The following is a 288,358-nucleotide window of genomic DNA, read 5'->3' as shown; positions in this document are numbered from 1 at the left end:
ATGAGGTGTATGTGTGTGTGTGTGTATGTGTGCATATGCTCACTAACACCTGTCTCCTGAGACTTCTCAAAACCATCTATCCTTTCTGTGATGCCAAATGTAAGGCCAAGCCCACAGAGTTTACTCAGAGGTCTGAAATTCAGTTCCAGGCTCTTCTAGATAATCTTAGAAAAGCCATTTAAATTATCTGAGCTTCAGTTTCCTCATCTTTGAATTGAAGATAAGATCCGACCTCATGGGGCCACGTAATGTGTATGAAATAGCTTTGTAAACTCTGAAGCACTGAACACAGGTGACTTGCAATGACTCCATCCAGGATTTGAAGTGTTTATTTAGAGTAGGCCACGAGATCTTTCCCCAGGCCAGCCTTGTAAATGCCTCTGGCTCTTGGAGAACTGGGGGAGTCCTGCTATGCCCCCTCCAGCATCTCCTCCCACACATTATGTCCTGCACACTGCTAGGTAGAACCCGCCCTGCCCTGCTGATCAAGTTGCAGGGAATGTTGGCTGCTGCTGGGAAACGAAGAGAAGGCAATGAAGAAGAAAGGGCAGCCAGCCAGGAAAAATAGGAAGTTGGTGCATTTGGACGATGATGGGGATTTTTTTCTTTTTTGGCTGGGAGATAAGAGTGTTTTTGTTAGTTTAAGGGGAGTGGGGGCTCGTGGCAGTTATCTGGCTAGAACTTGTTTATAGATGGCTCCAGACTTTGAGACCTGGCAGTGCTGGCACTAAGCAAAACTGAAGTGTTTTCAACACAGTGGAAAATCCCCGAAGTCTCCTGATTCTCACTAGAGTGCTCAAGTTGGCAGAACAAACTCTCAGACCAGATTGGACTCAACTGGAGAGGTCACAGGGAGGCTGCAAAGGTGCTGCCACTTCTCTTTGGCTTCTGCTAAAATAAAACCAAGAGGAGCCCTGGGAGTGTCAGCCTGGAGGTCTGTTCCTCTCTCTGGTCTGGAATGAACTAGCTGCATAAGTTAATGAGCAGAATAGGAAAGAATTTCGTACGGCCCCAAGGCCTGGAGAGGGAATCCCAACCTATGCCTCTTTCTCACTCCACACGTAACCCTTGAACCTGAAATAAAAGTTGGGAAGAAAAAATTAAATAGTGTTTTAGGAAACACTTGGACATGCATTGCCTCATTTGATTCTCACTAGAATCCAGTGAAATAGGCAGAGATAGTATTAGCCCATTTTTCGGTTGATAAACAATTTCAGAGAGGTGCATGATTTGCTAAGATTGCATAGATACCAAGTAACTAAGCCAGGACTAGAACTCAGTAGGTCTTTTCTGTCTTAATCAGTGTTCTTTGTGTCATGTGTACTACAGTGTGCAGAACAGTGGAGAAGTGAAATCAAGATGGCAGCAATAGAAATAAAAAGAAATGATGGTCAGGAAACTCAGAAGAATAAATGGGTGAGATCAGGACCAGAGCTGTGTGGCAGGTTATAAGAAAAACATGTTTTTGGCCGGGCGCGGTGGCTCAAGCCTGTAATCCCAGCACTTTGGGAGGCCGAGACGGGCGGATCACAAGGTCAGGAGATCGAGACCATCCTGGCTAACACGGTGAAACCCCGTCTCTACTAAAAATACAAAAAATTAGCCGGGCGTGGTGGCGGCGCCTGTAGTCCCAGCTACTTGGAGGCTGAGGCGGGAGAATGGTGTGAACCCGGGAGGCGGAGCTTGCAGTGAGCCGAGATCGCACCACTGCACTCCAGCCTGGGAGACACAGCGAGACTCCGTCTCAAAAAAAAAAAAAAAAAGAAAAACATGTTTTTGCTTCATGTAAGCAAAACAAACTGAAAAGTTAAGAACTGGAGAAGATTCTAATGGAGATGTAGAATTACAATTGTGGAAGCATGTGTTAAAAGAGAGCCAACACAGTGACCAAAACAGCATGGTACTGGTACGAAAACAGATATATAGACCAATGGAACCGAACAGAGATCTCAGAAATAACACCACACATCTCCAACCATCTGATCTTCAACAAACCTGACAAAAACAAGCAATGGGGAAAGGATTCCCTATTTAATAAATGGTGCTGGGAAAACTGGCTAACCATATGCAGAAAACAGAAACTGGACCACTTTCTTATACCTTATACAAAAATTAACTCAAGATGGATTAAAGACTTAAATGTAAAACTCAAAACCATAAAAACCCTAGAAGAAAACGTAGGCAGTACCATTCAGCACATAGGCACGGGCAAAGGCTTCATAACTAAAATACCAAAAGCAATTGCAACTAAAGCCAAAACTGACAAATGGGATCTAATTAAACTAAATAGCTTCTGCACAAGCACAAAAGAGACTATCATCAGAGTGAATAGGCAACCTACAGAATGGGAGAAAATTTTTGCAATCTACCAATCTGAAAAAGGTCTAATATCCAGAATCTACAAGGAACTTAAACAAATTTTCAAGAAAAAAGCAAACAACCCCATCAAAAAGTGGGTGAAGAATACGAGCAGACACTTCTTAAAAGAAGACATTTATAGAGCCAACAAATATTTGAAAAAATGCTCATCATCACTGGTCACTAGAGAAACGCAAATCAAAACCACAGTGAGGTGCCATCTCACACCAGTTAGAATGGCGATGATTAAAAAGTCAGGAAACAACAGATGCTGGAGAGGGTGTGGAGAAATAGGAATGCTTTTACACTGTTGGTGGGAATGTAAATTACTTCAACTGTTGTGGAAGACAGTGTGGCAATTCCTCAAGGATCTAGAACCAGAAATACCATTTCACCCAGCAATCCCATTACTGGGTATATACCCAAAGGATTATAAAAATCATTCTACTATGAAAACACATGCACATTTATGTTTATTGCAGCACTATTTACAATAGCAAAGACTTGGAACCAACACAAATGCCCATCAATGATAGACTGGAGAAAGAAAATGTGGCATATATACACCATGGAATACTATGCAGTCATAAAAAGGGTGAGTTCCTATCCTTTGCAGGGACATGGATGAAGCTGAAAGCCATCATTCTCAGCAAACTAACACAGCAACAGAAAACCAAACACGGCATGTTCTCACTCATAAGTGAGAGCTGATCGATGAGAGCACATGGACACAGGGAGGGGAACATCACACACCAGGGCCTGTTGGGGGGTGGGGAGCAAGGAGAGGGAGAGCATTAGGACAAACACCCAGTGCATACAGGGCTTAAGACCTAGATGATGGGTTGATAGGTGCAGCAAACCACCATGGTACATGCATACCTAGGCAACAAACCTGCACGTTCTGCACCTGTGTCCCAGAACTTAAAGTAACATTACATAAAATGAATAAATAAATAAATAAAATTAAAACCATGTGAGAGAGAAAAAAACAAAAGAGAGACAGCCAGTCAGATTTTTAATGCTCATCTATGTACTTATATCCAGCACTGGGCATACAGAAATACTGATTATGCAAATATGCTACAAGATCAGGTAGGATAAATCAGACAAGTAATCTTTGGGGCCCAAGACTAGTTTTTCTGAGGTTGCATAGTTGTTGTACAGTAAGGACAGACTGTGAAGAGCAGAGAAGCAAAACCAGCAAAGCCATAAGTAACAATATGTATTTCATTGTGTGGGATTTTTTCCTAAGCTCTGCAAAGTGAGTATTTCTCTATCTGTGGTTGCTACTGCCTCCTGGCTAAGGAGAAATCATGGTGCTGCAAATTACCAGGGCAAATCAATCATAGCAGGAGACTAAAACAACTTTACCCTTTTGTAAGCCCCTGTCTCTTAATGCTCATTTAAGGTTATGGCGGAGCACAGCTGTGGCATCACGACTGGCTGGGAAGGGAGGAAAAGGTTGCGTGGACAGGGAAAAGTACAGGAAAGGGTATCACTGGGGGTCAGTAATAGGGTCATGGGCTGGAGGAACGCCTAGAACTCTAAGCACAGCTGTGATTCATTTGGGCACATCATAGGGATTCTTGGGAGAGAGGAAGAGGCCATTAATGAAGGGCTGGCAGTTGAAAATATGGCATCTAAAGGGACTTGGAAAATTCAGGATTGATTCCAGCTGTGGTTAGTATCCAAGGGGTATCAAGTCTGTGGACCACTAATACAGAGTCTGGCAAACTACAGCCCACAGACCAAATCTTACCTGCTTCCTGTTTTCATATGGCCTGAAAGCTAAGGATAATTTTTACATTTTTAAATGGTTGAAAAAAACCCAAAATAATAATAATATTTCACGACATGAAATCTACATTTCGGTGACCACAGATAAAGTTTCATAGGAACACAGCCACACTTACTCCTTTCCACACTGTCTAAGGCTGATTTTGTACTATAGCGTCAGACCTGAGCAGCTGTGATGGAGACATTTGGCCCTCAGAGCCTAAACTGTTTACTATCTGACCCTTTACAGAAAAAGTTTGCTGATCCCTGGGATAAAGTCTGGGAATTGACCCCTGACTTTTCACCATCATGGGTCAACCATACGACTGATCATAAACTTTAGATTTTCTGTGTGTTATTATGCAGATCAAGTGTAGCTTTTGCAACTTCCCATCTTTTCAGTCTTAGGGAGCATACAACCAACTAGCCACCACCAAAGTTCCTGCAGGGTCGACCCTCCTGATTTCCACTCCCTCCCTGCTGCCCAGTCTGGTGACCATGCAGAGCTTGCCTCTGCTGCTCTGAGATCCCATCATCCCCACCGAGCCCACTGAAACCAGGAGGTCCATGTAAACAGAGCACCTCCTACTCTCATCCCCCCAGGTGTGGATGACAGTGACCATAGGTCCTTTAATGGATCTATGAGGAGCCAGACCCTCTTCACCAATGAATGGCTTTGCTGATGACAGTGTCCTCTGGGACCTCCTGGGGGCATAATGAGGGGGTGGCTGATCAGATCCCCCATAGTAAATCCATTCTTACTTTACTTTTCCCCTAAGCCTTTGGGTTCTTTCTTCTGTATTTTATAAAGGAAGTGTTGGCAACTCAACTTGATTTAATAAAGGCCACAAGTGAGTCCAGGCTTCAGTCAACCAGCAAGGAAAGCTGTGGGGGCCACTCCCAACTGTTCAAACTAAAACTTTAAATCTGGACTGTGTGGTACATTCACCCATATTGGGGTGTTCTGTCAATATGAATCAGATCAGTTGGTTGATAGTGTTTTTCAGATCATCTATATTCTTGCTGATTTTCTGTATACTTTTTCTATCCATTACTGAATGTTCAACTAGAATTACAGATTTGTGTATTCATATCCACAGATCTTTCAGTGTTTGCCTCATTTAAAGTACTTTTGTTATATGCATAGTATGTCTTTTTGGATAGTTGACCCCTTTATAATCTTATAATATTATCTTGATAATATTCCATGTTCTGAAGTCTACTTGATCTGAAATTAACATAGCAACTCCAGCTTTCTCTTGGTTAGTGTTTATGTGGTATATTGCTGTCCATCCTTTTATTAACCTATATCCTTATATTTAAAGCAGATTTCTTGCAACTGGAATATAGTTAGCTCTTGCTTTTTAAATCTACTCTGACAATCTCGTATCAGAAATTAACATGTATGTTTAAATTATTCACATCTCAAGTGATTATTGATATGATTGGGTTAAAAATTACTATCTTGCTAGTTATTTTCAATTTGTTTCATTTGCTTATTCCCCCCCCCCATTTTTTTTTTTTTTTTTGCCTTCTCTGGGTTTAATTGAACATTTAAAAATTCCATTTTTATCTCCTCTATTGACTTATTTACATCTCTTTTAAAAACTTCTTTGGTGGTTCACCTAAGTTTTATAATACACATTTTAAAATAATCTAAGTCTACCTTCAAATAATACCATACCAGTTCCAATGCAGTGAGGATCTTATAAATATTCCCAGTTCCCACCTCCTATCCTTTGTGCCACCATCATCATACATTTCACTTTTACATATTCTCCTTTCTCTTAACACAAACTACATTGTTATTGTTAGTGCTTTAAATGGTCAAATTTTTAGAGCAATTGAAGATAAGGAAAATATTTTATTTTACCTTCATTTACTACATTTTTGATGTTCTTAATTTCTTTGTGTAGTTCCAAGATTTTTGTTGTTGTTGTTGTTGTTTTTGAGATGGAGTCTCGCTATGTCACCCAGGCTGGAGTGCAGTGGCATGATCTCGGCTCACTGCAACCTCTGGCTTCCAGGTTTAAGCGATTCTCTTGCCTCAGTCTCCCGAGTAGCTGGGATTACAGGTGTGCACCACCACACCCGGCTAATTTTTGTATTTTCAGTAGAGACAGGGTTTTGCCATGGTGTCAGGCTAATCTTGAACTCCTGACCTCAGGTGATCTGCCTGTCTCGGCCTCCCAAAGTGCTGGGATTACAGGGGTGAGTCACTGTGCCTGGTTGAGCACTCAAGTTTTTAACTGTATCACATTCTTTCTCCTTGAAGAATTTCCTTTGATATTTTTTGTAGTGTAGGTCTGCTAAAAATGAATTCTCTCAGTTATTGTTTATCTGCGAAAGTTTATTTTTCATTCATGCTGAAGGATAGTTTCACTGGATAAAGAATTTTAGGTTAACGGATTTTTTTTCTTCAGCGTTTTAAAGATATCATCTCATTGTCTTTGTTTGCATGGTCTGATAACATGCCTGCTCTGTTGTTTTCTTTGTTTCTCTATCCTGTATCTTTTTCTCAGGGTGTGTTAGATTTTTTCTCTTTTTCTTTGATTTTCAGCAGTTTGGATATGATATTCTTAGGTGTGAGGTGTGTGTTTCTTAAAAAAATCTTGCTTGATGTTTTTTGAGCTTTTTGGATCTGTGTTTTGCTGTCTGTTACTAAATTTGGAAAATTCTTAGCTATTATTATTTCAAATATTTGTTTTGCCACATTCACTATTTTTTCTTCTAGAGTTTTTATGTGCATGTCCGACCACTTTATGTTGCCCATAACTCTTGGGTACTCTATTCTTTTTGTTCACTCTTTTTTTTCTCTTTGTATTTCAGTTTGCATAATTTTTTGACATGTTTTCAAATGGATAGGGTTTTTTCTTGGTTAAGTCTGATAATGAACCCATCAAAAGTATTCTTCAATTTAATCCCTGTGTTTGTGATTTCTAACATTTTCATGTGATTCCTTCTTATAGCTTCTGTCTCTCCTGAAATTACCTATCTGATCTTGAATGCTATCTACCTTTTAAATTAGCATCTTTAACATATTAATCATAGTTAATTTAAAATTTTTTGTGTCATATTGGAGCCTGGTTCTGATGATTGCTTTGTCTCTTCAGATTCTTGTTTCTTGCCTTTTTGTATGCTTGTATATTTTTGTTGAAATCCAGACATGTTGAATAGAACATTAGGCACTGACGTAAATAACTTTTATGCTTGGAGATCAGTGTACTTTTCCTTCTGCTTAGCCATTAGTGTAGAGCCTTGTGTTACTCTAGTAAGGAATTGGGTTGGATTTAAAAACTGTTGTTGCCTCAGTTACCTCTGTGCATCAGCAGCTTCAAATTCCTCTAGTGATACCTTATTTTAGTCTCTTTGCTTGTCTTTGAGTCTTTCTTCTACACCATTCCCTAGTTAAGTGTGTGCTGCTGCAGCTCTCCCAGCTGTATTCTTCTGTTATTTTTACTTGATGCTTGTTGGTATGGTGGTAAGGGGCCAGGGAAGAAGGTATTCTCCGATGATCTGATTAAGCCTAGTCTATGAAGCTGAGACTAAATCTGTGAACCGCAGGTACTGTGAATAGGAAACCTGTGGGTTTCCAAACTGTGACTTTCACAGGTGTTCCGCCTCTCCTCCAGACATCAAGCTGGGCCTGTCTGATATTCCTGTTTTATCTTTACTCTCATGCTTGCCTCCCCCAGCTGAGGTTGGTTTCCACCAGTGCCCTCAGATACCCATTTTGATGACCTTCCCCATATAGACTGAGACTTTTCTTCTTTTGCAAAAGTAGGGAAGACAGTCCAGGTGGAGCTTCTACAGTGGCTGCTGTTGCCCTCCAACCCTAAGAGATGGACTTTCTCAGGCTTCTCCCTGTCTCCTCTGTGAGAGCCTAGAGGAGTTCCTGGAAGAGAGACCTACAAAAAGTTGGAATGCCACCTCCCATCTTTGTCCCGAAGGGCTTCACACTCATACTGGCCCACAATTTGTTAAAAATTTCTAGTTAAATATTCTCTGTTTTGTACAACAGTTGACATCATATATTCCAGGTAACAGATGTTTAGGTCTTGTTTCTCCCTACAGGTAATTGTCTCTCTAGTTTTTAGGTTAATTATTTGCCTTGCAATTTTAATTCTCTGCTGGGTCAAGAAAAGTCATTAGTTTGCAGCGTGTCCATCTTTTTCCTAGTTAGTAAAAGGGAGAACACCCTTTTATTTATTTATTTTTTTTAGCTCTCTGTATCTCTAAGGTGAAACTGAAGATCTCAGTGTTATAAGAATTGAAACCATCTATTCCCCGCCCCGCTACATAGTGTGGACTCTGACGACTGAAACTACTTATCCTCCACACAACCTATTGTCTGCATGAACATGGCTTTATATTTTATTGTCTTTATTAGCATAACTTTATTATTCCAAAATACTCTTGCCCAGACAAATAACTTGATTTTTAATTACGGTAACTTCCTGAAAGTTCCATCAACTCCAATAGAAAGCATCAAAAGACAGTTGATGCCCTAAGATTCTGAATCCCTCACCTCAAAATCCTCACCTTGTGGTTTCCACTAGTATGTCATGATCCTAAAGTGTATATCAGGATCCTTCCCCAATTTTAATCAAGTCTTTCCCCAACCCTACTTTGAAAGACCTACTGGAATCCAACCTTCCTATTCTTAATAAAATCCTACATTACTTTTCCCTCCAAGATGCTATGAAAGTTCTGTTGAAGTGATATTCTCCCTTACATATGAAAGCAAAAAACTTGGCTTTGTATTATCAGTTGATGATATTTGGGGAGCATATTTGAAAAAACTTTAAGTTGCATTTCTCTTATCATTTTGCTTTTATCTCTTGCCTATTTTTCTGTAGGGTTATTGATCATTTTTAGAAACTCTTTGTGTATTAAGGGTATCAACTCTTTAGCTATGATAAAAGTTACTAATATTTTTTCCAGTTGTCATGTATCTACCTTGTCGTTTGTTGGAGTTTTTTACCATTAATTTTTTTTAATGTGGTCAGCTTTATCAATCTTCCTTACCTTGTCTGGGTGTTGAGTCATAGAAAGATTTTCTGCATTCACAGCTTACAGAGGAATTCACTCATATTTTCTTTAAGTATTTGTGTCGTTTTATTTATTTTTGCATTAATATCTTGTCCATGTTGAAAGTATCTTGATAAATTGTGACAGTAATAAATAGGATTTTATCTTTTTTCCATGTAGTTATCTGGTTATCTCCAATACTGGAATATTATAAAGTCCAACTCTTTCTCACTGATTTGATATGCCCCTATACCAATTCAAAAATAATATTTAATAGAAAATAATAAGCTGATTCTAAAGTTCACATGGAAGACCAAGTGTGTAGGCTAGATCCCCCTCCAAAATATTTTGCCAAAAATAACAATAAAAGGTCACTTACCCTACCAAATATCAAAATATAATGAAAAACTGCAGCAATTAGAACAGCATGATACTGACATTGGACCAGAATTAAAGATCAAAGAACCATTAAAAAAAAAAAAAAAGAAAGAAAACAGAACCCTGTGTAGTTAAAAATGAAGTTTATGGCGATATGGTTTGGCTGCGTCCCCACTTAAATCTCATCTTGAATTCTCATGTGTTGTGGGAGGGACCTGATGAAAGGTAGTTGAATCATGGGGGCAGGTATCTCCCATGCTGTTCTCGTGATAGCGAGTGAGTCTCACGAGATCTCATGGTATTATAAGGGGGAGCTTCCTTGCACAAGCTCTCTGTTTGCCTGCTGCCATCCACATAAGACATGACTTGCTCCTCCTTGCCTTCTGCCATGATTGTGAGGCCTCCCCAGCCACATGGAACTGTAAGTCCAATAAACCTTTCTTTTGTTAATTGCCCAGTCTCAGATATGTCTTTATCAGCAGCGTGAAAATGAACTAATCCATATGGTAAAAGCGGTTTTAAATCTTTGGGGGAGAGAATGGATACTACTTACTAAATTTTATCAAGACAACTAGCTGTCTTTTTATAAAGAGAGTTTATTTCTGGTTTGTTTGTGTACATATGGAATGTTACAGTCAGAGGAAATTTTGGGCCTTCCCTTTTGATCCATGGATTTACTAGCTTAATACCTCATATATTGAGACTCCTTTTGGAGTGTCGCCAGAAAAAATTAGAGGGATCTTAGGCTTAAAAGCATAAACAAATTTATTATGATGGTATGTGATGATGTGAGAGTAAACACATAAGTATGATTGATTGACAGGGATGAAGTAGAGAAGTGAGCTGAGCACTTCTGGTAATATCAGTTACACCCAGATAAGCTCTTGTGAAAGGAAGTGCTTAACTTAGCAATAACCTGCTCTTCAGCTGTGCCAAGTACTTAGCAGAGTGCTGGGAACTCCAGGATGCAAATACTGTCCTATAACTGGAAGCAGCAGCAGTTTACCTTTAGGGGGCCCTCTGTCTGTCTGGCTGAGAATATACCAGATGGGTCTAATTGTGCACTGCCTTCTGGCTTCCCCATCCCTACTCCCAGCTCTCTAGGGCCAAGGGGTAGCAGAAGGCAGCAATTAAGTAAACTTGGGTGTTTTTTTTTTTTTAACTCTTGATATAAATTTATGTTCTTTATCATTAGGTCTAACCGAATGTAAACAGAAAGAAGATACGTTGTAGTGAAACTGCATAAACAGAAAGATACAGAGAAAACCTTAAAAGAAGTGACTGGGAGGAGAGGAGGAAAAGAGATGGTAGCTAGAAGAAGATTTAGGAAAGAGGGAGGGTTTTTTGGTTTTGTTTGTTTTGTTTCTGAAAGTAAAGGTAATTTGAGGCAACTTATGCTGAGGAGGAGGAAACTACTTTTTTAAAAAAGTTTAATACAGAGGAGAAAATTCTGTCCACAGCATCATGATGACCACAGCTTCAGTTATCATTTAAGCTACTAGTCCTAGACCTCTCCTTCAAGATCTATGTTTTTAACTATCTATGGGACTTTAGCCTTATCTGTAATGTCTGAATTTCTTAAAAGGAGAATCCATTAGTGTATTTAATGAGTCATTGGAAATTTTTTTTTTTTTTTTTTTTTTTTTGAGATGGAGTCTCGCTCTGTCGCCCAGGCTGGAGTGCAGTGGCCGGATCTCAGCTCACTGAAAGCTCCGCCTCCCGAGTTTACGCCATTCTCCTGCCTCAGCCTCCCGAGTAGCTGGGACTACAGGCGCCCGCCACCTCGCCCGGCTAGTTTTTTGTATTTTTTAGTAGAGACAGGGTTTCACCGGGTTAGCCAGGATGGTCTCGATCTCCTGACCTCGTGATCCGCCCGTCTCGGCCTCCCAAAGTGCAAGGATTACAGGCTTGAGCCACCGCGCCCGGCCGGAAATTAATTTAAACCCAATATAGGAAAGAAGAAAGTTACAAATGATGAGATCAGAGTCTAGATGACATAAGGAATAGTCTGGAATAGAGAGGAGTGAGTAGGGAAATGAGAGTAAAGATACAAGAAAATGCATGCACAAAATGCAGCGAAGTGTAGCGTCCTTCTCTGTGAAGCAGTATGCACATTCTCCCACTCTCTGGGCACCCATGTGAATGACCTTGGCTACCGTTGAGGGTTGGAAGTGCTTCTCAGGTGTTAGTGAAAGGAAGTGTGGCCAGGTCTCATGCTCCACCTATTGGTAAATTAAATTTGTTTAGCCATTTCTGGCTGTGTGTAGCCGTTTCTAGGAAGCTATCATGCTACAATCTGTGAATGAGAGCACCTCTTCTAATCTGAACCTAGAAAAGTTTTTGCAGGGTAGCTTGCCATTATGACCTGGCAGGGGTGTATTGGATGAGTCTACTTGGCTTAAAAGACTAGGAACTGAGTGGAAAAATGAGAGAGGAGCTCATCTGCTGAGTGTAAGGGAAGTCAGGGATTGTGGAGCTGAGAGGGGGCTGAGGATGATATATGATAGGAAAAGTTGCTGACCAACTATCTAAAAGAATATCTGTTAGCATCAAGGCCTCAAATGATGTTCTCAGCATCTTAATTTCCTGTTTTATTTTACATAAAATATCTTAACTTCAGGAACTCTGTAGTACTACTGAAAAATGATTACGTTTCTGAATTTTCCCAAGAAAATGTGTATTTCAAACAACTTGCTTACAGTATCAGCGATTCAGGAACAGTCAATATTTGTACTGCCCTTTGTTACTTAACGTTGCAAATCATTGTCTATCAGAGTGAAATACGAGCAATTTTCCTGTCGCCTGAATATTCTTCTTTTTTCTACTGCAGACATTATCTTAGGTTTTTTGTTTTGTTTTGTTTTGTTTAGAAGGAAGCCAAAGTAGACTATCTGACCCAACATGATGATGAAGAACGTAGTTCCGGGAGAAAGGTGCTCAGGATGTGAGTCTCGATTTCACTGTTAATAGCCGTCTGAACTGACAAGCCATTCAACTTCTCTGGATTCATTTTCCTCATCCTGTATGATGTGAATAATAATAGTGTGGGTCTCTTAGCAGTATTGTGAGGAGGAAATGAAACAACCCATGCAAAGTACTTTGCATAGTGCCAGGATTTAGTAAATACTGAATATATCCTGGCCATATATATATGTGTATGTCATAAACATTAAAAATATTCTGGGTAATCTGTGAATTAATAAAAGACAAATCAGGATTTTAGACCTTGAAGGGGACAGCTGAGATCATTTATACTAGGATGGCTACTATCTGGCTTATTTTCCATCATTCTTTCCCACCCTATTCATTACAGGCCTCACTAACTGATCCCAGCATTCTTTCCCACTGATGTCAAAAGGATTTTAAAATCCTCAATACAGTATTTTATTTGGTCACTACTAACTGATTGGAGTGGATCCTTGAGATGAAACTCATCTGCCACCTCTAGCTGTTCTCAACAGATAAGGAAGTGACTTTCCTAATGTGACACGGTTGATTATTGTTAGAGCCTGGACAAAAATCCAGTCTCTTGTTACATAGAGGATTATACTCATCTTTGTGCAGAATTTACAGCTTTACATAATATAAACTCTTAAAAGAAATAAAAATGTCCTTAAAATACAAATATCCTTTTTATGAAGAAAAGGGATATTTGGAAGAAAACTTTGTGGGCTAAAGAAAATGGAACATGAGAAATTATTCTTGTCCATATTTTAACTCTTCAATCTTGCTTATTGGTCACGATTTGGCTAATGAAAGAAATTAAGTTGACTGCAGAAACCACACATTTTGCACTATTCCAAGATACTTCATCCATTTACTTATTCAACAGATATATATTTGATGTCAGTTTTGTACCAGGCACTATACTAAGTGCTGGGAATGTACGGATGATCAAAATATGACCTCAACCCTTAGTAACATCAAGAGACAATAAGGAGACAGACATGAACAAAACTGGAAGCATCAGCAACGTGCACTTCAATACAGGCATGTAGAGGGGACCATGGGAACAAATTTGGTCTATTCTACCCAGAGCGATAAAAAGCAGTGAAGGCTGCTTGAGTTTGAAAACTTTAATGAAAATTAACCTCATAACCAAGAGATTCTAGGAAATGTTAGTAACCATTACTGACAAGTCAGGAATTGTATTTTTGAATGAGAAAATATTTACGGATTTGAATTTACTTCACTAAAAATTGGTCTTAGTAGGCCATATGGTTTTATTAATGGCAGGCCATAGAAAATGTTGCTACCTGCTCTAAGACTAACAGAATAAAGTAATATTTACCATAATCACATTTTGGGGAGCAGATTATTTTGTATATGTGGCTGAGGGACAAATATACTTCCTGGTCTAACAGGCTCTCCTTGTGTGTCTGTAGGACTGATGTCAGGGAGTTCACAGTCTGACCCTGGGTGGACCTCATATGGCCCAAACCTGCGTGAAACTACCTGCAAAACCAGACTGATGCTTTACCCCATTTGACGTCATGGGCTTAAAGTCAAATTTGCTTACCCTTATTCTTTTATGGTTAAACACACTCTGGTTATTGTTCTCTGCTTAGGGAACAAGATAAAAAGCCTCTATCCTGAAAACTCGGGTTATAAACACACCCACAGTCACTACAGAGCAGCCATCCAGATGCCCTTGGGGAACTGGTAGTCATTGAAACCCAGAGCCAAGTAGCTCACCCAACATGTTAAGGCTAAAGTTGGTAGACTGACTTTTAAAATTGCTTTTCCACTCTCTTTGGCAAGAGTAAGGGGGAAGTGCCTTCATTCGCAGGCCAAGATAATCAACCTTGCCTCAAGTTCCATGTATAATGAAAGGTTCTACCACAATGTAGGTCATGACAAAATGTCACTGGCCTAGATTCTCTGCTGAATCAACACCATTAAGAGATGCTGACCCAGTTTCCACGTGCCCTTCACTTTCTGTTTTTTTTTTTTTTTTTGAGACGGAGTCTCGCTCTGTCACCCAGGCTGGAGTGCAGTGGCCAGATCTCAGCTCACTGCAAGCTCCGCCTCCCGGGTTTACGCCATTCTCCTGTCTCAGCCTCCCGAGTAGCTGGGACTACAGGCGCCCGCCACCTCGCGCGGCTAGTTTTTTTGTATTTTTTAGTAGAGATGGGGTTTCACCGTATTAGCCAGGATAGTCTCGATCTCCTGACCTCGTGATCCGCCCGTCTCGGCCTCCCAAAGTGCTGGGATTACAGGCTTGAGCCACCGCGCCCGGCCCACTTTCTGTTTTTGAATTTGGATTGGTAGGTTACTGCAGAAGCTAAGAGACAAGGGTTCCATTGGGTAAAAGACTTTGTGTGGATTGTCTTGAAGCTCCATTAGGAAACCATTGAAACGAAATTTAGAAGTGAGCCTGGGATGATCTTGGATAGCATTGTACATAGATTGGACTCTTTTTATTTTGAGGAAATTTGGCTAAAACAATTATCATTTTAACCCAATGGTAGCTCTTAGTCCCCAGTGGTGATGGCTAAGACCACTATGGGGTGGGAGCAAGGTTGGAAGGTAAAATGGATTGATAGGAATGGTAAATTGTGGGGTACAGCATGGGGTTGAGGGGTGTGGGCTGACATGCATGGGTACCCTGGGCAGGATAATAGTTTAGAGCCCCTTCAAAGAAATGCAGAACGTTTATTTAGAGGAGCACCTGCCTGGGGGAAGAGCAGTGCAACAGGCATGTTACCACTAAGAGCCTGTCCTCTCTCTGGTCTGGGCAATTCAGCTCTGGATCCAAACATGTACACTCCACTCAGCAAAGTGAAACTCCAAAGGCAGCCAAGGTATTTATTACTTGTTGTTACCAGAATGCATCCCTTGGCGTTTTACACCCCAAGTCAAGCAGCTTGTAATTGTCACAGGTGTTTGAACCAGAGTGACTCCATCTTGAATAGGTGAGATAGGAATCTGCAGGATTGGTTTTGCAAACTACAGGTCACAAAGACCCTGCTCATAAAATGAGACGTGGTGAAAATAAACAGTCAAAACTCACCAAAACCAAGATGGTGACCTCTGGTCGTCCTCACTGCTCGTTATATGCTAATTACAATGTATTAGCATGCTAAAAGACACTCCCATGACATTTTGTACCATGATATTTTGCAAATGCCATGGCAACTTCCTATATGGTCTAAAATGGGAGGAACCCTCAGTTCCGGGAAATCCCTGCCCCTTTCCTGGAAAACTCGTGAATAATCCACCCCTTGTTTGGCATATGATCAAGAAATAACCATAAACATAGTCAACTGGTAGCCCTCAGGGCTGCTCTGCCTATGGAGTAGCCATTCTTTTGTTTCTTTACTTCTCTAATAAACTCACTTTCACTTTATTCTGTGGACTCGCCCCAAATTCTTTTTTGCTTGAGATCCAAGAACCCTCTCTTGGAGTGTGGATCGGGACCCCTTTGTGCTAACATGACTACATACAGCTCTGAGAGGTGTTGCCTTAACAAGGATGTTCTCCACATCACTGCATTTCTAGCGGGGCTTCAGGGATGTGCTGAGGGGAGAGGCTGTGGTGCCGGGAGAGGAAAACCAGCAGCCTGCTCTGAGTATGCCTCAGCCTCAGAACCAGGACTCTAGCTGAGAATGGGTGGGCAGGGCTGAAAGTTGAGGCCTGAGAACAGAAGAGTGGCCAGGAAGTTGTAGTAGCCAACTCTAGCTGTGGGCCTGTGCTTGCCAAACCAGTGGGCCTGTTTTGCTCAGTGCCTGTGAAGCACACAGTTTTTAAATATGATAAAACATAATTTTTAAAGAAATGTGAGCCTCAACATTCAGAGCTTTTCACACTAGTGGCAGACAGACTAAGTTCGGGTTTGACTGCTGACTTCATGCCACTTATGCACTTTATGACCCTCTCCTTCATTCATGTTTCCAGAACATCTACTCTGTGTCAGGCGCAGTTGTAGGCACTGGAGGTACAGCAGTGGAAAGGATAAACCAGCTGTCTGTCTTTCTGGGACACTATGTTCTAGTGGAGGATCAGACAATAATTAAGACAAAACTACATGTTACATTAAGTAGTGCTAAGTCTCCCTCCCTTGGGGAGGAGGGAATGAGGGGCCAGAGAGGGGTGTCCCTTGTACATCTCACCCTTTGGGGTTCAGAGAATGAAGTCTCTCTTCTTCCTGAAAACGTAGGGTGAGGAATATGTGTTCCCTTCAGTGGGCGTGACGCAAGAGGCAGGAAGTATGTGGGTGATTTCAGAGCACGCTGCAGTGTTCCTAATCTATCAGTTTGATATTGTGTATCCTGGAGGGCCCATTTCTCAAGTATGGTTGGGCCCCAGAGACCATGCTAGGAGGAAGGGGCAGCTTTGCCTCCCTCTCTGACTGCATATGTACCCTTTCACTCTCTCTATCAGTTATAGCAAGATAGCAGCGTTCCTTCATTGTCAGAGACAACATTGTGTATGGCGGCAGAGCCATCCTTTTATGGTCAGTGAAATGGCAATGACCCTGACCCTGTGCTCAGCCAGAGGGACTTCATCTCTGGTGACCAGGCTGGTGACAGCTGGAGGATTCCAGGGAGAGGAGAGAGAAGGATGGGGAGGAGCAAACAATCTAGATGATGTTGGTGCACAGTAAAGGGGCATGGGAGGGACTGCTCAAGGGGACAGTGACCCTTTTGGGGGGTGATGCAAACATTCTGAAATTAGAGTTATAGTTGTAAACTTTGTGAATATACTAAAAACCATTGAATGGTACCCTTTAGAAGGGGGAGTTTTGTAGTATGTGAATTATGTCTCAATTAACAAAAACAACTCTAAATTCAGCGGAAAAAAGGAAACGGGGAATTGTTCTTCTGACTTCGGCTTTTAGATTATTTTCATCACACTCCAGCCACCTTAATTATATTATTTTTGTTAACCTTACCTTCCATCAATGGAAAACACCATAAAATCAAAACCGTGTGACCAATTCTGCCCCAGAGTTTCTGGGAATTTCTGGTTCTACTTTTAATTTAGGTCTGTGGTCTAATCCCAGTGCAGTTAAAAATAACAGTGATGCACTAACAGGAAGTCAGGACCCATGCCTGTATGCAATAGCATGAATGTGAGTTACCCTGAGAACAACAGGCTTCTGAATCATGGCATGATGAGTAAGTGAAAAGAAGGCAAGTCGGGTTACGGTATTGCTGAAGCTGAGAGCCGAATTGAGCAGCCCTAACTGCTGTCTTTTGAAAAGGCCTGAGTGTTTCTACAATTAAAAGCAGTAACCTCATATTCTAAACACATGTTGGCAGCGCCGGCTTGATAGGAGAGGGAAGGGAAGCACATTGTGTGGAAAGTGAAACTTTAGTTGAGCAGGATGAAAGGGTTTTCCCACCACTTCCTATGACCGCAGTAATATCTAGAATTCAACGGGAGCTTCACATGGTTTACCTCCGGAATTACTGGGAAATTCAGCATAGGAATCTCCTGGCTACATCACTTATAAGATCTAAGGAGAGTCACATTCCCTTCCTAACCCTCTGTTTTTTCATCTGTATAGTGAGAATATTAATAGTTCATTCCGGGTAAATACATTCTGAGGATTAAATGAGAGGCTGCGTGTGCACACTGCCTGGTTCACAGTAAGATGTCCTAAGATAGTAGTAGCTCTTCTTGGCTATCAGGCAGCTCGGGGAGGTATTATGTCCTGATTTAACAGAAAAATAGTGACCAGAAAAAATGTTTCATAGATTCTTAGGGGAAGAACTGAATTATTCCCTGTTTTATCACCTGGCTAATGGACTGCTTGTCTGAAGGATAATATACAAAAGAGGCGCATAAAACCGAAGCAGAGTATGGAAGCTCCCAGAGCTGCTCTCTAGGGAGCCCTTGTTGTGACCTGTCTCCTGCCTTGTCCTAAAATCACAAACTGGCTTATGACATACCACCCTGCTCACAAACTGTAGTAGTTCCCCTTTCCTTTCACGAGAACCCCAGGGTCGCTGCTATAATGGATGAGGCCCTTCAGAGACTGGCTCTACCACTGATGGCCTCCCCTCCTGCTGCTCCTTCCCTTGGTCAGCTCCTGGCCCTTTGCCCAGATGGCCCTGTCCTCTAACCTGTCATTGCCCACTCGTCCTCAAAAGTCTATTTCAAAAGCTGCTGCCCCAGAAGCTTCTGCACTCAGCCAGGCCTGCTCCATGGGTCCTGTACTTTAACGCATCACTGACTCCTTCTTAAACGCTGAAACCCCTGGGATGGGAGAATTTTGCAGTTAAATAACTTAAAGCCTTATGAGAAACACAGAATTGGAGACTCTGAGGTCACAGATTTACAAAATACCCTTAGTTTTACTTTTAAACTTTCTTTTTGTGAGTATTAAGTCAGTGTAATCCTTTAGAAATGTTTCAGAATCTGCCTCCACTGCAATTTAAATGATAGGCTTGCATATGCATTTATTTTATTGCTGGTTAGATGTATGCCAAGAGATACTCTGCTTGCTTGTCAATTATATGACTTGAAGCTGGTGACTCTTGTCTGCCACTTGCACCTTGTCCCAAAAATCCGCTTAAATGCATGCCTTAACTCTTTGCCTTATCACTAATAGGGGAATGCAGTTATAATGCCAGGGTTTTCTGTTCCTTGTTCTTTCTATCCTCCAGCATGCACTGTAAATACCTTTACTCCTGCCCTGACACACGGGCTACCAGCTACGATTCCTTTTTTTCTGAGCTTCCTTTTTTTTTTTTTTTTTCCTAATTAAAATCATGTGTTGCTTCTGATAAATGTTTCGTTGGATGATTTCATCAGTCTAGGTGTATAGTATAGCCTATTATACACCTAGGCTATATATTAATAGTATAGCCTATTGCGTAGGAGCTATATATATGCACACATAGAGTATATTTATATAGGCCTAGATGGTATAGCCTACTTACTACGCACTGAGGCTGTAGAGTATAGCCTGTTGCTTTTAGGCTACAAACCTGTACAACATGTTACTGTACTGAATATTGCAGGCAATTATAGCACAATAGTATGTATTTATATATCTAAATATATCTAAACATAGAAAAGGTACAGTGAAATTACATATTACAATCTTATGAGACCACTGCTGCATATGCGGTCCATTGTTGACTGAAACATTGTCATTCAGTCCATGACTGTATATTCAAAGAAGTGCCATGTGATGCTCTGCTTGCTGAGAAGGTGTGTGGAAGCAAATATACAAATACCAGAATTTAGCAAAAAGAGAATACATGACTAGGATGCAATTGCATTATCTTAATTGGGGACAAGATGGAGAAATGCTGATTGAATTATGAGGAAGTTGGATGTGAGTATCTATTTCCCTAGGCTAGGCACAGTGGCTCATGCCTGTAATCCCAGCACTTTGAGAGGCTGACGTGGGTGAATCGCGAGGTCAGAAGTTCGAGACCAGCCTGACCAACATGGAGAAACCCCATCTCTACTAAAAATACAAAATTAGCCGGGCATGGTGGAGCATGCCTGTAATCACAGCTACTTGGGAAGCTGAGGCAGGAGAATCACTTGTACCTGGGAGGCGGAGGTTGCAGTGAGCCGAGATTGCGCTATTGCACTCCATCCTGAGCAACAACAGTGAAACTCCGTCTCAAAAAAAAAAAAAAAAAAAAAAAATCTATTTCCCTACCCATGAGGTGTTTGCTCTTTGAGAATAGGGCTATAATTAATCCAGCTCTGTATCTCCAGTGCAGTCGTTACAGATTCTCTAATAAAAGTTTGCCCAAGGCTGGGGGCAGTGGCTCATGCCTGTAATCCCAGCGCTTTGGGAGGCCAAGGAGAACAGATCACCTGAGGTCAGGAGTTCGAGGCCAGCCTGACCAACATGGTGAAACCCCGTCTCTACTAAAAGTACAAAATTAGCTGGGCGTGGTGGCACATGCCTGTAATCCCAGCTACTTGGGAGGCTGAGGCAGGAGAACTGCTTGAACCTGGGAAGTGGAGGTTGCAGTGAGCCGAGATTGCGCCATTGCACTTTAGCCTGGGCAACAAGAGTGAAACTCCATTGCCAAAAAAAAAAAAATTTGCCCAAGGGATGAATGAGCAGGTAAAGATGGAGTCAGGATGGCTGAAGTCCAGGATGAACTTAGACTTAAAGACAATTGTAAGAACTGTAGTAAAGTCGGGCGCAGTGGCTCATGCCTGTAATCCCAGCACTTTGGGAGGACGAGGCAGGTGGATCACCTGAGGTCAGGAGTTCAAGACCAGCCTGACCAATATGGTGAAACCCTGTCTCTACTGAAAATACAAAAATTAACCAGTTGTGGTGGCAGGTGCCTGTCATCCCAGCTACCTGGGAGACTGAGGCAGGAGAATCTCTTAAACCCCGGGAGGCAGAGGTTGTGGTGAGCTGAGATCATGCCATTGCACTCCAGCCTGGGCAATAAGAGCAAAACTCCATCTCAAAAAAATAAAAAAATAAAAATAAAGAACTGTAGTAAGAACTGTTTTTATTTGGTTCAGAGCGGGAGGAATTGCAAAGGGGCAAGTCTATTGTTTGGGGTAGGTGGTGTAATTAATGTTTATGGTGACAAAGAGAATGCACAACTGTTTTTTAACTTCACTCACCTACCAAATTTAATTATTTGCAGAATGAAAAAAAACATGGAGACCAGGAAACTGAAGCTCAAGATAGGGGAAAGGAATGGCAAAACAGCGACACCACCTAATTGTTTTGAACAGCTTCCTATCCTGGTTCAAGCAAACTGCATGTAAATGAGATTGGCATGCCTGTCAGTCATCTGAGGAATTATGGAAAACAGGAAAGAACTAAAAGATTGGAGAGAGGAAAACACTGCCCAGTTGTCAAACAAGGAAAGAAGCTGGAGTCTAGAAACTCTACAACTAATTGTTAAATGAAAGTTTTGTGAACTCTCAGTCTAGTGAGTAGAAATTCACCAGAAACCAAGAACAGTTCACTGGAAATCATGCCCTTTATTTTTCTCTCTTTTTTTTTTCCTGTTGCCTAGGCAGGAGTTCTATGGCAAAATCTCGGCTCACCGCAACCTCTGCCTCCAGGCTCAAGCGATTGTCTGCCGCCTCAGCCTCCTGAGTAGCTGGAATTACAGGCATGGGCCACCACGCCCGGCTACTTTTGTATTTTTAGTAGAGAATGGATTTCTCCATGTTGGTCAGGCTGGTCTTGAACTCCCGACCTCAGGTGATCCGCCCGCCTCAGGCGGATCCCAAAGTGCTGGGATGATAGGCGTGAGCCACCGTGCCCGGCCTATTTCTCTTTTAATAGGACTATTTGCAGGTCAGATCAGAAGCAGAAGTGTGCATTGAGCAAGTGTATCTGGATTGCAAGAAGATATTAGACTATTTCATGATAGTATGGAGACAAGTTGGAGAAATGCTGATTAAATTACGAGAGAGAGAATCTGTAACCTTTTAAAAGACAGAACCTAAAACATTATTGATTAATGAGTGGATGACAGATGGGAAGACGATTTCTAGATGCATACTGTTGCATACTGTAGATTTTAAATCTTGAATGGTCATGTACAATGTTTATATCAATGACTTGGCTGCAGAGATTTATTAAGAAATATATGATAGTGAGTTTGATGTCAGAATTAGGACATCATATGATTTCAGCAAGGTGAATATTGAACTGATTTTAGCAAGGTAGAGTGCCATGGATATATAAAGTTTTGCATTCAGGCTTTAATCATGAACCGTTCAGTAGAGAGAGAGACATGAGGCCCAACAGTAGTCCACAGACAAGCGACGTAGGAGTTTAATTGATAAGTAGCTCTGTGAGAGCCAACAGTATGTTCTGGCTACCAGAAAACTAAATTTAAACCTGAGACCATTGTTGGAAGATTTAGTATCCCATAGCCAGAAAGCAGTTAATGATCGTTTAAAAAGTAGGAGTCTGGATGGTGAAACATTCCACTCTGCGTTTTACACAGCAGACAGCACGTAGGGCACAGCATGAGGTTTGGGTGCCTCAAGGGTCCCAAAGGAACTTTGACGCACTGGAGTGTATCATAGACACCGACACGAGGATGGCCTGGAGCGCCGAAAATACCCTGTGAGGAATTATGGAAGGTCCTGGGAATGTTTAGCCTCAAAATGAGAAAACCTATGGGAAAGTGACAGACATTTTTCAGGAATCTGAGTAAGTCGGTAAGAACTAGAGGTGAGACAGCTGGCTGCCATGACTCATGCCTGTAATCCCAGCACTTTGGGAGACTTTGAGGTGTGTGAATCATTTGAATCTAGGGGTTCAAGACCAGCCTGGGCAACATAGGGAGATCCTGCCTTTATAAAAAAAGACAAAAATTAGCCAAATGTGGTGGCATACACCTGTAGTCTCAGCTGCTAGGGAGGCTGAGGTGGGGCGATCACCTGAGCCTGTAGAGGCTGAGGTTGCTGTGGGCCATGATTGTGCCACTGCACTCCAGCCTTGGTGACAGAATGAGACCCTGTTTCAAAAAATAAAAATAATTTAAAAAATAAGTAGAAGTAAGTGGGAACTGCATAAGAAAAGAAGAACTTTCTGATGGTCAAAGCTATCTGAAAATGAAAAGAGGTATGTAGTAAGCTCCCTGGCACTGGAACTATCAGATGGACACAGCTGGATAACCCCTTACAGAGGATGAGGCAAAGTGATTTCATAGACAGGGTAGGTGTTGTGCTTGGTGTCCTCTAAGGGCCTCCCCAGTGCCAGGTTGTGTAGACACGTGGTTCTGTCCTGCACTGAGAGCAGGTGGAGGGGGCTCCTGCCAGGGGGAGGAGAGCAGACCATGTGGCTTCCTCGCCATCCCCTCGCTGTGGGCTCTCCTTCAGCCTGCATTGGGGTTGCCCTTAGTTTCCACGGATTTCTGGAGGGGCTGATGGCTTTGCTCACTGTGCTCTCTTGTCCCTACAGCTGTCTTCTTTGGCCATCTGTAGGAACACTGGACCTCCCTGGCTCCCCTGGCCTTTGTTACGGCTTGTCTATCTGTTCTTGGACCCATTAATCTCTGAACCTGAGAGAGAACAGTGGGTGTCAGGGCAGTGAGGACTTGCTTGAGATGCCAAGAGTCTCTAGCTGAGCAGTGTTGCTCCTCCCAGGGCAGGGAGCTGGCCGGGCAACCATGACAGGATCAGGTTCCATGGCAGCAGAGAGTCAAAGACCAGAGGCATGGACCAAGCTGAAGTCTGGAGAAGACACTGACTCTGAACTCCAGGGAGATCAGAAAAAATACCAAGTCTGGAGGGGTTTGCTGGTGAGAGGCTGTGGGGCAGGCTGTAGAGCCAAGAACGGGAGTCTAGTAAAGATGGGACCAGAGCAAGAGGAGTGGGAGCCAACAGGATTACAGGAACAGCCTGGGCCACCTTTATGGGCTGAATGGGTAGGACACATGGATGGGGTGGGGCGTTGGACTAAAGGGCCAGTAGGTGGGCAGACTTCTGCAGGGAGACAGTGCTGCTGACCAAGGGACAGCAGGGCTCTGGTTTGTGTTAATGTGTGTGAATGACAGTAATGGAAAGGGATTAAACTTTAATTACTCCTCGACAGTCAAACAAGTGAAATGAGATCATCCCTGGGGAGTAGAGGCAGTGCCTGGTGACACAAGCCTTGAAGTCAGAGTGACTCAGGTTTTAATCCCGGCTCTGACATTCATCAACTACATGTCCTCGGGCATTTAACTCCTGGAGTCTCTGTGTCCTCTCCAGTCTAAAGGGGACAATAATACAAACTCTCATGTGGCAGGGAGGAGTAAGTGGCTCTCAGGTGCCCCATGGGAAACACGTGCCCGGCAACGTAAGTTAGAACGGGCTCTTTTCCCTTCCTTTGCTTTTATGTTTTCCTTTCTTCTTTTTCTCTTATTTTTGCAACTGTGATTGGCTGGCAGAAGCTGGAGCCATGCCTTGTTTCTAAGCAGGGTCGAGGCAAACACTCCTGTAGAAAAACCTGACAAAGGAGATCGAGACCATCCTGGCGGAACACGGTGAAACCCCGTTTCTACTAAAAATACAAAAAATTAGCCGGGTGTGGTGGTGGGCACCTGTAGTCCCAGCTACTCGAGAGGCTGAGGCAGGAGAATGGTGTGAACCTGGGAGGCGGAGGTTGCAGTGAGCCGAGATCGTGCCACTGCACTCCAGCCTGGGCGACCCAGAGTCAGACTCTGTCTCAAAAAAAAAAAAAAAAAAAAAAAAAGAAAAACCTGACAAAGAGGGAGAGACTGGAGTCAGTTGATCCATGGCAGGAAGTCAGTGCCACTAGTGTTGTCCTTCCAGAGCCATCTCCTTCCAGGGTTGAATATCCCCTTGTCCATGAATGGAATGCAGTCTCCAGCAACATGGTGGTTGTAGCTAATAACTGTCTCTCAAGAAAAACCACCTGTAGCTCCAGGGGAGTTCATTTCAATGGGATTTTTCTGTCTTTTCTATTCCCATGCCAATGCGTCTTCAGACTCTCTCTTCTTCATGATACCAACTATGCAGGCCAGCTTCCTTGTCTTTACCCTGTTCCCTTTCTTCTCAGACTATTCCCATATCCCTTGCTCAGTAGACAAGCAGTGATCTGCTCTGTCCTCCTCCATTCACAAACGTCCAGGGTTTATATTTTTAGGAAGGTGCTGCAAAAATATACACCCCCTTTCAAAATAAATAAATACTCCTTTTAAATGATGAAGAAACAAAACTGTAGATCAAAATGTACACTTGGGGGTTGTCACCCAGCCAGCATGAAGGAACACATAATCACAGCACAGGTATGCACTGCGTTAATGATGGAAAGCTTCCTTCTCATCTTACACAAGCTTCCGGTCTTCCATTTGGGGGGCAATGTAGAGCAGAGATTACTCGCACATGAAGACATAAAATTGCCCCCACCCCAAATGATCAGGACTTGAAAAGATGCTTAGAAAAGAAAAGAGAGAAGCTGATTGGATTTCAGGCAGTTTGGGGGTTCCTGGAGCCAAGAGCGTAGCCATGATCTAACTCTGGGGAGCCCCCACAAATCAGTGAGCCTCACCCTCATTGTCTGAGGATGAGTTTGGGCTAGGTCAAGGGTGGACCCGAATTAATAGTTGATGGGTGTATGTACATTGGATGTGCCACTGTTTGACCACCTTCTCTATAAGTCAGAGGTTTGACCTTTGGTGTATCAGCTATGGCTAGACGCATCCACCCCATATCACACTTCTTCCTCTGACTTTACAACGCTGGTGGCATAACTTTCTTACCAACATACCTCCTTAAATTGTTGAAAATGCACTTGTTGGCTGGGCGCGGTTGCTCATGCCTGTAATCCCAGCACTTTGGGATGCCGAAGTGGGAAGATTGCTTGAGCCCAGCAGTTTGAGACCAGTCTAGGCAACATAGGGAGACCCCGTCTCTACAAACAAACAAAACAATTACCCGGGCATTGTGGTGTGTGCCCATAGTCCCAGCTACTCCGGGAGCTGAGGCAGGAGGATCACTTGAGCCAAGGAGGTAGAGGCTACAGTGGGCCATGATCACACCACTGCACTCCAGCATGAGTAACAGAGCAAGACCTTGTCTCAAAAAAAGAAAAAGAAGAAAGAAAATGAACCTCTTTAGAGAAGGAGCCCAAGGGGTGTGACCACTTGCTCTGCTCCCACAGGTATGCCCCATCTCCTTGTGGGCTCAGCCCCACTTTCTCTCCTTCCTTGATTACTCTGAGATACACCTGTTTCCTTTCAACACAGTCCCTGTGATTTGTTGAGCTAGTTTGAAGGGTTTCTGTTCTTTTCTCCCTGAAAAAGACCCTCACATTACACAGGGATAAAATGACAGCATTTGTCTGCAGGAAGGAGGGAGTCTGAGCAAAGAGGAAGGTACAGCATTGCTTCCTGAGCCCTAGACAGAAGGTGAGTGCCTATGGGCAGGAAGGGGAAATTGGCTTCACTGAGGCAACACTAGAAAGGCATCTCAAGTAGGGATTTAAGTAGGCATTAGGATGGGAGGAGGAGTCATTTGATAATTCAAAGTTGGATAATTGTTTTTTTGTTCCATGATCAGAAAATGTGGTTGTACCCTTTCAAAACAGGACTTCACCAACATTGCAAATGCCTTTTATTTTATTTTCATGTTTACTATGTCTTTGCTTGGCAGAAAGAAAGCACAGCCCACTGGTGACATTAATATTAACATGTACAAAGGGAAACATGAATAGTGTTTGGCTCTAGCAAGGAAGAATACACAATAATGATGACAGAAATGTGAGCAAATTATTCTGCCAGTGACTCAGAAATTCTGCTGCCCTAAATGAATCATTTGTAGAGGCCAAACAAGAATTAATATAGGAGACATCATCCCAAACAGAGGAACAAATCTGACATTCTATAATAGCTCTTTTTGTCATTTATCGTCCAAAACAGATGAGCTCTGGAACATGTAATTTTATTGCTGAAATCAATGAATTCTGGCTTCAGGCCAGTGCTTAGAATAGCTGTTGCAATTGTCTGGCAGATGGAGAGATTGCTGTTGCAGGCCTCCTGGGCTCACCCTTCTTCTCTTGGTCCAGATTCAAACCCAGTCCCCCAACCCACCCCTTTCCACCCTGGTCCGTGGCAGGCATCCCTCCCCTCCCCACATTTACTGAGGGGCTTCCCCAGTGCACACCCAGCACCTTTACACTTAAGTGTGATGTACCTTGGTTTCTCTCTTTCTCAAAAACCAAACCAAACCTAACAAAATATTATTTTTCCAAGCTCTTCAGCACAGGCTGAGTCATAAAGGTCACTGGTCACTTTGGGACTTTTCTCTCCCACGTGGGAAAAGGATTGCATACTAGGCTACCAACTGGTATCTGTCATGCCCCATACTGTGGGGCCCAGGAGTCTCCCAGCACTTTGGGGCATTGGTCAGAGCACTGACCTGGGAGGCTGAGGTTTAAGGTTCTTGTGGTTCTGTCACTAATGGGCTATGTGAGCCGGAATAAGAACTCATAATTCTCTAGACCTGGTTTCTCCATCTGTATTGGACTAGAATTCAGCAGGAATCAGGGGCTTTCAAATTGTTCTGCCGAGATGCTTCAGGGGATCTGCAAACTCTTGAGTCAAATTTTATTGAAACAGTAAAGCATATTTAAATTGTGATAAAACACAGTCAGAATAATCAAATACAGAGGATTTTAATTTTAACTGTTAGAATACATGAGCACATTTATTGTGAGTTTATTCTGTGGTCTTGGAAAAAAATTATCTGGATATCTCTTGTACATATATTTAAATATTTTATACATGTGTGTTGATCTGGAAGGTTGCCACTGGTCTTGTCTTAAAATCAGGGCTGTGCATATGCATTAGCTTAGCTTCTGTGGGTCACACCAGATTAAAGGCCATGCCAAGCTCAGATGCATCTGCTTGCCACACACTCTCATTACAGACCAGTTCTCACTTGTGCGATAACCAATAAATGCCAAACATATTGCAATGTGAAAATATCATGTTATAACATTTAAGCAATGTATATCATTTAAGCAATTATTGTGTTTTCTCTGGGTGATTTATTGCGAAATATTTACATGCATACACACATATGTGTTTATATACAAATATATAATGTAATATTCATGTATATATATATCTATATGCATATAATATAATCTCTAAAGTTTAGATGACAGTTTTATCAATATGTCCCATGAGGTTGACAGAGACCTGTTAAAAATCTGGGAACCATTAAGAATTACTTATCTGTGTGGTAAGGTTTTCCTGACACTGAGTAGACGAAACAATAAAACAACATCAACAACATAATATGTTACTAAAGACGAGAAAAAATTTAACTGTCATCTAATGTCAATATTTCTTTTTTATTTCTAACTGACAAATTATAACTATATATATTTCTGGGATATAATGTGATGTTTTGATATATGTTTACAATGTAGAATGGTTAAACCAGGCTAATTCACAATTCTATCATCTCCTATACTTTTTAAATAGTAAAGTTTCATTTTTAAGAGAGTCTTTTATGTATATCTGACTTACACTTTTTGGGGTTATAATTGGCAAACTTCATAAATTTCAACTAAAATGAATTTATATTAATAAAATTTGTATCTGTTTTATAAATACTGAGATCCAGGACAAAATTTAATTTGAAAGAAGAGATGTCTTCTACTAAAAATGTTTGCAGTCCCCTGGGAAGATGCTGTTTCGGCTGGAGCCGCCCTTGTGAAAGGGAGATAGCTATTTGGTGTGATTCGGGGCCACCAGAAGAATCCTTGCTATTGATGTGGCTTAGTTTACCAAGAGGTAAAGCCTTTCTTTCCTCAGTGAGGTTGGACAGTTACCATGCCATGCTTCCGGGAGAAATGTCTAGAGATGTAGAAATTCACACTGAAGTGGGAAAGACTTCTGATATTAGAACCTTCCCAGAGAGTGGGTTTGGCGTCAGTGACAGGCTCTGGGCATTTAAATGGGGTGGAAATGAGGAATTTCAAAGACAATAGAAACAGGAATTTGTTGATTTTCTCAACGGTTTTGACAGTAGAATTTTTGTTCTGACTGTAGGGGAAAATAATATTCCGGCAATTGGGGATGGGGTGGAGGGCTCAATATCTGTAGAGTACCAATTATGAAACCGCCATGCTAGGAGACATTCTCGCATTGTGATCTCTGTCTTCATAACAACTTTGCAAGGTAGTTCCTCTTATTTACAAATTAAGGATAGGGAAATTGAGACATTGAGATATTAAATAATTTACTCAAAGTAGTATGTCTAGTAAAAGGCAAATTGGTATTGAAAGCCTGGTCTTTCCTTCACAGTCACACTTGTGGGGAGGACAGACCCTATAGCCTTTCTTCCTTTTGCTACAAGAAGGGGATGGTGCTTGCCATAGTGCACAAGGTTTGTGTGCTCAGCCAAGAGGCAGAGCTACCAGGTAAAACTGGAGGTCAGTGGATATGAACTAGAAGACTGGACTCCTTAGTATGTAGGTTTGGCCTTTGCAGAGTATGCTACTGCAATCTGAGCTGAGTCATGTCTCTTGTTTTTAGCCTGAAGAAGTGTAGATTAAGTTCCTGGCAAGGAGGAAATGAGGGAAAAGCAGATGAAATCTCTGAACTTATCCACGTGAAACTTTGTATTTATTACTGACTGACAACAGTCACAACAGCTCCTTCTTGCATCCAGCTGATCCCAGTTAATGATTTAACCAGGGTGTGATAATGTTACGTGGCTATCATTTTGTGCATGAGGCTTTTGAAGACATCATTTCTATCCCCCAGCCTGGAGTTCCTGTTATTCACTCAATCTAGAATGTGAAAACTTTCCAGAAAGTTTTCAATTTACTTTGCCCAGATCCATCAGATAAATCACTATCTATGGCTGCTGTAGCCTCATAAAATGTGTTTCTTAAATAATAAGACATAAAAGTCAAAATGACTTCCTTATCCACGGGCTACAAGAATGGATGTTGTGTTAGCAGACATGGAAACAACATTAATCTTCTTGTACATCTCTATCAGAGCTCTTGGTGCATTGTCAATGAGCAGTAATATTTTGAAAGGGATTTTTTTTTTTTTTTCTGAGCAGTAGTTCTCAATAGTAGGCTTAAAATATTTAGTAAAGTATGCTGTAAACAGATGTGCAGTCATCCTGATTTTGTTCTTCCATTTATAGAGCACAGAGTAGATTTAGCATAATTCTAAGGGCTCTAAAATTTTCAGAATGGTAAGTGAGCATTTATTTCAACTTAAAGTCACTGCTGCATTAGCCCCTAACCAGAGAGTCAGCTGGGAAGCTTGGAAGCCAGGAATTGACTTTTCCTCCCTAGCTATGCAAGTTCTGGATGGCATCTTTTTCTTTTTTCTTTCTTTTTTTTTTTTTTGAGACAAAGTTTTGCACTGTCACCTAGGCTGGAGTGTAGTGGTGCAATCTTGGCTCACTGCAACCTCCACCTCCCCAGTTCAAGTGATTCTCCTACCTCAGCCTCCTGAGTAGCTGGGATTACGGGCGCCTGCCCCCATGCCTGGCTGATTTTTTGGTATTTTTAGTAGAGAAGGGGTTTCACTATGTTGGCCGAGTTGGTCTCAAACTCCTAACCTCAGGTGATTCACCTGCCTTGGCCTCCCAAAGTGCTGGGATTATAGGCGTGAGCCACTGCTGGTTGGCATCTTTTTCAAATAGAGGGCTGTTTCATCTACACTGAAAATCTGTCGTTTGGTATAGCCAGTTTCATTAATTATCATAGCTAGATCTTCTGGATAACTTGCTCCAGCTTCTCCATCAGCACTTGCTGCTTCACCTTGCATTTTTATGTTTTGGAGACAGGTTCTTTCCTTGAACGTCACAGACCAATTTCTGCTACCTTCCAACTTTTCTTCTGCAGCTTCCTGACCTCTCTCAGTCTTCATAGAACTGAACAGATTTAGGGCCTTGCTCTGGGTCAGGCCTTGGATTAAGGGAATGTTGTGGCTGGTTTGATCTTCTATCAAGACCACTAAAACTTTCTCCATATCAACAGCAGTAAGGCTGCTTTGCTCTCCTTATCATTTAAGTGTTCACTGGAGCAGCACTTTTAATTTCCTTCAAGAATATTTCCTTCACACTTACAAATTGTCTGTTTGGTGCAAGAGGCTTAGCTTTCATCCTGTCTTGGCTTTGGATATGCTCTTCTCGTTAAGGTTGGCTAATATCAACTGATTTCAATGTGGTGTGTTTCAGGGAATAGGGAGGCCCAAGGAAAGGGAGAGAGGTGAGGAATGGCCAGTTGGTGAAGCAGTCAGAACACATAGCACATAGCACATCGATAGATTAAGTTTACCATCTTATATGGGTGTGTTTCATGGTGCCTCAAAACAATGACAACAGTAACATCAAGGATCATTGATCACAGATTACCTTAACAGACATAACAATGAAAAAGATTAAAATATTATGAGAATTACCCAAATGTGACATACAGACATGAAATGAGCACGGGCTGTTGGAAAAAAATGGTGCTGAAAAATTTGCTTGACAAAGGATTGCCACAAACCTTCAATATGTAAAAACAGAAAACAAAACAAAACAAAAAAACACAGTGTCTGTGAAGTGCAATAAAGTGAAGCACAGTAAGATGAGGTATGCCTGCACTGTATTCACAGGCAGGGTCATTAAAGAGACAACGAAGTTCAAATAAGGTCATTAAGATGGGCCTTAATCCAATTGACTGGTGTCCCAATCAGAAAAGGGGACTGGGACACAGACATGGACAAAAGGAAGACCATGTGAAGACACCCAGCGAGAATACGGCCATCTACACGGCAAGGAGAGAGGTGGCAGCCCTGACGACACTTTGATCTGGAACGTGTAACCTCTGAAACGGTAAGAAAATACATTTCTGTTGTTGAGGTCACCCAGTCTGTGTACCTTTGTTATGGCAGAGTAACGCACACCCCAATGGAACTCTTCTTAGAGCTGTGCTTCAGTCTGAGGTTCTTCCTACTCAGCCTTCCTTTCTTCTACATCTCCTGTCACAGGTGGCCGACCTGCCGCCTGTGATCTGAAGGGTTTCTTCACCTCCTCTGGCTCCCCTGCCACCCGTTCCATCTCCCTCACAGGTGTTTCCCCCGAAAATCTCTTGTATGATAATCTCTTTTGGCATCTACATCTCAGAGGACCCAAAATCTCACAAATATGAAGAAACGATTTTATTTGGAGATGCAATATATTTCTGAGATTATTAAAAAATAAATTCTAATACTAGGTGACAGAGTTCTTGAAAAATAGGCCCAAATTTATTTTGGATTGATGTTCCACTTGCCAATATAGACGGGTGAAGTTGTGTTTCCTGCCCTGCCCCTCTGGGCCCTCTGCAGCTGTCTTGGGGCTGAAGGGGAGAAGAGGAAATGACACCTCTGCTGGTGGAATGATAGCCTGCCAGAGCTGGAAAGGACCTCAGAGATGATCACTCAAGCCCACCCCCTCACCTCACACATGGAGAGACTGAACACCTGAATAGTTAGGTGTCCAAGTGAATCACCCAGGTCACAGAACCAAGTGGCTCTTATTGGCAATCCAGGGATGCACTTCATAGAAGGATATAGAAACAGTTCATTGAAATGATGTGTTTGGATAGCATATGAGTTACTAGTCACGTCTTTCAGTTATCTCTGGTTCCTGTTAATGAAATACTGGCTATCTGGTCACATACGTGAGTTGGAAAGATGCATTTCACCTTTTACCAATGCCTGGGGCTATTTCTAGGCACCACGAACCCCTGATAGCATGAGAGTGGGTTGAAACTTTTTAGCAGCTGCCACAGAGGGTAAAGCCTGGCTCAGTAACTGAAGCCAGAACACATCTTCACAGGATAGCAAGGGCTTCCTTGGGCTGGCAGCAAACTGCTGGGGGCTGCGTCTTCATCCATCTCTCCCCAGCAGATCTCACGTGTACTCCCCAGCAAGTTGGCTGGTCGGGGCTTCATCAGCCTGCAGTGGAGCTGCATGAATGTGGGGCTGGAAATATTGGCAGAGGCTTAGCCTGAGTCCAAGGACCACCACTATTCCTTTTTCTTCTAAATCATTTGTTAGTCAACAGCTGTGCTATTAATCTGGTAGGAGATCTTAATTGTTAGTGAAATGGGGCTTCCTCTGCCCTCTTCACACCTCACAGGATCAGGAGGCTAATGTAGAGCTGAATCATAAGATACGAAAATGTCACAATTCCTGGCTTGAAAGAGGTCTTGGGGGCCCAGACGGTTTCTTCGGGAACGTTAACAATTTTATAGACAGTGACGGGGCAGAACCTATCTCCCAAAGGAGGTAGCCCAATCATTGTAACAAAAGTTATAAAACTTATTAGTTATAAAAACAGGCAGCTGACCTGCAGGCTGTAGTTTGTCACTTCCATTTTTTTGAAGATTTACCTCAAAATATTATTCATCTTGTTACTGAGGTTTTGGTGCCCTCTTAAATTCTGCACCTGAGGCAAGTGCCTCACTTGACCCACCCTAGCCCCAGCTCCGAGATACCTACTGCTTTTCGTCCAGCACTGGTGCCCCTCTTCTCTGGTCCCAGAACACCAAGGACACCAAGTTGCCTTTGAAAACTATCCATCCATCTTTTTTCTTAGTTATATGATTTCTATGGGAGCGGCCCCACCTCCAATTCCCTGATTGGCTTATCCGTTCCAAAATATCCCTTCCCCAACGGGATGGTTGATTCAAGGGGTGGGCAATAAAGCTGGTCCAAGAAGAGTGAACTTGAGACTTAAGCTGGGAATGCTGGGCCACAGACACTTTCTCCTCCCTGGGTTTGTGGTGTGAGGATATATGACCGGGAACTGCTGAGACCACAAGAAGTAAGCTTAAAGCTTCAGGCCACCTCCTGAACACTGCCAAAAAGGTAGAATCCAGGGATGCATGCAGGTTTTGTCAGGCCTACAGCTTATACAATTTTCGTTCTCTCTCTAAAAATAACAACAACAATAAAACACACAGAATTACACATACAAAATTAAGTACAAATGTGAATATTTAGTTAGAAAGAGAAAAGAGGTCATAAACAAATTTGCAAATTAGAAAGAGCTGAAAAATACCACAAACATGATGAAATGTAGGAAAATAGCACATTTTTATTAATTAATTAGCACCTCTTGGGTACTTTCCCCATGTTTTTGGCTGCATATTATTTGATTACATTCTTATATGACAATGATTTTGTAATGTTGTTTTTTAAAGAGAGGATAAAAGATAGTCTTTGGTATGAATAATTGAAAAAAAAATTTTTTTTTAAGAGTTTCACTCTTGTTGCCCAGACTGGAATGCAGTGGCGTGATCTCAGCTCACCACAACCTCGGCCTCCTGGGTTCAAGCGATTCTCCTGCCTCGGCCTCCTGAGTAGCTGGAATTACAGGCATGCGCCGCCACACCCAGCTAATTTTGCATTTTTAGTAGAGATGGGGTTTCTCCATGTTGGTCAGGCTGGTCTCAAACTCCTGACCTCAGGTGATCTGCCCACCTCGGCCTCCGAGTTGGCCGGAGGTGCTGGGATTACAGGCGTGAGCCACTGCGCCCAGCCGGAAACTTTTTGTTATTTATAGTTTAGAAAACTCTCAGTATCATAACTCATTATTGGTAATGCCATGTAACATTTTTAGGATTGCTGTCAAATAAGGAAGTGTAGCCTTCATTATCTTCATGGTAAATCTACTTCTTATCTCATTCTTATTTCATGTAGTTCCCCTATGTAACCTACATATTAGATGATACCTCCATGCCTCTCAAGGTCTATATGAGATTTTGGCTGAAATTCCTGTTCTAGATCATGTAAAAAATAAAATACCCTCCACAAGATTTCTGCAGTTCCTAGGAAGGGTCTTCTGTTCTCATGATAGGTACTTTGGAGCAGCCAGCATCTATTCACTCTATTTCAGGTGACAGTAGTTTCAGTCTTTCCTCTTATCCTCCATTATTAGCCCAGACAGTTGAGTGGGACTGACTCTGAAATTCAGGGTGGGAGCACATGTCCCATACCCAAGACCAGTGATACGTTACATCCCTCCTGGCTACGATGGTTGGTTCTAGAATGGCCATGAGATTCAGTTAGAGTCCAGGATACTCAATTTGTCTTTTGTTGAAATTTTTGTAGAAGAGACACTTGCTCTCTCCTGAGAAGGTGTGAGGTCTCATAAAGTGTAAAAAGTGTTTAAGGGACTATGAGAGCTGGTTTGGAGAGAAGGAGAAAATTGGGTTAAATTTAGCTCTCTTTGTAATGTTTGTGGAAAAGGAATTTATGTCCCATTATTAGGTTGACAGATGTCAAGGTTAGCACCAGAGGAAATAGGGGAGAACCAAGGAAGATGCATGGAAAACAGAATTTGATTCTCTTAGAAAGGGGAAGCCATCCAGTTTCTTGGCCTTTAAGAGTAAATGATAGGCCCAGCCAAGGACAAAACAACCAGGTCGCTCTATAACCAAAAAGACTTAGAAACATGAACCAATGGCCCATCTACTTCAAGTCACATTTAGTGCATAGAATATTTGAGTTACGAAGATTCTTTTTAAAAGGCAAGGTTTTAAAATACTAGGATTTCATTGCCAAAAAGACAAATTTTATATTCAATGGGCGTTTGACTTATGATTTTTATATATTCTACTTCTTAAACCTTTATGAAACTGGGAGTCTCCATCTATGTATAGATATCATGAAAAGACATACTTAACCATTCAGCCTTATGGGCTCTCATGTTACTTTGTACATTCCAATCATAATAACCCGTTTCTCAGTCTCTGTCAGTATATATTTATAGATCTATTTCCCAAATAGACTTCAAACTATTTCAAAAGGTCTTGCTTGTGTTGCATTTCCCCCAACAATGTCTGGCATGTAACAGGCAACTCAAAGTAAGCTAGACAGACTTAGGTTTGCAATCTCAGTTCTTTCACTGGCTGACTGGATACCTTTGGAAAAATTATTTTACTCTTTATGAAAGCTCTTAGCACACGCTTGGTGCAGAGTCTGTGCTCTTCCCTCTGAATAAACGATTCAAAGGAAAAGATTGATATTTCCCAGCAAACTGTTCAGGACACGTATGGCAAGAATTCCTGACTTTTGGATTCTTGGCCCAAGAACCTTATTGTGTCAATCTTTCTTATGTTAAGAGGAGGCCATTTCTGGAACCCATTTTCATCTCCCAAACCCAGTTTTTTCATGTTTGACAGGAAAGCTGTAACACATAACTCCTAGCCCTGGAGGATAAAACTCTACACAGAAGGAACCATGTGGCTGTACTGTATGCACAGCTGATTAAATATTTGAGTAACTCACTTTATAATGTGATTTCACTAAGTGCCTACCTATTGCACCAAACCCACTGGCAATTAGATGGCTCAGAAATAGCCTCAGAATGCAAAGGCACATCCTTCACAGCTTAAAATAGAAAAATCACTAATGCTCTCTCCTGGATGTCGTAACTAGAGGAGTTGGGACATATGCCACTTTTAATGACTCAGTCAGAGACAAGTCTGTGTCAGTGGGACTCCTCAGAGGTTTTCCAAATGTTACCACATGGCAAGAAGTTGTAAAGCGTGATTTAGAACATGTGTTCTGGTGGTAAAACCCTATAAATGTAGCTAAGGTTGGGGTTTACTTTCATCTTAAGCTCCTGGAGAACAATCACTTCTTTTTGAGCTGTCCATGGCTGCCTGACTTCCTCTGACGTCAATGAATTAGGCAGACTTTCTTCTAAACACATTTTATAAAAAGAAGCTAATGAGTTAGAATTTTCCACTCACATGGAGCATATTGGATCATGACCAGAATTTGTTTTAAGTAAAAAGGAGCATAATGGCATAGAAAAAAATATATGTCCATCTTATCCAGTAAGGGTAAGGGATGTTTTTAGTAAGTTTTGTTTTAGTTTCACATATGAAATGTATTGTGATGTAATACTTACTGTGGATTACAGTAAGAAAAAAATAAAAAGCTACTGGGTTTGAGGACTCCTCTGTTTTTAAGATGGTTTTGCTATATGTTTGTCTTTATCAATTGTCACAAATATTTCAGTGAAAATTAAATATGGTCCATGGCTCATTTTGGTAATAATGCTTACTATTTATTGGATACTTATTTCATCCCTGACAGGGTGGAAGATGCTTCACATAGTTTGTTTCAAGATAAATTTTAATATCCCTATTTCAGCTTTGAGGAATCTAAGGTTTAAAACTGTTCATCAGTATGTTCATCATCATACCAAATATGATGCAAAAATCTAACTCTAGACCTAACTATCTTTTCCTTATGCCAAGCATTTTACTAACAAAGTAAAAGCACAGCATTTTAACAAAAGAATAGTTAGGCTACTCTTAAAAACCTGTTGATTTAGGTTTTCAAGAGTTTTGAGTCTTTTGGATGTGGTCGTTTGGAAATTTGTCCTAGACACACAAAGATCTGGATCTTTTGGAAGAAAACTAGGAAAGATAGATGTGAAAGAATAGATGTGCCACTGCCCATGCTGCCCAGAACCAAACTCAAATGATCTAAAGAAGACAAAAATAGCAGACAACCTGCACCAGCTCTGAAACCAGAGAAAGGTGTCCTCTGTTTTGCAGGCTTGGAGGAAATTCTGTCAAATATAGTCACCAAGGGCCAATCCATAGCTCTATTTTCTGAGAAAGTAACACCAAGTCATAGAAAATCTAAGCCTCACTGGCCTACACATTCCGTAATTTAAAAAGTTGGTAAACTGCTGAGTGCAGTGGCTTGCATCTGTAGTCCCAGCTATTTGGGAGCCTGAGGTGGGAGGATTGCTGAAGGTCAGGCATTCAAGGCCAGCCTGGGCAACATAGCAAGACCATGCACATCTCTAAAAAATTAAGAAAGCAAAGGTTTGATAACTTGCCATCTCCAACTGTTGTCTCCTCTCTTCCTCCTCCTCCCAGAATTCCTTCCCTCAATGGTTATCAGCAAATGCAGCAGGAGAGCAGGGTGGGTTTACCCCTCCTGGGCTTGCTGGTCCTCTTCTTCTTCACAGCTCTGTATCAGGGAGAAGGGGTGTAGGGATCAGAGTAGGGGGACAGGGAAGGGAAGATGATCCTACAGGATGTGTTTCCCAGGCTTCCACGTCTGCTGGTTGCTACTGATGGGTCAGTGGGCATCTCCAGCAGCAGCCGTATTTTTTCTGTGACTCCAGCTCCTGTGGCACAGGCCTCCCACAGTTCCAATGTCTCCCGTTTGTCCATGGTCTAGGGGAAATAGTGGTTTTCTGCTGTTGCTAATCTCTGAGTTGCCTCCTCACATCCTATTGGCTCCTTGCTTTCCCAACACCTAAGCAATTTGTCCCCTGCAGTAAGTTCTTTTGGTTTTAAATACTCAGAGTCATTTCTATTTTCCTGGTCAGACCCTGGTTAATACAGTGGGGTGGTGGGACACCTGCCCAGAGCCATTCTCTGAATCCCAGTTAGGTGCAGCCGAACACCTCCCTACGTGTTTACCTGAAGACGGATATCTATAGCGGAGTACAAGGGAAACAACCAATAAAGTGAAAAGCTACTGACAGGCAAGTGTGATATAGAATAAAGGCTCTGGATCTCAAGTGATCTGTGTCTACAGCAGCATCATGACTCCTTTTCAGGTCTGACTCTGCAGTGAACTCACGCTCTGCCTAGAGCACAGGGCTAGCTCGCCTTACTAAAATGGGGAAGGAAGAAAGCCCTCTACCACCATTCACACTTCTCCCATATCCAAAAAGTCCTGCCCAGTGACTGGAGGCCAAATAGTCTTGTCTTCTTGTGACTCTCAGAAGGACAAGGACAAGGACAAGGACCCAGGACAGCCAGGGGTTTCCAGTCAAAGTGTATTTTTCACCTGGCCTTTGGCAATTTGTCTTGATTTTGTAGCAAATGAAACTCATCCTGAAATAAAATTCACAGATAATAGGCTGGGCACGGTGGCTCACACCTGTAATCCCAGCACTTTGGGAGGTCGAGATGGGCAGATCATGAGGTCAAGAGATCGAGACCATCCTGGCCAACATGGTGAAACCCTGTCTCTACTAAAAATACAAAAATTAGTTGGGCGTGGTGGTGCTTGCCTGTAGTCCCAGCTACTCGGGAGGCTGAGGCAGGAGAATCACTTGAACCCAGGAGGTGGAGGTTGCAATGAGCCAAGACTGTGCCACTGCACTCCAGCCTGGTGACAGAGCAAGACTCTGTCTGAAAAAAAAAAAAAATTCTTAGATAATAAAGCCTACACATACATATAACTTTTAAAAAATCCGTGTAATACCACAGCTTTAACATAATGAAGAAATAAGATAAAGGTAACAATGATAAAGTTTAACCCAACATTTAAATGATAAGGTATGATTTCACTAGAAGACATAATGAATTGGTCAGATGGTTGCAGTTGTGCATAATAAATAAATTGGGCTTTAAGCAAAAAAATAAAAAAATAAAAAAGATGAGGGCCGGGCGCGGTGGCTCACACCTGTAATCCCAGCACTTTGGGAGGCTGAGGCAGGTGGATCACGAGGTCAGGAGATCGAGACCATCCTGGCTAACATGGTGAAACCCCGTCTCTACTAAAAATACAAAAAAAGTCCCAGCTACCCAGCTACTCATGGCTGAGGCAGGAGAATGGCATGAACCCGGGAGGCAGAGCTTGCAGTGAGCTGAGATTGTGCCACTGCACTCCAGCCTGGGCGACGGAGCAAGACTCCGTCTGGAAAAAAAAAAAAAAAAAAAAAGATGAGAAAGATGAAACATCAATAGTACCCAGGGAGAGCACCAAAATAGAAACTAGTGTTAGGATGAGTGATAACCAGTTATTTTATGCATCATAAGAGAAAGTGGGAAGTACTTAATTGAAGGAGGGATAACATTCCAAGATAAGCTGCATACTGATACGGTGGAGAGAATGAGAAAGCATGACATATTCTCACGTATAAGTGCAGTGTCCATTATTGCCTTTGTTATGACATGGACTAAGGAGCAACAAAATTTTATGGAAAACACCTTTCTTATGATGAAACACACACACATATATATTTCAATACATTATGCAGAATTAGGGATGGGCTAGAAAAGAACAATCACTCATAAGGGCATGGAGTAGACATCAAACATCATTAGTAGAGTAAGATGGAAAAATGACAGGCACCCCTTAAATAAATGTATGATTTCAATGCTAGATTTCTTATCATTGTTCTAAAAATTAGAAATAAGTGATAGCAAAATTTTAGTTATAAAGAGCTTTTTTTTTTTTTTTTGAGACAGAGCAAGACTGTCCTAGGCTGGAGTGCAATGGCATGATCTCGGCTCACTACAACCTCTGCCTCCCGGGCTCGAGTGATTCTATGCCTCAGCCCCAGAGTAGCTAGGATTACAGGCATGCACTAGTACACCTGACTAATTTTTGTATTTTTAGTAGAGATGGTGTTTCGCCATGTTGGCCAGGCTGGTCTCGAACTCCTAGCCTCATGTGATTCACCTGCCTCGGCCTCCCAAAGTGCTGGGATTACAGGTTTGAGCCACTGAGCCCAGTTAAAAAAGCTTTTATCAATGAAATGCAGTAAGATTCTTACACTTAACGTACATCTGTATGTTAATAATATCTGGATCTAAATCTGCTAAAGAACTTGCTAAAAGGTGTCTCAAATATTTGCTATATTTTTACATGGGACAGCTACAGATACAAACTAACACAGGTGTGTGCAGCCGAAAACACGTGGCATGATTCTTGGCTATGAACAACTCTTCATACATTTGCAAACAAAGAACAAACTTCCCTAGATTGGCATAGTAGTTACATTCTTGGAAAATCAGCATATATATTAAAACAATGCAAAAACTACTTCGTGTGGTACATAAAACAGAGTTCAATTCTAGGCTCATAAATAATTATAAAAAGGTTTTTCCACCATGTGAATACCTGCTGGAACATTCAAAAGTCATGCCAGACTTGAGAAAATCCTTTGCTGTATGGAACTGTCCTGCCCACCGCAGGTTGTTCAGCGTCCGTAGTCTACCCACCAACTGTGTGCAGTGTTCCTACAATCATTGTGCTGACCAAAAACTCCCCCTCAAATCACCAAGAGGCCCTCTGAGATAGGATATCAGCCCACTGAGAACCATTGCTTTAAGCCACAACATTATCTAATCAGCTGTTCCATACAGAGTCCCTCTCCCCTCCATCCTGTCATGCCGGGTACAACCCCAGGGGCTGAGCTGATGGCTGTTGCCCTGGGCCTTGCCGATATGACTTTCCTGGGACGTGACTCTGCTGCTGTGGTTCTGCACGTCCTTAACAGCCCACTTCCTCACCTACCCCCTCCCTCTAGTAGCAAGTAGCACGGAGTTCACGGACAAGAACATGAGCTAGAGATAATCAAATGCGGAGGTTTTTGTCTTGTTTTTATCATGTATCCCATTGAGCTGATGTAACATGTTGACTCCTAAACCTTTCATCACAGGTGTACAAGTTTATTAAAGCAGGAATTTTCCTGCTGCCCTGCCCCGCCCCGCTGCCAGTAATTTAAGGGCTCAATATCTCTTTAAGATTCAGTGCCTGTCCATCAATTCCTTCATCCAGCTGCTACCCAGGCTTCTGCTAGCCCATACGTGGTGACAGTGCCTTCATGTGAATTACTAAAAGGTACCCCATCCTAGACACTTCTGCAGGAAAATACCATAATACACTGATATTGTCATAAGAAATCCACAGATTTTTCCTGCCTATACTGTGAGTATCCTTGCCTTACGCCTCTTCCCCCACTTCACAATCTGCCCAACCACAAAGGCAGCCCTGACCATGTCTGTTCGTATGATATAATTCAGGCCAATGCTATGTCCTGGTCATTGATGACTAATCATTTTGACTCTGAATTAAATTAATAAGCACTCATCGATCACCTATTACATGTAGGGCTCGATGTTCCCCACTGAGAGGAAAATATAAAAGGATTGAGAAGTGACCACTTGAGAAACTCATAATTTAAGTTACCCTGAGTTCTGCTTTTGCATCAACAACTTAAGGTTAGATAATTTGCCTAGCCTTAATGCAGATGGTTGTACAATAGGGATTTAACTGTTCTTCTACCAGTATCACAGTAATTGTATGAGATATGAGGATTTGAAGAAAGATACAGGCAACTTAGACATTTTATTTATTTTATTTATTTATTTTTTTTGAGACGGAGTCTCGCTCTGTCGCCCGGGCTGGAGTGCAGTGGCCGGATCTCAGCTCACCGCAAGCTCCGCCTCCCGGGTTGACGCCATTCTCCTGCCTCAGCCTCCCAAGTAGCTGGGACTACAGGCGCCCACCACCTCGCCCGGCTAGCTTTTTGTATTTTTTTTTTAAGTAGAGACGGGGTTTCACCGTGTTAGCCAGGATGGTCTCGATCTCCTGACCTCGTGATCCGCCTTTCTCAGCCTCCCAAAGTGCTGGGATTACAGGCTTGAGCCACCGCGCCCGGCCAACTTAGACATTTTAAAAATACCAGTTTGCATTATTTCCTTCTACATAACATAACAGCTTTGGAATCTGCATCTTGCTGGAATATTGTAACCTCTTGCATTTAAGAGACTCAATTTTATCTGAAAGCCAGTTAGAAGATACATTACTTTTTAGTGTCTACTGAGCATTTTCTCCAAGTAATTTCCTGGTGAGTTCCTTTTATTTTTCAGCTGATAATGCACATAGGATGTGCCCTTCTCAGGGGAAGACTATGAACTTGTAATAAGAAAAAAATTGATAGCTTTAATTAGTCCTTTAACATACATGCAATAATCATATTTTTCTCTAGGAGCTCTTCAACACTAGTCTCATAATTAAAGTACACTAATAAAGTTGTCCCCATCATAGAAAGATGAGCAAAACATGCAGAAGCCCTTAGGAGGGCTGGTGTGGGATCTTTCGCTGTACTAGTCAAGGTTCCTGGTTGTAAGCAATTGAAAGTGATTCTAGTCATTTAAGCAGCAAAGAAATTTATTGACAAGATGTTGGTTTCTTATGGGATCTCTAAGAAGGCTGGAGGACCAGGCTTGGAAAATGGGGGAAACAACGGGAGTCTACGTAGTCGGAACAAGAGCACATTTAGCAGTCAGCCAGCCCCATGGACGGATGCAGTTAACATTAAGCACGAAGTCTCATACCACTGCCACTGCCCCTACTGCTATGGGGAGCAAGTGCTGCTGTCACCCTGTCCCTGCTTCTCTGAGTTTATATCTGTGGACATTTGATTGGCCAAGCTTAGGTCCTGGGCTCCTGCGCTAGTAACAGGGAAATGAGTTTGGCCTTTTCAGCTTCTGTTATGAGAGTTGGGCTTTGAGTCCTGCTAAATTTCAGACTTAAAGACATTCTGAAACGTAGAAATACGGTTTAGATGCCCGGTGGTTACAGACGGGCAAATATTCGTTTATTTCATGAAATGACTAAGGGAGACAAATAAAACATATATTTTATCTTACTTAACTAATATCTCACTTTTGAAATCTTCATACCCGTTTTTCAAAAAAATGAAAAAAATCCAAATAGCATTTCACTATACCAAATACAAGAGCTGGCAGTTGGAAACAACTATGTTTTTTCCCTTGCTTAAGAAGTCAAGATTACTCGAGACAAAGGGTTTCTTATTGACATTCTATGTCTTTCATCACTTTACTCCCCCGGTCAAGAACTTAAAGTGACCTCTACTGCCACCAACAGTGAATCTCAGCTCCTCCCATCTCTTTGCAATGAGCACGCAGTCCCAACAGGCCACTCTGCCCCCAAATGCATGGAAACTTGCCGGTCTGTCAGTGACTCTCGCCCCATTAAACCAGTCTTCAGATGCTGAAGAGGTGACTTCTTCAGGGAACTCTCCAGTAGCTTTCCTCTGCATGTCCCCAAAAGAAAGCTGGCCACAGAATTGACTTGAAGCTAGTGTAGCCAATATGTAGGCTTCAGCCTCTGGGCTGAGAAAGTTGATCTGGACGTTTGAATTGTATAAATCACAGCTGCTGAATAGGTTATTGCATTTTGGGGTGAGTATGGTACTCATTATATTAGTTCAGAAACAAAATCGTACTTGAGTAGCTAACTTTAGTTAGATTTTCTTTAATATCTGGTATAGCATCATGGCCCTGTTGAACACATTTTGACTTGGCTTTGTTCTTTTATGACAATGGAGGGGGGGAAATACCAGAAATGTGAAAGGACATCTATGCTCTACTCCAATGGCCTATAGGAAATAAATCATCCAGGCAGTTGCATGGTAACCTAAGTCCTTCCTCCCTAATTCCTAAATGGCTGAGCAGTTGTAAGATCAAATTATATACCACTAATTAAAAAGTTAATATGGACATGGGTCACTTTATTACTTCACACAATTCATGTTTCCTCTACTTCTGCCAAAGGCTGTCCCTCTTTTATTAATTACTTCTCAGGTTATTGGAATAGAATATAGCCCACCTGGGTAATTATAATGCTCAAAGAGATCATACATCAGTTTTACCAGTAAGTCCACAGCTGCTATGAAAGAGATTTGATCAGTCCGGTGCAGTGGCTCCCGCCTGTAATCCCAGCACTTTGGGAGGCTGAGGTGGGCAGATCACCTGAGGTCAGGAGTTTGAGACCAGCCTGGCCAACATGGTGAAACCCCATCTCTACTGAAAATACAGAAATTAGCCAGGTGTGGTGGCGAGTGCCTATAATCCCAGCTGCTCAGGAGGCTGAGGCAGGAGAATTGCTTGAACCCAGGGGGCGGAGGTTGCAGTGAGCCTAGATCGTGCCTTTGTGCTCCAGCCTGGGTGACAGAGTGAAACTTCATCTCAAAAATTAAAAAAAAAAAAGCTTTGATAATTGCCAGTCTTTCCAGCAGAGGCCTCAGAAGCTTTTGTCACAATCAGCAAAGATAAAGACCTGTCACAATAACTGATAGTCCTTTCACATCTGTCTTCTTTTTAGTCAAGAGGATGGGAAGGTCTTTGTCAGAATTTTACATTATAAATCGATAGGGCTGTTGTAAGGTCAAACGAAAGTTTATTTTTCAAACGTTTCCTACAACAGAAAATTTATCTTTTCTTCTATTTACCAGACTCAATGTTTTTAAACCCCTTTTACTGTAAAATACAACATGCATAGAGAAAAGGGCAATAGGACAAAAACGTACCGCTCAATGACTAATCTCAAGGCAAACTTACATGTCTACCCACTACCCAGCTCAAGAAATGGAACATGTTTTCACAAAAACTAATGCATGCTTACTTATAGTATGTCTTCATGATCACCAGTGTCCTTCAACTAGTGAATGAATAAACAAGCTGTGGTGTGTCCATACCATGGAACACTGCTCAGCGATAAAACAGAACTGTTAATATTGGAAGAATATTAAAGTGATTATGGGAGGTGAAAGAAGCCTGTCTCAAAAGATCACACACCATAGGATTCCATTTACGTGACGTTCTTGAACAGATAAAAACTCTAGTGGTGGAGAAAAGATCAGTAATTGCCAGAGGTTAAGGGGTGGGAGAGGGTGTGTTGTAAAGGCCAGCAGGAGGGAATTTTCTTGGTCGTCGGAACCCAAAACCCCTGTGTGTGGGTGATGATTATACAACTATATATACACATTAGTCCATTCTCACACTGCTGTAAAGAAATACCTGAGACTGGGTAATGTATAAAGAAAATAGGTTTCATTGGCTCATAGTTCTGCAGGCCATATGGCAAATATAGTGGCTTCTGCTTCTGGGGAGGCCTCAGGAAGCTTCCAATCATGACAGAAGGTGAGACACTTCACATGGCTAGAGCAGGAAGAAGAAACAGAGAGCGGGGAGGTGCTACATACTTTTAGACAACTGGATCTTATGGGAACTCTCTCACTATCACGAGAACAGCACCAAGAGGGATGGTGCTAAACTGTTCATGAGAAACCACCCCTATGACCCAGTCACCTCCCACCAGGCCCCACCTCCAACACTAGGGATTACAATTTGATATGAGATTTCAGTGGGGACACAGATCCAGACCACATCAATACATGTGTTGAAATTCATAGAACTGTAAGGAAAGTAAGGAGAAAAGAAAGAAAAAAAGTCAATTTGACTGTAAGATAATTTTTAAAATTAAATTAAACAAAAAGAAATAGGACATGGCCAGCACCCCAAAGCCTTGCTGTTCCCCTTCCCAGATACTGCGTCTCCTCTGCCTGAAGAGGTCATCATTTATTCATCGACAGTTTAAATGTCTTACTTCACCTGTTTGGCTTATTGGCTTAAATCCAGTCTGATTGCCATCAGGTGTCTGGAATTAAGTTTTAAGTCAAGAGACCACCCAACAAGTCATCAGAGTTCCAGGGCTGGGAAGAATGCTGACTTGTTTGTATTTCCTACTCCAACAGCTTTCATTCAAATTGGTAAAAATAACATAGTAGAACCTCAAGAAATATTTAGGGAATCAACTAATAAATATTTGGCAGACGGTACAAGAAATATTCTCAAGTTACCTGTATTACATGACCACTTTACCCCAAATCGTCAAAAAGATAAATTATTTGCAAATTTGCTATGAAAGCATTATATACCAAGAAATGAGTTTTTGGAAGCATATTCTTTACAAATTTTGTTTCTGACAACTTGCATCCCTGTATCTGTAGTGGAATGTTTTCTCCCTTCTGACATAAAAACAAAATGGCTTAAGGAACTCCATAGGACAAGAAAATATAACATGACCACAACTTAGAATAAAAGCCTAGGAACCTGAAAAAATAAAGTTTTAAAATTAACAATAATCTGATTAACATTTTAAAATAGAATTTGTTTTATATATCTATTGGCAGAATATATATATATGATATATATATAAGGCATATTTATATATGCTTTTTTGTTGCTTTTGGTTTTAAGCTTCCAAGTTGGTTTATATAACAATTTTTTTAAATCACAAAGAATGTTATTTGGTTATTCATAGAGTGATGTACTCATGTGTGGCCAGAGCAGCTTATTTTCATGTACTGAGAGTGAGTGTTGGAGGACCAACATCTGTTGTTTTTGTCTTGGCAGCATACCTGTCCTCTCTCTTCCAGTACAGCATTCCCATCCCCCGAGGAGCTCCCCTCCACTGCCCGGTGAGGTTTTGTTCAACAGCCAACAGAAGTACCCCCTTCCCTTTGCCACTGTGATTGGCCCTGGGAGGGTCCCATGATTAAGCTGGGCCAGTCAAGGCTTCCCTAGAGATTCTGTTGCTTTTCTTTCCTCTGAGGTCACTTAGGCCTAGTTTGATATAAGTTGGTAATGGTTGCAGCATGGCCTCTGCCTAATAGTCCCTCCACTTCACAGAAGATGTCTGATGACAGTAGACTGGAAAGAGAGAGAGAGAGAGAGAGAGAGAGAGAGAGAGAGAAACAGGGACTTGCTATTGCCAAGCACATTTTAAAGATCCAACTTCTTGCCCTGCTTGACAATACCCTTGTGCACCCCTGTTGCAAGTGTGAAGGTGACAGTTGTCCATATCCTATACCCAAATGTAAACAATAAGAGTAATAACAATAACAGCAACTACTTACTGAGCTTATACAATATAATACTAAGCTATGCTAAACCTTTTATTCCCAGTATCATATTTTGTTTTTACAACACTCCAGGATTTTTGTAGGCTCAATTACAATACCCGGTTTATATAGTTGAGGAAAGCGAAGTACAGAGAGGTTAAAAAGATATGTCCAAGGTCACAAAGTTAGCAAGAGGTAAAGCTGAGATTCAAACTGAGGAAGTCTGATCCCAGAGCCTCAGTCAGGTTTCCAAACTTTCATTGAGAGAGAGATGCAAACACAGGAATTCGTGCCTCCTCCATAGTGCCCTCCTTCATTACACAGGCCATGTTGATTTCCCTGTGTGCACAATAGGCACTGTGGGTTAAAAACTTGTGGGTGAAACCTGTCAGTGTCTCCTCTTGTGAGCTTTATGAACGATGCATCAGGCAAAAATGCTTATTTGAAATTTTGCTTCTTATACCCTACATTCATCAGATGTGTGCCAGTGGAAACCAGCAACTAAATGTTTCTTCCCTATAAAGATCAGAAATGCAGATCTAAAAATTTGGTACATTTTCTGGAGAACTTTCCACTCCTGACTCAGCATTTGGGAACCTGATTTTTCCCAGCAACCACTCTGACAGGAGGTGGCTTGGGGAGCAACAGGGAAGGGAGGAGGCTGGAGAAGAAATGTGGGCTCTGAGAAAACAGTCATTACTTTCAAAATATCACTGGCAGTATGAGGCACGTCACGTCCAGCTGACATTTCTATTTTATTGAAGAGATGCAAACAAATGATTGGGTAAGGGCTTTGGCCTTTATTGAATCAGTGTTAATTGCCCTCGGGGCTTTACTTAGTGAAATCACAAAGATCACCAGGCTTAGGCTACTAGAGTCATCTTTGAGATGAACAGCTTCATCGTTTGTCAGCTGGTGACATCCATTTGTTGGTAATCTCCCCTTTACAGGAGGCTGTGCTTGAGCTTGGAGGTCCCATTGCAAATGTTTAAAAGAGGGAAAGAGCCAGGTGTTGCAGGTGGGCAGAACTGGATTCAGAACCTCTGTCTGCTACCCGTAGCAGTGTGACATCCCAGTCCCTTCTCTGGAAAATGGAGTTAAATCATACATACTTGCTGGGTTGTGGTAAGAGTCTGACATATTATATAGAAAGCATCTAATTGTGCCTTGCAAATAGTGGGTGCTCAAAAATAACTTGTATGATGCCAAAAAGTAACAGACAAAACAGCTGGGTTGAATGTTACCAGATTTGCATACAACAATTCCTAACAATGTTACCAGATTTGCATATAGCAATTCCTAACAAAGCAGATTTGGGCCAGGCTACCTCCAATTAAAGATTCAGGTACATACTTAAGAAATAGAGTTTACTCTTTGAGACATACAGAACATGTGAATGGATATTCAACTTGCTTCATTACTGGAACTCTTCCTGTTCATGTTTGTATTTTTACTGGCACCTTCTGAATACAGGGACTTTTAACATAAAATAAAAGCTTAAAATAGGGATAAAATGTATTAAAAATTTTTCTCATCCTGTGGCCATAGCAGACATTACTAATCAAATACAGTTCTTCTTTGTTGATGTTGATTTTGGATGTTTCTTTTCCATCCTCAACACATTGTTCCAGACAGACTTTACTAATTGATCACATTTGGTATTTGAGATAAATCCTATTCAACATCCTGGCCTAAATTTGGATGATTCCAGAAATAGAAGCCTATGGGAGGAGATAATTTAGGTAGGTGGGCCCTCTGTGCCCCTCAGATCATATCATGGGCAGCTACCTATGAGATTTGGCTAAAGTGAACAGAAACATACATCCACCTTGCAACTCTTTGCAATTTTGCTGTTTATAATATTGTTTTATGTGGAGTTATTGTCACAGATTTGAATCAACACTACCTATTTCCTTTGAGAACCCACTGTATATAAAATCCTAAGTTATGAATATCACAGTGCAGACAGCACAGAGGTCATCTTGTGGAGGGATTTGGGTCTTGGGGTCCCAAGAGGATGCTCATCTCTGTCATCCAGAGAAGAGAGTTGAACATACGCATAAGGAAATGACTGCACATTTGAGGCCTTCACTGGACTTACTGCCTGCAGCCAAAACATGAGGCCAGAACGGCTGGTGTGAAAGTGGGCTTGGGATAGAAACTGATGATGATTTATAAGCTAAAATATTTCTCATTATTCAAAATGTAAATGTTTTGGTTGGAAACAAAAATTAGGCCCAGCAGATCATGCCATCCCTCTTATAGCTCCTTGAACATTAGTGTTCTGGATCCCCTTGGAGCTGGAGTCCAGAACCTGAAGGGAGACTTGCAGGTCATCAGACCCATGGATTTGCAAACTGCGCTCCTGGAAGTCTCAGGGATTCCAGGAGGTCCCCAGAAGCAGCTATGGGAATGAGGAAGAGGCTGAGGGGTGGGCCTTGAAACTATATCCAGACCCTTGATACATTTCTCACTGCCTGTTACTGCTACTACCCTGGTGTGAGCAACCTCATTTCTGGCCTGAATCAGACACTAGCCTCCTAACTGGCCTCTTTGCTTCCGTTCTCATAACTATCTAGTCTATTCTCAATACAGCAACAAAAGTGAGCCTGTTAAAACAGAAGTCACATCAGGTCTCTCCCCTGCTCACAACTATGCAGTGTTCTCCATGTCACTGAGCATAAAAGCCAAATTCCTGACAAGACTCTGCAAGGTCTTGCATCATCCAGCCCCCGGTTCCCCTCTACTCATCTCCCATGACTGACCTCCTGGTTCACTGCACTCCCGCCATCCTGACTTCCTTGCTGTTCCTCCAGCGCACAGAGATGTTCACGTGGAAAGCTAATCCTCTGCCTGGGAAACTCGTCTCCCAGACATGTGCTTGGTAGTTCCCTCACCCACTTTTCAGGTCTTTGCTCAAACCTCACTTTCTCCCTGGGGCCTTCCCTGACTCCCTTCTCTATAGCATTTACCTCCACACCAACTGGACACTGTGGACTTCCCTTCCCCTAGCTTACTTTCTTTATTCTGTTACATATATCGCCTTCTAACTATCATAGAATTTGTTTGCTTACCATGTTTATTTATCATCTGCCCCCCCCCACCATGTTTCCCAGGCAGTAAGAATACTAAAAAAATTTCCAAAAAAAATTTATTGTTTTGGTGTATCTGTGAATGAATAAATAGGTTTCTGGGTCTGCCACCTCATCATCAATCAGAGCAACTTCATCTTTAAGATTAGAGTGTGGTGCAGTGACAGACATGTGTAATCCCAGCTACTCAGGAGACCTGAGACAGGAAGGTCGCTTGAGCTCAGAAAGTTCGAGGCTGCAGTGAGCTGTGATCTGGCCTGTGAATAGACAATGCACTGCAGCCTGGACAATATTGCCAGACACCACCTTTAAAAAAATAAAATTACTTTTGATGTAGGGCTTCTGTGTAAGATACCACTTAAAGAAAAGATTCAGCAACAGATTGAAAATCACTAGAAACCACCACTCTGGTCCAATCCTCCCTTTCCACAGATGGGGAGAACCTGGGCCCAGAGGATTCGCACATTTGGTTAAAGCAGAACTGAAAACTAACCTATCTCTCTTGATTTATATGCTCAGCCTTCTTCAGTCTGTTTCACACTCACCCTCCCTACTTAAATGTCTTTCTCTTTTCCTGCCATAAAGGTTTACATCTGCTTTTAAAGAAGCAGTATTTTACAATTAGCCTAAACAAGACCGTCACTGCTAAGAACTAATAACGGGACTTTACCCTGAAAAGTCCCTCTCCCTTTTTAAGCTCTGATTACCACAAGTGACAGGCTTGTAAGAATGTGATAAGCTGGGTTTTCTAGTTCCAGCTCAACCACCCCAGGTGTGATTAGGCTTATTGATGCTGTTATTTACTAGTAATTAGCTTTTATGTGTTTTTTTTCCTTCTGGCAACACCCAGTTCCTAGAAGTTTCGCAAGCATTTCTCACATATGCAAAGGTGAATGAAGGGGTAAACATCACCATCTGTTCTGTATTTTCCTCCCCAGCAGGTATTTTTTTCCCCTTTTCTTTTCCCCTTTATGGTATATTATGGGGAAAACAGTTGGCCAATCATCCAGCCAGAGTCACAGACACACTTTATGGACTTCGTCCTGTTTCCAGATTTAAATAAGAGAGAAAAAGAAACCGGTGTGATTCCAACCTGTGCAGCTGTTCTCTGGAGCAGTAATCCTTTATCTCCACTCTCCTCCTCTCCCATCTAAGTGTGTGCCACCACCCTATGGAAGATTTGATGGACATGTACTTAAGCCTCCTAAGGCCCAGAACTATCCTTTTAGTTGGGAACTAAAGGGTGACAAAGGTTGTCACTTTAAGGTGGATAATGATACAAATGAGCACCAGTTATCTTTAAGAACCACCAGTTTAGGGGCCGGTGCAAAGGATGAATTGCACATTGTTGAAGCAGAGATCATGAATAATGAAGGCAGTCCAATTAAGGTAACACTGGCAACTTTGAAAACATCTGTATAGCCAACAGTTTCCCTTGGGGGCTTTAAAATAACACCACCCATGGTCTTACCGTTGAAATATGTTTCAGGGCCAGTGCATATGAGTGGACAACACTTAGTAGCTGTGGAGGAAGCTGCAGAGTCAGAAAACAAAGAGGAGGAGGATGGGAAACTCTTAAGTATATCTGGAAATTGATCTGCCCTGCAGGTGGTAGCAAGTTTCCACAGAAAAAAGTAAAACGTGCTGCTGACAAAGATGATGATGAAGAAGGTGATAATGATGATGATTTTGCTGAAGAGGAAACTGAAGAAAAATCTTCAGTGAAGAAATCTACAGGAGGTATTTCAACCCAAAATGCAAAACAACAAAACCAGAATGGAAAAGACTCAAAACCATCAACATGAGATTAAAAGGTCAAGAATCCTTCAAAGCACAAGAAAAAACTTTTAAAACACCAAAAGGACTTAGTTCTGTAGAAGACATTAAAGCAAAACTGCAAGCAAGAATAGATGAAGGTGGTTTTCTTTTTTGTTTTTTGAGACGGAGTCTCGCTCTGTCGCCCGGGCTGGAGTGCAGTGGCCGGATCTCAGCTCATTGCAAGCTCCGCCTCCCGGGTTCATGCCATTCTCCTGCCTCAGCCTCCCGAGTAGCTGGGACTACAGGCGCCCGCCACCTCGCCCTGCTAGTATTTTGTTTTTTTTAGTAGAGACGGGGTTTCACCGTGTTAGGATGGTCTCCATCTCCTGACCTCGTGATCCACCCGTCTCGGCCTCCCAAAGTGCTGGGATTACAGGCTTGAGCCACCGTGCCTGGCCGATGAAGGTGGTTTTCTTCCCAAAGTGGAGGCCAGGTTCATCAGTTATGTGAAGAATTGCTTCCGGGCGACTGACCAGGAGGCTATTTGAGATCTCTGGCAGTGGAGGAAGCCTCTTTAAGAATAGTTTAAACAGGTTGTTCACATGTTTTCATCTTATTTCATTTGTGTGACAGTTGATATCTGGCTGTCCTTTTTATAATGCAGGGTGAGAACTTTCCCTACCATGTTTGAGAAATGTCTGGATTCCATCGCCAAGAATGTGTTGTCTGAAACGCCTGTTTAGTATTTAAAGGTAGAACTCTGCCCTTTGCTTGGTTTTAAGTATGTGTGAAATGTTACTACGGGACATAGTAGTAGTGATGGTCAGACATGGAAATGGTGAGAAGACAAAAATAAACATGTGGAATACACCCAGTATTTGAAGAAAAAAGGAAGAAAAGCTTTCACAAAGATGTAGCTAATGTTTATTTCAGTGAGATTGGTGTTTAGGGATGAACAGTTTGACACAGAAGGACCGGTGACAGGGAAGAGCACAAAACCTTTTCTGGTACCAGTGGTCAGGGCATTCATAGTGATGGTTCCCTCTGCCCAGATGCTCTGGCCCCAGGCCTGGCAGGGTGGCCCTGAGCTGCCTAGCATGAGCTCCATGTGCTGAGACAGGCCTTGCCTGACCCCTAGTCTCCATCATCTCACTCTCTTGTATTGTCGTCATGTGACTGCATATGAATTTCCCTTGTTTATCTTGCTTTATTTTTAGACTATTCATCTTTTTTCTTTTTTGAGATGGAGTTCCACTCTTGTCACCCAGGCTAGAGTGCAATGGCATGATCTTGGCTCACTGCAACCTCTGCCTCCTGGATTCAAGCGATTCTACTGCCTCAGCCCCCTGAGTAGCTAGGATTACAGGCACGCACCACCACGCCTAGCAGATTTTTGTATTTTCAGTAGAGACAGGGTTTCACCATGTTGGCCACGCTGGTCTCAAACTCCTGACTTCAGGTGATCTGCCCGCCTTGACCTCCCATAGTGCTGGGATTACAGGCATGAGCCACCGCGCCTGGCCTAGACTGTCTATCTTTAACCCCACCTAGGATGTGGACCCCATGAAACCCAGGACCTCATTTGTCTTGTTCCTTCCTGTAGAGCAGTGCCTGAAAGAAGGCTTGTCATGAGTTGGGTACACATTTTCATTTCACCAATAGTTTATAAGCTTTTTGCTCACCTAGAGCTATTAATCTGTGGGTTACCTCACTGTCCCTTTTGTGCTGTCACAGTCCTTCCAACCCTATGCAAGCAATTCATTCTATTAACTTTGTTTGAAATACCCAAAGTGGTTTCTGTTTTCATGACTTGACCTTGTCAAAGGGTGATGAGACCAGCACTCAATATCTGGGGTGAGTGGGAAGTAAATGTATTGCTTACTATTGAAAGGGAGAGCTATGTTAGTCAGGCACATTCTCTCTGAGCAGAACCTTCTGCTAATATTATATAAGGCTCTGGGGAAGCATGGATTTCAGGGATTGGAGGACATTTAGAGACGTAAATGTGTTGGCAACATCTGCAGAAGCACTCTCTGAGACTGTTGTTGATTGGCACTCAGAGGCATGTTTATTGAAATGAGTCCATCCTGCCTAGCTGACTTGTAGAAGTGAGGGTTGACACTGATTGGTTGGCTTGCAAAAGCAGTCACTGAGACAAGTTGTTGATCAATAGAACAGGTTTAAAATCAGTTTTGGTGACTTCTTGTTACCATGGTTATATAAAAATCAGTCTTTCTGAATTAGTGAACACTTACTTTGTTTTTATGTTCAACCCTGACTGATAGACCTACCTTAGTCCAGCTTTGGACTCTAGGTCTTTTACAAACTTTGCACCTTATTAACTTTGTGACATTTCTTGAATAAGTCACTTAACTTTACTAAACTCCTCATTTATCAGATAGGGCCAATGATGCCTACCTCTCAGATTATTCTGAGATTAAATGTTATAATGATTGTGAACACTGTAAATTATAAAACATTCTGAAAGCATAAAACACATTTGAAATTCTCTTAAAATTCGGCAATATGCCAAAATGATGTGTAAACTCTAAAGTGCTATATAATTATAAATATTTATATTATCTTTTCAGTATTTAGTATTGTTTTAGTACTCATATTATTATCATGCCCTGGTCTTAAGTCTCAGCTGAAGTGTTTTTTTCCTCCAAGAAAATATCCTTAACTGCTCAGGTCTTTATTGATCTTCTTTTTTTCTGGTTTTGATATTTATCATATTTACTGAAAAAATTAGCCCTTATACTTATTTTATCTTGATTATTCATTGTAATTTGTGGTTATTGGTCTTATCTCCCCAACCCAGATTTTAGCTTACTTTAGGCAAGAATTTTGTCTTCATTAACGTCAACAAATATCAGAGCTGCTGAGTTCATGAGACCAAGGTCAGTAAGTAATAGCACATGTACTCCCGCTCCATTGTGAACCTATAGAGACGTAGCTATGTTATTGAAGCGTGTTGTCCCCCTAAGCCCACACATTGCCTTAGGATTATTTCCATCACAGCACTCCAGTCAGCCACTATAAGTTCAGTGGTATTATATCTGAGATAAAACCTACCGGCTATGGTGGATCTATGTTAATCTTCTCATTTTCCAAAAGAGGAAATTAAGACCCAAAGAGGAAGTGATTTACTCATGGAGCACAAAGTCAGAATGATAACTCATGTCTCCTATTCCTTGTCGTCACTCTTTCTTCAACATCATGAAACATGCTGCTTGTCAATCTCCCCAAGGTGCCTGACGCAGTGGCTGAGGTCATACTGAGTGCTCAATAAACACCTGTGGCTAACTTTCTTAGGGCTGAATTTACTCTGGTATTTGGAAAGCAGAGCGTTTCCACAATACTGTTGACATTGTAATTTAATATTGTTGGGTCTGCCTCAGTGGCAGCTTAATTCATGATTGTGAATTATCTGACCTTTTACTTCAAATTTGTAGTATTCAAACACTTTTTCTTCTATGACGATGTCCACAAAGGATATCCCAAATCTGCTAGCATGCATACCCACTCCTCCACCTCACTGCTTGCCAAAGTCTACAAGTTATACAAATGGAATTGTAATCGCACAAAACCTTCTTGGTTAAATATGGTAATGGAAAATACATTAATCACATTCATAATGAAAATTCAGTGTAAAAAGTGTAAGTCTAAAAATATATTTGCATGAAATTAGTTTATTCTCCTCTCAGTAATTTAAGACTGAGTTTGATGCATTTCAGCGAAATTTTCCTCTCAGTTCTCTCTCCTGGGCACTTAACTGGGCACCTAACAAACCAATTTTTAAAGGCAGTATGTTTTTTAAACCCCAATGCCAATAGAATTTTTGCTGTTTGGAGGTGGTTGTTGTAAACTAAATCTCGATGTCTTGAGAAAGGGAGTCTTTGCTCAGTAAAAGTCCAGACCACCAAATTCCTTCAAATAGAGTCAGTAATATGCATTAATCCATAGCAATAATAGCTGTTGCTTACCATTGTAACCAAGCCAGCCTCACTTTCTTTCATTTCCTACGTTATCTCTTGGAAAATAGTGGGTATTGTGCCTTCTACAAACAGGTTCAGGCCTGTGAAATTTAGAATTGTACCCCCTACTCCCACAAGTCCTTTCTTACCACATTTCATTTCGTAAAATAAAATGTGACCAACTAGGAAAGCCAATTTATGAATACTCTAATAATAATGTTCATAGGGGCCATAGAAATGTTTATAGGTTTTGAGGCTGAAATTTCATCTCCTAGAATTTATTCCAAGAAAAATTCAGGCCGGGCACGGTGGCTCAAACCTGTAATCCTAGCACTTTGGGAGGCTGAGGTGGGTGGATCACCTGAGCTCAGGAGTTCAAGACCAACCTGGGCAACATGGTGAAACCCTGCCTCTACCAAAAATACAAAAAATTAGCCAGTCGTGGTGGTGCATGCCTGTAATCCTGGCTACTCAGGAGGCTGAGGCAGGAGAATCACTTGAACCCAGGAGGCAGAGGTTACAATGTGCTGAGATTGTGCCATTGCACTCCAACCTGGGTGACAGAGTGAGACTCCATCTCAAAAAAAAAAAAAAAAAAAGAAAAGAAAAGAAAAGGAAAGAAAAAACTGAAAAAAGGGGAAAAAAAATAAAATTGGGAAAGTGACAAAACGTTCAACAATAGGAAAATAATTAATCATTATATGTCTACCTCAAGGGCTGTGACACCAAAGGCTAATAGCAACATAAACAGCTCTTACATTACAGTCATAAATAAAAAATAGAAAAAATAGTATATAGATGTGTATTATTGTTCGGACCATATAAATACAGATATGAGTGAAGACTGGAAGGTAGTGAACAAAGATAAAAATGATTTACATCAGAGTGGCAGGAGAATGGTGGTGTTTTGGTGGTGATCATTTTTAAAGTGTTCTTTAGTAATGCAAAAAATTAGTAGTATACCAGTAGAGTTAGTATTATGGTATATGAAAGCAGACAGAACACTAGTTTGGGAGTTAGAAAATGCTACCAACTGGTAATGTAAACCTGGAAAGTTATTTTGCTCTCCGATCTCATGTTTTTCATCTATAAAATGAGCAAGTTAGGCCGAGTACAGTGGCTCACGCCTGTAATCCCAGCACTTTGGGAGGCCAAGGCAGGCAGATCACGAGGTCAGGAGACCGAGACCATCACGGCTAACATGGTGAAACCCCATCTCTACTAAAATACAAAAAAAAGTGGCCAGGCATGGTGGTACATGCCTGTAATCCCAGCTACTCGGAAAGCTGAGGCAGGGGAATTGCTTGAACCCGAGAGGTGGAGATTGCATAGAGCCAAGATCACACCACTGCACTCCAGCCTGGGTGACAGAGCAAGACTCCGTCTCGAAAAAAAAAAGAAAAAAAAAGGAGCAAGTTATTTCTAAGTTCTGTAGTTTTAAATTATATCATCTTTCATGGATTTACTTACTTCTTTAAGTTGTTGTTTGAAAGTGTTTGAAGATTTTTAAGGACGGTAAATATTTGTTAAATTTCAGGGTCTTGGTCCCAGTAAAGAAATTCTCCGGTTTCAGTTTTAAGCTTAGCGAAATGGGTTACACAAAAGAAAAAGCAATGCATCTGTCTTGTCTCAAAACCAGTCTTTTTTTTAGCTTAAGAATTTGTAAGAATTTGATTTACCCACTTTTCAGAAAAGCTCATACTTTTAACCTGCTACTGATTACATAATTAACTAGGCAGAAAAATGTCTTTGGAAGATGGAGAAATAGTATTATTCAAGGGCAATCTGATAGTATGCGTGAATAAATGGAAGTTTGACTGCCGTCTTCTAACTGTTGCAAGACACAGTGATAAGTATATTTTCATTTTATGTGCTAACAAGTCAACAAATAAAGATCCCCTGTAGTGGCAGTATGTTCATCAACAAAACCTTCCCTAGAAGTGCTACTCGGAAGCTGTTGGGGGCCTGAGAATCAGTGTTTCCAGAACACATTTTACTTAGCTTGGCTCCAAAACTTAGTTCCTTTTCTAAGGCTGCCCTTCTCCCTTTCCTCTGCAGATGCAAGTCCAACCCACCTTTTGGGTATCCAAGGCCTAGCAGAGGCTTTGTGGTCACATCCACATGGGTCTAAATCATTGCCTTCCCCTCACCAGCTGTGTGGCCATGCTCTTCTCTGAGCATCATGATCTACCTATCTATCAAGCCCTTCCTCACATAGCTGTGGCACAGAGAACTAATACTTAATGTCCTGGTATAGTGCCGGGAATTTGGTGAGTATTAAATAAATGTTGAGGCCGGGCATGGTGGCTCATGCCTGTAATCCCAGCACTTTGGGAGGCTGAGGCGGGCAGACTGCCTGAGGTCAGGAGTTTGAGACCAGCCTGGCCAACATGGTGAAACCCCGTGTCTACTAAAAATACAAAAATTAGCCGGGCGTGGTGGTGGGCGCCTGTAATCCCAGCTACTCGGGAGGCTGAGGCAGGAGAATCGCTTGAACCTGGGATGCCGAGGTTGCAGTGAACCAAGATGGCGCCACTGCACTCTAGCCTGGGTGACAGAGTGAGACTCTGACTGAAAAATAAATAAATAAATAAAAATAAATGTTGAGATGTTTCTCATTTTCTGATTCCCTCTTTTAAGACTCCTTGTCTATAGTACTGTTTGTAACACTTAACTTTGGCACCACATATGTTTCTCAAATGACTCATATGAGTATAACTAGTCTACTAACCCTCTTTGCTATAGGATCCGACTCTAAGATAAGCATCCATTGAACATGCTAGAAGCTTGAAGAGAAATCCAGTAACATCATCTATTATGAAGCAAAAGATAGAGCTAATATTTATTGAGTGGTTCTAAATATTAGCCACTGTGCTGAGGACTTCTAATGTATTATCTCCTTAAATCCTTACAAAAATTTCATGTGGTAGGTAATATTTATTACTCCTCTCTACTAATGAAGAGATGGCATTTAGAAAGGCTAATTCATGTGACCAAGAGACACAGTTAATAAATGACAGCTGAGATCTGTAACCCACATTCCTCTGATTTTGAATTTAAACTTTCCTTAAGAAATGAATTTGTTATTGACAATGACACTTGTAGAGTTGCTACAGAGTGCCCAGGGCCCACAATCCAACTCCAGATTTGTAGATGGAGTGGTGCCTTTGACTAATGACTGTTAGAATCTGGCTCTGCAGCTGTATTCTAGCTCTGATGTCACTACATGGCTCATATTTCTGCTCCACCAGCTGCAGGATAACAAAGAAAGGAAAGGAGGGATTGTCAGCTCCTTGACAAAAGTGAACTCTATTAACCTACCTAGAAGAAAAGCAAGAGAGTGTCTAAGCCCCATCTCTAGTTAGACTTTTCTCAGATGATATAATTGTTATCTCCTTTAATTGACTGTCACAAAATTTGATCCTGCTCTATGATAGATGTCTTTTTCTCTTTTATCTGTATTGGTTCTGTTTTTTTTAGACGGAGTCTCACTCTGTCACCCAGGCTGGAGTGAAGTGGTGTGATCTTGGCTCACTGCTACGTCTGCCTCCTGGGTTCAAGTGATTTTCCTGCCTCAGCTTCCTGAGTAGCTGGGATTACAGATGCACACCACCATGCCTGGCTAATTTTTGTATTTCTAGTAGAGACAGGGTTTCACCATGTTGGCCAGGCTGGTCTCAATCTCCTGACCTCGTGATCTACCCGCCTTGGCCTCCCAAAGTTCTGGGATTACAGGAGTCAGCCACCGTGCCCGGCCTATCTATATTGGTTTTAAATGGCTAAATTAATGACTTTTGGAAAAAAACACAGTAACTCTTACTGAACACTAAAGCTGCTGAATCATCGCTGAATATTTAAAAATCTTGATGTTCCAGGTTTCTTTAATGGACCTGCATATTTTCTGAATATTTTATACCAAGATAATGATGATTATATTACATGAAAATTCGAAAGTACAGTCTCTATTGAATGCATATCGCTTGCACACCACTGTGAAGTCAAAAAATTGTTAAGTAGAACAGTTTTAAGTTGGGGACCATCTGTATGTTTCCTTCAAAAGTTCCTTATATGTGCAAGTGTTGGTGAGGGTGTTGAGCAACCAGAACTCTTACACCTTGTTGGTAAGAAAGTAAAATGATACAACCACTTTGGAAAAGAGTGTGTCAGTTTCTTAGAAAGTTAAATATATGGCTACCATATAATGATCCAGCTGTTCCACTCTAGGTATTTACCCAAGAGAAATGAAATCATACATCCATGCAAAGTCTTGTACATGAATTTTTGTAGCAGTTTTATTCATAAAAGCTTGAAATTGGACATAATCTAAATATCTATTAGCAGGAGAATGGATAGTGATTCTGGAAGCCTAACTTCCCGAATGGGGTCAGCCTCCCTTCTTTAAGCTTTTCTTATAATGAGCTCTACCAGGTAAAGAGCTGGAAAGTTGTCATTCCCATTCTTACAATAAGAAAAAAAAAATGAACAAACTAAAAATTCATAACTGTTCTTAGACCTATCAGAAATTTGATGTAGCAAGGCAAACCACCACCCTGAAATCTGGAGGAACAGGCTGGCATGGAGAGTCGAGCCGAGATCAGCTTACCTGGAGCAGAAGCTACTGAAGCCATAAACTGATGGGAATACTAAATGGTTATTTTGACAAATTCCTGGAGGCTGAGTATGGACTAATGTGAGCATGAGATACTCCGGGGATCCACAGTCTTGGAGTTGGGGGGAGGCTATTGTAGGTGGCACACTTTCATGGGTTATTCCCAGAAGCCCCACCAGGTTCTCATGGTGAAGAGCTAAGAGAAAACTTAGCAGTAATCATTTTGAAATACTCTCAAAGCATTTTTCCATAACAAAAATCTACTCTTCTTGAGAAAAGGACTTTACCAGAGTCTTATGAGCTTAGGAGAGGGGCAATTCCTCAACTTAAGCCCTGCTATCCTTCCCGTCTCACCTGGAGAAAAAAGGTTAAGAAACATTTGTGAAGGTGTCAACCCAGGGACAATGGTCCACTGCTAGACTGAGATTTAATCATAGCGTTATAGACTGCTTTCCCTTCCCGACATTTACACCATATCAACAGCGGTACAGGACATCAGTGGCTAACAGCTGAGAGTTTCAAGGCAGATACTTTATGTTAGAAGGTGTTCTTAGGGATACTCAAGACAACAGAGGAGATAAAAACATGGACATTAAAGGAAACTGGCCACAGATACTTACAGCTATAGCAAAGAGCAACCACAGCATAACTTCTCCAGATAAACATAAAGCCTTACATTTACCTCATTTCCTAGTATCTGATTATTCATGTCCAGCTTTCAATAAGGCACACTAGGAGACAAGAAGAAAACAATCTGAAGAGACAAAGCAAGAGAACCAGACTCAGATATGACACAGGTTTTAGAACTGTCCGACCAGGAATTTAAAATAACTATAATTAATATGTTAAGGGCTAGAATGGGAAAAGCAGACAACATGCAAGAACACGTGGGTAATGTCAACAGAGAGAGGAAAACCTTAAAAATGAATCAACAGGAAATTCTGAAAATTTAAAATGGCTTCATTAATAGGTTGGGCATGGCCAAAGAAAGAACCAATGAACTTGAAGACATGTCCATAGAAATTTCCCAAACTACAATGCAAAGAGAAAAAAAAAAGAGCAGAATATCCAAGACTGTGTGATGATTTCAAAAGATGTAACATACGAGTGATTGGAAGGAAAAGAAAGAGAGAACGAAGCAAATAAAATATTTGAAGTAAAAATGGATGAAAGTTTTTCAAAATGAATGACAGACACCAAAGAACAGATAAATTAAATAAATTACAATGTGTTAAGGGAAGGGAGGGAGGAATTGGGAATACCCTATTATAATATAGCTACCTGCCCATGAAGCAGTACAGTGTGGGGGTATCCAATCTTTTGACTTCTATGGGCCACATTAGAAGAAGAATTGTCTTGGGTCCCACATAAAATATACTAATAATAGCTGATGAACTAAAGAAAATAAGCAAAAAAAAATCTTACAATGTTTTAAGAAAGTTTACAAATTTGTGTTGGGCTGTATTCAAAGCCATCCTGGGCTGCATGCCGTCCATGGACTGCAGATTGGACAAACTTGGTATAGTGTTAGTTGAAAGGGATTTAGATTACTTGCAAATGCATAGTGCAAACACTAGGGCAACCACTAAAGAAGTTTTAAAAAGAACTATGATTGATATGCTAAGAAGGAAGGTAAAGTAAAAACCTATGAAATGTTCAGTTAAAACCAGAGAAATCAGAAAAAGAGAAGGGAAAAAAGAAGCAAATAATGAGTGCAAGGAAAACAGTTACAAACAAATAAAGGGATAAAAGAATTGGGGTTTAGTCATTCAACAGTCCTATCCATTCAGCAATATAAAGAATGAACTATTGATATAGGCAACAACATGGATATATCTCAATAATGCTGAGTGAAAGGAGCCAGATTCCCCCCAAAAGAATACATACTTAATTTTTCCATGTGTATAAAATTCTACACAATTTGAACTAATCTACAGTAATAGAAAACAGAATCAGTAGGGCCACGGAGAATTCTTAGCTAAGAATTTTATTAGGGGCCTATGATGGCTATGACATTAATTTGATGGGATTTTGCTACGTGCATGTACAGAATAGTAAAACTTGGGTTTGAAAACACCATGGGCTGTCGTGCATCTGCTTTTTCTGTGAACTCAAAAGCCTGGAGGCAGAACAGTTTCTTATATGCCATGATTAAACTAAGTCTGTGAATTGTTGAGGTGTGTATAAAAGAAAATTAGATTCAAAGAAATTATCATCTGGGAATATCTGAGCCATACTGAAGCTAGTATTTGAGGTGTAGAATACATTATCTTTGTAAAACCAGTGGACAATGCAGTGTTAAAATTTTTACTCAACTGATGCTATTTAAACTGGCATATTCTGTTTATTGTGTGGGTCTTTTCTTTGAATATGTTCAAAGAAAAGATATTTAAACCACAAAGGCAAGATCACGCCATATCATATATGAAGAAGATGTGAGTACTAAAGCTTGATGAGAAGAAACATGAGAACTCTTAAAAGCAGTTTTCTATAACCAACATGCCGTTGCCACACACTCCCAACTTCATTATTACTGGAAAAAGTTTTCCTCTCTTTATTTAAATCTAAAATATGTTTGGCACCTTGTGCTCTCAGATAGGTGTATTAAGTTACTTTGCAATGTGAATCTTCACTACAATCTAATACTAGCAAAGATCTTCAAGAAAATAGGGACCTGGCATTAGATTGACCTTTAGTTGAAATGGTCTAATGATAGAGGTAGAGCCAATTGACCAAACACTTGAGGGACCCACTAGAGGGCAGTAAAGTGTAAATGAAATTTAAATTTGCCCCAGAAAGGCTGTTACCACAAACATTTGTATTGCAAATAAGATTTCTTGAATGCAGAAACATTAGATTAGATTAGTGATGTACAGTGTTTCTCTTTTCCTGGAATTAGTAGTTGAAGAGTCATTAGGAGCAAAATGAAAATCAAATTGGTTCTAGTCTCAGCTCTTTTTACTGATTGTGTGATTTGGGGCAATCTAAAATTTGCTTCTCTGGTCCACTTCTATGATACAGATTTGCACAAAATGATTATTTTAAAATTTTTATTTATTTATTTATTTTTTGAGACACTTTCGCTTTGTTGTCCTGGCTGGGGTGCAGTTGTGCGATCTTGGCTCACTGCAACCTCCACCTCCTAGGTTCAAGTGATTCTCCTGCCTCAGCCTCCTTAGTAGCTGAGATTACAGGTGCGCACCACCACGCTGGCTAATTTTTTGTATTTTTTAGTAGAGATGGGATTTCACTATGTTGGTCAGGTTGGTCTCAGACTCCTGACCTTGTGATCCGCCCGCCTCGGCCTCCCAAAGTGCTGGGATTACAGGCATGAGCCACCGCGCCCGGCACAAAAATATTAAAGTTCTTTTCAAATCTAAAATTTTATGCTTTTATAATTTATGATTCTATCTCAGCCCCTTTAAAACCTTTTTGATGAGACTCAGATTATTTGATCAACCATAATTTGCCATTAATGGAGATTCTGTCTGGAAATCACCACCACTATTTCATAAAAAATTTAGATCCCTCAAATGCATTGATTTACTTTCATGAAAAAAATCTACTTAATAAAATGACACATATATAATCTAGTGACAATAGTTATTGCAACATCTTCTGGAATAAAAACTTGCGCTATTTAAACTGTCAATGCAATTTTTTATTTTAAAAACAGAAAAATTAAAACACACAATGATATTATACGTAGCCAAGTTGTTTTCATTCTCCATTTATTTTCCTTTTAGAGTGCTACATTTGTGAAATTGTTAGTAGTTACCCTACCCAAATTCCAAAATAATGAAGAAGGTTATACATAAAAAATGAATGTTGGCTTGAGGGCCAAGGAAATATTGACTGATTAGATAGAAGAGCACATGATAGATCTGAACTACTGTATGTCATCATTCATTTGGTTAACCACTGCAAGCTTCTGGATGTGGCTGATTTTGATAGAGTTATAGAATTCACAGTATTCTTCACATTTGTTTAACGGTCATCATTATAAATACACATCACAATAACCCCAATTTGTGACTGAAACAGAAACTCTTTTCTTTTTTTTCTTCAAATTTTGTATAATATTTATCTTTTCTAAATAGCATTTTTAATGAACATGAATGGATAAAACTGTGAACAATTTTAACAAAAGCAGAAACTGGCTGGGCATGGTGGCTCACACCTATAATCTCAGCACTTTGAGAAGACAAGGTGGGATGATAGCTTGAGTCAGGAAGTAGAGGCTGCAGTGAGCTGTGATTGCACCACTGCACTCCAGCCTGGGTGACAGAGTGAGGCCTTGGTTCTAAAAGATAAAATGAAATAAAATAAAGCAGAAACCATTTCTGAATCCAGATAGACAATGGAGTCATATTTAACTCCATCCTGTATATTTCAATGTTTTCAATTTTTAAACCCTCATTTAGGATGCATTTTCCTATTTGCATAAAGAAAAAGAAAAAAAATGCCCTGCTGGCAGTGAATTCAAGGGATGAGGAAAAATCATCCTCTAAAACAGGATTGTTAAATCTGGAATTATTATCAGAAGCCAGATGTAAAACCATGCAATCTGTATACTCTCCACTGTCTATTCCAGCAGATTAGCTCACCTGGTTACAACAAGGCTGGCGCCCATTTCTGTGATTCTGAGGCCAGTTAGCTTCCTCCTCAGAGCCTTAGACACATCAGCTCATCTCAATGCCTGAAGTTATTAGCATGAGATAATAAATTACTCATTTCAAACAATTTGCTTTTTCACCAAAAGCAGGATGAGGAATGCAAGTAGACACGAACTTCAGAGTCAACAGTTTCAGAGAGAAGCTGCACAATTCTCGCAACTTTAATAGCGAGCCCTTTAGACACTGTGGTATTACCTACGTAGGAGTAATGAGTGAAATACTGATTGTCTAGGTTCAAATTCTGACTCTGCTCTTTGTGCCTCAATATCCTCATCTGTAAAATGGGCATAGCAGTGCCTCCTTTTGGGGATTGACATTAACAAATTAACACTTGTAAAACTATTTATTATTATTATTATTTGCAGACAGGGTCTCACTCCGGTTGCCCAGGTAGGAGTGCAGTGTCTATTTCGGCTCACTGCAGCCTTGACCTCCCAGGCTCAGGTGATCCTTGCACCTCAGTCCCAGAGTAGATGGAACTACAGATGCATGCCACCTCGTCCGGCTAAATTTTCTATTTTTTATGGAGACGCAGTCTTGCCATGTTGCCCAGCCTGGTCTCAAACTCCTGGGCTCAAGCAATCTGCCTGCCTCGGCCTCCCAAAGTGCCAGGATTACAGGCGTGAGCCGCCACGCTTAGCCTATTATAACTATTATTTAAGCGTAGAACATTAAAATGGTTTCATTTTCTCCAGTGGTTTTCCAGTAAGATACAGCTAGGAGTATCAGACTGGAGTTTCAACTAATACTTCACTGTTGCTCTTGGACAAGTCACTTCACCTCTATTGCCTTCATTTTCTTATCTGGGGTCTTAAACAAAATGCTTCAAAAGTAAATGCTCCAAGATGGTCTCGATGCATGTTGTGGAATGCGCCAATTTTAAAATGAGGTGATTGGGGCAAATAGATCGCCAAGACACTTTCTAGTTCTAACACTTCATGTGATTCATTATTTCCCAGGAATGTGTGGTACATATGGTATGCAAATAGCTGTCTATATTGGGAAACACTGTAGAACCATTCCATTTGCTGAAAAGAATTCTGGAGACATCTATGGAAAATATCATATCTTTTACTGGGATAGTTAATCTATAATCATCTCTGCCAGTGTTGGACTGAAACAGGCCTGATAAGAAGAACAAATACACGTTTATTTTGTACCACGCGGCTGTCAGTGTCCGGAGTCCCCTGGCAGAGCGCCCCGGGGACGGCTGGGCCCTCAGAGCAGCAGGAGGGCGCCCAGGGACAGCTCACCCTGGCCCAGCAGGCGGCCCCGCTCCCGGCCGCGGCCCTCGTCCCAGGCCTTGACGCGAACAGCCAGGCGGCGCACCTCGTCCTCCGAGAGGCCGTCGAAGCAGAAGTCCTGGTCAAAGGAGGCCTTGCGGCTGCGCCCCACCACAATGCTGCATTGCTGACGCGCGGTGCCCGGCGGCCGCAGGACGAGGCTGAGGAGGCAGCGAACGGCGCGGGGCCCGGGGGCGCCTCCCGCCAGGCCCTCGGCGCGGAGCAGCCGGAGACGGAGGCGCCCGGTTCCCGGACAGTACTCAGCGGCCAGGCGCAGGGCGTCGCCGGCGCGTCCCAGAGCCACGGTGCCCTCGGCCCCTAGGCGCTCGGGAAACGGGACCCGGCACAACGGCGGGCTCGCGGAGGGGGCCCGGGCCGGGAACTGGGAGCCCGCGCGGCGCTCCTCGTCCTCGTTCCCGCTGGAGACGGAGCGGACGCGGGCCAGGCGACGACTCCTCCCGGCCCGCAGCGCGCGGCTCAGCAGCCCGTCGGGGACACGCAAGAGGCGGCAGCCGCGGGGCCGCGGGGCTACCGCGTCTTGGGGCGGACGGGGACCGCCGGGGGCCGCGGGGGTGGCCGGGCCCTGAGCTCGCGGGTAGCGCAGGGTCCCCAGGAGGGCGTCCGGGCCGCCGCCGCCGCCGATGCCGTAGGTGTGGGCCCGGGGTCGGGGCGCGGGCGCGTCCCCAAGCAGGAGCGACTCCTTGCGGCGAGTGTGCGGGCTCTCGAGCAGCACGCAGAAGCCGTAGGCGGTGCGTACACGGGGCAGATGCGGCAGCGACAACGCGGCCTGCGAGCGCGGGTCCCAGTCCGTGCGGCCGGCGCCCTCGTCCGTCTCTGCTTCTTCGACCCAGGAATTCCGGAATGCAGCCAAGGCCAGGCGGGGCACGAGCCGCGGTGGGATGCAGAACTCGGGGATGCGGTCCGGAGTGAGCACGTTTGCGCACGCGGCGGTGGTACGAGACTTGGCTCTGCGCGCCCGACCCGGGAGAAGCCAGTCTCCACTCCGCCGAAGGCACTCAGGACCGAAGCGGAGTCGCTCCAGGCACCACATCTGGCCACACTCTGCTGGAGCTTGTCTGCCTGCAACGCACAAAGGCACAACGATCGTCAGAGCGAGCCCCTCGGGGTGCAGTAATTCCTGTCCCTTTTCTTCTATTAATACTTTCGGGGTGTTTCTTCCTGCCTTTCCCGAAACAGGTCAAACTGCTCTGCATGCTGCTGTTGCAAACTATTTTTCAGTGAGCGAAAAACAATTGTTTTTCTCTTGTCCTATCTCAACTCCGTTGTAATACACACTTTGGAGCTTGTTTTAATCTCTATCCGCCCTCGCTGGCCTAAGGCAGAGATTCACAAAATACTGGATTGTAACTTCAGTCGCTCTGCTCTCTGTGCCAACGATTGCCTTGCAATCGTTTCCTGACTCTGAACTATAGCTGTCTAGTCCTCAGCTAGAATTAATATAATTGTTATTCCTTCCGGGAAACTGTGGCTTGTTCTCCCCTTGCAGAGGCAAAGAGCCTCAGACGAATTCCCCCGGGGAATTAAGAAAGCCGATGGGTCCCTCCTGAAATACCTGAAGTCCTGCGTCAGATGGGTCTCTGCACCTTCCTGCCTGGGACACCGACCAGGAGAGGCGCTTAGCCGTTGGGAAATTCAAAGCGCGCGCGGCAGGGTTCAGCACCAGTGTTCAAGGACAGCCGGCCTGAGCTTTTATACTTGTTGCCGGGAGCGCGTGCCAGTGGGCCGAGCAGAGGGGCGCTGCCTGGTAACCTGACGCCAGGTCCTCCCCTTTCCCTCTGCCACGTGGCTGGATTTGCTGAGCAAGGCCTGGAGACCCAGTTCTTTCTCTCTCCGGCTTCAGGTGGAGGTGTTTTCCTCGGAAACCCGGAACAAGTTTCTGTTTCCTTACATGCAAAATGGTATTAAGTCTCTACTATACCGCACAGTCATTGTGAGGATCGACGGGCGTAATGAATGTGAACACGTAGAAGTACTCTACATTCACCATTAAAATGAAGACAAGACCGGTTTGTCTTATTCTTGCCTAATACCCTTCCCCAAATCCAGCTTCCCAGTTGTCCAGCTTTCTAAGTTCTTTACTTGCTTTCCGGTTGTCAATTCTGATTTTAGATGTTCTTTTCTGATTATAAACCACTCTGGGTTAGGGGGAACATTTCATGTCTTGATCGGGGTGGAGTTACAGAGGTGTATCCATATGTAAAAAGAATCAACTAGTGTACACTTAAGATTAGAGCACTTTATTGTGTGTACGTTATATATCAATTTAAAAAAATCACAACCTACTTCTTAAGCCATGTGTGCTGATTTTTTATTGGGAAAATGTACACTTGCATGCATCTGGGCAGTTGGAATCATCCTTTGGAGATAACCACATCTGGCCTTTCTAGGCCATGCCCACCAGAGAGACCCTTTTCCTTCCTTTTGAAAACTAACCTGTGTTCATTTTGTAAGAGAATTGCTTCTCGTTAGCTCAGGCTGAAAGAGATCTGAGGCATTTTGTTCAGCGTTCAGGCAGATGTTTCTGCCTAAGATACTGCCTTGCAGATTATTCACTTATCTAAATAATGTTTAATGAATTAAATCGAATTCATGCAAAAGTGATTTCAGGATAGGGCATGTGCATTTTGTTTCCAGGACACACAAGCACTGTGCTAGATGATTTACATATAGTCTGTAGAACTGTCACAGAAACCCTGCATATTCAGATCATTCTTCTTTTATAGATGAAAACTGAGTCTCAGAGGTCAAGTACCTTATTCAAGTCACATAATGATGGGAAATGGAGGAAATAATACCTACTACTGGGTATAAATGAGCTGTTTGGGGAATTAATATAATAAAGTAAAATACTTTGCACCATGCCTGTAACATGGTAAGTGCTAAATACATAGAACTGATTATTATTAATAAAGATAGAAGGAAAGTTGTAAAGTATAGTGGTTAAGAAAATTGGACCTGAAATCAGATCTACTGTTAATGCCAGAATGGTGGCTATGTGACCTTGAGCAAGTTACTTAACCTTTCTAAGCCACAGTATCAAATTTAAAATTCATAATAGTGTCAACCTACAGGGTTATCATGAGTATAAAGATAATGAATATGAAGAGTTTAGCATAGGGCCTGACATACACAATGTCAGATATAATATTATTATTACAGAAGACAGCAAATGCTCATTAGTTCATTCATTCAAAGCAATATGTACTGAATGTTTTCTGGATTCCAGCCACCATACTAGGCAAGTAGATACAGGTTGTCCGTAAAAGATCATTATCAGCTATGTAAATCTATACATGATGGAATAAAATGATGAGGATAAACTATTTGAATTCCATCTGGGAGAGGCAGGCGTGAGAAGAGACTACTGAACTTTATTTATTTATTTATTTTTAAGACAGGGTCTCACTCTCTTGGCCAGGCTGGAGTGCAGTGGTACAGTCTTGGCTCACTGCAACCTCTGCTTTCTAGGCTCAAGCAGTCCTCCAACCTCACCCTCCCAAGTAGCTGAGACTACAGGCATGAGCCACCACACCTGACTAACTTTTTTTTTTTTTGGAGAGATGGAGTTTCAACATGTTGACCAGGCTGGTCTTGAACTCCTGGGATCAAAGTGATCTGCCCACCTCAGCCTCCCAAATTGCCAGGATTATGGGTGTGAGCCACCATACCTGGCCTGAACATTACTTATATGTTTCTAGTAGGAGGCAGGATTAATGGTTCTCTGGATTTACTGTGCCCTTGACTAGCTATGCCATTTTTTTTTTCCTTTTGAGACGGGGGCTCACTCTGATGCCCAGGCTGGAGTGCAGTGGCACAATCATGGGCACTTCAACCTCAACTTCCCAGGCTCAGGTGATTGTCCCATGTCACCCTCCTGAGTAGCTGGGACTACAGGCATGCACCACCACCTGGCTAATTTTTGTATTTTTTATAGACATGGGATTTTGCCATGTTGCTCAGGCTGGTGTGAGCCACTAAGCCCAGCCTACTTCTTTGTCTTAAAATCACCGCTACTCTTTGCCAAAATTCTTGGGCCAGGGCTAAATCTATGGGAAAAGTTTTACCAAATTATATACTTGAGGGCCATGTGCATGTGTTCTGACTCAGCTTTTCTCGTGAGACAAGGTGTTGTTAGCCCTGTTGAGAGCCCCTGTTTAAAGTGATTAGGAGCACATATCAGAGTTTACAGTCTGAGAAGTTGGCTGAAAAGTTGTTCAGCAAGTTAATGAACCTGTTTGAGCTCAAGTTATAAAATGAGGGTAGTAATACCGACCACATAAGATTGTTATGGGGGTTAAAAATATATGCATGAAAATGCTTGGCTGGCAGTTAAGCGCTGGCTAACAGCTATTATTATTACTATCATTATTTTATTATGAATGTTTGCTTGGCCAGGGATTAGGTGATCCACACATGGATTCCTTTAGAAACATTTTTCTCCTCAGGCAAGCAAAGCAGATTTACTTTGTTTTTATTAATGATTCACCTTCTTTAGTAACACCTTAATAGCATTTCCTGTACATGATTTCTTGAAAATAGCAGAGATTTGCCATTGTGTGGCTGGTCCCTGTGACCCTGTTAAGCCTTATGTTTTACTTAACTCGGAAGCATAAGCCAACCACCCAGTACTTCGGAGGATGGTGTAACAGGGTGCCCGAAACACACAAATCTACTCAGAGGAAGACAGTCGCTGTTCCAAGCTCCCAGCTGTAGCTATTGGAGCTGGAAAACAATTCTGTAAAGTGAGCATAAATAGATCATATACCATTGAGAACAGAGGTGCTCTAAGAGTAAAAGGAAATTAAACATTTCACAAAATATAGGAGGTTGAGTGTCAAGGAAAGCAAGAAGAGAGATTATAACCAATAAAATACCAGTGTTCTGACTTACGCACCTTGTTCAACACAACTAGAGTATGGAGTACTGGAAAGAATACAGAGCAGGGAGTCAGGACACTTGGGTTTGGCTTTTTGCTCTGATAGTCACTAACCTGTGGGACTTTGGGCAAACCCTTAATTCTTCCTGGCACTCAGTGTCTCCATCTGTCAATTGAGGGGGTTGGATTAACAGGATGATCCTCCCTCTGGCACTAACATTCTACAATCCACTCCCATGCTTTCTTCTAGTTAACCTCCCTAACTTTTCCTGCAGTCCATGGTGTCATGGCTTATACTCCAGCTTTCTCCTCCATTTCCTTTCCCCCAGATTCTTTGTGCTTTTCTCCAAAAACTCTAGGGTTGGGGAATAGGGTATGGGTGGTGGTTAGTGTGAAGTTTTTTGTTTTTTTTTTTTTTTAAACATTTTTCAGTTAATTTTTAAGTGTCCCTAACCTATATTTTTAACAGAAATAATATTTTGCTCATCTGTTTTTGTTTAGTCTCTCATTGAAGTTTAGTTTTGTAATTTCCTTTGTTGTCATTCTCATTGTTCTTAAGCCAGAATGAAGGCAAGAACTAGAATTAATTAGAATGCTCATTTTCTTTAACCTCTGTATCCAAATTGTTTCTGATATAATGCCATACATAAGGGTGCTAATGGTGTTTCTTGACATTGGTTATAGTTTGTTTTAAATTGGGACTGTACATTTCTGACTTGTTAAATAATGGAAGATTTGGGGCATTACTGAATGCACATAATCAATTCCTTAAAACATGCTGAAAATGGAAAATGGTAAAATTTAAAGCTTTTTATACTATATGGTACTAGCATTTTTTTTGTACCAAAAATTTAGAGCCAAATTTTCCACCCTGAGATTTTTTTCTGCCATGAACCTTTCAAAGTAAGATCTCTGAGAATGACTAATAGCCCAGTGTTGATTAAATTGTATAATTACTGGAAGAGAAAAGGGTGGCAGTGCTCAGGGAAGCAAAGGAAATTAATATCTGCTGTGTGATTCTGGGTAAGTTACTTAACATTCCCGAGCTTAATTTTTCTATAAAATGAGGACCATACTACCTGCATTATTTACCTCACAGATCTTTTGTGAGGATTACACGAAAATGCCTACCTTCGGATGATGACATGACGCCTTACGAAGTATAAATAAGTATAAATGAAACATAATAAAATTTAATGATGCATATGAAAGCACATTTACACATTATTTTTTCAAAATTATAAAGTCATACCATAGAACTGTAAGGAATTACTTTATTAGACAAAGCATTAGTGTTCCTCACTTTTCCCAAAAGATTGTGCCTATTATTCCACCTGCTTGACCAAGCTATGTTGCCTGTGCCATCTTTCCTATCATCTTATACTGTTATTCATACATCCTTGGATTGGTTTCTTTAACTTTGTATGGTACATGCCTTACGTCAACCAGAACATATATTGCTTCTTTACATTCCTCTTGGTGCATAGTCAGTGTGAATGTAAAAAGGAAGCGGGATTGTTAGGGTGTATGACGAGAAAGAATCTGGAGAAAGTTTGAAGACAGTGTTCTAAACACTGGGAAGTTATTGGATGTTTTTGAGCAGGTGACCAACTTAAGCTCACCCATGCTTTGGGAAACCAAGTCTGGTGTTCATGAGAATAGATTGGAGGAAGGAATAACTGGCGGCTAGGAAGTGAGTTTCAAGGAGATGGCGTGGTCCGGAAGAAAAACATGGAGAATTTAGGAAGGATGGAGAAAGCAGAATAGACAGGTTGGGCTGTTATTTGGTTGTGGATGGTGAAGAAATCCAAAGTGCTTACTAGTATTTTGTCTGTGTGACCAGCAGGAAAAACAAACGGTTAAAGATTTATCTTCTTAAAGAAGACTGCAGTGTGCAAGAGTGGGAGAGGAAAGTGATCTTGCTGGTTAGAACTGACTGCGTCTTTCTTTGTACCTTAAATTTTATTTAATACACAACACCAATTGTAGCCATTTTGATTTTCTTTCTTCTCCAGTGGACCTTCAACTTAAGATTTTTCTTTGTGATCCTGTGCAAGCCTAGGTTGTTAAAGAAAAATACACGAGTATTTTCTCAGACACTTCCTCGTCGCAAAACACTTAATAAATGCTTGTGACTACAAATAGTCAGCATTTCTTAGGTTTCTTTCTGTTTACTGCATCTCAACAACTTCTGGAAGTATATTTTAGGAAAAAATGTCCAGTTCTCTAAAGAGGTGTCAATGGGTGGTTAAATTTCACAAGGGTTGAAAGACCTTGTGGTATAAAAGCTCTGCTTTTAAGGTCGTGCTATATCAAAGACAGTTCAACGATAGCATGGAAGAAAGTGACACATAAATAACAAGTAACTCATACTTAAAAAGGCACTACTACGTTTTGTTTTTTATTTCTGTAATGAGATAGTTAACTAGTCAGTGGCTAGTGAATTAAAAGCGAATCTTAGAGAAAGAGAAAAGAATGAGTTTCCCACAAAACGCGTATATTCAGTTCTCATTCTATGATATCTGCCATTTGATGTGGTTCTGTTCCCTTCCTCCCACTTTTAAATTATTTGTCGCGCGCCAGTGGTCCCAGCTACTCAGGAGGCTGAGACAGGAGGATCCCTTGAGTTCAGGATGTCAAGTCTGTAGTGAGCTATGATTCCGCCACTGCATTCCACCCTTGGCAACAGAGCGAGACCCTGTCTCGAAAAAACAAAACAAAAAACCTGTGTGTTTTCAAGAAGCAGAGACCAAGCCCCAGGCGGAGTCGAACTCTAGGAGGACAAGAACGCAGTCGGTCCTTTTCCTCCACCTGATCCAGAGGTGCAAGGGTGGTTGCCTAGGTGACGCTCAGCGCACACTCCCGGCCCGGCGGCTCCGGACAGAGCCGGGAGGCGGGAAAGCAGAGCGGCCACATAGATGACCCTGTGCTTGGTAACTCTTGCCCTCCCTTGTTCATCTCGAAGGTCCTTTTTCTCTCGTGCACGGCTGCCGAGACAGGCTCAATCTAACTTCCCCTGCGCGCCTCCTTCGGCACCCAGAGGGCCGGGGCTGCGAAGCCCACAAGGCCTCGGGATCACCACAGGGCCTCCGCAGCTACCGGCCGGGCGACGGCGCGCCTGCGCACAGGCGGGGTCACGCGCGCGGCGCGGGGGTGGGCCGGCGCCGGAGGGGCTGTCATTCGTAGCGCTGGTCGCCGCCCTTAGCTGCGGCCGGGTGGTTCCGGCTCCTCCCTCCCAAGCTGCCTCAGCCCCACCATGGTGCTGGAGTCGGTGGTCGCGGACTTGCTGAACCGCTTCCTGGGGGACTATGTGGAGAACCTGAACAAGTCCCAGCTGAAGCTGGGCATCTGGGGCGGTAAGCGAGAGGGGCGCGGCCGGCGGGCTGCGGGCGCTGAGGGCCCAGCCGAGGGCTGCTCCGTCCGGGATCCTGCCCGGGCCCTGCTCCCTCCGCCGCCCGAGACTCCCCCTTCCCGGTGCGGCAGGTGCTCTACTTGGGAGCCTCTGCCGCCCGCGGATTCTCGGGGTCCCAGTCCCGACCCCGGCTGGGGAGATGCGGTGGGATCCCGCCGGCGCTGCCAAAGTTCCCACCTTTCTAGTCTTCCGAGGCCAAGCCCTGGCCCTGCTGTGCCTGCCCTGCGCCTGCTGTCCCCGCCCTGCCCGTCTCTGTGGTCCTCTCGCTGCACTCAGCGTGGCCCGTTTGGCCCTACAGCATAAAGACAGCCCTTTCTGTTTCGGTAGCGCGTGGAGTGAGCATGGTTGTCTGGTCATATACGCTCGAAGTGGTACTAAGGAAAAAGAAGAAGGAAATTGCATTTCGCAGTTATCTTCACTATCATTTTACAGGGAGCAGGAACCGGGTTCCTTCTCTTTAGGATTACCGGGTTTGGAGAGGAATAGGCAGATCTTTAAGAAAGGCGTGTGCTTAGGGATTCTTACTCACAATGCTTTCAGCTCCTGTGAAAATTATTCCTTCCTTTAATATTTACTTTTCCGTCAATACGAAGAGGATTTTGAATTTTGTTTTGGAGCAATAGAGAGAAATTCAAGCCTCGACCAGCATCGTCATTAATTAGGTGCCTGCTTGGTTGTATGCCCAGGAATTTATGCCAAAGTTTTTATCCTGGAGATTAAGTGTATATAAGTATTCAATAAATAGTGTACTTAAACATGCACTCTTCAACAAGCTTAATCGTTTGCATGAATTATGTGTTAAGCTTTGAGGACTTTGGGACTTTCTCACTCCACAAAAGATGTGGGAAGTTTGTCAGCTTTGGAGGAAGATTCAAAAAACGACTCAAACGTATGGATCTGCTTTTAATTCAAGCAGCAACAAAGAGCTATAGACTTCCCCTGTCCACTAGGGTAACCACTAGCCACTGTAGCTGTTGAGCACGTGATATGAGGTTAGTGCTAATTGAAACGTGCTGTTAGCATGAATTAAAACATCGTTTTGAATAAGTATTACTCCTAAAGAAGTAGGAGAAAAAATATAATACCTCTAATTTTTATGTTGCTTATGTGTTGAAATAATATTTGAATATATTGAGTTAAATTAAATATAATATTAAAATGTATTTCCTGTGTTTTTTAGTTTTACTTTTTTTCTTTTTAAACCTGGCTTCTAAAATTTATAATTACATATATGGAACATATAGTGGGCATTGCTGTTTATAGAACCGTGAGTGATACCCTGAATTGCGGAAGAGCCTGGTTTTTTTTTTTTTTGGTTGTCTTTTTGAGACAGGGTCTTGCTCTGTTGCCAAGGCTGGAGTGCAGTGGCAAGATCATAGCTCACTGCAGCCTGCAACTCCTGGGCTCAAGTGATTCTCCTGCCTCAGCCTCCCGAAGTGCTAGGATTACAAGTGTGACCTGTAGTGCCTGGCCAAGAGCCTGTTTTTAATAGATGGCTGATCATTTGATTGGTTCACTGTGGTTTGCCCAACAATACAATAGTCCCTTGGTATCTATGGGGGATTGGTTTCAGTACCCCTGACCATACCAAAATCGGAGGTTGCTCAAGTCCCTTAAATAAAATGGCCTAGTATTTGTATGTACCCTATGCACATCCTTCTGTATACTTTAGGTCATGTCTGGATTACTTATAATACCCAATACAAGTAAATGCTATGTACATAGTTGTTCTGTTGTTTTTTAATTTGCATTATTTTTATTGCCAAATTGATATTTTTAATTTTTTTCCCAAATATTTTTGATCTGCAGTTGGTCTGTAGTTGGTTCCATCCGTGAATATAGAGGGCCTACTGTACATACTTTGTTTACATCCCCCCACCACACTCAGTGCAATGTAAAAGAAAGGGAAGTAAAGAAAGAGATTTAAGGAATTAAATGACCAGCACCTTCTGCAGAAATGAAGTGTTTCTTCAGAATACTGGCAATATCATTTCCAGTAATTCCTTATAGTTTGTAAACATTTGAAATTCGAAAATGCACTGGAGTAGCAAATCTGAATAGGCCTAGTGAATGGTGTGCTGTGTTGGACAAGCCACTTACCTTATTGGGCCTTAGTTTCTTCATCTTAATTTAAACTTTTATAGAAAAAATATTTTAAATTCTGAAAAGTTTAAATATAATAATATTTTAAATATATTTTAAATAATATTTTAAATAAAAGTTTAAATAATATATTTTCATGTAATTACTCATATTTTAATATATTATGGCATATTTACTTTAGACATTTTCTTTTTCAGAAGATAAAATGTATGGATATGGTCAAAGGTTCCTTTGCCATCAAATGTTATTCTCCTTTATCTTTAAAATTGGAGGTTGGAGTAGGTAACATCTCTAAGGTGATGCCAATATCCTGTTCTTCTAATAATGGTTTTACAATGACATTGAGGAGTATACTGCATGAAGATTTTGAAGTTTTTCACAACTGAAATTAAAAATGTTGTAATTTTATATTATTTCCTCTTTTGTCTTTTTTTTTGGTGAAATCTAGAAAAGGAGACTTTCTTTCATCTCATTTAAAAATTTTTAGAATAAAGTATTCTGCCAGTGGCCAACATTAACTTTAGAATAGGCCTGAGCAAATAAACCCATTTCTTTCGCATGTTGTGTCCAGTGAGCATCCTCAGGGATTCTCCTAGCTTTATCAGCTCACAACTCTGCCTCTATAAAGTTTTGCTGCCTTTTATTTTTGTGGTTGCTTAGAGAAAACTAGAAGTCACGAGCTTTTATCGTTATTGCACAATCTGTTGTTGATAACCCTAATTTCTCAATAAAATTGGAAGGCAAGATATCTGAGTTGATTTTTCCTGTTCTTTCAAAATATTGCTAAAGAAATTTGTCTTAAACTTTTTTGGGTATACAAATGGGAATATTAATTTAATAAAATAGCTGATATGATATCCATGATGTTGACAAGTTTTACAAAAAAATTGAAAATTGTATATAATCTTGTTTGACAACTATTTGCTTTAGCAGATAAGGTTTACAGTTCACAGAGTTTTTTGTTGTTTCTGTTGTTGAATTTTCAAGTCTTGAGAAAGGGAAGAAGAATTCATCTTGTAAATATTTCACATACCTGATCTTACTATTCTTTGGAATCAATTGATAAACTACTTTGATACATCTTAACTGGAATATCTAACTAGCCTAAAGCAGTGATTTTCAATGGGAGGTGACTTTGTACCCAGGGGATATTTGACAGTGTCTGAGACATTTTTGGTTGTCACACTGAGGGAAGAGGTGTGCTATTGGCATGTAGCAGATAGACCCCGGAGTACTAAACATTCTACAATGCAGAGGACAACTTCCTGCAATGAAGAATTGTCCAGCTCAAAATGTTAGTTGAGAAACCCTAATCTAAGGAGAAGACTGAGATTGTCTTCTGCGTTTGTAAGGGACCTCCTGGGTGCAGAAAAAATTGTAGTAAGGAGTTAGAAAGGACATGGAAGAAGTAGATTACTCTTATGAAATCTATAATTCGAGAGAGAAATTGATATCTTAAGTGACTGAAAGGTATCATGTCAATAAAAATGCATAATCATTGCTTGGGTGATCTTTGGAAGTAGTTTTAAGAATTGAAATATTGTGTTTACATGATTTGGAAAAGATCATACTGTGCATATATTCATATATATATATATACAGACATTCATAATGAAATTTACAATTAAAAAAGGTTGAGAGGCTGGGCGCTGTGGCTCGTACCTGTAATCCCAGTACTTTGGGAGGCCGACGCAGGCAGATCACGAGGTCAGGAGATCGAGACCATCCTGGCTAACACGGTGAAACCCCATCTCCACACACACACACAAAAATACAAAAAATTAGCTGGGCATGGTGGCGGGCGCCTGTAGTCCCAGTTACTCAGGAGGCTGAGGCAGGAGAATGGCATGAACCTGGGCGGCAGAGATTGCAGTGAGCAGAGATTGCGCCACTGTACTCCAGCCTGGCGACAGAGCGAGACTCTGTCTCAAAAAGAAAAAAAAAAAAAAAGTTGAGAAGGTTGGGGAAAATTACTGGAATGTCCAGAATCAGGAAGTAATCTTTAGATGTTGCCTTTAAATTTGAGAAGCAAAGCAAATAAACATTGTCTTTCTGTTTCTATTCTTTATGGATTTAATGCCAAGCAATTCTTACGTATTTTAAAAGTAATTTAAGCAGAATTTCCTTTTAAAAATCCTTGCCACTGTGGATAATTGAGACCTTGATTATTTATTAGCTGTGGGATCCTGGGCACAACATTTCAATTCTCAGTCTCCTAATCTGTAAAGTGGATATATAACACTCAATGTATTTGTGAGACAGATTATGTCAAAATCTTTTGTCATTGTTGATGATATTATAATAATGTGATTAACAAACCTAGCTGGGTAATGGAAAACAGTCTTTGTTTTATTTTCATAAGGATGTTTCTTCTAACTTCAGACTTTTAGAGGTATTAATCTTCTTCTTCTTCTTTTTTTTTTTTTTTAACTTTAAGTTCTGGGATACATGTGCAGAACGTGCAGGTTTGTTACATAGGTATACATGTGCCATAGTGGTTTGCTGTACCTATCAACCCATCATCTAGGTTTTAGGCCCTGCATGCATTAGGTATTTGTCATAATACTCTCCCTCCCCTTGCCCCCACCCCCTGACAGGGCCTGGTGTGTGATGTTCCCTTCCTTGTGTCCGTGTGTTCTCATTGTTCAAATCCCACTTAGGAGTGAGAACATGTGGTGTTTGGTTTTCTTAGAGGTATCAATCTTCTATTGAGTGATAATTTTGTGTAGAGCTATCATTACGTGTCTAAACATTTCTTATTTTCCAAACAAATTTCTTTAAAATAAGACCCCTATTTGCCTTTGAATTTATGCTTATACTTTTACAGTATTACCTGCCAGCTAGTTTGTAAGTCAGGCTTTCAAGGTTCAGAAAAGTGCCTGGTGCGTATGTACTGCCTACGTAAGTAGGAAGGTTCATCTAGATTTTTGTTCGCCACAAACTGGTACCAAGAGATAAATTGCATAGCCCTTAGCTATTGAGATGTGTCCAGGATATAATTGTTTTAAGGGTAACATATTTGAAAAGGTATGTTGAAATGCCACATCTTTTGCAATTTGATTTGAGTAGTATTGTTGCAATGTAGAAGCTTTGTCAATTTGATTTTTCAAAATGATTTTCTGTGCAGTCAGCAGGAAAATCCTCCAGAACTCAGAACTCTGTTGTTGTCAATTGCACTGGACAGGTGGAATCAACATAGAGGCTGTGATATGTTAGATACCAGGGTGACTCTGGTGACCAGGAATAGAAGCCAAGTGCAATGCCCTCAGAATCTGTGGCCCTGCACACAGGACTGAACCTGTGCTCTTTACTCTGCTGTCCTTTATCCCACTCCTGACACTTCCCCTTGAGCTGCCAGATATTGTTGGAGCAGCGCGGCATAAGAAAGGAGAATGAGCACTGGACTGGGAATGAGCCAACCTCTTTAATCTTATTCCATCTCTGCTTCCGTCTAGTTGTGTGGCTTTTGGCATGTCTCTGACAAGTGGCCCTTAGTTGCTTATCTGTAAGTGAAAAGGTTAGACAAGGTCATCTCTTCTGTCTTTGAACTTTTGTGATTTGAGCAAGGCAAGAACAACGTGAGATCCTTCATTGGATGAGTGGTACTGCCGCTTCCTCCACATTCATAGTGAGAAAAGGTAGTTAAATAATGTATCTTTATCTTTCATTCTGCTCTTCAACCGATATTGGTGAGTAAGGAGCCACAGTCAATGACAGTGACAAGATAAATGAAGTTCCAGGCTCATGCTGATATACTGTGTATATATATATGTGTATATATAGTATATATTAGACTATATATTATATAATTTAACAATATTAAGTATATCTAACATATACTTAATATATTATATATCGTTTAATATACTATAATATATTGTCATAAGAGGTACCTGTAGGGCAGCTTGAGAATGAAAGAAAAAGCAGCTCTTTTTGCTTTTTTTTTGGCTTTGACACATAAAAGATGGCAGTATCTAGGTATTTCTAAACCTGTAGAGGGATTTTCTTTAGTCTTTTCCTCCCAGCCAACACTTGGTGTAGTGGAGGCCACATTTCTCATTAGCTTGTCCTATTGCATATAAAATAAACAATAATGAAAAGGTTGATAGTGTAATATATATTTAGGCTCAGTTACTACCAGTTAAAGCAGTGCATAAAAATTTAAATTTAAGCACCTTTTCACATATTTAAGTAGCATTACTAATTACAAATTCACTTCTTTTCTAGAACTAGAACTGAGAATTGGTGCTTTGGTAACCATTCTGCTAGGAAGCTCTACCACACTACTCCATATTATAGGATCCCTGAAGTGAATTGAAAGGGAGAAAGTTCAGTGGTGATGTTGCAGCTTTCTACCTTTCTTTGCCAAAACTTCCTGTTTCAGTAGGGAAATGGGAGGAGTGAGAGTCAGAAGTGTTTCCTTTACTTTTCCTGTCTTCCTCTCTGAAGACAAAGTCACTGTGAACTCATTAAAAGGAGTCTAGATTGGTTAATTTGGGTTGACTAGCTAGATTCATGTGAAATGAATAGCTATAATATTTTCTTTGGTATTCTTTGCTAAAACATAAATCATTAAAATAATTTGATTCATGCTTTAAAAAACTGTTCAATCATCTACTTTAGCTCACCTCCTTGGAAAATGAATGTGTCAGAACATTTGGATATGCTTTCAAATAAATAATGTTTATCTTATAGATACATAAACAAAATCTTAAAAATAAGTACATAGCATTCTTTATTTCACTGTTCTTTATATGCAAAGCTAGTTTCATGGAGTATAGCATGGTGTTTTTGTTTGTTGGATGGTTTTTGTGTTTAATCGCAGTTTTGGATTAACCTCTATGTTTTATATTAAGAACGTTGACCTGGGAGTCGGAGACATAGATTCTATTCTTAGTACTGCCACAAAAAAATTGTATAACCTTGGATAAACTACCAGATCTCTTTAGACTTTAATAGCTTCATGTATAAAGTGAGAGGGGCTTAGATTTGAAAATCTTATGGTCCCAAATAGTTCTAAATCATAACTTGAGAACTTCTGTCTTTTGAGGAAAAAAATAGATTTTTAAAAAGTGCTAAAATGACCATTTTGTAATACCATCTCCTGCATCTGTTTTTCCCTGTGGCACTATCTTTTCTTCTGGTTATACTCTGAACATAACCCACTTGACTGTATCCTGCCTTTCAGCCTGTGCCCTTGTTACACTAATTTTAGTTATCCTTTTTGTTTTGGATTTTTTTTACATCTCTTTGAAAATACAGAGACCAAAAGTGGAACCAACAACCACACTGGCCTGTGAATGCTGAGTCTGATTCTTTTATGGCATTTTTGTTTTCCAGGGAGGTAGAATTACCTTCTAAATTAAAATCCTGCGCCCTTTATGCTCTGCTATTTGGGAGAACAGTGTTGTTCTGAACATAGCATTGAGTGTTGTAAGATTTGAGCCTTGGGGCTACCACTTACTATTAGGTTGCCATAGAATTCTTGGGCTAGTCATTTAACCTCTCCAAGCCTCAGCTTCTATTGCTTAATATATACAACCTGTTTCTTGCCTAGGAGGCTGTGAGGATCAAGTAATGCTATATATCTGAAAGTGTTTTCTAAAATATAAAGATTTATGATCTTATTGTAGTTGTTTCCACCCCAGTACAATATGCATTCTGGAGTCAATATTTATTGAGTACCTACTCTGAGGAGAATCAGTAAAAAGTTTATAATCAGACTGCGGATTTATATAAAGTTAAGTGTTAAGTACCATAAGAAAGGTATAGCCTGAATTTCTGCAAAAGTTTAGAGAGATTATTTCTGGTTGGAGGTATTTAACAATAGGACTATATTTCTTACTTATTTTGTAGGCCACTATGTATTTAAAAAGCCATTCTTGGACTTAGGCAGGCTTTTCCATATTGTGCCAGTACCATTTGATTTTTGTTTATAAATATACTAGCTTGGTTGTTTTCTATAATTTAGCAACTATTTCTACTTTTTTATTTTTTGCAATGACTCCAACTCTTTGTGTCATTAGCTAATTTACTTACATTTTCATCTTCTGGTTCACTGAAGAAGAATACTAAATTTTGATACAGGATTTACCCTTTTAGTGTTTTTTTTTTTTTTTTTTTTTTGAGACTGGGTCTTACTCTGGCTCTGTTGCTGAGGCTAGAGTGCAGTGCCATGATCCTGACTCACTGCAACCTCTGCCTTCCTGGTTTGAGCGATTCTGCAGCCTCAGCCTCCCGAGTATCTGGGATTACAGGTGCCTGCCATCATGCTTGGCTAATTTTTTGTATTTTTTAGTAGAGACAGGGTTTCGCCATGTTGGCAAGGCTGGTCTTCAACTCCTGGGCTCAAGTGATCCAATCGCCTTGGTCTCCCAAAGTGTTGGGATTAAGGGCATGAGCCACCGCACCTGGCCCTTTTAGTGTATTTCTTAAAATGTCTTTCAAGGTTGGCTTTGAAACTATGGTGACTTTCTTTTTTTTTTTGAGACGGAGTCTCGCTCTGTCGCCCAGGCTGGAGTGGAGTAGCGCGATCTCCGCTCACTGCAAGCTCCGCCTCCCGGGTTCACGCCATTCTCCTGCCTCAGCCTCCCGAGTAGCTGGGACTACAGGCGCCCCCCACCTCGCCCGGCTAGTTTTTTGTATTTTTTAGTAGAGACGGGGTTTCACCGTGTTAGCCAGGATGGTCTCGATCTTCTGACCTTGTGATCCGCCCGTCTCGGCCTCCCAAAGTGCTGGGATTACAGGCTTGAGCCACCGCGCCCGGCCGAAACTATGGTGACTTTCTAGCAGTGTATGCACATCCAAAATATTTATAGTTTATTAATGAGAATCATATGGGGTCTCTTCTGAAGCACAGCCTACTTACTAAGCATACTGTCTAGCCTCCTCTCGTGGGCCTGTCAGTCCAACATAAGGGAGATCACTTCACAGAATTTCCTTGTCTGTCACCTTAATCTGTTTAGACTTGGCAAGATTAGAGCCGCTTGATTGTGGGATTGGCTTTAGAGCTTTCCTTGCTGGCAGAGTTAAGTTTATTCATCTCCAATTATTAGTCACCATATCCCGGTTTTTTTTTTTTTTTTTTTAAGATTAGACACAAATATTTACCCTTCCTTCAGTTTTTTTGAGAACTTTCTATGACTCCTATGTGTTCTTAGCCCTGGTGATCTGGCTATAGCAGTAAAGTTATTTACATTGTATAGTATTATTATGTTGTCTTAAGGTTGAAAAGGAAAATGAAATCTTTTTCATCGGTGTTCAGTTAAATATAAAATGGTTGATTTTTAGGGGAGATCTGGTTTAATCTTGGTCTTATAAATTCTTTTTCTTTAAACAGGATTTCTGGAATTCATAGGGTATGGAATGACACTGCTGCATATTTATCAGTCAGAATAGCATGCAGTTTAGTGGAGAGTACTTGTTAGTCCAGTGCCTTACCAAGATAAGTGCTCATCTACTGGTGGAACGAAGGAATGCACTTTTACCTCTTTATACTGGTGCCAGTGTTAATCTGAATTATACTGCTTATTCTTTTCCTATTCTTTGTATTAGAACTAGAGCTCCTCCTTCAGTGCAAATAACCTGGAGAATGTATTATGCTTATTTCACTGTTATAGTTACTGTTTGTTAGATAACATTCACATTTTCAAAGAGGAAGTATGCATTTGTCAGACTGGGTGGCAGAAATAGATACTTCTTTTTTTGTTTTTTTGTTTTTTTTTCTGAGATGGAGTCTTGCTGTCACCCAGGCTGGAGTGCAGTGGCACGATCTCAGCTCACTGCAACCTCCGCCTCCTGGATCAAGCGATTTCTCCCGCCTCAGCCTCCCGAGCAGTTGGGATTACAGGCTTACACCACCATGCCCATGCCCGGCGAATTTTTGTGTTTTTTTTTAGTAGAGACGGGGTTTCACCATGTTGGCCAGGCTGGTTGCAAACTCCTGACCTTGTGATCCACCTGCCTTGGCCTCCCAAAGTACTGGGATTACAGGTGTGAGCCACAGTGCACCAGCCAATATTTATTTGTTATTCTTATGTGTCTGGGGGTAAGGCAATACTAGATATAGAAAAAATTTATATAAAAATATTTAAATCATATTGACATGGGAATTTACTTTTGTTTTGTTTCTGCATTTTCCTTCTTATAATTTCCATAATAATTTCACATAAAAATAATATCTAATCATAAAAACTAGAAAATACTGAAAAATATTAATAAAAAATCTATCTTTAATTCTACCACCCAGTAGTAATAATAAGTACAATCTCTTTTTGTCTGGCAGTCTGTCTAAATATACTTGTCTGACTCTGTTAGCCATACTAGTAGTTTTCAACATTTCACATCTTAACTACCACCTGCTATCCTACTACTTGATCAAACAAGTAACGTGTCACTGCAACAGAAACAGCCCATTTTTTATAAGTATATTTATATTTTTACAAACATTGTGTTAGTGCCTTAACAATTGTTATAAAGACTTCATCCCCAACGCAGATGATTTCTGATCACTCCTGGTGACCCTTGGCCCACCAATTGAGAATGACTAGGTAGAACAGTCAGAATTTATGAGCAGAGTTGAAAGTCTGCATATGGCCTTAGATCTTATTAAACTAGTTTGGATGGCTTCAGATAGGCAGTACCATCTGTGCAGATTACCCTGTGGGCTAGAATAGATTTCTCAATTGTAATTTTGTGTCATTCATCATGTGACAGATTTGAATCCAGGAATATTTGTTTTCATGTAATTTTAGTGCATATATAATATGTAAGGACTTTTTCCCCCTGGTTGCTGAACACACTAGTCTTCCATGACTACTTTATTATTCCTACATCTGGGCAGTGATGATATCCTGTCAAATCTGCCTCCAAAATAACTCTTTACTGTGACTCTACCTCTTTGATCCTGAAGTTACTGCCTTATTTTAGGTTTTAATTTCTTTTCAGTGTATTATAGAAGTTTCCTGACTGACTGTATTCTTTCATTTCCCTCCTACTATGTACTATAGTATTTTCTTACCATTTGTGAAGTTTTTTCCTCCTTTTCTTCCTTCATTATAGTTTTTGACAATTTATTTTAGAAAATTTGAGAACTGTACATACACAGAAAATGAACTTTATTACATAGAAATAACCAGTGTGAGCATTATGGCATCTGACAGTTTTTCATTTTTTTTCTGTGTATGTGTGGAATGCACACACACTTGTGCATGTATAGATACTTTTAAAATTAGGTCAATCTGGGCATTCTTTTACTTTTTAAAAACTCAGTATTCTATGAACAAGTTCCCATGTCTTTCTACTTTTTTTTGTTTATTTGTAATATAGATGTATTGTGAGTTACGCCTTCTTGCTGGACATTTAGATCTTTAGGTCCTTCTTTCCTTGCTTTCCTCCCACCCTCCCTCCTTCTGTCCTTCCTTCTTTCCCTCCCAATACTGAAATATCCTTGTAGCTAAATTGCTTGGACAGATCAATAGTTATTCCTTAGGACAGTTGAGTAATGATTCTAAAATATCATAATCTCTGTTTTATATATTTTGTCTCTTTGTTTTGGTGGGTCTGCAATTTTTTATCCTGAAAGCTCTTCATTAGTCTGGCCCTTGCCTACCTTTCTGAACTAATCTTGTATCCTTTTATTATACCCTCCAGTTATACCAAAACATATGTGCTTTCTAAAGTGTGCCTTACTCACACTTACCTATTTGCCCTCTTTTCTTATCCACCCAGTAAATACTACTTAAGCCTTCCAGCCTAAACCTATGTGTGTTCTTGATTTCCCTAGGCAGTTAGGTGGCTCCTCCTTTTCATCTTGTGTGCACTTCTATTGGAATATTTCTAAAATTTTAGAGAATTGTTAGGTTGGTGCAAAAGTAGTTGCAGTTTTGTCATTAAAAGTAATAGCAAAAACCGCAGTTACTTTTGCATAGTCCCCTCTGCTAAGCTGTTTGAGTGCCTTCATAGCAGAGGTATTGTTCTAGTAATCTTTCTCTTTCCAGCACCTAACATATAATGGGTGCTTAATAAATGTTTGTTTAATAATTTTGAGATCTGGGAAAAGCAGATCTCTAAAATGACGTAAACAAATCAAATATACTTTTAATTTTACTCCAAAATACCCGGAAGAAAAAGTTACTTGATTGAAAAATATTAATGGGGAGTATAGCTACTATAGGTTTTAAAAAATAAATGTGTCATAAATGATTAAGAAAACATATAACAGCAATTTATGCCTGCATTTAATGTTGAAACTATAGTTTTATTAGCCTTAACATAATTTAAGTGAAATGAAAACTTTTTCCTTAAATTTTTATGTGAGCATGAATATTTAACTATTGTGTATCAACAAATATAGGAATAGTGTTTAAAATTTGAGTCATGTAATAGTATTTTTATAACTTAGCATATGAATATAATAAAAGTTGGACTGATTAAAGAATATTAGAAGCACATACAGTAATCATTGGGAAGGTAGAATGTTTGGAGACATGAAAGACTAACACCATGTTTCTGAAGAAAATGTTAATTGATGCCATATTAAATAACCCAGGATGATTGATCTGACCTTGTAATCATCTCTTTGTATCTTGAGATTTTGGCTTAATCATTCAAAATGATGGCTACTTTCTTTATCTTAAAGTTCTTCTGTCCAAAAAGCTCTAACTTCTTTCCCATTGTTTGTTTAAATGTTAGCTAGTTTAGTATTTTATAATTTCTTTTACACTGGATTAACCTATAGTATGCTACAATTAATAACTCATGAGCATATATAGCAACTGTTTTGTGCTGGGAGCCTCTTAAGTCAGCTTTGTTTATCATTGTATTCTTAACACTTAGCACAGTTTCTTAGTGCTTGGCACTACATTATGATAGATTTACTAATTGGTATGTTGTAATATTTTTCCTCTGTTTCTTTTTTTTTTAAAGGAAATGTGGCTTTAGATAATCTACAGATAAAAGAAAATGCCCTGGTAAGTTTTTTTTTAACTATGCTAATAACTCACTTAATTTGGTAAGTTCTTAGAAACCTTTGTTTACTAGGCATCTGATACCAGGTACTAGATAAAGTGATGGAATCACTCAAAGGATTACTTGTTTAACTATTTGCTGTTGGAAAGTCTGAGATTAAAGATTTAGAAATTGTTTCCCCTAATAATCAAAATAATATCTCTTGGAAACGGAGTGTTTCTCCTTAATCTAATTTGACTATATAGTTTTGTAGTTGACTTTTTCCCTATAGAAATATTTTCCTTCGGAAGTATCTTTACATATTTTTGAGCTAAATGAGGGCTTGATTTTAAATAACATAGCTAATAAATAATTATATTTTGGAAATATATTGACAGTCTAGCCTTATTATAGTAATATTAAGAGGTAAAATAGGATTTTCTGGACTCCAGCTCCAGAAAGTAATTTGTGTCATTTATTGTTGAGTTGAAAACAAGCAAAACAATGCCCTCCCCCGCCCAATTAGGTTTCTGTTTAGCTTATTCGGCTAAATGTGAGTTTATGAAGTCACTTAATGAGTTTATTGTTTAATTTTTACAGGTTTCTAACCTCTTATTTTAATTTTTTTAATTTTGTGAGTTGGAGTCTCAGTCTGTTGCCCAGGCTGGAGTGCAGTGGCATGATCTCAGCTCACTGCAACTTCCGCCTCCCAGGTTCAAGCAATTCTTCTGCCTCAGTCTCTCTAGTAGCTGGGATTACAGGCGCGTGCCACCACGCCTGGGTAATTTTTGTATTTTTAGTAGAGATAGGGTTTTGCCGTGTTGGCCAGGCTGATCTCCCAACTCCTGACCTCAGGTGATCCACCTGCCTTGGCCTCCCAAAGTGTTGGGATTACAGGTGTGAGGCACTGCACCCAGCCTAACTTCTTAATTTCTTTGATCTTTTAGCATGAGTTTAATCATCTGTACAGTGGAGTTAATTATAAAGCAATATAATATCTCTGTGTCTTTGTGGCTTGAATAAGATGAGAAGCAGAGCCTGGCCCATAGTAGGTACTCAAAATATTTAAATATTTTTCTCTTTTTTATATAGGATGCTACAACTTTTTAAATTTTAAACAAAAATTTAGACCTTCTGATTCTGTTGTTATAGATTGAAATAGAGGTTTTTTTCCTCTATTTATGACAATATAAATAGAATTGTAGTGACAGGATATATATCTGACATACTTAGGAGACAAATTATTTGAACTCTGTTTTAGCCTAATTCAAGTTTTGGTTGTAATTAAATATAATAAACTCTTTTGTAATTTATATTTTTAATTCAAAGTAGCTTCTTTCCCCAGTTAAACCAAATTGATGAGTTTTTAATTTGATATGGGTTCTTTACATTTATTTTGTGTGAAAATTATTTCAGGAGGATTAAAATGAGCATGAGACCACCTTTTTGTAGTTTGCCGTTTGTATCCTGTATAATGTGAAGTCCCTTGAATTTATCTTTCCTGTCCTCCCGGAGGACAGAGCTGCTCTTATTGGCAGCAAAGAATTTTTTTTTTTTTTTTTGGTCTGAAAAAGACTTTTTATCTAAAGCTGTTATAATAGTATTCTGTTCAATTCCTGTTTACATAGAGTTCAGACGTAATCAGATGATCAGGTAAATTGATTATTTCAGTTAATTATTACCTATATTTTGGTGGTCAGATTTTTATAGTGTTAGTATATATTAAGTTACAGCTAACAGAAAGGCTGTACTGACTGGTTTAATTTTTAATAATTCTAAAGACTCAGATGATCATTATGGATATCAGTTATTGTTTAGTATTCTTTGAACAAAAAAGGTTATTTGAACTTTCTAGTTGTTTGGAATATAGGTAGGTGAAAGTTTGTTATTATTTATTGGTACCTGTCTGTAACTTATCTAAATGAAATGCTAATTTGGTAAATAATACATTGGGAATCTAGCTTTTCTAAGATTTTTTAAATTTATTCATTTACTAAATATTTGAGAGAGAACTGTTGTTCAGTATTGTTTTCAACTAATTTATGCAAAAAGACTCTTCTTTTTTCTGTTCTAGTATTTCAGATAAACATTGTCCATGTGTTTAAATTCATTTGATTTGATTTTAATTTCCATTTGATTTGGTTTACTTAAAACAAGTAACCAGTTTACCTGGTTATTTACAAACTTTTTCTATTTTTCCTATTTATCATTTTGTTTCTCTTGTGAATTCTTTCTTTAAAGTCAAAGCTTAAGTTATAAATTTATTTTTGAGGCAGAGTTTCGTCTTGTCACCCAGGCTGGAGTACAATGGCGCGATCCCAGCTCACTGCAACCTCCGCCTCCTGGGTTCAAGCGATTCTCCTGCTTCAGCCTCCTGATTAGCTGGGATTACAGGCACCTGCCACCCCACACCAGGCTAGAGATGGGGTTTTCCCATGTTGGCCAGGCTGGTCTCGAACTCCTGACCTCAGGTGATCCACCCTCCTCAGCTTCCCAAAGTGCTGGGATTACAGGTGTGAGCCACCACACCAGGCCTATAAAACGTTTTTTTGGGCTATAAAACATGTCCTTTATGAATTATTCAAATATGGAAAATTTGGTTTTTTTTTTCTTTAGAGATGTGTATTTAAATGATCACACAAAAGTTATTTTCGGGTTGGCTTAATAATTTAAGATGTCCTTTACATTTTCTCTTTCTTCTGAAGAGTGAATTGGATGTTCCTTTTAAAGTCAAGGCTGGCCAAATTGGTAAGTACTTTAGTCTTCATTTGAATTGTTCTTAGTCCTTTCCGTTTTCTATTTTGCTTGTGTTATTTAACATAAAAAAATTTGACTAAAAGTATGAGAGTTTTTTTTTTTTTGCGTATGTTAATTAGAGCTTGTCGAGTTCTGAGCCTAATGTATATTACATATAAAACGTACATACTTCTATTTTTTTATGACGAGGTAGAAAATAGAAGGGTATTTGAACTGCAATTGCAGTCTTCAGGCTTTGGTTGCACCACACAAAACATACCTTCATTTTCAAATTAGATTTCCAAGTTTTATGTGCTTTTTCTTTAAATGTGAAAGTAGTATAATTTGCAAACTCTAGTAGATAAACTGTAAATGTAGCTTATTTCCTTCATGTTTTGTTCAACCATTTTCACTTGATATATTATGCAGCAATGTGGTATGGAGGATATGTTTTGGTAAGTACAAAGTCTCTCTCTTTGCAGTTAAACTCCTACACTTAAGACCATCTCTAAGTAAATATATATCTTTGTTGAATACATTTTTCAATAGGAAATTTAATCTACCAAGTCTTCCCATCTAGTCCATGCTATCTGGTTTTTATTTTTATTTATTTATTTAATTTATATTTTTTAAAATTTTGGATTTAGGTTGTTGATGTGTATGTTTGTTACATGGATATATTGAGTGACAGTAGGGATTGGCTTTCTAGTGCATCTGTCACTCAGATATTGAACTTTGTATCCAGCAGGTAATCTTTCAACCCTCACCCCCCTCCTTCAATCTCTACCCCTTTTTGGAGTCCCCAGTGTCTATTATTTCCATTAAATTTTTTTGTTTTTAATTTTTGTGGATACATAGTAGGTATATATATTTATGGTGTACATGAGATATTTTGATACAGGCATGCAGTGTGTAATAATCACATCAGGGTAAATGAGGTTTCTGTCACCTCAAAGTATTTATCCTTTCTTTGTGTTACAAATAATCTAATTAATACTCTTTTAGTTATTTTTAAATGTACAATCAATTATTGTTGACTGTAGTCCCCCTATTGTGCCATCAAATACTAGGTCTTATTCATTTCATCTAACTATATTTTTATATTCATTAACCATCCTCCCCTGTTACCCTTCCCAGCCTCTGGTAACCATTGTTCTACTCTCTGTCTCCATGAGTTCAATTGTTTTAATTTTTAGTTCCCACAAATAAGTGAGAACATGTGAAGTTTGTCTGTTTGTGCCTGGCTTATTTCACTTAACATAATGACCTCCAGTTCCATCCATGTTGTTGCAAATGGCAGGATCTCATTCCTTTTTATGGCTGAATAGTACTCCACTGTGTATATGTACCACATTTCTTTAACCATTCATCTATTGATGGACACTTAGGTTGCTTCCAAATCTTGGCTATTGTGAATAGTGCTGCATTAAACATGAGAGTACAGGTATATCTTCAATATACTGATTTCCTTTCTTTTGGATATATACCTCGCAGTGGGATTGGTGGATCATACGGTAGTTCTGTTTTTTTTTTTTTTTGTTTTTTTTTTTGTTGTTTTTTTTTTAGATGGAGTCTCACTCTGTTGCTCAGGCTGGAGTGCAGTGGCACGATCTCGGCTCACTGCAAGCTCCGCCTCCCGGGTTCACACCATTCTCCTGCCTCAGCCTCCTAAGTAGATGGCACTACAAGCACCTGCCACCATGCCCGGCTACTTTTTTGTATTTTTAGTAGAGATGGGGTTTCACTGTGTTTGGATGGTCTCGATCTCCTCACTTTGTGATCTGCCTGGCTCAGCCTCCCAAAGTGCTGGGATTACAGGCGTGAGCCTCTGAGCCTGGCTGGTAGTTCTATTTTTAGTTTTTTGAGGAACCCCCAAATTGTTCTTCATAGTGGCCGTAATAATTTACATTGCCACCAACAGTGTACAAGGTCTTCCTTTTCTCTTCATCCTTGCTAGCATTTGTTATTGTCTATCTTTTGGATAAAAGCCATTTTTACTGAGTTGAGATGGTAACTCATTATAGTTTTGATTTACATTTCTCTGATGATGTGATGTTGAGCACCTTTTCATATACCTGTTTGCCATTTGTATGTCTTCTTTTGAGAAATGTCTATTCAGATCTTTTGCCCATTTTTAAATCAGATTATTAGATTTTTTCCTATAGAGTTGTTTGAGTTCCTTATGTGTTCTGGTTATTAATTCCTTTCTCTTGCTTGCCCTGGCAATGTCTCTGTGGAGCTCAGTATACTGCAAAGGCCACTATGCATCTTTATGTCTATGTGTACCCATTGTTTAGCTCCTACTTACAAGTGAGAACATACAATATTAGATTTTCCACCTTTGAGTTGATTTACTTAAGATAATGGCCTCCAGCTTCATCCATCTTGCTGTAGGGGACATGATTCCATTCTTTTTTTATGGCTGCATACTATTCCATGATATATATGTATCACATTTTCTTTATCCAGTCAACTGTTAATGGACACTTAGGTTGGTTGCGTGACTTTGCTATTGTGGATAGTGCTGTTTAAACATATGAGTGCAGGTGTCTTTTTATATAATGATTTATTTTCTTTTGGGTACTCAGTAGTGGGATTGCTGTTTCTATTTTTAGTTCCTTGAGATATCTCCATACTGTTTTCCATAGAGGTTAAACTAGTCCACATTTTCACCAACAGTACACAACTGGTCCCTTTCCTCTGTATCCATGCCAATATCTGTTATTTTTTGGTTTTTTAATAATAACCTTTCTAGCTGGTGTAAGATAGTATCTCAGTGTGGTTTAAATTTGTATTTCTCTGATAATTTGTTATGTTGAACATTTTTTCATGTGTTTGTTGGCTGCTTGTATTTCTTGAGAAATGTTTGTTTATGTACTTTGCTGTTTTTAATGGGGTTGTTTTCTTCTTGTTCAGTTGTTTGAGTTGCTTGTAGATTCTGGATATTTGTCCTTTGTTGGAGGCATAATTTGCAAATATTTTCTACCCTTCTATAGGTTGTCTGTTTACTCTGTTGATTATTTCTTTTGCTGTGCAGATGATTTTTATTTTTACTTTTTAAAAATTAATTAATTAATTTAGAGACAAAGTCTTGCTCTGTTGCCCAGCCTGGAATGTAGTGGCACAGTCATGGCTTACTGCAGCCTCAACTTCCTGGGCACAAGGGATGCTCTCACCTCTGCCTCCCAAGTTGCTGAAACGACAGGTGTGTCACCATGCTTGGCTCATATTTGTGTTTTTTGTAGAGATAGGGTTTCATCATGTTGCCCATGCCATTCTTGAACTCCTTGGCTCAAGTGATCTACCTGCCTTGGCCTCCTAAAATGCTGGGATTACAGGTGTGAGTCACTACGCTTGGCCTAGAAGCTTCTTAGTTAAGTCCCGTTTGTTTAATTTTGTTTTTCTTGCATTTGCTTTTAGGGTCTTTGTCATAAATTCTTTGCCTAGGCTGATGTCCGGATGAGTTTTTCCTCTAGGAATTTTATAGTTTCAGGTTTTATATTTAGGATTTACTTTAAAAAATATATAAATTACAACCCAAAATGACTTACTCTTATAATTTTACTTATGCTACATCTTTTCTTCCAACTTCATCACCCTGCTATTACACCATATCACTTTTATTCTTTATTCAATATTCTGTATTATAGGAAGGCTTTGTCTTTCACTACTCTAGCATCTCTTAGCAATTATTTGGATAATTCTGTTTGGGTCATTTTATATGACATATATGTTTCCTTTTAATATATAAGAATATTTTTATGTTTTTGTCTCTTGAAACAGGATAAATTTTCTTAGATGAAAAGCAAGTTTAGGCATGTGGCATCTTTTTTGTTTGTTAAATAGCTCTGAATGTGGTGGTGATGTGTAGCAGTGCTCTAGAAGTATTGTGGCCCTATATGCTTAACTGAAATCCTAGAATATAGAAGTTGTAGCCATTCATTTGTTATTTTACTTTTGAAATATTTATGCACGTGTTATGTACAAGACTATGCAAGTGCTGTGAGAGATGCAAGGATGAAGGTGATATCTTTGTCTTCAAGGAAGTTATAGACATCTAAAATTAGAACATAGATGAAAAGTGTATTTCCAGTGTCTTGGATGAATTATAGCTGACTACAGAAATTTTGCATTACTTATTATATTCTTACAACTAGACTTATATTTTGGAGGAGGTTTCTAATGGTTCAGAATTTGTTGTTTTTGCTTTTAAAGTACACAAAGACTTAATGACTTCCTTCAGTGCTACCCAGTGAGTTAATGAGAGACCCTTTACAAATAAGCATGCAAAGTATATTGTCTTTATAACTACCTTTTTTTTGGTTTACAGAGCATTTATATTAGTTGTTAAATTTCTCCTTAGGTTAAAATATTGTATCTAACCTATAGGGTCAGTGTGGCTTAATTAAGCTCAAGTGTGATTTGTTTTTCTAAGAGCTAGACATATTTGTGGGTGCCCTTGAGTTACCCTTTTTCTTAAAAATTTAAAAAATTTAAAAAATTTCCTCATCTATAATAGGAGGGGGTAATATATAAAAAACACAATTCTAGGAAGTTTATGAGGGATGGGGGGATAATGAGTATAAATGTAGAGAAGAAAAGGTTTAGGGAACAGACAGTCCCTTTCTGGTGTGCTAGTTAAAGGGACATTTCCCACTTTTTCAATCTTATGCTCACCAAGAAGGCAATCAAATAAATTTTGTTAGGAGATTTTGAGATAATTACAAATGTAACAGTACCCATTGTAAATATAAAATCATTGGACTTAGAAATGACCCAGAACGTTGTAGACTTCCCTTGACATGCAAGCCATTTAAGAAACTCAGCAGGTTTACAAGCTGAAGAGAATTGAAAATCTAAATGGAGAAATCATTTGATATTTTAACCTTGGGAATAGATACCTGGTAAAACTGGCTTTCCTACATATCCATCTAGGTGACCTCAAATATTCTGTCTTACATTGCATTATTTTATTTTCTCTTTAGTTTGTTATACTGTTTTTCAGTTCTTTGAACTTTGAGCATTTTCATTTAAAAATGATTTTAAATGAAAAACCACCAGTGATTCTGGTGGTGTAAGCAACTTAATTACTCACATACAAGCATGACTTAGTTGAATCAAATTCTTTTCTTCTGAAAATCTTGATTAGTATCTCTGAGAGACCTATAGATTTTAAATATAATTTTAAAAATTATGATGAAGGAAGGTATTTTATTTTGGAACATGTAAAACTTATGTGTAGGAAACGTTTGGATAGAATTGCTATAGCAAGGCAGATTGGGGACATTTTGCTGCCTGGAGACCTGGAAAGAGGGAATACTAGAGATTAGGGAAAGAAACATGGAAAGATTTGATAGGTTTTGCTTGTTTCAAAATTTAGCTGAGAGCATGCCCCTTTGGTCTTCTCTTGTCTGCCCTGAACCGGCTTTTCCCCCATAAAACCCCAAACTTGGGACAGTAATGGATTAGGGCCATAGTTCATCTGTGTCCTGAGTAAAAGTTTTTGTGGGCTCATCTCAGGAGGACCTGACATGAATACCATTGTTTCCAAGAGAGAACTTGGAGTTCTGTCTTCTAAGTGATTTATAAGTAAGATATTTGGAATATAACTGGTCTGAGTTGCCTGTGACTCCTAACACTATTCATAGTACAGTATGCCTTGCCTTTAGAGCTAGCCTCTTCCTGTTGTGACAATTTGATATGCTGTCAAAATTCCCTTTGCACAAAGTTCCTTTGCATCTCTTCTCTGTGTTACTGCTTCAATTCCTGGTAGCTTGTACAGATATTATTTTACTGTTGATCTGTAAAGATTTATTTGTTGATGTGGATAGAAGAGCATGTGCAATATTAAGACTATCAGCTGTTGTCGTGCACCAAATTTGGTTCAGCATCCTTACTAATAATCTCATCACTGCTTAACTCACTAGATAGACTTAAGCAATTAATTTAACTTATCTAGGGCTGACTTTGCTTTTTTTCAGGATTGAAATAATAGCTGACTTATTCATTTTACAGTTTTTGAATATTAAATGGATAATGGTTATCAAAATATTTTATATTGAAAAATAGAGATTACAATGTGAATATTCACTTAATAGTAATATTATGTGGAAAAGACCTTTGTAAACTTTAGTGTTGGAGTTTTTTCATTTTTTCTGAGTGATATACATACTATATGCATGAAGAGTTTTTTATGCTTTTTCTCTTAATGGAAAGTGAGAAATTTATGTCTTCTTGAGCAGTCAAGTAAAAATTTAAGGTTGAAATTATGTTTCTTTAGATAAATTAACTTTGAAGATTCCTTGGAAAAACCTTTATGGAGAAGCAGTTGTTGCGACTCTAGAAGGATTATACCTGCTTGTTGTCCCTGGAGCAAGTACGTTATTTTAGGTTATAACCATTCAGTAACATCACATTGAAGTTAAATTGTTACCTGAGTTAAGTATTTTAATACATGTATTTATTAAGGTAGAAGGTAATTTAAATAAATGAATCATACATAGATGCACATATATGCATACATTTTATATATATATGCACATATGTCTTACCACATTTGTGTATAAAGTATTTTTGTTGTTGAAAATTTAATTCATTTTTGCAATTTATTCTATTTTCTATGAGTACTTGTTTTGCAACTAAGGCTTCCTGTTGAGCTGCATTAGGCAGATTTACTGATAATAAATGAAGTAAAATAAATCTTTTTTTTTTTTTTTTGAGACAGAGTCTCGCTGTGTCGCCCAGGCTGGAGTGCAGTGGCCGTATCTCAGCTCACTGCAAGCTCCGTTCCCCGGGTCCACGCCATTCTCCTGCCTCAGCCTCCCGTGTAGCTGGGACTACAGGCGCCCGCCCCTACGCCCGGCTAATTTTTTTTTTTGTATTTTTAGTAAAGACGGGGTTTCACCGTGTTAACCAGGATGGTCTTGATCTCCTGACCTCGTGATCTGCACGTCTTGGCCTCCCAAAGTGCTGGGGTTACAGGCGTGAGCCACCGCGCCCGGCCTAAATAAATCTTTAAAAATATCCTGATGTGTTAATCTCCAGATTTCAAGATTCAAAAATTTATTTTTTTCCTATTTTGTTGCTTCTGATTTTGAGTGAATGTTCTCTCAAAAATGTGTAAAATTGGTAATTTTTTCCTTAGAAATGATAGTATTTTAATTTTTAATGTTTTAAAGTAGTGATGTTTAATATCTTTACTTTTTTCATGTATAGTAACAATATAATGTTAAGAAAAGTTTGGATGTTTTAGGGAAAAATTGAGAATGTACAATTGCTCAACCATTGTACAAATAAAATTTTATTTTGCTCTTCAGTCTTTAGCTTATGCATACCTGATTTTCAGTAGCTGTTACCACATTATATATACAACATTGACTTGGCCTTTTATTATATACATTTTTGATATGTTTCACAGCTTTCACGGTGACAGTGACAGTTTTGAAAGGCTTTATGGTATTCTGTTGTGGGCTACCTACTATTTTTTGCTTTATAGTTAATACTAAAAATACTAGTCAATACTATAGTCAGTAGTATAAATATGTCTTTGTAGTCAATACTATAAATACGTCATTATAGATCTTTTTTATTCTTTTGTGTTATTTCCTTAGATTGCATAATCAGAAATGACGTTACTAGATAAAAAGAGCTTATGTATTTTATGATTGTTGACGCATATTCTGAATTACTTTCTGAAAGTTTAAAAAATCAATCTATATTGGTCCCAGGTAGTATTGGATATTAAATTATTTTGTAGTTACTCAAAATTTACCATTGACAGAGCAATATTCTGGTGTACTTTCTGTCTTACTTCTGTTTCTACTTATTATCTTTGTTCTCACCCTTCTCCTCTCTCCCTTTTTCCTACCTGCCTTTCTACCTGTAATTTCTTTTCCTCCCTCCTCCTTTTTGTATTTAAGTTTTTTGTAAGTGAATAGGAATAATTTATGTTTAAACATTTCATAAAACTAAAAATGTGAAAGTATTTTTGTATTGCAGCAAGATTACACACTTACACAATCATAATGCGGCTGAACTTTTTCCGTTTATTTATGAATTCCATTTATTTTTGTGTGAATTGACTATATTTTTAGGTATTAAGTATGATGCTGAAAAAGAAGAAAAATCCTTGCAGGATGTTAAACAGAAAGAGCTATCCCGAATTGAAGAAGCCCTTCAAAAAGCAGCAGAAAAAGGTAAAAAGTTTGTTTGAGATAAACTTAGACATACCTGTATTTTAGATATATTTAATATCCTTTAAAGAAGATGCTTTCATAAGCCTTCGTAAGTTGAAGTTCTAAAGAAATACATTTTTTTTAAATCTCAAAATATTGGTTATATTTTCATGACTCACTTTTAGGAAAAAGTAATTGCCTTTTTTTCTGTAAGTGTTTTATCATGTTGCTAATTTGATTTTTCCACCTTTCTTCATTAGTCATTTTTATTGTGCTACTTTAGGAGACTTTCCAAATTTTCTGTATTTGCATGTCTGTTTATTTTGGGCAAATGTTAACAGTTTCTTTGTGTGCATGTTTACCTGTGTTCTTGCTGGATAATGAGGTTAAGCATAATGCTATAGTGAAATTATGTTTAGAGGAAATGCTGCTGTAATTCTAGTCCTAGCTGCCTCCCTTCGCATTGTACAGGATATTAAAAAAACAAAAAAAACAAAGCAAAACTTGATTCTTCAGGTTTTAACATTTTAACATCTTGTCTTACGTTTACATTTTTGTTTTTATCTAAAAATAAATCTGATGACTTTGATTTGGTTTATAGAGCAAGAACAAGGATATGATGAAAAAGAGTAGTCTATAGGGTGATGAATTGAAGGACTTTTCCAGACTTCTAATGTTTATCTCTTTTAAGTCAATTAGCAATTGCTGATTAGGGTATATGAGTTATTAGCATTTTATATAATTTTTGTGTTGTTTGGTGGCATGTGTATATATTTTTATGATGAAGATGGTCTCTCTCGAAAGATAAAGCAAATATTGAGTTAGAAATGATGTTAATTATATTTAGATATAAGATTTCTTTTCCTAGCTTAAGCTGTTATCATTTAATTGAATCAATTAGAAATCTTTTTTAAAAATAGCTTGTTCCTTAAAGTTTTTAATCAAAGTTTTAAATTCTTGCTCCAAGTATTTTTTTCTTAAGCAGAAATATTGATTCTTTTATTAAAAGTTACTAAACTATTTAAATGTACAGAGGTTACCATAATGGAAGAAATTTTCTAAAAGCCTCAACATTTTTTTCCCTTATTTTTCACACATAAGCTTATTTTGTCTTTCTGCTGAAGCTTAAGTATCTATATTTTTAGGAAAACAGTTTTCTTTATTTGTATTACTTTTGCATGGCAAAAAAGCAAGCCGAGAATGGTTTTGTTTCATGACAATTAAGTGTGATTTTTTTCTTTATATTCAGTTTTGGCTAATATATGTAAAAGCAGTCCTATAAAAATGAAGACTAGAGCACTAGAATTTCATTTTTTTCTTGAAACTATTCAGATTAGGATATTAACATATGTATATTCGTCATTAGGTATATATTGATGTGTATTTAGATATTGATATAACATATAATTATGCATTTATCATTTACAATTACATAATGTTACATATATTATTTAGAAACAAATCTTAAATTCCTCCTTTTTGAAAGATGGAGCATAGCTTGTATTTGTCTAAAGAGTATTTTAGTGTTTTCAGTCACCTGTAAGAAAAGGCGTGGTATGTAGTCTCGTTTGTTTTCATGATTGACAGTTTAATTGGTAATGTGATTATTATGCACACATTTTGTACTCAGACTTAGGAAATTTTGACTCCTGGGTCTTCAGTGCTGAGAAAACAGACATTTGGGTCTGACAAAGAGGCTATTATGAATGATTTGATATAAAGAATGTACATCTGTAATATTAATTTTGTATAAATAGAACTGTTAGGCGTATGCTGTATATAGTAATGACATTGTAGCTTCTTGGATGATAAAATTTAAGTTTTTTTCATATAGAATTAAAATTCAAAAAGTAAAACTGTTTTAACACTCAGTTTTAACATGTTATATTTGTCAAAAAAAGTTTTGAGACTAAAAGATGAATTCAGGAATTGGGAAGTATATTTAAATTTTCTTTCTTAACTGTTAAGAAACACATTTAATAATGTTGCAGTATTATTTTCTCATTTCTATGGATATGGGTCACATCTTCAATAATATTATTCACGTGAATGATAGAGGACAACCCTGACCTTTATTTTACCATTATTAATAGTTATTAATTATACTTTATTTTTCTACTTGTTTGTTAATATTAAAAGCACAAAAGCACCATTGCACATGTATAGGGACTCAGAGAGGGAAGGAGAGGAGATGATTCCACTCTAAGCAGCAGATGATAAAAATGAAAACAAAATTATCTTGCTAATCTGCTCATAAAAAGGATTTTGACTTAGCTTGTTTTATTTGGTAAAAATATACCGTTTCCCACTATCATATAGGAATAAAATAAAATTGAAATAAAACTGTGAGTTCATTTCTAGAAAATTTGCTTAAATGTAAAAATAAACTCTGATATTTTTATCCTTTTATTTCATTGGAGTGAGTTTATTTTTCTGGAAGGCTATCATAAAGAGAAAGATTAAATTACCAGTAAGGCCAAAAGATTCGCAAATGCTAGATTCTATACTTAAGGTGTTGGATTTTATCAAAGTAATATGTACACACACTTGAAAATCAATACTTTTGGCAAAGGGACATGATAAAAAATGGCAGTCCCTTGTTTCATCCTTTGCTACTCTCCACACCAACTCCTTTGAGTTAGTAATATTTTTTACCAATGTTAACATTGTGTCATTAACCTAGTTCATTAATATAGGGCATTATCTGGGACTTCCTGTTATGGTAGTCCAGGAGTGTACTTCTCTTACTATCTCCTTGCACCCTGAATTCTCCTTCCCATTTTCTCATGATATGGATATATCGTAATTTTTGGCCAATTACTAGTCACTACTTAGATTACTATGACAATGCGATTATTATTCACTGCGCAGGTCAGATGATATGTGTGTTAGGCAGTTTTTGCATTGCTATAAAGGAATACCTGAGACTGGATAATTTATGAAGAAAAGAGTTTTAATTGGCTCACAGTTCTGTAGGCTGTATAGGAAGCATGGTGCCAGCACTTGCTCCTGGTGAGGGTCTCAGGAAGCTTTTAGTCATGGCAGAAGGTGAAGTGGAAGTAGGCATGGACCCACCCCCATGATGTAGTCACTTCACATGAGGCCCCACCTCCAACACTGGGAGTCACATTTGAACATGAAATTTGAAGGGGACTAATATCCAAATCATATCAATGTACTACGACTGTATTTCCTTTCTTATACAACCTTTTGTTTTTCTTGAATTTGTAAATGCTGCTTTCTTATTTGCTTAGTCTTCTATGTAAATTTATCTTTAATTCTGTTTCACATGCTACATGAAATTTGTCTGCTATATGAGTATTGATAGTGTTTTCCAATCGTGTAAACCCATCTATTGGTACTGTCTACCACCCTGTTGTCTCCTGGAGTTCCCCCTCTGAACTGATCGTTTTTTAGACCAACTGCACAGTTGTCATCTTAGGACTGGTCTTAATTGCTCATTTATATTTAATTTCATGTTTCCCGGGCCCTTTGCCTTTTTTGCTTCCTTAGTATACTCATTTGTTTTCCTAGAGCACATCTAGAAGCTTTTAAGAATTGATGCACTGGATATAATTTCGAAAATTCTTTCAAGGCTGAATGTCTTTGTGTTTTACTTCTACAGACTTGTTTGATTTGTCTGAGGTTAGAATGCTAGGTTAAATATTAGAATTTTGAAGGCAATGTTTTCTAGCTTCCAGGCTCTTTTGAAAAAAGTCTGATGCCAGTCTACAAGCAGAAAAATTAGAGAGTCCTTGGACCTTCCTGTCAAAGACCTTACATTTTAATTGAGCAAATAAGAAATTTGCATAATAATAAGCAAGAGAAAGTGTTGAGTCCCATCAGGGAGACACAGACAGTTTTATGGGAGTTCAGAAAGAACATGTCATATTCAGCCAAAGAGATCAGGGTAGACACTGTGAAGGTGTATATTTCAACTGGATTTAAAGGATGGATCTGCAGAAAGGAGAGAAGGCATAGGTAGAGGAGACAGTGAAGGTGTGAATCATAGAGCATCTGTGGGGTCAGCTAACAGTTTGGGAGTCCGATAGAGAGTAGTTGGATGTAGGGTTGGAAAGCTAAGTTTAGGTCAATTTTAAGAGATTTGCATGCTCTGATGATGTTAGTGGTAATGACAGTGAAAGTAGCTGACGTTTATTGAGCATTTACTATTCACCAGTCACTCTCCAAAATACTTTATATGAATTAAGTGAAAGTTAAATAACTTGTTCTAGGTCACACAGTTAGAAAATAGTAGAGCTAGAATTTGAACCTGTTCTGGCTCTAGATCTTGTATTCTTAACCCTGTACAATGTGAACTTTCATCTGTAGCCAGCCGGGGAGTAAGTATTCCTTTTTTTTTTCTTTAAGAGTCCAAGGAATGACATGATCAGAGCTATGATTTAAGAAAGTTAAACTTGCAGTGTTGTCTAGAATAGACTGGATTTGGAGAACGAAGTGGAAGATGCTATCTAGCCATCATTAATGAGAATGGATATAAAGGATTCAGACAGTATATCTAAAGGGACCAGATCACACTAAAGTAAGATGAGGTCATTTCAGCCGACTCTAAAATTACTGTGAAGTATCACAGTAATATTTTATTCTGAAAATGGGCAAAATGGCATGCAAAAAGAGACCAAAAATAGCGGATTTTTGCACTGTTTGAAAACTTGTCAAAAATTTCAGTGAACCATTAGCTGTAATTGATATTTACCTACCTCACATAATTTGAAATGATTACTATAATTTTAATTGTTAAGAAGTTTGTGTGTTGAAAGAACGAAAATGGTGTCACTGTGAGTATTTCCTTAGAAATAGTTTTGGTGTCACCAAATTTTAATTATCCCGTTACATGATTTCTAATTATTTGAAATTAAATTTAGGTATATTTTACATGTGAAATTAAAGGTGTCTTTAAATTGCTTTGCATTTTGGTTATTGCTGCCATGTGGATGCAGGCACACATTCAGGGGAGTTCATATATGGCTTGGAAAACTTTGTTTACAAGGACATCAAGCCTGGTGGGTATGCATGATTAATTATATTCAACTACATAAACATTTTCTTGTGTATGCTTGTGCTTTTGGTGGAGTCCATTTGATGGCATGCCATCCTTTTAGAAAATATGGAAATGTAATTTGTGTTTTCCCCCTTTACTATTATTTCCTTTTCCTCACCTGTAGTCATTTATTCATTCACTAAATATTTGAGTGTCTTCTTGTGGCAATCACTGTACTGGATGATGCTGGATGTTTGTAGGGTAAACAAACATGATTCACTGTTCTTACGAAGCTTAGAGTATGATCTACAGATAACTTCCAGATTTGGGTTACCCTTTTGACTTTAGTTCTAGAGTTCATTAGTTTCTGAATTAAGCAGTTCCTCTCTGATAGTGGTGGTTTTGGAATGTAAAAAGCAATAAAGTGGATTTTTTCTTTTGAATTCAGAACCTTGACAGGAGATGTTCCTCTGAGCTTTAATTTGTTTCACCTCTGTTGTAGCTCTGGAGGTACCTCTAGACTACTGTCCTGTACAACATATTGAAATTTCAAGCTTCGCAAAAGGCAAATTAAAGGCTTACTGTTTGTATTAGTATTTATAATATGTTTCTTTTATATACTAGGAAATCTACCAAATACATTAAAATAATACTCCTTAGTATTTTACATAATCTGATTTGTTAAACTTTTTGTTTTATATCATACTTCAAGAGCTGTTATATTAACTCAATCAAACTTAAAATTTGTTTTGATTAAATGGCAATTGGGTCTATATCTTGAAATTTATAAACAATAAGCATCATGTTAGAATTATCTCTGTAGCTGGGAACTTTAATATGTTGATTTATGTGACCAATGGAAGAGAAATTTTCATGACAGACTTCACAGCATTAGGTGAAATTACCCTGAAAGCAGTTTCCGTTCTAATAAACCTAGTCCTTTTGTAAGTGTGCTTGTGTTAATTTGTCTTCTAGTTACCTTGTTTAATATAAAAGATAGCATGGAGATACTCATGGCTCACTGTCCAGTTTTGTAGGTTATAATCAAACCAACTTACTCTAGTCTGGGCAGCATTGTTAAAAATAGCAGACTATAACAGCTGTCACTATAAAAGAAAACATCATTGATTCAGTTTTTTTTAAAAAGGCACATTAGTGTAGATAAAAAATGAGGTCCAGAATGTTGGTGCTTCTGAAATGAGCTTAGTTTATTATGTTGATGATATCTTCAGCTGGCTAGGACTTAACGTGTATTTCATGATCATTTCCTCCTTTCAGTTTCTGAGTGTATATTATTTCCTCATTTGATGTTATTTCTTGTTTTTGTTGTATTCTTTTTTTTTTTTTTTTTTTTTTTTTTTTTGAGACGGAGTCTCGCTCTGTCGCCCAGGCTGGAGTGCAGTGGCGCAATCTCGGCTCACTGCAAGCTCCGCCTCCCGGGTTCACGCCATTCTCCTGCCTTAGCCTCCCGAGTAGCTGGGACTACAGGCGCCCGCCCCTGCGCCCGGCTAATTTTTTTTTTTTTCTATTTTTAGTAGAGACGGGGTTTCACCATGGTCTCGATCTCCTGACCTTGTGATCCGCCCACCTCGGCCTCCCAAAGTGCTGGGATTACAGGCGTGAGCCACCACGCCCGGCCATATTCTAAATCATTGGTTCTCAAAAAGTCAAAATGATTTTCTTAATAATACTAAGCATTATTTGATTTTTCCTTTTGTTGACATTTACATTGCTGGTGCAAAAGCAATAGTGGCTAAGAATAGCTGGCTGCCTTAGCATGATTCAAGGCAGTGGCACCAGACTGTAGTAGTAGTCACTGTGTTCTTCACTACCATGCACTCACAGTAAGCAAAATGAAAGAAAAAAATTGCCAGTTTTTACTTAAGAATTCCCTTGATGAAGTAGGAAGTTTTAAATTTTAATGAACTTCAACCTGTGAGCATGTCCCTTTAATATTTTGTGCAACAGCAGAGGAAGTATACCTGCAGCATTTCTGCATACTGAAGTAGGCTGATTGTTTCAAGGAAAAGTACTTGTGGAGATGTTTGAGTTGTGAGCTGAGCTAGTTGCTTTTTTCTGGAAAACTATTTTTACTAAGAAGAATCACAGACTATCATTATTCAGATTTCGTTGTTTGGTAGACACTTCAACAAAACCACTTCAAGGAAAAGCAACTGGCAATATTTGTTGCCAGTGATAAAATTTGAACTCTTGGGTAGAATTTTGGAAAACTTGTGTTTGTCACCTTGAGATTGATAGCTTCCCAGTAGTACTTTAAGACTTTTCTGATGACATTGGTGGTAATATTAACAGATGTGAGTTTTGATATTAAATAATGAAATGACTTGACATTTGGAAGATTTGCATAATTCAATAAAGCAATATTTCCAATGGATGATGAAAAACATACATGTCTAAAGGGTCCATTTAAAGTGCAAGATGGACTAATTGATTTTAGTTTGTATGAAAAATTCATTCATAGGGTTTCAGATTCCACGATGCAACTATCTTTAAGAAACTTCCACTTGTTGAGTTTGATATAATATCTATAATTTCATGAAAAGGCAATGAAAATGCTCCCCCCTTTTCCAATTGTATATCTATAGTGAGATCAGATTTTCATCATGTACTTCAATTAAAACAACGTATCTCAACAGGTTGAAGGCAGAAGCAGATATGCTAATCCAACTGTCTTCTACTAAGTGAGACGTTAAAGAGATTTGTAAGAGTGTAAAACCATGCGACTTTTCTCACTACAACTTTTTGTTTAAAAATATAGCTATTTTTATAACTATATGTTATTATGTAATGGCTTATTATTTTTAAATGAATTCATAATCTTTTCAGTTTTTATTTATAATATGGTAAATGTCAATAGTTATAACTCACATAAATAAGAAGTTCTTTAGAGTCCTCAAGTTATAAATGTTAAACGGGTTGTGAAACCAAAGTCTTTGAGAACTGCTTTAGTTTGTGATTGAGAACCATCGATTTATTTTTTATTGGATTAATTAGAAACTTTCTCTAAAGAGCTATATACCACTAAGAGTAGATTTAAACTGTTTAAAGAGGTTTAAACATGGTGTATCTGCCATTGAGATGAAAGGCAGAACATGGGGCTAGAAACCAGAAAGATAATTGGTCAGGTAAGAAGAGAATTTAAACCGAGGCAGCTGAGTCTGTGTCTTTGAAAGCTGTTCTAGCCAAGTGGAATGGTTTTCAGGGCTAGTTTGGCTTTCTTACTTGTTTCTTTTCAAATGGTATTTCTTTGAGAACTCATTCTTTTTATGTATGTTTGATTTATGAATAGAACAGAGTCAGACGTTCACAGTGGCAAGTATTATTGGTATAGCACTATCCTGATTGTGTTACATTACTTATTAAATGTTTTCTTCTTGAAACTGAGGGTTTTATTTTTGTAGTCCAGGATTTGTTTCTTAATTTTTGTAGTGGCAGAACAATTTGCTTTTAAAAATCAAGGAAGAACAAATTAAAAATTTCAAGCTCAATTGCACGTATATTCTCTCAAATATATATAACATTAATTTAGTTGGATCTGGATTTTTAAAATTCATTTGAACAGATAAGTATTGTATGCTTTGTGCCCAGATATAGAATAATTTCTGACCTAATGAAGTCTCCTGTCTGATGGCAAGACAATTGAGCAAACACTTCAAATATGGTATAATCACTGTTTAATGCAATTCTCTGTAAGGTACAGGCTCTGGGGCTACTTGGAGTAGTTTAAGAAGGCTTTGCACAGGCAGTAGTGCGGACCTGAGATTTAAAAGCTGCCTGGGAGTTCGCCTGGTGAAGAACTTCAGGGAGGGCAACACAAGTTCACAGAATTACATGTGTAGAGGCATTAGGCATGAGAAAATGTGGCTTGTTTGGGAAACTATAAATATTATTTATGTAGTATCCAGTGCAAGGATGCACAGCAGGAAATAGAATAGGACAGGGACGTAGGGGTCACATCATAAAAGGACTTTCTCTATTGTGTAAACACATTTTAATTATGTCTGGGAGGTTGCAGAGAGCCTTTAAATAATTTTGAGCAAGAGATTAACAGGCTGTGATTAGTATTTTAAAAGACATCAATCTGGTAACAGGGTAGACGGACCTTTAGTAGGAGCTGAGTCTGGAGACTAGAAATCAGTAGATAATACAGAGACTGCCTCAAGAGTTCAGCTGCAGGTGATGCCTGATAGAAATTTCAGTATGAAGATTTGTAGGTTGAGTAATACAGGTATTGGTAAATGCCAGAATGCAGTGAGGTAGTGTTGAAAGAGAATGAGGTTTTAAAGGAATTCCTAATCGAATTCAGTGTACAGTCCAATGTACATGTTATGCCCACTTAATGTTCTTTATATCCTTGAGTCATTAAATAATTTTGCTTGTAAAGTGTATCATCCAGAGGAAGTCATCTGTGGGCAACTTACCCTTTCATTTCATTTATGTGTCTATGTTCCTACCATATGTTTATCAAAACCTTCTGAAAGTTTTATATTCTGTCATTGTTACATTTCCAATATTTTGGTAATATTGAAATTAAAGTGTAACTTTGTGAAGTCATTAATATTATAAAAGGCATTGGGAGTGGAGATTTTATCCAATTTTAGTATAATTACACCTGCCAATTTATTGTCTAGATTAAAGAAGGTTATTCTTTACTATAGAAAGTTATTCTAGACTAAAGAAGGTTTGTAAATTTGTCTTTATATTGAAGTAACAGGTCAGTTTAGAATAAGGTAAGGTGAGTTGTGCCAAAATTTGCTGTTAGGAAGAATTCTCTTGTTTTCTTTTCTGTCCTGTAGTCTCCTAACTTGAATTTTATCCTTTTCTCACTAAAATGCTTCCACTGAGAAGGACGTAAACGTAAAAAGCACAAAAAACATTTTAAGAAACCTTTTAAAGGTCTTGATCATTCAAAAGGTAGGTAAAAGTAGTTTTATGCCATGGTGTTGTTTATACACATTGCCACTTTATTTCTGACTTGGAATGTGAAATGAATGTCAGATAACAGTGTAAATTCAAAAACAAGTTTTAAGTTGGACATGCATATGAAAATATAAATAAAGACACTATTGGCTCTAATTTCCATTGAGTAGTGCCTTAGCTGTCCTTTGGTTATTAATTTTGAGGTATATGAGAATTTCAACTCTTGAGCTTGTATTTTTCTATTTTTTAATAGATAAGCCAAAAGAAGCCAAAAAGGATACATTTGTGGAAAAATTGGCAACTCAAGTAATAAAAAATGTACAAGTAAAAATCACAGATATTCACATTAAGTATGAAGATGATGTAAGTAATTTTTATTTACTAAGTTTAAGTTAATAATTAAATATGTATTTTATAATATTCTTGACTTTTCTATATATGGATTATCTGTACCCATTTTTAAATCCGAGATTGATTTTTTTCTTATGAGTACACTACCATATCTTCTTGTGTTAGGCTAGTTTTATTAGGCATTTATGTATGTAAATATACTATAAAATTATCATGTGTTCCTTTCTGAAGCTGATATAAGAGGTTTTTGGATTGTCCTCTGTTATTTTTTTAAATTTTATTTTACGTGTTAAGACTTATTATAACTTTAAGAAACTAATTTTTGCTTTATGCTGATGAGTTGATTCTAAAAGGTGATGAAATAACTAATGGTAATGTTAATTGGCCAAAAAGTGACTTAAAACTCTGGTCACTTGACTGTAGTCTCATTCTCTTTACATTCCACTGAGTTGGATTGAACACCCACAACTGTTCACACACATGTACAACAGTAGTTGCACAGAAGAAACCAAACTTCACTCATAACCGAAAGTGTAACATCAGCTGATTAAGAACTGTTTAACTGGCTAATTTTAATTAAAGTATAACACATATTTTGAACAATATGCATTGCTTTGTTTAAAAGTTTGAAACATGTAAGAACTTAAATTTTTTTCATTTATCTAGGAACCTGGAAATGTTCATTGCTTCTAAAAATGAGTTTAATTCTTTTTGCTTTAAGTTTGAATTGAATTAAAGCAATACTGACATTGCTAGAATTTATTTTTCTTTTCTTCATAAGTTCCCTATGTAACTTGATAGTCATCAAGACACATTTGTAGATTTTCAAAAAATACTACCTCTGTCTTATGTTGACTTTATTTATGGAGTCATTAAAATGAATTGTGTTAACAAATAAATGTCTTAAAAAAACCTCACTCATAAATGCCTTTGTTAATAACAAACTTAAGAAAATAAAGTATACTCAACACATCATGAAAGGGGAAGAATTATCATTAAAATCCTATGTGGAGATAAGTGAACCTGGGTACACTGTTGGTGGGAATATAAATTACTTCAGCCATTTTGGAAAACAGTGTGGAGGTTCCTCAGAAAACTAAAAATCAAATTACTGTATGATCTAGCAATCCCATTTCTAATTTGTAAAATTAAACTTTATCATAGGTATGTATATATAGGAAAAAACCTAGTATATTTAGGGTTTGGTACTATTTGTGGTCGCAGACATCCACTAGGGGGCTTGGAACATACCTCCAGAGGATAAGCGGGAACTGTGGTGTATAGCCAAAGGAGTTGAAGTCAGTATGTCAAAGAGATGTCTGCATTCCCTTGTTCATTTCAGCACTATTCACTATAGAGAAGATTGTCCATCAGTGGATGAATGGATAAATAAAATGTGTATATACACAATGGAAAACTGTTCAGCCTTTAAAAAGAAGGAAATTCTTTCATTTGCACAATTATGTATTAAGAAATGGGTGTAGAGAAAATATAATAATTTATCATAAAGATGCTCACTGGGTAATAGCTGTGGTTTGTAGGTAGTACATTAGCAACTGAGGGTTGTCTTTAATAAAACAAATGGGTTTCTTCAGAAAGAGCTGCAAGTTATTTTGAGCTAGGTATCTCTAAGTATAAAAAGATGAGTGTGGGAATAAAGGAAAATATTTTGCCACAAGTCATCATATGTCTGATGTTAATTAAAATGACTTATAAAGCTATTCGTACTTCTCAACTATACCACATGGATTTTTTTCTGTTTAGAAAATTGTATGTGACTAAACTCTGTAGTCCCAGTTGGATGATTTAGAACATTATCCATTTCCCTTCTCCCTAGTTTCCTTAGTTTCTGCCATGACCAAACAATTCTATAAGACTTTTCTTTAAGATGTCTAAAACAGTGACACTGTGCACATTGTGGTATAGTTTAAGCACCGTGGATTGCAGCTTGCATATTGAAGATCAGAAATAGAACAAAAACTTAATGTTGACAGATTTTGGATATAGAGACTGAAGAAATTAAATATTAAGGATCTAGAGATTTTCCTAGAAGCATTTTGAAGTGTTAAGAAAAAGGCTTAAAGAGACAGTTCATATTTCCAAGAAAGCCTTTTTTTTTTAATGTGTAAATTTAAGGAGTGCAAGTACAGCCTTGTTACATGATATACTGCATAGTGTTGAAGTCTGAACTTTTAGTGTCTCCATCACCCATAATATACATTGTACCCATTAATAAATTTCTTACCATTTACACTACTTCTCACCCACCCTCAAGTCTCCAATGTCTATGATTCCACAAACTGACCATGTGTATTCATTATTTAGCTGCCACTTATAAATGAGAACATGCAGTTTGTGTTTCTGCTTCTGGGTTGTTTCACTTAAGATGATGGCCTCCAGTTCCATCCATGTTGCTGCAGAAAAACCCAAACAAACATGTTCTCCTGTTTTTATGGCTGAATAGTATTCCACTGTGTACCCTAAGTGTTATTAAAATGATTTCATGGCAGTGTTATCTGTAACACCTTTTGAAATTTATCTGTGAAAACATCTTTGATGATATACATAAAAAGATTATTCCTTTTTAACTGTCTAGAGAAAAGTCTTGTTAGTCATAGTTAGTGAGTCGTCTTCTAGTATGAAAAGAGTTCCACTGGGAAAGGATCTTACTGGTAGCATAGAAGTGTTATGTCTACAAAATATGGATAATCCCAGCCATGTTATTACTTGCCTCCCCTGTGTTTTCCACATATCCAATTGGGTTGTAACCTGTAAACACGTTTCCCTCTGCTGCCTATTGTAAAGGACATGGATTTGCCTTCACCATCAGCATATTTTACTGTTATCTTTTCTTCTTTGGTAGGTCACTGATCCAAAGCGGCCTCTTTCATTTGGTGTCACGTTGGGAGAGCTCAGTCTACTGGTAATGTTTGCTTTATTTAAAACTTCTGTGGAACCTGTAAAGTATTATTCTGAAGTCACAGGGTAAATTGTCTAAAATCAACTATTCTACAAAGAGCTATGGTTTTTTAAATGTACTATCATGCTACACAACTTTCTAGAAGTTTAACATTTTTAGTGATGCTATTATTACATTTTAAAATTATTTTTAATTGTCTTTCCATGTAACAAGTATCAAAATATCATTATCAAATACTTTGAAAGAAATAAAAGCTGTATCTTAAACGTGGGGAAAGTAGGGGAAGATGAATTTCTGTAGAGTGAAAGATATACATTTTTGTTATAGGTAGATGGAATTTCTAAATAGCTTATATATGTGCATATATTTATGTATGTGTGTGTATGTGCGCGCACTCATCTCATTGGGCTATATGTAAATTATTTTGATTATTTTATAATGAATTTTTCTTTTAATGGTCTTTAAGGGTAGACAGCCTGTATATAGGCTGGACATTTTTTTTTCTATTACAGGCAACTAAGTAGTAGGAAACATGTTTTGGGGCATGTAAGTGAAGACAAATAGCTGAATTAGGTTTTGCTACGGAGAAGAAGATGTGGTTCATTTAGATACTTTTAAAGTTAAGGACAGTGAACCATAAATCCTACCAGACAAGTTTGCCTTATGTCTACTTATATGGAGAGGGCCTCAATAGGGAAAGAAGAGGAAGAAGAATGGAAGGGTGGTAGACTGGCAGAAAAACAGAAAAAGAAGGACATGGTTATGTGGAAGGCTTAACAATGTTGTGGGCATATAGAGAAGTAGAGATACACATGGAGTTGAAGAACAGAGCAGAAACAATAAAGAAAAAGAGAGCTGAAGAGACAAAGGAAAGGGAGTGAAGGAAGCTAATGTTTAATATACTGTTTATCCTTTGCCTGTTTCCAAAATGACTTTGAAGTAGCTTTCGACCACAGAAGTATACAGTAACACCTTTAAAGAGGATAGAATCTATGTTCTAAAGGATAGAGAGAGAATTGTTCCAGAAAGCTGTAACTAATGATTGTGGTCATAAGGGAGCATAGTAACTTTGAGCTTCTAGCAGACAATGCAAAAAATACAAACTTGTCATATATCTCCTTTTGTCTGATAACAGATATACTGTTGCACAAGAATATGTAGTTTCCTTAGTGTTTGCTGTTGTTTGTCCCTTTGTTTCTTTGCTCAGACTCTTCATTCTGCTTTAGTTGTCTGTATTACTTTCTTCTCTTTGTCTGCCTGGTGATTCTACTCAAGTTTTAATACTTACGTGATACATGACCTTTCTTTCTCGTTCTTTTTCACTTCCTTCTTAGAATTTACCATTCCCTCTTTTATGCTTCCTATTGTATTTTATCAAAGACCTGTAAAATATTATTGTATTGCTTACCATGTTAATCTCCTTCTGTCAAAACCACATTAATTCACTGAAGTAGTACCTACCTTTTAGTGTTTTTGTGATGATTAAATGAGATGGTTTATGTAAAACATTTGGCACATTGTCTGGCTCAATTATTTCCTGTTTCAACTATTACAGTGGCTATTATAACAACAATAGCAATAGCAAACCTATCTCTTTTGTATCCATACCATTTATTTTTCTTTGCAATTACATTCTAACTTTTAAATCTAAAGTTATTGTCCCACCTCTGATCTGGATCTCATTTTACCTATCTGCCCATTGTACTCTCACTCTACTACTCCACTGAAACAGTTCTTAACAAGTTTCTCAAAAACGCCCTTGCTGCTAAATAAGTTTAGTATTTGGCATTGCTGAACATGCTGTCCTTGTAGAAACATGGTCATGCGGTAATTTCCATACCCTCCTGGTTTTCTTCCTATTACACAACAATTATTTGTTTTTTTAGAAAAGAATGTGTACCATCTTCAATAGTGTATAGGCTGGCTGTCTGTTTTCATTCATATCCAATTCTTTCCACAGTTCAAATTCAAATACGTATTAATCCAGTAATTATTTTCTGAATGAATGAACTCAAGTTAGAATCACGTCAATTCTCTTTTCATTGTTTCTTTGATTTTGTCTTATAAATATATGTAAAGAAATAGATAGCTAATATTAGGTAACATTAAATTAGCTTAAAGAAAGATGTCTTTTATTCCTAAATTATTTTGTTACATTTTACAAGTATTAGAGCACCATTATATGACATCCATACCACATTTCACAGGTATTCTCTTTTTTATTTTAGACTGCAAATGAACACTGGACTCCATGCATATTAAATGAAACAGACAAAATTATATACAAGGTATTATATTGGAATAAAAATTTTTGTTAGTTTCCTAGGTACAGTTAATTTATTTTCTTGAAGAAACATTGATGGAGCACAGCATGCTGTTGGAGTGTGATTTAAAAGTCTAGGGTCTAGTTTTGGCCCTGCTACTTAGTGTGTGACCCTCTGTAATCACTTACCAGTTCTGAGATATAGGTTCTTTAGCTATCAAGTAAAGATACAGGATACAGTTAATAGGTCCCAAATGGTACTTTGTGAACATTAGATATTGAGATATTTTTAGATGTTATAGAAAAAATATTCTCTAATCAAGTAAGATTATTGATTAAAGTACTAAGCTATACATAATTAAACAGATACGTTTCATTTTATTTTAAACTATAGAGCTTTAAATATGGTAACAAACACTGAGTCTCCAAGAGGGATATTTAGTATGTAGCTTTCCCACCTTGTTGACCATAGACTCCTCTGCTACCACCTGTTTTCAGGAAACAGCTATTCGTATCTGCTGGAAGGATCATGTCTTTTGTTTTAGCAAAATGTTTACAGGGTTTGTTAAATACTAAATTCTCAATAAATATTTGATAATTGAATGAATGAGTTTCTTGGAAATAGTGTTCTTGAAAGCACAATTTAGCAAATGCTAGACTTAATAAAGTCTGAATAACATGAATATATTTTCCCCTCATTTTATATTATTTTCTTTAAAAATTCAAAATGGCATTTGGGTAATTTTGGAGTGGTGAACAGAATAATCTTTTAAAATTGATTCATAATTTCAATGTGTTGATTGCTTGATCTCTTTTCATTTTTCTCTTGTAGCTTATACGACTTGATAGTCTTAGCGCATACTGGAATGTAAACTGCAGCATGTCTTACCAGAGATCAAGGGAACAGATTTTGGTAATATTAATGTATACTTGGAAGAGCTAACTTCACTCCCGCTCCCTAAATTTGTTTAATGTAAGAGGGCATTCATGAGGACAGGATATCAGCCATTTGTTTAACTTGTATTTCGCTAAATCAGAAATATGAAAAACATCCTTTCAAATCCACTATGTGTCTTCAGAAAAGCAGTTTTGTTTTTGAAGATCTTTGTGAAATCATTCACTGGACAGTGACATCAGAGTCCATGGTATTAAATTAAAACTGTATTTATGCTTTTTTACATTCTCATTTTGATGATATTCTTGTCACATTTTGATATTTCATATTACAATGATTAAGAATATTATAAAGATAATATTTCTCAGATATAAAACATGTATCTTTGACAAATGTTTTAGACATTTGTTATGGTGATTTTCTGAATAGTAGAAGATTAATTCAAAACTTCAGTGTGCTAAATCAATCTTAGCCATGTTTATTTACTTAGAGGATAAAGAAAGAACAATTGAATTTTTAGAACTGGATAAATTTCAGTCTTCCATCTCGTATTTCTCGGAAAGATACTGTAACATATGATTTGCCTTTGACTAGAATGTGTCTGAAATCCCAGTGTATGGATATACATATATGTGCATTTTTTCAGAGTCAGAGGGGACATACTACAAGGTTGTTTGTAGACATACTGAATTCTTAAAATTATCTGCTTCTGTGTCTTTATACTTGTAAATAATGCTCAGTGTGTTTTTCTTATTAACTACTAGTAACAGAGAAACAAAGATACTAATGTAAGAACCAAGTTTTGTGTGTGTGTGCATGTGTGTGACTGAATATATGTGCATTTTCTTTTTCATTCTCATTCAAATTTTTTGTTTAGGATCAGCTGAAAAATGAAATTCTTACAAGTGGAAATATACCCCCAAATTATCAATACAGTAAGTAATAGTAAAAGTTTATTTCATGTCATAGGAAGAAACATAGAAGTAAATATATTATTTTAAAATACTTTTCTGATAATGTTACTTAGTCAAACAAAGTATATTAATTTTATACCTTACTATTATGATACAGCATGTTTGGGTTATAACTAATTATTTAGGAATAGATCGTAATACACACACCACTGGAGAATAGCAGATAGAGAAGGGCAGTATAGCTGTAGTTCATTCCCTACAGCCAACCTTCTTTGAATTCCATGTATTCTTCTTAGCTTGCTGTTGTATTCTTTGTTTTAGGATTTAGGTTTTCTTTCTTTCTTTTTTCAAAAAGTAACCAAATCTCTGAGATTCTGGTATTGAGGTCACCCTTATGTTACTACTGCAGTGTAAACGTAATCCTGCCACTCTAGAGAATTCTTTTTCTGAGCTTTTCTATTTCTTGGCAGCCTCACCTTTATTTTACAACTAGATCTCTAACACAGCTTCCTGCTTATTTGTTGATTTTTTCCATCTGTTTTCTTTATTTTAGTTTCATGCTATTGAAGCTACGGGTTTGTTTTTATTTAGTATACCCCTTTATGGTTGTTCTCAGCTTTCATACTCAGGTTGTTCCATATTACTCTGGTTCATTGTTGTTTTCTTCATGTTCTTTTATAACTAATTGAATTGACGCTGGATAATAGTTGGCACTTATGTTACACAGATCCCTACATTTTATGATGATAAAACTTTCAAGTGCTGCTAGTTTGTGAAAGCATTTAGGTTCATTGATGGTAAAAAAAATAGTTAAGGAAAATCTACAATTTCATTCTTAGGCATTTTCCATTTATAACTAGCCTTTAAAGCCATTGAAAATATTGTACAATCTTATGCAAACATATTTTTATATGGTAATTACCAGTTTTTATAGTTTTTTTTTTTTACCAGTTTTTATAGTTTTGATATTATTCACAGTTAAAATTTATCACCTTGCATTACCCTGTCATCTTCCCTAACACACCTTTTTATGTTACTTCTCAACCCGAAGATTATTTTCTTTAGTTGATTCTAAGGTTATGTACGTAATGATAATTTTGAAAATAATAAAGAGATGAGCAGATTCTTTTTTTGGAATGAATTTTATTCATGATCGTGTTACTAAATTTTGCTAGTGATTAATTAAGACAGAAATTTATCAGATCTTATTTCCTTTTTTGTATTAGTATTTTTAATGAATAATAAAATCATTAAATGTCTTGCAGCAAGGAAGAGAAGTCTAATTTTATGCAGACTGTAAATAACCAAGAGTAGATTGTTGTCTCTTTTATACATTTCTTACCTAGAAGCATAGGACTCCAATTTCCTCCTTGGAGATTTCGCTTTAACCATTGAGGTTATTATTATGCATATAAGTAGAAGCTTAAATTGCTTAAATATTTTTGGTAGTGATTTTATTACACATGTTTTTGATCATTTTTCTTCTAGAATAACAGTGTTCTCATAATTATTTATACTTGTTTATATGTAAAAGCATATAAACATATCTTATGTCTTCCCATGTAATACAAGTTTTCCAGCCAATATCAGCCTCTGCAAAACTCTACATGAATCCTTATGCAGAATCAGAGCTCAAAACACCCAAACTGGATTGGAACATAGAAATACAAAATATTGCCATTGAACTGACCAAACCTCAGGTATGATTCATGTGGATATTTCCAGCTTTGATTAACGTTGAATCTTGACTGCTTTTATTTGTTGTGATTATTACTTCTCTAGTGGTTGGTGATTTTTTGGGGTTCATTATATTGAGATTTGACTGTTTAAAAATTTTCGTTTTAAAGAAAATGAATTTCAAATTTAAGAAGTAGTTTTTAAAAATTTTATTTTGTCTTTTCCTAAATTGTGGAGAATCATATCAAACTGTAGGGAAGGAAATTATTTCCATTTGGCTCACAATTGTTGATGGAAGATTTTTTTTTTTTTTTTTTTTTTTTTGAGATGTAGTCTCACTCTGTCGCTCAGGCTGGAGTGCAGTGGTGCAATTTCAGCTCACTGCAAGCTCCGCCTCACGGGTTCACGCCATTCTCCTGCCTCAGCCTCCCAAGTAGCTGGGACTATAGGCGCCCACCACCACGCCCGGCTAATTTTTTTGTATTTTTTAGTAGAGACCGGTTTCACTGTGTTAGCCAGGATGGTCTCGATCTCCTGACCTTGTGATCTGCCCACCTCGGCCTCCCAAAGTGCTGGGATTACAGGCTTGAGCCACCATGTCTGGCCTGTTGATGGAAGATTTTAATGTGTTTTTCCCTCCTCAGTTTTTAATGGAAGGCACTCTTATTAAATATTGTTCTTTTAATTTTTAGAACAGCAATGTTGGCAGCTTTTTCCACTATTTGTTTCCCAAGTGTGGTTATGTGCCCCGAGAGTTGGGGTGACAGGCGTGGTGAACTGGAAGTGAAAGGAGGACAGGAGATTTAGCTAATTGAGCTTTTTTGTACAATTCTGTTCAATAAAAATGTAATGCAAGTTGTAATTTTATATTTTCTTGTAGCTGTGTTAACAATGTAGAAAGAAAAAGGTGAAATTAACTTTAATAATACATTTTATTTAACTTAATATTTCCAAAATATTAATCATATCAACATGTAATAAATGTAAAAAGTTGTAATGAGACATTTTACATCACTTAAAATACATTTAAGTTCAGACTAGACACATTTCAAGTGATGAACAGCCGCATGGTAGGTAACCTTTAGTTAGAACTGCATTGGGAAAAATTAGAGAGGAGGAAGCTAGACTTGCCCCTGTTTAAAAATCTTCTCTGGTTTCGTGCTGCCTCTGGGTGTATGTTTCCCTCCATTTGAGCTGTTTGTCAGATCTACACAGAGTTGCTGTGTTGATGGTAAGATGGCTGCTTAAATAGCTTTATCTTGCTTTAGTCATGCAAATAATTTTTGCAGTAATTTCAAAATCAGCTCATAGCTAGCTACTGCTGAAACGATGGTCCAGAGGAAAGATATATAGTCTTAGAAACAGGCATATTTTATATCATAATTTACAGATACCATATTTCATTGTTTCTAAGATGTTAATTTAGTTTACATTTTAACATCTGAAAATAGGATGTATATATTGGTGATAACACAATTTAATTAACAGCAGTTTTCTTTTATAGTAGAACCTAAAATTATATTACAACTTAAAATTGATAGTGTCTTAAATTTGATGAACTGTAGTATACTTATAATTGATAGCATCTTAAATTTGATGAAATATAGTATATTATTGGGCTAACAGGCAACATTGTTCAGGGAATTTGGAGTCTCACTAGACTGAAAAATAGAATGAAATTTAGTCTTTATTTATATGTACAATGTAATAAATATAATTTTATTTTTGTTTTAACAGTACTTAAGCATGATTGACCTTTTGGAGTCAGTGGATTATATGGTTAGGAATGCGCCTTATAGGAAATACAAGCCTTATTTACCACTTCATACCAATGGTCGACGATGGTAAGTTAGAATTTGTTTTTTGTTTTGTGAGGAACATATAATCATATATTTAGTTACTGTCAGAGTTAAGCAACTTTCAAAAGCCAAGTAATTCAACCACTTTAAAAAAAGAGGCAAGAGTATTAAAAGACAAATAGTAAATATATTGATTACTTATAAAAACAGCTTTCACTTCTTTTGTATGTCCGTATTACTTTTTTCATATGAACATCCACTTGTATTTCTGCTCCTAGTTTCCCAAATTCCTTTTTTTTTTTTGAGATAGAGTCTTGCTCTGACCCCATGCTGGAGTGCTGTGGCGCGATCTTGGCTCACTGCAACCTCTGCCTCCCCGGTTCAGGCGATTCTCCTGCCTCAGCTTCCCACGTAGCTGGGACTACAGGTGTGTGCCACCACGCCCAGCTAATTTTTGTATTTTTATTTTTTTGAGACAGAGTCTTGCTCTGTCACCCAGGCTGGAGTGCAGTGATGTGATCTCGGCTCATTGCAACCTCCGCCTCCAGGGTTCAAGCAACTCCCTGCCTCAGCCTCCCAAGTAACTGAGATTACAGGCGCCCACCACCACGCCTAGCTAATTTTTGTATTTTTAGTAGAGACGGGGTTTCAGCATCTTGACATCTTGAACTCCTGACCTTGTAGATCCACTCTCCCCGGCCTCCCAAAGTGTTGGGATTACAGGCGTAAGCCACTGCACCCAGCCTAATTTTTGTATTTTTAGTAGAAATGGGGTTTCTCCATGTTGACCAGGATGGTCTCAGTCTCTTGACCTCGTGATCTGCCCGCCTTGGCCTCTCAAAGTGCTGGGATTACAGATGTGAGCCGCTGCACCCGGCTGGTTCCCAAATTCTTAACATTCAAGACATTCAACATTTTTCTAAAAGTTTTATCGCTTATCAGTCACCCACGTAGACTCAGTGTTATAACCATACTGGAATACTATTTCCCACGTGTCATTTTGTGCCTTTTGGATTTTGCTTTGGCAAACTCTCTTCTTTAAATGTTTTCTTATATCTAAGTCTATTTAAGTCAGACAATTTTACTGGGAATTGCTGAGCTCTTATAGGAAGAGAGTTAAGAAGAACAAAAAATTTGACAGCGTAAGTTCTAAAAAGTCAAGACTTTTCCTGTTTTGTCTTAAACCTTTATATTCACATTTATGTTAACAAAATTTGATTTTCAGGTGGAAATATGCAATTGACTCTGTTCTTGAAGTTCATATAAGAAGGTATACACAGATGTGGTCATGGAGTAATATAAAAAAGCACAGGCAGTTACTCAAGAGTTATAAAATTGCCTACAAAAACAAGTTAACACAGTCTAAAGTCTCAGAAGAAATACAGAAAGAAATTCAGGTATATCTTGCATATATATTAGTGAGAACTATTATTTGTCTAATCATCCTTTAATATTCTTCTGCATGTAATTTGAATCAAAAAATAATTTTAGGAAGAACAGAATTCACCTCTTTTTGAGAGAGAATTATATGGGAAAATGCAGAATTTTTTTTTTCCAGTTTTTCTTCTTTAAAAAAACTTTTTTCCCCATGCCAATATCAGATAAAATAAGGTTAATGTAAACGATTTGGGAAACGTGTCTGGTTTTTATTATAATGTTTAGAAAGTCAGTATCAGAGCTGTTTAAATATGTGTTTATTAGATAGCTATATCTTGTTTTATTAGTAAACATCCTGTATTTATATGGTAGTAGCTTTTCAAAATGCTTCAAATATTATTTATAAAAAACTTTTACTTCTTGGGAAAGAAGAGGTCTTATCTACCCCCGTTTAAAAGTTAGAAACACGGCTGGGCGCGGTGGCTCACGCCTGTAATCCCAGCACTTTGGGAGGCTGAGGTGGGCAGATCACCTGAGGTCAGGAATTGGAAACCAGCCTGGCCAACATGGTGAAACCCTGTCTCTACTAAAAATATTTTAAAAATTAGCTGGGCATGGTGGTGGGCGTCTGTAATCCTAGCTACTTGGGGGGCTGAGACAGGAAATTGCTTGAACCGGGAGGTGGAGGTTGCAGTGAGCTGAGATCCCACCGTTGCATTCCAGCCTGGGCAACAAGAGCAAAACTCCATCTCAAGAAAAAAATAAAATAAAAAATAAAAAAATGAAAGGTAGAATCACACTGGATACATAATTTGCTTAATGTCTTCTGATTTCAGTTATAGAACTATTTCTACCAATGATTCATAATTTGAAAAATGAGTTGAATTACTATTTTTATGAGTCGAATTACTATTTTTCTGAAATAGTATGAAATATTAGAAAAAGCGTAGATATTAGAGTCAGATGGATTTGGGTTCAAGTACTGACTTGGATATTTACCAAGTGTCCTTCTGATTATGGACACAAGTTTCTCAAACTGCCAGGTCTAGTGTTCTTGTTCTCATATATAAAATGGTAACAATATCTGTCTTACAGAGTTGTGAGAATTGTATGAGACAGCACATAAAGCACTTAGAACACAGGTCACCCGGTGAACACAGGTCACCCGGTTAACGTACTTTTATGTAAATGTCTCAAATCAGTTTCTATTTTAGCCTACTTATTGTTTTGCAGAATTTTACATTCTTAAATATTATGTGTTTTGTAATGGCACCCTTAGTACAATGGCTATATAATAATAAGAATGGGGGGAGTAAGAAGTAAGAATCGTAAGGATGGTATGTAAAACAGGTCCTCTTCGTAAATACTCTTGTTTTCATGTGCATTTATGTCTATGTGTTAATTATAAAGTTCTCACATAAAAATTATTTTCATACTGCATTTAATGAGGATTTATTTTCTTGGAAAACTTATTTTCTTACTGTAAAAAATTAAAAAACTTAAAAGTCTAGAATACATTCAGATTTATACTAATACTATCATTAGGTCACAGGTACTGATAATGGACTAGATATGCCTAGAAATCATAAACATTTCTTTTATCTAATGATAAAAGAATGATTAAATTTCTTGTTTTATCTAATGATTAAATTTCTTGTTTACAAGTGCCTCTCTGTTTTTTACAGGACTTGGAGAAGACTCTAGATGTTTTTAACATAATTTTAGCAAGGCAACAAGCACAAGTTGAGGTAATCATTTTTATTAGCTGATTTTATGTTTTAAACATGTTAATACCCCCTTTTATACCTAGGATCAAGAAATTGAAGTTTCATGAGTTGAGGTTTTTATTGCTTAATTTAGTCTCAGGAGAACAGAAACTGGAGTACTGAAAAAAAGCCACTAACATGAAGGGGAAAAAAAAACCTTAATTTTTTTTTTTTTTTGAGATGGAGTCTCACTCTGTCTCCCAGGCTGGGATGCCGTGGCATGCTCTTGGCTCACTGCAGCCTCCGCCTCCCGGGTTCAAGTGATTTTCCTACCTCAACCTCCTGAGTCGCTGGGATCATAGGTGCGTGCCACCACGCCCAGCTAATTTTTTTTTGTAGTTTTAGTAGAGACGGGTTGTCACCATGTTGACCAGCCTGGTCTTGAACTCCTAACCTCAGGTGATCCGCTCATCTCAGCCTCTCAAAGTGCTGAGATTACAGGCGTGAGCCACCGCGCCTTGCCACTTACACAATTTTATAATGAAAAATCTGAAAAACTCTAAAAAGAAAGTAAATAAAAGACATCTATAATCCTAACAACTTAGAATACTACTGTTATCATTTTGGCTATCAGTTTTTCTCCCATGCTTATATACCTGCTTATTTGTGCTTTTTTTCTCTCTCTCTCTTTTTTTTTTTTTTTTAACTTTTTCTTTGTTCCTCTTCCTTCCCTTCCTTCTTCCTTCTCTCCCTTTCTTCTTTCTTTTCTCCTTTCTTTCTTCCTTCCTCTTTCCTTCACTTTCTTTTTTTCCTTTCTGAAATTGGAAATGATCTACTGATAATGTTTTATAACTGCTTATTTATTGTTGCCTTGTGTGCAATGTTCCATGTCATTTCTAAGATTCTGTAACATGACTTTTTGGTAATTAAAAAAATAAATTACAAATGCATTATAACTCATTGTAGAAAAGTTAGAAAATATAGATAAAACAAAAAGAATCATCTCAGAAACGAAAAGTAACTACTGTTAATACCTTTCTGTATATCCTTTTAGTCCTTTTTATAGTTATAGATGTCCATATACTTACTCATACTTTTAAATGAGATTAAGCCATATACAGTTGACCCTTGAACAACCTGAAGGTTAGGGATGCCAAGCCCCCGCACGATTAAAAATTTGTGTATAGCTACCTTCACTTTTCTTTTTTTTGAGATGGAGTCTTGCTGTGTTGCCCAGGCTGGAGTGCAGGGGCGCAATCTTGGGTCACTGCAACCTCTACCTCCCAGGTTTCAAGCCATTCTCCTGTCTCAGCCTCCTGAGTAGCTGGGACTAGAGCCATGTGCCACCATGCCTGGCTAATTTTTGTATTTTTGATAGAGATGGGGTTTCACCACATTGGCCAGGCTGGTCTTGAATTCCTGTCCTCAGGTGATCCACCCACCTCGGCCTCCCAAAGTGCTGGTATTACAAGCATGAGCCACCGTTCCCGGCCTGTGTATAACTTTAGATTCTTCAAAAACTTAACTACTGTAAGCCTACTGTTAACCGAAAGCCTTATTGATAACAGTCAATTAACACATATTTTTAAATGTTGTATGTATTATACACTGTATTCTTACAATAAAGTAAGCCAGAGAAACGAAAATGTTGTTAAGAAAATTAGAAGGAAGTGAAAATATATTTACTATTCAGTAAGTAGAAGTCTATCACTATAAAGATCTTCACATTGAGTAAGCTGAGTAGTGGGAGGAGGAAGAAGAGGATTGTCTCAGGGGTAGCAGAAGCAGAAGAAAATCCTAGTATTAGTGTACTCATGCAGTTCAAACCCATGTTGTTCAAGGGTCAACTGTACACTTGTTCATTTATTCTGTTATGCTTGCATTATGGCTAGAGTATAGACTTGGGAGTCAGGTGGTCTGGATTCTGATCTCAGCTTTGCCATCTACTAATTATATGATTTTGGGCTCTTTGACCCCTCTGCGCCTTAGTTTCCTGATTTGTGAGATGATATTAATTAGTAGAACCTACATCTTAGGATTATCATTAGGAGTACCTGATAATTCATTTAAAACACTTAAATAATTATGTGCACATAGTAATGACTAAATACATGATTTTTTTCATTGTCATTATCGTTTGCATTAGCCCGCAGAAATGAACAAAACAGGCAAAAATCTTTTATTTATATTGTAGTAGGGGATAAGGTTAATAAGTACTTCGATAAAAATAAAGTAGGAAAGAATACAAGGAGCACTGAAGCTAGGAAGTGATAATGATTTGCAGTTTTAAACAGTGTTGTCAGGAAGAGCCTCACTAAGAAGGAAACATTTGAGCAAAGACCTGAAGAACATGGGACAGTCAGCCAGAAAGATATCTAAGGGAAAAGTATAACCAGGCAGAAATAATAAAGTGTAACTGCTTAAGGGTTTTGGGGTTGGAACATACCTGGCTCATTGAGGAAGCTAACTGGAGTCCTAAGAGAGGGAAAAGTGGTGGTTAATGAGGTCAGAGAAGAAAGGTAGCAGAGGAAAGGCAGGGCTGCACGTGGGAGTTGAGGAGATTGCCAGATTGTGTAGCAGCATCTTACAAGCCATTATGTGGGTTTTGGTTCTTATTCTGAATTGGGAAACCAATAGTAGGTTTTGAGTACAGGATAATATGATCTGACTTAAGTTTTAAAATTCATCCTGGCTGCTTTGAAAGCAGACTGTGGGAAGGAAGGCAAGAGTGAAAACAGGGAGAGCAGTTAGGAGGCTATTGAAATAATTGAGATGAGCGGTGACAGTAGCTTTGCTGAAAATGGTTGCAAATAAAGGTGATGAGAAAGGGTCAGATTCTAGATATACTTCGAGGGTATAGCCAGTATTTCTTGACTGACTAGATGTGAGTTGTCGGAGACAGAGTAAAAAATGCCTTTAAATATTTTGACCTGGAGCAGTTGGAAGGATGGATTTGCTATCAAATAAGAGGGGGAAGATGGGAGAGAACAAGCTTGAGTGATACGAGAGAAGACCAGGAGTTCAATTTGGGACCTATTATGTTTTAGCTCTTAGACCTCAGAGGGGCAATGGAGTAGGCAATTATGTGGAGTTCAGAAGAGGAATCTGTGCTGGGCATAGAAATGTAGGAAGGGTCAGCACATGGATTTCTTTAAAGCCATGAGATTGGATGAGATCACTTCAGGAATTAGTATAGCTGGAGAAGAGGAGGGTTGCAAAGATCCAAAGCATCCATTGTTACAATCAGAGGGATGGGAAAGAACCAGCAAAGGAAGGGATTGCCAGAGTTGTAGTAGGGAAGCTGTATGAATGTAACACCTTCAAATTCAAGTGGAGAAAGAATTTCAAGGTAGAGAAAGTGATCAACTGTGACAGATGCACCTGATTTTTTAACTAAGATAGGACAGAATTGACCATTAAACTTACTAAATATGGGATATTTTAGCTATGACATTTTTCAAGTAATTTTTTTGGCACCAATTTCTTTTTATTCTCTTCTTTTGCACTCTTAATTTTATATTCTATGCATATATATAGATATAAATATATAAAATATATAGGCAAAGATGAAAATACCCATATATATTAGATATATATATATTCATACATAAGAGGTGTGTGTGTGTGTATATGTGTATATATGTGTGTGTGTGTGTGTGTGTGTATATATATGTATTTAGACCTTTTGGTACTCTGTTCATTTTTCTCCTGCAATCTTTTTTCTCTCTCTAAGGCTAGATAATTTCTATTGATCTATCTTCAAGTTCTGTCTTCCTTTTGTCATCTTCATTTTGCTGTTGAACCCATCTTGGGAATTTTTAATTTCAGATAATATATTTTTCAGGTCTGAAATTACTATTGAGTTTTTTTTTTTTTTTTTTATAGTTTGCATTTCTCTATTGAAGATTCCAATCTTTTTAGTAATTTCCAGTGTGTTTGCCTTTATGTCAGGTAACAGTGGCTCTCTGATAGTTCCAGCTATCAGACATTGAAGTTATCTGATTGTTGGCATCTGATGATTATCTTTCCCTTGAGAATTAGTTACATTTCTGGTTTCGTTTGTTTTTGTATGTCAAGTAATTTTGGATTGTATTTTTGACATTGTGATTATTATATAATCTATGAATCTTGTTATAATGCTCTGGAAAACATTGACATTTTGTGTTAGTGTACAGCCTAGTTAGGTTCTGAATCTAAGTTGTGTTTGCCTTCTGTGGATGGTGGTTCAGATTTCAATTCAGCTCTTTAAACCTTTGGTATGTAAGTTTGAGTTTGTTTTACTCATGAATAATACAGGGGTTAGTTTGAGACTTGCACAGGTGGTTCATGTTAGTTGGGGTGGCTAAAACCTTTGCTACTTTGGTTTGGGTTAGTTTCACATATGTGAAGCTTGTATTAGACTGAGATTTGGACAGGTTCATATACAGAATTAAGAGATAATCCCCTTCTCAAGCTCTTTCCCTGCCAGGGTTTTCTCGTATACATTCTGGCCTTCATGAACTCCATTTACTGGTTCCTTGGCCAGAAGTACGGAGTTTTTCTCAGGGTTTTAGCTGCCGGTACAACTGTGCTCCATGTTCCTCTGCTCTGCTCCATGGTGAGGCCCTTGCTCAGGGCAGAGCCGTGTATAGTAGTTTTCTATGCCTATATAACAAACTTTGTGGCTTGAAACAACACATAGCTATTATCTCTGAGTTTCTCTGGGTCTAGAATCTAGGTATGGGTTAGCTGAGTCCTCTGCTTAAGGTTTTAAAATATTGCTAGATGTTGGTTTGGGACTATGGTATCTGAAACGTGACTGATGGAGAATCTGCTTTCCTTGGCAGAATTTAGCTCTTTGTGGCTGTGGGATGGAAGGCTTCAGTTTTTTGTTGATTTCTGGCTAGAGCTGCCCTCAGCTTATAAATATCATCTTCAGTTCCTTGCCTAATGGGCTTCCCAACATAGAAACCGTAACATGGCAGCTTTCTTCTTCAAAAGAAGGGAGAAACTCCAGCAAGATGGTCGCTAAAGTCTTGTATACATAACATATACATTGTACACAGAATCAAGTATATTTCATTACCTTTGCCATATTTTATTGTTTAGAAACTAGTTGCAAGTCATGCCCATGCTCAAGGGCAAGAACATTAGAAATGGGAGGTTATGGTGGTGGGGTGGGATGGGGTGGGCACACCATGTGAGAAAAACAAACGTCATGGAACTCAGTCTTGTGCAGGTCACTTCTCCAAATTGTGACCCCTTCTACTGTTTGCCTGCTTTGCTTACTTTTCAAAATCCCAGGTAGATCTTTTTTATTTTTTGTTCAGAAGTTTTAGATGGTTTGAAGAGGGCTTATGCCACCATAGAACTAAAACTTCACTGAAATTAGTAATAAAGAAGTCACTTGAGAGCAATTTTTATAGAATAATGTGGGCAGAAACTTGATAGGAATGGGAGACATTGAATAGGAACAGTATGATTCTTTGCTGTAAGCAGAGCAGATAAATGGAGCAGTAAGTGGTGGACAATGTGGAGTCAAGAGAAGGTTTTGTAACTTGCTTTTCTTTCTTTAACAAAATTATAGTGCCCATTTTCAGTGCCAGCAGAACCATTTTTCTGACATCATTTAAGATAGCTGAATAGAGGCTGGGTATGGTGGCTCAAGCCTGTAATCCCAGCACTTTGGGAGGCTGAGATGGGTAGATCACGAGGTCAGGAGTTTGAGACCAGCCTGGCCAACATAGTGAAACCCCGTCTCTACTAAAAATACAAAAATTAGCCAGGTGTGGTGGCACACACCTGTAATCTCAGCTACTCGGGAGGCTGAGGCAGGAGAATCGCTTGAACCCGGGAGGCGGAGGCTGCTGTGAGCGGAGACCACGCCATTGCACTCCAGCCTGGGTGACAGAGTGAGACTCCATCTCAAAACAAAAAAACAAACAAACAAAAAAAACTGAATAGTATTCCACTCTGTGCATATACCAGAATTTGCTTCACTATTTCTCACTGGTTATATTTAATTGTAAGTGACTCTACAATGAATAGCCTTATCTCTACATTTTTTCAAACATCCCTTATTTTCTCACAGGCAAATTCCCCAAGGTACAAGTTGTTAGGTCAGAAAGTATGACTATTTTGAAAGGTATTTGCTGTTGCTGGGGATTGTTCCTATGACAGAGAGGAATGAATCAATTTAATTTTAATCCTCCACGACTTAAGTTGCTTTAGCTTAAATGTGTATTCTTAATATCAGCTACAGTTGCTTAAAAAGTGAAGAAAGGGTACTAATTATGAGATGCAGTAGACAAAGAATGATGGATGTAGAAGAGAATACAATTAGATCCATCTAACATTGATTTTTTTCATTGTAATGGAAAGTATGTAGGGCCAGAGTTTAAAATGCAGGCAGAGGATTGGCTGAAGTTATTTACCATGGGCACTTAGTTGGACAGAGAAGGAAGTGAAGGCAACAAAGGGTAATTGAGGAAAAGGGAAAGGGCTCTGCATCCGTCTTCATATTAGGTCTCATTTATATATTTTTATTTATTTTTGGTCTCCCATATATGTATATATGTTTTGAAATAACTATAGGTTTATAATAAGTTGCAAAGATAGTTCACAGAGGTGCTGTGTACCCTTCACCCGGTTTCTCCCAAAAGTTACATCAATGTAATTATAGAACAATACCAAAACCAAGAATTTGACATCGGTATGATGTGTGTGTATAGTTCTGTGACAGCTTTCATATTTTTAAATGTTAATTCTTACTTATTTTTAAGTGGGGATTGACAAACATAGGAAAACTTTTTTTCACTGTTCTTTGTTACTTCATTTTCTTCAAAGCCTTTCTTATTGTTTGAAATTAGTATTTTTGATTGTGTGCTTTCCTACTAATTCATCTCTTTTTCTCTTTATTATGTCTAAAATTTTCAGTTTATTTTGAAATTCCTTGAAATTTGTAGCGTGCTGATCACATCTTTAAGTTTTCAATGCTAATGCTAATAATGGCTTTATCTTTCTTTGAAAGGTTATTAGATATTTAGAGATTTGGGAGGAAGTTGAATGTTGGGATTTGTTGCCATATTATCTTGATGTCTTTTATCAGGATATTTTAAAAAGGTTAATTTTGGTTAGTTAATTTTTTCCAAAATAAAAAGGCTTCTTTCCCCCAAAGTGTAAAAAAATGTATTATCTATTTTTATAAAGAATAATTTTTATGGTAGCTAAGAAGATGGTAACAATGAAAAAATACAGTTTAGTGCCTGCCGTTTTAAAACTTAAAACTATCAGTTTGGTTAAAAGAGATGTTAACAAAATATCCAAATGCTTTATAGCTTTTTCTGCATTTAGATTTATAAAAACTATTTATAAATTCATCTATTTATTAAGTCTCAGTATCTAAGAGAGGTTTAAATTTGAAGTCTCTGGTTGCATTTTCCCTAAAAGAATTCATAGAAGATTCTTAAAAGCGGAAACACTCAGATGATATACATTTAATTGGGTGTCATTTCCAAAATAGCTCAGTTTCATCTACTTGTGAAACTGTTGAAGCAATTAATTTTCTGTATCATGATCTCTGCTGTTGAAGGAAACTAGTTTGTTGTCATCTCAGTGGTTCTGAATCTTGGCTGCATGTTAGAATCACCAGGGGAATTAAAAAACAAAACAAAAGTGTTCCTATTTCTCCACATCCTCTCCAACACCTGTTGTTTCCTGACTTTTTAATGATCGCCATTCTAACTGGTGTGAGATGGTATCTCATTGTGGTTTTGATTTGCATTTCTCTGATGGCCAGTGATGATGAGCATTTTTTCATGTGTCTGTTGGCTGTATGAATGTCTTCTTTTGAGAAATGTCTGTTCATATCCTTTGCCCACTTTTTGATGGGGTTGTTTGTTTTTTTCTTGTAAATTTGTTTGAGTTCTTTGTAGGTTCTGGATATTAGCCCTTTGTCAGATGAGTAGATTGCAAAAATTTTCTCCCATTCTGTAGGTTGCCTGTTCACTCTGATGGTAGTTTCTTTTGCTGTGCAGAAGCTCTTTAGTTTAATTAGATCCCATTTGTCAATTTTGGCTTTTGCTGCTGTTGCTTTTGGTGTTTTAGACATGAAGTCTTTGCCCATGCCTATGTCCTGAATGGTACTACCTAGGTTTTCCTCTAGGATTTTTATGGTATTAGGTCTAACATTTAAGTCTCTAATCCATCTTGAATTAATTTTCGTATAAGGAGTAAGGAAAGGATCCAGTTTCAGCTTTCTACTTATGGCTAGCCAATTTTCCCAGCACCATTTATTAAATAGGGAATCCTTTCCCCATTTCTTGTTTCTCTCAGGTTTGTCAAAGATCTGATGGCTGTAGATGTGTGGTATTATTTCTGAGGGCTCTGTTCTGTTCCATTGGTCTATATCTCTGTTTTGGTACCAGTACCATGCTGTTTTGGTTACTGTAGCCTTGTAGTACAGTTTGAAGTCAGGTAGCGTGATGCCTCCAGCTTTGTTCTTTTGACTTAGGATTGTCTTGGAGATGCGGGCTCTTTTTTGGTTCCATATGAACTTTAAAGCAGTTTTTTCCAATTCTGTGAAGAAACACATTGGTAGCTTGATGGGGATGGCATTGTTGGTGGGATTGTAAACTAGTTCAACCATTATGGAAAACAGTATGGCGATTCCTCAAGGATCTAGAACTAGATATACCATATGACCCAGCCATCCCATTACTGGGGATATACCCAAAGGATTCTAAATTATGCTGCTATAAAGACACATGCACACGTATGTTTATTGCAGCACTATTCACAATAGCAAAGACTTGGAATCAACCCAAATGTCCATCAGTGACAGATTGGATTAAGAAAATGTGGCACATATACACCATGGAATACTATGCAGCCATCAAAAAGGATGAGTTTGTGTCCTTTGTAGGGACATGGATGCAGCTGGAAACCATCATTCTTAGCAAACTATCACAAGAACAGAAAACCAAACACCGCATGTTCTCACTCATAGGTGGGGACTGAACAATGAGATCACTTGGACTCAGGAAGGGGAACATCACACTCTGGGGCCTATCATGGGGAGGGGGGAGGGGGGAGGGATTGCACTGGGAGTTATACCTGATGTAAATGACGAGTTGATGGGTGCAGCACAGCAACATGGCACAAGTATACATATGTAACAAACCTGCACGTTATGCACATGTACCCTACAACTTAAAGTATAATAATAATAAATAAATTAAAAAAAAAAAGAAAAAAACTAAAAAAAAAAAAAAGAAACTATGATTAAAAATTACATTACCATTTTTACAAAAACAAAACAAAACAAAACAAAAAACAGTGCCTACCTAGAACCCACTCTCTCAAGATTTGATTTAATTGTTGTGTGGTGGGGCTTTGGTTTTGGCATTTTTTCTCATAAAGCTTCTAGATGATTCTTTTGTGCAGCAAGGATTGAATCCCACTGAGCTGTGGTATCCACAATAGCTGATTTGTCATTCATTTTCCTCTTGCAGTTTCAAACAGGGCTTGAAAATGTACACACTCATTCATAGCTTGTGACAAAAGTTTAACATTTTGCCCATCCTTAGTCTTTACATTCACCAATCAAACCTATTCTCTTTACTATAGAATTCAACTCTTTACTTGCATCTTCTCTTTTGTATTATTCCACTTTTTATTACACACAGAGGCTTACAATATGTTATCCATTCACTACCATTTTAAAATACTTTAAGTGGAAAAATTATTGAAATTTACTTATTCAGGGAATGAGAACATAGAATCTAAATTACTTATCCCCTTTATTTTCTTTATCCCTGTTTTCTGTCTTTGGTTATTCGTCTATATTTCTCTGAAAAGTGGGAAAGACAAGGAACGATAGAAAATCTACTCAGGATTTGTTGAAAAAAGAGGGTGAAATGAGATTCAAGGACTATTTTAATTTATATCCCTCCTTCTGCCATTGTCTTAGTTAGCAAGCCAGCAATATATATGAATTCTGAAATATAATTGTTTCAAATTAATATTTTTTTGGGTGTGTTCCCTTTCAAGGAACTTTTCGTTTTATAAACATGGAGTTCTAGTGGCTCCTTAACTTAAAAATTTGGAAGTAACGTTGTTTGGAAATATTTTAGTTGGAACCTTAACTATATAGCTCTTAACATGCAGCCTCGTCAAAATGCTATCAGTTGGTGTGAGAAGTATTAATCAACTAACAGGGGGACTACATTTAACTAAATTATGTTGTGAGCGTCATTTAAGATCTTGACTGGTTCAATCTTACGTAGCGTTAAAGAAAAAATGAACCATTATTTTTTTCCAGGCTATACCTGAAAATGAAGAGGGCAACATTCTTCAAGTAAATTTTTTAATTTTTATTTTTTAGGTGATTCGGTCTGGGCAAAAATTAAGGAAAAAGTCTGCTGACACAGGCGAGAAACGTGGAGGCTGGTTTAGTGGGTTTTGGGGTAAGAAAGAGTCTAAGAAAAAGGACGAAGAATCATTGATTCCTGAAAGTAAGTTCCAAGTCAGATAAGTTATTGTACAGTGTTAAGTGAAAAACAAAAAAACAAAAAACCAATATGTAAATTATATCTTCCTGTTGAATTTTATTTTGAAATACATTTGAAATAAATTAGCTCAGTATAGCAAATAGGTAAGCAGACACATCAAGCTGGAATATTCCTATGTTTATCTAAAATAAAACTTAGACTAAAATAAAACTTTGATTTTTTTGTTTGTGAAATAATATTTATGTCAAATTTAAAATGTTTAAATTTAGAGGTCTCAACATTTAGCATTTTTTGTTACCTTTTGCATAGATATTTAATTACAAGTTTCGCTTATGTTTTAAAATACTTAGGGAATTCTGAAATCCTTATATTAGAACTGAATTTCCTTAATGGTGTCTCTGCCTTTTCTTGACCTTAGCAAGCAAATAGAATATGTTTTGTCAAAGTGGTAGTATATTAGCGGATATTACCTGGCAATTTTGCTTTAGCATTTGTGTCTGTTGATTTTAGGATACTTGTTAGTTTGGTTAGTCTTTTTAGTTATATCTGTAAAATGGAAGCAATTAATTTCTTAAAATGTTTTTTCATAGGTATTGATGACCTTATGACTCCAGAGGAAAAAGATAAACTCTTCACTGCCATTGGTTATAGTGAGAGTACTCACAACCTAACTTTACCTAAGCAGGTAATTATATAAGTGGTTTAAAGGAATTTTGTCTCATTGTACTATATTAGATTGAATTGGGTTAGAGTTACTGATTTTTTTTAAGTAATAAAAATATTTTCAGTTCCTCTCTGCTACTTAATGGTTAAATGCTTTCAGTCAGATTCTCTCTCCAACTTTATTTTATTTTTATTTTTTTGAGATGGAGTCTCGCTCTGTCGCCCAGGCTGGAGCGCAGTGGTGTGATCTTGGCTCTGCCTCCTGGGTTCAGGCGATTCTTCTGCCTCAGCCTCCCGAGTAGCTGGGATTACAGGCACCCACCACCCCACCTGGCTAATCTTTGTATTTTTAGTAGACATGGGATTTTGCCATGTTGACCAGGCTGGTCTCGAATTCCTGACCTCAGATGATCTGCCATCCTCAGCCTCCCAAAGTGCTGAGATTACAGGCGTAAGCCACTGCGCCCAGCCTCCAACTTTAGATTTAAGTAGTTTTAGTGAACTTAAGAATAACCTGACAAAAGTGCTTATTATAGTGCTAAATAGAATCTTAAAAAATTTTTATCCTAAGAAATTTTTTTCAAATTGTGAAGCATAACATATATAAAAGAGAAAGCAAAACCAAAATGTACTGCCTATTTCATTGACTAAAAAGGGAACAGTGTTTAATTATTATGAAGGTCAAGGTTTAGCATATTGCTGTCACCTTAGAAGCCCCTACGTCCTCCATCATTGCTTCTCCAAAGGTAACCATTATCCTGATTTTTATGGTAATCGTATCTTTTATTTCTTTTTGTTTTTTACTACCAACACTGTTATTTTGTTTTCATTGTATGAATATACCATAATTTCTTATCTATTTCCTATAGATATATATGTTTGTGGTTTCTGGTTTTGGCTATTGCAGATAACGCTGCTATGAACATACTCGTACAAGTCTTTGGTGGAGATACGTTTTTTATTTATCTTGAGTTAAATATCTGGGAGTAGAGTTGCTGGGTCATAGGGTAAATATGTATAGCTTTTCTAAAAACTGGCAAACACTTCTCCAAAAGTTGTAATATTTTATATTCCTCCCACTAGTTACAGATGCTACATATTCTTGCCACATTTGATATTGTCAGGCTTTTTAATTTTAGCCATTTAAGCAGATTTGATATGTTCCTCCACTATAGTTTTAATTTGCGTTTTCCTAATGACTAATGATGTTGTTATGGTTAGGCTTTTTTGTCCTCACCCAGATCTCATCTTGAATTGTAATCCCCATAATCCACCCCTCACCGCCATCAAGGGAGAGACCAGGTAGTAATAATTGAGTAATGGGGGTGGTTTCCACCACACTGTTGTGATAGTGAGTTAATTCTCATGAGATCTGATGGTTTTATAAGGGCCTCTTCCCCCTTCACTCAACACTATTCCTTCCTGCCACCTTGTGAAGAAGGTACCTTGCTTCCCCGTGGCCTTCTGCCATGATTTTGTTTCCTGAGGCCTCCCAGCCATGCTGAAAGATAGTCAATTAAACCTCTTTCCTTTATAAATTACCCAGTCTAGGGCAGTTCTTTATAGAAGTGTGAAAACAGACTAATACAGATGTTGACTGTCTTTTCATGTCTTATTGGCCATCTCTGTTCATGTGTGATTTTTGGTCATTTTTAAATTGGGTTGTTTGTCCTTTTATTGTTGTTTGTGGAAGTTATTTTTATATTTGCCTACAAGAGTTTTGTTGTGTTTGTGTATAGATAGATATAGATATGTACATTTTGCTATAGGTGCATGTATAAAATTTTCAATTTGTGGCTTGCCTCTTGATTTTCTTAATGGTAGTTATTTATGAGAAACAATTTTAATTTTCTACTGATGAAGTCTTTTTTCTTATGGTTACTGCTAACATTAGATCTGTTCAAGAAACCTTTGCCTACCTCAGAGTCACAAAGATACTCTCCTATGTATTCTTCCTAGAAACTTATGGGGTTCTGAGTTTTATCTTTAGTTTAGTATTCATCTTAAAATAATTTTTGTATTTGGAGTCGCATGTGGGTTGAGGTTTATTTTTTCCCTATGTTTATCCAGTTGTTTGAGCAGTATTTTAAAAATACTTCATTTTTTTTCTTATTGAATTGAGTTGTCCCTTTGGTTGAAAATAAATTGACTTTATATGTGTGGATATAGTTTTAGACTCTCATTGAACTCGTTGTCTATTTTTACACTTATGGCCCCAATCTTGATACTATGGTTTGGTGTGTCCCCACCCAACTCTCACCTTGAATTGTAATAATCCCCACGTGCCAAGGGCGGGGCCAAGTGGAAAAAATTGAATGATTGGGAGCGTATCTCCCATACTGTTTTTGTGGTATTGAGTAAGTCTTGTGAGATCTGATGGTTTTATACATGCGAGTTCCCCTGCACAGGCTCTCTTGCCTGCTATGTAAGACGTTGTCTTTGCTCTTCCCTTGCCTTCTGCCATGATTGTGAGGCCTCCCCAGCCATGTGTAACTGTGAGTCCATTAAACCTCTTTCTTTGATAAATTATCCAGTCTCAGGTATGTCTTTATTAGCAGCATGAGAATGGACTAATGTACTTATTATTATAGTTTTATAAGTCTTAAAGTAAGACCTCTGACTTGTTTTTCTTTTTTTTTGAGACAGAGTCTCACTCTGTCACCCAGGCTGGAGTGCAGTGGTGCAATCTCAGCTCACTGTAAGCTCCGCCTCCTGGGTTCATGCCATTCTCCTGCCCCAGCCTCCCGTGTAGCTGGGACTATAGGCTCCCGCTACCACGCCTGGCTGATTTTTTGTATTTTTAGTAGAGATGGGGTTTCACTGTGTTAGCCAAGGTGGTCTCGAACTCCTGACCTCGTGATCTGCCCGCCTCAGCCTACCAAAGTGCTGGGATTACAGGTGTGAGCCACCATGCCTGGCCTCTTTTTTTTTTTTTTAAGAGTGTTTTGGCTATTTTAGGCCTTTTCCACTTATATGTACCTTTTAGAATCATCTTATCAGTGTTTTCAAAAGTACATGCTGCTTTTGTTAGAGATTACATTGAATCTGTAAATTATTATGGGGACAGTTGTAATTTTAGCAATATTGAATATTCCAGTCACATAATTCCTTTTTGTGTCTCTGACCATCTGTCAGTAATTTTCCTTCTACTTGAACAATGCCGATTATATTATTTTGTTAAATGCAGTTCTGCTGGTGACAAGTTTTTAAATTTTTTTTTTGTTTCTGAAAAATGTCTATTTTTCCTTATTTCTTGAAGGATACTTCTGTGTATAGAATTCTAGGTTGTTAATGATTTTCTGAGTTTTGAAGATATAATTTCATTGTTGTTAGGCCTGCATTTTTTGTATATTCAGCTGTATTCAGCTGTTAGTCTTACTGTATCACTTTGAAGGTAATTTCCACCCATCTCTCTCATTTTTCTATTTTTAAGAAAATCTCTTTACCTTAGATTTTCAGTAATTTTACTGTGATGTGACTAGATATGTATTCATTTTTGTTTATACTGTTTGGACTTCTTCCTGTTTGGACATCTTGAGGTTTCATCAATATGGGAAAAAAATCCTCACTTCCCAGTTTTATTTCCCATCATTCTTTTATACTTCATCCTTTGGGACTTCTAATGTACATAGTAGGCTCTTTTCATAATATCATGTGTGTCTTATTTTCTCTGAGGTATTTCCAAGTTCTTTATCTGTTTATTCTTTGGCTAGTTTCCTCTAATTCTCTCTTCAGCTCTTTGTATATTACTATTAAACTCATTTATTGAATTCTTAATTGGTTTTTGTCTATTTCAGTTCTTGAATTTCTAGTTGGTTCTTTTTTTAAAGCTTCCAAGTTCTTGCTAACATGCTGTTTTATCTTTTATGTCTTTGACCCTAATAAATCTAGTAGTCTGAGTAAGTCTAAAATTAGACTCTTGATGTCTAGAGCTCCTGTTAATCTATTTTCTATTGTTTCTGCTGGTTTTTGTTCCAATTGGTCATGAATCTAGTTAGCCTGTGTGTGTGTGTGTACGTGTGTGTGTGTGTGAAAGTGCGTGTGTGTGTGTACGTGCACCAATCATTGTTACTGTAGGTATTGAGATGATTTGATGCTGTGCTGCCAGATCATGGGAGTTTGCCTGCTTCCAGTTCACCTTTACTCTTATGATATAACCCTTTAGGGTCCCAGGCAAAATAATGTGTTTTATCAGTGCTTTTACCTTTTGATGGGACCTGGTTTCCAATTTTGACCCTGCTAGCCTAGCTTCACAGCCCCTAGGCTGTCCCCTCTGAAATTTCCGAATACCTCTAGGAGAAGCAGGTCCCCAGATTCCAGGATCATCTCCCTGGTTCTCTGTTTTACCTTCAATCTTGACTCAGTAATTTTGGGGTCAGGATTTATTTTCTCAGTGTCTTACTAACTCTGCACAGCAATCAAGCAGATGTTTTTCCTTCAGCCACAGGATTATTCTGAAATACTTAGTTTGTTTCAGAAAAAGCTGCTGAATTGAATATGCCACAAAATGTTTTGTAATTGTTTCATTGTTATAACCTATAAAACTAAGAGAAGGCTGGGTACGGTGGCTCTTGCCTGTATTCCTAGCACTCTGGGAGGCTGGGGTGGGCAGATCACCTGAGGTCAGGAGTTCGAGACCAGCCTGGCCAACATGGTGAAACCCCGTCTCTACTAAAAACACAAAACTTAGCTTGGCATGGTGATGGGCACCTGCGATCCTAGCTACTTGGGAGGCTGAGTCAGGAGAATCTCTTGAACCCGGGAAGTGGAGGTTGCAGTGAGCTATGATTGAGCCACTGCACTCCAGCCTGGGCAACAGAGCAAGACTGTGTCTCAAAAATAAAATAAAACTTCAGAGAAATGAATTTCTAGATCTTTTGTAAGCATCCTATTTAAGTGGACAATTTTATATTGAATTTTCTAATTTATAGGGAATACATTTGTAAAAGAAGAATTTTTCCTTTATGATGAGCATATGGATGCCAGAACCTACCATGCTCTATTTGTTAGGTTGCTTTATAATTCAACAAATTTAAATAAGAAATTATTAAAGAAAGTAATAGTTATTTAAACTTTAACAATTTTAATTTTATTCTTTCTGTATAGTATGTTGCCCATATAATGACCCTGAAGTTAGTAAGCACCTCTGTTACGATAAGAGAAAACAAGAATATTCCAGAAATACTAAAAATTCAGATAATTGGGCTGGGCACTCAAGTATTTCAGCGACCAGGAGCACAAGCACTTAAGTAAGTTTTTAAAAATTTATTTCAATTTTTATTTTTAGTTATAGTTTTAGGCAAAAAATGTGGTGTGTTATTCAGGATTAAAAATGATTAATGCCAGCTCTTCTTTAATTTCTCTTGCATGTATATGTCAAGATAGTCTTTTTATATTTGCTTTTGTTTTGTTATGATGCTGTATGGGTATTTCATCATTTGTTCTGCCCTCCCTCCTTTCGTTTGTGCATATTTATTGGATAGTATTTAATTTATAGGCTCAATACTGTGAAAGCTATGGACAAGTACAATAAGTTTTTGTTTTCAAGAAATGTATGCTATAGCTAATAAAAGATATGCAAGAAGTTAATAATTCGAGAACTATATGACGTTAGACAGCTCTAGGGTGAGAAGGTATTGTAAAATTAAATGGCTCATAGTTAATAATACACAAGCTTAGTTGTGGAAGAGAATAACTGAGCTAGGAGAAGGTCTAGGTTAGCCGAATGGAAATGACTAGAAGCTGGAATGGAGTAAGAGGGTATTAAGGGTGGCATAGAAGTAGGAGAGGAGTTCATCAATGTCATGTGATCTTTTATTCATACAACAGTGATCAGAACTTTTACAGTATTCTAAAGTTGGCTAAAGTGAGTTTTTCATGTAGATGAAAGGAGTTAATTAAAACAACAAGAGCAGCAAACCAGATTGTGTGTAAGCAATTGAATGCCTGGATAAGAAGGTTGAGCTTCAGCTTTAGATAAGATGCATGGATGGTCCTGGTTCTCAAAGAAGTGTTTAAAGGGAAATTTGTATTTTAGCCCATTAGATTACGAAAGACCTTATATGTGTCTTTCCTTGTTCTTCATTGGATTATAGGGTAGAAGCAAAATTAGAACACTGGTATATAACAGGTTTGAGACAGCAGGATATTGTACCATCACTTGTGGCTTCAATTGGTGACACTACATCATCCTTGCTTAAAATTAAATTTGAAACCAATCCAGAGGATAGTCCTGCTGACCAGACTCTGATTGTTCAGTCTCAGCCTGTGGAGGTCATCTATGATGCTGTAAGTGCAAGGAGAAAGTAACTCTTTGTTTAAACCATCTTATACTTCTGACATATTCAAAAATAAAATGTAAGCATCCTATTTGAGTGGACAATTTTATATTGAATTTTCTAATTTAAAGTGAATAAATTTGTAAAAGAAGAATTTTTCCTTCATGGTGAGCATATGGATGCCAGACATTTTCTTATTTCTCCTCTTTCATATTTAACATTTATTTACTTAATAGGTAAGTTTCCTAATAGGTTTTTCTTGTTTCAAAAGCAGTACATGTTCAGGAGCTAATTTTGATTTTTTCATATGCAATACATTTTTCCCTACTGCAAGGTTTATTTATCTATGCTTATGTTAAATTTAAAATAATCTAGTATACTTTAAAATATTCTTGTTTATTTGCCAACTACTCCCAAATTGTTACATGTTGACTTCCTACTCCAGTTCTTTTTTGTGTATTTTCTCTTTTCTTTCAATGTTTGGAACAAATTCAAAGAGCTTTAGGAGTGATTAAAAGAATTTTAAATATTGTTAACATGGAAAAAAGCATTGGTGTTTAGATGTTATTGGAAATGCTGGCTCAGTTTCTGTATCTATGGCTTTACCTTTTTCAGACTATCTTACCCACCATCTCAAGTTGAGCAATATGGATTGCTCACCATATCTCAAGTGAGCAATATGGATACGGTTCACTACTCATTGCATCACTTGTAGTTTCGCCCCACCTTGTTGAGATCCCTGATGTAATTTTACTTTACGATTGAGAGCTAAATTCACTGTGTGTGTGTGTGTGTGTGTGTGTGTGTGTGTGTGTGTGGGTCGGCGGAGGGGAGGCAGTATATAAAGACTGCAGAACTCATTATATTTTATAATTAAAAAATTTTAATTGTGGTAAAATACACATAACTCAATTTAACATCTTAACTGTTTTTAAGTTTACAGTTCAGTAGTGTTAAGTACATTCACAATGTTAAACAACCAGTCTCCAGAATTGTTTTCATCTTGGAAAATCTCTGATTTTTTAAAAGTTTAAATTTGGCATGTAGGTAAGAGCTAAATGGCTTTCTTCCTCTTAATTTTCTAAACTTCAGAGTGCAAGAGAATCTAATTACAGTATAGAGAAGTAGAGTTTCACCTTCTGACTAATTGGAGGCTAAAACTAAAAGTAATGTCTGCTGCTACATCCATATGACACTATAGAACATACTTTACACCTTAACGATATATGCACATTTGTTGCCTCTCCAGTAAGCTTGCTTAGGCTCTTCCTTTCTCCAGGTTCTCTTTTACTCCAAGGGGAGATGTAGTTGGACAGAATATCTTTGGGGTTCCACAGTTCAAAACTACAGCTGTTTAGAATTGAGGTGAAACTTTAAAGTTTACAACATGGAAAGAACTATGTGTAAGTTGATTATATTAAAAAATTTTTGTTATAGAAAACTGTCAATGCAGTGGTTGAATTCTTTCAATCAAATAAGGGTTTGGATCTTGAGCAAATAACATCAGCAACATTGATGAAGCTGGAAGAAATTAAGGAGAGAACAGCTACAGGTAAAGAATTTGAGTGTCTACATAAGCATCAGCTAAGTTTTAAAAGTTTTGTCTACTTTAATGTAAACATTGTGTTCAAAATATTATGTTGCTTTTTTTCTTTATTTTAAACTCAGACTGTATTACAGTATAGAGTGGACATGGCTTACTGAAAGTCAAATATACCTGTTAGACTAGGTGAGAAAGAGCATAATATGGGGTACAGACGATTCTTCCTGCCATTACAGTCAAGAAGTTGTGCTTCAGAATGAGCTTGAGGTGGAAAACCATCCTCCATCTCAGTTCTTAAGAAACTGTTCATCACACTGTGTGTGAATATAGTTTGAAAGATACTTACTTTTGTATAACATGGCCTCTGAACTTAAGCCAACTATTTTATCCAGTTCCTTAACCAAGGAAATAATAAATTCTTCTATCCCTACATAAAATACTAGCTATGTTGGGTTTACTATACTGTGCTATAATAAATTGTTTCCTATTGGCTATATGCAATTTTCACCTTACATGCTGAATTGAGAATCTGATTTGTGAGAAAAGCTAATACTCCTTTGTAATACTTTTCAAGTAAAATTCTTATTCTAGTTGTTAATAATATGATTACGTATTTCAACTTGACCATTTAATGTCATTATTTCTTACCTTCTTTAGGACTTACACATATTATTGAAACTCGAAAAGTCCTTGATTTAAGGATAAATCTGAAGCCTTCTTATCTAGTAGTTCCACAGACAGGTTTCCACCATGAAAAGTCAGATCTTCTGATTTTAGATTTTGGTACATTTCAGGTAGGTATATATGCATTTTTTTGTCTGCCCATCTTTGACCTGTTTGCTAGCTAACTCTCCAATAGTTTGCTGTTTTTTTCTTCAGAGTTCACTAAACTAAATGTAGACTTATTTTTTTAACCTGTTTTTCAAGCCTAGCTTGGAGTATTTTATATATGTTTTATGACTATTAAAACAAAAAACCTCCAAATTTTCTGTAATGGTAGGTGATTTGACAGTAAGGACTGGATTACCTCTGTCTTTTCCTAATTAGAAAGAAGCATTTCTGTTTTCATAGCAGGGCTTAATTGTACAGTGTTATTTGTTGCGTATATATTTTGACAATAGGAAATTGTACGTATATGAATATATGTTTATTAAACCACTGTCAGTAACTAAGTAGAGCAAGATAACTTTTGGATTTTGGATTTTGAATCTTGTAGAAATCCAAGCCTCCAGTAAAAGGTGACAATTTCAAATATATGAGGGGACTTTGAAAAGTTTGTGGAAAAATGAAATTAAAAGATAAAAATAAAAACCATAAACTTTGTTTCTCAACATAAGATCCATCAAGTTCAAGACACTTTTGTAAGTGATGATACCAGCCGTTTAGTCCATCCCTGAAGGACTGAAGGTCCTGGGAATTTAATCATGTCATTGTAGTCTTTTCTACATTACTAACTGAAGAAAAATAGGTGCTGTTTATAGATTTTTTTTTTTAAGATAAGGAAACCAAAAAAAGTTAGAAGGAGCCAAATTAGGACTGTAAGGTGGGCACCTAATGATTTCTCATAGAAAATCTTGCAAAAACTGCCCTCATTTGATGAGAGGAATGAGCAGAAGGAGCATTGTTGTGGTGAAGAAGGACTCTCTGGTGAAGTTTTCCTGGGTGTTTTTCTGCTAAAACTTTGGTTGACTTTCTCAAAACACTGTCATAATAAGCAGATGCTGTCGTTCTTTGGCACTCCAGAAAGTCAACAAGCAAAATGCCTGGAGCATCCCCAAAAAGTGTTGCCATCACCTTTGCTCTTGACTACTCTACTTTTGCTTTGACTGGACCACTTTCACATCGTGATAACCATTGCTTTAATTGTGATTTGTCCTTAAGATCATACTGGTAAAGCCATGTTGTTTTTTTTGAGACAGAGTCTTGCACTGTCGCCCAGGCTGGAGTGCAGTAGTGCAATCTTGGCTCACTGCAACCTTCGCTTCCTGGATTCAAGTGTTGCTCTTGCCTCAGCCTTGCAAGTAGCTGGGATTACAGGCATACGCTACCACACCTGGCCAATTTGTGTATTTTTAGTAGAGGCGGGGTTTCACCATGTTGGCCGGGCTGGTCTTGAACTCCTGACCTCAAGTGATCCACCCACCTTGGCCTCCCAAAGTGCTGGGGTTGCAGACGTGAGCCCCCATGCCCAAACCATGTTTCATTTCTTATTATAATTCTTTGAAGAAATGTTTCTGGATCTTGATCCCACACTTGTTTTTAAAATTTCCATCAAAAGCTCTACCCTTGTCTGTAGCTGATTTGAGCGCAGTGGTTTTGGCTCCTGTTGATTAAAAAGTTGTCTCAACTTTAATTTTTCAGTCAGAATTGTGTAAGCTGAACCAGTTGAAATGTCTGTGGTGTTGACTGTTGTTTCTGCTGTTAATCATCAGTCCTCTTCAATTAGGGAATGAACAAGATTAAATTTTTCCTCACAAATTGATGTGCATGGTCTGCCACTGTGGGCTTCATCTTCAAAATTGTCTTGACCCTTCTTAAAATTAGTTACCTATTTGTAAACTGCTAATTTCTTTGGGGTACTGTTCCCATACATTTTTCATAAAGCATTACTGATTTCACCATTCTTTCACCCAAGCTTCAGCATACATTTGTTTTTTGCTTCAATTTTAGCAGAATTCATGTTGCTATGATGGGGGGGTCCTTTTCAAGCTGATGTCTTAATCTTCTTAGTGACTCAAGCTAGATCCTGTTCAGTCATGTTATAAAAAGTTAGTTCAAGTTTCTTTTGGTACGAAACAGTTTTGAAATTCATGCATAGTTTTTTCATAATGGGCATTTTCCATCGACTTTTTGAAGATCCCTTGTATACTCTTGAACTGATCCTTGCTTCTACCGGGAAGGGAGAAAAGGCAGTACAATTTGGAGCTGAGTTATAGTGGTCTAATTATTCCTGTGGTATAGTGCAGAGAAGGAACAAAACGCTGCTATTTAATGGTGAAGAGTGTAGGGTGGGGGTCAGGGGAGCTGGACTATAAGAGGCAGTAATTCCTGAGATCCAGGAAGAGGAGGAGTTGTACATCTAGACAAGTTATTTGCGGCAGATAGCTCGAACATGAAAATGTGCTGAACACCTATTTCTCAACTTTAATAGAGGTGTATGCTGAAATATTCTTAATTGTTTACAAATAATTATCTGAAAATTAAAATGTTTATGCATTAAGGGCAATATTTTCATTTTGTTAGGTTTTAACTGACTAAATGCAAGATTGAAACCTAGCTAAAGTATGTTGATGTATGTGCTTTTCTGTTTTGGAAAAAAAAATTGAGATTTGTCTTTCATTTTAGCTCAACAGTAAAGATCAAGGTTTACAGAAGACTACTAATTCATCTCTGGAAGAAATAATGGATAAGGCTTATGACAAGTTTGATGTTGAAATAAAAAATGTACAACTACTTTTTGCAAGAGCAGGTAAACCATTATTCAACTTTTAGGATCTTAGGATTATGTTGGGTAGTTTGTGTAACATACGTGTATGTATGTGTGCCTATATATCAACCCTGACAACCATTTTGCACACATATTCTTTTGGCTGCTTAAATAAACCATGTAGGACACTATTAGTGTAAATTACCGCAACATTTATAAATAGAAATGGAAATTTGGGTAGTCATCTTAGGATACCTAGCTCCATTTCAATCTAAGCCTATTCATAGCCTATATTTTTGTAATGTGACTATAAAGCTGCTTAGAACACAAAATGGAAGTTGCAATTGATTCATGTTTTTCTGTCTTACTGCTTTTGGGATGACTCAGTATTATTTTCCTTGCTGCCTTCATTATTAAATCTTGTACTATATTAGCCTAGTCTTTATTTCAATAGTATTACTAGTATATTTTGCTTTCTACTTTTGTAGATATCTGAAAAATATGTATCTACAAAGTAGTAGATACAGTCTTAATATCTTAAAGATAATTAACTTAATTATTTTCCAAAAGCTTTGGTGTTTTCTACGCTTAAGTAAATATTTTTTTAGACTTATTTAGTTTCTAGAAACAATACATATTTATTAATTATCCTTGATCATAGTATCACTTTGTGGTAGGTCAGTAGAGGAAAGGATAGTTATAGTCTCTATGTGCAGAGTTTATACACTAGTAGGAGTGTTGAGACTTATTAAAATGTAAATATATAATGCTCTACTTACTTTTCATGTGTTAAGAGCCTGTTAATTCCTTGAAGTGGAGTATTTACACAGACCATTAAAACTGCCTTTTCTTTTGTATGTACTTAAAAATAATTGAATTATGGCCGGACGCGGTGGCTCACGCCTGTAATCCCAGCACTTTGGGAGGCCAAGGCAGGCAGATCATGAAGTCAGGAGATTGAGACCATCCTGGCTAACACCGTGAAATCCCGGCGTGGTGGCGGGCGCCTGTAGTCCCAGCTATTCGGGAAGCTGAGGCAGGAGAATGGCATGAACCTGGGAGGCAGAGCTTGCAGTGAGCCCAGATCATGCCACTGCATTCCAGCCTGGGTGACAGAGTGAGACTCTGTCTGAAAAAAAAAAAAAAAATTGAATTATAAGTGATAAAAGATTTTCAGTCACTGCCATCAATAAATATCTGCATAGTTCTCTATTAGTTATTGGAAAATCTGTTTTTGGGACCTTCTTATTTGAAGAAAAGTGATTATTATACTTTTTTGGTCATGAAATTTTGTTTGCTAAAACTCATCTTTGCTTTGGAATTGTGTACTAAGCTGGGTGTAAATATTGTACTTAGGAACCCCGTAAACCTCTTTTTTTCTTTTTTCTTGTTTTTCCTCATCTTTTCACTGTAATTATCAACCTTGGTCATTATTTCTGGAATTAAGGTAATAGATCCTGGGCTTTGTTTTTCCTGTTTACTTTGAAATGCAAGATGTTAATGTGAACATTCTCCAAATGTAATTATTTTATATCACAGTCTTTGATCTTGTCAGTCTGTATTTAAAAAGCATAGATTATTTAACTGATATGCTGAAAGAAGTAAAAATTGGTAATCATTGACTCTGGATTAATTTACAGTGATTTTCCATAGAATGTCTGACAATTTAAAATAATATTCATTAAAAATAATATTTATCCATGTTCCATGGCTGTTTGTAAAAACCATAATATCTTAAATTATTTTTTAAAGAGGAAAACTGGAAAAAGTGTCGATTTCAGCATCCATCAACTATGCATATATTGCAACCCATGGATATTCATGTTGAGTTGGCCAAAGCTATGGTAGAAAAAGACATAAGAATGGCCAGGTAATGTATGAGCTTCTTGTATATTAGAAAATTAATAGGTGAAATATGTCTACATCAGTTGCTAGAATTTAAGGAAGCAAAGATAGATTTCTGTGGGAGACAGAAAAAAATAATGATTATTCCATTTTGCAGCAGAAATGTATTTTTAAGAAAATGTATATTTGAATTATACATCAACTCTTACTTCAGAAATATTTGGACTTTTACAGTCTATAAAAGTTGATGGTTCATGTTTTTGAATGAATCTAATCCAACACTTAATATCAACAAAATAAAATCTTCAAAAACATTAGAGGCTCTTTTGATAATGAAATACCATATAATCCTGAGAAAAAATAGAAAAGTAATTTTGAATTTAAATAGACAGTTCTGAAATGTTTATACTTTCAAAAAACAGATTTATTGAAATATAATTGATGTTCAATAAGCTGCATCTATTTAAAGTTTACAATTTGATAAATATTGCCTTAGCTATATAGCCACGAAACCATCATCACAGTTAAGATAATGAACACATCATCTCCAAAAGTGTCCTTGTTCCCCTTTGTATTCCTTTCTTTCCTTCCCTACTTAAATTCTCTTCCCCCAGTCCCTGGACAACATTCGTCTGCTTTCTGACACTATAGATTTGTTAGAATTTTCTAGAATTTTACATAAATAGAATCTTAGACTTTTAATTTTTTTGTTTGATGACTTTAATTCAGCATAATTAATTTGAGATTCATTCATGTTGTATGTATCAGTAGTTTATTGATACCCTTTATCAGGTGGATGTTAAACCAACTTTTCATTACCGATTAACCTCACTTAGTAATGATGAACATCCCTAATCCAAAGACCAAAAATTTGAAATACTCCAAAATTTGAAACTTTTTGAGAGTCAACGTTATGTCACATATGGAAAATTCTGCACATAAGTTCTTAACACAAGCTTCGTTTCTTGCACAAAATTATTAACATTTTTAAAATAAAATTTCCTCCAGACTGTGTGTGCAAGGTGTGAATGAAACATAAATCAATTTCGTGTTTAGACTTGGGTCCTATCTGCAGGATATCTCATTATGTAATACAAATATTCCAAAATCTGGAAAAATAAAAAATGTGAAACACTTCTTGTCCCATTTCTGATAAGGGATATTCAACCCATATGTATTATTCTTTTAAAATACTTTTGGACTTGTTTTGCCAAAATTTTATTACAAAGTTTTATATTTGTGTTAATGAGGGATATTGGTCTGTGCTTTTCTTGTTTTGGTATCAGGATAATGTTGGCCTCATACATTGAGTTTTCTGGAAGATGTTGTGTAGAAATGGTATTATTTCTTCCTAAAATGTTAGGTAGAATTCACCAGTAAAGTCATCTGGCCCTGGAGTTTTCATTTTGAGAGGTATTTAACTACAAATTCATGTTTTTTCATAGATATAGGGCTAGATTATCTATTCTTTTGAATGACCTGTGTGTTCCTAGTGTTTTGAGTTGTTTGTGTGTTTTAAGGAATTTGTCCATCTTAGTTGTTGAATGTATGGCATAAAACTGTTTGTATTGCTTTCCTTTTACCTATTTAATACACGAAGAATCTGTAGTGATGTTATTTCTCTTAGTCCTGATGTTAGTAATTTGTGCCTTTTCTCTTTTTCTGCTGATCACTTGATCAGAGGTTTATCAATTTTGTTGATCTTCTGAGCTACCCGGCTGTTGGTTTCCATTATCTTCTCTCTTTTGATTCTTTTTTTCCCCCTGATTTCCACTCTGATGTTTATTATTTCTTTCTTTTGTTTACTTAGGATTTCATTTTCTTTCCAGTCCTAGTTTCTTAAGGTAGAAGCTAAGGTCACTGATTTGAGACCTTAGTTCTTTTCCAGTATAGGCATTTAGTGCTTTATATTTCTTTCTCTGTAGTGCTTTACTGTATCCCAGTGTGACATCTAGCAATTAGGCATATGTCAGCTTGAGCTGTTCACAGCTTAGTCAGGAAGCCAAAGATAAACAACCGCCAAGAAGAGCTTTATGACCAGCACATAGCTGCCACAAGGCTATTGAGACAAATAAACCTGAGGCAATTACATTGAATAGGGAAACAGAATAGAAGCCCCTGCTAAAAAGTAAGTAACTGATAAAATCACAATGGTGATTCAGTAGTGAGTAAAACAGATGTCCTCATGGAGCTGACATTTTAATTAGAGGAGACATAAACAAATACAAATGTGATGTCAGGTGCTGCCGAGTGCTATATATAAAAAGAAATAAAGCAAGGCAATGGGATAGAGAGTGATGAGGTAGATACTCTTTGATGTTGATAATAAGAAATCTTTGATACCAGGAAGTAGTGTTTTGGTTTTGAAAGGTAGAGAATTGTGTTTGGAAAGATTTTCATAAAAATTAGTTAAGTTAAAAAGGTTTGGCTACTTAAGAGGGATATGTTGAAATTATCTGGAAACTTAGCTAACATAGAACTTTCGATTTCTTGCCAGTGTTGTCTAAATGAGGCATTAATGTAATTAGATTAAAACATGTCCAAAGTTTAGGCATGTTTTAATCTAATTACATTAATGCAGTTCTTTCCCTCGTTTGTAATATAGAGATGCTGACTTAAAACCACTGAATTGTATCTTAGATTTAAAGTGTCAGGAGGACTTCCTTTGATGCATGTGAGAATTTCTGACCAGAAGATGAAAGATGTGCTATATTTGATGAACAGTATACCTTTGCCACAGAAATCATCAGCCCAGTCTCCAGAGAAACAGGTAAATAGAAACAATAAAATGTATAAACCTATTTTTACCATTGTTTTAAAGCAGTGATGAAAAGTCAGTTTCAGGGCAAGGTTTATAAGTGAAAGGACCAAAAGTACAGAAATGAAAGTAAAATGTCTTTCAAATTTATAAAATGTGTTTTAAATAAAACTAGAGGGGGAAAAAGTAAACAAAAATCTTTAGAATCTTGCAAATAAAACAATTGGTATAAAATGTCCTTATATGTTAGACTTACAAGTTGTAGGTCACTTTAATTGGAATTGATCTTTACACAGTAGAAACGTTGGATTTCTACTTTGAAATGAAATTTGATAAAGCGAGCTCATGGTGATACCATGTGTCAGAGACCTATAAAAAAGATGTACTTTAATATTGTAATAGATACAATGTAAATGATATACAGTACTAATAGACTAACTTACTAGAGGTACACTTAGTTTTGTCCTTGTAAATGTGGGCAGTAGACTTAATAATTTGTAAATTGTAGCCAACTATTAGTTGATTACACAATATATCTTGTTGGAAGATTTGTATATTGTGTTATGTTGTGTGTATGTGTCTTTCCATATCTCTTTATCCTCTATTACTTTTTAGTCTTCCTCTCATTTATCACATTTAATCCTGCTGAGTCATCGTTTTTAAGAAAACTTTTTGTATTCTATGCTAGGTATCCTCAATTCCAGTTATTTCAGGTGGGACAAAAGGTCTACTTGGTACTTCACTGTTGCTAGATGCTGTGGAATCAGGTAAGGAAAGTAAAATACTCTTTCTGTATTAAATTAAGCCTATACATTGTTATACAGAGATAACATTTTTAGAAAATAAGGGCCATCTGAAACTGCTGTAGTAATTTACTGGTTTTAGTTCTAGTTGTGCTATATTAGTGTGACTTTGAGTCCCTTATCTTCTTTAAGCCCAAGTTTCTGTCTTCATTGGATAAATGAAGGGTTTTTTTTTTTTTTTTTTTTTTTTGGTAGTTGACAGTGCTTACTTAAGATTCTAAATAAACTACTCTTTTTTGGCCCCAATCTCTGCATGAGCTTTTCTCTAGCTCTGACCTAATTGATCTGTTTTAATTTTGAACTAGAATGTAAGCTTCATCAGGACAGGACCATGTCTATCCTGGTCATTCTGGTATCCTTAGTAGCTGGCACAGCCTGATACATGGTAGATAATACCCAATAAATATTTTGTTGAATATTGAGTGAATGAACTGTAGTGAAAAACAGAACCATTGAAGAAAAGAACGTAGTGCTATTTGATTTTAAATGTGATTATTACATGTCAGGTTGAGTCACTTGGTGGAAGTTTAAAAAAAGCAGATATTCTGATGCTGAATATGAAGATTATATCTAATAAATGAACAGATTTGAGTGTTTCATGCAGTTTTCAGTGTACAATATCTCAGATCAAATAAATGTCTTTTTCCTTTAGAGTCTGATGATGAGTATTTTGATGCTGAAGATGGGGAACCACAGACTGGTAAAAGTATGAAAGGATCAGAACTTAAAAAAGCTGCAGAGGTCCCAAATGAGGAGCTCATTAATCTTCTGCTCAAGTTTGAAATTAAAGAAGTGTGTGCTTTTTTGTCTATAAATAGATATATTCTGGTTGTCACTATCTTGTAAGGTATCCTCAAGCTAGACCCAAATGTCAAGTATATTAAAAACGTGGTACTCTGTCTTTCCTGCTGCCCAACACACATGCACATACACACTCTCACACATACTCTCTATTTTACACACAAAAAGATTTTAAAAAATGAAATGCTTTTTAAAAAATTGATGTAAGAATGATCTGTGGCATATCTAATTTATTCTGGAAGAGCTTAGACTTTTAATTAGGACTTACTTTTCTGTAGAAAATTTTTATGACATGCCTACTTTAATTTTTTAAACTTTTCACTTTTAGCTAAATAATGCTCATTATCATGTTTATGATTTGGAAAAATGTAAACAACCTAAGTTTCCAACATACGTTTACAGCCTTTAAAAGTCATGTGGTAAAAGGAAACATGGAGAGATGTTCACAGTATATTATTATTTGGGAAAACAAAAAGATTATAATACCAAGGATATTATTATTCCATTTGAAGTTATATTTGTATGTTTTCTTTGATAAATGGCAGACAGTGTTCATCTCTGAGTGGTGAGATTACAGGTTTTTATATATGCCTGCTTGCTTTTCCATATAGTCCAGATTTCTGTAAAAAGTTTGTCTTGCTTTGATAATAAAACAAAAAAGATAGAAAATGGAGGTGTTCCTTATTGACTGTTTGATATGCCCAAGTGAGAGCATGTCCTAAAATATAATGTCAGAAATACTACATTTTAGCTGTGTGTACAAACCTAAGTATTATTGGTATTTGTTTGGAGAAAGGTATGTTCTTTACCATTAGCCTTCTACAGCTTCTTTCTTTCTCCATACTACATCCAAAATATCATTAAATCCCATGACCCTAACTTCAAAATGCATTCATATGATTGCTCTTCCTTTCTGCTGCTACTGTACTGTCCAAGTCACTGTAATCGTCTTGCCTGGATTATTTTGCTATAGCCTCTTTGCTTCCGTCTTTGCTTCCGTCAGGTACTCTGTTCTGTCATTTGCCAGAGTGATCCTTTAAAAGTGAATGTCAGGCCGGGCGTGGTGGCTCACACCTGTAATCCCAGCACTTTGGGAGGCTGAGGTGGGTGGATCATCTGAGGTCAGGAGTTCAAGACCAGCCTGGGCAATATGGTGAAACCCCATCCCTACTAAAAACAAAATTAGCCAGGCATGGTGGTGGGCACTTGTAATCCCAGCTACTTGGGAGACTTGCTTGAACCTGGAGGTAAAGGTTGAAGTGAACTGAGACTGTACCACTGTACTCCAGCCTGGGTGACAGAGCAAGACTTTGTCCCTAAAATAAAATAAAGTAAAATAAAAAAGAAAAGGGAATGTCAGATCATGTTACTACTCTGCTCAATATCCTACACTGACTTCAAATCTCACTAAAAGTAAAGGACTAAGTCCTTACCATGGCCTACAAGGCCTTACATGTGTAAAACCTCATATGACTGACCAGTTCTTTCCTGCCTGGCTCATTCTGCTTCAGCCATATTCCATTTATCCCTTCAATAGGTATTGATCATGTGCCTTTATTACTGGACATTATTTTAGATACTGGAAAATAGCAGTGAGTAAAGTTCTTGCCGCATGGAGCTTACACTAGTCTTATGTTTTTCCTTCTGTATACCAAAGCACATTCTTTGTGCTTGCTATTTCCTTTGCCTGGAACACTCCTTTCCTGCATGGCTTGATTTTTTCTTTTTCTTTTTCTTTTTTTTTTTAACTTACTTCAGGTATTTGTTCAATTGTCATCTTATTGGAAAGATCTGACCAACCAAGACAAGATAGCAACCTTCATTTTCTCCAACTTTCCCTAGAATGTAAACTTCATGGTGATAAAGAATGTCTTAATTTGTTTTCTGTTACCGTAACAGAATACCTCAGCCTCCCAAGAGACTGGGATTACAGGCACGTACCACCACACCCAGCTAATGCTTTGTATTTTTTATGGAGATGTGGTTTCACTATGTTGCCCAGGCTGGTCTTGAACTCTCAGGCTCAGGTCATCCGCTTGCCTTGGCCTCCCCAAGTGCTGGGATTACAGGCGTGAGCCACTGCACTTGGCCTTTTCTTTAAGTACTTTTAAAGTGTTATCTAAGTATGTAATTATAACATCTGCTAATAATATTATTTTTTGCCTTTCTTCAGTATTTATGTTATTCTGTTTATTATTGCGGCCTATCAAGTTAAATAGCTTAAAACAACTGTTTTATTTTGCTTACAGGTTTGTGGGTTAGGAATTTTGGAAGGGTTCAACTGGGTAATTTTGTGTGTAGTCTTTCATTTGGTTGCATTCTGATGTTGACTGGGGCTTCTGTTATCGGAAGCCTCAAACTGGATGTCCATGTGGCTCACTTACGAGGCTTGCAGTTGATACTGGCGGTTGGCTGGGAGCTCAGCTGTAACTGTTGACTGAAACACCTACTTATGGCCTCTCAGCATGGTAAAAGCCATGGTAGTCTGAGTAGTTGAACTTTTTACATGGTGGCTGGCTTCCCCCAGTATGAGTGTTCCCAGGTGGGAGTTTCATGGTCTTTTTTGACACCAGAAGTCCTTATAGTATCAATTCCTTTCTACTCTGTTGATTTAAGCATTCACAAACCTGCCCATATTCAAAGGGTGGAGACAAAGATCTATACCTTTTGATTAGAGTATCAAAAGTACTTCCATCTTTTAAAAATTACAGTGTTTTATTTTTTAGTAGCTAAATATACAGGCTGTCATTTCCAGAGTTAAATAGTAGTATGATAGTGAACATCTTTCTTCCTACTTTAATGGGGATGCTTTGAAAAAAATTACTAAACATGATTTTTGCTTTGAAATACAGGTTTAAGAAAATCATACTAAGGAAGAATCTATACATTCCTATTTTACTAAATTAGAAAAAATAAGTTAAATTCCGTCATGATTTTTAAATAAATGTACTTATATTCTCAAGAATCGAATTTAAGTTGGTAATTTCCAATTATATTAAATAGCTAAGGGGCAGAAGCATATGAGCAAAATTACTGTTCTTTTGGTGATGTGTATGGAGAAAGATTTTGTTTTCATTATTTTAAGTATGATTTAGACTTCTTATCAACTTTTCATTGGCTCTAATTCTTTTAGGTGATTTTGGAATTTACTAAACAGCAGAAAGAAGAAGATACAATTCTAGTATTTAATGTTACTCAGTTAGGAACAGAGGCTACAGTGAGAACATTTGACTTAACTGCGGTATCTTATTTAAAGAAAATCAGCTTGGATTACCATGAAATTGAAGGTAATAGCCATAAAAATAGAAATAATAACCTATAATAAAGGTAGCACTTTGGAGTATCTGAAATACTTTCATTTATATTGTATTTATAATAAATAATGGCTGTACTCTTCTAAGCACTTTACAAGTAATTATATTTATACTTTGGGTTGGAATCCTTGGATACAGAAAACTGACTGTATAAATACCTATGTTTTATAACTTTTTAATAGTTGAAACTAAAACAAATCTCAATTTAGAAGAAAAATATTTTATGTGTTAGTAATTTCTATAGGACCTGTGTTAAGATAAAGTTTACATTATTGTCTTGAGGAAAAAAAATATAAATAATAAATTTTCTAAGCTATTTTTTCCTTAAGTGAAGGTTATGCCCTTGGAAGTCAAGGGAAAATTTTGAGATCTCTCAGAAGCAAGAGTTAAAGAACTGCAAATAACAAAAGATAGATAAAATGGTGGACAAATTACTTCTCCCTCCATAGCTTTTGGAGGCAGTTCCTTGGTACATCTACCGAAGGACATAAAGAACATCTGGTAGTACCTGTTGTTTTTAAGTTAAAAAGGAGTTTAACAGTTCTCTTTTAAGGAAAAAAAACAAAAACAAAGCTTTCCTCTTTTAAGCCACCTCTCACAGTTTAAACAAAAGGAAATTATTTAAATTTCTTTAATAGAAGTAAAATAAATTATTTGTCAGAATTTTAGAAGTCACCTGTGAAATCAGGTGAAAATAAATATGCATGTTTTTAAGTAAGTTGGATGTCAGAGGTAACAATCTGGATTGGTTAATTTCTTCAACAGTGATGGCCTTTGTATTTAATAACTATGACAACATGCAAAGATTTTCTTTTAAAGCTTAATTAACAAATTTTAAAAAAATCTAAAAAAAGTTTCAAATTACAAAAGAGCAATTTATTTGAAACACTTTTTTTTTTCCTTTTTCTTTAGGATCCAAAAAGAAGCCCCTTCACTTGATTAGCTCTTCTGACAAACCTGGATTAGATCTTTTGAAAGTGGAGTATATTAAGGTACGGGCTATAGAATGATTATATATTTATTGTGTACTCCAAACGACATCTCTGGACGGAAAAATGTGACAATAAGTTACTAATGGCTCTGGATGTGTATCACAGTTTCTAATTATAGGGAAATCTGTTTTTTTTTTTTTTCATTTGTACACCTTCTTTTCTTTCACTTAAGTACAGGGCCATTAAACAAAGTCACTAAACTTCTTGTTGCCAGAGGTGGAAGCCTGGGATGAAGTAGGTACCATTTGTCCTCTAGGGCACACCCACATACCTATACTGATTATAGGTCATATATAGGTGACATTTGGCTGAGTATGCTGCATCAAAAGGATAAAGTCATATTAAATTGGGTTCAGAAGAGAAATGCCAGGAATAGGAAGGGCCACAAAAATATTTCATATGAGAAACACTGAAGGAACTGATGGTATTTAGCTGACTTCAAGATTAGTTGATTTGTTTAATTGGTCAGCAGCTATTTATTGAATACCTCTGGATGTGTTTTTGGATGTCTGTACTGTTAGGTGCTTGGGATACAGAAATGAAAAACATTGCCTGTTCTCAAGAAAATTGTACATGAGTAGGGAGATAACACACGTAAATAATAATTAGAATAAAATGTGATTGATTCTCTAATAAAGAAAAGCACAAAGCATTATTGGAACAGAGAGACAGGGAATTGGCAAGGCCAGAAAACTTCTCACAGGAGGTAAATCTTTGAGTTTGAATTTGTTTGTGTTTCCAAAGGATAGAAAGAACTATGCGGACCAGTGGTTAGTTATGATGAGAGATAGATTTTTGACTCAGTGTGAAGACCTTATTAAATAAAAGCTTTCTAAAGATTAGATTTGTAAAGAAACAAGGTTTCTTTTACTGGAGATATAAAAAAAATAGACTTGCTAAAGACTTTATGGAGGGATTTAAGCATTAGGTGATAGATGGGCTACGTGACCTTTACACCTTACAACCTTCAGAGTTTGTCATTCTGATTCCTAGCTGCAGTTTCCCAGAAGTGAATATTCTCCCATGTTTGAAGAGAAGAACACATTTGCGCTATTATAATAAATACATTATTTGGGTGTAACTTTAAAATAATGGCAATAAAATTAAATATACAATGTATGTAAAATACATTTATAACTATAAATGAATTAACCAGAGATCATAAATAAGTGATTTATTTACTTTGATCCTAGTACCTTCTTTAGAACTTTTATTTCTTTTTTCAGGCTGATAAGAATGGACCTAGTTTTCAAACTACTTTTGGAAAAACTGAACAAACAGTTAAGGTAAGAAATTCTGTTAAAGGAATTTATCCTGTTTGAAAATAACCTACTCTCGAAACCTCTAGTATCATTTGAGGAGTATTGACTGGGTAATTTGATGACATAAAGGACCAGTAAGAGTTATAAATAACCTCATCGATACTTAACATGCTCTGTGTTTATGATTCAGCTTAGTAAAGCTGTTGTTTTATTATATCACATCCTAACGTCCTTAAAAGTTTCCGTATTATTTCTGAATTAGGGAATGCTATAGACAAAAGAACTTTGATGTACAAAGAACTAAAAGGTTTCTAAACTAGCCAAACTAGATAGCATTGTTTGATGTACAGGTGAAAAAGTGTATAAAATATAAGGAGAGATGTTGAGCAGTTTTGAATCCATACTACTTACGTAGTAACTTAGAGTAAGAGGAGCAAAATGTACCTATGAGTAACTAAAAAGAAAAGGAGAGAGTTGAGTTTTAGCTCACACTTTTTTGAGAGGTGGGGGCATCTGTTTTAATATTGTGAACCTTTTATTATTTTTATATCCATTTAGTGTTATGAGAAAATGAAAAGAAATTCATTTTTATAAACAGAGCTTTTTATTTTATATTAATGAAAACTACCCATTCTTGAAATCAATTTGTATTGCTATCTTAGCTTTCTAGAGTGTTTGTTTTAAAAAAAAAAGCAGTACTTTTTCCCTACACGTTATATATTGTGTTTCTTTTTAAATGATGAGACCATTATTGTGATTTGAAAAGATCACTTAGTAACCCATTCATAATTGTCCTTTTTATATTTAAATCTCACAGATGCAACCTTTGAAATCATTTCTAGACATAGTAGTAGCACATGGTGGTTCTGGGATTTTGCCTTTTTACTTATAATTTTATATAATCATAATTGTCCATTGAAGATCCAAGATGCCATCTATATGTTGAATATCAGGATAGTCATGAGAAGCGGAGTATAGATTTCATAACCATTATGCTTGGGAAATGGAGTAATTAGGTTGCTGTAATATTCTGATGTACCTCTGAAGTGAGTAAGTGTAATTTGTCTCCATATATTCCCTGTTTAAGGAGATTGTGAATCTTCCTCTCTTTACTCTTCCTTCTAAGTGGTGGGAAGCAATGATATAAGCCCACCTGAGAATCTTTTGGATCTATCGTGGAGACTACAGGTTATAATTGACTGTGGGAAACTAATTTTCTCTTTAAAACATTTTTAGGTGGCCTTTTCATCTTTAAATCTGTTGCTGCAAACACAAGCTCTTGTCTCTTCTATTAATTACCTCACAACCATTATTCCTTCTGATGATCAAAGCATAAATGTTGCCAAGGAGGTACAAATTTCAACTGAAAAACAACAAAAAAATTCAACTCTGCCAAAAGGTATGAACCATACATTTTTGTTTTTTGTTAGCAAGGGTTTTAGAATTCTAAAGCTAAATGAGGAATACTAGAGGTTATCTGACTCAGTCATTTAAATACAATTTTCCCCTTTTCTTCAAATTAAATTATATGCAAGCACCTGATATATAAGGCATATGTAATCAATACTGTTGTTTTTAAAAATGTTTGTTTTTGTTCTTATTTTGGTGGTGGTATAGGAAGCCTTTAGGTAGGTAATAGGGGGAGACGACCTGTATTTATACTGAGCTGTTCCCTCTCAGTGGCTGCTGAAGGGGCTTTATAAGGAGTGAGTCTTTCCATTTTACACATAAGGAAATTAAGGCTCAGAGACACAAAGGTAGGGAAGGGTTCAGGAGTAGCATCTAATTGGCCAAGAGCCCAGATTTTGGATCTGAAAGAACTCAGTTCAGATCCTGATTTTGCTACTTCAACCATGTAACCTTAGGCACATTATTTAACTTTTCTGAGGTTCAGTGTCCTTATTTATTTATTTTAGTTTTTTTTCTTGCTTTTAAATTATAAAACTAATATCTCACTATTAAAAAAGCAAACTTTACAGAATATATAAAGCAAAAAAAGTATTTGAATCGTTAAGAGTTGGAGAATGTTATAATTTTTTTTTAACATAGCAGTGGTTCACTTAATATAGCGATTAAAGCTTAATAGAATGTAGATGATTAAAATCTCACTGTGTGACAGATGCTTTGTTTTATTTTTAGTGATTGTATCCTCCAAAGATAGTGACATTATTGGCTTCAGGCTGTTTGCGCAGTTGAATGCTTTCTGTGTCGTTGTTTGCAACGAAAAGAACAATATCGCTGAAATCAAGATTCAAGGTAAAAGTTCACACGGTATTAAAAATTGGCGAAAAAATAAACTTTTCCTTCTTGTTTTTTCTTTGCAGTGCTAAAGAATGTACAAATAAAGAGCTCTGAGCTGTGAAAGCTGAAAAGACATAATTGGATTTTATGCTTTCTTCTCTTTGGGATATAGATATTGGTCAGAATCTGACCATCCCAATTGAACTCACACATATCCTGGTGTTTGGGACCTTCCTGAGAGTTATCTAGGAAGTAGAAAAGGGATACTGATGTCAATGTAGGGATGGTGTTGATGGGCTAGGAGAAGTCTCAGTCTAGATTTTAGGTGAAGGTCTATGGACATGCTTTGTAGTAACTTTTTAATCTTTTTTTAAAATATATGATTTTTATACATAATATAGTTACGTATTTGTCTTTATTTATCTTTCCTTATGAAAAGCAATCTTATAATGAATGACAATATCTGTGAGGCCATTATGTTCTTTTAGGTAAAAGCTGCTAGAACTCATCTAGCTTTTCCTCTGGCTTACTTTTACTAGCTGGTTGTGACCTGGTAAAGAATATATTGAATATGTTTAATGAAATTTTTTAAGAACCTAAAAACTAGAAAACTAGGGGCTTTTTTCCTTTGTCCTTTCCAAAATGGCAGTGCATCTACTAGTCTGAATTTGATTTGTGTAACTTTTATAGTTTCCATGTAAATGACTGGATGTGAGGTATAAAGGATAATTTACTTAAATTCTGAGATAATCTATTTGTGCTAGATGTGTTTCTTCCCCTGATTGAAAATTCAGATAATTATTGTTTAACACATTTTTTGGTTTTGGTGTTTATATAACCAAAAATCTCTAATATTGCAACTTATTTATCCATTGGGAGTTGAAACATTGCTAAATTTAAAAAAGTCACCCCAAAATAAAATAATGTAATGGAAAGAAAGATCTTATTTATGGTAGATCTGTAGAAATTATGATAATGCACTTTCTTTTTCAGGCCTGGATTCCTCCCTTTCTCTCCAGTCAAGAAAACAGTCACTTTTTGCCCGACTAGAAAATATTATTGTCACAGATGTTGATCCGAAGACAGTTCATAAGAAAGTAGGTGATTGTAAACAGATAGTTAATATTCTTTAATGACTGAATATGAGATTCTATTGTAAAATGTATTTTATTTTAAAAACATTAATGAAATATACTTCAATAGAAAAATGTTTTTATAAAGATTAAAATATAAAAACCCTTTTGTAAATGGGGTTTTATTTTGTCATTACCTTCCCAGATAGAGTATATTCAAGTCTCTGTTTTTCAGGCTGTGTCAATAATGGGAAATGAAGTTTTCCGTTTTAATTTGGATTTGTATCCAAATGCTACTGAGGGAGATTTGTATACTGACATGTCCAAAGTGGATGGTGTGCTGTCTCTGAATGTTGGCTGTATTCAGATCGTCTATCTTCATAAATTCCTTATGTCACTTCTGGTAAAATAGTTACTTATATATTGATTTTTCAATTTTGAAATACTTTTAAAAGTGTGATAATTATGATGACAAATGTTACAAACCTTGGATTTTAGAGTGGGCATTATTTTAATTATAGATGGTATTTATGCATGAATGTAGAGATCAAAACCCCCATTTAACAGTTGAAATCTGAACATTTAATGATTTTTGTCTAGAACAAATTATTTTTGCTACAATATAATGAAGCCAAATTCTTTAGTAAAAAAATTATTGGAAAAAATTTCTTTCTCTGTTCCTTAACCATATAACCTGAACATTAGCTCAGTTCAGGCAGCTCATAGCTATAGATGGATTATCAGTAATTTCTTACTACTACCAGAAAAATAGAGCTCAACGGAAAGTGAAATATTGGGAAAAAAAAGTTACCACATGTATGAAAAGAAGAAGGTGTTATTATTGATGTGCTTGTATTCTCTTTGAATTTCTCTTTTTATGCTTTGTGTCCACAGAACTTCCTGAGTAATTTCCAGACAGCCAAAGAGTCTCTGAGTGCTGCCACTGCCCAGGCTGCAGAAAAGGCTGCCACAAGTGTGAAAGATCTTGCACAGAGGAGTTTTCGTGTTTCCATCAATATTGATTTGAAAGCACCGGTTATAGTCATCCCACAGTCTTCCATTTCCACCAATGCAGTAGTGGTAGATCTTGGGTTAATCAGAGTTCAAAATCAGTTCAGTCTGGTGTCTGATGAAGACTACTTAAATCCTCCAGTAATTGATAGAATGGATGTGCAGCTAACAAAGCTTACACTTTATAGGTATGCTCTTTCAATAATTATGGATTTAAATATTATATTCATGATTTCCATGAAATTTTATGATTTGAAATTCCTACCCAACACAGTTTATTCAAATAAACTGTTCCGTTACACAGAAGAGGTTTTTTGGTTGTTGTCGTTGCGTGTGTGTGTGTGTGTGTATGTGTGCGTATATGTTTTGAGTTGGAGTCTTGTTCTGTCACCCAGGATGGAGTGCAATGACGCAATCTTGCTCACTGCAACCTCTGTCTCCTGGGTTCAAGCAATCCTCCTGCCTCAGCCTCCCGAGTAGCTGGGACTATAGGCGTGCGCTACCATGCCTAGCTAATTTTTTTGTATTTTTAAGAGAAGTGGGGTTACACCATGTTGGCCAGGCTGGTCTTGAACTCCTCACCTCAGGTGATCCACCTGCTTTGGCCCCCCAAAGAGCTAGGATTACAGGCGTGAGCCACCACCCCTGGCCCAGAAGAGTTTTTTATTTTGTTTTTTGAGATGAAGTCTTGCTCTGTTGCCCAGGCTGGAGTACAATGGTGCCATCTTGGCTCACTGCAACTTCTGCCTCCCAGATTCAAGCGATTCTCCTGCCTCAGCCTTCTGAGCAGCTGGGGATATAGGCACGTGCCATCATGCCTGGCTAATTTTTTTCATTTTTCATTATAGAGACGGGGTTTCACCATGTTGGCTAGGCTAGTCTTGAACTCCTGACCTCAGGTGTTCTGCCCACCTTGGCCTTCCGAAGTACTGAGATTACAGGCATGACCCACCGCGTCAGGCCACCAGAACAGTTTTTTAATAAACTTTTGTTTTCAAAAATTTCAGACCTACAGAAAAATGGAAAAAAATAGTACTGTGAATGCACCTACATATCCTTCATCTAGATTCACCAATTGTTTGTATTTGCTTTAACCTATCTATAAACATATACATATTATTTAAAACATTTTTTGCTAAATCATTTGAGAATAGACATCTTTAACTTTTTGTCCCTAAATACTTTATCATGTGTCTCCTATAAACAAGGACATTCATTCTCTTACATTAACCATGATATAATTCTAGAAATTTAGTATTGATATAATACTATAATCTGAAATTCAGCCAATATTCAGATTTTATCAGTTGTCCCATTATAATAATTTCCTTTATAGGAATGTCCATTGTAAAAATTTCCCCCTGATTCAGGATCACCCATAGCATATAATTGTATTCTGTACTACTGAGGAAGATTTCTGTACTGACAAAAATTTCTTTTGGAGTAGTTCTTTAGCTTTTCTTTGTCTTTTTATGACTACATGACTACTACTGTAGTTTGAAGACTAGAGTCTGGTTCCACTCACCTCTCAATTTGGTTTTGTCTGAGTGATTCCTCATGGTTTGATTGAATTTACACATTTTTGGCAGGCATGTTGTGTAAATTATTTTGTATCTTCAGTGCTCATACCAGGTGGCACATGAAATCTGTACATAATTCATTTTAAAATTATTTTCTACCCCATCCATGAAGATTTAATTATGTAGAATAAAAAATTAATGACTATAAGGCAAGTCTAGAAAATAATCCTAGAGAAAATCTTTATGAAATGCCTTAGAAAATGCTAACTTCACTTGTTCACTTTGCCATTGTTTTCTTCAGTCTCTGCACCAACATACCTATTAATCCTTGAACAACTGTATATGATGATTTTCTATATTTCTTCGACAGTGTGGATTGCTCTTAAAAATTTATTCAGTTTTTCACCTATCTACTATTTAAAGAAAAAAGTTTTCTTAATGGTTCATTGTATATCACCTTTTAATTTATCCCTTCTAGTGGGTTATAGATTAATTATAGATTCAGTTTTGAAAATACTTAAGCCACACTGTTTCAAATCAGTATTTAGAGCAGCAAATAACTGCTTGACTTTGCTTTTTTAAAATTTTTTAATTTTTTTATTTTTTAGTAGAGACGGGGTTTCACCGTGTTAGCCAGGATGGTCTCGATCTCCTGACCTCGTGATCCGCCTGTCTCGGCCTCCCAAAGTTACATTTCTACCCTATATCTATGCATATGTAACATTTCTATTTTTCGTAGGACGGTGATCCAGCCAGGCACCTACCATCCTGATATTCAGCTGTTGCACCCAATTAACTTGGAATTTCTTGTAAATCGGAATCTAGCTGCATCTTGGTACCACAAGATGCCTGTTGTAGAAATTAAAGGACATCTTGATTCAATGAATGTAAGTATATGAGTGACAAAAAAAACTTCATTGTTGAAGTTTTAAACTCCAAAGACTTTTAAAGTAGAAATCCAAATGAAATGAAGACTTTTTTTGCTGACTAGTATAAGAAAAATTTCAGTGAGAGTTTGTCTAACAAGATCATTATTATTTTCAGTAGAATTTAATCTTTAGTTAAGATTTCTTAACTTTAAAATTTGCTATACCTACCTGTTGGTAGGGATCTGTATATAGATTATGCATTAGCATATTATACTGTCTCATATATTATATATGTACATTTTTATTTTTAGGGATATCTAAGTACACCTAAGATAATTAATTATAGCATTGAGGGAAATTTTTTTTTTTATTTTTAAGACAACCTTTTTATTTCATTGGAATTTTTATTGTTTAAAAAGTAGAATTATGCATTTTCTGAAGCTGTCAGTTTTAAAAAAAGATCACATTTCTTTGATCATATTTAACTTTCAGTAAACATCAGTCAAGTCATTGGAGCTAATATTGACTGATGAATTACATTGGTTTTCTATAAACATCTTATTGTCTTTGAATATAAAAATTTTAACATGAAATAAGTAGTGCAGTACTTGAGTGGGTTGTGATTGTACGTAACTTTTCAGTATTAGGATTATTCTGTCCCTCGTGTTGCAACTGGAAATTTATTTTCTGTATGAAAATTGTTTCATTTTAAAATGTAATATATTTTTTTATCATAATATTTTACAGGTTAGTCTAAATCAAGAAGATCTTAATCTTTTATTTAGGATACTAGCAGAAAATCTTGGTGAGGGTACTGAAGACTTGGATAAAGTGAAACCAAGAGTACAAGAGACAGGTAAGAGGCTGACAGTAAGTGGCATAATACGTATGTGTCTATTTACTTATGGTTTAGTAGGCAATCAGGAAATAAAAAGTAAACAAATATATGTTTACGAATTGCAGTTTATATTATCAAGAGAACAAACAAGATGCTATTGAATGAAATCATAGTTGGAGATGATTGACTCTCTTAAGCTAAGTTGTCAGTTATAGTTTCAGACTTTTTTCTAAGTTGTATGAATTGAGAGGAGGCCATAAAGAAGGACTTCAAAGCAGTGGTAGATTCTTGAAGTAATCATTGAAATTGCATGTATAGAAGAAAGCATTTTGAGTTGGCAGTAGGCTGTGGTAGCATAGTGTATCTGATTTTTCAATAAGGCTTGGTAGTAAAATATCTGCAAGAATTGAAATGGTTGATAAATTATCACTTTCCAAAGATACTGAAAAGATTATACAGCAGTAAAAATGAAAAGAGAATTTAAATTATTACTTACCATGGCCCTTTTGACTAAAGGAAAAGTAACAGCCTTATTTTTTAAGGTAATATATATGTGTGTGTGTGTGTGTATATATATATAAAATGTATGTATAAACACGTAAATATATAATCTTTAGTTTTTTTAAACAAATGGTAGCATCCTGTATGTGTGCATGCATGTGTGTGTTTGTTCACTTTGCTTTTTTTAAAAAAATATTAACAGTGTGTCTTGGTGTCTATTCCATATGTATAGATCTGCTTCATTCTTTGTAATGACTGCCTGATACTAAATTCTGTTGAAACATCGTAATTTATTTAGCAGGTTCCTAGTGATAGTCATTTTTGGTTGTTTTTAAACTTTCATTATTACCATGTTGCATTGAATATCCTCATACATATACTTTTACAAGTATATATATATCTATAGGATAACACCAGTTAAAAGATATGTAAAATTATTAATTTAATATAAATTTAACTGACAATTAGGTCAGCAAATAATTTCTGTAGACTAATTTAAGATTTTCACAGATCTTGCTGATTGGCCTCCATAGAACTTTACTAACCTTGCATTCCCACCAGGTTGTTTTTCTATACCTTTCTAACACAGTATATTACCAGATTAAAAATTTTTTGTCCATGTGCTAAGTGAAAACTGGTATCCCATTGTATTTTTCATTATTAAAAAACTATTTTACTATATTTTAATACATACAGTGAAGTATACAAATATTCAGTGTATAATTCAGTGAATTTTTGCATATATGGATACACATGATCAAGATATAGTACATTTTCAGCACCCCAGAAGGCCTCCCTCTTGCCCTTTCTCAGTCAGTGCCAAACACTCTGCCTGCAAATCCACCCAGAGGTAACTACCATTTTAACTTGTAATAGATAGATTAGTTTTGCCTCTTCTTGAATTTCATATATAAATAAATTTCATATAAATGGAATCATACAGAATTTACTCTTCGATGTTTGGCTTCTTTTATTCCGCATTTTGTTTGTGAGATTCATCCATGTTGTGCGTAGGAGTAGTTTGTTCTTTTTATTTCTGTGCACTATTCAGTTATATGAATGTATCAAAATTTACTTTATTCATTCTGTCTTTCATGGACATTCTGGTTGTTTCCAGTGTTTAGCTATCATGAATGAAATTGCTATGAATTTTATTGTGTGTCTTTGACATAATTATATAAACTTTTTTTGGATATATAGGTAGGAGTAGAATTACTGTGTCATGTGTGAGATTTACATTTAGCTTCAGTAACTTGTGCCAGATTATACCAAGAAGTTTTCCAACTGGTTGTACTAGTTTACTTTCCTAGCAGCAATGTATGAGGGTTCCAGTTGTTTCACATTCTCCCTAGTACTTGGCATTGCCAATCTTTTTAAATTTAGCATTCTGATAGATATTCAGTGGTATCTCACTATGGTTTTTATTTGCTTTTTGATTACTAGTGAAGGTGATCACCTTTTCATATGGTTATTGGCCATTTGGATATCCTTTTTTGTGATGTAACCATCTATCCTATTGACAACTATTTTTATTGAGATATTTGCCTTTTTTCTTATTGATATGTAGTTTTTAAATTCTGAATATGAGCCCTTTGTTGGTTATGTGTGTTATATGCATATATGTATAGAAATATCTTTTCCCTATCTGTGGTTTGCCTTTCACTCTCTTTTTTTCCCAACTTTTATTTTAGGTTCAGGGGGTACATGTCCAGCAAGGTTTGTTACATGGGTAAATTGCGTGTCACTGAGATTTCATCTAAAATGATCCCATTACCCAGGTAGTGAGCATAGTACCTGATAGGTAGTTTTTCAACCTTCCCCGTCCCACCCTACCCCCTCTAGTAGTCCCTAGTGTCTGTTGGATTCCCATCTTTATGTCCATGTGTACGTAATGTTTAGCTCGCACTTACAAGTGAGAACATGTGGTATTTGGTTTTCTGTTGCTGGGTTAATTCACTTAGGATGATGGCCTCCAGCTCCATCCATGTTGCTGAAAAGAACATGATTTCATTATTTTCTGTGGCTACATAGCATGCCATGGTGTATATGTACCACATTTTCATTATTCAGCCCACCGTCAGTGGGCATCTAGGTTGATTCCATGTCTTTGCTATTGTGAATAGTGCAGTGATGAATAGGTGAGGGCATGTGGTCTTTTTGGTAGAATGATGTATTTTTCTTTGGGTACGTACCCTGTAATGGGAGTGCTGGGTCAAAGGTAATTCTGTTTTAAATTCTCTGAGAAATCTCCAAACTGCTTTTTATAGTGGCTAAACTAGTGTACATTTCTGCCTACAGTGTATAAGTATTCCCTTTTTTCTACAACCTGGCCAACATCTGTTATTTTTTGACTTTTCAATAGATATTCTGACTGGTGGCCTTTCACTCTTTTAATGGGTCTTTTAATGAATAGGGTTTGTTAATTTCAATCAACTTAAATTTACTGGTTTTTTAAATGATCAGTATTTTTTATTTTCCATTTGAAAAATCTTCGCCTATTCAGGAAATTGTTTTGTAAAAGCAAAAATATTTGCTGGAATCATTTCCCCTGGTTCATATTATGTTTGGAACAGTGCTGGAGTAAGATGATAGTTAGGAAACCTTGCCCTATGCAATGCTTTGTCAAAGGTAATGATTAACAATAGTGGCTTTCAGTATGGAATTCTGGTATAGCTTACACTACTTGGTTCCTGTGTGTTGTATTAGTGGTCAAGATAATGTCAACTGCAATAATAGTAATAACTAATTTAATGATACTGAGGGACAGTGGAGAGTGAAGACTGTAAAATCAGACTGATGAATTTGGGCTCTGCCATTTGTGCGACACTGAGCACAAATGTCTGAACCTCAATTTGCCCATTTCTGAAATAAAGACAATAAAGTTCTTACCTCAAAACGATGTCATAAGAATTAAATAGAACAGTCTATATACAGACCTTAGAACAGTGTCTGCCACACAGATGAGCACTTAGCAAGTGATAGCTGTTATTATTTTTTATATTACAGCTTAAAAAGCAATTTTATTGCATTTCAGGGTGTGCGAATTTCAGAAACACAGCATCATAATTATATAGCTTTACTCTTGTTTGTTAGTATGGCATAAGAGGCCCTGACCTCCCACTCCCTTTTTTCTTTTCTAGTCTTACTTCTTGTTGCCCCCCTTATGATTTAACCATATCAAACTCCATTCTGTTTGCAAAACCTATCATGTGTTACCATTCCCTGGTTTTGCTCCTTTCTGGTAATGTCTCCATCGTGTGAGGATGTCCTTTGCTCTGCTTGAATGATACCTCCTCTAATGGAACCTTTCTTGACTTCTGTATAACAATGTCACGCTTTGTTCTGTGCTTTCAGTGCATTTTATATAGAGTCTATTAACATTTGTTCATTTAATGTGACTGGGTGTGGCCTACTTGTTTGTATTTTAAATGTATCTTTGTTTGTATTTTAAATGTATCTGTCTCTTCCACTAAACCCGCAGTTTTCCAAGGGCTAGGGCTGTTACTAATTTGTGGAGTTTCATTGCCTCTACCAGGTCCAGAATACTCATATAAGTCCACAATAAGTACTTGTGGAAGAAATTTGTGAATAAAAGTGAATGAATTTCTTTTAAACATTTCAGGTGAAACTAAAGAGCCCCTTGAAATCTCTATATCACAACAAAATATGCATGATTCAAAAAATACTTTAACAACTGGAGTGGAAGAAATTAGATCTGTAGACATCATTAATATGCTGCTGAATTTTGAAATTAAAGAGGTGTGTAATTTTCATCTGTTTTTGTAAAGTGCGGTAATGGATATTGGATATTATTGGATATAATGGATATTGGATATATCCATTATTGGATAATGGATATCCAAATAAGTAATGGATATTGGAATTACCTCTACTAAACTTGTAGATAATTGATACTGATGAAAAAAATCTATGTGGGCTGTTCACATGTAGCAGTGATGTTTTAAAAATTGAAAGTTTGTGAGTTAGATTTGGGAGTTATAATATTTGGGAAAGATTTGGGAGTTATATATTTGGGAAAGATTTGGGAGTTATAATATTTCATAGAGAAAATGACAGCATGTTCTTTAACATGCTTTTTAATGCTTTTAGGACAGTAGGAATGTCACTTGCTTTGGATGTCATGTAAGAAAGGCAGGAAAGGGCAATAGTGTCAGATAAATTCTTTTCAAATGTTAGAAACTCTTGATAGAATAAAACACAATATGCCTGCATTTTAAAAAAAGTTACATTAGTAATATGTTTGCCATCTGCATGTTCTTGAGGAAAGATGAAATACATTTTCTTCTTTATTCACACATCCAACAAATATTTATTGTATGTGCCCAGTGAAAAGGATAGAGGTAAAAGGCTTACAGTCTGAACTCATGCAGGAAAACTATTAAAATTTTTGTAATTATTTCACGAAATATCTGCTGAGGATACTATTGGAGCTTGGGGTGCTGATGGTAGGGAGTAGGCATTTAAGCAGACTGAGAGGGTCAGAAAAGATTTTCTGGAGGAGGACACATTTGAATCAAGTTTTTAAAGAGAAATAGGAAATTATCTGAGAAAAGGGATCAGGAAAGGGTCTGGGGCAAGGTGGAAAGAGGAACAGGCATAAAAGTGTGAGTATGTGAGAAAGTATAGTGGATACAGGGACTTGCAAGGACTTCCTCTAAAATCTGTTTTATCATTAAATAGTTATATAGAGGTTATGTTTTTTCTCTGAGCTAAAAATAATAAACTTTTAAATAGGCTGTTTGCAATGGCTTATGCCTATAATCTCAGCACTTTGGGAGGCCAAGACTGGAGGATCACTTGAGTTCAGGTATTTGAGACCAGCCTGGGCAACATAATGAGACCCTATCTCTGCAAAAAAAAATTTCTTTTTTAATTAGTCAGTTGTGGTAGCATGTGCCTTTAGTCCTGGCTACTTGGGAGGCAGGAGGATCACTTGAGCCGAGGAGGTCAAGACTGCAGTGAGCTCTGATTGTGCTACTGCACTCCAGCCTGGGTGACAGAGCAAGACCCTGTCTCTAGCAGCCAGTCAATAAACAAACAAACTTTTAAAGGAATAGGCTTTACTTTTAAGAATCTGAAATACATGCTTTGAAGCCAATTTCTTTATGTTAAACTTGGATGTTCTTCTGGTTAATATCAGAGTTACTGAAGGTTTTTAAGCCTTGGTAGTTGAAACATCGATAGATGAATCATTCTATTTGCAGATATACTTAACACACACACACACACACATATAAAACCCATAAGACCTTTTAAATATTATTTATGATATATATTATGGCTGTTCTCTTCCCTTAGAACAGTGATTGGGTTGAAGGGGAACAGTTTGCATTGCTCCGCATGGATATTTGGCATTGTTTGAAACCATTTTCTGTTGCCATTATCTGAGGGGAGAATACTAATGACAATTGATAGGTAGAGGCCAGGGGTGCTGCCTCATATCCTACAGCACATAAGACAGTTCCCACTAGAAAGAATTACCAGCTCAAAATGTTAATAGTGCCGAAGCTGAGAAAGCTTGCCTTAGAAATGATGTAAAAATTGGCTGTTGGTCTCACAGACTTTCAGATGAAAGGCTATCAGACTAGGACTTCTGGGAATTAGGCCAAACTGCAGGCACAAATAGAAGTAAACATCTTAACATTGTGTGAATTTCTTGCTTATATCACTCTGGATACTTATTAAATTCTTGATTTACCTTCATTGTGTATTAATGAAATAGTTGGTGGTAATACTGGTACCCTCTTTTAGGTTGTGGTTACTTTGATGAAAAAATCAGAAAAGAAGGGAAGGCCTTTACATGAGCTAAATGTCCTGCAACTTGGAATGGAAGCTAGAGTTAAAACCTATGACATGACTGCTAAAGCTTATCTAAAAAAAATTAGTATGCAGTGCTTTGATTTCACTGGTAAGTGTGAAATATAGTCTGTGTAAATTATTCATTAGGCACGTGATCCCTACCTTTTTATCAACATTAAACATATTGGTTTGTGTACAATTGTGTTAATTTCCTAGTACATTAACTCAACTTTTCAAAAACAGTCGCTGGGTACAGTTCTAGGGGACCCATTTTGAAGAGTTGGGTTAATTTACTAGGAAATACGATGTATTACCTGATTTTCAAATTATGTGAGTTTTAACATTTCTTTTTAATTATGTTAATATGTATTTGTGAAAAATGAAAATCAAATACAGAAGTATATAGATGAAAAAATTAATATCATCTGTAGTCTCTTGTCCTTCCCTCAGAATAAATACTATCATTAGTGGGTATCCTTGACCTTAAGTTCCTGTAATAAGCTAACTTTTAAAGTTCTGTTAGTGTTTAAAGTTTATAAGAACTCTATGGGATATCTTTAAGTAAAGTAAACTTGTATTGAGAATAATCCCTACTTTATGTATTTTATAGGTTCTTTAATATACCATGATTTGTTTAGATGATAGTAATACAGTAGCACCATATGTTATACCAGTTGTAATTGGTGAGTACTAGTATTTTTGTTTTATGGAATTTGTTTCTTTTTTTTCAAAGCCAGGTTTATTGAGGTAAGATTGATACACAATGTACTTCACTCTTTTTAGTGTACAGTCCTGAGTTTTGACAAATGTACATTTGTGTACATTTGGCTGGTCCTGTCTTAAAACGTGTGAAATGGTTAACTTGATGGATCAACCTTGTCTTTTTTCTCTTTTAGATTCTAAAGGAGAACCTCTTCACATTATTAACTCTTCTAATGTGACTGATGAACCCCTTCTGAAAATGTTACTGACAAAGGTACCTAGTTTTATTACTAGGATTCTTTAATATTTAAATATATAAAGTTATATATATTACCCTTGTATTTAATATTCCAATTTTCTCTCTCAACATTTTTCTATCTAAATTGATTGATGTGGTGAATTTTGCAAGCATCTGAAAATCCTGGATACTTTCATTACCCTGTGATATTGAATAAATGGTAATAAAGTTCCACTGTAATCCAAAGTAAAGTGTGTTATAATCTAGCACTTTTTCCTACTTTTTGGATTAGTTTACCTAATCTAGATGTACTAGCATTTCCTCCACAGTAGGATAAGGAATTAGAGTTTTTGCTTGTATGGAATGTAAGAAATGCTTATGTGGTCAGTTTGGTTTCTTTTTTTTTTTTTTTTTTTTTTGAATGGCCTTCTTTGCCTTTAAGAAATATCTTTTTACTCTTTTAATAGCATACTTAGAAAAGTAAAGAATATGTATATTTTCAGTGTATGAATTTTTAGTATTTGAAACTCAGTGGTATAATTCTCCACTATTTGTAGGCAGACAGTGATGGACCAGAATTTAAAACTATTCATGACAGTACCAAACAGACGCTGAAGGTAAATCTTCTATAATTTACTATAAGGCTGGGTTGTGTTGATTAAATCTATCTTCATAGCCATTTTCAACTGTGAGATTGTAAGTTCTAAAATTAGAATAACAGTGGCAATAATAATACTCCTAATTTATGGATAAAGTGAAGTAGATAATAGAATTGGAATAAAGTTCTTACAAAAAGTTGATTTATTTTCTGAAAAGATTGTTTCCCAGTTTTGACTTAGATTTCTTGACAAGTATGTGAATAATACACTTCAAGGGAATTTTGTTACTGATTTTAGTCGACTGTGCTTTTTTGGCCTAGCGTTGATGGAAGCATTAAACATTTGAATTATGTATTGGCGTTAGGAATAGAATAAGATTAAGGGAAGCATAAAGCATAGCCTGGTACAGACATTGCTCACAGTCTGTTTGAACATGCATAGTCAGCTTGGAACTGCCTGAAATGTGGTTTAAAGCCTAATGATATTTCCTGTATCTTTACTGAAAACTCTTCCAGTTCTTTTGAGTTAAAATTGTGGTTGCACTTGGGAGTGAGCAGAGATTTACTATCTGGCGAGGATTAACATTTTAATAGTGAGTTAATAATGAGTTCTTAAAAAAATAAAAAATTTAAAAAGGTCCTTAATTGAGCTATTCTTGTGCTACTTATATCTGTTGAACCCTGATGTAAAAATGTTACTGCATCTGAAATCTGCCTTTCTAATTGTTCATTATCTTAGGTTTCATTTTCATCCTTAGACTTAGTACTTCATTTAGAAGCTTTACTTTCCTTCATGGATTTTTTATCATCTGCTGCTCCATTCTCTGAACCTTCCTCTTCTGAGAAGGAATCCGAGCTGAAACCACTTGTGGAGGAGTCCAGAAGTATTGCTGTCAAATCTGGTAATAATTTTTGAATCATGATCTAATACTTTGAACTTCAATAATCATATAACAACTTGTTTTTTCCAATTAAGATAAGTATTTAGCATGTTGACATTGCTGCTCTGATAGATTAGGTTAGTTTCAAGAGAAAGAAAATGTTATCTGTATGGGATTATAGAGCAGTTTAGTGAGGAATTTTAAATAGATGTTGTTTAATATTATGTATTTATATTTCATTTCACTGTCTAGCTTTTACATAAAATAGAAATTGCATGTACTTTATGTTGATGTGTCTTTGTAGTCTTCAGATCAATGAAAATGAGAAAGGAAGAAGTTCAGTTATGGATTCAGTCATACAAGGTAACAAAGGCCCATTTCAGTTAGTCAGGTAGACTACCTGGTGCTCAGCAATTTTAAGTGCTCGGTGGGACACTGCAGGGAAGGAGCTCCTGGAATAGACACACTCACATTGGTTTCTAACCAAAACTATATTTAGATCATACAGATATGGGCACTGGGTCCTCAGGTATACGACTTATGTTATGAAATATTATGTATGACATATCCTGAGTGAATAAATAACATTTGCTTATTTTTAAGCCAAATATTTTAATTATTTTTCTTTCATGTTATATAATGTCAGTATTTAACATCCAGTAATTCAACTTTCAGACCATTACAAGTTTGAGTTTTACCTATATTACTGGCATGTTTGTTGTAAAACTGTCAGTACTGTTAGATCAGATACAAGGATCTGATTTTTTTTTTTTTTTTTTTAAGACGGAGTTTCACTTCTGTTGCTCAGGCTGGGTGCAGTGATGTGATCTCGGCTCACTGCAACCTCTGCTTCCCAGGTTCAAGCGATTCTCTTGCCTCAGTCTCCCAAGTAGCTGGGATTACAGTTACCCGCCACCATACCTGGCTGATTTTTTGTATTTTTAGTAGAGATAGGGTTTCACCATGTTGGTCAGACTGGTCATGAACTCCTGACCTCAGGCGCTTCACCTGCCTTGGCCTCCCAAAGTGCTGGAGTTACAGGTGTGAGCCACCACGCCTGGCCGGATCTGATTTTTTTAAACCATGGAACAGAGCAACAATTTCCTTATAAACTAGAGTAAAAGAGCTTTACCCTCTTTGCCTTTAATGTACTTGTCACATTAATAGCCTCAGAAATATCCTTGGAAATTCCTCTACTTTATATTATGTATACATACAAAACATACACAACACAGTTGAATAAATGAAAAAGAAATGTTTGAACTCACAATAAACTAGAAACACTATTAACCCAAATAAAGTCTTCCAGTTTTGCTATATTGTTGGTCTTTGTGGTTTGATTATTCTACATCAAATATTAAAGAAAACATCATTATGCTACATTAAATATTAAAAAAAAACCCTCTCATACTGGTGATTAAGGACAGATAATCTCCAAGCTTTTGCAATTTCAATCAGAAGGCTCTATTTCCTTCAAGAGAGACAGATTTTTAGGAAAATGTATCCTAAATTTATCAGTCAGGATCTGGACTAAAGTGGATTTAGGGAGCTAGTTTGATTGTGATTCTTATTCACACATACACCTGCATGCACATACATTATAAAATTTTTTTTGTATTTTTTAAGTTTGGCCCTTTATGTTCATTTCTCATAGAATTTATTTTAGGATTCTTGATGGAGCAACAGGGTATAATCTGGAGAAATTTATTCTGTAGTTAATAACACATAAGTGCCATAGTAAATAATATGTATTTTATTAACTGTGCATCACTATTGCAGTTTATCATGAATTATTCTTCCTTAATCTAATATATGATATGGAAAGGAGTTCAGAATCAAAACTTTAGACCAAGAGAATTCTAGAAGTCTAATATAGAATGTTTTCTTTATTCCCAGAAAAAAAAGTTAAAGTTTCCATCTAGTAAATTGTACTTTCAAAGTGCTATTAATATTTAGTTGCCTTTATTCTTAATTTGAAGGGGAATGTGCTGATTTTTGTATGATGGAATTTGATAATTGATCCAAAATTTATGTTAATTACATGTTATCCTAATGGAGGGCGTTTTGGTTCCTCATAGTGCATTGGGTACTTTTATTTTGGTGGATTTGAAGTTATTGTATGTGTTGTATTATCTTTGCCTTTTGCTAATCAGAAGGTTTCTATTATTTTTTAGTATCCAGCAACATTTCCCAAAAGGATGTGTTTGATTTAAAGGTCACAGCTGAATTAAATGCATTTAATGTCCTTGTCTGTGATCAGAAGTGTAACATTGCAGAGATTAAAATACATGGTAAGTAGTTATTTCTTGTTGTAGATATTTCTGTTTCTTTACATAACTAGGAAAAATGAGCTTGTACCTACCTGGTAGATTTCTCATGAGTATTCTTTTGGTTTACTTATATTGAAGACTTTGCAAACTTTTCAGAGATGTGCTTTAAAATGTTACAAGTAAATTTATTATGATTCATTGCTGACTTGAGATATTCCTTATGCATTTTGCGTTATCTACATTTTTATGCAATTGTAGAAATCATTATGCCTTTAGAAACTGAGAATGACAAAGAAATTTTTTTTTGGAGGAAAATCTTAGAAGACTGTTTTCTAATATAGTTTATTATAGAAATAAGAGTATTCATCAAATACTGTTCATTTATTTTTAGTTATTGGAGTAACAGTTGTGTTTTTTTTTTTTTTTTTTTTTGAGGTGGAGTCTTGCACTGTTGCCCAGGCTGCAGTGCAGTGGCATGATCTTGGCCCACTGCAAGCTCCGCCTCCTGAGTTCACGCCATTCTCCTGCCTCAGCCTCCTAAGTAGCTGGGACTACAGGCACCTGCCACCACATCCAGCTAATGTTTTATATTTTTAGTAGAGACGGGGTTTCACCGTGTTAGCCAGGATGCTCTCGATCTCCTGACCTCATGATCTGCCTGCCTCAGCCTCCCCAAGTGCTAGGATTACAAATGTGAGCCACCGCTCCCAGCCCAGTTTTTAATAATACAGTAAATGTTTGTAAGATCACTGTTTTAACAAATATTATCTTACTAAATGACCACTGCTGATCTTGCCAATGCAGAGGATATTTAAGTTTGGAGAAATTTGATTAATTTTCTAAATTAATCTAAATTTCTTTGAAACTTGGTGGGTTGTTTTTTGTTTTTTTTTTTTTTGGTTTTAGAATTTCCTCAACTTTTTTGGAGGAGATGCCTGTATCCCTTAAAGTTATTATTTAAAGGTATTATTACCTTTCTTAGGTATCTCATACATGAAAGTTGATGCCATTAATATGTTTAATAATGAGTAATTTTTATTCACTTTGTATCTTGTCAGTATATTACTGACCTTAAATACCGCTGACTTAGTCATGTGGATTGGGTGAAAAGTTTATAAATGTTATGTTTCCTATAGGAATGGATGCCTCTATTTCTGTGAAGCCTAAGCAGACCGATGTGTTTGCCAGACTTAAAGATATTATAGTTACGAATGTAGATTTGCAGTCCATTCACAAAAAGGTGATTAAAAAATAGATTCTTATATTGGAATTTCTTTTGTTCTTTGGATTTGAGATGCAATTATTTATTTGCACAGTATACATTTATTGTCTGTCATGTACCAGGCACTTTATTAGGAATTGGAGATGAAAATGGTAATAGTCTGCTTTCACATTGTATATAGACTAGGCCTCTTGCTACCCAGTGATTTGTAAAACTTATTTCTGAACAGTTAAGTGATTGATATTTTTACTGATAAAATTTTTTTAAAGAAATACAAGAAGTTATTGTCATGTAAAATGTTTGCAGCTAATAATTTTTAAGATTGAATTCATATGTTACTACTTCATATATCAAAGATTCTCTAATAAGAGAACTTATTTATAATACATTGATAAGGGCTATACAGCTCCTTTAATATAATAACAAGTTAATCTAATATTTTTAGGCCGTCTCTATTTTGGGAGATGAAGTCTTTAGGTTCCAACTGACTCTTTATCCAGATGCCACAGAAGGAAAGGCCTATGCTGATATGTCCAAAGTAGATGGCAAACTTAGTTTCAAAGTGGGTTGTATTCAGATTGTTTATGTTCATAAATTCTTCATGTCTCTTTTGGTAAGTTTTTTAAAACATATTTATTTCTCACTGAGGCCTAAATATCTTTGCTTATACAACTGAACCTAGATAGTAAAAATCTTCACTGATAGGGCTGTGCGATGAGCACCTGAGTGCTGAACAGAATGTTATAGTTAAGGAAATCCTTTTCATGATGTTAACCAAATGAATTTTTAAAATTATTGTTTTGAAGATATAGACTATAATTCTATAACATTTCTATAGGTATACATTTTAAATGTACATTTTATGTTTTAATTTAGGGCTTTCCACTGTAACTTGTTTAATGAAATATATTTAAGATTACTTAGTTAAAACAATTTTTTGAGGAAATTCTTCAGGCATATGGAGGACTCATATTGGAACTTACAGCTTTTGGTTATGATTGTGATCAACAGCGTCATGAAATGCTTTTCTTTTTATTATTTATTTCCATGTACCTGTCATGGTGTATTAGTCCATTTTCACACTGCTATAAAGAACTGCCTGAGACTGGGTAATTTATAAAGAAAAGAGGTTTAGTACACTCATCGTTCCGCATAGCTGCGTAGGCCTCAGGAAACTTAACAGTCATGGTGGAAGGGGAAGCAGGCACGTGTTACATGGCAGTAGACAAGAACAAGCTTAGGGTGAAGAGCCTCTTATAAAACCATCAGATCTCATGAGAACTCACTATCACGAGAACAGCATTGGGGGAAACCAGCCCCGTGATCCAGTCACCTCCTACCAGTTCCCTCCCTTGACACCTGGGGATTACAATTCGAGATGAGATTTGGGTGGGGACACAGAGCCAAACCATATCACATGGGCTGAAGGATTTAAATCTGCCTATTCTTCTTAGTGGGGCTGCCAATCAGAACTTTTTAAAATCATAATTTTTTTTTTAAAAAGGTAATTTCAACTTTTTTGGACTTCAGTTGTTAATTTCAGTTGATAATTTCAACTATTTAATTTCAGTTGATAATCCAACTATTTTAGATTCAGGGCATACATGGACAGGCTTGTTACATGAGTATATTGCATGATGCTGAGGTTTGGAGGTATGATTGATCTCATCACCCAAGTACTGAGAATAGTTTTTCAAACTTTTTCTCCTTTCCTCCCTCTCTGTAGTAGTGCCCAGTGTCTGTTGTTCCCATTGTTATGTCCATAAAATACCCAGTGGTTAGCTCCCACTTATAAGCAAAAGTATGTAGTATTTGGTTTTCTGTTCCTGCATTAATTTGCTTAGGATAATGGCCTCCAGCTGCATTCATGTTGCTGCAAAGGACATGATTCCATTCTTTTTTATGGCTGTGTAGCATTCCATGGTGTATATATGCCATGTTTCCTTTATCTAGTCCATTGTTGATGGGCACCTAGGTAGATTCCACGTCTTTGCTGTTGTGAATTGTGCTCTGATGAACACGTGAGTGCATGTGTCTTTTTGGTAGAATCATTTATTTTCTTTTGGATATATACCCAGTAATGGGATTGCTGGGTCAAATGGTAGTTTTGTTTTGAATTCCTTGAGAAATCTCTAAATTGCTTTCTACAGTGACTGAAATAATTTAGATTTCCACAAGTGGTTATGTAAATGTTCTCTTTTCTCTGCAGTCTCCCTAGCATCTGTTATTTATTGAGTTTTTAATAACAACCATTCTGACCGGTGTGAAATGGTATCTCATTATGGTTTTGATTTGCATTTATAAGTATTAGTGATGTGGAACATTTTTTCATGTATTTGTTGGCTCCTTGTATGTCTTCTTTTGAGAAGTGTCTGTTCATGTCTTTTGCCCAGTTTTAAATGGAATTTGTTTTTCGCTTGTTCACTTGTTCACACTATTTTTTATAGATTCTGGATGTTAGACTTTTGTCAGATGCATAATTTGCGAATATTTTTTCTACTTTGTAGGTTGTCTGTTTACTCCATTGAAAGTTTCTTTTGTAGTGCAGAAGCTCTTTAACTAGGTCCCACTTGTCAATTTTTATTTTTGTTGCAATTGCTTTTAAGGACTTAGTCATAAATTCTTTCCCAAAGCTGATGTCTAGAATGGTGTTTCCTAGGTTTTCTTGTAAGATTCTTATATTTTGAGGTCTTACACTTATGTATTTAATCCATCTTGAGTTAATTTTTGAAGTGGTGAAAGGTAGGGGTCCTTTCACCATAGAATAAAAAGTTGTTTCCTTCTTTTGCATATGGCTAGCCAGCTATCTCAGCACCATTTACTGAATAGGGAATCCTTTCCCCATTGCCTATTTTTGTTGACTTTGTCAAAGAACAGGTGGCTATCAGTGTACAGCTGTATTTCTGGGTCCTCGATTCTGTTCCCTTGGTCTGTTTGTCTGTTTTTGTACCAGTACCACGCTGTTTGGGTTACTGTAGCTTTATAGTATAGTATAAAGTCAGGTAATGTGATGCCTCAGCTTTGTTCTTTTTGCTTGGGATAGCTTTGGTTTTTTGGGTTCTTTTTTGGTTCCATATGAATTTCAGAATAGTTTTTTCTAGTTCTGTGAAAAATGACACTGGTCGTTTGATAGGAATAACATTGACTCTGTAGATTGCTTTGAGAAGTATAGCCATTTTAACAATATTGATTCTTCCAATTCATGAGCATGGAATGTTTTTCCATTTGTCTGTGTCATCTGTGATTTCTTTCAGCAGTGTTTTCTAGTTCTCTTTGTAGAGATCCTTCACCTCCTTGGTTAGACGTATTTCTAGGTACTTTGTTTTTTTGATGGCTATTGTAAATAGGATTGTGTTCTTCATTTGGCTCTCAGCTTGGATGTTACTGGTATATAGAAATGCTACTGATTTTTGTACATTGATTTTGTATCCTGAAACTTTACCAAAGTTGTATGTCAGTTCCAGGAGCCTTTTAGTGGAGTCCATAGGGTTTCCCATGTGCAGAATCTCATGATTCCTTAAAAGCATGAATTTCTAGTTAAACCATCGTGTTTACTTTTCTAGAGAGTAATTAATTTGGAGGTGGGTGCCAGGGAGATTAGGTTTCTTTTGTAATATTAATGGATGTACACCAAGAACATCGCTTCTAAGAATGATCTTATCCTTATTGGGAAAAATTTTTCTGTTTTTAGTTGAAATTGAGATGAAATACATCTTATTATAAATAAATTTTGACTCTTACTAATGATTACAGGATTGTAGGCAATTAACTGTCTTTCCTCATGCATGAGTACATTAAAAAAAAAAAAAAAGAAGAAAACCTCCAGAAATAAGCCAGCAGAAGCTTAGTTTCTAAGACTAAACTTTATTGCTGTGACCTAGCAGTACAGAATTGAACCCACTTTTGGAGAAGTACAGTACTGTCCTCCCTTTCATTTAAATTTGAATTTAAAGTAAAAAACATTCTTAATAAACAGGAGATTTTTAAAAGAATTGTTGCAAAAATTTGTCATGAGAATGAAATAATTCTCAAATAAATCAAATGAGAGAAAGAGCTCTTTCTTCCTAGAGTAACTGTTGTTACTCTTTTTGAAGTTTTTTCATTTAAAAATAAATACCTTTTTCCCTAAATATCTGTCTCTTCCAACAGAACTTCCTCAACAATTTCCAAACTGCTAAAGAAGCTTTGAGCACAGCCACAGTCCAGGCTGCAGAAAGAGCTGCTTCTAGCATGAAAGACTTGGCTCAAAAGAGTTTCCGCCTTTTGATGGATATCAATTTGAAAGCACCAGTTATTATTATTCCTCAGTCTTCGGTATCACCTAATGCTGTTATAGCAGATCTGGGTTTAATCAGAATTGAAAACAAGTTTAGCTTGGTTCCTATGGAACATTATTCTCTTCCTCCAGTCATTGATAAAATGAACATCGAACTCACTCAGTTGAAGCTGTCAAGGTATAAATATGTAATCTAATTGTGTATTGCTTACTAGAAATAGGATTTTCATACAATTTTTGCCTGAGGTAAAATATTGTAGTAATTTGTGGTTTTCATTCCTTATTTCTTCTTACTATGAAACCTTGACCATTGGCTTCTTGGGTCAGTGGTTAATAGTCATGTATGCACCTCATAGAGTCTGTGTTTTCCCTTACTACATTTATAATATGATTTTTTTATTTTATAAAAATTAGCCATTATAAAATTATAGTTTATTCAGTACTTAATTTAATTTTTTTATTTTTCTCACTTTGCACATAGCTATTTCCTTTTTTTTTGATGGGAAAAAACTTTGTAAAATATAAAATTTAAGATTTATTTCTCATTTTCAAACCTTGTCACATTTGGGAATTTTCAGTGAGTTATCTAAAGGATTAGTGAATCCAGATGGGGCAGTGTTGGCTCTGTTGAGTGACAAGGGCATTTATTTGATTATGCAAATGATTGTTGGCAGGGGAGCTAGAATGACTATTACCATATGTTCGTTTAACTTTTAGATTAGTTGAGTTTTCCCCTTGAGTCTAGAGAAGTACCAATAACATATTAAGGGCTAAGTATAAGATCACTTTCTTTATCTTCCAGTTTTAGGAGGATGTAACATTTGTTTGCATGATAGTAAACTATTTGCTGTATCAACAGCGCTTGTGAAAAATAATAAATAATGCAGTAGTAATAGTGTATGAAAATTATGTCTTTGAAATCAGTGTTATATGGGTTTGGTTTTGGATAGCTCTGCATATAAACTTTATTCTGATTTAGATTGATTTTAAAAATGTGAAAAGAAGTGTATTCTAAAAGACTTCTGATAGCAGCCTTTAGCCTTTATGAAATGTAGTGTGGAAACTGTTACACAATAGGATAGTCCTCATTTTAAAATGTAAATGTGAAGTAAAAAGTAAACTCTTGTTTTTCTTTCAGAACTATTTTGCAGGCTAGCTTGCCACAAAATGACATTGAAATTTTAAAACCAGTCAACATGCTTTTGTCCATACAACGAAACTTAGCAGCAGCATGGTATGTGCAAATTCCAGGGATGGAGATAAAAGGAAAACTAAAACCTATGCAGGTAAGTAGCTAGTATATAATATATGAAAATTTCTTGATAGATCATAGTGCAGTTCTAGTGGATATCAGAATGTAGAAGATGCTACATTATTGATAAAGCTAAACCAGTTTTCTCTTAGTGAGCATTTGTCTGTTGTATGTTTACTTTTGCCTAAGTAATAAATCGAATAAACTAGATTTTGTTTCCTATTCAAAAACAACAAAAATAAATAAACAAAAAATATGCAAATGAAATCATCCTTGTTTCCCTCACTTTTCTTTGTTTTCATTTTAGTTAGCTATTTGGTAAAACCAGCAAGGAGTCTGAGATAAAATCTGCTGGAGTGTGCCAAAAATATTATTCTTAATTTTGGAAAATTCTGTTAAAGTTTTAATGCAGTTAAATTGTAAGACAATGCAAAGTGATGTTCAGACACTACATTCAAAGCAACTTAGTGTTTTTAATGTGTAGAGGGCCTGTTTTAATTAGAAAGATGATATCATTTTGAATAGGCAAATGTGTATATTTGATAAGCATATAAATACACTATTATTTTTAATAGTGTAGTTTGTAGAGGCCCTGTTTTGATTAGAAAGGTGATACCATTTTGAATAGGCAAATATGTATATTTGATAAGTATATAAATACAACTTTTTTTTTTTGAGACGGAGTCTCGCTCTGTGGCCTAGGCTGGTATGCAGTGGCGTGATCTAGGCTCACTGAACCTCCCCACCCAGGTTCAAGCGATTCTCCTGCCTCAGCCTCCTGAGTAGCAGGGATTACAGGCACCGCCCACCCACTCGGCTAATTTTTGTATTTTTAGTAGAGATGGGGTTTCACCAGGTTGGCCAGGCTGGTCTCGAACTCCTGACCTTAGGTGATCCACCCTCCTCGGCCCCCCAAAGTGCTGGGATTACAGGCGTGAGCCATCGTGCTCGGCCACAGCATTATTTTTAATAGTGTAGTTAGCAAGTTGCATATCAGCTCAGAGGAGGAGGTGAGACTGGTTGAAGGTAGCTGTGGAAGTATAGGAATCCTGTGATTCTTGTGTGCCTATGTGTGAAACTGTTGAAACCAAACAGCCAAGGGTGGGATAGGGATGAGAGAGACTAAATGAAACCAAACAAAAATTTAGCAGTTTAATGGGTTTTCATACCTGTGATTATTTCAGAGTTGGTTCTAACATAAGATAGGAAGGATCAAAGGAGCAGAGTTCTACTAGGGAAGAAGTTAAAATTGAAGCTTGTTGTAGAAATGAAGGGTTTCTGTTCATATACTAGTGGATATATTGCATGAAGAACAATTATTGAATTCTGTCTGTTTGGGCATTCATAGGGTAGGCTTTATTCCAGAGTATGGGTACCTTCTTTTAATTTCTGTCTTTCTGCTAAGAGATTAGATCTTGGGACTAATATTTGGCTGTCTCTTTCAAAGATTAGATCCCAGGACTAATATTTGACAATCCCTTTCAAAGATTGTGTGGTTATAGGTTTGCTGAAAGCATAAGTAAAATCTGAATGTCTGTTGGTAAAATTGTGGTATCTTCATATAATGGATGTTGTAAAGCAGATAAAGTGAATGAAATAGAACTATATGAAACAAAATTGATATATCTTGAGCATAAAAATAAAAAAGTGAGTTGCAAAATGATAGTACAGTTCTATCAGTTTTATATAATTTCAGATTTTCAACAGGCAATATAATACTATTAATACATTTTTTTTTTTTTTTTTTTTTTTGAGATGGAGTCTCGCTCTGTCGCCCAGGCTGGAGTGCAGTGGCGCAATCTTGGCTCACTGCAAGCTCCACCTCCTGGGTTCACGCCATTCTCTTGCCTCAGCCTCCCGAGTAGCTGGGACTACAGGCGCCCATCACCACACCTGGCTAATTTTTTGTATTTGTGTAGTAGAAACGGGGTTTCACCGTGTTAGCCAGGATGGTCTGGACCTCCTGACCTTGTGATCTGCCTATTATATATTGTTTATAAGAGATGCAGTAGTGATAACTTTAAGAAAAGTATTCATGGAAATAATCTCTAAATTAGGCTAGTGTCTTTCTCTAAGGACGAAAGGAGAAGGGAATAGGGTCTCAGAGAAGTACATATGGGGCTTCCGCTATATCTGTAATGGGGAAACAAGATCTGAAGGAAATATTGCAACTTGTTAAGATTTGACAAAACCAGGTGGTAGATTCACAGGGGAAGATTATAGTATTCTCTGTCCTTTTCCTTTATGCTTTTTAAAGTGTTTTAGAAGAAACAAGAAAAAGTAACATCAGATACTTTAGCATCAAAGTATGATAATTACTTTAACCAAAAGGATCCTTATTAACTCAGGAATGCAGCAACAGTGGATGAGGCCACCACTGTCTAATTTGTCACCGATCCAGGTCTCTCTAAACACCCACTCTTTGGTCATAGTCTATAGTTTTCCTGGGCCTGGGATGCAGCCAAGAAAGGTTATCAGGCAGGTGATACCAGCAGGTTGTTTCCCTGGTCTGGGATGCAGCTCAGGAAAAGGGTATCAGGCAGGTGATACCAACAAGTTGTTTTGGGTGGATCAGTTTGATGGTTTTTAAAGAACTGTGGGGCTGCCTTTCAAAATTGTCCTTCATACTTGTTTTTTTTTCCCTCAGCAAAGTGAAAGAGGGGTGAACTTAGTTGCCCTTCAGAAAGCTGTGGTAATCTTGGTTGGTATGAGAAGTGGGATGGGACACACAAGGAAATTCTAAGGCATTAAAATTACACCTGTTATATGAGGCCTGGGGCTTAGGACAAGCCATAAATCCCTGGTCATTATCTTGTACTTAAATAGCTCTGTATTTTCATTTAAACTGGGAACTAGGCAATTTCTCTGGTAGTAGGGACCTCATTTGGGGGAAATAGGGTACTGTGGTATTCAGAGGAGATTTGCTGTTGTGTGAATTTGTAAGTACTTGAAACAGGCCTTTTGAGCCACTGTGTCTTACACAAGGTAGTAGAAGGATAAGAAGATTCAAAGAAAGTACTGGTTTAATGAATTTTAGCAGCCAGTAGCAGCTTCATTTGTTTTAGTTGCTTTATCTTGTTCTACAGCCACCTGTGATAAAGTTGGTATTATGCCTATTTTAGAGATTAAGAAACTTGAGTTAAGGACATTAAGAAACTTTGCAGACAAGACAGCTTGAAAGTGGTAGAGTTGATACACATCTGCCTGACTCAAAGCCCTGGCTCTTTTTCTTTTTGCCACACATACCCTTTTATGAAGGTAAGAGTTAATATGCTACCTGCCTATTTTTTGTTCTTTAAACATTCTTTGTAGATACATTTGTTTTTGTTCTAAGTGGTATTATTCTTGATAAGTTAAACAAATGTTTTATATATGTTCAGATGCATATGTACTGAGATTAAGAGCTAAGTAGCAGGAGAGCATCTTTTTACTTTTTGGTAGAGACTAGAAACTGAACAACACTATTCTTGTATTGAGTTTTGAGGGGAGTAAATAATATAGAAGAAGAAACTGGTGCTGGGTGAGGTGAGAGAGAGACAGAATGGAGATGGGAAGATAGGTAAAGGGGACAGATAGGCACAGGTTCAGGAACAGGAAGACATAGTAACAGATAAGCCATAGAGAGTGTTGGAGTACCAGAGGCAGGGGCCTGGATATGGGTGAAGGCAGAAGTGTGTGTACACACAGTAAACAAGGTGAAATACTTCTCTTCTGGTAATTATAGTCCTAACTCTAACTCTCTTTTTTAAGTAGGTGAACAATTAATTTGAAAAACCACAAATTGAGATATAGATATGATAGTCTGCATTTTTTATTAGTTATAGTTAACAAATTATTGGTGGTTTCTAGGTTGCTCTAAGTGAAGATGACTTGACAGTTTTAATGAAAATTTTGCTGGAAAATCTTGGAGAAGCTTCCTCACAACCAAGCCCTACACAGTCTGTGCAGGAAGCTGTAAGAGTGAGAAAAGTTGATGTTTCAAGTGGACCTGACCATCTCAAAGGTATAAATTGATGATATTTACTTTATGGAGAAAAAATTAGTGTTAATGTCATATTTATATTTAGTATTTTTCTGGTTGTCCAGCACAATGTGGTATGAACTAATTCAGTATTGTACTACTTACTGTGGAAATTTGGCTGGGGCTGGGATGTTTGTATGTTGTCTGCTACAGGGGAAAGGGTCACTTGTTGGCATGTGCTTGTTTACCCTTTACTAGTGAATGCTAAATTTGCTGAATTCACTATGCACTGAGGTGGTGTATCTTGAGAGAAGAATCAAACTAGATAGGCAGTGTGGTAAGGTCCCAAAATAATTAAGAGAGAAAAGGACCTTGGTATCACGTATCATACTCAGGTAATTGAACCATGAGAAAGGAAGGTATTCTTGTAACAGCTTTATTTATCTGGACTTACTGGAGCATTATGTATCAAATACATAAGATAATTTTTCAGATCATTACTTTGAACCTATTAAAAGCAGTGAAACTTTTGAATTCAGCCATTTTAAAATAATTTTTCTAAAATATAAGGTTTCTTTTTGATTTCTTAAACAGATTATATTAAATATAATTTCACTCTTTTTTCATAATTTAAAGCCATTGATGTGAATATTATGTTTTATTAGACTGTAAATAGGTTAATATTTTCATGGCTGGAAAGAGATGAAGTACCCCTTGCCCATATAATGAATGGTCCTGGTTGCTGTGCTTTTCTAATGCTCTCATACCGTCAGCTATTACTTCAAATGACAGTAATTGATAAAACTACCAGCTGATACACCGTATCAACACTGCTTCTCCTATAGTTAGGCTAGGTGTGTTTTGAAATCAGACAAGCAAATGACTAGAACAATATGCAAGGTTTCTGGTTTAAGTGGATAGTTTTAAGTATTGCATAAGCTTGATGAGGTCAACATCTCCCCAGGTGAAGTTTGTGCCACCATACAGACAAATGCTAGATAAACAGGCTGTTGTTATAGTTAAACAGGAACTATGTAGAGATGAATAAACTATTAACAGGCAAGCCTTACGTGATTAGTGATCTCATTATGTTCAGCCATGATCACAATCATGTATCTGGTTCTTGCTATATGGACACCGTGTCACTTGGGAAAATTTGTGAATTCAAATGGAAGCTGCAAAGATGATGAAAATTAGAATATAAATTATTTCCAAGAAAAATAGAATTTTCTAACTTGGAGAAGGCTTATATGGTTAAAGTTATGCAGTATTTGTTTTTCCAGTAACTTTTAAAAACAGACTGTTCTATAGAATGACAAAAAATTAGAGTCAATATTGAAAAAGATTATAGCATCTGTCCATAAGAGTGATTGAAAGCAAGATCTATTCAGATCTGTATGCTCTATCTAAAGATGAGGGAAAAGACTAACTTCCTGAAGTCTCATTTGTCTCAAAATTCCAAAGCACCCATTCCTTTCCCCTGCATCATATGTGAACTCTGTTTGATTTTGCTATTGAGTTTTATTCTGTTCTTCTTATAAAGATAACGGATTGGGTAATATAGGTAATTAGAGATAGTGAGAAGTGCATTAGGCTAGCAGAGAATCTGTTACTAGTTGTCTAATATAAGGCAAAGTATTGGACTGTTCTGTGTCTCCAATTTCATAATGTCTTGAAAATGGCTTGTAGCCAGTAAATGCCTTGAAAATTAATTCCCCCTCTTTAAAAAAATTTTTAACATAGTCTGCCTGTGCCTCTTTGTACATTTATACTAAATATATATGGAATAGTCATTGCCATTTTTAAAATTTAACAGTTGGAATGTAATTGCCATTTTTATTAATTGTCTCAATATGATTTACAGAATCCCAGAAAGCATCATATAAATTTAGACTAAGAAATTATCTCATATTTAAAAATATTTATAAAATTCTGTACCTACTTAAAAGATTTTAAATTTTCACCATTAGAACAAGAAGATTGGACAGACTCAAAGCTTTCTATGAACCAGACTGTCAGTCTCCAATTTGACTTTCACTTTGAATCTCTTTCCATTATCCTTTATAACAATGACATTAACCAGGTATGTAATACTTTTCTGTAATTAGAAATAAATCCTTAACTCTTGATAGTCAGTTTTAGAGTGTTGGCCTTTTTTTGTGGGACTTTTCATTGAAACATTTAATATGTCTATAAAATTCTGTTTGGCCTACAGAATATGCATTGGTCCTGCCCTCTATCTTTACTTTGTTAGTGTTTATAATCTTACAAGGCTAAGGCAAAGTACTCAGGGTTTTATTTCTTTCCAAGTAATATCAACACGAAAACACATTTTGATTTATTAACAATAGAAGAATTTTATATATGAGTGATTATTTGTACAGTTTTATTACATAGCTATATATATATATATGTATATATAATGACTTACGAATAATTTAGTAGTGACTTTGGAGCCTTACCTGATTATTTTTAAATTAACAATGATCCTTGATATGTAAGCATTCATTGTGTTTCTATTAAATAAATGTTATATGTTGTAGATTATGTGTTAAGGATACTAATTAAAGAATTGAAGAACCAAGGTCTTATGCCGTGATGATTTGAACTAAATAATATGTCAGTGGTATTTTAGAAAGCTATTTTTTATTATGCAGATATTTCCTTCCAGTAAATATTTTTAATTATATTATGTCATACATTAATACCTATAATACATACGACATATTTTAATATCCATATTCTGTATTGATTATAGATTCAACAGTGAGCATATACTCTAATTGGGCAGTGAACAATATACTCAAATGGACATTAACAACAGATACAGATTATGGGTATTGTATCTGTTAATGTCCTTTTATATGAAATATGTTCATTCATATTTCATTTCATTTACTACAAATTATGCAATATTCATACATTGTTACTATTGAATTTTGGGCTTGTATCTGTCATTTATGTGATGAACTACCTTATTTTCTAATGTTTAATGCTCATTACAACATCAGAAAATGACCTTACTGAAAATGAACAGTTAAATTCATTCTTCATTTTACTTGGTACCATCATTCTGCTGGTTCTGCAGTCTTAGAATCTTGATGTCTACTTTTATTTCATTGCTTGTATACCTTCCTTATTCATTGAGATGCTGAGTACTGTCAGTTTTTTCTTTGAATAAACATTTACTTTTTTCTATTAATTCTCACTGCTGCTTTATTTAAAACTCTTCTTACACTTGTAGTACTGCAATGTTTGATTTTACTATTGTTTGATTTTTTACTTTCATCCATCCTAGATATTCGCACAAGTTCAGTTTCCTAAATGAATCTCATGTAGACATTTCCATCTTCCCTTTCCACTAATAAACATTGTGTTATATAATCTGAATTTCATCTTATGGAAAGAAATTCAGTGGCTCCAAATTGTCTACAAAAGGAAACCATATCAATAATCCTATCAGGAAACAGTAGTGTGTTGTGATCAGTAGATGTGTCTCAGGTCATTTCTATTAATGGTTACAGAATAAAAGTTTGTGAATTATTTCCATTTTCATAAGTTAAAGGCATTCAAAGTTTACCAGTAATAATGTCATTCTGACCCAATCGTATGAACATACTATCTTGAGTGAGAGAAAGGGTGAAGTTCTAACCAGTGTGCCGATGATTGCACATACCCAGCACCCCTATTATCAATGCCAGGGTCTCTAGTAAGCAATGGTGATGGATGTTCATCACTTCCCTGAAGGTTTTTGTTTGTTGATTGGTTGGGTTTTTTTTGTTGTTTTTTTTTGTTGTTGTTGTTTTTTAAATTCTGGGCATGCTGAGAGAATTTGGAATTATATGTTACGGTAGAATAAAGATCGAGGTCTGTTTTTCTGTACATGAAAATTTAAATATTTAGTTTAGGATTTGAGACTTTGATTAGGCCTCTGTATTTCTTTCTAGTTTTTTCCCTACCATTCTTTAATCGGAGTATCCAAGCCCAATCACCCTGTATCCTGTGTCCTCAGAGCATCTTGAATTGTTTGTTCATGTTTTTCCTTCATGTAGAGTGTCTTCTGCCACCCTCTTAGCCTATCTGATCCCACTCAGCCTCTGAGGCTCTATTGAGTTCTCACCTTCTTCATGAATTTTCTCCAGCCACAGTGATCTCTTCAACCTCTCTGAGCTTTTACTATTTATACTCTTTACCTAACCACTAAATGGCCTTTGTGAAATGTGAGAAGATATAAATATGAATGAATAAAATACTGTATGTCACAAAATATTTAATCATTTACAACTAATAGCATCTTATTGTGATGTTCCTTTTAGTGTATTTCTATTTTGTTTTCTCAAGGAATTAGGGTGTATGCTCGCTCACATCGTCTACCATGCCTTACTCTTTCTCGTAAACCTCATAAATCTTATCACTGTTTTTTAACAGAAGAGCTCATTAAATATTTATTAGTTAGAGGCCAGGCGCGGTGGCTTACGCCTGTAATCCCAGCACTTTGAGAGGTGGAAGTGGGCTGATCACGAGGTCAGGAGTTGAAGATCGACTTGGCCAAGATGGTGAAACCCCATCCCTACTAAAAATACAAAAAAAAAAAATTAGCTGGGCATGGTGGTGTGCGCCTGTAATCCCAGCTAGTCAGGAGGCTGAGGCAGATAATTGCTTAAACACAGGAGGTGGAGGATGCAGTGAACCGAGACTGCGCCATTGCACTCCAGCCTGGGCGACAGAGTGAAACTCCATTTCCAAAAAAAAAAAAAGAAAAAATTTATTAGTTTGATTAATTGACAGAACTCTTTCCTAATTATTTTTATTTGCATTAAACCATAAATCAGATAAAATTTTCTATACTAAGCGTTGTTGAATACTCACACATATATGTATTTATTTGTATGTACAGTTATACTCACAAACATGCATATTATTCTCTGTTCCATTCAGCTGTTTTAGCACTCATACTTTTAAAATTCATGAGATCAGTTTGCCTTTAAGCTTTGAATTAAGTAATATGTTTAAAAGTAATTATATAATATTTAAAGATAATTGATTCTTTTGCTTGAAAAATGTACCATAGGAGTCCGGAGTTACATTTCATAATGACAGTTTCCAGCTTGGTGAACTCAGACTACATCTTATGGCCTCCTCGGGGAAGATGTTTAAGGATGGCTCAATGAATGTCAGCGTTAAACTTAAGACATGCACCCTTGATGACCTCAGAGAAGGAATTGAGAGAGCAACATCGAGGTTTGTCAGCTCTGAATTTGCTATACATTATTTAAGGTTGACATTGCACCTGGCATGGCTGCCAGGTGTTGCTAAGCTAGGGATCATCAAAGGAAGATCTCTGTCTTTTCCATCATACTTCCTGATTTGAATTGCATTAAGAAGTAGTGCTAATATCAGATTCAACTGCTTTAAAGGTTAAGTTAAAGGGAAGTTTATAATAAAATGGAGTAACATCTTTAGAATGGGAACTAAGAGAAAATGAGTTTTAATAGTTAAATCCACATGGGGTGATATATTTGGTGATATATTTTTCTAAATTCTTCCCAGTAGGCAGAGTTTTGTTTTAAAAAAGGCTTCAAGCTATGGATTTTGCCTCATCGTGTTTATTTTGTTCATGTCTTTTTAAAACAGTTATGCAAAATTTCTGTCAAAGTTTTAATAGAAATAGAATCTCTAGTGCATTCACATCATCAAGCCGTTTTTGAAAGGGTGACTTATAAAGTGGGAAATATGTAATTTTCAATAGCCTAATTATGTTTTTATTTTTTTCTCAAGTAATGAGACATAATATTTTGTATCTGATTTTTTTTTGTTGTTGTTTTTGAGAAAAACTATGTTGCTACTTAAACTTCGACTCCATTGCATACATATGGGATACTTGTGAGCCTTTGGTTTTTCTGAGAGATGAATAAATGAGGAAAGAGTGCTGTCATGCACCCAGCTTTTCTAGTTTGCAAATTTTGTGTCTGGAGTAGCTGTCCACAGCTCTCCAGGCAAGGGTGATAAATGCTATCATCTGTTAGGTAGCCTGCTTTTTCCAGTTCATGGGAGGACGTGGGGGAACTATAGTCGAGCACACTTGATAAACACTTGATGATTTGAATTATATTGAATACTTTTGGACTCAAATTTTCATAGGATGATCTTTGAAGATAAATTCCTTCAGGGAGGTTTTATTTCATAAAATAATATAAAAAGGCTGCCTTATATTTTGTGTGACTACACTGATGTGTTTTGTTAATTGCCCAAATTCCTTTCCGGCCATTATTGGCTTGTTTCTCTAGTATTGCATTATAATGTAATACTCAAGAATTGCATTATAATGCAATAACATATATAATTCTATTATAAGTATAAAATATTCAGTAATTGCTTAATAACATATATCTTGCTTTGGAGATTAGTAGTCTTGTTTACTAATGGATAATAAGATTCTATTTAATGTTGACCTGTTTTCTATACAGATTAGAAACTGAAAGGTGAGAGAGAGATTATTGAGATATATAGGAAATTCTTCATCTTTTTTATTGTTTTAGCAAGAATAAAATAATGAATAGCATATTTTTTTTTCAGAATGATTGACAGAAAGAATGACCAAGATAACAACAGTTCTATGATTGATTTAAGTTACAAACAAGACAAAAATGGAAGTCAAATTGATGCTATTCTTGACAAGCTGTATGTATGTGCCAGTGTGGAATTTCTGATGACTGTGGCAGATTTCTTTATCAAAGCTGTGCCTCAGAGTCCAGAAAATGTGGCAAAAGAAACACAGATTTTACCAAGACAGACTGCCACAGGGAAGGTCAAGACAGAGAAAGGTTGGCAGAATTTATCTGTCATAGATGACAACTTGTGTATTTTGACAAGAATTACAAACCAGAAAAAAGAGAAATGAAGAATTTAAGAATGTAAAATTAGTCTTTTAGGTTTAAGCATATTCTGTATATAAACTTTAGCTTTTTAGTTTTTAAAAACATTTTAAGAAATGTTTTAAAATGGAAACATTTTTAAGAGAGAGGTACAGTAGAAATTGGACTAATGGCCAGGAAACTCCACTTTGGTTCCAACTGTGCCATGAACATTTCTTTACTGATCCAGAAATGAGGTTAATTTGGGTCAGTGGTTAGTGGTCTGTTTTATAGGTGGGGAATCTTATTCAAAGAAAACATGTTGAGAATTCTAGCACATTGAAGAACAATTGGAAACATTAAAGCAGAACATGGGGACTTTGGAGGACCCAGCAGGACTTCCCTGGATGTCAGCTTAACTCCTTAAACTCTGGAAGAGTTTGCATGTCTGGTCTTGGTGTATGCTGAAGCCACTTTCAGCTCTATACTTCTTTTATTCCAGCATTATCCAGTAGATCAGTGATTCTTTTCTTTCCCTTTCTTTTCCTTTCCTTTTCTTTCCTTTCCTTTTCTCTCCTCTCCTCTTCTCTCCTCTTTCCTTTTTTTAAAATTTTTAAATATTTTTTAAATTTTTTTGACATAGGCTCTCACTCTGTCACCTAGGCTAGAGGGCAGTGATATAGCTTGGCTTACTGTAATTTTCGCCTCCTGATGTGAGTTCAAGCAATCCTCCCACCTCAGCCTACTGAGTAGCTTGGGTCCACAGTTGTGCACCACCACACCTGGTATTTTTTTATTTATTTATTTTTTTGGTAGACATGGCTTTGCCGTATTACCCAGGCTGGTCTCAAACTCCTAGGCTCAAGCAATCCACCCACCTCTGCCTCCCAAAGTGCTGTGGATTACACCTTGCCCCTGCCAGATCAGTGACTTTTCTATGTTAAATTATAATTGTCTAAGGTCAGATATTTTTCTCTCTAATATATAACCCAGATTGGAAAACTAATATATCCTGGTAAGAATGCTATTTTTAAAATTTACCTTTAATATTTTTAAAATAGTGATCATATCTGGTATCTCTATATTTATATATGCTTTGAATATATTTATAGTATAGATTATATGATATTGACTATGGACTTCTGGGTGAAATTGAAAGAAACAAGTAATAATAATCTCTTTTATCGGGTCTCTTTTCCTCTTCCTGATATTCTTCTTTCCAGTTTTCCCCTTCCCCTGCAAGATAGTATATACTTATGCCTGTGTACATGCACATACTTTAATTCTGAAAAAAAAAAACTTCAAAACAGGATTATTCTTCCTGGGTCAGAGTGGTAATGATATTCTTGGGACAGGGATCAGATTGCCTTATCTTGCTCAATCTGCAATTGTTAATAATCATTTAATACTTAGTATTAATCAACCAATTAATATTGTCAGTTTCACCATATCTGTTATAGAAAAACATTGAGAACAAGTTAACAACTTGTAGATAACATGTAGTCAAATGAAAAGACTTACCTTAAACTTTTCTGGTTCCTGTCGTTTGTTTCTTCAGATGACTCTGTTAGACCAAATATGACCTTAAAGGCCATGATCACAGATCCAGAAGTGGTATTTGTTGCCAGCCTGACAAAGGCTGATGCTCCTGCTCTCACAGCGTCGTTTCAATGTAACCTTTCTCTGTCAACATCCAAACTCGAACAGATGATGGAAGCTTCTGTGAGAGATCTGAAAGTGCTCGCTTGCCCTTTTCTCAGAGAAAAGAGAGGGAAAAACATTACCACAGTAAGAATTACCTTGTGTCCTAATCTTGGGTTGAAGAATGTCAGAAATGGTTGATTCATAGAATCCTATAATATGAGAGTTCTGCAGGGACTTTAGAGATTATTTATTGTGAACTTGGGGTTTTACATATAAAGATATTGAATTCCAAAGATGTTAAATGACAGCCATGGCTGCTAGTGACAGAACTGGGGACTACCTCCAGAATAGTTTTATTTTCATTATACCATCTTCTGTTGAGTAGTGTTTGAATTTTAGTACAAATTAATATTCTTTTTCAACTGTTTCTTTTGTTTACTGGAGTATAGCTAATGAATGAATGAATGAATATTTAGGCCTAGAATGAAAAAAATTAAATTGGAGTCATCTTGCCAAAAGTGATGGTGTTCTGTTATTAAAAGTGAATGTCAATTATGTTTTCACATTATTATTGAAAAATATTATTTTAATCAGTTAATTACCACACCAATTATTTTGTAGTATTTATAATTTTATGGTAAGAGAATCATTATATTATGTGACTTATTTGCAGTGGTATTTTAAATTTAAAAAATATGTGGACAAAGTGACTTGCATAAAGAAAGTATGAAGTCTATAATATTATCATGAAATATTCTTTGACAGGATAATCTTTTTACATGTCACCAAAAGCTTATATCAATTAGCTCTTCCTAATTCTTTCTCTTTTAGGGACAAGGGTCTCACTCCGTCACCCAGCCTGTAGTGCAGTAATGCCATCTTACCTCACTTCAACCTCAAACTACTGGGCTCAAATAATCCCTCTGCCTCAGCCTCCTAAGTAGCTAGGACTACTAGCCAGCTAGTTTTTTTTTTTTTTTTAAATTACTTTTTTGTAGAGAAGGCGTCTTGCTGTGTTGCGCAGGGTGGTCTTGAACTCCTGGCCTCAAGCAGTCCTCCTACCTTGGCCTCCCAAAGTGCCGGGATTATAGGTATGCACTACCATACCTGGCCTTATCCTATTTTTTTAAAAACTGGCAATTATGCACTACTAATTGCTCCAGTGAGTTCAGGTACAAGCTTATTTATTCATTTCTTTAGTGATATATAAGAATATAGCTTCACAATTTGAAGATTTGACTTTTATTCTAATAAAGGCCTTATATGATATTTCAGACTGACCTGTCAAACATCTGGAAACTGTTTACTTACCTACCTTACCACAGTCTTTAGCTCACTTTTATAGTTATTTCAAAGGTATATTTTATAGAGTCTATAATTTAAAAACTATTTTAGCAGAAAGAAACATTTTAAACAGTAAATGTGCTTTATTACTTGAGGATTTGGCATGATAAATTAATTGGAACTGCTTAAAGTGATTTACCAATGTTCACAGATTTCTCATAGTTCAGAAGAGTCTTCACAACAGAGTCTCGGCTAATTTATTTTTGCTTTTTTGCTTTTAGTGTAATAGCAGGCTGTAAAGATCCCAAGTTAAGTAAGACATGGTTCTTGTAAGTGTGTTTTACATATATAATGGATCTATGGAAATGTGAATTTTGTTTATCTGTTTATAGGTCTTGCAGCCCTGTTCTTTATTTATGGAAAAATGTACGTGGGCTTCAGGAAAACAAAATATAAATATTATGGTTAAAGAATTTATAATTAAGGTTAGTACTTACCGTATTCTTTTTTTTCTTCACAACATTGCATATTTGCAGTTGAGACAGTATCTTTTGATGTCTCTCATAACTCAAGCATTATGCAAGTCACATACTCAGTAATCTGTAACTTCTAACGTGAAAGTATATTTTTCTTTAATGCAAATGTTTGTACTTTTTAATATCTACAAATGATTGGGGTAGTTTTGCTCTATTATATTTGCATGCATGTGTTGGGGAGGTTGAGTTGGAGGAGGGAAGAGACAGGTGGGAAGAGAAGGGAAGAAAGGATGGAGAGAAGAGGTTGTTATTACTTTATTTGTAATAAGTTCTTTTTAGGCTTTTATTTGATATATAATTTGATTGAATTTAATAACTATATTATTTGGCTTCAAGTATTTGTAATGACAGATGTACACTAGAAATAATTATTAGAGTTTACTGTTTTTTTCTCTGCATTTAAAGTATCGAAAAACAGTAATTGTTTTCCAATGGTATTCAGGTTCTTTAAGTATGAGCTCATGCCCAGTCACGAATAGAAGATATAGGATACTTTCTGCAATCTATTTCTCTGCACAAAAGATACAAAAATGAATCCTTTTTTGGTTAATTGCTTAATTTTTGGTTAATTGGTTAATGCCAGTAATGGTAGTAGCTTTACTTATATAGGTCCGTGACCAACAGTGATTGAACTGAGGCTCAAACTCATTTCATTTGAAGTACCATGTAAATATCAATTTAGTTTTTTCTCAACATTTTAAAATACTGGATAGTCTTAGAATATATATTGTTAATGGATTTACTTTTAAAAATATATAAAGTAGTAAATGAGGGGAAAACTCGAATTTGCATGTATTTTCTCTTAAGGTACTAAGTTAGGTGCTGGTGAGAATTTCCATTCTTTGTACATAAATTTATGATTGATTCAACAAACATTTTTGAGCTTTTACTGTTTATAAAAAAAATGTCCTTTACAAGGCATTGGGGATATGTAGCCCCTGCTGTCAAAAAACTTAATGACATATGTGGGAGAAAGAAAGAAATCAGAGATTACAGCTTTCAGTGCTAGAGGCATGGCCAAGATTTAGTTGAGAGCACAGGTATGGGACCTTTAATTCAGACCAGGACATCAGGCAAAGCTATGTAGAAGCAGGACTATTTGATGTGAGTTTTGAAGGGAGATTAAATAGATGGAGAGTATGGAATGGTTAATCCAGACAGAACTGATAATATGCACAAAGGCAGAGGTGTGAGAAAATCCGTTAAGATTTAGAGGGGTGGTCACATATGGCTGGAGAGAATGGTGTGGTGGAGTTGTAAGACTGGAAGCATTAATTATAAATGACATTAGTAAGACAAGGAAAAAAGTTGACAAGTTAGAAAAGCAGTACATACTAGATCTTGCTTTTGATTATATAATTTATCGCTCTACATTTTAAGTAAGGATTGTGAGAAGTGAACAATAAAGGGATACAGTTAACTTACTTAACTTAGTATTTCGCAAACTTTGGGAGAATTCTGGCTAGGTGGTTGAATAGGCACTAGGCCACAAAGAGCTTTGCACATTAAGCTAAAGAAAGTTTGAATTTTATCCTGTGGGATACAAAAGTTATGGGAAGTTGATGAAGATTTTAAACAGAATGACATACTCAGCTTTGGGTTGTAGAAAAATTATGCTGGTGGCAGTGTGGAGGGTAGGCTGAGAAGGTGTTGGGCGTAGAAGATATCATCAGTGTAGAACTAAGGTGCAGTAATAGGAGGTGAGGGAAGTGAGCAAAGAAAGGCACTATCCAAAGATAATAAGAAATTTGCAGATCTTGGAGTAAGTCAGAGGAGAGCTGTGATTTCCAGTCTTCTAGTTTTAGTAAGGCAAATTTATATCTTTTTCTCCCTTTTCTTTTTTTTTTTAAAGATCTTGTTGCATACTGATATTTATGTATATCTTGACAAGGGTCACACACTTTGGCTTAGTTCATGTAGCTGATTTTAAAATGAATTTGTTTATGTTTCTATACTTGTCTATTCACATAACACTATTTTGCTCTGAACTGATCAGTTTAACTTTAGATTTTGACTACCGACATATAATATTAGTTACTCAATTCCAGATAACCTGAGTAGAAGTCAGTGCTGCATGATTACTTGGCTTGACACATAATTTTGTGTTCTCTCTTGTTTTTCTTGGTTACGAATTTATTCAAAATTTAAATTAGTTACTTTAATTTAAAATTAAAATTAATTTAATTTAATTTAAAAATGTCACTTATAAATAATGTATGTCACTTAAAATCATGTATGTATATATTCTCATCTGGGAAAGAATTTATTATAAATATTTTTCTGTTTTCTTTTTTAAAGATTTCACCCATAATTCTTAATACTGTGATGACAATCATGGCTGCATTGTCTCCAAAAACAAAGGAAGATGAATCCAAAGATACATCTAAGGAAATGGAAAATCTTTGGGGTGTCAAATCGATTCATGATTATAACACTTGGTTTCTTGGTGTTGACATGGCAACAGAAGTAACAGAAAGTTTCAAAGACATTGAACATTCATTGATAGAGGAAAATTGTGGTGTTGTTGTAGAATCCATTCAAGTTACCTTAGAATGTGGCCTTGGACATCGAACTGTACCTTTATTATTGGCAGAGTCTAAGTTTTCAGGAAATATTAAAAATTGGACTTCTCTAATGGCTGCTACTGCTGACGTGACACTACAGGTATGGCCACATCACTTAATACCTTCAGAGACAACTTCCTGAAAGTGCAGTTTTGGAATTAAGATGTATACACTTTTCTTGTTTGTGCATGGCCACCATGAGTACATATGTGAATAGATATTTTATTCTGACATTTAATTTGTCAATGTATTTTTTTGATAATTATTTTTTAAAGATTGATTTGCTAAATAATTTGTTTATGACAATAGAGTAAGAGAGTAAAGGAAAATACACTCTATATATTGTTAGATGGGTTTTTTAAATGGCTAATGATATATAACGTTAATTACTCAATAGTTTTCCTATTAGTTACCGAAATATGTATTTAAAGCCAAAAGACTGTCTTATAATTTTGTGTGTGTCTTTCCAGGTGCACTATTACAATGAGATCCATGCTGTCTGGGAGCCCCTGATTGAGAGAGTGGAGGGGAAGAGACAGTGGAATTTAAGACTTCATGTAAGGAAATCTTAAAATATCTTTGGATAGAATGATACTATGCATATTCATTCTTAGTTTTTGGTTCAGTGATTCTTAAGATGTGGTCTAGGATCCTTGAAGCCCTTTTAAGGGCTCTGTCCATGAGGTCAGAACTCTTTTCATGTATCATTTTCATTCTCATTCTCTTACGAGTGTAGAGTGGAGTTTTCCAGAGACTACATGAATGTGATATTGCAACAGATTGAATGCAGAACAGAAACGAGAATTTATCTGTCTTCCCTTAAGGCAGGCAGTAAAGAGATTTGTGTATGTTCCTCTTCTCACTGTATTTTTAAATTGTTATTTTTGATTAAAAATGTTATTTATATTAGCATGTAATTTTTATTTTTAAATGAATATTTAATTTTTTTCAGTTTTAATTGTTAGTAGAGTACATATTGCTAGATACAACATAAATGAAACTCTTAGTGTAATCAGTGATTTTTAAGGGTAAGACCAGAATATTTGAGAATTGTTAATGAACTCTTTTGTGTTATCTTTTTATGTTATTTTTTGAGAACACCTCAGAAACCTAGATACTGAAGCACATTATTTCTTGATTAAAAGGAACTAGAGTCATATATTGTTAAGAAATTGTCATAGCATACTTCTTTGGGGCAGCCTTACTAAGGAGTCGGGCGCTGAAACTGACTCCACATATTCTTTTGTTAAAGATAAGTCACTTAACCTGTGTTCCAATTTCCTCTCAATAAAGAATACTTTTCTGACCTGCCTTTCTCTGGCATAGGGAGGCTAACAAAGAATGTTCTACAAGGCTTTTGAAATGCTACTAGAACAAAAGCTGATGGAATCTGATGGCTAGTTAAGTGTTTATTATATTAATACTACTTATTTGAAGGTGTTATTGGGTTAAAAAACAGAAAGAAACATTTCCAGGTGGCACCTCTAATAGGTACCAATTTAGACTTCAGGGTCCTCTTAGATTGCTCATCAACACATAATCACCAGTTGGGTGACACTGAAGAAATAGCTGTGCTCTGAGGAATGCATAAGAGACAAATATTGTAGCTGGCTTTGAGTAATTTCATGGCATAATTCTAAACTTTTCCCCATGCTTGGACTATACCCTGAAAGAATGAACGCTGATTTCCATGAAATCAAAGTGAAGCATGGTATATTTTTGAAAATAAGACTTTTGTGAAGCATTACTATAAAGTGATCAGTTTAAGAGAACTGAACTCTAGCATTTTTATTTTATTATCAACTGGCTAATAATTTAAATTTGGTCTGTTATTTTTCTTCGTAGGTAAAGAAGAACCCAGTTCAGGATAAAAGTTTGCTGCCAGGAGATGATTTTATTCCTGAGCCACAAATGGCAATTCATATTTCTTCAGGAAATACAATGAATATAACAATATCGAAAAGTTGTCTTAATATTTTCAACAATTTAGCAAAAGTATGTCTGAATCTTGCTTAGAATATTTCAAGTGGAATTTTAAAAATGAAACATGTAATTTTTTTGTCATCAAAATTAGCTTCCAAAAAATGTGTAATGATGGTATACGTTTTGGAAATAATGTATACTTTTCAAAAATTTAACTGTGATGATATGTTCCTTTTCAGGGTTTTTCAGAGGGCACTGCTTCTACTTTTGACTACTCTTTAAAGGACAGAGCTCCTTTTACGGTAAAAAATGCTGTAGGTGTTCCCATTAAGGTGAAGCCCAATTGTAATCTCAGAGTAATGGGCTTCCCAGAGAAAAGTGATATTTTTGATGTTGATGCTGGCCAGAATTTGGAACTGGAATATGCCAGCATGGTACCTTCAAGTCAAGGGAACCTATCTATATTGAGTCGTCAAGAAAGCTCCTTCTTCACTCTGACCATTGGTATGCTATATTTATTTTCTTCTAAGGGCATCTTAGCAGTTGTTGGTGTGGGCTTATTTTTAATAAAATGTGAAAAAACATTTTGCTGCAGATATCTGGAGATACAACATTTGAAACGTATAATTGCTAACCTCTTGTTTCTTGTTTTCTAAACTTGAGAAAATTTAAACTTTATTAAGAAATACTTTACAAAACTAGATTATTTTTATGCCCTTAAATAACATATATATAATGTATGTTTTATATATATATAATGTATTTTTAAAAAGATTGGAGTTTAATGAGGAGAGAAAATAGCTGTATTCAGAAGTCTTACAGTATTGACACTGTGACAAAGAAAAAGATTGTTGCTGTATAATTGAGAGAATAAGAAATAAGTTGGATTTTGTTTTTATATTCAAAACCCCAAGAAAAATTGTTTTTGGTCAAAAATTTTATAACAGTAACTGGTCTCCTTTTTTTAGTTTATGAGTCTTTTTTTTTTTTTTTTTTTTTTTTTTTTTTTTTTGAGACGGAGTCTCGCTCTGTCGCCCAGGCTGGAGTGCAGTGGCCGGATCTCAGCTCACTGCAAGCTCTGCCTCCCGGGTTTACGCCATTCTCCTGCCTCAGCCTCCCGAGTAGCTGGGACTACAGGCGCCCGCCACCTCGCCCAGCTAGTTTTTTTGTATTTTTAGTAGAGACGGTGTTTCACCATGTTAGCCAGGATGGTCTCGATCTCCTGACCTTGTGATCCGCCCGTCTCGGCCTCCCAAAGTGCTGGGATTACAGGCTTGAGCCACCGCGCCCGGCCTAGTTTATGAGTCTTAGAAAAGCAATTTGTGGTGATCATTTCTAGTGATGAAGAAAAATACTCATCATTATTTTGAGGTACTAATGATTATTCTGTCATAGAGAAACATTGGCAAATTAATATTTGGAATTCTTTTCACTTATGCACTGCCTTAGTACCTCATGGATATACAGAAGTTGCAAATATCCCTGTGGCCAGACCTGGACGGCGATTGTATAATGTACGGAATCCCAATGCCAGTCATTCTGACTCTGTCTTGGTACAGATTGATGCAACTGAAGGGAATAAAGTAATTACTCTTCGCTCTCCTCTACAGGTAATACTTCAAAGTGAATTGTATCCCTTTCAGTGTATCAAGAAATGTTAAATTATTTAACTGAATATAGGAATATAGTAAAACTTCATTAGGTCAATACTGATTATTCAGAAATAAATAGTAATTATTCAGAAATAAATAGTAAATGGAAATGGCTTCTTTTTACTGTCCAGCTTGCTTTGGTAATATTTATTTTAAATGTCTATAGTTTTGTTTACTTAAAGCTCATTTTTGTTGTCTGTCTGTTAAGATAAATTTAAAATTAATAAAGCTTTTTTGGTATATTCCTTTAAATATTCAGAACCGAGGATTATTGTAATTGTAGTTAGGAAACATTCCATTCTCTTTGTATGTCACTTGGATTATATTTTTCAAGTATGTATGAAGGCATATTGGAATGATCTATTCCTCTGAAAAACATTTTAGCATCTTAATCTGTGTAAATATTTTTTCTACTTTTAAGGTTTTATCCAAAGTTTTTCTTTTTCTGTGTATTACTACAGGTTTCAGCATATGGTCAACAAAAGAACGTTTTTTTCCTACCTGTAACATCAGATAAAAATGAAAAGGTTTCAAATTTTGGACATTGTTATCTTTTAGTTTGTTATTTGTTCCAATGCATAACAGACTGTTGTCAAGAAAAGATAGTTGTACTATTTTTCTCATGATTTTTTTGCTATCCATTTTTGTTTAGTTTTTACACATGATGCATTGAGAAAAGATTGTCTTGGAGAAAAAATGGCTTAAATCTTCAGAGAATAATACATATTTGAAAGATAATATAGACCAATACTAAACATAAGCTTATAATATATGGAGCATTTGAATATCTTAGTTTTCAACTGCCACATAAACATTATGTTTAATATATGTAGCACTTAAATACCCTAAAATTTTTCAATTGCCAATAAAAATATCTTCCAATATTGAGTTTGAAACTTTTTAGATCTAAACGTATTTGCTTGTGGCTCTCATTTTTCTTTTGAACTTACATATCTTTAAAAAAACTTGTATTTTTTTTTGTCCAACAGATCAAAAACCATTTCTCCATTGCATTTATCATCTATAAATTTGTTAAGAATGTTAAGCTATTGGAGCGCATTGGGATAGCCAGACCTGAAGAGGAGTTCCATGTTCCTTTAGATTCATATAGGTAGATAATTCTTGAAATGTATTGAACTTTAAATGTACTGAGTTGAGGATTTATATTCTGGAAAATAACTTCATATTTTTATTATCTAAAGATTGGTAAAAGCCAGTTTTAAGACATAATTTAGTCTTACATTGAGATACACATTTATATTATCATTGAATTTATCAGGTGAAAATTCTTTATTGTATATTTGATATCAGAAATTTTCTGAGTATTTTTATTAGATCGCCTTTGTATTTGAAGTGAAAAAAATTTTTAAGTTGTCTTTGTTTACAGAGTTTTTGTTTGTTTGTTTGTTTTTTGTTTTTTCTTAGGAAAGTTCCTCCATAAGTTAGCTATGTGATTTTGGGTGAATTTCCTAACCTAGAGCCCTGGTTTCCTCATCTATACATCTGTAAAAATAGGAATAATAGCACCTATCTTGTAGGGTTGTCAGGAAGATTTAATGAGATTCTTTTTTTTAAGTTCTGAATCAAAACTTTATTGTCACTGTTTCCTCCTTCTGCAGATGTCAGTTGTTTATCCAGCCAGCTGGAATCTTAGAGCATCAGTACAAGGAATCCACCACTTACATTTCTTGGAAGGAAGAACTTCATAGGAGCAGGGAAGTCAGATGCATGTTGCAGTGTCCATCAGTAGAAGTCAGCTTCTTACCTCTCATAGTGAATACAGTTGCTCTGCCTGATGAATTAAGCTACATATGTACACATGGGGAAGACTGGGATGTAGCTTACATTATTCATCTTTATCCTTCTCTCACTTTGCGGAATCTTCTCCCATATTCTCTAAGATATTTACTTGAGGTATGTCTCTTGCATTTTGTTTGATTTTTATTGTTGCCCAGAGTAAATTCTGATTTTGTTTTATGGCATTTTTAATTGAGGTCAGTGTTTTATATAGCGTATGTGTAATGTGTAATGCCTTCATAATACTAACGATAGCAAAAACTGGCATAACATTTACTATGTGCTAGGAACTGCTCTGGGTACTTTACATGTACTAGCCTATTTACTGTTTATAATAACCTCCTGATGTAGGTACTGTTGTTAGGCCCATTTTACATATAAGAGAACTGAGTTGAAATGGGTTAAGTGACTCGCTCAAGGTCCCGTAGCTAGGAAGTGGTAGAGCTGGGATTTGAGCCTAGGCAGTTTGGCTTTTTGATCCCTGCCTCTTTACTGCATCTTCCTTAAATTAAGAAGCATGATCATCTCTTTATTAATTAAGTAAAATTCCATTAACTAAAATAGAGGAAAAAATGAGAAAATATTTCATCTTAGTTTAAAGTTTTTATTTTAAAGTCAACATTGTGATTATTTCTTCAAGGTTCTGTTGAAAATAAACCTTGGAAAATAAAAAAATAATTACTGTCTGTCTTAAGAAGTAATAAAGATTTTCTAGTAATGTTGTATAATAAATATTTTAAAATTTCCATATGGCAGTATATTTTAAAATACTAAAATCTGGAAAGTGTTTGTAACCTACATGTTTTTTAATCCGACAATGAGCCATTCCTGAGTTGTGGAGACAAAATTAATAAAACGAATTAAATAGTATTTATATAAGAGTATTTTGTAAGAATTAAATAGTGTTTATATAAGAGGGGTTTTTAGTAAGGAAACCTGGTTTATAGGTTATTACTCATTTTTCAAGTAATTCCACCTTACTTAGATAACTTGTCAGAGTAATTTTTTACCTGACAAGTGAATAAGAGTAGTTTTCTTATTCCATTCATATGGGAACCATTAGGCATGGTCTATAATTAGAGGATAAAACTGAAGGCCAGGCAGTTCAGTGGCTCATTTAATGACAGCTCTCATGGACAACAGCCAGGCTTCCTGAATTTAGTCTTTGACTCTTGATACAGACCTGATTTTTTCACAAAAAATTTAGGCTGTTAGTCTCCTAATGGCGAAAATCAGTTTCTGCCTTTGGCTATGGTGTAGTATTTTCTTTTTAGTCCTTAGTGAGTACTGGACATTTGTAAAATGTAACCTTGGTACTTCACAGAAGACTTAGCAGTTTACCTGCATCTGGTAGGTTATTTAGCATTTGTGAAAAATATGAATTTTGTTATTTCAGAGGTTTTAAAAAGTTACTAAGCAAATTTTTGTTTGTTTTTAGGGAACAGCAGAAACTCATGAGCTGGCAGAAGGCAGTACTGCTGATGTTCTGCATTCAAGAATCAGTGGTGAAATAATGGAATTAGTCCTGATGAAATACCAGGGCAAAAACTGGAATGGACATTTCCGCATACGTGATACACTTCCAGAATTCTTTCCTGTGTGTTTTTCTTCTGACTCCACAGAAGTGACGACAGTTGACCTGTCAGTCCATGTCAGGCGAATTGGCAGCCGGATGGTGCTGTCTGTCTTTAGTCCCTATTGGCTAATCAACAAGACTTCCCGGGTTCTTCAGTATCGTTCAGAAGATACTCATGTGAAACATCCAGCTGATTTCAGGGATATTATTTTATTCTCTTTTAAGAAGAAGAACATTTTTACTAAAAATAAGGTGTGGTTTTGTTCACATAATAAGTTAAAGCAGATAAATTCCTAATCTAGAAACTTGGGAGTCATTTGCCTTCCCTAAAACCATGCTAACCTATTTGCTAAATGCCATTGGTATGAATTAGGTTCAAGGAGACTTAAGAAAAGCATAATCAAGTGGGATGTTAGGAACCAATAGGTTTCCTGAGACTGAGTTGCCTTTTTCTCCAATGCCTATAGAGTTACCTCTGTTCTTGAAGAAGTAGTAGTAGTGGTAGTAGTAGTAGTAGTAGTGGTAGTAGTAGTAGTATAGTAGATAGAATAGCTTGAATTTATTTACTTTACCGGTGATGAAATGGCATTTTTAAAGAAGTTACCATTGAATTTGGCGTATATTAGATGAGTCTTCCTATGTGTGAAGCACTCAGCCAGGCCTTTGGGAGAGAAACCTAATGCCTAAGCCTCATCCTTTATGCTCTGGTCCCTTCTTTCCTCTTCAGGCTTATGTTTTGGTATCCCTCACCACACACTTTCTCAAGGACTCACCTCTAGGCTTTTGTATATGCTGCACCCTTTGCCTACAGTGCCTCTTTCCCTGTTTTTTTTTTCTGTCTTCCTCATCATCCCTGATTATCTGCTGTTCATTTGTCATTCTGCTCAAGCCTGATATATATGAAGATTTTCTAACCATTTAAAATGGGCCTAGACATCCCATCCGTGTTCTTATAGGAGTAGTGGTTCTCAAATTTCAGTGTATATTAGAATCACCTAAAGGTTTTTTTTTTTTTTTTTTTTTTTGTGATGGAGTTTTGGCCAGGCTCAGTGGCTCATACCTGTAATCCCAGCCAGCACTATGGGAGGCCGAGACTGGTGGATCACCTGAGGTCAGGAGTTCGAGACCAGCCTGACCAGCTGGTGAAACCAAATTAGCTGGGCATGGTGGCAGGCCCCTGTAATCCCAGCTACTCGGGCAGCTGAGGCAGAATCACTTGAACCTGGGAGGCAGAGGTTGCAGTCAGCTGAGATTGTGCCATTGCACTCCAGCCTGGGCAACAGAGTGAGACCCCATCTCAAAAAGCAAAACAAAACAAAAACAAAAAAGGAAATGGAGTTTTGTTCTTGTTGCCCAGGTTGGAGTGCAATGGCACGGTCTTGGCTCACTGCAACCTGCGCCTCCCGGGTTCAAGCAATTCTCCTGCCTCAACCTCCCAAGTAGCTAGGATTACAGGTGCCTGCCGCCACACCCTGCTAATTTTTGTATTTTTAGTAGAGATGGGATTTCACCATGTTGGCCATTCTGGTCTCGAACTCCTGACCTCAGGTGGTCTGCCAGCCTCGGCCTCTCATAATGCTGGGATTACAGGTGTGAGCCACTGCACCTGGCACCTGAAGGGTTTTAAACACTGATTACTGGGTCCTGTCTCTACAGTTTGATTCAGTAGGTCTGGATATGGTTTGAGACTTTGCATTTCCAACAGGTGATGCTTTGGGAACTCCACTCTCTTTGAGTGTTGGTTAACACGTGGTATTGTAATTGCTTGTTTATGTGTCTGACCTCTAGTTGTCCTCAAGTTTTTTACAAACTAATTGGATGGATGAGGGTGAGATTAATACAAGGGCACAGTTTGATCTCTTCTATAAAATTTTATCTAAATCCCAGAATCAGAAGTAAACTATCCTCTCACCTCTATAGCATTTTTTGCCTCTTGTATGGCTCTTATCCCATTGAGTCTTGTATCATAATTTTTAGTATGTATTTCCTAGTCTGTCTAGTTGGAAGCTCATTGAAGACAGGAACTGTGTCCTATTGTCTTCCATTCTGCCTATCACAATGTCTTTAATGTAGTGTCTGCTGAATAATGTTAAAGACATAAATTCTCTATATGCTAAGACTTTAAAGATTTGTTAGCTCTGTATCATAAGTCTATCACTGGAAAACATCATTTTGCATTATAATTCTTCTTAAAAACAATACAGAATCTTATTGGTATCTAGGTTTACTATACTCATTGCATAGGTGAATGAGAAAGTCAGAACTATGTTTTTGTTTTATTGTTCCCTAGAGTTTTTTGTGGCTCTGTTACCTGTTTGCAGTATGGCTTTGATTATATTTTTCTGTGTCCCACAGTACTAAAGAAATTTCTAGTAGTCCAGCAACTTTCTCTCAAATAAAATTATTATAGTGTTTTAGATTGCTTATATGACGATATGTGCTCTCTGGTATAGGTACAATTAAAAATTTCAACTAGTGCCTGGTCCAGTAGTTTCTCATTGGATACAGTGGGAAGTTATGGGTGTGTGAAGTGTCCTGCCAACAATATGGAGTACCTGGTAAGATTCTGCTTCCTTATTTACCTTTGATTCCATTCACCTTTTTTTTTTTTTTTTTTTTTTTTTTTTTTTTTTTTTGAGACAGAGTCTTGCTCTGTCGCCCAGGCTGGGGTGCAGTGGCCGGATCTCAGCTCACTGCAAGCTCCGCCTCCCGGTTTTAGACCATTCTCCTGCCTCAGCCTCCCGAGTAGCTGGGACTACAGGCGCCCACCACCTCGCCCGGCTAGTTTTTTGTATTTTTTAGTAGAGACGGGGTTTCACCGTGTTAGCCAGGATGGTCTCGATCTCCTGACCTCGTGATCCGCCCGTCTCGGCCTCCCAAAGTGCTGGGATTACAGGCTTGAGCCACCGCGCCCGGCCTCCATTCACCTTTTCTACAGTTCAACAAACAAGTTGGCTCCTAAAGTGTACAGAAATTTGAATTTAAAGTGATAATGTGGAGGGAGGGCTGTTATCACTACAAATTTTTATGGTCACTGATACCAGAGCAAAACCTGAATTTGTCTAAGTTTAAGACAGTGAGTTTAATCCATCCAAGTGAGCAACTTGGTAAATATTCAGAGTATGGTAGAATCCTTATTCTATGCCATCCCTTGCCAGACATTTCTTAAATCTTAAATTTGACTAGTATGAAAATTTTAGTAATCTGATGCCAATTAACCTATTTTATTACTACTTCAAAATTTTTGTTTTACTAATAACAGATAATAAAACTTGTACACTAATTGTAAAGCAATTTATGTTTGAAATTTTAAAAAGTAGGGAATTCTAGACATACTAAGTCTGTCATTACAAGTCGTTAAATTACTAATTGATATTTCTTGAATTGTTTCTGATGGAGCAAAACTAAGGAACCAAAATTCTTTTTTCTTAGACGATAATCTGTAGTAGAATGTAACTTATAGTTGCTTTATTTAAGAATAATTATTTTAAAATATGTTAAGAAGTTTGTGTGTGAATGAGGGGATGTGTGTGTATTTCAAAGACATTGAAAAAACTGGAAAATAAGCTTGTTTCCTTTCCACAGGTTGGTGTTAGCATCAAAATGAGCAGTTTCAACCTTTCGCGAATAGTTACCCTGACTCCCTTTTGTACCATTGCAAACAAGTCATCTTTAGAACTAGAAGTTGGCGAGATTGCATCTGATGGCTCAATGCCAACTAATAAATGGAACTATATTGCTTCTTCAGAGGTAACATTTTTCTTTATTACAACTGGTTCCTAAAATATACAAGTAAATATTGACATCTAAATAAGAATTGTATATACCTCTTTTTCAGACTCTATCACATTTATGTGTTGAAATATGACAGCCAGCTTTGAAAGATTTTTTTCATACTATATTTTTAAAAAAAGAAGAAAAGTTTTGATAATACCTACACTAGCCCAGTCTAGATCATTAATAGTTTTTTCTAATTCTTCCTATATGTGTAGAATGTAGCTATGTACTGTAAAAAGTACATAGAGATTATGTATTATATGGTGTCTCCATAGTCAAGATAATGTCTCTATATTCAAGAAGCTATTGTCTTAAAAGAGTAGTAAAAGTCAGCACATAGAGAGATAGATAGCACATGCTAAGTTATAGGTGGTTATAGAATTTCTGAATAGGTGAGCTGGAAATTTCTTTGAAAATTAGCTAAAATTCCGCTCTCTCACTTTACTGAAAAGGAGACTTTTCCAAGATTGATAAAGTCATTGGTAGTTGAAATCATGGTGTTGTAGATCAAAAGATAAAAGTTTCACAGAAAAGGTGGGATTTGAACTAAGCTCTTCATGCTCAGTAAGATTCCAGGAGGTGAAGCAAATGGGGGAATGTGTGCCAGAAGAGGACAGGTGCAAAGATGAGCACTGGTGCTTGATCTTGACTGAGTTTTCAACCAAACCAGCTGACTCTCCGGATGAAGGTCACTTTCTACTGTGCAAAAAAGATTCTAAAATTATTTTAAAAATTTTTAGCAAAAGACTGAAAAGGAGGGATTCTAATTACAATATGAACCAAAAGCTCTAAGAGCGTGGTGTGTTCAAGACACTTAGAATGATCTCCTTAAACTCAGCAACAAATAAATGCTTCTTTTTTTTTAAATCTTTGCTGTGGGTTTGATTACAGTAGTATTTTTTATTCAGAAATAGAATTTACCTAGTATTCTATAACAGAAGGACATTTTGTGTTAGGAATGAAATATTCAGTAAAAACTGAGGCTTAAAGAAGTAAGTATATGGTCTGATTAATATCAGACATCTAGGAGGATGGTGTCAGAACTTCCAGCAAGGTCTGTGGTGTTCTTTCCTCTGCGTTCAGTTGTCTTTCTGGTTTATCTAGGATAAGATACTCTGTGAAAGAATTCATCGTGTATTAGTGAATTAAAGTGGATATACACAAAAGCAAATGAGATTATAATTTTTAAATACAATTTTTAAATAATAATGAATTTTATAATTCTTAATCAACAGACTCTTCAGTTTCTCATACTGCAATTATACCATAAATACATATAGACTAATATATCTGTATTCTCCTGATGCAGTTTCTTTGGTTTCATAGTCATTATATTGTCAGTAATCTTACTAAGAGATGTGGAGGACATATTTTTAGAAGCTTCATAATAATTTAATCAAGATCAGAATCAGAATTGAAAATTTAATTAGTTAATGTCTTATTTATTATATTACAGTGTTATCCTTAAGACTGATAATAACTTTTATATTTATAGTGCCTTCCATTTTGGCCTGAAAATTTGTCAGGCAAACTTTGTGTGAGAGTGGTGGGCTGTGAAGGATCTTCCAAACCGTTCTTCTATAACCGACAGGATAATGGCACTTTATTGAGCTTAGAAGATCTGGTAAGTTTTCATATTTTAAAATAAAATGTCTTTGATTTTTAAAATTTGCTTTGAGATATTTCAGTAAACCATGCTATCAAAATTTACTGGTAATTATTTGAAGGTCCTGCTATATCAATATGTAATGCCAACATATATTTGTAACAGATCAGAGCCAGTTTGCTTTTCAGTAAGAACTTAAGAAAACAGGCTGAGTGGGGAAGCTCACGCCTGTAATCCCAGCACTTTAGGAGGCTGAGGCAGGTGGATCATGAGGTCAGGAGTTCGAGACCAGCCTAGCTAATATGGTGAAACCCCATCTCTATTAAAAAGTACAAAAATTAGCTGGGCATTGTTGCACATGCCTGTAATCCCAGCTACTCGGAAGGCTGGGGCAGGATAATTGGTTGAATCTGGGAGGCGGAGGCGGAGGCGGAGGCTGCAGTAAGCTGAGATGGCGCCACTGCACTCCAGCGAGACTCTGTCTCGAAAAAAAAAGAAAAAAGAAAACAAAGCTTTTGTGTTTTACATAATATTGAAATTCCATATGTAAGTGTAGATTAAACCAGTACATCAAACATACTTTTTTTTTTCTTTCCTACAATAGAATGGGGGTATCTTGGTGGATGTAAACACTGCCGAACATTCAACTGTCATAACTTTTTCTGATTACCATGAGGGATCTGCTCCTGCCTTGATAATGAACCATACACCATGGGACATCCTCACATACAAACAGAGGTATGAGAAAAAACGGTTAATAGGAAATACTTTTATTGGTTCACAGTAACTAATGGGAAACACTTTGGTTTCATATTCAGAATGTTTTTAGATTTTAGAAAGGTGATACGGAACACGTGGTGTTAATGTCTAATATCCTTACATGTTTTGAGATAACCCTCTGTAAACACATTAATATTTCTGCAGCAAAACTGATGAATATTCACGTCAAATGGGAAAAATAGAAATTATTAATAGTTTCATATCAATTCAGGTCAGGTTTTGCTGCCAAATGAGTTTTGACACCAAACTTCCAGAAAAATCTTTGGGGTTTTAGAGCTTTTTAAATTTCAAAATGGCAGGTAAGGGAGTGAACCTGTTTGAGTATTCCCTTTCCTGGTAACTTGGTAATGCTCAGTGACCCTTTTCCTATAAATCTGTATTTAGTTTTTTTGGGTAGGGGTAGTAGAAGGTTAAATGAGAAGATGATGAGTAGATAGTGATGTTGAATGTATAGCATTGGCTGATAGGAATTTCATTGTTCTTGCCTTTGCTGTCATTTGGTTTGGATGATGTCGTTATTTAATGGTGGAGAATTTAAGCCCTTAAAATATCGAATAATTTTATTTATAAAATTATGTATATTTATATTAACATATGTATATATGTGTATATACATTTATATGTGTGTATATATGTAAATTTCTTAAAGATTTCCCTAGTCTTAACTCTAATGGAGTGAATCCAGTGAGAGATTTAAAAGTACAGATTAGGATTAAAACCTAGTTGGATTACTTTTTTTCTCCCAGTTCTCTGGAATATTTTTTGCATTAAATGGACAAATACTTTACTTAAACTGTAATAATCAATTTTAAAGTCTCCTGGGAGTCTTGTTAAGATGCAGATTTTGATTCAGTAGCTTTTGGATGGGGCCCTGGACTTTGCATTTCCCACAAGTCCCCAGGTAATGCTTATTCTGCTTGTTTACAGACCACACTTTGTGTAGTAATGGTATGGACATAATTTTTTTTGTTGCTGCAGCCCATAATATATCTTAAGTATTTTATTTGATTAAAAAGCTTAACTGGTCACAGTAATGCATACCTATAGTCACAGCTACTTGAGAGGCTTGGGTAGGAGGATCTCATGAGCCCAAGAGTTTGAGGCTGTAGTGCAATATGATCTTGCCTGTGAATGGCCACTGCTTTCCAGCCTGGGAAACATAGGAAGACCCTGTCTGTAAAAAATATGTTTAAATTTAAGCACTGAGTGAAAGTTCGGCTACTAAAGATATTTACTCTTCACAGCCATTTCTACAGGTGGACTCTGATCTGGCAATCTGTTTACCCTAATGAATTCCATTGGCATGATTCCACTTGGATCAATTCTGAGTGCATTGAAGCTTCAGAAAGGGCAATATTCTGTTTCCCCAAGCTTAAAAACCATTAACTTATTAGACATTTTAGGGTACTTGTTTTTAGGTAGAGTTGTGTTTTATTAACCAAAGGAATTGCATAGGACTTTTGTGCTAATCCCCTCCTCAGTAAACTACGGGTTTGGATTTCTTAACTCCAAGATAATGCTGATTTTCTCTCTTTTCATCATGCTTCAGTGGGTCACCAGAAGAAATGGTCTTGCTGCCAAGACAAGCTCGACTTTTTGCCTGGGCAGATCCTACTGGTACCAGAAAACTTACATGGACATATGCAGCAAATGTTGGGGAACATGATCTGTTAAAGGTATCATTTGATGTGAATGAGTGCTCTATGAGGTACCTGCCAGTGAAGGAAGTAGAGAAACTATCTTCAATGACTCCTTGTCCTAACTGAACTAGAAGTGAATTGGAAGTATTTCCAGCATAAGTAGCTTTTGGACTTTAGATGGCAAATACTGTAGTTCAAACCAGTATATTATATTAGATCAATCAAAGTAATTTAATTACAATTAAAAAAAATAGACCTGCTTTATCTTGCCCACCTAAAGATCAGTAAAGCACCTTTTTTATTTACCAATTTTAAAATGAAGGAATTGTAAGACTAAGTTGAAAACAACTTTATTTTGAGCATACCTCTGCCACTTTTGGCTATGAGTTTTTAAAGCATGTTTTCCTAAGCACAGCTATATATTTTGTTAATTAATGGAGTCTGATAGATGCAAATTATCGCATGTAAGAAATTTAGTGAAATATTTATTGAAACAATATTTAGGTAACTGAGTTGATAAAATATGTTATTTTTTAGACTCTTAGCCTCTGAAAGGGCCCAAAGAATTCATATACCAGCCTCTCATCTGATATAGGAATTGCTCCTGCATTAGTAATAGATCATCCAGTTTCTGTATGAATATATTCCATGATGAAAGAGTTTATATAGTGTCATTGTGCGTTGTTCATTGTCCAATAATGCCAGCTGTTAAAAGTCTTTCTTGACTTTTGCTTTAAAATGGTAAGTGGCCAGCAGTTATTGAATTATCCTCATTTCTTCTCTCCTCACATTTGATACTACTCAGCAACTGTAGCTCCCAGTAAGTAGCATATAGATACTAGAGAGAAGGTGGCAGTGACCTTCTGGAGGAAGATATAAAGGTCTGCTTATAGAAGCAGATCCAGGAAGAATTCTGTTAACAGCATGGTCAGGGATTTCAGTTTTTAATGTTCCTCTTCTATTTGGTGTTAGCGAATGAGACAGTAGGAAGAGAGGGTGATTCCACCTCAGTCAGCAGATAGTCTGCCATGTATTGAAAATTGAGCTATAAGCAAGGAAATTGTTCATGTCCTTGTCCACTCAGTTGATCAAAGAAGGGAGTTCTGCTTAGGCCCTAGTGGACATGACAGGGGAGTTCAAAGAAAATCATACATTGTTGGCAAACACTAGGTTTACACAGATCTTTCCTCATTTAAGTATGATAAACAGAAAAAATCCCAACATGGACTTTATGAAAAAAATACTTCGTTAGAAAAAGGTAGCATTATCCTGTTGATTCAGAGGGCAGTTGTACCTCTGAAAAATTTTTTACTACAGGACCAGAAGCAGCATTTCAAAATGTATGCCTGGCATCCTCAACTAAGTTATAAAGACATGATACTATGAAATAAGAGAAAGCAAGGTGAAATAAAAGACAAAGACAGCAAAATAAAGTGTAAGGGGAGAGGGGAAACTATATTCTGTGCATACTATATATTTATATCCCATTTAATCCTAAATTTTATTGGAGAAATGATAAAGATTATATCTTTTTAAAAAAGCTGTCAATTAGTAGAACTCAAATCAGTGAGAAAGGAATTTCAAAACAATGAGAAAATGAAAATAAGTAAAACTTTGCCATTACAGTAAAAGAAAGAAACCTAAGAAAGTATATAATAAATGACAGATATATTTTATTGAGGACATATCATATATTGATGCTTTTTATATATTATCACTAATTCTTATGATAGGAACTTTGAACTGCTGGTTGGAATTCAAAATCAGATCTATCTGACTTCAAAGTCTGTGAACTTTTTCTACTAGACCATGCTTCCCATCAGTTATGTCAGTAAATGAAAATGGTTTAAATTCTATTAAAAGATAAAAACATTCAGATTAAATTAAAAAATAAGATTTAACTGTAAGTTGTTTACAAGAGTTCTGTTTCAGCCACGCTAACAGAAAATTACAACCATGAAGAGAGATGGTAGAGATTTAACAAGCAAATGGAAGTAAAAACAAAGTAAAGTTGTTGATTTTAATTTCTTTCTTTTTAAAAATTCATACATAATAGTTGTACATTTTTGAGGGGTACATGTGATATTTTGATACATACATAAAATGTGCAATAATCAAATTGGAGTAATTGGCATATCTACCACCATAAACATTTCTCTTTATGTTGGGAGCATTCCAAATCTTCTCTTCTAGCTATTTCGAGCTATAAAATACATTATTGTTAACCATAGTAACCCTACTGTACTAGCTAACGCAAGATCTTACTCCTTCTGACTATATTTTTATACCCACTAACCAACCTCTCTTGTTCCCTCCCATCCCCTTCTCATCCTTTGGTAACCAACATCAACTCTCTATAAAATAAAATACACTTTTTTTTTTTTTTTAGCTCCCACATATGAGTGAGAACACGTGCTATTTGTCTTTCTGTACCTGACTGACTTCACTTAACATATGACCTCCAGTCCTATCCATATTGCTGCAATATTTGACAGGATTTCAGTAATTTTTTATTACTGAATAATACTTCATTCTGTATATGTAGCACATTTTCTTTATCCATTCATCTATTGATGGACATTTAGGTTGGTTCCATATCTTAGCTACTGTGAATAGTGCTGCAAAAAATGTGGGACTCCAGATATCCCTTCAATATACTGATTTCCTTTCATTGGGATATATGCCAAGCAATGGAATTGCTGGATTATAGTTCTATTTTTAGTTTTTTGAGGAAACTCCATACTGTTTTCTGTGTAGCTCTACTTACATTCCCATCAACACTATACAAGTGTTCCCCTTTCTCTACTTCCATGCCAACATCTATCTTTTTTTTTTTTTAATTAAAGCCTCTAACTGGGGTGAGATAATCTCATTGTGGTTTTGACTTGCATTTCCCTGGTGTTTAGTAATGTTGAACATTTCTTCATATACATGTTTGCCATTGTATGTCTTCTTTTGAGATATGCCTATTCAGATCTTTTGCCTGTTTTTAAATCAGGTTTTTTTTTTGTTTTTTTTTTTAAGGAATTCAAAGCACTCCGCCAAGCTTGTGGAGTATTTTGAGTTCCTTATGTTTTCTGGTTATTAATCTCTTATTAGACAGATAGTTTGCAAATAATTTCTCTCTTTCTGTATATTGTCTCTACTCTGTTGATTGTTTCCTTTACTGTGTAGCCTTTAAGCTTGATGTAATCCTATATGTTTTTACTTGTGTTGATTGTGCTTTTGAGGTCTTATCCAAAAAGTCTTTGCCTAGACCAGTGTCCCAAAGCATTTTCCCAGTGTTTTCTTTAAATAGTTCTATGGTATCAGGTCCCAAATTTAAGTCTTTAATCTATTTCAGTTTTATTTTTGAATATGGCAAGAGGTAGGGGTCTAGTTTAATTCTCCTGCAGCATATGGTTATCCAGTTTTCCCAGCACCATTTATTGAAGACACTATCTTTTTCTGGTATATTCTCATGCCGCCTTTGTTGAAGATGAGTTGGCTGTAAATGCATGATTTATTTCCGGGTTGTCTGTTCTGTTCCATTGGTCTGTTTTTATGCCATTACCATAATGTTTTGGTTACTATAACTTTGGTATATTTTGAAGTCAGTTAGTGTGATGTGTCCAGCTTTATTCTTTTTGCTCAGGATTACTTTGGCTATTCAGGTTCCATATGAATTTTAGGTTTTCTCTGTTTATGTAAAGAATATCATTGGTATTTTGATAGGGATTGCATTGGTCTTGTAGATCGCTTTGGGTAGTAGAGATATTTTAACAATATTAAATTCTTTTAAACCATGAATAAGGGATATCTTTTCATTTTTTGGTGTCCTATTTTATTTTCTTCATTAGTGTTTCATAGCTTTGTACATTTTGGTCAAATATTATTCCTAGGTATTTTACATATTTTTTTTTCGTAGCTATTGTAAATGGTATTGCTTTCTTGATTTCTTTTCTAGTTTTTTTGTTGTTGGCATAAAGCTATGCAATTGGTTTTTTTTTTTTTTTTTTTTTTGGAGACAGAGTCTCGCTCTGTCACCTGGGCTGGAGTGCAGTGGTGTGATCATGGTTCACTCCAGTCTCAACCTCCCAGGCTTAAGTAATTCTCCCACCTCAGTCTCTCGAATATCAGGGACTACAGTTGTGCACCATCAAGCCTAGCTTTTTTTTTTTTTCTGTAGAGATGGAGTTTTGCCATGTTGCCCAGGCTGGCCCCAAATTCCTGAGGTCAAGCGATCCACCTGCCTGGACCTCTGAAAGTGCTGCGATTACAGGCATGAGCCACTGTGCCCAGCCATTTGATTTTTATATACTGATTTTATATCCTGAAACTTTACCAAATTTATCTGTTTGGTTAGGTTTGGTTTTGTTTTTCTTTTTTTTTAATGTGTATGGAGTCTTTAGGTTTTTCTAAATATAATGTGTTGTTTGTGAATAAGGATAATTTGACTTTTTTTTTTTTTTTTTCAAATTTGGATGCCTTTTTTTTCTTTCTCTTGCCAAAGGGCTTTGACTAGGACTTCACTATGTAAAATAAAAATGGTGAAAGTGGGCATCCTTGTCTTGTTCTAGATCTTAGAGGAAAGGCTTTCAAATTTTCCCTCTTCAGTATGATGTTAGCTGTGGGTTTGTTATATATAGCCTTTATCATTTTGAGATATGTTCCTTCTGTACCTAGTTTGTTGAGAGCTTTTCTCATAAAGCAATATCAGTTTTTTTCAAATGCTTTTTTAGCATCTGTTGAAATGATCATGTGGTTTTAGTCCTTGATTCTATTAATGTCATGTATCCTGTTAGTTTGCATATGTTGAACCATCCTTGCATCCCTAGGATGAATCTTACTTGATAATAGTGATGGATCTTTTTTTTTTTTTTTTCCAGTGGACACTTTTATTGTTTATTTAATGTATTATTAATTTTGTCTCCCTACCTACAAATGGAATTTCATCTTGTTTCCATGCTGAGTAGTGAAACAGTGACAAAGCTAATCATAATAGCCTACATCAAAAAAGAACTAAGCTAACACAGCTCACTTGTTTTAACAGGCAAAATATAAATATATGCACTCTAGAATGCACAATGTTTAGTCACTGAGAAATTCAAATGGGATCTTGAAGAATGTAGGCAAATCCAGGGTGCATTAAAGATGAGCTGAGATGCTGTGCAACTGTTTAAGGGTTCCTGGCACTGCATCTCTTGGCCACTAGCTGAACCTTGACATGGAAGGTTTTAGCTAATGCCAAGTGAAGTTGCAGAAAATGCTAAGTTGACTTAGGGGCTGTGCACAGGAACTAAAAGGCAGGAAAGTACTAAATATTGCTGAGAGCATCCACCCCAGGAAGGACTTTACCTTCCAGGAGCTCCAAACTGGCACCACCCCCAGTGCTCACATGGCTGACTTTATCCTCCGTGTTCCATTTGGCACAGCAAGTGGCAGTGTCTCCACCACCTGTGATGGTGATGCAGCCCCTAGAAGTGGCTTTCACCACCTCATCCATGAGGGCTTTGGTTCCCCAGGCAAAAGCTTCCCATTCAAATACCCCCACAGGACCATTCCACACAATCTGCTTAGCCCAAGTGACAGCCTCAGCATACTTCTTGCTGCTTTCAGGACCACAGTCCAAGCCCATCCAGCCAGCAGGTATGCCAGAAGCCACAGTGGCTTGGCCAGTCTTGGCATTCTCATCAAACTTGTCAGCAGTGACAAAGTCAACAGGCAAGGTAATCTTCACACCATTCTTCTCAGCTTTGGACATTAGGTCCTTGACAATCTTGGCTCCCTCTTCATCAAACAGAGAAGTGCCAATCTCCATGTTGTTGAGCACCTTAAGGAAGGTAAAAGCCATTCTGCCACCAAAAATCATCTCGTTGACTTTGTCCAGCATATTATTGATCAACTGGATCTTGTCTGCAACTTTAGCTCCACCCAGGATGGCCAGGAAAGGTTGCTCTGGGCTCTCCAAGGCCTTGGCAAAGTAGTTCAGCTCCTTCTTCATCAAAAATCCTCCAGCCTTCTGTGGCAGATTGACTCCTACCATGGAGCTGTGGGCTTTGTGAGCAGTGCCAAAAGCATCATTGACGTAGACATCCCCTAGCTTGGAAAGTGAAGCTCGGAAAGCTTCTATTTTGGCTGGCTCAGCTTTAACCTTGTTCCCAGAAGCATCTTTTCCCTTCCTTTCTTCCTCCACATGAAAGTGGAGGTTCTCCAGCAGGATGACAGACCCAGCAGCTGGGTTGGCACAGGCTTTCTCCACTTCTGGGCCTACACAGTCCTTCAAGAACAGAACATCCTTGCCCAGCAGAGACTTGAGTTCTACAGCAACTGGCTCTAAGGAGTACTTGTCAGGCATAGGGACACCATCAGGCCGGCCTAGGTGGCTCATAAGGACTACCGACTTGGCTCCATTGTCCAAGCAGAATTTGATGCTTGGGACAGCAGCCTTAATCCTCTGGTTATTTGTTATCTGGTTGTTCTTCATAGGAACATTGAAGTCGACTCTCATAACGACCACCTTCCCTTTAACATCCAGCTTGTCCAGCGTCAGCTTGTTAGAAAGCGACATTTTGGAAATATAGCTGGGAAGAGAGGTCAGTGATTCGGACAACCAGGGAGCCTGCTGCAGACTTGCACTCGGGAGACGAGAAGAATGTGATGGATCTTTTTAATGTGTTATTGCATTCTGTTTGCTAGTATTTTGTTGAAGATTGTAGTTATTGTTATATCTTTGTCTGGTTTTAGTAATAGGTTAACGCTGGCCTTGTAAAATCAGTTTAAAAGTATTCCCTGCTCTTCAGTTTTTTTTTTTTTTTTTTTGAAGAGTTTGAGTAGAATGGTTATTGGTTCATTTTTTTAAGTGTTTGGCAGAATTCAGCAGTGAAGCCATCAGGTCTTGGCTTTTCTTTGAGGGAAGACTTTTTATTATTGCTTTGATCTTGTTACTTGTTATTGGTCTGCTCAGGCTTTGTGTTTCTTTTAAAATAATTTTTAAAAATTGACACATAATAATTGTACATACTTATGGGGTACATAATGATGTTGTGCTATATCTGTAATGTATAGTGATTAGATCAGGGTAGTTAACATATTCATATCTCATTTATCATTTCTTTGTGTTGGGAACATTCAGCATCATTTTTCTACTAGCTATATGAAACTATATAATAATATTGTTAACTATAGTCATCCTACAATGCTGTAGAACACTAAAACTGATTCCTCCTATCTTGCTGTAATTTTGTATCCTTTAAGAAATCTTTCCCTATCCCCACTTCTCCCTATCCTTCCCAGCCTCTAGTATCTGCTGTTCTAATTTTTACTTCCAGGAGACCAACTGTTTTTTAGCTACCACATATGAGTGAGAACATGCAGTGTTTAACTTTCTGTTCCTGGCTTATTTCACTTAACATGATGTCTTCCAGTTAGGTTTTCTGTTTCTTCAGGGTTCATTATTAGTAGACTGTATGTGTCCAGAAATTTATCTCTGTCTTCTGTTTTCCAATTTGTTGGCAGATAGTTGTTCAAAATAGTCTCCAATGATCCTTTTGTATTTCTTTGGTATCAATTGTTATGTCTCCTTATTCATGCCTGATTTTATTTATTTGAGGTTTTCTCTTTTTTTGTAGTCTAACTAAAAGTTTGTCCATTTTATCTTTTCAAAAAACTTTTTGTTTCTTTGATCTTTTGTGTTTTTTAGTCTCAATATTATTTATTTCTGCTCTGATCTTTATTATTTTTTCCTTCTACTAATTTTGGTTTTGGTTTATTCTTTTCTAGATTCTTAAGGTATATTGATAGGCTGTTTATTTGAAATCTTTCTATTTTTTGATATAGGCATTTATTGCTGTAAACTTCCCTCTTAATGCTGCTTTTGCTGTATCCTATAGATTTTGATATATTGTGTTTCCATTTTCATTTGTTTTAAGAAAATTTTATATTTCCTTCTTAATTTCTTAATTGACTTATTTTTCAGGAATATATTATTTAATTTCTATGTGTTTTTATACTTTACAACTTCCTCTTATTATTGATTTCCAGTTTTATTCCATTATGGACAGAAAAGATACTTGATATAATTTCAACTTTTTTGAATTTTTTGAGACTTGTTTTGTGGCCTACCATATGGTCCGTGTGCTGATGAGAAGAATGTATATTCTGCAGCAGTTGGATAAAATGTTCTGTATATGTCTGTTAGGTCCATTTGCTCTAAAGTGTAGTTTAATTCCAGTGTTTCTTTGTTGATTTTCTGTCTAGATGATCTCTCTATTACTGAGAGTGGGAGTGTTGAAGTCCCCTATTAATATTGTATCTCTTCCTTTAGATCTGTTGTTATTTTCTTTATACGTTTGACTGCCCTGATGTTGGGTACATATATTTACAACTGTTATGTCCTCTTGCTGAATTGACCTCTTTATCATTATATAGTGACTTTGTCTCTTTTTACAATCTTAGCCTTGAAATCTTTTTTATCTGATGTAAGTATAGCTACTCCTACTCTTTTTTTCTTGGTTTCCATTTGTGTGGAATATCTTTTCCTATCCCTTCACTTTCACCTTATGTGTGTCTTTATAGGTGAAGTGTGTTTCTGGTAGACAACATATAGTTGTGCCCTATTTTTTTTATTTACCCAGCCACTCCATTTCTATTAATTGAAGAATTTAGTCTATTTACATTCATTGTTATTACTGATAACTAAGGATGTACTACTGCCATTTCGTTATAGGATTTCTGTTTTCTGTTTGTTTGTTTTTTGTTTTGAGACGGAGTCTCACTCTGTTGCCCAGGCTGGAGTGCAGTGGTGCGATCTCAGCTCACTGCAACCTCCACCTCCTTGGTTCAAGCAATTCCCCTCCCTCAGCCTTCCCTAGTAGCTGGGATTACAGGTGCACACCACCACACCTGGCTAATTTTTTTGAATTTTTAGTAGAGACGGGGTTTCACCATGTTGGCCAGACTGGTCTCAAACCCCTCACCTCAGGCAATCCATCCACCTCAGCCTCCCAAGGTGCTAGGATTACAGGCATGAGCCACTGCGCCCAGCCTTTCTGATTCTTTTATAATGCCCCTCTTTCTTTCTTCTTTTCTTACTGTCTTCCTTAACGGTTAAGTGGTTTTTCTCTGATAGTATGTTTTTAGTTAATTGCTTTGTATTTTTTGTGTATTTATTATAGGTTTTTGCTTTGTGGTTACTATGAGGCTTACAAAAAACATCTTATAGACACAATACATTATTTTAAACAAATGACAACTTGACTTTGATCAGAAAGGAAAACAAGGAAACCAAAAAGGAAAAACTAAAAACGCTACACTTTTAAGTCCATCCCCATACATCTTGACATTCTGTTGTCTCAATTTATACCTTTTTTATATTAAGAGGTTGCTGTAATTATTATTATTTTTGATAGATTTGTCTTTTAGTCTTCATACTAGATATATGAGTGGATTATACACCACAATTATGGTGTTAGATTATTCTGAATTTGTCCGTGTACTTAGTTTTATCAGTGAGTTTTATGCCTCCAATTTTTTTTTTTTCATTTTAACATCATTTTCTTTCATATTGAAGAACTCTTTTTATCATTTTTAGTAAGATGGGTCTAGAGGTAATGAATTCCTTCAGCTTCTGTTTGATAAAAACTTTATCTCTCTGTCATGTTTGAAACATAGCTTTTTTGGATACAATATTCTTCATTTGCAGGGTTTTTCTTCCCCTTCAACACTTTGAATATGTTGTCCCAGTGCCTCCTGCAGGGCATGGTTTCCTGAGAGGTCAGTTGCCAGACAAATTGCAGCTTCTTTATATGTTATTTGCTTGTTTTCTTTTGTCACTTTTAGGGTCCTCTCTTTGTCACAGGCTTTTTAGAGTTTGATTATTATATGCCTTAGGGTAGTCTTATTTGGATTGAATCTGTTTGGTGATCTATGACCTTTACCTGTATATTTCTATCTTTCTCCAATAGGGAAAATTTTCTCTTATAAATTCTTTAATTAACTTTCTACCCCTTGCTCTTTCTCACCTGTCTCTTGACCACCAGTGACTCTTAGATTTGCTGTTTTGAGGTTATTCTCTATATTTTGCAGGCATTCTTTGCTCATTTTTATTCTGTTTTCTACTCTGTGTATTTTCCAATAGCCTGTCTTAGAGCTAACTGATTCTTTCCTCTACTTGACCCAGTCTGCTGTTGAGATCCTGTAATACATTTTTCAGTTCAGCAAATTTATTTAGTCATTCCAGCATTTCTGTTTAATTTTATTATTTCAATCTGTTTCAGTTTCTCTGATAAATTTCTTAATTGTTTTTCTGTGTTGTCTTGGAAGTTGCTGACTTTCCTGGAATTGCTACTTTGAATTCTTGATCTGAGAACTCACACGTGGCTGTCTTATCAGAGTTTGTCACTGGCACTTTGCTTTGTCTATCTGGGGAGGCCATGGTTCCCTGCTTGCTGTTTCTTTTTGTGGATACGTGTCTCTGGCTTTACACTGAAGGATTGTTTATTTATTCCAGTGTTTGTTCTCTGGCTTGTTTTGGTCTTTCTAGAGTATGTTTGCTTAGAGGTCGGTTGCAGTTGCCTGTGGACCTCCTTTATCCTAGATTACTGCTTCCTGTTATTAGCACTAGATGGTGGCGTAAGTCCTGGTTTGCTTCAGTTCTCAGAAACATTTGGCAGTACTGTCCCCAGTGGTGGGGAGGGGGTTGCATCTCAAAGGGGATATCCCAGCTATGTAGGAAGGCTGCCCAGTGGTTCCTCCTCAGAAGATTTATGGACTGTGCCTCCCACAATGTTGTGCTGCTGAACAGCCACTCTGAATAGGCGTCTCCTTTGGCTGAAATAAAGAGCAGAAATTCTTGGGCTGGAGTTTTTAATCCTGCTTCCCATCTTTGCCTGTAGCCTCCACTGGGGGTTTTTCTTCCTAAGGCACTTGTGATGCTTCCCATGGGCTGAGTCAGGAGTGGTTTTCCTGCAAGAAAACCCAAGATGTGGGGAAGCTGGCTTTCTGCTTTGATCTCACTTTATCCAGTGTAGAAATGGTGAGCTGAAGAGGAATTTCCTGCATGCAGTGCCAAGCAGATTTGGGGAGAGGCATTGTAGGTAGAGAAATTCATTTCTCTTACCATCTGCGTGGAGCTTTTCTCTTCTCTGTGGCTCCAGGAATTGTGTCGGCCTCAGGTTCAAGTTCTGGGATATTGCTGGTGATAATCTTGGCACTAGAAGTTTATGTTTGGTTTTCTGTGATAAAGAGTGAAGCCACATTGCTTCTACTTTTCCATTTTGGAGGTATCACCCTCTGTTGATTTTAATTTCTGACCATTTCAAAGCAAAATTATTAAATAGATAATTATAATATGACAAAGAAGGAGTGATAGCCATAAACCTTCATGCAATGAATAGTATTGCATCAACATGTAAAACTTAAAATGCTAGAAATTAACTGAAACACAATCACCTGGGGATATTTTATTGTACTTCATTTAATTTTTAACACAAGAAATAGATGAAAAACAAGAGTCAAATAATATTGGAAGAATAACTGTGAACTAAGATACATAGCACATTTTGTAGTTTACAGATACAGAATTCACCTTCTTAATAGGTATGTTTGAAAATTTGATCTCTTGTTAGAATAAAAAAACTGGGCAGGCTTCTTTGATCATATAATATACCTTGAAAGTATTAGTAAATTTTGAACGTTAATGACGCTCAACTGTTCTTATGCTCTTGGTAACTTCAGTTGTTTTTGTTTTTTGTTTTCTCCCCTGGAAAGCATGGAATGGAAAGTACATAGTAGGTACTTGTACTGCTTATTGAAATGAACTGTTCTATTTTCATTAAACCTAGAATGAAGTAGAATTTATTATTTTAACCTCTGAAAACACTGACCAAATAAAGCCTTATATTTTTAAGTGCTACATACATTTTAAGTGCTTCGCCAGTGTGATTCACATAAATATTTCCTATGTTATAGATCACGAAAACATAAAAATAAGCTAGGCTGGTTTTGTCCGAGGTTACATTTCTTTCTTTCTTTTTTTTTTTTTTTTTTTGAGATATAGTGTCGCTCCTGTCGCCCAGGCTGGAGTGCAGTGATGCTATCTCAGCTTACTGTAACCTCCGCCTCCTGGGTTCAAGCAGTTCTCCTGCCTCAGCCTCCTGAGTAGCTGGCATTGCAAGCGCCCACGACCATGCCTGGCTAATTTTTGTATTTTTAGTAGAGACGGGGTTTCACCATGTTGGCCAGGCTGGTCTCGAACTCCTGACCTCAGGTGATCCACCCGCTTCAGCCTCCCAAATTGCTGGGATTGTAGGCGTGAGCCACCACACCTGGCCTAAGGTTACATTTCTGATAAAACTTCTGAACCATTCTGTTCTCCAGCTTGGAGACAAATAATCATCTTATTGCATTGGTGCCACCAAAGTATCCTCTTGAAAATCCTGCTCTGTGCCCTTTCAGCACTCAATTGGTTATTCAAACTAAGGTATTAAAAACCTACGTACTATTAGTCTTAGTTTTTGAAAATAATTTGTGAGTATATTTTAAAATAGATTATAACTTAATTTATGTCATTTTGATGGTTAGAATTTTTCAATTTTAGTAGTGCTTCTTAAACTTCTTCAATCTTTCTCAGTTATTATAGTTCAATTTTATATAATAAAAAGTTACTATGTGCAGGTTTAATGAAAAGTCTTTCTTTTTCCCAGGATGAATGTGGACAGTTTCCATATGATGCAAACATCCAGATACACTGGGTATCATTTCTAGATGGGCGCCAGAGAGTTTTGCTTTTCACCGATGATGTTGCCTTGGTTTCCAAAGCACTACAGGCAGAAGAAATGGAACAGGCTGATTATGAAATAAACTTGTCTCTCCACAGTCTTGGGCTTTCACTGGTTAACAATGAAAGCAAACAGGAAGTTTCATATATTGGGATAACCAGGTATGCAAGAAGGAAAATAAGACATCCTAAACCTTTAAAAGGCATTGAGTTCATAATAGCCAATTTGAGGAAAGTAAAAAGATACCTGGTTTGACTTTGGTATGCTGTATATTTATTCAGTAAAACTTACTGAATAATTCTTTGAACTGTTCGTTGAAAAGCCCCGAGGATACAAAGATGACTAAGATGCTGTCTTTGTCTTCACAATACTCGTTGTCAGTTGGTGGGGAAAAAAGTGGTTTGTTTCTTTCCTTGTTGTCCTTGTGTGTGTGTGTGTGTGTGTGTGTGTGTGTGTATGTGTGTGTGTAATGAGTTGCAAAAATAGAAAAGGAAAGGATGTACGAAGAAGGATGTATGTGTGCAATGGAAATACAGAGGTATAAGTGACTAGTTTGTGCAGTAGAGGTTGGAGAAACTGTCAAGAGTCAGGGGAAACAGAAACAAATTGAAAAAAAGGTTCAGAGAGGAGGCAGTATTTGATATGAGTACATAATCTTTAATGGGTGGCCATTTAGAATTTTGTAATAGTTATGGGACCAGTTATTTTCTGTAGTTCTATTTAAACCTGTGTAAGAAAAATATTAGAACATTTAGTTGATTTTAAAAATCACACTTAATTTGGTAAAACACTTATTCTTTTTTGGAGGCTGATGGGTGGAATGGTTGACGTGATACCAAATATAATCACGATAGGATCTGTCAATAAGCACATGTTAGGGGAAAGAAAAGCAAATTAAGGAGAAAATTAAATAGATAATCTATGTAATGAACTTTGCACAACACCTGACAAACTGATGATCATAAATGGTATCATACATACTATTAATATAATGTTAATATATTTATATATATAGGCAATGCATTCTTTGTTATATATTTCAGTATTATATGATATTTTTAAACTAAACATGGTAATCATTTTTAGTTATATAGGTCCAGTTTTCTGTTTTGTTCTTTGATAAAACTTTTTACTTTAATATTGTATACGCTGTCCTAGTTTGTCAGGTTTACCTTTATAAGAACATTTAAAAATTTATCTAAAATAACTTCAGTACCTTTTTTATGACATGGTACACATTCAGTGAAATCTAGATTTCCAAAGGAAAAACATCAGTTACATAATTTTAAAAAACAGACTTTTTTTTGAGCAGCCTTATGTCTAGAGAAAAACTGTGTAAAATAAAGAGTTTTCATATACCCACACTCTTCTTTCTCCTGTTACTAACATCTTGCAGTAGTGTGGTACATTTGTTACTATTGATGAGCTAATACTGATACTACATTATTATCTAACTTCATTATTATCTAACTTCTGTATCTAACGTTAAGTATTACTCTTTGTGTTGTACATTCTATGAGTTCTGACAAATGCATAATAAGCTGTATTCACCATTACAGTATTATATAAGATAGTTTCACTGCCCTAAAAGTCTCTCAGCTTCCTCCTGTTAATCCCTCCATTCCTCTTCTAAACCTTTGGAAACCGCTGATCTTTTTATTGTCTCCAAAGTTTTTCTTTTTTCAGAATTTCATTTGGTTGGAATCAAACAGTATGTAACATATTCAGATTAACTTCTTTCACTTGGCAGTATGCTTTTAAGGTTCCTTTGTTTCTTTTCATGGCTTGACAGCTCATTTCTTTTTATTAAATAGTCCATTGTATGAATGGACTATTACTCCAGTTTGTTTATCCATTCAACTATTGAAGGAGGTCTTGGTTGCTTCCACATTTTGGCAATTATGAATAAAGCTGTTATAAACATTCATGTGCAAGTTTTTGTGTAGACATATGTTTTTCTCCTCTTTGGAGTAAGTGCCAAGGAATGTGATTGCTGGATCATATGATAAAAGTATGTTTAGTTTTGTAAGAAATACCGAATTATCTTACAAAGTGGCTGCATCATTTTGCATTCCCCCCAGCAATAAATGAGAGTTCCTGTGGCTCCACATCCTTGCCAAAATTTGGTATTGTGTTTTGGATTTTCGCTATTTTAATAAGGATGTAGTAGTATGTCATTGCTTTACTTTGCAGTTTTCTGATGAGACATGATGTTGAGGATCTGTTCATATGCTTATTTGCCATCTATATATCTTCTTTCCTGAGCCACCTGTTCAAATCTTTTGTCCATTTTAAAATTAGGTTATTTTCTTAATGTTGAGTTTTAAGAGTTCTTTGTTTATTTTGGATACTAGTCTTCTATCAGATATGTGTTTTGCAAATACTTTTTCCCAGTCTGTGGCTTATCTCTTTATTCTCTTAACTGTTTTTATTTTTTTATTTTTTATTTATTTTTTTTGAGACGGAGTCTCGCTCTGTCGCCCAGGCTGGAGTGCAGTGGCGCAATCTCGGCTCACTGCAAGCTCCGCCTCCCGGGTTCACGCCATTCTCCTGCCTCAGCCTCCCGAGTAGCTGGGACTACAGGCGTCCGCCACCTCGCCCGGCTAGTTTTTTGTATTTTTTAGTAGAGACGGGGTTTCACCGTGTTAGCCAGGATGGTCTCGATCTCCTGACCTCGTTATCCACCCGTCTTGGCCTCCCAAAGTGCTGGGATTACAGGCTTGAGCCACCGCGCCCGGCTCTTAACTGTTTTTAACAGCAGAAGTTTTATATTTTACATCAGACTCATCAATTATTTTCCTTCATGGATTGCACTTTTGGTGTTGTATATAAGAAGTCTTCACTATACCCAAAGTTACCTAGATTTCCTCCTATTATCTTCTAGGAGTTTTATAATTTTGTGTTTTATATTTATTTATTTTTATGTATGTATGTATGTATTTATTTTTGAGACAGAGTATCACTCTGTTGCCCAGGCTGGAATGCAGTGTTGTAATCACCGCTCACTGCAACCTCTGCCAGCTAGGCTCAAGCAATCCTCCCACCTCAGCCTCCTGAGTAGCTGGGACTACAGGCACGTGCCACCATGCCAGGCTGATATTTTTTATTTCTTTGTGGAGATGGAATTTCGCCATGTTGTCTAGGCTGATCTCAAACTTATATTTAAGTCTAATCCAGTTTGAGTTATTTTTTGTGAAAGATGAAAGCTCTGTGTCTAGATTTGCTTTATTGCATGTGGCTGTCCGGGTGTTCCAACGTAATTTGTTGAAAGACTTTGGTAGTTTCCTCATTTAGATCACATACACTTTGTATTAGATTGTGTTTATACATAGTTTGTTTCTTTGGTGCTAATGTAAATGGTATTCTGTTTTTATTTTAAATTTTAATTGTTTATTGCTGGCATGTAAGAAAGCAGTTGACTTGTATATTAACCTTATATTTTTGCAATGTTGTTATAATTTCTTATTAGTTACCAGAGTTTTTGGGTTGATTCTTTGGGATTTTCTGTTTAGACAGTCATGTCAAATGTGAACATAGGCACTTGATTTCTTCACTCCCAAATTTACGTTCTTGTCTTACCACTTCTTGGACTTCAGTACTATGTTGAGGTGGGAATAATTGAGAGTGGACATACTTGCCTTGTTCCTAATCTTGGTGGGAAAGCATCTGGTTTCTCCCTATGATGTTAGCTATAAGTTTTTTGTAGGTGCTCTTTATCAAGTTGAGGAAGTTCCCCTTTAAGTTGTCTCAGAGTTTTTATCGTGAATAATGTTGGATTTATAGTGTCTATAGTAGATATTTTATTCAGTGCCTTCACTGACTGGTATCCTCTAAATACATTTTATAGTTAGAACATTGTTAACACTACCATTGACTAGTATAAACAAGCTATGTAAAGTAAAATATTATAGATTTTAGTATTCTCTAATTCACGTGCCAGCAAAGTTTGGCCTGTGAACCAAATCTAGTCCAGTGCCTGTTTTTGTACAGCTTTTGACTTAAGAATAATTTGTTTTACATTTGTAAATGGTTGAAAAAAATTAAAAGAAAGTAACATGAAAATTGTGCAATTCAGTTTATTTCCCATAAATAATGTTTTGTTGGGACACAGTGATTTCTGTTCTTTTACATGGCTGCTTTGACATTGCTACTCAGTGCATTACAGATCACAGCGTGTTTGAGTTCATGCATATTGTTCTGCAGCATTTTTTTTATTACTGATATATATCCATCATATCAAAACAAGAGAAAAGTGGACTTCGAATGTTATTCTTTTGTAATGAAATGTGGATTATCTTCTTATTTAAAAAAGCATTATTTTACTATGTTATGAAACTACAGCTGTGCTGAAATAATACAATATATGTTGACAATATAGTTTCCAAACTAAGCACTTACCATAACATTTCCAAATCACAGGAAAGCAATGGCCAGAAAAATTAGAAAATTTAAGGCAAAATATATCATCACACAGAATATCTTCACAAATATAAAAAACAATAATGAGGCTGCAAGCAAAGTAAGTTTCTGAATGACTTATTTGTTAGCCAAGCCAGGAAAGTTTTTAAGTCTTTTACCAATGGTGAGTTAATTGAATTATGTCTGATTGCAGCAGCTAAAGAAATGTATCGGAGAAAATGAGCTTGTTTAAGGCCATTAGCCTTTCAGTAGGAACAGTTGCTTAAAGAATTGAAGACATTGCGAACAACATCAATAGTCAATTTAAAAAACAAGGCAAATGATATTGAGTGGTTTCCCTTGGCTCTTGATGAGTCAACAGATGTTACCAATACTGTTCAGTTGTATATTTGAGAAGTCAGCACTGAGTTTGAAGTGACTAAAGGATTAACCTCTATAAATAGTTTGCCTAGGACAACTATAGGTGAGAATATTTTCAAACAAGCTGATGAAATACTAATTCAATATAACCTGAAGATAGATACAACTGATTATGGGAAAAATATGTGTGGAACAGAAAAAGACTTAGTTGGACAAATTCATAAAGCTGGTGAAAAGGTAAAGCATTTAAAGCCTATTGTATTATTTGTGAGCAGGTACTTAGTAGAAAATATTTCAGTCCACCTTTTGTTATCAAACCACTAGTGTCAAATAGTAAACTTCATTAAGTCTTGTGGACTAAACTATCATCAGTTCTGTGAATTTTTGCCAGAACTAGAATCTGAATGTTCTGACTTGTGTTACCACATAGCAGTTTGATGGGTTAGCAGCAGTAACTTTTTATTGTACTCTTTGAATTCTGGGCCAGCATTAAAATGTTTTTGAACAAAAAGAACCACCCTCAACCACTATTATTAAACACCAATAATAGTGGCTTTGGAAATTAGTTTTTGTTGCATAATTGCAGAACTGATGATTTTTTAAATGAATTTCAAGCTAAAATTGGAAGACAGTGCTTATATGAAAAATTTATACTACAGTATAGTCAATTTTGAAGACCACTAATGTTTGAATCTCAAGTAATATCAGGATATTCCATGTACTTCCTGTGCTGTCCAAAGTTAAAACATGAAGCAAAATCTCCACTTCCACATATATTTGGAGAGGATATATTTTATGGCCGGCAACTCCAGTTCCAGCAACATTTTTTCTGACCTCAATGCAGGTGTAAGGAAATTTCCTCATTTCACAATTCGTTTGTGCAATTGAGGAGCTTCTACCTAACTTTGAATTGGAAGTGATTGACCTGTAATGTATTAATATACTAAAAGGCAAATATCAAGAGAATAATTTAATAGAATTTTATAAATGCCTTCCAAGTGATATATATGCTCTAGTAAAATAATAAATTCTCATTGATCAATGTCAGTATTTGGCAGCACCTATCTGTGTGAAATGGTATTTTTAAAGATGCTCATTACAGATTACCATTAATAGATGAACATTTGCGATAGATTTTGGTAATAAATAACACTAAGTGACATGTTACTTTCACAAAAGAAGTTTATTTTTTCATTAATAGACTTGTTTTTAAGAATTGCTCTTATATTCTAAATTTCATCAATTAAAAATTTATTTAAATCAATTAAATATCTCTCTTTTGTATCTAAGTTGCCTATCTAATAACTTGAATTTTGTCTCAGTCCAGAAAACCTAAAATATTGACTATTTAATATATGGCCCTCTGCAGAAAAAGTTTGCCAGTCCCTTAATTGATTGATGTCAACATTGATAGAAAAAGTTATTTTCTTGCCTGCCTCTTTTATTTTTGTACTCTTACAACACAGGTATAGTTCGTTACTTTAAGAAGTTTCTTATACTAATGTAATTTTCATAGGAAAATAATAGTTACAATAATCTGGAGTTGCATGAAGTTCCACAGATCTAAATACATATTGCTAATTTAATTTTTTTGTGTGAATTACTCAGTTCTGGTGTTGTTTGGGAGATGAAACCAAAGCGGAAATGGAAGCCATTTAGTCAAAAGCAGATAATCTTACTGGAACAATCCTATCAGAAACGTCAAATATCAAGAGACCATGGCTGGATTAAGCTAGATAATAATTTTGAGGTATACCAAAATTCTTTTTTTTTTGATTTTTATATGTGTATTTTCCTGGTGGTGGTAGTAAGTAAAATTGTAATGCCCAAGTAAAGACGTGTACAAAAATGAACTTATTAGTAGATAAACTTTTATTTCTTAATAGGATTGGCATGACTGATACACATAAGTATATTTTTAATTAAAACAGATTGTTATTTAATCATATACTATGAAACAGGATTTAAATCGGTGTTTTAATAATTTTATTGCATTTTTATATTTTTATAATTCTATTAACAAATCAGATAGTCTTAAGGAACTTATTTTCAGAAAGATTAGGGAGAAGTTAAGATTGCTTCATTGAATTTTTTTTAATATTTTGAATGACACTAATACATATTGCTAAATAAAGACTGTGTAAAATTACATATTTCATTCAGGAAAAACCTACAAAAACCTGCTCAAGTAAATTCAATAAATGTGAGTGATTGTTGGACATGAGTAGGCATTCACAAATAAAGATGCACTCCACCTGGGCCCTTACACAGTTAAAACTAAAAGTCACCTATGCTCCAGGAAGTCTGAAGAAGCTTGACTGCAATTTCCAGCTTGCTCTAGTTTAATCATGCAGTTTGGTCACTCTTTGTCTTTGTTGTCTGATGGTTTGGGTAGCGCTGTCACCAGTTACATTCCCCACCACCCCCATCAATTTTGGCCATACTTAAATGATTAAAAAAAAACTATATAATTAGTGTCAGACATGACTAAGCTATCAATTATTGATTGCAAAACAGAGTTTGTTTAGAATTATCTTGGGGCCAGGCACAGTGGCTCACACCTGTAATCCCAGTACTTTAGGAGGCTGAGGCAGGAGGATCACTTGAGGCCAGGAGTTTGAGACTTGCCTGGGCAACATAGTGAGACCTTGTCTCTAAACAAAAAAGATAATAAAAATTAAAATTAGCTGGGCATGGTGTCACATCTGTAGTCTCAGCTGCTTGGGAGACTGAGGCGGGAGGATCACTTGAGGCCAGGAGGTTGAGGCTGCAGTGAGCTGTGATTTTGCCACTGCACTGTGACAGCAAGACCCCGTTTCAAGAAAAAAAAAAAAAGAATTATCTGGAACTATTCATTATTTGAAGAAGTTTTCTTTTACATAAAGCATGTTTTTTAAACTATAGTTTCTATACTTGAAAAGTTTCACAATTGTTGTCTTGTTTTTCTAATAACTTTGGTAGAAAAGTGGTGCTTTTGCTTCAGAGACCTCAACTGTAGATCACCTTAAGATAGATCTGTTGGTGAGACACAAAGATAAAGATTTTTTCAATTTGATCAATAAACAGATATTTAAAATGGAATAGCTACTGTGCTAATATCAGCTCATCACAAAACCATGTGCTTTTTTTCCAGGTCAATTTTGATAAAGATCCAATGGAAATGCGCCTCCCTATTCGTTGCCCTATTAAACGAGACTTTTTATCAGGAATTCAGATTGAATTTAAGCAGTCTTCTCACCAGAGAAGTTTAAGGGCCAGGTTGTACTGGCTTCAGGTAACGTTGTCATTCTCAAATAAGTGTTTATCATCACTTTGGAAATCTTGGGAATGAAATATTTTTTTTACAACTTTATAGTTTACATTGTTGTAATTGGTATCTTTTCTTTGTATGTTTTTTCCCCTTCTTCCACATATCCTGTTTATTCAACATCTTACTTATACACTTCGTGACTGTTAAGACTAATTTTGAGCTGTTAGCCTGCAAAAGGGTTTTCTTGCACTGGGATTGTTATTTTTAAATGTTCCTTTGAATTTGTCATGGGACCCCCATATAAGATTTTCCTTTGTCATTCTTCAGGGCAGAGAGCAGAGCTTTGCTGGAGGTTCCTTTTGGATGCTTGCTTGCTCCCTCCGAGCATCCCTCCCTTCCTTCCTTCCTTTTAGCTGTTAAGTACTGTTTAGCCTACTTTAATTCTTTTTCTTTTTACCTTATTCCTTAATTTCATATTCAGTTTCCACTTATGTTTTATTTACACCATAGAGAATTGAAATCTTGCGGGATCCATAGATACAAGTATTTTCATTAATGATGTACATATTGCACACTGTTAATACAATCATGAGAGTATTTATATAGTCCTTTATTTAAAGCCTTACCCTTGCTGAAGTATATAACTTTTACAGGTTTAAAATGAAACTTCTAATTACACCACATATACACGCAGACAATTATGATGAAGGTAGTGGCCTCTTCTATAACGTTATCTTTGAAACTAAAAGTTTAAATTATTTGAAATCTTGGTAAGTTGGTTTTCTTTTCTTTCAGGTTGATAATCAGTTGCCAGGTGCGATGTTCCCTGTTGTATTTCATCCTGTTGCCCCTCCAAAATCTATTGCTTTAGATTCAGGTAAAAAGAAATAAGTTATGACATAGATATAACTTATTTGTAAAAGTTAAATAGGCATCAGTTTGACCTAGTATAAAGCATTATTTTTTTTTCATGTGTTACTTCTTCCTCTTAGAGCCCAAGCCTTTCATTGATGTGAGTGTCATCACAAGATTTAATGAGTACAGTAAAGTCTTACAGTTCAAGTAAGTAAAGATTCCTGCTGTTGCTCTAAAGGAATTTAAAATGAGAATCTACTTTGAAAATAAATCTCACTCTTTTTGAAAGTGACTTTCATGTAAAAAGTATTTTCCAACTGAACCTGTTAATTCACTTTTGGTCAAGTAATCTTTTATGCTTCAACTTATTTTAGTAGTAGTCGCTACATATTTTAAAGTGTAGAATTTCTTCAAGTATCTTCTTCCCTTTATAACTCCAATTAGAATATAAAATAGTAAGTGAAATCTAAATGATACGTATTTGTGAGCTGTGTTCTTTAATGTAATCACTGTGAACTTTAAAAATTGGATCATACATGCTACATGATCTAGTTGTATTTGTTTCATCTGTGACATGACGAATGTAGCATTTGGGACTGTAAGTGCTAAGTGTTAATGCAGCAATATTACCCTGAGTGAAGCTTTCACTCCAGTGAGAAGGTCTCAATCTAAGAAGACCTTGATCTTATTAACATAAGTTTTAGGAGATGAAGGAACAAGATATAACTGTGACTTTTCACTAAAATCAAAGTTTTAACATCGAAAATTAAAAGATTTGGTAGAAATCCTTTTCCATCTTAAATTTTTTTTCCTTAGGTATTTTATGGTCCTCATTCAGGAAATGGCCTTAAAAATTGATCAGGGGTTTCTAGGAGCTGTTATTGTACTGTTTACCCCAACAACAGACCCTGAAGCTGAAAGAAAACGGGTAAAAATTTTCATTTCTTGGGAAAAATATAAAATTAAAAAAATTTAAATCAGCCTTTTTTGAACTAACTATAATAGAGAAAATAAAATAGAAATTCTTGATTTTATTTTTTTCAGACAAAGTTAATCCAACCAGATATTGATGCTCTAAATGCAGAATTAATGGAGACTTCAATGACTGATATGTCAATTCTTAGTTTCTTTGAACATTTCCATATTTCTCCTGTGAAGGTTTGTTGTAATTATTAATTTGAAAATTTAGTGAAATTATTGTAGAACTTTTTAAAGGGTCTGTGGACCAACGTAGGTTTTAATTTGTTGCATCATGTATTTGGTGGGAATTTTATTTGATTAATCAAAATAATTAAGACAATTCTCTGTAACACATGTACAGCCATAATTCCCACAGAGAAACCACCAGAGCATGTTTCCAGTCTTGAATTAATAACCCCTTTATTCAAAGAAGAAGCTGACAAAAGCATTTCTTAATTAAGCGTAGAAGTGCTTGCCAACATTTAATGTTTTGGTTGCACTTTGTAACTACTATCACTGTCTAAACAGAGAGCTATAATGGGTGCCGTAACCAGAATGCGAAAACGCTGAAGTAGGTACTATACTGTTGATGTGGTGTTTTCCCCCCTTCCAAAATTTGATTGTAACTAAGGGAGTGGAAAATTGGATACCTTTCATTTGCCTGATTTTGTACTTTATGAACTCATTTGTCTTTTCCCTTTTGTTGTTCTTTTTAGCTTTTATAGGAGAAGGTGACTGCTTAGTAAATTCACAAATGCTATCAACCATAATGCTCTAAACTTGTGTAATGGGCCAGATTTATAATTAAGTAACTCTTTAAAATATTGATGATCCTTTACATTCTCAAAAACTGTTTACAGCACATTACTTTCAATTGCATTTACCAGTTCTTCAGCTAAATGAATGGACTTCTAAAATGAAATTATTATTTTAAATTGGTATATCAGTTTGGTGATACCAGACATTGATAGTGTCAGGTTTAAAATTTATAATGTTTTATGTGATAGGTAATATACCATTTCTTTTTCACTTTTAAGTGAAAATCAGTTATTTGTGGGATTGAACCACACCTTAAACAAATATTTACTGAATGCTTATTATGAAAGTTGCTGTGGAGGTATAAAATAGCTTCATGGATATTGTATTCTAGAGGGATATTAATGATTGATAATTTACCTATTTGTGTTCTTAGGCACAGTGGCAATTGAGCCATGAAGTCTAATGGTAAAGATTATGAACAACAATTATTTTCATAGCCCATAGTAATGATGCCCTAGGGAAAGACTGGATCAGTGTTTACCTGTGGTTACCTTTCCTGGATCCCAACACTCCCAGACTCTTCATGTGGGCAGAAGGTCACATGAAAGAAAAAAACAACCGCAGGCTTTCCTGGCCTTGCCCCAAGTCCACTTTACTTGAGCTCTATATTAGTTAGTTAATATGGCTAGGAAATGACAAAATGAGAAAGGAAATTCATCTACTTTACACATGTTGAATTAACTTTTGCCTGTATCTTCTTGCACTGTTACACTAATGGTTCAGTACGAAGTAGCAGCTAAATGAGGATCTGAAATCTCATGTTTAAATACTTAGTTGGAGGGTCTGTGGAAACTGAAAACCTTATTATACTTTTAAAAACTTAACAACTTGCTAACTTACCTTAATTGTCATGTTATCGTTATTATCTATTATTTTGACTGGCAGATTACTTGTGTGCCAGTTGACATGTTTTTCTTCTTAAAATGATTATGACATTTTTGTAAAGTGTGTTGGTCTCCTTCATATGAATACAATGGCATTTATATACATTGCAAAAATTAGAACTCTATTTTTGGATCAGACTAATTTGTATTTTTTCAAAAAGCAAAGAGAATCAAGTGTAAGTGGGTTGTTCTGCTATAATGTATAGTATCAAATAATAGCTTTCACTAGGACTCTAATCGAAAGATTTTTTTTGGTTTGTTTCTGGACTACCTGGATCCTAAATATGTAAAATTTTCACTTTTAGCTTTCATTTATTGAACATTATTTTTCTTTTAGTTGCATTTGAGTTTGTCTTTGGGTTCCGGAGGTGAAGGATCAGACAAAGAAAAACAGGAAATGTTTGCAGTTCAGTCTGTCAACTTGCTGTTGAAAAGCATAGGTGCTACTCTGACTGATGTGGATGACCTTATATTCAAGTAAGACTTCTGTTAGAGTACATTGGAAAGCAGGTGTACCAAGGTCATGTTTCTGGAGATTAATTCTCTCCACTTGTGCAATGTTAGCTTAGGAAAAGGATAACTTTACTACTTAACAGTTGGAGAATTTGGTCCATTTGTGATTATACTCTTTAGGAATGCTTATTGTATTCATAATGATAAGGTGAAGAGTCTTGTTTTCTTTGATTACTCATGTCTAGATAATACGTGGATATAGAATAATAATTGAATTTTTAAGTGTTATATTGTAAATTGACCATTTTTAAAACATGTTATATTCAGAGATATGTAATGCTAGATATGTATACATTAAATAAATTGTTATTGAATTGCAATTCAACAATGGCATTGGAACAAGTAATTATCTGGGTGAAAAAAAAAATCCCTGTAGATCATTTTTACCTTACATGTACACTACTAAATTTCAGAGAAAACGAATGATAAAACATAAAACCTAAACTGAAAAGACAAAAAAAAAAAAAAAAGACATCTCTGAATAGAGGATGCCTTTCTAAGTTTAAAAGCAGTGGAAAATATTTCAATGGAAAATAAAAGATATATTTAACCACATAAAAATCAAATACTTTTCAACAAAATCCATGAAAATAATTAAAAACAAAAGACTGGGAAAATATAATGACAGAGAAAGGACTATTATCTTAATATTAAACATTGATAAGAAAAACCTAGATTCTAATGGTATAGTGGCCAGAGAACAATAGGAGATAATTAAGGAATGATGATGTTATTATTTATCAAATAATACATGCAAATTAAAGCAACTTATCAAAGATTTTAAAATATGAGCGATTCTATTTTAAAATCCTATTTAATACTAGTCAGGGGTGGTTCTACGAAATAGGCACTTTTTAAATACTGTTGGTGTAAGTGGAAAACTACATTTGTTAGGAGCCTTAAATGTTTTGTTGCTTTTCACTCAGTAATTCTCTTTTTGGAAATTCTTTCCAAAAAGTAATCTAATCTTGAAGTTCAACCAAATAGTTATATTCAACATACACATGGCATCATTAATTATTTTACCAAAAATTGGAAATGTCTGACAGTGGAAGAATTGCTTGTTATGACACTGCCACATGGTAACATGATATGCTTCTGTTTAAAATGTTTATGTAGAGTTTTAAATAACATAGAGAAATACTTCTCCACAATTTTGAGTGTAAACAGGGCATACAAAATGTTTTAAACATTTTATCTTTGCATATGAAAGAAAAGAAAGAATTCAAAGTGGGAAATAAGAAAATAAACCTTTAAAATCCACTATGCGGTGGGAAGATGGTTGACTTTTAAAGAATCTCCTCACTCTTTACGCATATATGAAAAACTTGTGCACTGTTTTTATAATAATTTAGTAACCATTATTAAGACAATCATAAATTGTTATGTGGTAAATATACGAAGTCGATTGTGAAAGAATAGGCTATGATTAGCATTAGCTGTCATTCAAATTTTAAGTCCCTTTTTTTTTATATAAGTATCTTTGAATCTTTCCTTTTTCTCCCCCCAGGCTTGCTTATTATGAAATTCAATACCAATTTTACAAGAGAGATCAGCTTATGTGGAGTGTTGTTAGGCATTACAGTGAACAGGTAATTTCCTATCACAGTATTTCATAAGGAATATACTTCATAAAATATCAAAACATTTTCATGTGACTGTATAGTATGCAGTAATGTTTATATAATTTACCTCAGTTTGAAATCTCCTTATTTAGTGGTTTTCTTCAATGATTAATTTCTATTTCTTTAGTTCTACCCCTCTTTATACACCTTTTGAAAATTTTCCTCCAGTTCCTTTTTTGACTTTGCAATTATACTTTTACCACTTTGGGAAAGAATAGTGTCTTTATAGTCATTACACTTGATTTCTTCAGTGATTACAGTTTCTGAATATAATCTAGTGAATTGCAAGCAGAATTCTAAGCCCGCTTCCTCCCTGTGCCTCAGTTACTCTGTGGTTCAAGTATGTATGCACAGAGACAGTCAGTAGTTGTTGCAGGTCACTTTGGTACAATTGCTATACCATGGAACTGCAGGGTGACATTTCCTTTCCTTCCACTGCTGGAATGTTCTTTCTCCTATGACATATACAGACATTATGAAAGTTACGTGTTAAAATTAGGATATGTTTTCCCTTATTTTTTGTTTTGGTTATTGATTATTTTCCATCTAATTTATTAATAATAATGATGGTAAAGTAATAATAAAAACAACTAACAATTACTGAATTATGTATTCATTTAATATGCATACTCACCCATGCAAGGACAGTGTAACTTCCCTTCTTAAAAATTTTTAAGTTTTTATAGAGACATGGTATCACTGTGTTGCCCAGGCTGGTCATTAACTCCTGGCCTCAAGTGATCCTCTCATCTCAGCCTTCCAAAGTGTTGGGATTACAGGCATCAGCCACCACACCCAGCCTACCCTTCCATTTTATAGATTAGAAGACAGGCTGCTAGATACTAAATAACTTGTAGAAGGTCACATAACTGCTACGTGGCAGCCTGTGTGTCAAACCAGTTCTGTTTAATTTAAAAGCTCTTTGTAAAGTATTAGCATAGTGCCTGGCACAGAGTAAAAGATCAATTAGTGGATGTGGTGGTGGTTATTCCCTACAGCTTTCTTTTAACACAAACTTAATTTTATCAGTAAATCTCTTTTTTTTTCTATTTTATTATGATGTTTCTTAAAACAGTTATGAAGGACTTAATTTAATTTTTTTTTCTTTTTTAGTTCTTGAAACAGATGTATGTCCTTGTATTGGGGTTAGATGTACTTGGAAACCCATTTGGATTAATTAGAGGTCTGTCTGAAGGAGTTGAAGCTTTATTCTATGAACCCTTCCAGGTATTGACCTCTTACTTATTTTAAGGATAGGTATAGAAAAATGGATGTTCTCTTTTTTAATAACAAATAGTAATTTGCATTGTAATTGTATCTGGGAATTGAATAATGTTCAAATCACAAAAGTATATCAATTTAATATTTTTATTTAAAGGTACATGAGATAGCACTGGATGATTGTTTAGAATTTAATGAGCACTGCCCACATTTGCCAGGATTTAATGTAGTTTGTAAGAATATGTAGAATGCTGGGTAGATTAAGACTTTCAAGACTGTTCCACCATTGCGGAAGGGACTAATAGGGAACTGAAAGCAAAGTTTGTTTCATATTCCAGCTTTCATCTAACCTATTCCCCTCCATTTAAAGGGTCTAGCAGCCAGCCCAGTGTATGAGGGTTTTAGAAGAATAAAGCAGAGAAAATAAATGGGAGAATAAGACAGTAAAAAAAATCTGTGGACTCTCCTACTCTTGTTATCGTTGCAGCTTGTTTCAGCAATCTGATGAAACTTAGTTCTGGGAGGCCAACTTCAAATTGCAATTGAAGCCAGTGATTTATACCTATCCAATTTTTGACTTAAAGAATTTGCTAAGATCATGTAGGTTGAAATACAATAGATATTCTATCCATATTTGGGGTAGAGGTGAAAATTGATTCATCACAGTGTTTATAGATTTTTACAGATTTGGATTCTTCAGGCAAACCCTGAACTATTAAATTAAAAGTCTTCAACTTATTTAAATTTTAAATAATAAAATTTTTTGGAATTTTTTTTTTTTTTTTTTTTTTTTTTTTTTTTGCCAGGGTGCTGTTCAAGGCCCTGAAGAATTTGCAGAGGGGTTAGTGATTGGAGTGAGAAGTCTCTTTGGACACACAGTAGGTATGTATCACATATTTGTGTATATGTATATATTTTTTATTATATTGTTATGAAATATGTTGTGAAAAACAAATGCTTTTATTTAATAAAGGAGGGATCACTTTCTTAATAATCCCTTTAAAAGACATGTTTCCTTGTTTTTAAATGGAAAATAAGTTAACAGTGGACTGCTGGTTTTTTAATGTCTTTGTAGTGTTGAATAAATGTACTTTAATTTTATTCCTTTTCTTGTTAGATGGGAAAAGTTAATTTCTGCATTTTTTGTATGAGACAAAATTTTAAGCACCTATTAGTTTAAACCAATTGCATGCTGTATATTATGATAATGCTGTTTATATAAACAATGTAACTTCTCTGAGCCTTAAAATTTTTTTTATTTTATTTTTAATTGACACATGATTGTATATATTTATGGGGTATAGAGTGATATTTTGATACATGTATACACTAGGTAGTGATCAAATCTGGCAATTAGCATATTTATCACCTTGAACAGTTACCATTTCTTTGTGTTGGGAACATTCAAACCCTCTCTTCTAGCTATTTGAAGACATACAATAAGTTGTTGTTAACTGTAGTCACCCTACAGTGCTATAGCACATTAGAACTTATTCTCCTATCTGGTTGTAATGTTGTGTCCATTAACCAATCTTTCCCTATCCTCTTCTCCCCCTACCCATCTCGGCCTTTAATAACCACAGTTCTACTTTCTAATTCTATGAGTTCAACTTCTTTAGTTCTCAGATGTAAATGAGAACATGCAGTATTTGTTTTTCTGTGCCAGACTTATTTCACTTAACATAATATCCTCCAGGCTCATCCAAGTTGCTGTGAATGAAAGGATTTCATTTTTTTTAAATGCCTAGGTAGTAGTCCATTGTGTGTGTGTGTGTGTGTGTGTGTCACATTTTCTTTAGCCATTCATCCATTGATAGACACTTAGATTGATTGTATATCTCAGCTATTGTGACTAGTGCTGCAGTAAACATGGGAGTGCAGACATCTCTTGATATACTGATTTCTTTTCTTTTGGATATATACCCAGTAGTTGGATTGTTGGATCATATGGTAGTTCTAGTTTTCATTTTTTGAGGAGCCTCCATACTGTTTTCCATTAATAGCTGTATTAAGTTATATTCCCACTCTCAGGGTATAAGCATTCCCTTTTCTTCACTTCTTTGACAGCGTTTGAGATTTTTTTTTTTTTTTTGTCTTTTTTCTAATAACCATTCTAACTGGGGTGAGATAATATCTTACTGTGGTTTTGATTTGCACTTTCCCGATGATTTTTGATCTTGAACATTTTTTCATATACTTGTTGGCCATTTGTATGTCTCCTTTTGAGAAATATTTATTCAGATTGTTTGCCTATTTTAAAATAAGATTATTTGTTTTCTTGCTGTTGTTTGAGTTCCTTGTATATTCTAGATATTAATCCCTTGTCTTTGATAGGTGGTGCAGCAGGAGTTGTATCTCGAATCACTGGTTCTGTTGGGAAAGGTTTGGCAGCAATTACAATGGACAAGGAATATCAGCAAAAAAGAAGAGAAGAGTTGAGTCGACAGCCCAAAGATTTTGGAGATAGCCTGGCCAGAGGAGGAAAGGGCTTTCTGCGAGTAAGTTCTCTGCTGAATCTAAGAAATCTGCAACTAAAAAAAAAAAATTTTTTCTAGCTGGTTGTGTGAAACTTAGAATGCTACTTATGAGTTTAGGCCTGTCAGAATAGAAATAATGATAAATTATGGACTTGCCAGTTTCCTTTTTGCTCCCCTTCCCCATTGTCACCACCAGATCTATCCCCTGAATTGCCAGATTTCGTAAAACTGTAATGATGATAAGTTAGTACTGGTGTAGAAGGTGAGGAAGTGAGAAGCAGAGATACATGGTACCGATGGAAACTAGAGAGAGAAGGAGCTCTTCAGGTCATCAGCGATTGACTGTTTCTGTGGAAGGGATGTGTGAAAGTTAATTGTTGATAAACCAGGAACTGCCTTTCATTACTTTTTAATACGTTTAAAATTATACTGCTTAATTATATAGGTGATGTATGAATATTCTTGTAAATAATTATAAGAACTTAAAAGTTATTCTGTTGATAAGTAAATAAAACATTATGAGTAAGGCTAGAATACTCTTTAATCACCTCTCATCTGTTTCCAATTTAAGTGTGTATCCATCAGTTCCCTTTCTGTGTGTTTATAGAATATACAGGTAGTTTTACTACCATTACTTCACAATGATTAAGAATGTATTAGAATATTCATGTTTTAATTTTGGAAATGATTTCAGGAAACTGCTGTGTTTTTTGATAGTAATTTGTAATGTTGGGTGTTATAGTCACTAAGGCACTTTGTTTGCCAGGTTATTAGCTATCCTTGGGAGGGCCCTTTATTTTCAGTTTTCTACACTTCCACTGAGTTACAATGTAATCTCCTTAAAATTTATAATTAGATCATAAATATTATTTGGCTCGGCTCACTCATTTTGCTGATGTGGAAACTGAGACTTAAAGAGATTTCATCAACTGCCCGTGGTTACATAGCTGATTGGGATCATAGCCAGATTCAAAATCCTTTTATCTGCTTTACTCATATTTCTTTTATAAAATTTTATTCCTGCTAGGAATAAATCATTTAAGATTTGCTGCGATATATTATTTGAAAAATCATAGTGCTAACTTACATGTGTATGTTGTTTACATTATCAAGTTAAGTCTTCAATTTTTTTTGTTGTTGTTATTTCCAGTATGTCTGTAGAGACCTCTAGTGGTTGGTTTAAAATTAAACACCTTCCATTCAGTCTAGACTATATGATTGATTTCTCTTTCAGGGAGTTGTTGGTGGAGTGACTGGAATAATAACAAAACCTGTGGAAGGTACGTTGAAAATATTTCCTTCCTTTACAAAGTCTGAAGACTTGATAACTTAGTAAACATAATAGATGTTATTGCTGCTGATACTTGATTGAGAAAATTACTGACTGAATTTTATATTCGTAGCCTTAAGTTGCTCAATGAACGTATTTTCCTCAGAAAGTAGAGAGGTTAAGTAGTGGATCATGCTTTAGACTTTGAATGATATTTTTAGCAGGGCCAGAGATAAACTAGATTTGTTTGGGCCCTCAGTAGCAATTTACTCATTTTTGCTATTGCTGTTTTTATCCCATTTAAAAAGCACATTGCTTATTCAGTGCAATCCCTATCAAAATCCCAGTTTGTTTCTTTGCAGAAATTGACAAGCCAAGTCCAAAATTTATATGGCAATTCCGAGGATCCAAAATAGCCAAAAAAGTCTTGAAAAAGAACAAGGTTGGAGGACTTCTACTTCCCAAATTCAAAACTTACTGTAAAGCTACAGTAACTGAGACAGTGTAGTACTAACATAAGGATAGACATATAGAACAGTGGGATACAATCGAAGATCCAGAAATAGACTCTTACTTATGGTTAACTGATCTTCGACAAGGAAGTCAAGATAATTCAATAGGAAAGAACCGTCTTCAACAGATTTGCTGGGACAACTTCATATCTATGAGCAAAAGAACAAAATTGGACCCCTACCTGTACCATATATAAAAAATGAGTTCACAATGGATTAAATACCTAAATGTAAGAGTAAAACTGTTAAACTCAGAGGAAAATATAGGAGTAAATCTTCATGACTTTGGATTAGGCCAGACTTTGCTAGAAAAGATGCGTAAATTGGACTTCATCAAATACATAAATTGAACTTCATCCACATTTAAAATTTTTGTGCTTCAAAGGACAACCATGAAGAAAGGGAAAAGACAGCCCACGGAATGGAAGAAAATTTTTGCAAGTCATATACGTGATAAAAGACATATCTAGAACATATAGAGAACTATTAAAAATCAATAATAAAAAGACAACACAATTTTAAATGAGCAAAAGATATGAATAGACATTTCTCCAGAGAAGATATACAGATGGCCAATAAACACATAAAAGGACGTTAAACATCGTTAGTCAATAGGGAAATGTGAGTCAAAACTATAATGAGATACCATTTCACACCTACTGAAATGGCTAGAATCAAGTGTTAAGAGGATGCGGAGAAATTGGAACCCTCATACACTACCAGTGGGACTGTAAAATAATGCAGTCATTTTGGAGGAAAATAGTCTGTCAGTGCTTCAAAAAGTTAAACACAGAGTCACCATGTGTCCCAGCAATTCTACTCCTAGGTTTACACCCAGAAGAATTGAAAACAGGTGTTCAAACTGCACAAATGTTCATAGCACCATTATTCAGAATAACCAAAAGATGGAAACAACCCAAATGTCCATCACCTGATGCATGAATAAACAAAAGGTGATATTTCCATACATTAGAATAGTAGTCATAAAAAGGAATCATGTACTGGTACTTGTTACAAAATGGATGAACCTTGAAACAAAAGTCACAATACACCACATATTACATAATTCCATTTGTCTGAAATGTCCAGAATAGGTAAATCCATAGGGATTGAAAGAATCTCTAGGTGGTTACCTAGTCTGGAGGTGGGGAGGGGCAGGGAGGAATGGAGGTACACTGGGTAGGATTTGGTGGGGAGAGGTTGGGGGAAATAGGGAATGATTGCTAATGGAAAGGGGGTTTCTTTTTAAAATGATAAACATTTAAAAAAATGGATTGTGGTGATTGTTGTGCAAGTCTGAACATACTAAAAGCTAATTTATCCTAAAATTTAATTTGTACATTTTAAGTGGTAAATTTTATGGTATATGAACTGTATTTCAATAAAGTTGTTATATATATTTTTAAAAGCACACTCCTTGAAAAATCTGATGGTCAGCATTAAAAAAGAGAATGTTTTCTGATTCCTTCTTACACCTGCAAGTTACAGGTACTGATGAGACTCCTAGATCAGTAGTTCTCAAACTTGAGCATGTGTCAGGATCACCTGGAGTGCTTATTAAAACATAAATGCTGGCCCCGCCCCCAGAGTTTCTGATTCACTAGGTCTGGGGTGGAGCCCAAGAATGTGCATTTCTAACACACTTTGAGAACCACTATTTTATCACATTAGGATTACATTTAACTTCTTTAGAAAGCCACATTTTTGTAACTTCCTGAGTAAAACAGTTCAGTATCTGACCCAGGTTTTGGTTGAGTTCAAACTTGCTCATTTAAAAATATCTTTATCCATTCATTGTCATTGGTTTTCTGAAGGTGCCAAAAAGGAAGGAGCTGCTGGATTCTTTAAAGGAATTGGAAAAGGGCTTGTGGGTGCCGTGGCTCGTCCAACTGGTGGAATCATAGATATGGCCAGTAGTACTTTCCAAGGCATTCAGAGGTAATTGAATACATACTGTGTTCAAGGTATGTGTCTGTGTGCTAATTATTACAAGGAATACATAAATAGATTAGATTATTTGAGTGCTTCTAAGGATCTTAAAGTCTCATTGAAAGCTGTGGTAGCTTTAAACATAGACTGCCACCAGAAAGGAATATGAAAAGACATTTTTTGTGAACATGGTGAAACCCCGTCTCTACTGAAAATACAAAAATTAGCTGGGCGTGGTGGTGGGCACCTGTAATCCTAGCTACTCGGGAGGCTGAGGCATGAGAATCGCTTGAACCCAGGAGGCAGAGGTTGCAGTGAGCTGAGCTGAGATCGTGCCACTGCACTCCAGCCTGGGCGACAGGGTGAGACTTTGTCTCAAAAAAAAAAAGAAAAGACAAGACATATTTTGTGGCTGAATTTCCCCTTTATTCAACAAATGTTTATTACCTACCATGTGCCAAGCACTGTGCTAGACACCAAGGATACAAAGAGTCGATGAGCTAGGCCCTGCTTTTATTATTTTGATATTTCTTTTTATTTTAGAAAAGGTTGGGGGACTTGGAGTCAGACAGACTTGGTTTTGATACTTTTGCGTTATTTGGGGAAAGTTATTTAAAATTACTGATTGTTTTTTGTGAAATATTTATATATTTAATCAACACACACATTATTTTGAAAGACTCTCACATAATTTCTTACACTTACTCTGATGCCTTATTCAGGGCAGCAGAATCAACTGAGGAGGTATCTAGTCTCCGTCCCCCTCGCCTGATCCACGAAGATGGCATCATTCGTCCATATGACAGACAGGAATCTGAGGGCTCGGACTTACTTGAGGTAAATTCTGTTCTTCATGGTCACGAGTGAAATGGAATTTTAATGATTTCTAGGCCCAGGATTTCATGGGTGGTTCTTAAAGTTCCTGATTCACGAACTTCTTTAAGTGTTATACATAGTTTGTAGAGTAGAATTTGATTATTTTTCATTTTAGCATGTGTTAAATGGAAAATACAGGTGTTTTTTTTTTCTACATAGGAGCAAAGCTTTTGTCGTGCGCAGAAAAGATAATGTTAACTCATAGGTTATGTCACTATTTCTGCGATAGCTCATTTAGTTAATACTGTTAATTTTGGTTTCCTGCTTTGTAGCTAATTACTGGAACTTCATTGCTTCATTTCTCCAAACCAAATTAATTTATTTGCACTGCTTTGTAAATCTAGATTTATTTCAGTAAATAGAACTAGATGAGAGAATAAAAGATTATATATAATTATGATCTTGTTAAACCTTGAAGAAAATTTAAGAGCTTTTTGACTTTTATTTTAGTTTTAACTTGATTATATTTCGATAATATATACATATATAAATTGCTATTCTCCCATGACAGGCTTTCCCCCAAAAGAAATTTATTAATATTTTTCTGCCTTGACTTTAAAATAAAATGCCTCTTAATTGTTCTTCCTTTGGTTTTTATTGTATATGATTACATTTTATCTATCTTTCTGCATGCTTCTAACTTTATTTTCTTTGTTTTTCTGCCTGCACAGCAAGAACTGGAAATACAGGAATAAATGTTTCCTAAACTACTACTTGATTTCATCCTTAAAAATCAAAACAAACTGTGGTATTAATTGACTGTGTCTGAATTCCATTGTCAATTTTAATGAAATTTTCTTTAAAACTCTCACCTCCATCTGAACTTTTCATAGTAGTGGCTTGACTACAAATAAAAACTTGTGGTATCCCTGGTAATACTGTACTGAAATAAGAGATTAGTATAAAATATTAAAGGATGCAGAGAATCAACTCTCTTCTCCATTTAATAGATGAAAGACTATATTGAGCTCAGAAACAGATATTGTTATTATCATTTCAAAAAGTTTATCTTATGGTGTTCATGTGCATTTCAGGTAAAATTGAAAAACAGGACAATTATTATGTCCAATTTAGTGAATATGTTTATGTTTGTGAGTCGTGATGATGGAATTACGTAGCTTTCTGTTTCACAAATGACTCTAAATTTACTTAAGTACAGGGCTATTAACTGGAGCATCTGCTTTAATAATTGAATTGTCAGTTGCTCTGAGCCTGCCCTTAGACCTCAAATAATAGTTGGCACATGAATTTTGAGGATGTTTCCTCATCCCTCTTTTTCCTGTTTAACCCCTTGTTACTGTTGCTAAATAAATGATAGTCATTTTCTAATTATGTTATATACATTTTCAGCCTTTAGCATTTCTGCTTTTCAAATATTGAATCTCCTTGTTGGTTATACTTATTTCATAATTATTAGTTTTAATTAATGTAAATAGAAGTTGAATATGTAATTATGCAGATTGCTTTGTGGCACTTGAATACATAGATTTCTTTATTTTCAAAAACCAACCTTTTGCTTTTAAATCCTTAGAGAGGTTTTATTGTCTTAATGAGAGAAAAAATAATTATAAATCATTATTTTTGAAATTAGTACCCTGTTAGTTCTCAACATAAGTTATGTTTCAATTTCTTTCTTTGTAATAGATGATGGAAATGTTTAATTTAACAGTGTCTTATCTAGCAACTTTCATGTTTCACCTCAGAAACGAAGCCAAAGTATAAACAGATTTAGTGTGTTGTGTATTTGAAGAGAATGAAACTATTAACATATAATTGTTCAGTTGGATTATGTATTTTAAGGATTGCAGTTATCAAAATAACAAATTGAATGTTTTATGTTTAAAATAAGCACTTTAAAGAAGAAAGACTGACATCCAAAAACCAGCCTGTGCTAGAAATACAAAGGAAATTACTTCTGTCCTTAAGGGACCAAGTATAACAAAACATGTAAATGTTAAAAGTAGCTGACAAACCTTTCTTTTGCCTAATTTAGCGATGGCAAAAATGTCACCACATGCAGTTTTCTGGGAGAGTCAAGCACAAATAACTAATTCAAGATGCTGACTTAAATCATCTCCAATAGTTACCCTTCCTGAGATTCTAAAAGTAACAATTTTTAATTTTACTGGTTGTATTGCTATTTTAATGAGACTTACTTTTGAGAACTCCTGTAACTTAAGATTTTTTCTTGTTTTGTTTAGCTCTTTATTAATTTTTTCCTTGTGATATCTTTTTATAATTCTGTCAAAAAGCACAAAACTTCAAGAAACTTTTAATTATTTTTCTAAATGTATAATCTTGTCTGATTTCTTTGTTTTAATTAAGATATCAGACAACTTTTAAAACTTTAATGCATTATTATAATTACTGGAAGAAATAGAATGATTATACACTAATGAGAGGACTTGGTAGTTTTTGCCGTGGATGTCAAGTGTGGGCATGGATAATTGAGATATTTAGGCTATTTCATTCTTTGCCCATCTTGCTGTGATCAGTCAGTTGGGTAAAAATATTTGTTGATTATTTAGTCTGTACTGGATACAAAAGAAGCCTTCTGTCCTTAAGGGATCAAGTATAACAAAACATGGAAATATTAAAGAACATTAGAGTATAAAATTATATCCTTTTAGCCCTTCGTAATATGGCCAAATTCTAAATAATTTATTTGGAGATCTTTTGATCCTCGTTTTCCTTTTTCTCCTAAGTAGTACTCTGTATTCTTCAATACGTAGCTTTGAGAGTTACTAAATCATATGTTTTCATGAGATGTACTATTCTACTTATCTTCTAATCTTCATATATATTTATACACACACACACATATACACACACATACATATATACACACACACATACATATATATACACATACACACATATATACACACATACATATACATATATACACATACACACACATATACACATGCATGTACACATATATACACACACGTATACATACATACACATACATACATATATACACATATATACACACCATACATATATACACATATACACACATATATACACACATACATATATATACACACACCATATATATATACACATATATATAGATACATTATATGTATGTATGTACAGTCATTTAATACTCATTTTGGTTCACATACTTATGATCATACAACATTTAAAACCACATTTCTTGCTTTTTAGTTTTAGTTGTATTTTTCCATGTTCTTAGAAATGTGTCATTAACATTTTTAATTCTTGTATTACCATCTATTGAGGTAACATTACATTGTGTTTTTAACTCCTCTTAATACATGACATTAAATTTGTTTATTATTTTACTAACAGTAATAGTGCTGTAATAAACATCATTATACATTTTGGTTTTTTATATCTTGTTTGCTTTTTCATATTTCTGTAGAATTTACTTGAAAAAATTGAATTACTGGGTAAAGGGCTTTTGCAAAGTATTGTTAAATTCCTCAAGTTGCATTTTTGGGAAGGGGACGTGAATATTTTATCAACTAATTTGGTCTCCTGCTGCCATTAGTAACTGAATGTCTTAATCTGAATCTCAGAGTGCAGTGGGTTTTTAGTAGTGCTGAGAACAAGTTTTCTAAAGTGTATTGTGGTGATAAATTATATTTTAAAAGCTCTCAATGGCTTGAAGCACAATAGCCTAATAAGTAACGAAAATGCATACAAGATAGAAAGTGGGTAGTATTTCTTGTACTTGCATTTCACATCTAAATATTTTAACATATTTAAATTTCAAGCTGATGATAAATGCATTACATTATTAAATTCATTTCCCATTTTCTCTTTGAAAAAATTAAGGCATAAATGTTAAAAGATTTTAGCTAATTCGCACAAGTGAATTGTGAAACAAGTAAGTATTGCTGTGAAATCTGCAGTCCTCTCTGAGACTCATTCTGAAGATGAGATCCCAGTTCTTTGTGGATTCCTCTTCCTTATTCATGGCTTTTTGCAATTGTCAAGGAATGACTAGGTACCAAGCAACTTTAAAAAATGTATATTTAAGCATTGAAATAATACCAAGTGTGATTTCTCTGTGGTTATATTGATTATATTATCCTTTTAATAATATTGGCATTATATTCTTGGTCATAAAATGTTAAGGTCTTATTTATTCAGTATATTTATGTTCTGTATTTTCATATATATTATCTATTTTCAACCATGCATTATATATAATGTCAGTAATAGTATTTCATTAGCATTCATTATTAAAAAAATTTTGTTTTTAATATTTGACTAATTCAAGTCACAATACTGTTGAGATAGCTGAAAAGGAAAATAAATGTGTTTTAATGTACTACTACTTATACTTGTATTACTTTATGCTGATACTTGTTTTTAGAAATAAATTGTGCCAGCTATTTTGAAATCTTAGAAATTGTTCATATTAATATTGTCATATTTTCTTTTCTATAAGAAATATAATTTGATATATAAATATACTTCTCCATGCATGTTTAACCTATGAGATCAAATGTTCGAAGCATTAAACATTAATTATCTTGGAATTTTATTATGTGTATAATATCTATTAATAACTGTATGTAAACAGTGGTTCTTAATCTTTGAAGAGATCACAGAGCCCCCCCATGATTAAAAAAAAAAAAAAGAACTGACAAAAAATATGAACTGTGTTCTGAAAAAAGTTTTAGAACCACATTTTCAAAATTTTCTATTTTATGTTAGGTAGTTCAGAGACCCACCCCAGCGTCCTACCAATGACCCCTATTTCAAAGCCCCTGTAATGTTAATGTAGTTATTTTATATTAGCATATGTTTCTTAATTAAAATGTGTGATAATTCCTGGTAGATATTTTAATATTTCTAAGTTACTACAGAACAAAATATATTTTGCCAGAAGACCACTTGGTAAGCATTTAATACATGGTTTTCTTTTAAGGCTGCAGTGGAAGTTAACTTACAAACATGCTGTGAATATTTTTCTAGCTTCATGTACCAGTATGTAGAATTGTGCTTTTATTTTTAATAAATGTTTTCCTAACACTATTATTATAATTAGATAATATACAGTATTGTAAATACTACTGAAATCCATATACTTCCCAAATCTAGAGCCTGGTTTCCTTTTCAGAATCATATCAAAAAGTTGGAAGGAGAGACTTACCGATACCACTGTGCTATTCCTGGAAGCAAGAAGACAATCCTTATGGTTACAAATAGGTACTGACTTAAAGTGACATTTTTCCAAATACTACTTAGCTGCATAGGTCACAAGAATTTTGAAGGCTAAAATGGTAGAAGATTTGGAGAATTGTACTTGAAATTCTCCAAAGTGAATGGCAAAATGTTCATTTTCATAGAATCTCAACAATACAGATCTAAATACGTCCTTTGAGATTTTCTGTTCCAACCTCCTCATCTTAAAGATGCTGAAACTGAGACTCAGTGTGGCTTAGGGACTTACCCAAGTTACACAACTACTGAGAGAATCTAGAACAGACTTTATACCTGTAATAGTGATACCCTTATTCTTGAATTACAAGTCCAGTTATGGAGGATTAATTCATGAATCACTTTTCTTACTAAGTTTTATTTTGAGTGATTAGCATACCACTTTTAAAGGATGGCATTACTTCTATATGTTTATCTCAGCTTTTCCTAAGCATTTGGTTGTGGTAGATAATTTTTCTAATTACAAGAACTTAGACTAAACTACGAAGCTTATTTTCCTGGGATTTATCCTAGATAGTAAACTTATCCCAAAATGACAATTATAGATTAATAATTTTCAGAACTTTGTTAGTGATGAGCTTTATAAGAGTAAGGCAGAGTTCTTACAGTAGGCAAAATGTGCATTAGATTCCTCATGACTGCATTTAAATTTATTTGAATGGGAAGAAAGGAAAGCTGAATGACAGGATAAGAGGTTAACCAGTCATGTAAGAATCCTCATGTAAGAGAGGAGTCTCCAGTCATGCGATTTGCTCATTAGTTAAGAGGTAAAAATATTCACAAAACAATCTAAAAAGCAGATTTTATGACTTTGACAAGTAATCACTTATTTTTTATGTCCATAATTTTGTTGTCTTCAGTAGATTAAGCCAAAACAATGTTTATTTGTTCTTAGATATTGTATTTAGCTGTTGCAATGTGTTAATTCATTTTAAAATTATATCGCTTTTATATAATTCAGTACTAGGCAATGAGAATCAATTTGGGGTTTTTTTGGTAATATGTATTACTTTAGTACTTATTTGATTTAAGCCATTCTATGGGAGTATTACTGTATACATTATATATTTGATTTTTCTTCAAGTACATTGAAAAATAATCATCATTTAAAATCTAGTTACTGATGGAGTTGTTTAGGAGGTAATTAGTAAAATATACCTGACCAGTAAATACTATGAGTTGGTTTCCTTGCTAACCTTACTTAGTACTCTTTTCTTTTCTCTTTTCTCTTCTCTTGTTTTCTTTCTTCTCCTCTCCTCTCCTTGTCTTTTCTTTTTCCTTTTCTTTCTCCCCCCCCCCCTTTTTTTTTTTTTTTGAGACAGGGTTTCACTCTGTCACCCAGGCTGGAGTCCAGTGGTGCGATCTCAGCTCACTGCAACCTCCACCTCCTGGGTTCAAATGATTCTTGTGCCTCAGCCTCCCCAGTAGCTGGGATTACAGGCATGCACCACTATGCTCGGCTAATTTTTGTATTTTTATTAGAGACAGGGTTTTGTTATGTTGGCCAGGCTAGTCTTGAACTCCTGGCCTCAAGTGATCCGCCCACCTTGGCCTCCCAAAGTGCCAGGATTACAGGCATGAGCAACAGCACCTGGCCTTAGTAGACTCTTTCTAACAAGAATTTATTTGATTGAGGTAGTTATTATGGTAATCAGTTGGACCTTTAATGATTACATTAAAACACTAGCATTTCTTCCAAATTTAGTATTCTTAAAAATAACATTTTCTTTTTTAAAGATATGGCCAGGCTAGACTCAAACTCCTGGACTCAGGTGATCCTCCAGCCTCAGCCTGCTGAGTAGCCTGGACTATAGACATGCATGCACCACCACATCCAAAATAATTTTTATTGCTAAAGTTATGGCTATTCATTGTAGATAACATAGATCAGGAGTCAACAAACTTTCTTTAAAGGGACAGATAGTAAAATTTAGGGTTTAAGGGCCATACTGTGTTTCTCAACCTTTTATTTTTGCCCTTATAGTAAGAAAACAGCTATGAACAATATGTACAAGAATGACATAGCTGTGTTCCAGTAAAATTTTATATATTAAAACAGGTCTTGGGCTGGATTTGACTTGAAGAGCACAGTTTGGTCACCCCAGTATTGACAATAAGGAGATGAAAATAGGCTGGGTGTGGTGGCTCAAGCCTGTAATCCCAGTACTTTGAGAGGCTGAGGCAGGCAGATCACTTGAGGTCGGTAGTTCAAGACCAGCCTGGTCAACCTGGTGAAACCTCATCTGTACTAAAATGCAAAAAATTAGCTGGACTTGGTGGCGCATGCCTGTAATCCCAGCTGTCTGGGAGGCTGACGCAGGAGAATCACTTAAACCTGGGAGGCGAACGTTGTAGTGAACCAAGGTTGCACCACTGCACTCCAGCCCGGGCACCAGAGCAAGACTCTGTCTCAAAAAAAAAAAGAAAGAAAATGAAAATAACTAACCATACATACATTCTGGTTTGCCTAGGACACAGTAGGTTTGCTTGCACGTTTTGTCCCTATGAAATTATCAATAGCTATTCCTTTCATTCTTAAAAACATCCTGGTTTGAATAACAGATTATATGATAACCCCTAAAAATATCCTTTACAAGCAATCTCAGCACCCAGAGATAACCACATTAGCTGGCACATTTTATGAAAACTATGTACAAAAAAATGCATTATTACATTTTAGTCTTGTCAGTTTTTCATTTTCAATATAATGTGATCATCTTTCCAAAGCATTAAATATTCTTTGACAACGTGATTTTTAATGACTGCATAATTTTGTATTTGTGGATATACTATAATTTATTCAAATACTCTCTTGTTATTGGACATTTTTCCCTAATATCTTATTGTTATATATTTGTAACTAAATATTTTTTCTATTATTTTATTAGAATAAAATTTTAAAAGTGGGATTGCTAATTTAAAAGTTGTGAAGATTTTTGAGTTCCTTTCTGTATATCGCCAAGTCATTTTTCAGAAAGGTTGTATCAGTTTTTTACATACCACCCAACAATATATGAAAGTGTTCTTTCTCCTGTGTTTTGCTGAGACTAGGTTTTATCATTTAAACTTATTTTTTGCTAGCTTGATGGGTAGAAAATAATTTTTTGTTTTAATTAGCATTTCTTTGATTACTGTTGAGCATGAACCTTTTAATATATCATCATCTGTTTATATTTGCTAATTTGTGAATTACTTGTTCATATTCTTTGCTCATTTTTCATTGGTATGTTAGTCTTTTTCTTACTGAATTTAAAGAACATTTTGCAAATTAATGATATTAGCCCTTTTTGTCAAATGTATTATTGACATTAATGATTACTAATTGAGTTTCTCAGTATATAGCTTTTTTTAATTTTGAAATTCACCCAAAACTTAGTCCCTTAATGTTTTTTTTTTCTAATGAGTTTTTAAAAACAAAACACAAGTTCTCATGACCTAAATTTCTTAGACTATAGCTTTGCTAGTTGGTCCTAACTCTGCTGTAGTTTATTTTAGTAATCTTTATTGAGAAATTGATTATTGAGCAGATTAAAAAAAAATCAACATATGACAAATACAGGGACACAGAGATAAAGTTACATCTCTGTCCCTTCCCTATTTTAATGGGTGGGGGACTACAAATTATCAGTGACATCACAGTATGATAGGTGCTAAGAAAAGCGATGGACAGTCTCTGAGGACATATGGAAAACGGTTGGTACAGTAAGATGGGGACCACAGTATCATGGGAAAAGTGTCAGGGAGGCTTTTATAGATGAGGGAGTGCTTGAGCTGAGTCTTGAGTATGTAGCTCTTGCATAGGTAAACTAGAGGCAAGCGGAGGCATACAACACTATGGTACTTTGACCAGTAAGATCAGTGTGGAATGGCTGGATGTAGGGTGTTAGTGTTGGGAGATGAGTCATAGGTAGCAGCTCATAAGATTTTAAGGGTTTAGGTTGTATCATTAATGTGATGGAGAATCACTGGTTTTTGCTTAAGGTCTAGTCTGCTATTTTATTTTTTTGAAACAAGTTCTCATTTTCATTGCCCAGTCTGGAGTGCAGTGGCTCGATCGTGGTTCACTGCATTCTTGACTTCTCTGGGCTCAGGTGATTCTCCCACCTCAGCCTCTCACATACTTGGTACCACAGGCATGCACCAGCTAATTCTTTTGTATTTTTGGTAGAGATGGAGTCTCACTATGTTGCCCAGGCTGGTCTTGAACTCTAGGCTCAAGCAGTCCTCCTGCCTTGGTCTCCCAAAGTGCTGGGATTACAGGCATGAGCCATCACACCTGGCTGTCCGTTGTTTTTTTGTTTGATATCACTTGTAGCTTCTCACACAGAATAGTACACACGTGAGTAATCTCTCTTTTTTTCTATCCCACAGAAGGTTTGTAAACAAGTAATATGATGAGGCTTGTAGTTTTAAAAGATCCTTGGCGGTTTGGATGTTATACTGGAAGAGAATCAGTCCGGAGGCAAGGAGACCAGTTAGAGACTGTATAAGTTTTCTGTTGCTGCACAACAAATTACCACAGAATCCACTTCAAAGCTCATTTGCTATTGTTGGCAGAATTCTAAGACCCCTGTTTCTTTGACCTCTGTCAGCCAGCAGGCTGCTCTTAGCTCCTAGAAACTACCCTTATTCCGACCCAGCAAGGATGCTTTGAATCTCTGACTTCTTGGTGTCTTACCCAGGTTTAGAGTCCATGAACTTAGGTCAGGCCCACCTACATAAACAATTTTGGCTTAAAGTCACCTGTGCCTTATAACAAAACCTAATCTTGGAAGTGAAATCCATTATATTCAAAATCCAGGGGACTGTACAGAGATATATACCAGGGTTGGGGAATCTTGGGGACTGTCTTAGAATTCTGTCCACCATAAAGACCGTGGCAGCTATCATAGTAGGAAGTGGGGAGGACCTAAAGAATGAGGATTTGACTTACGAGACAAGTCTTGGTGACTGAGTGGATGTAGAGGAGAAGGGAATACATGATAGGGAGGGAGGGAGGAGGGAGGGAGGATAGATAGATAGATAGATAGATAGATAGATAGATAGATAGATAGATAGATAGGAGTCTGGATAAAAATCTGGAGTTGAGATCTTTCTGAGAGACCATTCTGAGAGAGTGTGTGAGTGGAAGACCAAGATTTGAACCCAGGCAAACATGGTGCAAGAGGAAGAAAATGAAGGAGACATTCTAGGTGGTAGGAAAACAGTGGTATTATTGGGATGGTAAAGAGAAGAGTTTAAAGATATTTGGAATAGTGAATTGTGTTTGGCACGAGGATTTGTAACAGCCATCCTTAGCTCTATCAGCAGATTATCAACTGGGGCCAGGAGTGTGGGCGGTGGAGACTGTTTGGAAACATATGGTGGTGTTGGAGATTGCCACAGTGATTGCAGGACGCTACTGCCACTTACTAGGCTGGAGCTAGGGATGTTCAACTTTGTCCAGTGCACAAGAGTATGCCATACAAGTCCACAATTTAATAGCACCTCTGCTGAGAAATATAATGCCAGGGATCTATTTCAGTTCTCCACCCTCCATTGGTCACCATGTTCATTCATGTTTACCTTCTAAACATCTCGTATCTAGCCCTTTCTTCTCCCTTTTCAGAGCCACTGCCATACTTAAGGCTTTCATTGTCTCCTGATTGAACTATTGCCGTAACTTCTTACCTTGATTGTCTATTGCCACTCTGTTTGCCACCTCCCTTCTGTTTACCACCAGAACCATTAATCTAAAATAATAAATATTATCATGTTGTTTCCTCTTCATTAAAAATGAAACAACATTATCATGTCATTTCCTGTTTCATTAAAAGTGAAAAATGTTTTAAAAGGAAAAAAAGTAGCCCTTCAAGGTCTGGTGCTAAGCTCATTTTCTCACCACTTCACCATGGTGTCTATCTGGTATTCCAGCTGCAGACCTCCACATTCCTCAAACTAGTCTTTCGTTTTTTGTACTCCTTTGTATGTCAGTGTGTTTCCTCCTTTTGTCTGGACTGTCATTTCCCTTACCCACATAGAGAACTCCTTCCTTTCAAGAATCAACTCCTATGTCACCTACTTTACCAATACGATCTGTTCCTCTCTCTCTCTTGCTCCAAAAGACTAATCTGCACACTCTGTTACAGCCCTTGTCTAATTGTGCTGTGGCATTTATTTACATGTTTGTTTCTCCTCTAGCCAGTGAGCACCTCTCAAGCAGAATTATCTTCCTTGTTTCTCTGGCACCCTAAATATTTGTTGAATTAATAGTCCTTCTCTTCTTTTGTAATTTTGCTTTCTGTAATAGAAGCTTAATTTTAAGTATAGTTGTATCAGTAATCAAAATGAATCACACACTGAGAAATCAATGTGGATGCCCTTTAAGGGTTCTGTAATTTTTTTTATTGCCATTGAATAAAATAAGATACTCTGCGATAAAGTATATTAGCATTAAAGTGTTCAAATCTGATCTTTATTAGTAGGCCTCAAGTGAATCTTTGCTGACATTTAAGGTTTATGACATTTCCTTCACGTTCATTCTTGACTGGAAGGCATAAATGGCTGACAGTAAAGAGCAATTAATAATTTTCCAAGTAAAACATTTTCAGGGGCTTCTGCCTTTATTGCTCCCCAGATGAGAATACAGCCTGTTTCTTATGTGTTCCAAAGATGATTTCCCTATCAGCTTTTTTGGTCAGTTAACAAAAAAAAAAAAAAAGAAAAAAGAAAAAAAAAAGTTACACTTTTCTGAATTCTGCAAGATTGACAGAAGGGGAATATTTGAAAGTCTACTTTGTTACTTGGTAGGTGTCGTATTTGCTCTTTATTTGACAGTTACCTAGACTTTAAAAAAAAATGAAGCAGGTTTTTTTTTTTTTTAATGCCAGTTTGTATTATTTTCTAGGCAAGTGCTACCTCTGCCATCCAGCAGGGTGAAATATTGGCGAGAATAAACTGTCTTCATCATTATTGTTTTCTTTTGCAAAATAGGCGAGTGTTGTGTATAAAAGAAGTTGAAATCCTGGGCCTTATGTGTGTAGACTGGCAATGTCCATTTGAAGATTTTGTATTTCCTCCTAGTGTCAGTGAAAATGTGCTAAAAATTTCAGTTAAGGTAAGAAAACATGTCATACCTTTAGAGCTAAGAATTCATTGCTTTCAGACTGTTTTGCAGTTAACTGCACAAAATGTTTGAAGGATTAGTGTTATTACTACTATATGCTGAGACATAAAGAAAGATGTAATCAATTTATTTGTATAACTGTACTTTATTTTCTGGCAGTCTTGATTGCATAGAGTGAAATATCAGTCTGCCCACCCAAATAATTAAGATTCTGATATGCTGATATTTCCTTTTTCATAGAATTAAGCATTAGTAAATAGGAGAGTTTTTTTTTAACTTCATATGGACACCCATGTTGCTATAATCTTAGATATTTCTGGAAAGATTCTCTCTTTTTAGGTTTTTAGAAGATTATTAAGTGATTTGATAAAAATAAATGTATCCAAAATTCCCATGTTTGTAATATTTGGCATTTATGGAATGCTTATATAATTTAAGTGTGTAATAATACTTTTATGTCTTTTCTCCCATCATTTTGTAAGGAAGAACTTTTATTTTAATTACATAGTAATTTGTAAAAGTGATACTCCATCTTTTGCGTAGTTCTTAGACTCAAGTACTTAACTTTCTTTGAAATATGTTTGTTACATTATATATATTATAAATTTGTTTTCATGCCTTTAAAAAACTATTGTTATTCTAAATATGGTAATTTCTTTAGTGTATTTGTTTTCCCTAAACAATAATGTTATTTCTATTAGTGAAACTATCTACAAAACGTTTACTGTGAAATTTAGTAGCCAGAAGAACATTTACTGTGAAATTTAATAGCTATAGATGTGAGTACTGGTACCTTTTAATTTATGTTTACTTATCTTTTCATGGAAATTTACAAATAAAAGGAAATACCATGTTACCCTGCCATTTTGTATTTCAGCATTACTGCATTGTAGAGTGCCAAAATTTAACGAATGTCTTGGTGTATGAAATACAGTTTTCAAACTAGGAAAGACTATGTCACTGTGCATATATTTTACAGTTTCCTCAGTTATCACTTTTTCTTTCACATCAATGGTGAGAATTGACTCAATGTATTTTACATTATACAGAAATTTTATGTATCAGCCAAAAAAATGAGGGAAGTGTTTTTTTGATTTGTCAGATGTGATGAGTTACCAAGTGGTGTTTCTGTAGGCTATTTATCATAGCCTGCAGAAAGCCATTATTTTATACAGATAGATGTATGTTCATCCAATTTTATAAATTCTAACAACTCATATATGGAAATACTGTCCTTGTTCTAAGATGATTTATTTCATGTCTTACTTGAATATGTGTATTTGGTTAGTCTACTTGTTTTAAAATAGAGTTGACGTTTAAGTATACAATTAAAAGTTAGGATTTTTTTTTTTTCCTCAGAATAATTTCTTTTCTGTCATTGTTTCTTTTGAAACAGGAACAGGGTCTGTTCCACAAAAAAGACAGTGCCAGTCAAGGCTGTGTTCGAAAAGTTTACCTGAAAGACACCACCACAGCAGAGGTAAACAATTTAAAGAGCACACCTGCATTTTTTTTTTTTTTTAGCTGAAATACCTTTTTAAAAGCCTCTTATAATGAATGCCATTATTTCTCCCAAAGCTCTCCCAATTATAACTATGGATGGATATATAAACTTAATATACTGTGGACTCAGTCGGGTGCAAGGGTCTTATTTTTATTTGACATATCTGGACTCTATCCTTGGTCCTTAGCTATTGGTCCTGTTTGGAGAGCTTCAGCCCTTGCTTTCATACCTTTCCCTTCAATTAAATGAGCCTATACTTGTCTTTACAAATCATAATAAGTATTTTACTTTACAGAGAGCACGCAATGCCATTGAGGATGCACAGTCAACGAGACAGCAGCAAAAATTGATGAAGCAGTCATCAGTGAGACTTCTCAGACCCCAAATGCCATCCTAATCACAGATCCCAGGCGCTACAACAGGGGAAAAAACAATCACTGGTCTTGTCTATAAATCACTCTGCTTTATCTTGCTAAAGACAATTTTTCAAGCAATCCTTTAGTTTTATTTTTCTAGAATAACTAGTGTTGGGTTTTCTAGTTTTTTCACCTTTTGGTTTTTACTCTAATTTTGTAACCATGTATATGTTAGCAGGTCCAATTCTATGCCACCACCCAAATGGGTCAGACCCTTGAAGAAACATCACTTCAAACTCAGAATGAAATTTTCATTAATATTAAAATTGTGAAGCAAAGGTCAGTAGGCTTATATTTAATTAAAGCCTTACTGAAGAATAAGAAAGGAGCTTAGGATGACTAGTGTTCTTTGAAAGGTTTTTTTATTTTTGTTTTTTTTTTTGAGACCGAGTCTTGCTCTGTCACCCAGGCTGGAGTGGTGCGATCTTGGCTCACTGCAGTCTCTGCCTCCTATGTTCAAGCAGTTCTCCTGCCTCAGCCTCCTGAGTAGCTAGGATTACAGGTGCACGCCACCACGCCCGGGTAATTTTTTTTGTATTTTTAGTAGAGATGGGTTTCACCATGTTGGTCAGTCTGGTGTCGAACTCCTGACCTTGTGATCCGCCTGCCTCGGCCTCCCAAAGTGCTGGAATTACAGGCATGAGCCACCACAGCTGGCTAAAAGGCTTTAGGCCATGGACAAATGTTGGACCCTGACATTTTGTGTAAGAGTGATTTGTTCAATAATTGAACTGATTTAACAGTTTTTTGTAAGCCAGGTAATTGAATGAAGAAAAGCCACTAAAGGGAGAAATGACATGTTTCCTATTTTCTTTTCATGCAAACACTGTTTTTCCCCCGAGTAAAGCGTATTTTACTTTGGTGCTTACTTTTCCTCCTTGCACTCTAATAAAAAAATGTGGACAATCAAACCTCAAAATATCTACACTCTGCCCTCAGTAATGTAGCATTTATAAAAATTTGGAAGCTATTTACATGCTCTTTCAAGATGAGCTTATATGACACAATTATTTGCTGATACATGAAAATATTGCACCCTAAGTTTCTCAAGACTCTGAAATATGTAAAATTCAGTATTTTTATATTCCCAGAAATTGTTTCTTACAGGTTGAAAGACTTAAGGGCATCACAAATTAACATTTACTCCTAATGCACACCTAGAATGTACTTTAAATACTTATTAAGAAGAATGAAAATTCTTTGGTTGTTTTATATATAAATAAGGCCTATATAATGACACTGTGTTCCTTGAGGGAGCAGGCCCTGTGAGAATCAATTCAGTACAGTATTTTTTTTGTCCTTTCTCCATCCTTGATCAGAGATAAACTATTAAAACTTTAAAAAACACTCAAAAATATTTAAGGTTTTTGGTTGAACCTTTAGATTTGCTCATAATGTTTAACATAACAACATTTATTTCAAATTACTGAATTCATGAAGATGTGGACGCACTTGGTTTGCTCTATTTTTGTTTATGTATGGTAGTGGTTCTGTCATCATCATTCATGTTTTTTAAGGCCTGGTCATAAAACTTTAAATTTTACTGGTGTTACTTGATGTATATTCTAAAAAGAGAATGCAGTAACTAATGCCCTAAATGTTTGATCTCTGTTTGTCATTACTTTTTCAAAATTATTTTTTTTCTGTAAAGTATAATATATAAAACTTTTTGCTTAAATTGAATTTCTATATTAGTGGTTAATTGCAGTTTGTTAAAGGGATCATTATCAGCAATTTCATAGCAAGTGTTCTAGTATTTTGTGTTTTTAAAACAGAATTAGGAATTTGAGATATCTGATTATATTTTTCATATGAATCACAGCTGTTGACAATGTCCTATATATTTAAGAAATTATATCATACTGATACTATTTGTAACATTTTTATTTGATTTAATCTCCAGGGACAGAAATGATTCATTGGTAAAGTGTAATAATGTGTTTTTTTAAAATGATTTGAGAGTCAATTACTTGCATATGAGAGAAATAAAACATTTGGCACATTGTTTACAGGTGTGAAAACTTTGTGGTTTTTGTGTTATTCAAGTAACATTTGCTTTATTTTTTTGTCTTTCCCTTTTCCTTTTCCAATCCAATAATAGTGAGAAGTTATATTAATAGTTATGGAGGACTTTACCAGATACTAGTCAGATAAGCTTTTTCTCAGGGGTACTGAGCCCCTTTATCACACTGGAGATCTGTGGCACAGACCTCCAATACTGGGGGATTACAGAGAATGCGGTTGACCTAGGGGCCCAGCTGCACTTTGGAATCCATTGTGGTATTTGCATTGAGTCCATGCCTTCCGTAGTTTCTCTCAGCAGCTGGCTGAGTATGGCAATTATATTAAGACACACTTAGTCTAGAAATTCTAGGAGACACAGAACTCCTCTGACAGCTGACTCTGGCTTGAAGACTCCAGTGGCCTTGCAGAGCCTTTCTGAGACTGCATAGAAGTCTGGGATGGTCTACCATACTGCTCTCTTTCTCTTCTCCTCCCTCTTGCACATGGGGCTCAGACTACAAGTTTGGAAGGCTCACCCAGTGCTGGATTATCCAGTAGGAAGAATAAGTTTATGCTGAGGGCTGTAGCAAAGCAGGGGCATTAAAAAAAGAGAAAAAACAAAAGCAAACAAAAAAATGTACCCAAGCTTTGTAAGAAAAATTCCATACAGGGTGGACTTCCTTCTATGTGTTTTCTGATTTAGTATTGTTTTTGTTTTGAATTATGCAGGAAGGAGGACACTACCATCTTTTTGGTGCTTTGGGTTTCTAAGTATGTTGATCTGGTGCTGCCTGGATATCTATTTTTAACAAAGTTCCTTGTGTGTTTCTAATGTATAGCCAGGACTAAAAATTAATGCTCTGGACTTAAAATGATCAAATTCTTAAAGGGCTCTACAGATCTCAATGCCAGTTAATATTAAGTTGCAATTATTGCCAGAGCTAAAAGAATCATCTTTTCATTGGGGAGAAAAACCAAAAATTCTTAGAGGATAGAAGATTGCTCATAATGGGGTCATTTGTCTTCTGGGGACAAGCCCTTATGGTTGAGAATCACTGCCAGAATGACCATGAGTACTGACGAAAGTGGGTTCTGTGCCATGTGTGTCGGCTCTAAGAAGAAGCCTAATGTAAATGACGAGTTAATGGGTGCAGCACACCAACATGGCACATGTATACATATGTAACAAACCTGCGCGTTATGCACATGTACCCTAGAACTTGAAGTATAATAATCATAATAATAATACTAAAAAGAAGACAGGATATGGAGATGTAATCTCTCAGGAGGTTTTTTTTTTTTTTTTAATCAGACTCACTGGAGGAGAGGGAGCACGTTTCTCTTGGTAATTGTGCCACTAGTGGGAAAATTGAGGCTTACTCTTGAAGTCATGCTTGAAAGGATCTTCAGTTATAAGTACGTATCATTCAAACAGTCAACTGTGGGTCTCTTTGAGGTGAAAAAGTCTTCAGAAAGACTTCTGTTTTGTTTTTACAAACCACAGGCCCATAGTTCCTTATTCAAAATTCAAAAATTCAAAAAGCTCTAAAAACCAAAAGATTTTGCAAAAATTTGAAACAAAGACATTTGGCAGCAAAATCTGAACTGAACTGACATGAGGCTATTCATGGTCTTTTCTTTGGTGTAAATAATTTGGCTGGAGCAAAAGTACTTTATTTGGTTATGGGGTACTGCTGCAGATTTCTCTGGAGGCATACAAGCTGTATGTGCTATATGAACCATATTGTCTTTCTTTTTTCTTTTCTTTTTTTTTTTTTTTCTTAGAGACGTCTCACTGTTGCCCAGGCTGGAGTGGCGCAATCTCGGCTCGCTGCAACCTCTGCCTCCCAGGTTCAAGCGATTCTCCTGCCTCAGCCTCCTGCGTAGCTGGGACTATAGGCACACACCACCATGCCTGGCTCATTTTTGTATTTTTAGTAGAGACAGGGTTTCACCACGTTGGCCAGGCTAGTCTCGAATTCCTGACCTCGTAATCTGCCCACCTCAGCCTCCCAAAGTGCTGGGATGACAGGCGTGAGCCACCACACCCAGCCCATATTCCCTTCTTAAATGTGAAGTCCTGTATTCTGAAACACATCTAGCCCAAGGGTTTTAGGTAAGAGATTGTGGAGCTGTATACCTTCAAAATTCTCAGTTTATTAAATTTGCTTCTTAAATTTTAGAAAAAATCATAGACTATAGGAGAAACTCTAAGAAACCACAGAATTTTCTTCCCTCTCAGACCATACCAATGTTTCATTTTACAGTTAGTGCTGGCAAATTGTTTTGATAAAGGTTTCAGAGTAATTGGTGTCAACATATATGTTGCCACATGATTGTGTATCACAAGGATGACACTTGAGAACAAGTATGAAACGTAAGCACATCAAAATGATTTTTATCCCTTTTGTACGTTATATATCTGCTGGATGAAAATATTTTAAACACTGACTTCTAGTGGGGAAAAAATTACAATAATAGTGAAATATATATACCAACATGGTCCTCAATCCACTAAGATTGTAACAACACTACAAAGAAGATTCAATTCTTTAGCATTCTTTTAAACTTGAAGAAAAATCAAGCAACTTCCCCAGAGAGTAACTACAGTACCTCAAGTGGTTTAGATACCTTGATAAATGATTTTCACTAAGAGTAATTTCAGTTCTTGATATTTGGATTTTGTTTGTTTTTGTAGAAAACATTTACCTTATGATACCAGTTTTTCTCTTCACCCACTTTTCTCTTTTGCCATCATTTTAAGTCTTCCTTCTCTATGCATCATTTTATCTTTTCTTCTTATGGTACCTCTTTAAATATTAAGTTATCTTTGTTAAGTGGATATTATACTATTGCTTGGCAAACTACAACCCACAGGCCAACTCATCTGTTCTTAACAAAGTTTTATTGAAACAACCACACCCATTTATTTGCATTGGTTATGGCTGGTTTTGCACTACAGTGGCAGAGTTGGGTAATTGTGACAAAGACAATATGGCCAGCAAAGCCTAAACAATTTACTATCAGACCCTTTACAGAAAAGTTCATTGATCCCTATGTTATATCATATAATTGATCTTACAGTGGGACAAACAGATATCAAATGACTTACCGAAGGCCCTGTGGTGAGATAGGAACTGAAATTAGGATCCAACATCACCAACATTCCTATCTCTACTTCTTCCTGAAAACAAGGACATTGGTGTTGAATGAATGTAGCCACTGTTGGCCTCTTGGATTTCTTCTAGAACCTTATACCCTTAACCCCAAATTTTATCTGTTTTCTCCCTATCTATGTTTTACACCTAACTATGATACGGCATTTCGCACAGTAACACCCAAATCTAAGCCAGCCCTTAGTTAAACATTTTTTTCCTGGAGAATTCTTACATATGGTATAATATTACTGTGACAGTTGACTAGCATATGTAGCTTTTGAGGTGTACAAATAAGGAAATAAAAACTTTGGACATGAGACATAAAACTTGCGTCTATTCTACAGCACAATCAGAACTAAAAATCAAATGCATGGGGTTCTACCATAAACCATTATAGAGTTCTACTGATATCAGGAGTAGAAAAACCATACCCAAGATACATACTTTGTCATAACTGGCTAGGGACTTGCCAAAGTAGAAATGATATTTTTGAGCATGGCACATGACATTATAGAGTAGTAATGTAACAAATGAGCAGGTGTTCAAAGATTGCAATTTGAATGGAAGCTATAAAATTTTAGCTTCACCAGAGGATGCTGCTGCAAATTAGTTAAGCAAGCACTTATTGATGGTTTAAATTAAGCAGCCACTCTGGAACAGGGCACATTTCCTTTCCCTGTGGAGTACTGTTAGAGAGGCTTAACCTACTTTGACACTTCTGATCAAATCTTCCCATTTCATTCCATTCACAGTGATTCATGCTCTCAAAAATAGTAAAAACGAAAAAAAAAAAAAAATAGGGCATGAACTAGAAGATTAACAGCGTTCTTAACTTTTTCAATAAAGATTTCTTGGACTATGCAGTCGGTTGAATAAGCTATCACTGTGTTACGGAGGTAGGTAGTAGGTTTTTTTTTTCTTTATGCCTAGATAAGGGAATCATACTCCTGAAAAATTCTGGAATAGTTGTAAGGTCTATAGGACATTTGAATATATCTGGAATTATTGGCAGCAGGAAACAACTGCTTTCTTGTGAAAAAGATTCCCATGGTTAAAACTGAGAGACCTGGAAAGCACTCCTTTTGAGTTGGCCTCAAATGAACAGAATAGAAATCTTGCATGACTATTATTACAATCCAGATGGTAAATGGATACCATTGAAAACACTGTTTAGTGAAGGCCATAAAGACTGAGTACCCATGACTTAGACTGGTGAATAAGAATATATTTCCCACACTACCTAAAATTAATGCTCAATTGCCATTGAATTATTTGCAACTCTTTCAGAAGCACTAATGATGCTTATTTTGTGTGGAATGGATTAATTTTAATCATTTTTTTGGCAAAAATAATTCACTTGGGGGCCTTGGTTTTAGTTGTACTTATTCATAGAAAAGTTAATGGTTGGGAGATCCTTACATTCAGCATAGATCTATTCTTGTGACTTCCATCCATTGAGCCCAAATCCTTAGGGCTATCGGAATAAGAATGGCTCTTTCTGTATATGGAAGCCCAGCTATGGGAGCACTTACCTAGCAGAATTGAAGGCTGGCCTCATGTCCTATCATTTATCCAGCAAGCATGTAAGTTTTATTTTCAAGTTCTCCTCTTATTCTACCTAAACCATCCCTAATGAGACAAAACTTCAAGTCATCCCATAATCCTGGTGGTACTCCTGAAACAAACAAGTTCAACCATGTTCCCCGTAGGATATGGTGCACTGACCTGCAGGAATGTACCAGGAATCGACTAAGGCAGATTAGTGCTTTGACAATTCCGTATTTTCTACTGCTTTTCTAACAGTAGTAAGTATCCCAGCCTATTAAAGCAATTACTTATGTAAGGTAACATTTCCCCATTATTGTAATTTATTTATCTTGTAACTTTTACTTATTTAAGAATATTGTTGAGTTATTCTTTTCACCACTTTTGCTAACCATAAGGGTACATTTATATGGTACTGTAGATTTAAAAATCCCTTTACTTCTCTTGGCCTCAGTTTCTTCATTTGAAAATAAGACCTTGGGACCAGACCTGCCTTTTTCACAGAAGGAGCTGAAGACAGGCCTCATGTCCTAAGGATCCCTTTAGATTTTACAAATATTGATAAAACGACCAGTTATAGAATTGTTATTTTGAAAAGGTGAGATGTATTGCTTGCAGTTTTTTCCTCTTTCTCACAATATTCCTAAAGATACTAAATGTGTATTCTTAATCATTAGTGAGTTTCTTTTTTAAAATCACAGAACCTTTAACAACACTACCACTAACACAATCCGAAGAGAAAGTGTGGGAGATTGTTGCTAGTCTTTGCATGGAGAAAAGTCTGGATATGGAGACTATAGATAACTGAGTCCCAGAAGAGAGCCCCCGAAAGAACTGTGGGCAAGAATGGCTGAGTTGGGAGCCAGATCATTGCTGTGAAAATGGGATCCTGCTCTTCCTTCTCAGATGCACACCCTCAGCAGCACCTTTTAGTTGTCTAAGGACCAGTGCTGTGTGAGGTGCGTGGATCACACCATGCGCGACCTGGGCTCTTCATAAGGCATCACCCATTCAGAAGACTTCTCTGCAGGTCAGCCCTGTCATCTGAAATGTGTTGGAATCACTGCTTTGGATAATGGAAAGCAGATGTTAACTATTTGGATTAGTTAATTTGCATGGATTAAATTACAAAATCAGAGAAAGGTCATTTTAACTAACATACTAAAGAGCTTTACAGTTTGTAAATCCATACTTAATCTTGTTACATCTTAATAGCAAGCCCATATGGCAGGTCGCAATATTTCCATTTTGTAGATGAAGAAACATGTTTGTAGAAGTAATTTACCCAAGTTCATATAGGTAGGAAGTGTAGTCTCAGGAACTGGTTGAAATCACGTTCCTTTTCTATCGCACTATGCCACCACTTTGTAAGTACACCAGCCTGCAGAAATGGACCACTTTCAAGCTCAAGGAAGCAAGATAGATAAAATTATAACTAACATGGATGCAGCTCTGAATGATTTTGATTCTAGTTATACATGCATGCAGATGTATTCCTTATTCTTTTGATCTCCTTCTTGTTTGAGGAAATGAAAAGACATTCTGTGGTTCCTTGTGGCTTGGACTTCTCAGAGTTACCATCCTTCTTTCATAGGAATGCTTCATAGTCCCTGGGCTTTTATATCACCTGGTCTTTTCTCATATTAAGGTTAGTACATATATTTTCACAGACTAAATACAGGTTCCTCATGTGCCACTAAACCAGTGATCTGGCTAAAGCATTGAATCCCAGTTGGGATGAACTTATGCTCACCTTTGTCTTTTAGACTGTTACCAATCAAAGGTAGGTTTACACCATGTTATATCCATTAGCATATTTCAGATGCAAGTAACCAAAAACTCTCACGTAATTAGCTTAACCAATAAAGGGATTTATTATCCAACATATTGAAAAGTGACATAACAAGACATAGATGACTTCCTGTTTTATGAATTCATCAGCACAACACTACCATCCAAGAAGGCAGCATCTTTCCATCTTTCTGGTTTTGCCATCCTCAGCTTGGTGGCTACCTCATAGTCTCTGAATGGCCATGACAGTTTCAGACAGAACATTTTGAAAACAATGAACTTGCAGAAGAAAAGCTTAACTCTGCCACTTTTTTTTTTTTTTCCTTCAAGAGCCAGGAAACATTTCCCAGAAGTCTCCAGTGGACCTCCCTTCAAATTTCATTCTTCAGAATTGGAAACACATCTTCTACATCTATCACTGGTAAGGCAAATGGTATTGCCAGGAATGACAGAGAAATTAAGATTTACCCCTGAATTACATGAGACAGGAGTGGAAATCCAAACAAAAATCAGGTAGTTTCCAGTAATAAAATAAGGCAGAATAGCTACTAGGTGAACATCCAAAGAACACGGCCCACCGCAATTAGCTTCAGCCATTTTCAGAAATTCACATTCATGTACTTGCATCTACTAGGGAACATTGGACTGTTTCCTCTGATTTACTATCAGCTTGGTCATAATCAGTAATAGAGATCCGGGATTTCCAGTCAAGATGGCATTATCCTTTGGGTCCTTCACTGTGGTTCAAACATAAAGTAATGGTAGATGAACATAAAGTATAAAAATAAAAAAGACTCATTAATGCCCCCAAACAGGAAAACCATTTGTATGAAACAGAAATGGGAGAAAAACGATTAATGACAATATGGAAGACTAAATATCTAAAAGCATTCCTCCTAAAAAGCACCTAGAAATACTAGATGAAATATAATATTCTCTGAAATAAATAGCTGAGCTCAAAGAATATAAGAAAATTCCCTCTAGGGCAAAGTGTAAAGGGAGGTTAAAATTAGATCAGTGAACATACGAGGGGATATTACTGCAGCCCAGAATGATGAAGGTTTGCCAATTTTATTAAACACTTTTATTAATCTCAAGGCTTGGGATTTAATATCCAGGAGATTAGGTCTTGGACCCTTGTAAGTTGAAAAGTAGGAACTTAGAAACCCACATAAAATCTATACCCTCCTTTAAGATAAAATGATAGACAAGAAAAAATATTCCCACTGGCATAGGGAAATTACAAAGAAAGTTGTTTTGGCCTGGGTTCTGAATGAAAATAAAGTTCTCCCTTGAGAATGTGTAATCATTGCCTCTAACACATGGGTTTGCAAATTGAATCAATTCCTATGTGGTCCTGGAGCATCCAAGCAAATGAATTAACATTAAAAGAATCTGGAGACAGCCTGGGAATCTGACAAAAGCAAAATCAAACATCTTAGTGGTGATAAACCCTCAAAACAGGTTATACATGCCTCCCACTGTTTACCCTCATGGAAGATGAGGAAACAAGTCATCTCGAGCAACAGTCAGCAGATTTAAAACTGTTAGAATTATATTGCCAAGAAATTCAGGTAAGAACTACCCAATAAAAATATTAAATATGTATGATTAAGAAGAAGAATTAAAGACATGGCACTATATAAAAAAGAAGAGACAGATTTCGATAAGAACTAAGTTGGTTTTTTAGAAATTAAAAAATCATTAAAATAAAAAGTCAAGGCCAGGTACAGTGGCTCATACCTGTAATCCCAGCACTTTGGGAGGCTGAGGTGGGTGGATCATGAGGTCAAGAGATGGAGATCATCCTAACCAACATGGTGAAACCCCATCTCTACTAAAAATGCAAAAATTTGCCAGGCGTGGTGGTGGGTGCCTGTAATCCCAGCTACTCGGGAGGCTGAGGCAGGAGAATCGCTTGAATCTGGGAGATGGAGGCTGCAGTGAGTCGAGATCGTGCCACTGCACTCCAGCCTGGGAGACAGAGTTAGACTCCATCTCAAAAAAAAAAAAAAAAAAAAAAAAAAAAAGTCAATGGACAGCCACAAAGTACGTTAGACATAGCTGAAGAAAGGATTAATGGACTAGAACAATACAACTGATCAATACATTTCCTGGAACACAGCACAGACAGAGATGGAAATATGAAAGAGAAGTTAAGTGGCATGAAGGATGCTAGATGAGTGTATCGAACGTACTCTAATCCAAGTCCTATAAGAATAGAGAAAAAGGCTGACTTGATTCAGAAAGACAGGACTTGATAGATGCAAGAAACAAAATGAACCCAGAACAGAATAAATAAAAACAAATTTAAACCTAAGAGACACTGGATTGAAACTATCGCATAGCAATCACAAAGAGAAAAGCTGAAAAACAACTAAAAAGAACAGAGAGATTACTGACAAAGGATCAACAATTACACTGAGAGAAGAGTTCATAACAATAGCATCCGGGGAATAACAGGATATCTACAAATCGTTGAGAGAAAACCAGCTGTCTATATAGTTGTCTTTAATCAGCTAAATTATCATTCAAGAATGAAGGTTAATTAATCCTATTTTCATAATAAAAAAGAGAAAGTTTTCCACCCTCAAATTCTTTCTTTAAAAACTACTTCGGGATGTCCTTCAGGAAATAGAACTCAGAAAGAAGGAATGAAATATAGAAATCAATGGCACCAAAGAAATTGGTAAACTGTAGAGTTAAAACATACAGTAACAACAAGCGTGTACAGGAGGAAGTTCATCAAAACTTTGCAAGACATTTTTAAAGAAAATTATAAAATTACATTGAAACAAAGTTTAAATTTTCTTAAATATACAGAAAGTTATATAATGTTCATGAATGGCAAGACTCATTAAAAAGTAATCATATTCAAATTTATCTATAAATTCAATGCAATTTTAGTCAACATCCTATTAACATTTTTCATGGACCTTGACAGGCTATTTCAAAAATTCATGTGAAAGACGAAAAGGCCAAGAATTATCAAATAACTTTAAGAAAAAAGATCAAGTGTAGGATATATTTTGCCCTCCCAGATTTTAAAATTTACTAAAAAAACTGTCGTAAGTGAAACAATGTGATATTTTCAGAGAAAGAGATTAGAAGATAAATGGAACAAAACAGAGTAATGACAGACCCATGAATATATGGAAATATATAATAACAAGAATAGTAACTATGGCTTACATGGTTTCTGCTATGTAAGTTTTAGGCATTGTTCTAAGCACTTTACATATTTTAATTCATTTATCCTTAAAAGTGACATTAAGTTTCAGTTAAGCATAGCTGTATTGTTCATAATAGGCAAACGTATGTATATTAACATATAAGGGGATAAATAAATTGTAGTATATACATACAATTGGGTATTATTCAGCTATGAAAAACAACAAAGTACTACATGCTATAAGATAGATGAATCTCCAGGGCATTATGCTGAGTGAAAGAAGCCATAATCAAAAGGTCACACCTTATATGATTCCTTTTATATGAAATATCCAAAATAGGCAAACTATAGAGACAAAGAGCAGATGAGTGGTTGCTAGGGGCTGGGAGAGAGGGGGTGATTCCTTAAAAGATGGGGTGTTTGCATGTTCTCACTTATAAGTGGGAGCTGAACAATAAGAACACATGGATACAGGGAGGGGAACAACACACACTGGGGCCTGTTGCGGGAGGGCAGGGATGGGGAGAGTATTAGAGAAAAGAGCTAATGCGTGTTGGACTTAATACCGGAACCTGAAAAAAAAAAAAAGAAAGAAAGAGAAGAAAGCAAGGCAATGATTACCATAAAAAAAAGTTATGGGGTGTTCTTTTAGGATGAAAAAGTTGTGGAACTAGAGAGAGGCAGTGGTTGCACAGCATTGTGAATGCACTAAATACTGCTGAATTGTGTATTTTTAAATGGTTACTTGTTAATGTGAATTTTACACCTCAATGAAAAAATTTGCAGTCAGCAAGGATAGACAAATATTGCTCAGGAAATTAATTTATTCGTATGACAAAAAGTTGGATTTCTGTCTCGTAATACACACTAAAATAAAATACCAGGTATATTAAAGACCTACATGCAAAGCAATTCTTTAAAATTTACAGAAGGGAATATAAGAGAATACTCTTATACTCTTGAGAAGCTAGAACTTTCTATGAGAGAAAAGGCCATTAAAAAGTTAAATGACAAGCCACAAACCTTGAGGGAATATTTGCAACCAATACAACAGCCAAATGGTTATTATCTGGAATATATGAAGACCTCCTTTAACTCAATATGAAAAAACAACCCAATAGAAAAACGGGCAAATGCAATCAACAGACAACTCACAGAATAGGAACATTGGAAATGACTCATTGACATGTCCTGTTACATCTGTCAGATTGGCACACAAATGGAAGTTTGAGAACAGCTGATGTTTCACAGGATGCGGTGATACGCCCACGGGAAAACCCTGCTGATGGGATGGAGAATCACTTCAGAAACCAAGTTGGCAAGCCCTACCCCGGCTGAACAGAGACGTACAAACACAGCAGTTCCACTGCAGACACCCAACCTAGGGAACTCTCATGCAGTCTAAGCAAAAAGAGAAATAAGCATATGAGGATGTTCACTGCAACACTTAAATAAAATTTAAAAATGTGGAGATGGTCCATCAACAGCAGGTTTTAAAACATGCAAAAGAATATGAAAATAGCAGCTGTACGAAATGAACTCTCAGATTTTGAGTGAAAAGAACAAGTTGCAAAAGGATATAGATCATGTAATGTGAGCACATAATACATTATATATGCTCACTCTAGAAAAACGATTATTTCTGGGACGAGAGGGTGAGAGAAGGAATGGGGTAGGAGAAGAATGGGCTTTAGTTATAAATTTGGAGGCCAGGAGTGGTGGCTCATGCCTGTAATCCCAGCACTTTGGGAGGCTGAGGTGGGAGAGGACCACTTGAGGCCAGGAGATGGAGACCAGCCTGGGCAACGCGGGAGACCACCATCTCTACGAAAAATACAAAAATCAGCCGGGCATGGTGGCACATGCCTGTAGTCCTAGCTACTCAGCAGGCTGAGGTGGGAAGATTGCTTGAACCTAGGAGTTCCAGCCTGCAGCCTGGATGACACAGCAACACCCTTGCTCAAAAAACAAAAAACACCAACAAAAAGATTTTGTACATTTGCTGTACATGAAGCATTTTATATTTAAAACAAAGGAAGGAAGGGAGGGAGGAAGGGAGGAAGGGAGAGAGGGAGAAGGAGAGGGAGGGAGCGGGGAGGAAGGGAGGAAGGGAAGAAGAGAGGGAGGGAGTGGGGAGGAAGGGAGGAAGGGAGGGAAGGAGGGAGGGAGACGAGAGGCCTCATTCATGGTCAGGACAGTGTTTGAAGAGCTTTGTCAGCGCAGCCTGGTTGTTGGAACGTTTCTTCTCTTCCACAGCTGCGCCGATCCCAAAATGCAGAGAGGGTGTCTCTCACAGGCCAGAGTCCCGCAGATCTCTGAGGGACTGATCTTAAGGGAGGACTCTCAGTGAGGGAGGAGGCTGCGAGAGGAAGAGAGCAGGTGCTGGAGTGACTCTGGGTCTTGGCAAAAGCCAACGAGGGAAAAATGGGAAGAGAGGCAAGGGTCAAAAGACCTAAGGAATTCCACCCTGGAGGCATCAGGTTAAAGTTACCAAGATTCTACCCTATATGTGTCTGCACTCTGCACTCTTCCCAACCCCTGCCCCAATGCCAGTGGAGGAACACAAAGGTAAGCGCGGTGGATGACACGTCAACAACATCGTGGGGAGGAATGACTGCAATTGACTTGGCAAACTGGATAAAGCTGGAACCCAGAGGCGTCGATGGGGGACGCTGTCGACAATAGTAAGCTTCTGAATGCTGCACTCTCGTAAAGAGAATCCTGAGCGTTGCATGGAACTGAAAACAAGGGGATTAACTGAAAGTCTTAAGATGAGTACATTTAAGATATCCCCAGCCTTCCACAGCCAACTAATATCCCTTCTCCTGAATTGGCAGGAGATGGTGGGGGAAAGGGGTAAGTGTGGGACAGTGGCGGTGGGGGACCTGGGACGGCAATCAGTGCCCTGCAGAAATTGACCCAGAGAGTGTCTGAGCTCTGGGACACAGGCCCTGTCATGGGCAGTTTGAGGAGCTGCACTGAGTGTGGGGAGAAGCCCTGGAGAAATGAGCATTCTGATTAAGGAGGCCCCAGCCCTCTGCTTTCCTCATACTCTCCACTCAGCCTGGCAGTCAGGCTGAGAAACCAAGACAGAAATATAGATTTGTTTTCTTTGGAGAAACTGATTTGCCTAAGACATTTTTGGCGTTTTGAGGTTTTGACGTTAGAGATTTTGGAGATTTGAGTCCACATTTTTGCACCAATGCAGCGGCTGGTTAGTTTCAGGTGTCTGATGGCCGCTGGAGCAATGGGGAACCAAGCGCCCTCAGACTGATAATGAACTTCAGAGACAAGGCCCCTCGTGTTACAGAGGGGCCAACTGAGTCCCAGCGAAGCAAGGGGTCTGCCCAGGAGAACACTGGAAAGAAGTCAGGCTTGAGACAGCTGCATATAATCCAGGTATCTTTTCCTCTAAGATAGAAATGCCACCAAGTCTAGTTAAAAAAAATACAATGCCAGTCTATGTGGAAGGAGATTTCTGAGGCAAGTCCATTCTATTACTTTCAGGTACAAATTGTTTCCATAACTTAAACTAGGTTGTCAAAGTATGGTCTGGCCAGGGCTCTGGGGGACCTGCTTTAATGAATTAGAGAAAGTTGATTCATATCTCATATACCAAATGATTGTCAATTGCTTCTTCTTAGGTAATTGAGAATGCTTGAAAGGTAATTTAAGTGATGCTTTATACTATTAATTAGCTCTATCTAACTTTTATATGTCATTGATAGAGCAGAGGCCTCACCTGAATTACTTTGGCAATCCAAACTACTAAGGTTTTCTGGGTAAGAAAATGTTTCTGGATGTAATGTGCACTGACAGGAATCTGGTTCAGATTCAGAAAGCTTCTGACCTTCTATGGACATTCATTTAGCATTTATAGCAGATTGGCCCTACATGTATCTTGTTTAGCCACTGATTACACATTTTGATTGGAAATCTCCCTCTTCTAAGCCAGAACCCGCATATCTGAAACACCCATGTCTGAGGGCTGAGCTGATTCATTAACTAACCAGGGCTTTGGACAGTTAGTTACCTTGTTGCTTCTAGAAACCTTTGCTTTTGATGCAACATCTCTGTCAAAACAAAGATAAACAGGTATAAAGTGACCTCCTAGGGAAACGTAAGCTCCCACTCATCTCTTCTTTGAGAACGCGCGCCATGTCTTTCATCCTTCTGGTGAGACGTTTAGGGAGTGCTTTTGCATAAAGAAATTCCTCATGGCTTCCTCCAGAATGGCTCTTGTCTTCATGGGGCTGGGAATCCAAGTGGGAGACCCAACACAGCACAGCAAGCCTGTATTGGAGGGCCTGGTTAGGGACCTGCGCAGACATATCTCCCACTGCTTGCATTTGATTCCGCATTTTGATTTTTCCCTTCTGTTCCTCCAAGTTCCCTTTCTTAACCTGCCCCCTTTCCTTGTTCCCAGCTGCCAAGGAGGAGGGACTCCAAGCTCACCTCCAATGGCATCAAGCGAGGCCCACGGCATTGCTGCCATGTTTGCCTGGGCCACCCTACTTTGAGAATGTGACAGGTGGCTGGTCATTGTGGACAGAGAAGAGGTATTGTTGTTTATCTTGAGGTAGTTGGTTTTTTTTGTTGTTGTTGTTTTGTTTTTTTGCCATGTGGGCACCCTGTGAGGCCTCAGCTCCACAGACATAAGAGAGTAATTGCAATTTTGCAGTCAGAAGGCCTGAGTAACGGTCTCAGGGGTGCCCTCACCTCTCTGAGTCTGTCTCCTTGATGCGAACTGAGTGGGTTGGTTCTGAAAGCACTTCCAGTCCTTTAGTAGGTTGAGTAGTTTAAACGGTGAGTAAAAAGCCCAAGTTGCAATAAACTTAGAGTTTTTTTTAAAGGATATAGGTATGTTTGTCCTTGGTGAAATGTAGAAACATTTCTAGGGATCAAACTTGTACCCCAGAAGTTTCTAGCACAGATCTGCTAAAGAAACATTTAGTGAGTACCCACCATGAGCCGACCACTGCACTAGACTGGGGACACAGAAGCAACAGTCTCTGCTTCTTTGGGACTTTTGGGCCTAGGGAACATCAAGGTGAGAGAGAAACGATCACAATCAGGTCTAAATGAGCTTGATAATTTCATTGCTCTTGAAACCGGGAAGACACAGTTTTCTCACTTTAATTATCTTGCAATAAACATATTAATATATATGTAATATATTAATGTGTGCATTATTATTAATCTGAACACACTTGAATTGTATGCTTCAGAATTAAATTATGAAGCTCAGTCTCATTAATGCAAAAGGAAAAATGGACAGGCATACTGATGGAATTACTTACCTTTTATAAATGCTGAATTGGCTTCTTGAATTAAAATAATCATATATGTCTCTTGAAAAGATATTTACACTGACAGTTTATAAATGCTAATTAAATTCTCTCCAGACCAAGCAGCCAGGTCCTTAGACTGGAGGCATTTAATTTTAGAAAAGGTGAAGTTTAAGATTAATCATTTGAAGTTCTTTTTTTTTGTTTGTTAACATTATTTGTAATGTTTTGGTAAGTACGAAAGTCTTACCAAAGAAGAGACAAAGTTGCCTTGTGCAGTGAGTATCTATTTTATGTTTTCAAATCTGTTATTCAGAAGCTGTGATTTTGGTAAATTTGTGTTTTAAATCTTTCTGGGATTACGTACCACTGTTTTGTGCACAGTTTGATTTTGGTCTTCAAGTCTTCAAATGTTTTCATGTAATTTAGATTGGAGACACTGTTTAGAATCACATTTCTTTTCTAACAACATCTTTGTATAAAAGCCTTTTGCTGAATACTTATACTACATTGTTTTCCTTTCTAGCATTTACTTAATTTAACCTTTCTGTTCTGAAATTCTTTTTGTCTTAAATGTTTTTCATTCGGTCAGCATCCTCTGGTTTAAGTACTTTAGAAGTGGGTTATTCTTGCCAGTACTTATGGCACTTACACAGGCGGCAGTAAAGTGAACCAGGAAGATCATAGACTTTTCAATCAGACAGAGGCGAATCCCTGTTCAGTCATTCTGCGTGTCTGTTTAGTTTTCTTAACAACAGAATGGAAATAATACTACCCACTTCATGGAGGTGTTAGGAAAATTAAATGGGATCATGTGTGTAAAGTGTCTGGCATGGTGCTCAGTGCTCAGAGGAACCAAGTAAGAGAGATCACATCCTAATGTTCTTTGATTTTATAATATTTGATCCAAAATTGCTGCTAAATATCCACATTCAAATACTGTTATGATGTTTAATAAGTTTTATCAGTATGTAAAGCCACAGAACAATTAATTGCAAAAAATACATCATAAACATAATAGTAACCCTTGTGTGGTGCTTAAATAACTCCATTTACATGTCTTTTTTTTTTTTTTTTGAGTCAGAATCTCTCTCTGTTGCCCAGGTTGGAGTGCAGTGGCACGATCTTGGCTCACTGCAACCTCCGCCTCGCGGGTTCAAGCGATTCTCGTGCCTCAGCCTCCAGAGTAGAGCTGGGATTCATGCGCCACCCTGCCTGGCTAATTTTTGTATTTTTAGTAGAGATGGGGTTTCACCATGTTGTCCAGGCTGTCTCGAACTCCTGACCTCAGGTGATCCACCGGCCTCGGCCTCCCAAAGTGCTGGGATTACAGGCATAAGCCACTGCTCCTGGCTAAATATCAATTTCTAATTTACAATGTTTACAATTTTTAAGGGTAGGCCCACCTCCATGCATGCCACAAAATAAGACTGTGTGCATCTGCTCGAAGCATTCTTGGAATCTAGTTTGTTCAAACGGATGTATGCTGCAGAATGGATTTTATATTTTAAAGAGACTAATAAAAAGACCAAATGCTTTGGAAAGGAAGTGAGGCATTTTAAAAAAGAACAGCCACTATTTGTCTTGGTTTTCAGACCTCCTACTTGAAAGGGATGTGCATGTATTTGATGCCCAAACTTGAAAGCTCCCTGAACCAGGAGAATCATGTGTGAAACACATCAAGGGAGGCAGGCGGCCCAAACTCCAAACTTCATTATTTTTCTTGGAGGTGGAGAGAGCTGCTGTTCAGAAAAATTTCCAAAGTTTCTGTGATTTGATATGAATTGAAGGTCGTTCGCTAGACTGGATCATAGGAGGCACTGAAGCCTGCCTACCAGTCAACGTGGAAGCAGATGTATGCTGGCAATCCTGAAGTAAGGGAAAGAAAATTCAGGAGAAATATTCACTTGGCTTGCTTGGTGAGTTTCATTTTGCATCCCTCCAGGCTGTCTTTTTCTGATCTTCCACTAGAGGGCGCCCAGCCACCAGCTGTGCCCGTGCTCCAAGGAAGCCTCCTTTCTGATCCTGCCCTTTGGGCTCCGGGGTGGGGTCCCAGGAGAGAGTCCTGGCCAATCAGAGACTCGGGCGGATTCCAGCTTCAACCCTGAAACAGGCGACCCTCCGACTCCCTGGACAGGGTGGCCACTGTGAGAGAGCCCTCCACTTTCAGGACTGGGATTTCAGAGACCCCAGTGAGGGTTTTTCATTTATGGTGGTTTATGTCTCTCCCATTCAAAACGGTGCTGCGAGGATGGGGTTCTGGGGCTATATTTCCTGAATCCCAGCTCTCAGACCCTGCAAAGCACTTGTGTCTTTACTGAAGCAATAGACGGGAATATTTGAAACCAGAACTCCGTAAAGTCCAGAACAGGTGGCTTCCGTGATCGGGGCAAGCTCTGTGTCACAGAGCCCCCGGGCCTCCCTGCCCTGGCCAGAGTAACTCCTGCACTGGCACTCTGTGGCAGAGAGGGTTACTGTCGGCTCAAAATGCCAGTGAGCAGGTCACTGGTTCGTGGTTTGTGGGTGGCCCGCTCTCAGCGTGCACTGCAACCCCCAAGCTGAGCAGGGGGCTGTGATATGGCTGGTCCACCTAACTGGCACCGACCCCGTTCTGTTTCCTCCTAGTTCTGTCAGAGTTTGAGGATCTCATTCTGTGCAACCTGCCCCTCTGTGACTGTCTTCTGACACCTTGGAACATTTGATGAGAATAACCTGGAGCCACATTCCCATCGCACTTTAAAAGCCTTACAGTGGGCTTTTGCACACGCGATGCCCCTACAACCTTACGGCAGGGCAGGAAGAATGACCCTCACCCCTCCACGTCACAGATGAGAACAGAAACGCTCACAGCAAGTAAATCCTGCAATTAGGACTTGAACGCACATCAAATTCAGCAGGGTTGCTCATACTTCCTCAGGTCTTTGCAGCAGTAGGATTTTGGGTTTCACTTGAGAGAAAACCTTCTGAGTCCCTGACCTTCAAACACATGGGTGTGTGTTATCAGGAGATTGTGACGCTGCCTTCAGTTACTCTTCATAAAACGGCAGCCACGTGTGTTCCCTGAATGGGTTGAAGGGCCTCGTTCCTTGAGGCAGGAGGATCAACTGGAAACCTGGGGGTGGTTTCTAACCGCACTGTTTTGGAGAACAAAGCACCCAGAAATAGATGAATCGGTCCCTTTAAATACAGGAACACTTGTGAACAATTGTATGAAAGCAGGCAATTTCCAGTCCAATTAAGAGCTATTGTAGGGTCTTTGAGGAGGTGCTCCTGAAAGGTGCTATCATGGATTTAAAAATTATGTGCCGCTTGTGAGCTCATTGTTCCAGAGCCGGGCCTCTGTCCCGCGGGAAGCGTGCAGTTCTCTTGCTGGCCACAGGGTGGCGGAGTGACTTAAGCTTCGTGCCTCTTTCAGTCTCGGGACAGAAAGCTCAGCTTCAGCCAAAGTGAGCAAAATGGAGCATCTAATAGTTTGTTTAGAGTGGTGTGGACTTCACGTTTGTGAAAACTTTAAATGTCAGTGTTGGGAGGTGGTGAGGAGAGGGGATACTGGATTCTGAAGTAGAGGGGGCTTTTCCAAGGAGCACTGAGTGGCCAGTCAAATCCATCCTTAGGGCCAGGCAAGGTGGCATGTGCCTGTAATACTAGCACCCTGGGGGGCTGAGGCGGGAGGATCACTTAAGGACAGGAGGCTGAGGCTGCAGTGAGCTGAGATCGCGCCACTGCACTCTTAAAGCAAAGGAATGACCATGATGACCTCATTAGCTGGCAGATGCTGAGTAAACTCTGTCCTTTGGAGGCTCACCTTTGGGAACTGCAAAACCATTGCCACTTTCCCCATCTCTATCTGAATTTCCTTTTATAGATTGTTTGTCCTCATGTTTTTGCTCTTTTTTTCCTTATAAAAGGAGTGGTTTAAGTGTTTGTATACATTTTGGAGGAAATAATGTCTGATTCATTATTGAACCCCATATTTGGATATATGTTTCTAATATGCATGCTGTATTTAGGGTTGTGGTGAGAGAAAATATTTAAATTTGGGAATAGTTTGGACTTCCTTGGGTGTGCAGGCACTGTGCGTGCACACTCACACACACACACACAAAGACAGCACAGCTAGACCTGAAGGAGTGTGTGAGCCGTGGTTAGAGACACTGAGGACCTTATCAAGCTCCAGAGTTAGACAGAAAGGGCAGGAGCCAGGATAGATCCCACTGTTGCCCATGTAGAAGCTCTGGGCTCTCACCTCCTGCACTTCTGCCCAAACCCTTGGCACCGCTGCATAAAGACAGTAGAAGTTTAAATGGCATTAGTGAGATTAGCAGAAGGAAGTTTGAATTGCAAGGTGGGTACAGTTTTGAAGCACATCTTGGGGGATAGAAAATCCTGTAATTTTTTTTGTAGAAGTAATTAATATTCACTTTCTTAAACTTGAGATCATAGACGTGTGTGGTATGTGTGTGCCTGCATGTTGTGTGTATGACACACACACACAAAACACACACCATGAAATTGCTGATAATGCTTCAGAACAGACTGACCATCTTTAATTTTTTTCTTCCTTCAATATTTGCTTTTTCATTGACATTGATGACATTCATTTATTAATCTTTCATAGACATTTATAGATGACCTACTGTGTGCCAGGCAATTAAGATGAAACAGAGTCATGCTGATGTTTAGAAAAAGACAGATCCCTGGGAATCCATTCTTTTTTGATAGGGAAAAAGCAGGGTTCTACGGTTGACTGAGAATGTGGCTCCGGGATAGGTGGGCTGGGTTTGAAACCAGGCCCAGGCTCTTCCTATTATTCAGCTTCCTCCTCCTAAAATATGGATAATAATATTACCCACATCAACACATTGTCGTCAGAACTAAATGAACTAACATAAAGGGCTCTCCACAGTACACACAGAAAGAAATCAAGAAACATGTAGCTCAAGGAATATATTATTGCTTTTCTTTATCCAAAGTGTTCCACAATCCTCTTCTAACAAATATCTCTCACGTGCTCATAGACCAGTTACTGTAGGGAATAAAGATGAGCTGGACAGTTGTTTCTGCTCAGGGAGCTGGCAAGAGCTGGGAGACTTGTCACTGTGGCCACTAGGGAAGGGGTAGGCAGTGACAAAGCTCAGAGATGAACCCGTTGCTCTGGGTCCATGAAGATGAGGGAGACGTGGCTGTGGCCTCTGGCTCAGATCGGGCTGCCTGGTTGGGAGTACTGTTCACCTGAGATACAGTTCCTAGGTCTTTTCAGAAACTGCAATCCCTGAAGGACAGTATGACCTTCAGAGACACAGAAGGACCCCGCTTCTGTCAGGAGGATTCGAGGGCATAGGGCAGTTGTCTTTAGAGCTGACCTGAGCCCTCGTTTGTAGGGGCTCCCTGAGCTGCGGAGCCCTGTGTCATTCTTCAGAGCCTGGTGATGAAGACAGGTCCATGCTGGTGCCTCGGGTGCAAAGGACGCCTGCCCAGGTACTATCTGCTCATTTTAGCTGAGGCTTCCTGGAGCTGTGCCTTACCCCAGGTTTTTGCCACTTGATTGATGAAGGTGTGTGGAGGGGCAACTGTATTTATTAATAGCTCCCCAAGCCTCGAGTTCCCTGGGGGAGAATGAGTGAACGCTGGACTCTCGGCAGAGGTGGAGCAGTGTCCCGGGGAGGCTCTGAAAGGCTGAGAGCCAAGACCCACTAGGGACTGATGCTGCCCTGTGCCCCGCCCCAGGACTGGTGGACCTTGTGGGCCACACGGACAGGGCCTGCGCTCTGTTCGCGGTGCCTAGCTCGTGCCCTCCACATCAGGGCACCCTGTAAGCATCTGCTGGGAGAGAGATGGAGAGAATGTGGGCGAGCGCCCACACCTCCACCCCAGGAGAGGCAGTGTGATGCCGAGGAGAGAAGGAGCAGGACCAGGAATCTGAGGCCGTTTTCTGTTCCTCTTTGTTAGCCAGGCCACCCTGAGCAGATTAGTTCACCCGTCTGGGCCTCAGTCGAGAAATCTGCAATGCAAGGAGGAAAGCCGCTGCTGCTGCCTCCCCTGCTGGGCTCTGCCAGTGTTAGCGGCTGCAGCGGGTGTGTCTGGGACCTGGCAGTGTGTGCAGAGAGCCTGCTCTGTGGGCTCAGTCCAGCACCAACCCTGTCCGGTAGCTCCCAAGTCATCCCTTTCCCGCCCCTGTCACCGAGCCTCTCCCCTCAGGTGAAGAGCAACTGGCAGTGTTGACAGGTTATCCTTCCTCACCACAGGGCCATGACGTCCCCTTTCAGGAGTGAAGTCCACATGGGTTTTGAAGTCAATGGGCTCTGACCTCGCGGGCCTTCCCCTTCCTTAGTCTCTTGTTCCCAGCGGGGCCCAGCGGCTCCCCTAGGCTGGGGTCCCTGTGGGGTGCCACACTTTCCTGACACCCTTCCTTTCACCCAAACCACAGGTTCCTTGGTTTCCGTGACGTGGCCATCTAGCTGGCTGGGCAACATAGACAACACGGGTGGAAATGCCTCAGTGGTGTCCCTACCCCACCCCCCAAACCAAAATGCACTCCCACAGTGCCCCACGGCAGGGCCAAGAGGGCCACGACTCCTCCTGCCTCCTTGGGCTGCTCAGGGCTTTGCCCTGGCCTTGGCTGCCTGTGGTTCAGGACGGCTGGACTTCATCTGCGGGATGCACCTGTCCACTTATTTCAATGCTCTCACAGTCATAACTAGAGTCAGTCCAGATGCAGCGGAGAGAAGTTAATTCACCACTTACCGTGGGTGACTGAGGGCCCCGGGGCCTAATGTTAACACTGGGTTTCTTCTTTTTGCTGTTTCTTTGTGACACGTTCTTCCATTTTTCATCTTCTTCACATTGGTTTCTCTAGCTTCCTGCCTCTTCTGAACCTTTTATTTTTAAATCTTTCTTCTTGAAGGATTTCCTCTATCCTTCATCCTCCTTCCTGAGCATGGCGGGAGAAATAGGAGTCCAGGCCAGGGTGGGGCACGTTCATTGGTAATGGGTGAAGATTCTTGGAAATCTACACGTGGAAGAGGTGGGACCTAAGATAAAACACACGTTGCCATATGTAGCCCCACCAGGATTTTTTTCAGGTTAACCATGAAGAAGAAAATCAGATTCAACAAATATTTGCATTCCCTCTCCTCCCTCCACAGTGGCCAGCTTTGCTATGAAAACACAATTCTCTGTCCTGTCTCGCCTACATGCAGCTTTTCTGTCCTCCCTTTAAAGTGTTTTAAATGTAGTTTTTTTGACAGATAATATGTGTGCATGGCCCGGACTCGAACAGGTTCAAGGGCGCACAGGGGAGCGTGTTTCCTCCTGATCAGCTCTTTCTTGATGCAGGTGGCATGACCAAGAGCTCAGCATTGACAGGTGAGGTGGAAGGAACTGGCCCTCCCGCATGGTGGAAGCTGGGTCACAATGGCGGCTGGGCAGGAGGAGGCATGCTGGCTGATGGTGGCAGGTTTTCTGGATCGACCGTAGGCACAGAGGCTCTGGTCTTGCTTGGCAGCAGCCCGGGGCTATTGCCATGTCTCTTTTCCCAGCTTCCTCCCTGTGTCGTACCCCACTGCGGCGGGCGGTGACCTGTCCTCACTGTAGCCTGTGAGTTCTCTGCCCGTGGGTGCAGGGGTTGGATGCCAAGGAGATAGGCAGGATTTTCTCCTAAAAGTGTCTCCAACCAAGTTCTGGCACTAGTACTAAGAGGGGGCTCAGCAGGTTGAAGACAATGATTTGTTATTGTTATTGTTTAATATTCATTAAGTGCCTGTAATGTGTTGGACGACATTGAGAAAGATTCGTGGCTGGTGAAATTAAACTGAGCTCAGAACTGGCCTCGTGCCTCGAGGTCCCTGGCAGGCCAAATTCTGGTTTATTCTGTTTGCCCACAGGAATGACCTCACAAACCAGGAATGAGAAGCCCCCACCAACAAAGGCCTGTTGATAATTCTCCTGAGAAAAGGCATTGAGTCTCATCTCTTCCCCGACCTTGGGTTAAAGAGTGGACAATAATGCTGTTGCCTTCAAGAATGAGCCAGAGAGGGAAGGTGACCTGAAAAGGTGACAAAGCAATCAGCGCAAACTACATCCTTGGGCCAAATCTATGACATCAGCAAAGCTGGGCTTCAGTCCTTGCCTCCCTTTTCCCCTGGTCAGGGTGCTCCTCCCCAAGACAGGAGGCTCCTCATCCTTGTTCCCTTTCAAGACCACCTGCTGGGCAACCACCATTTACTCATTCATACTAAAGGGTAAGTGACTGATAACCAACATTATGATATTCTCAGCACATGTCAGGCATTGTGCTAGGTGTTTTTACCTCTATTATTTCACTGAATTCTCCCACAGCCCTTGATGGTAAATGCTGTCATTCGCCACATTTACTTAAAGTCATTTACTTAA

The 288,358-nt window shown here is 37.0% G+C and overlaps 3 protein-coding genes and 1 pseudogene across 9 annotated transcripts; 2 read left to right on the top strand and 2 right to left on the bottom strand.

The window, feature by feature from the left end:
- The first annotated feature begins 51,723 nt into the window (after positions 1–51,723).
- On the top strand, positions 51,724–52,888 carry LOC126958738 (nucleophosmin-like; annotated as a pseudogene).
- An 11,722-nt stretch (positions 52,889–64,610) lies between these two features.
- Positions 64,611–68,936, bottom strand: C2CD4A (C2 calcium dependent domain containing 4A). The gene is made up of 2 exons (XM_050797253.1): positions 68,429–68,936; positions 64,611–67,935 (listed from the first exon to the last, which is right to left on the bottom strand). Exon 2 carries the CDS (start codon positions 67,904–67,906, stop codon positions 66,791–66,793), a length of 1,116 nt encoding a protein of 371 aa, XP_050653210.1. The 5' UTR covers positions 67,907–67,935; positions 68,429–68,936; the 3' UTR covers positions 64,611–66,790.
- Positions 68,937–74,664: 5,728 nt separating this feature from the next.
- VPS13C (vacuolar protein sorting 13 homolog C) lies at positions 74,665–265,016 on the top strand. Of its 7 annotated transcripts, none has more exons than XM_050797231.1 (85): positions 74,665–74,685; positions 88,194–88,237; positions 90,920–90,962; positions 97,231–97,326; positions 99,044–99,145; positions 104,086–104,148; positions 108,996–109,061; positions 109,321–109,430; positions 112,282–112,341; positions 114,567–114,626; positions 115,434–115,514; positions 116,374–116,431; positions 117,983–118,110; positions 119,825–119,931; positions 121,112–121,283; positions 122,949–123,011; positions 133,333–133,462; positions 134,050–134,144; positions 139,229–139,371; positions 140,218–140,410; positions 141,838–141,952; positions 142,601–142,737; positions 145,289–145,412; positions 147,123–147,240; positions 149,856–149,985; positions 150,662–150,740; positions 151,429–151,568; positions 154,711–154,864; positions 155,804–155,883; positions 157,110–157,169; positions 158,382–158,544; positions 159,285–159,401; positions 160,380–160,483; positions 160,695–160,862; positions 161,354–161,658; positions 163,730–163,877; positions 164,607–164,715; positions 168,821–168,957; positions 170,971–171,127; positions 171,915–171,994; positions 172,516–172,575; positions 173,296–173,458; positions 175,612–175,728; positions 176,844–176,947; positions 177,375–177,542; positions 181,079–181,383; positions 182,344–182,491; positions 186,307–186,460; positions 188,389–188,501; positions 191,490–191,659; positions 192,995–193,242; positions 194,831–195,060; positions 196,593–196,685; positions 199,035–199,400; positions 199,771–199,857; positions 201,146–201,295; positions 201,463–201,727; positions 202,673–202,833; positions 203,865–203,986; positions 204,495–204,789; positions 206,111–206,500; positions 208,702–208,806; positions 209,834–209,998; positions 211,521–211,649; positions 212,236–212,369; positions 213,961–214,087; positions 226,735–226,970; positions 233,197–233,338; positions 234,722–234,862; positions 235,634–235,715; positions 235,831–235,900; positions 236,510–236,621; positions 236,738–236,851; positions 238,694–238,833; positions 240,380–240,461; positions 241,608–241,721; positions 242,522–242,597; positions 244,050–244,213; positions 245,427–245,472; positions 247,789–247,912; positions 248,626–248,740; positions 253,884–253,972; positions 260,957–261,080; positions 262,486–262,569; positions 262,889–265,016. In XM_050797231.1, exons 11-85 carry the CDS (start codon positions 115,482–115,484, stop codon positions 262,988–262,990), a joined length of 10,473 nt encoding a protein of 3,490 aa, XP_050653188.1. In that variant the 5' UTR covers positions 74,665–74,685; positions 88,194–88,237; positions 90,920–90,962; positions 97,231–97,326; positions 99,044–99,145; positions 104,086–104,148; positions 108,996–109,061; positions 109,321–109,430; positions 112,282–112,341; positions 114,567–114,626; positions 115,434–115,481; the 3' UTR covers positions 262,991–265,016. The 7 variants fall into 7 exon arrangements, with proteins under 7 accessions (XP_050653188.1, XP_050653185.1, XP_050653183.1 ...); XM_050797226.1 differs by lacking the exon at positions 74,665–74,685 and adding an exon at positions 74,936–75,108; XM_050797227.1 differs by lacking the exons at positions 74,665–74,685; positions 108,996–109,061 and adding an exon at positions 74,940–75,108.
- Positions 218,921–220,694, bottom strand: LOC126958729 (phosphoglycerate kinase 1-like). The gene has a single exon (XM_050797251.1). The coding sequence runs from the start codon at positions 220,599–220,601 to the stop codon at positions 219,348–219,350; it is 1,254 nt and encodes a 417-aa protein (XP_050653208.1). The 5' UTR covers positions 220,602–220,694; the 3' UTR covers positions 218,921–219,347.
- Positions 265,017–288,358: the final 23,342 nt, after the last annotated feature.

Source organism: Macaca thibetana, chromosome 7, assembly GCF_024542745.1.
Source record: "Macaca thibetana thibetana isolate TM-01 chromosome 7, ASM2454274v1, whole genome shotgun sequence".
Classification (NCBI taxonomy): Eukaryota; Metazoa; Chordata; class Mammalia; order Primates; family Cercopithecidae; genus Macaca; species Macaca thibetana.
This window is presented reverse-complemented; position numbering and strand designations above follow the sequence as displayed.

Coding starts and splice junctions, on each gene's coding strand:
- C2CD4A (XM_050797253.1), bottom strand. CDS start 67,906: ATGTGGTGCCTGGAGCGACTCCGCTTCGGTCCTGAGTGCCTTCGGCGG.
- VPS13C (XM_050797226.1), top strand. CDS start 75,009: ATGGTGCTGGAGTCGGTGGTCGCGGACTTGCTGAACCGCTTCCTGGGG. Junction 168,958..170,970: donor TGAATTTTGAAATTAAAGAG/GTGTGTAATTTT, acceptor ACCCTCTTTTAG/GTTGTGGTTACTTTGATGAA. Junction 171,995..172,515: donor TGAAAATGTTACTGACAAAG/GTACCTAGTTTT, acceptor CACTATTTGTAG/GCAGACAGTGATGGACCAGA.
- LOC126958729 (XM_050797251.1), bottom strand. CDS start 220,601: ATGTCGCTTTCTAACAAGCTGACGCTGGACAAGCTGGATGTTAAAGGG.